The following is a 288358-nucleotide window of genomic DNA, read 5'->3' as shown; positions in this document are numbered from 1 at the left end:
AAATACTCAATAAAAAATTGGTATAGCTACTATCTACATACCTCCCAGTAACATTATCCCTACACTAGAACTCTTTCTAGCCTGGATCTCCCAATCCATCACCTACGAAACCATCATTATTGGCAATCTCAACACTGACTGGAATTGTCTCACTGCCCAATCCCCCAATGCCAGCATTAACCTGTATGGCTTCACCCAGCTAATCACCACTCCAACTCGTATTAATCAACAATCTAATACCAGCTCCACTCTAGACTGGATACTTGCTACCCACCCCAACCATTATCACAACCCCTCTCTTCTCCCTGGCACACTAAGTGATCATCACCCCATCTATATAAATCACCACCTATCCCAACCATCTAAAATACACTTACACAGGGACTGCTGTAACCTATCCAACTTTAACCCTGATCTATTTAATCAAACACCATCTTCTATAAATTGGTCCTCTCTCCAGCAGCTCTCCTCTGAAGAAGCTGTCCTCACATTCAACAGCATCTTCCTTAACAACCTTAACTCCCTAGCCCCCACTAGAAAAGTTCATGTTAAATCTAACTTTGCACCTTTGATAAGTAAACCCACTCTCTCTCTCATACAGAAAAGAGATTCTGCATGGAAAACCTGGAACAAACTTAGAACCCCTGCCAGCCTCCAACTCTATAGAGAACTTCATAACACCATAAACAAAAACAAATTACCCTGGACAAGAAACATTTTACCTGAAACCTCAAAAAAATCCCCACTCCAACCCCAAAAGATTCTGGAGTACCATTAATAAGCTTTTACACCCAGGTAACCCTTCCCCTCCCAACCCCTCCCCAAACTGCTCGCACCTAGATACTGCTACATCACTCAACTCCTTCTTCAGACACTCCATACAGAAACTAATCAAATCTAACACAAACATTAATCATGACACCCTCTCCCCATCTCCAACCACACCACTTTTGCCGTCAAACGTATCCCCACAACTATCAGATCCCTACTGTCTAAACTTAAACCGTGCTCCCCATCAGCAGACAACCTGCCTCCCCTTTACCTCAAAATAGCAGCCCCCTCCATAGCCTATTCAGTCTCCATACTTATTAACTGATCTATTCAGGGAAACCTAGTCCCACAATTATGGAAAAAATCATACATCATTCCCTTGCATAAAGGGGACAACTCCACCGACCCCTCAAATTTCAGACCTATCGCCATCTTATCCCCTGCCTCAAAAATCTTAGAAAAGTGCATTCACAAACAACTCATGGTACATATAATTCAAGGAAATCACCTGACCCCGACCCAACATGGTTTCCACCCATACCATAGTACAACTACCGCTCTACTGTCCTTCACTAACTACACCTCCACTTCTCTCAATAACAACAAACTAGTATCTCCCCTCTTCCTGGACCTATCTAAGGCTTTTGACACCATTTCATATAACCTCTTGCTGTCCAATCTTTCTTCCTGCAACCTGTCTACCTCCACCCTTAACTGGTTCTCTTCTTACCTATCTAATAGAACTCAGTCTGTCAAATGGAAGTCAGCTACCTCTCCTTTCCTTCCCGTTCTTACTGGAGTCCCCCAAGGATCCATCCTGGGCACCCTACTATTTAACATTTTTACTAATGATCTCTTCCAATCCTGCCTCCACTCTAAACTTATTCAATATGCAGATGACTCTACAATTATTTCTACCTCTGACAATCTAACCCACCTACATTCTCTCACACAAGACACATTACACTTTGTCAAAAAATGGCTCACTACTAACCAACTTCTACTTAACCCCAGCAAAACTAAACTTATTATTTTCCTTCCCAAACCTCTCCATCATCTCAAACCTTCCTTCTCTATCTCATCCCTAAACAATACAACTATTCTGCAGATTTTCACACTAAACTACTTGGTATACACATAGATGACAAACTAAAATTTAACACCCACACCAACCACTGTATCAAAAAGAAAGCACCAGAAACTTGGATTGCTATACAGACATAAAAAATTCCTTACACATGAATCCAAAGTATCCCTTTCCCAAGCATACCTCCTTCACACTTTGCTATATGCTGCCCCTATTTTCACCAACCTCCAAAAAATCTCTTAAAAAAACTTGTACTAACCTATAATAAAATTTCCAGGTTTGCTACAAATCTCCCCTATCGCTCACACCACTGCCTCTCACTAAAAAAAAGCTAAATTGGCTAGAGTTCCATAACCAACTCCTTCTGCCTCAGCTTCACATGATACACTCCATCCTACTACAACCCCTAGCTTGTCCCTCATTAACAACTCTCATATCCCACTACATCTCTAACCGTGAACTTCGCAGCTCTAACCAAAACCTACTCCATGTTTCCAAACCTAACAAACCCATAGGTAAAAGTCTTTATAGTCATGCAGTATGCACATCTTGGAACAAGCTCCCTCTCCCCATCAGATCTCTCCAAAATTCACCCATGTTCAAACCTGCCCTAAAGAACTACCTACACAACTCCTGGTCCTGCCCCTGTAAAGACCCCACTTGAATCTAGTTTTCCTCCCCAGCCCTCTCCTCCAACCAAAGCCACTATCTCTTTTTTCCTCTATCCTTGACTCCTGTGCTAGTAAGCTTTCTACCTCCATTCCTAGTAATCTATAGAACCAGTTTTAAAATGCATTTCTGTGCTTAATTGGACCTGCCTAACCCTAACCTGTAGCCCCTTCCTTCCTCTTTTCCTTTTTTCCTACCATCTAACCTGACTCGTCCATGTTTTCCATTATTTTCCTACCCTCCAACCTGACTCATCTACCTGTTATCATAGGATTATTAACTCCACCTTTAAGCATGTTTAACACTATGTATATGCTTATTTTATGATCTTGTTTATATCTGTATTTTTTCATTTGTTTAATGCATTCTGTAATTCACTTTTTATCTAATTGTAAACACTGTATCTGGAGTTTTTCTCCTCGGGTCTCTGCTGAAAAAATGGCACCTGTCCAGCCAGACTAACCCGGTTAAGAAATGGCAAATAAATAAATAAATATTAAAAATGTACAAATATCAATGTAATGTGAGTGAAATATTATTTGCAGTGATTATAGTCAGTGCATTCATAATCTTTCCATAAATACTATAATATATTATAATGCAAAACCCCCAAATTATATTTTTGTTAAACTTTCATAAACAAATTGCCATATCTTGGAAACTGTATTATCTGGACATATATTGTTAGAACATTTATGTGAACCAGACATAAGCTTTCACATGACAACAAGAAATTCCTGTATGAATGCATGATTATTGAGATATTTACAGAAATATGAAAGCATTTGCTTAATTGTACAATTAGCAATAAAAAATTACACTGAATATAACTAAACATGTGCAACTTACAGTGCAAATATCAATCTTCAGGAATATCTAAGGTTTCACCTGATGTTGCACAACAGTTTGTTTTTGAAGTATAAGTACATATGAAAATATTGTTTATTTTCATAACTACTAACAAACAACTAGCAATATCTCAGGCATAGTATGATACAAATGGACATTGACGGTGAATTTTCTTGACTTTCACCATGATATTTCACACCATGACCCATAATTATGGGTAGGGCTCTCAATTATGAAAATATGAGCATAAATATGAAAATATGAATAATAAGTGACAAGTTAATTGATTAATTTTTCTACTATATGACATTCCAGATTAACAATCTTAGTGTCATTTTGTTAGTAACTCTTTGCACTTTCTAATACTGCCTATTATTAACTCATTAGTCACTTAGTTAAAGAAGTCAGGACCAAAAAAGGTCTGGATGCCATAAGGAAGAATGGGAGTGAACTGGAAATGTACAAAAATGGTGTCCTAGGCTTGAGTGAGTTAGCAAGCTTTTATTAAGAACACTAAGCACTGTTAAGCTTTGTACTCATATTATAGTATAACAGATGGGAGTGTTGGTCTCATAGATCAGCAGCAGACAGGACTAAACAAACATGAATTTGCCTCTTAAGCTTCACTTTGCTTTGTTTTAAAGGTGAATTTCTTGTCATCCTGTTAGAGACAGTCATAACCATCTATATAATGAAGACACATTAGAGATTCTAATGATATGCTATATGTTAAACACAATGCATGGCTTAACAACAAAATGCTATTGTATGTATGATATCTGAGAATAAATATGTCACTGTTTTCTCAGTCAGAATGTAATATGTATGTGAACCTCCCTTCTACAGCTCTTCCACCACATATTATACTTCCTACTTAATTACATATCTCACACACCCTGTTCCATCATCTCTTTTCACCTACATACACACCATTCTCTCTCTAATAATGTCCTACTCCATTCCCTGCTTCTAACTTTCATATTCAGTTAACCTTTTTATTCCATACTATCTTTAACTCCCTTAAAATCTATTCACTGTCCTTCCACTTATATTATCGATCTTTCCTATAAATACTGGTATGCATTTTTTTCATATTTTCATGATACACAGTTACCTTTGTTTTATATAAATATTATATTATAGCTATAGGAGCTTTTCTCCCCAGTCCCCTATTGAAAATATACTTTGGCTCAGGAAGACTATCACAAATATCAAATGGAAATAAATAATTACAACTTAAGCCTTATCAAACCTACAGCAGGCAAAGTAAAAATATGTCATATAATCTGCAATGGTTGTCTTTTTCAGTTGCTTGAAAGTATGCAAGAGCATGTAAACTATTTCTATGCAGCATTTACCTGCAATATGTGTATTTTTTGGTAGTATAAAAGCATGTATGAACTCGTCACTCTTTTTCCATATATGGTATAAGAAAAGTACATGAGGTTGTAACTGAAACTTGTAACTGCCTGCTGGTGGAAATATAGTGATAATACAGAGGATATAATATGTCAAGCTGACATGCAAACTAAAAAATCTAATTGTTATGCCTTCTGATTACAAGATCTCTGTATCTTCCTAGGCCAGGAAAAGAAATTGCAAAAGTGCAATTAGAAGACTCTTTAAGGAGCTAGATAACCAAAATCAGGTAAACAAACTCATTGATATGCAAATGTGAAATTCTGCTGAGTTGCAGCTGAGGGTGTATAAAAAAACATATAAAGCAAATAGCTGAATGAGCAATAGTAACTAAGAATTCAGAGGAAAGAAGAACTATTACCCTGGAGCTTGTGATATTCAAAATGATGTGTAGAACTGAGTTTTCTGCACTTTGTCTCTACCTATTCTGAAAATTCAGCCAGTTTAGATTAGAATATAGAAATTCTTTTATTTAAGAACTAGTTAGAAAAGAACTCTAGCTGCACACCGATGCTTTTCTTTCTTTCACTCTGTTCAAAAGGATTATTTTCTGCCTCCATCTGTAGTTCCATCTCCTCTCTCTCTCTCTCTCTCTATATGGTTGATTATCGTTTTGATTACCTGTTAATTGATAAGACAATAGTTGTTGTTAAATGGTGACAAGCTGCTGGCATGCAGCTAGACTGCTCTGCTACACAATATCATTTGTGCTTGTAATTATTTTATGAATAAACAAGAGTGAAAGTGTAACTGGAAGGTCCCAGCTAGGTAATTGGGGTGGTGGTAGTCTGTTACTCTGGGCCAGGATATATGGCTGTAGCGTTGGAGAATATTATCAGCCTTCCCAGGAAACTAGTATTTGTGTGTTTATGAGTGTGTGTGTGTGTGTGTGTGTGTGTGTGTGTGTGTGTGTGTGTGTGTGTGTGTGCGTTTGTGTCCTGCAATAGACTATAATAAACAAGATTACTGTCTCTACATTATGCCTACTGATATTTAGAGTAGGTTCCTGATTTCCTATGACCCTGAAGTGTATAAAACGGATAGATGACAAAGAGATTGCACAAACCATGAACACTTCATTTTTACATTTTTAATCTATTATTATTATTATTATTGTTATTATATCCCCAGGCAATGCTGAAAAACATTTTCTAGTTGTTTATTATTATTTCTTTTAATTCAATATACTAGAAAATATCTTAGTATGTAGACAAAAAGTGAGCAATGCGGGTAAAACCAGCACTATAGAGCACTATAGCCATATACTGTCTCATTTTAATTCTTTGTCCTTTAACTATTACACTTTATGAGGTTGTTCTGCACAGTTTAGACTTTAACACTTGTCATATATAGATAAGCTGAAATGGATTTATGCTACATGAGATGAATGCCTACTTGGTGATCTATTCAGCTATTCATTTACTAGGGTGGAACACTGGTCTCACTGAATCATTTTGTGACTCAGCCTGGGGACTACAATCAAAAGTATTATAGCAAACAAATTACATAAGCATGTAAACATTGCAACTTGTGCTAAGTATTTACAACTAGGGAGCATTTCTGAAATCCATTATCGAAGTTGTAAAACAATGGGTCCGATTCATGAATGCCTACACTAAATAAACACAATCTGTATTCAAGAACATCCGTACCACATTGTTTTGTGCTGTCTATTCATTCAGAAAGATTACACTAAGTGTAACTTCAATCCAATTTCTATCTCCTGACTCTACCTAAATGTGCTGTAACCCTGTCATTTTATATTGCATTTCCTGTTTGTATTTTACTAACTTATATTGCAAAGTGGCTATATTTTTCTAAATACTAAAGCATTCTCATATAAGTTATATCTATTTTTTAAGCAATGTTATCACATTATGTCTAATTTGGTATAATTATTTAAAACATAGATGTTTTCATGTTATTTTTGAAGACTGTAAAATTATTGTTCTAAAATGCTTTTGTAATACTTTGATGTTTTTCTCCATGGGTCTCCATTGAAAATGGAATTTACCCAGTTGGACTTTCTCAGTAATCAAATGTCAATAAATAAATACATAGTTATAACCTGTGTCATCTTGAAGGCATTCTTTATATGCTAATGTGTTTTTTTTTTTCATGATACAGGCATATTCGTTCCCTCTTCCTTCATTATTGATAGTTACTTGAGCTTCTAGCTACAATTTGATTTCATATAAGTTCTGGCACCCTTTCATCCCAGTAAGTACTAGCTAAGGGAGGACTTGGTTATCTAAACAGGTGAAGAATTGTCCCCTCCACTGAAACTACTTTAATCTAGTTGATTAGGACAAAATGTTCTGCTTACTAAACTCATAGCTTAAAGAACCAACTTTCAGCATTTATTTGACTTACTGTTGAAAGATATATCTGTCTATTTTCCCTTCAGTTTTACCCATGAATATCTTAGAGACTATCAACTATAGCTGATTACCTAAAAAGAATGTTATATTTCAAGTGATGTAGCATTTATTGCTTCAGTGTTTTTTGGTCGTTAATGAAATAGAACTTTATTCTAATTAAAATTAATTTCAATAAAATGGGAAGTTATTAAGTCAAATTTCCAGTCATTCTGGTGATTTTACTACATATACAGTAGAATTCATAGTCCCGATGGTCATACTTTTACAGCGGCTATTCATGAAGAGTGCTACTATGTCTATGTGCATATACAGTAATTACAAGATATTCATACTAACTAAATGTGATAGCTTTTGATAAAAAAATGATCACTTTCATGGAATGTGTAAAGTTGTTCAAATTAATCCTTAAATATGTGCAAAGTACTATATGAAAATATAAGTGCTCATATAATTTCGGAAGCATTCAGGAATTATGGACGAGCACAGCTGCACACAAGCATGTTTGAAGTATTGACGCACATTTAAGACAGGGACATGCAATGCAGCTATTTATATTAACTTTTAAAATATATAAAGGCATTTTAGAGGTTTTCTATAATGATATCCTTATCTAGACATCCTGAATGTGTCTTTAAAAGAGTGGAAAGGGGAAGATAGGAAAGACTGAAAAAGGAGAGACATAACAAAGAGGGAAACACAAAAGGAATACAGCAAAAGGGTTGTTCTGGAGAAGGTGGGAGAGGAAGATTACTATATTTTTGGCATGGAATAGGGTCCTGCTATTTTTCAGATTATTTTCTGTAAGAGAGTAGTTTAGATAGGAAGTAGGTTAAGAAGGTATAGGAGAAAGGATTAGGGAAGGAGGGAGGTGAAGAGCAGTTCATCACAGAAGCACACCTGGTCCACAGGACCAAAAACATCTCTACTGCCTGATGGTGCTCCAGCTGAAGACTCCAATATTGGGGACTAGAAGCCACTGGTGGCATGGTCATCAGCACCCGTCAGGGCAGTGCATCTTGAACCTGCTGAAGAGCAGCCTGGTCTGGCTAAACATGTCTCTCCACTATTATAGATCAATGTGTGTATATGTCTTTAAGAAGCTATCTAGGGGCTTGCACAAGTGTATAAATACTGAACACATGCAAGCATGACTGCCATTTTGTAGTAAGCTGTTGAGATGTAAGCATGTATGGCTGTATAGTCTGTCTATTAATCAGTTTGTTTATATTTTGTAATGCTGCTACCCGTCCTGATGCATTTTCATGTAATAAAGCATATAAATTAACTACCCCACCTGTTCATCATCTATAGTAAAGAAAGACAAGTGACATGGTGTCAGAAGTAATGCTTTATACCAACACATTGAGACATATAAAGAACATATATTTCAGTTTATTGTGTTATATATCTAACAAATGAGTATGGGGGGTGACATTGTGCACAGTACTGAATTAGCTGACCTAAGATGGATAGCTGAATTGCAAGCTAACCATGCACCTGGGTTTAAATGTTTGTATGCCTTTAAAACCCTTATTGAAGGGGTGTAGATTCTGCTATTGATTCTAATTGGTTGTTATTTGCTTAAATATGGTTAATTTTAACTGTTTTTAGATCTGTTGAAGAGCTGATGAAGAGTTAATGCTCAAAAGTGCTTATCTGTGTGTTTAATAAAGTTTTAACCAGTCGTGGTGGCTCCAGTGGGGTTTCTTTTCATCCTTTATGGTATATTTTACCACTGTGGACTTTTACTTCTTCCTCGGCTGCTTTGGATTTTATTCTTGTTGCTGTTGTTGCTGCTTACCCAAATATACATTAGTCTTGCAATGCCAGAATTGCTACAGTAAACAGTGGGGACAGTAGATTCATTCTATCACAGCCCCCATCCCCATTTGCCCACAGTATCTGGTTTGATCCTGCAAGGTTAAAGACATGAAAAAAAGATGATAATGGTACCATTAATGTATTTTTTTTCACATAACTGCACTCAGAGCTTGTTGTCAATCTTACTTCATTCAAATAAATATCCTGCAAAGCTACAGTTTCAAAAACAGAACAGCACAGCCAATCACTGCATCCACAAAACAAAAAAAAATCTATCTACCAACCTATAGTGTGTGATTTGAGCCTACCAGGATTAAAAAAAGAAAAGAAAAGAAAAAAGAAAGAGTGTAATCAAGGCCTAGTAAAAAACTGCCTAGTGCCTAACTAGTTTCTGGCTGAACCCACCAGGATATTAGAAACAAAATCTCCACAAAGAGCTCCAAAACACATTTCCTAACCATTGCAGAAAAACTTTTCATCCACAAAAAAAAAAAAAAACATACTGCCTAGTGCCTACATAGTGTCTGGTTGACCTTTCTAGCCTTACCAGGATATCAGAAAAAAATCATGCACAAACAGTAAGCAAAACAGCTACTAAAGGAATCTTACATTTATGTAAATTGGCACACTTAAAGTGCTATTTCTGAGAAAAGCACCCCAACCCCTCCAGCTATTACTAAAGTGTTGTACCTCCTGCCAGACACACAATATGTCATTTTTAATTTAGCTGACTCTGCGTGGAAGAAAATCAAGTAAGGCATATACAAACTTTAAACTGGTTTATTCTTTACCAGTAAATAAATAAATACTTTACTTTAAAAAAAAGTGTGGTATCACAAGCCACCCCTGATATCATCAGGTATTACTATACCACATATCATACAATTCTTTTTACACTTAAATAGTTCAGATAACATGCCAGTTATTATAGCAATAACCCACGCCTGGGTGTGGGTAATGCTAAATTTACCCACGGTTGGCGTGGTTTGGTCCCGAGGGCGAAGCCCGTGGGACCAAACAAAGCCAACCGTGGGTAAATTTAGCATTACCCACACCCAGAAGTGGGTTATTGCTATTATACCATAACATTATTTAAGAAAAGAAACTGTTACTTTTCTTAAATAATGGCATAGTATAATGCCTGTTTACTGCCCTTCCGCAGATGTCTGGCATCCGCGGCAGTTCTGATGTACTGCGCGCCTGCCTGCGCAGTACATCAGAGCTGTGGGCAAAAGCAACGGAGAAAGCAAGATCTCCGTTGCTTTTTTTTTAGTGTCTCGCTATGTTAAATGAGTTTAACATAGCGAGACACTAAAAAAAAGCAACGGAGATCTTGCTTTCTCCGTTGCTTTTTTTTAAAACACTGTCTCGCTATGTTAAATGGGTTTAACATAGCGATACAGCTTTAAAATAAGCAACGGAGATCTCCATTGCTTATTTTAAAGCTGTCTCCATGTTAAACCCATTTAACATAGCGAGACAGTGTTTTAAATCGAGTTATACTAATGGAAAAAAGTCCGGGCGACCGGACCTTTTTTCATTAGTATAACTCGATTTACAACGGGCACGCTGGCCAATCAGCGTGCACGTTTTGGGGGGATCATGGTATAATAAATGTTATTTCTCTCTCACATTAGTCAAATGCATCTAGAAAAGTCATAGATGCAGAGAATCAGCTAAATTGTTTTGCAAGTGGCTGGCAAGGGTGAATGTAAGCAATGCACTACTACATATTAGTATAGTATTCAACACTATTCACACCCTCATGATGTATACTTAAGAAGAGATGAAATATTTTTATTACATACCTACAAGTTAAATAGTTTTAGCAACACTTCCAGTTTCTGTAACAGGTCACACTCCACTTTTCTGATCACCTAAATTGAACCAGTAAAAATATCAAAGCCATGAAAATTTGTGTGCTGTTATCTGATAGCATAAAAATACTGTATCTGGCTTATAGATGAAATTGCTGCAGTTATCCCCAAAGTTAGAGGCTCAGATTAAAAGTAACTTCTACTATAATACTATAAATGTGTCTACAACAGAGTATCTCAGGGAATAAATTAGAAAGGAATATATACTGTAATAACATGTCAGGGCTGGTTAAATTTACTCCAAAGGCAAAATGCTTATTATATTGGAGATATTACATTTGTTAAGCATTAGCCCGGTAATGCAGTGAATACCATGCATGAAAGTAAAGCCAATATTGTTCTTCTCTATTTAAAACAAAACTCTTTTGAAGGATGCCTAAATCAACACAATTTCTAACATCTAGAAGGGTATTCAGAAGGAAAGACTGTACCGTGTTAAGTGAAATAGTGAGGTGAGCAGTCACATGTAGGGAGGAGGTAGTGCAGCAAGACTAGTCTAGCAGAAAATAGTATGTTACGGATTATATTGCATGCAGATTGCTACATAATAAGATGCACATTAGTGGCAGTACAGTAATAACAGACACCACTTATGCAAATGACAAAATCAAGCATGGATGCATGAGTCAGAAATGTGTAAAATTTGTGCAATAAAACACAGTGATTAGCTTATCTGAACACTGATTTTTCTGGGAATAGTTGCACGCACTAAATGCAAGGAGTACAATCTGCTATAATGGGTGAACATGATGTGTTAGTAACCACATTGGGAGCCAGTTTCCACAATGTGTGATATCACCATCTGCATCCCAAAACAGTCTGATGGCAGCTGGCATACCATTAGCTCTATGACTGAGACATAATTGACCATCACCATGCAGACAGAGACATCAAGACATCACATTCCGTTTGCTAAATACTGTTAAAACCAAAGGTGTCTGCAGGTTTAAAGTGGTGCAGCAGTTAACGTTGTCACCTCACAGCAAGAGGTTCTCTGGTTCAATTCTCAACTGTGGTGCCTTCTATGTGGAGTCTCCATGTCCTCCTTGCATTTGCATGGGTTTCCTCCCACATTCCAAACACGTGTCTGGAGTGTTTCTCCCTGAGCCTCTGCTGAAAATAGGCTCTGTCCTAGTCGGACTTTTCTGGTCAACAAATGTTAAATAAATAAAATAAAGGCATTAAGGTATGCCAAACTTCTGCTGTATGTTAATCATAAGCATACCATTCTGCAAAAGAAAATTCATAATTAGCAAAACAGGGGACCTAGTTGTTTACCATTTTTAGAAAAGTAGCTCACTAAATAGTTCTTCTCGATTCTTTAGGGTGTCAGAAATAACATAAGGCCACATATAAATGAATAACCCCTAAACACAAAGCTGTATATATGTATAAGGCTGGAGACACTGCATGGAAAACATGAAACAAATACCCTCCTCGGAAACCTGAAGCCTCTTCATAAAGCTAAGAAATCTTGCCAAAAAAGACTTCATGCAGCAAACCACCTCACTGATTCCCAAAACCAACTCCTTAACACTAAAAAGAAATTCTAGAAACTTCCAAGCACTGGCAAATCTTCCCCAAAAGAAATTTACACAGAGAAACCATCTCCAACTTTTATTGGCTTCATAACTCTTGAACATTTCCAGGAGGAATTCTCCAACCTACCTCACACAGACCTTTCTACCTACAGCATTCCCTCCAGCAATAATTACTCCTTGTTAGACTCACCATCTTTCTACTTTAAGTCCATAACCACCAAAGACATCACCCAAATAAGCAGTAATACCCTTCAGACACAATTCTCCCAAAGGGCAATCACGGACACTTTTGGTTCATTACACTTTAGAATGATCACAGCCTTCTCCCACTCAAACATTTTTCCAACTTACAAAATTCCATTTCTCAGCTATGGAATTCTGCTAAGGTCAGACTTATACCAAAAACCTCAAATCCTCCTTCAAACACAGACTTCAGACACATCACCATTCTTCTGACCCTAAGCAAAATACTAGAAAAGCTGATCTACATCCAGTACCTGCAAATGTATAGAATCCATTCATGCACCAGGACAAATATGGTCTGGCTGAAGCTCTATGACCACAGTTTTTACCCTCACAGATGACATCATGCAAAACATGGAAGAAGATAACTAAGCAGGAACTATCATCAACCTCCATATCCACTTCACCCAGACTAAAATAAGCTGAACACTCATCTTCAGTCATGGCACCTAGAGTAAGAGAATCCATCCCAAATTGCATAACAGGCACATTATCCTTCCCTAGTTCCCAGATAGAACTAAAATCTCATCTCTTTAACCAAGGAAACTGCAAATGTTACCACACTAGTAACATCACTTGGCTTACCCCCTTGCCTTAACCTATACACAAAACAACAGTTTACATACACTCAGAACACGTTACACTTTTCTATAAAACATTCTACTCCCCCAAACTCCCCCTATCACTAGATCATTAATGGCAGTTGTTCCACCAAGTGTTTTATGCTAATGTTTGCCACCAATATAGCTACTATTTTATGTCTTAGTTTTTATTTACTATCTATATAAAGTGTTTATTTACTATGTATATAACAAGTTCCCTTTACTGTAGACTGTTCCGTGCTTACGCATTCTATATGCCAATCCAGGAGTAATCATTGGCTATTAACTTTTGTTAATGCATTGTTTTTTGTAGGTGCTTACATTGCTTCATCTGATTTTTAGCTCTGTATTGTCTCCTGGGCTGATCCTGGAAATGGTCCATTGAGATCAGTGCTCTACACTAGTAATAAATAAATAAATACATAAACAAATATAAACAACAAACAAACTGCCATCATCACTTGGATCAAGGCGGGTGTGTGGACTGCCTATCCTAGTGGTCACAGAGGTCTGTGTAGCATTAACCATTTGTTTTACGTGGACCTTTTAGTATTTGACAGGGAACATATTATGATCACAGGATTATAGGAAATTCAAGGCATTTGAGTCTTGCAACCATTTACATTTACTGCATATTAAAGGTTTGTTTGCATTTCCAACTCCAGTTTTTGTTGTTTTAACCATTTACACCTTACCAGTACCAACCCTTAGACTGTACTTCCTTTCCTGAGGAGGGCCAGGACCGTCAAGCTGGGGAGGGAAGAAATTTCTGAATACCCACTCAGTTATCTAGGTTCCATATGAAGGACGATAAATCATCACACTGCTTAATTTGCAGAGTGAGTTTATTCCAGAGATGGAGAAGGCATTGTGTAATGAACCTATGTCTCTTTTAATTTATCTGCTTGTGAGGATATAGAGCCCTGCTTCTAGTGTTTATGAGACTATTTGATTTGTGTAAATACAAAACATCCAGGACTTCTGGGTCCATAATGTCATGAAAGACAAGGCATAGATCTCCCCTCAGGAATCTATAAGACACTGAATAAAGGGGCAATGCTTCAAGTGTTTTCTGGTAGCTTAGTCATGTTTTTTTTTTTAACCCAGAGATTAAAGTGATACCCCGACCCATGTGCAAAAATGGGAAAAATTGTTTGAGGATGGATGGATGGATGGATTTCTCTTAGTTTGAAAGTTCTGGGATATTTATCTAGTGGAGTACATCCCAAAGGGGCATTATATTCCATAATTGTCCTAACCAATGCTGAGTATACGAGAACAATGACATCATTTGATATGGATAATATTCCCCTTGGGAATTAGCTGTTATAAGGAGAAGGAATTTCTGACTTCTGCTGTTACATGAAGATCAAAGGGAGGGGGAATTATCAACCCAAGTAACAAGGTCCCTAACAGCATTCTTATTTTGAAATAGGGTATTGTCTATACTGTATTTTGGAGAGAGGGGTTGTCTACCAAATGTAGCAATACTGTACTTTTTGGCATTTAATTCTATCCCAATTCAGTACACAAAGTATTTATGGGTGTAAGTTCTTACTAAGAGGCCTGGGTGTCAGGGAAGACTTGGCAATGACATTTAGTGTGCAGTTGTCTGCAAACTTGTAAATTAGGGGGTTTTGATCATGGTCTGGAGATCAGAAAAGTAACTGCCAAACAGAAGATGTCTCAGCATTGAGCCATGTAGAGCACCAAAAGTCATCTTCATACTTTCTGATGTGGCAACTACCGCCCTCACTGTGTGGGTTCTGACTTTTAGCCATTTGGCTGTCCCTCTTACTATAAAGAGATGTATTTATAATCTTTATAAAATATAGGGGTACATTTATAATGCATTTAGCTTACTAATTATGCTAGCATGGAGGATCGTGACAACCACCTTGGCCAACAGGCTTCGGGTTGCACAGGTCTTGGCCGCATGAATCATAACACCAGTTTGTTGGTATAATGCTGATGAATTTGAAGGAACATATTTGGCTTCCACAGGCTGCAGGAGAGAGAACCACCTCTAAGAAAGCATTCTATGACATAGTCCAGTATCTTGAGCTCCTGAAGCCCATTTTTTGCAGTCTTGAGGCTATTGGCTCAACCTAGATTGTTATCATGGTCCCACCTGCTCTACATGGTAGCCAGTATATAAACTGGAATGGCTTTAACTCCATAATTGCTCAGGTGGTGTGCTATATACAAGGTATTTTATAAAATATGTCTGTGCACCATGCAAACAGTGCTCATAATTTCTACAACTGGCACATGGGAAACCTATAGTAGTATATCTTGTGGGGGAATTTTCCACAAGGGTGTCTAGTTGGTAGGAGTACTACAATGGGGACTGTGGTGACATTTGCTAGCCCACTGACAGCATGATGAGAATGGAGCTGGATGAGTGTCACCCGCAACTATGTGAGTGTCAACAGCTGGAGTGGAGGCCACAGTGGAGCCAGATAAGCATGAGTTATGTCCAGGAGATCACCCATGGCCATGGATGAGGTAGCCATGGATTTTATGGTCCATTTCCATTCCCATAAACATAGGTAGCAGATGGCATCTACTAGCTTTTTCTGTTGTGTGCTGCAGGTGATGCTGGCTATGTCATGGAGCTCTGACAGATGATACTCATTGACAGCCACCGGCACAATGGCAACAGCGGGGTAAAACATTGTACTGCTACAGACATGGGGCATCTTTGAACATGTGTTTGAAGTGCTGAAGACCCACTTTCACTACATGTATACATCTATTGGCACACTATAATATGCTTCAGAAACTCACATCAACATATATTTGTCCTGTACTATGCTACACCACATGGTGCTATGGAAACGGTTATTTCAAGGGAAGCCTGTGTCTCTAACATACCTGTTCCATCAACAGAGGTGGAACTGGTTACAGCAGGCCCTCATGCAGGGCAGAGATGGTGCAATACATCATAGCACTAACAAAGAAGTTGCATCTTGTCCACAACTATAAATCGTGACAAATCACTTAGCAACACTGATGCATGCAATAATATATCTAGGCTATGCATTAATGCATGCAATAATATATCTAGGCTATGCATTAAAATCCCTCATGAAACCATAATATTGGGTGATGTTAACTTACATTGGCAAACCATACAATCTGAAAATCCAATTAATAATATACATCTGCACACGTTCACCCCAAGTATAACCTCACTGGCTAGATGTAACAAAGCTACACCCTCATGAAACCATAATATTGGGTGATGTTAACATACATTGGCAAACTATACAATATGAAAATCCAACTAATATACCAGCGAGATAAAAGACCCTTCCAAAGCCACACCCAGAGACAAACAGATAATACAGAAGCTGTTTGACCAATTTTTCCCTCTCTGGAATGAGTACACCACAAACTCACAGTAGGGGAAGGCAACAGCAAAAGCCACCAACTTTAAGAACACAACAGCAGTTGGGTAGGGGAAAAACAAAAATTCAACCAGCAAATATATAAATGGAGACCAAGAAAAGTAAATAATTCAGTCAAACAAATAAATAAAAACAGTGCAGTAAACTAGTGCAGAACTGTTATGCAAATAAATAATATTTGCTTATCAGTACTGCACTTTTTTTTATTTATTTGTATCAGTTTTCTTATCAGTACTGCACTGGTTGTATTTATTTGCTTATCGGTACTGCACTGTTTTTTATTTATTAAATAATAGTAAGGGGGGAAGACAGTGCACACCACCTATTTTGACCTGGCCAAAGTCTTTGACACTATTCCCCACTCGGGCATAATAGATAAACTCTCTCAACTAGGCATCAATCCATATGTTACCAGATGGGTAGCAAACTGGCTCACTGATAGAACCCACCTAGTCAAAATAGGGGAACTACCTCAAGCAGTAGATCTGTATCGAGTGGCGTACCCCAGAGTTTGGTCTTGGGGCTTCTGTTATTTGGTATATACTTTTCTGAGGTGCAGGCCAAAACAAGGGGGCTATGGCTAACCAAGTTTGCAGATGACTGCAAGCTAGGCGCTATCATCAATTCCCCTAATGATGTGGACATTCTTCAAGAGGGTCTCACCCAAACAAATGACTGGTGCCAGAAACATGGCCTCAAGCTGAATTCAAAAAAATGCATCATCATCCCCTTTGGGGAGAGTGATGTCCCCACAAATTATCACATTAATAACAATGTCCTAAGCAGGCAGTCAGTTGTGAGGGATTTGGGCACCCAGACTGATAGCAACCTGACTTTTGTCCATCATGTTGCTTCCATTTACAGAAAGCTTTCTACATGGTCCACCTCATAAGTAAAGGTGTTTCATCCAGGGACAAGGAGGTCATAACGTCCCTGTATCTCTTATCAAGCTCATTATTGAGTACAATGTCCCATTTGGCATGTACCTCACAAAGCACATGCAGCAGCTGGAGAGACCACAGAGATTCCTCACTAGGAGAATCCAGGGCCTTAAAACTCTACCATACACAGATAGGCTAAAAGCCATATCCCTCTACTCAGTTTCATACAGACTCCTCAGAGGTGACCTCTGTCTGGCAAACAAGGCGATCGTGGACCCCACCTTGATGGGACTACTGCATATCTGCAAGTCAAGCTCCACTCTAGTAACCCGCATGCATGGCCTCAACCTGGTCTGTGACATCAACAGGACTTGTTGGTGGGACAGATTTCTGTCACAGAGACTCCTCTATCTTTGGAATAGACTCCCTCTCCACGTCAAGCAAAGTACCTCTTTACCCCTTTTTAAGCGCAACCTGGATAACTGGATGGGAAATAGAAAATACATCCTTGGGATTCCACCCATGTCCCTGCTGGACAGGGGCATAGGGTGCTGATTTGTCTATACATGGGCTAAACTCTTGGCTAGGCTTATAAGGGCCTCTGGGCCAATAGCCTAGTAACTTCTTTTGATCCTATGATCCTATAATAATATACATCTGTATGCATTCACCCAACTTATAACCTCACCAACTAGATATAACAAAGTTACAGCCAGACAACAACCCTCAGCTGGATCTTGACAATTTTAAAAGCAAACTTCACGTTACTTAAGACCAAGGTGGAAAGTTTTAAAGTCCCCATGCTGAAGGATAACGCTGTCCAAGCTGCAAAATTCTTTACTAATGCATTCTACGGGCACCTACAAGAATGCATGGATCATGCCATCCCAAGCAAAACCAAGACTCACTCCTCCAAGAAAAGGAAACCAGTCTGGTGGACTCCTGCCATAAATAAGCTATACAATAGAAGGAGGAAACTAGTACAGAAAAGAGTAAAATCCCAAGAAGGGAAGACATACCTGATAAGTATCAGCAAGAAACTACGATCCCTCTTAAATCATCCAAGGCGAGCTTTGAAAGAAAAATTGCCAAGGACTCCAAAGATAACCACAAGGCATTCTTTAGCTATATCAAGAATCTAAGTGGCAATGCTCAGATCTGCTCAGAGTTAGTGCAGAATGGCACAAAATACACTGAACCGACCGATATCGCCAACATCCTGGCAGGCAGGTTCAGCGCAAACTTCACCCCCCTCTCACCCCCAAGAGGGCCCATAACCATACCAGAAGAATGTAGAGTCCCTGAAATCACAGACACTCAGGTTAAAACAGCCCTATCCAAAGCCAAAAACACAGCATTAATGGGACCGGACAGTGTCCCAGGCTGCATCCTACACAAGCTCAAAGACGAACTAACCCCTCACCTAAACACACTGTTCAAACTCAGCCTCTCCACAGGCTACATACCCATAGAGTGGCGCACAGCAGCAGTTATTCTGCTCCACAAATGTGAAGCCACAACAGACCCCGGGAACTATTGCCCTATAAGCCTGACTAGCTTGGTCTGCAAGCCTATGGAGCGCATCATCATGGAACTCATTAACAGAGACATTGGGAACCTCCAAACACTGGACCCTACCCGGTTCGGCTTTGTTAAGGGCAGATCATGCTTCCTAAACCTGGTGGACTTCTTTGAGACAGTTACCAAGGTTATAGATGAGGGAAAGGTGATACACACAGCCTACCTAGACCTTGCAAAGGCCTTCAACACCACTCCCCACTCAGGTATTATAGACAAGCTCACCAGCCTGAATATAAACCCCTACGTCACAAGATGGGTTGCCAACTGGCTCACAGACAGAACCCACATGGTGAGAATTGCAGGAGCTAGGTCCGACTCTAAATTGGTTACAAGTGGAGTTCCCCAGGGCTCAGTTCTAGGACCCCTCCTGTTCGGCATATACTTCTCAGAGGTACAGGCAAGCACAGGAGGACTATGGCTGACCAAGTTTGCAGACGACTGCAAACTAGGGGCTATAACTGACTCTCTGGCTGACACAGACATCCTCCAAAAGGGTCTCACTGAGACGGATACCTGGTGTCAAAATCGTGGCCTCAAGCTAAATGTCAAAAAGTGCATAGTCATCCCCTTTGGAAAAAACAAAGGTCCCACAAACTACCACATAGGTGGTAGTCTCCTAAATACGGAAGATGTGATAAGGGATCTGGGGACCCAAGTAGATAGTAATCTCACCTTTGATAATCACATTGCCAAAGTGGTTAGAAAATCTTTTTACGTGGCCCACCTAATCACAAAAGGGTTCGCATCCAGATCAAAAGAGGTCATTGTGCCCCTCTACTCATCACTCATCAGACCCATCATAGAGTACAACGCCCTATTTGGGATGTACCTTACAAGACACCTGCAACAGCTGGAAAGACCACAGAAGTACTTCACCAAGGGGATCACTGGCCTCAAATAGATGCCCTATGTAGCTCGACTGAAGAAATTACAGCTGTACTCGGTTGCATACCACCTACTCAGAGGTGATCTCTGCCTGACATACAAGGCCATGTCCAACCCAGAATTGCTGGACATGCTCCACCTAAAGAAAACCTTATCCCCACGAGCCACACGCTCTAAGGATCTAAACCTCACCACAACAATAAATAGGACGTGCTGGAGGAATAGATTCCTGTCCCAGAGACTTCCCATGCTTTGGATCAAGATCCCAATCTACATTAGGCAGAGCTCCTCATTAACACTCTTCAAAAGAAATCTTGACGAGTGGATGGGAAACAGAAAGTTTACCTCGGGAATCACTTCAGTGGCTCTGCTGGACAGAGGCACAAGGAACTAATCTAAGGGGGCGGCGAAAGCCAACACATTCTGGCTAGGCTTATAAATGCCTTCGGCAGATAGCCTAGTACCTACCTATGAACCTATAAAACTTTGTCAGCCAGCCTAAGTGATCACTTACCAATCTACATGATAAGGTACCAATACAACAGCCCCAAAACACAGCATTACAGCATGGTAAGAAAACTTGCGACTTGTCATGAAGATACTTTTTATTAATATATTACACTAATACACTAAATCTCCATAACTGGGAGTCATTAAAGACTCTCCCCATAGGTGATGCTGCTTCTGAGTTCAATATAAGTTTCCTAGGTGTTCTAAACAAACTAGTGTCCTTAGAACAAAAAGAGTCAAAGCAAACTTTCCTCCTGGCTATTCTTATCACCTAAACCACTCTTGAAACAAAGAGACGAAGCCTGGAATGTCAGGATAAAAAAATGAAAAAGCTCTTACTTTACTAGGATATACACTAAGAAATATAACAAAACAACTTATCACCAAAGATGAGGAAACCTATTACTCAATCAAACAACCAAACAACACACACAGACACACACACCCACACACACGCACACACACACACACACACACACACACACACACACACACACACACACACACACACACACACACACACACACATGCACACACGAATAGTCCATAACAGATTTTGGCTTCAGTAATAAACTGTTAAATTCAAGACAAGCTACACAGCCAATATCAAACACACAGAAATAAAATGAAACCATAATCAACCATTTCAGTAGCCACTTACAGTGTTTTCACTAACCAATCAGGTGACTAATCAAGCTCTTGATGTCCCTACTCAATCAAAGGACCCCATTCAACATTCCTACTTCCAAATATTTCTTACAGATACCAATAAAAAATACCTAAAAAAAAAAAAAAATTCTACTACAACTTCCTCTACCAATATACCTGGCAAATATCTTAAAATAATAGTTAAGACTAATGCATATCCAATCTCAAATATGTTAAATCAATCCATATCTAAAAATAAAGTCCCCTCACTGTAGAAAAACCCTTCATTATTTCATTGCAAAAAGGCAGAATCAATACAGATCTTTCAAACTATATGAAAATTGCCGCAAACTATATACCAATTGTCATTTTATCTCCCCTGCCAAAAATATTAAAAACTGTTAGACCAATTGCCATAATGGTTAATGTTTTCACCTCCCATCATACCTCTCAACCTGGAAACATCAAAAATCTGGACAAGGCCCATGAAAAATAGGTACAAATCTGTACGCTGATTAAAGTAAAATTTGCATACATAATTACACAACCCCGCCCACTCCAATGGAATTGTGGGATACCAACTTTCAAGCGCAAACTGAAGAACAGAACCAAAATATAGCACCAGAGTCCCCCTGCAGCCATTCCAGTGTCCCATTACCTGGCTATTTTACCCCATTTACCATAAACACTAGTGTGTGCATGCTGCTTTACTTCTACAATGATTATTTGGATTTTATTTTTTTTACATTTTAGAGCACAATGCACAAACACTAATAGATATCTGAAAGCAATACTGTCTCACAATGAAAACAGACTTGGCATTAAAACTTCTCTGCCCTTGAAACCCACATTCATTGAAACAGCATTTAAACCCACACCACATCCAAAGAAAATGCATCTGGCCAGTGGTGGATAAAGATTACCTTTGGGCTATTTTCAAATCAGAGGCCCCTTGTACACAAAACAAGAAACATACATGCATTCTTTAATACACCTTCTTGACTTTATTAAATTATATTCCTTGTATAATACAGCACACTTGTTAGACTTAAGTTAGAGCGCATTTTAAATTTATTGTTTAAACATTTTTCCAGTATGCAATGAAACAAAAATGCATGAACCAATAATGACAAAACTGCCCTATTCAGAACATTTCCATCATAGAAGTCTACATCCACTCACAACTGCATTTTAAATGTATTGTTTGAACATTTTTCCAGTAGGCAATGAAGCAAAATGTATGTGCCAATAATGACAAAACTGTCCTATTCAGAACATTTCCATGATAACAGTCTACTTCCACATGCAACTGCATTTTAAATGTATTGTTTGAACATTTTCCAGTAGGCAATGAGGCAAAATGCATGCACCAATAATGACACAACTGCCCTAATCAGAACATTTCCATGATAACAGTCTACTTCTATACACAAAATATATATAAATATGTGAAAATATAGAATCACAGTAGTGTAAGCCAGAGGCATGTTGCACAGTGTCTTGCACTTATTTTCAATTGGGGGGGGGGGCAAAAGGCCAAAAACCAGCGACACATTTTAAACATTGCTTGTATAAGTTTGGAAAGTTGCTTGCATAAAATGTTGTGTTATCACCGTGCATTTCACTACTTAATCTTGAACCCAGACCGTCAGAGCAACATACCACTAAGCTAAATCAGCAGTTTCCAGAATGACAGATAGACAAACTTAAATGTCTATCATTTAGTGAATTCAGTTCTCACTTCTCACCATAGCACTCAACCTCTTAGCACAAAAATACAGAACAAAGCCAATAATGAGGAATACAGCCCCAAAATAGGGATACATTTCAAATACTGATCTTATAAACTTAGAAAACTGCTAGAATAAAAGGTTTTGTTTTACCACCAATCCTGAAAACCAGAGATTTAATGAGGAACAGAACAAAAATGTGAGGTGCAAGCTTGCAAGTGATGGTGGCTAGGGGTGTTAGGCTCTTTTTACCTGTACCCAAAGTACAGGGTTTGAGCCTGATTACCTCTAGCCACCAGATTTATTCCCTCGGGGGCATTTTCACACACACTAATTATATGCAATTTTGGTTAACGCTTGAATGTGATATTCATTTTAACAGTAATATTTTCTCATCTGTATGTATTCCTTTCAACGTAAAACTTTTCAATTTTTCTCAAAACGAAATTTTTGCAACTATTAGAATATTAATCCTGATATTTTCTCTGCTTATAAACACATACCTTCCACAGTGAAGGCAATATCCTCACAACATAAACTTCTTCTTTCTTAAATGAGTCTAAATAACTTGTCTCTAAACACCCATTAAGATGTGCTCATTCTGTTATTGGTAATCAAACATTCAATGTTAAATTCTTAATTTCACAGTACACTGGCTGTTAGTTTATGTTTTCAAATAGGCTGCAGATGTAGACTAGTTAAAAAGCTTGCCCCAACTCCAAAGATCCTTGTGGTGTATGCTGTCTGTCTCACTGCTGTACAACTCTGCTGACAAGTGACCATTACTTTCTACCTTCCTATTTCTCATTCTCTAGATTGTATCATCTACTTCAAGCCTTAAATAGCATACCATAACATATTCTAATAGCTTTAACACTTTTTTATTTTGGCTGCACAGTTTTCACTTTTCTACACACACACACACACACAGACACACACACACACACACACACACACACACACACACACACACACACACACACACACACACACACACACACACACACACACACACATCTTCTGTCTTCGAACAGTAAATCTATGGCCCTTTCTGTATCCTGCAACAGACACTTTCAACTCAAATCCTGCCCGAATGGCAGTTTGTTAAACAGCAGACATGTCCTAGTTCGTTTGCAGACTTAAAATGTAAATAAATCCATTCCGACTGGCTTAATCCGTTTGTTAAACAACAAACACTTCCTGCCCGAACTCTGACTGGCTTAAAAAGTAAATACATCCTCGTGCCACGGCTTAGATATCCTGTGTTTTGCCCAAATGGCAGTCCAGTATTCAAACAGATGCGCAGCATTGTTGACAGAGCTGATGTCATTGCGCATGTGATGACGTCAGCCCCCGAAAGCGTGAAAATCAAAAAAATATTTCTGAAAAATCGGAAGTAATGGGGTGCCACTCGGAAATCGTGGCACCCCATTATTGGCACCCCAAAACCTTGGTAAAAAACGAGTAATTCGGAATGGTTGAGAGGTCTGCCTCCCATGCACAAGGTACAAGATTCAATCTGCCTGTTTGGAGTTTGCATGTTTGCATCTTCTCCCTGAGTCTCTGTGGAGTTCCTCCCACCTCTGAAAAACAGCCTGAGTGTTTTCATCTCAAACTCACCCAAGAATGGAGCTGTGGGCAGCAGCACAAACTCTACATGGTACCCTATAGTGGAAGAGTTGTATAGACCAACCGCTTGGGCATCTACTGTGGTACACAGCATCCTCAAAACAGGAGGGAACAGATCATAGACTGCACACCTTGGCAGGGCTAGCCACTCACTGGTGTAAAAAATATGTCTCTGGGTGGTTCAGCTGAGTCGCTTGTCTGGTCAGAATGAAACAGACGAACATGTGTGGGTTTTGTTCAGCAGCTTTATTATGTAGAAACACATCAGGATTGAGGCAAATAACTTTAATTTAGATATACTTATAAGCAGACTGAGTACTTCTCTCAAACATGTTCGCTCTCTGGCTGCACTCTCAAAATGGCACTGAAGCTAGCATGTGCTTGCTATTTATATGCACGTTCAGTCCTTGGAAATGCTTCTTAAAGGTACAATACACACACATACTCTACATCCTCCCTCTTTGAAAAATAAATCACATTTCATGGAAGACATTGATTGGCATGCAATAAATACAAGACAATTCTTTGATATGGAATTATACAGAACTAAATACATATAGACAATCATGTCCAGGTTGCTGTGCATTTTACACTAGGTCTGGAAATGTGACCAAATCATGTGACATAGAATTTAGAATCAGGTTTAGCAAATGGGAGTGTCTCTGCTGAATGTTCAATCTTAGGGACATCTGCAAAATCATCAGGAATGGAAGTTGAAGTTAAGACACGTTCTGGAACAGGAACATTGTCTGGATGCTGTGAGATCAAGAGTCTGTATCTTAGGAACAATACTGCAATATTGGTTCTGCTACAGGAAAAAGATGTCTGCGATTTCTCCTGTACTCCACATCCTTAGATTTCACAAAATAGCATCTCGGCTCGGCACATATACCTGTTACTTGACCAATCTGGCCAAAATCTTTTGCTGTTTGTATCCTCACTGTCTTTCCTTTTAATGAACGAAGAAATCTGCTCCTTTTTATCATTACTAGACTTCTGGAAAGAATGCAATAGTTGGGCTTTGATTGCTCTGTTGTTCTTAGTTTTAGGCCTCACAAACTGGAACTGATTGGCAGGGTAGTTCTGGTTTGCCTAGATAGAAGTCTTTCAGCAGGGGAACCAAGTATATCATCACGGGGTATGTTTCTGAGATAAAGTAAGTTCAAAAAAGACATTGGTATTGCTACGCTTTGGCTTCTCTAGTAATTGCTTTGCACGCTGTACTGCATGTTCAGCTAGACCATTTTACTGTGGATATTCAGGACTAATGGTAACATGTACAAAGTCCTAATCTTTTGCAAAATTCTGAAACAATTGACTTGTAAATTGAGTACCATTTTCAGAGATAAGCTTATGAGGACTACCATGAAGTGAGAAATGATGTTTTGACTTAGTAATAACAGTAGCGGATGTTAGGTTAGGCAACAAATCAATCTCAAACCAATTTGAATAAGAGTCGACCAATGCTAAGTAATGCTGATTGTTCCACTCGAATATGTCAGTGGCTACTATTGACCAAGGTAGTTCAGGAGCTTGACTTAGCTGAAGTGACTCTTTTTGCAGATGCGGTCTAGTAATATTGCATACTGAACAAGATGAAAGTACTTTGTCAATGTCTTTCGCTAGAGAAGGCCAAAATACTAGTCCCCTCATCCTTCTTTTAGTAGATTTGGAACTTGGGTGACCACAATGTAAAATCTGCATATATTAACATTGCAAGGAAGCAGGAACAGCAATGTTAGGACCTTTGAAAATAATGCTATCTTCCGTCAACATCTCATCTCTGTAAGGAAAATAAGCTTGTACTTCAGTCAGTACACTGGATTGCTTGGACGGGCATCCTACCTGGATGTGGTGGTTGAGCTTTTGCAAAACAGGAGCAATCTTTGTATGATCTCTCAGCTCATCAAGTTTTGTGGTTGAAAAATTACGCACTTCCATGACAACGAAGTCAAAATTCTCTGCATCAAACTATTCCATTGTATTTCTGGGTAATCTGGATAAGGTATCAGCCAGAAAAAGAAGTTTGCCTTTCGTATATACCATTTTGAAGTTGTACTTTTGTAACTTTAGCATCATTCTTGGTAATCTTGCTGGAGCAGAATGCATAGGCTTCTTTAAAATAGTAACTAGGGGTTGATGATCAGTTTCAATCTGGATATCTCTACCATAAATATAATCATGAAAATTGGAACATGCAAACACAATCTCCAAAAGTTCCTTCTCAATCTGAGCATATTGCATTTCAGTTTGGGTAAGAGTTCTAGATGCATAGGCTACTGCTCTGCCCTCCTGATGAATAACTGCAACAAGACCAAACTTTGAGGCATCACAGGAAAGAGTAACTGGTTTGTTGATATCATAGTACCTTAGTGTAGGTGGAGCAGCAATTTTCTGCTTAAGATCATTGAATGCTCTCTGATGCAGTTCTAGTCATGACCATGCAACATTTTTGCCCGTCAGCTCTCTTAAAGGTGCTGTCAATTCACTGAAATCAGGTATAAACTTGAACAAATAGTTAACCATACCAAGAAAACACTGTAGAGCTTGAACGTTATCTGGAGCAGGCATCTCAAGAATAGCTGCTTGCTTGGATGGGTCTGGTCGTAACCCAGTGCTAGTAAACAAAGGACCTATATATGTGACTTCTGGTAGTCTGAATTTGCACTTCAGAAGATTGAGCTTAAGTTCACTTCACGTGCTCTGTCTAGAACTTTCTTGAGGTTTCTGTCATGCTCTGCTTCACCATCACCTCCAGCAAACAAATCATCTACTATTATGTCACAGGGATAACCTGAAAAGGTCTGTTCCATTGCACACCGGAAGACTTCACTTTCAGAATTTATTCCAAATGGCATCCTGAGAAATATATATCTTCCAAATGGGGTACTGAATGTAGTCAGTAATGAGGATTTGCGATCAAGCATCACTTGCCAAAATTCTTTGCATCCAAGACAGAAAATACAATGGCATTCGGTATCAGGGCTGCAACTTCCTCGACTGTTCGCATGGAATCATGAGGTCTTTTCAATGCCTTATTCAAGTCTCTTGGGTCGATGCATATTCTAATCTCATCTGAGCCTTTTTTGTAAGTTGCTACCATAGACGACACCCATTAAGTTGGTTCTGTGACTTGACAAATCAGACCTTGCTGCACCATTTTATCCAAATGAGCTTTAACTCTGCTCTGCATAGCTATTAGAACTCTTCTTGCCGGTCTGCCACTGGACTGACATCTGGGTCTAACTTCATTGAATAAACAACTGGAAGCTTGCCTAACTTATCATCAAAAACATCAGCATATTTTGAGAAAATAGTATCACTGAAGCTGGAACTGGGATTGGGACATGTGCTTATATTATGAACTTCTTTAGTAAAGGAAAGCAAGTCCATTCTCAAAGTATCTCAGAGACTCAATAATGACTGTACAGGTCTTCGAACTATGTAAAACAACAACTTGTAACTGTTCCCAGCCAAATAACATGAAAGCACTTCTGAACCTTCGGTTTGAATTTCTTCATCTCCATATACAACAAGTCTTGCACAACTAGTCACATTAAGTTGTTCGCCAGCTCTTACTTTAGCAAATGTTTCTGCAGACATGACATTCCACGTTGAACCAGTTTCTACTATGAGCTCGATGAATGAGGAGAGTAACACTTCGCCCTTTGCCAATAAATCTACTGCACTAACCTTTTCACCAATTACTGATACACCATCTATGTAGAAAGCAGACTATAACTCTACTTGATCGATTTGCTTTTTCAGGTGACCTTTCTTTACAAATGAGTGAGGTTTACTTGACTTGCAAAACTTTTGAAAATGATTCCATTTTTTACACTTGTGACATTGCTGGCCAAATGCTTAAAACTTTTTTTTCTTTTATACTTATGGTTGGAACCACATTTGCAACAGTTAACAATGAAGCTTGACTTGAATTTTGCTGACTCACCCTTGTGCTGTATTAGGCAACCTTTGTTTGCTCCTTTAACTGAACTGGACTTAGAACTTGCTAGAAAACCACATGACTTCCCAGGAGTATGCACAGGGGCTGTGGTTGCCATGTGCTTAGGCCTGCTTCTGTTTGCCACATGTTGCATGCTATCTACATTTGCTCTGGAGCCAGCTGAAACTACGCTCTTGTCACTTGCAAGCCTACTTGTGTGCCTTTCTGTAACTTCATGGATCTAACAAATCTCAATAGCTTTGCTGAACATTAAATCACTGTCATGAAGCAAAATCTTTCTCACAGCAGCACTATTAATACCACACACAAGCCTATCTTTTATTAGCTTGTATTTTAAATCACCAAACATGCAGGTTTTGGCTTTGTTTCCCAAGTCAGTAATGTAAGCTGCAAATGTTTCTTCTGGCCTTTTGTCTCTTGTGTAAAACAAAGGCCTCCCTAATATAACATTGGTCTGGGGGTTGCACATTTCTCTAAATTTACATTCAAACACTCAGGATCATCCCTTGATTTACCCTGAACAACAATATGATGTTTTTTTCACCTTCACCCTCATACACTGCTGGTGCGTACAGAAATGAACGCTCTTTAGCAATAGCCTCTGACCCAGCTAGGTTTAGCAAAATGAATACCCTGGTGCATGGATCTTATAAGCTGCTTGTATGAAAATATTGTACTCTTGTTCAGATATTCCCTAGTTCTCTGCAATATTCTGGTCAAATATAAGTGGCCCTGGTTTGTGAAATGCCTCTGCCATATTAACACATCATTGAAGGCTTTTGCAAGTATGCACAAAAACACACACACACACACACACACACACACACACACACACACACACACACACACACAGGAAATTTATGCCAGTAGTTGTAACTATGCTCAATAGCACAATAAGCCTCTGAGTAATTGAACTCTGGGAAATACTTTGCAAAATAAGTCTCTTGGGCACTGTAATACTGTTGAAGTTATTGCATTTCAAAAGTCTTCTATCGTCACTTTAAGAAACATTTCAAATAACTGTACTGTGCGAATAAATTGGGCGGTAGCAGAAACACGAAGTAACTGCACATTGCAAATAAACAGTACACAGCACACCCAAAACACTTCCAAAATAGTTGTACTTTGCTAAATAACACTTTATAGCGCAAGAAACACTCTGAAATGGTGGCCCTTCACGAGTAGAAACACCCAGCACAAGAAACTTTTTGAAATGGCTATATTTTGACTGCACTTCACACAATAAAATATTAGGAATAAATGCACAGTAATAAACACATACTGTTAGCACTTTTATACACTGTGATGCTTTGAATAGCTCTAGTTATGCTCTGAATAGCTTCAGTCAATGCAAAATAACTGTTTATGCCAAAACACTGTAATTTGTCAAAAAACATGCAGTTGCCTTGCTTTATTTATGCTTAATATGCCCTTTTTGCTCTTTATTATATTTGTTTTGCCCATTTAATTCATTTTCTTGTGCTTGTTTTACTCTAAACATGCTCATTTTGCAATTCCGGGGTTACTCTGAACCCTCTATATACTTTTCTGATAATCGTTTTATCAAATATCGTAATTTTGAACATTTTGTTTAATTAATAAACTTTTTATGCTTTTTGTTTGCTTAATAAACATTTCTGTGCTATCTGTTTGCTTAGTAATGCATTCTGTGCCCTTGTAATGCTTTGTTTTATCTTTTTTAATAAAATAATCGTTTGTGCAAGTTGTCATTACCTCTAGCTTGTTTCTGGCTCTTTTATTGCTCTTGTTTCTCTTATTCTGCCTTCAGTGCTGATTCTGCACCTCATATCTTTGCAAAGCAGTCTTTGGAATCCCAGTTCTGACACCATGTCATTCGTCTGGTCCGGATGAAACAGACAAACATGCATGGGTTTTGTTCAAGCAGCTTTATTATGTACAAACACATCAGGATTTTGGCAAATAACTTTAACTTAGATAAACTTATAAACAGACTGACCATTTCTCTCATACATATTCACTCTCTGGCTGCACTCACAAAATGGCACTGAAGCTAGCACATTCTTACTATTTATATCCACGTTCAGTCCTTGGAAGTGCTTCTTAAAGGTACAATACATGCACATACTCTACAAGTTGTTTTGATGAATGGGCATAGTATTTGTCAGTGATAAGTGGACTGAGGACCCAGCCTACTCTGAACTAAACCAGGGACCCATGCTAATGGTGGGAGGGGTGTTTGTGCCCCTACTGGGGGCTCTTTGGAGAGTGGCATGCAGGGTCCTTCTATGACACCAATTCCACTCTTCAGTATTTACTTAAGACTGAGAATGACCAGAAGCTTAGTACCTACAGTGACACCCTGGAGTATCTCGTCATGTAATGTATGAGTTGTATAGTCAGCAGACCCCGATCACTGGGCCACCAGCAATGGTGCCTGCCCATGATGTTAGACATCCAGGTGACTAATGTCTAAGAGGGTTTCTATTTGGGCTAAAATCAGGGTTTCTAGCTGTACTCCTAGAAGGCATTTTCTGCCGAGATGTCAGAGAGAGATGATAAAGTGTTTCATTTGGAGGTCCTGGCTTTTAGTTCATTTGAGTGTATTGTGTGGTTTTTGCTTTCTATCTGGGCCGGCCTGGCAGGCCATCCTCACAACTCACTATCTCCCCATTGTGGTATTCTTTTTCCTTGTGTTTCACTCTCCATCTCCTGTTTGTAACCTAGTCCAGTCCATCATCAGTTGTCTACCCTCTGTCAGTCTGCATATCTCCATTGTTCCCCCTTTTGTGTCACTACCTCCCCATTAATCCTTCTGTCTCATCAAGAAATATCTTTTCCCTCCAGCACCCAGACCACTTTTCCCTTCCCATTTTGCTTCTGTGTGTTTTTCTGCTTGGTGTTCTCTCTTTCTCACTGTCTTATCACCACCCGTCTTTCCTATTTATATAATAAAACCAGTTTCCAGTTTTCTGTGTAGCCATTGTATGTGCCCCAGCTGTGCTTCTGCAACACTTTTGTGGCACTGTCATATGTATGTGAAGTCGATTATGTTACCTGTATGACAATTTCTTCAGATCACATAACTAGACATAGCATGATCCACTCTTTTCAGAAGGATGGCTGTTCTCATGACTGTGAGGTTTCATTATGCATCATTATCTCTGGCATGTCCATGCTACATCACCACTTATGCAGAGATTAGCCCTTTTGGGACACATTGCACCATTTGGCTTGTATGTTGTCACAGAGAGGTCACATTCTGCTTCTTTCTGAATACTTCCTAAACTGAGAAAGTTCAATGTCTTATGCATAAATCTAACCATCCAGCAAAACATGGCTCAATTTACCTCAAGGTGATTTAGCATTTCATTTGTGGCTAAAAAAACATTTATAATGTATAGGGAATTCTGCAGATATTCTAGTAATTGTACTACACTGTCTTAGGCTTTGAATTCATGAAACAATACCAAGGCTAACATGGCTGAATTAATAAAAAAAAATCCCTCAGTTCAAACTTAATACAATGTACAGATGCACTTTGATCTAGGTAACCTCCAGACCAAGACTGACTTCCAACAGAATAATATACCCAGTTTTCAAACATATTCCTGCTGTTATTTAGCCATGTCAGGGATGAAGCATTGTTATAAAAAGATTACATTTTTTTCATGGAGGCATGTTCAATATTAACTAATGTATTCTTGAGTGGTGCTTGCCTTAAAAAGTCTGAATGTAAGAGTTTGGCTCAATTTTGTCTTAGTACACGTCTTCCATACATATAGACTTCTTCTGATGACAATTGTGGTTTTATTTCAGATACATGACCCAAGTAAAATATCAAACATTTTTAATGCTGAAAGTTAATTTGCACTGCTAATTAACTTCTACCTCATTGCAGAAGGGACAGAAAGAAACAGAGTAATTTATTAGTAGACAAGACATTCTGTAATTAGTATTTCAATGCAATCATTTGTCATAAGTCCAGGCTGCACATATTTCAATAATCAGAGATTAAGCAAGGTAATGCATTTTCCTTGTTTTGGGACATATGTATGAAAAATCGGAAAAAAATCTAACAGCACTCTGTAAAGATACAAAGAAAAAGAAACAAACAAAAAAGAGCCAGAAAAAATAGTGTTACACATGTAGATCAAAATATTATAATGGATATTAAATATTGAATATAATATATGCTATACGTACAGTTATACAATTTTATATACATGGGTCTACTTTGCTTTATCGAAATTTCACATTACGGAGACTGCAAAACTGGAAGTGCAGTGTAATGAAACATCACTCTACCAAAGCACACTTCAACAAAATCCATAAACAAACAAATTTAACCTTCATACACATTTTTGCAGGGGACAAATCCTCCTGAGACCCTTGCAAATTATATATACCAACTCTGAAATGGCACTACAGTGCAGAAAAGGGTAAATTTCCTTATCCTCCCTGTACTGTGATCTACATCAAGAAGCTCCAAGTGCTGTATAACATACATACCCGGTAATACTTTAAACAATAAAAGAAAAGCACTGCAGCTGTTGTTGTATAGGATGCCGGAAGTGCTGATTGTTGTTTGCTGAAGTGTGCTTCGGTACAGTGACATTTCATTGCAATGCACTTTCGGTTGTGTGGTCTCCGCGATTTGGGTTTCAGTAACATGAGATGTTGATAAAGTAAAGGAGACCCATATATATATATATATATATATATATATATATATATATATATATATATACATATTTATACTCTTATACTGTCATGATGAGAATGGCAGAGTCAGCAATATCAAGATCGACAGCATTTGCAATAAAATGATAACTCTTATTCTGTACAAAATAGCAAAATACCACAATGTTTCACTTGTCACTAATACACTACCATTTCAATAGATTTGATGCACTATGGGACACTGTACGTCTTCAAATTGCATTGGTCTTAAAGCAGCAATGCATTATCTCTCCTAAAGAAGGAGAGACAGAAAGAAAGAGAACTAGACAGAAAGGGATAGAGTTTTCTCTAAAACTACAAAGTACAGATATATGCACACCAAATGCACACATTCATCCAACCTGACTAACAACAGGAAAAACAATGCTCCCACTTAAGAGTGAACCTGCAAGCTACCCTAAATATTATAGACCAATAACTTGCCTTCTGACGACATATAAACTATACCCTGGAATTGATGCCCACAGAGTTTATAGTCATTTAGAAGAAAACTCAATTATGGCAATAGAACAAAAGGGCAATAAAACAAAATCATATGGAACAAATGATCATTTGTTGTTAAATAAAGTCATAGTGGAGACCTGTAAAAAGGGGAAGAATCTAAGTGTGGCATGGACTGACTACAAAAAAGCATTTGATAGTATCCCACATTCATGGATAAAAGAGTGCTTAAAAATGAATAAGATACACCCTACACTGATTGACTATATTACAGTGACCATGAAACAGTAGCAGCCCACTTTGCAATTAAGCCATGATAAAGGACAAATTATTATTCCATGGATAAAAATTCAAAGGGAGATATTTCAGGGTGACTTTCTCTCACCACTGCTATTCTGCCTTGCTCTTAACCCATTAAGCTGTCTACTTAGCTTAGGAACTGAAAGCACAACTGCAAGTTGTCAAAACTTTTTCAGATGATATAAGAATGTTATTTGGCCTTGATGAATGTGCAAAAGGAGCTTTTAAAGCATAAAAACTGCAGCACCAAGAAGTCAGTTTGGGACAAGAATGTGATATAAAAGATCTTGAGCAAGAGGGAATATATAAATATATGGGAAATGATGAAGGATCAACAATAAAACATGAACAAATGTGAATAAAACTTAGTTAAGGAATATTTTAGAAGACTTAAATTAATCCTGAAAACAACATTGACATTTAGTAACAAAATCCAAACTATAAACCAATTTGCTCTTCCTGTCCTAACTTACAGTTTTGCAGTGATGGACTGGCCCCAAAACATGTTGGATAGATTAGATAGGAAAACAAAAAGGGTGCTTCATGCTTACAAAATGATTTATAAAAATCAGTGTATACCAAGATTAGCCATGGTGGTGCAGCAGTAGCATTGTCGCCTCACATTAAGAGGTTCTCCCGTTCGATTCTCAGCTGGACCGCCTTCTGTGTGGAGTCTGCATGACCTCCCCGTGGTTGAGTGGTGTTTGCAAGACATGCGTGAATGGGCATGCCTTCATTGAAGGTTGGGCATCGGACTCACACCTCGGCATCGTAAAAATCGACTGCCAATCATTAGTGGACCGGAGTTCCGCTGTGGCGACCCCTAACCGGGAAAAGACGAAAGAAGAAAAAAAAAAGTGTATACCAAGATTATATATTCCCCATTCTGAAGGAGGGATGGGCATCCTTGAAATTGATTACATGTATAGATCTGCAATTGTGGGACCCCACACATATCTGCTGACCTCACAAGATCCAAATGTAGTGAAAGTTTTGAAACATGAGGAGAATAAATTTAAGATGACGTCACTACTTAGGCTAGCAGAAGCATATCAGCGTCAAGCAGGAATAGAAATCAAACCACAAGTAGATAAAAATCAGGCAGCAACTGAAATACAGAAAATGCATAGATATACTTGCAAGTATAGAAAACTTCTGGAAGAATCTCATGTTAATCAGGAACGAACGCAGGATTGGTTAAGGAGAGACAAATTCAAACCAAACAATGAAAGGTTAATATTGGCGGCACAAGATAGTGGGCTACGTACACGTTGGTTTCCAAAGTCTATTGAAAATGTGAGAGAAACAGACAAATGCAGGTTTTGTAAATCAGAATTGGAAGCAGTTGCACACCTTGCTGCTGGTTGCAACATACTAATGGCGGAAGAACTGTATACTGAAAAGCATAATAATGTGGCAAGACTGTTGCATTGGGGTTTGTGCAAACATTATAGTATTGGAGTGGCTGAAAAACATTAGAAACATGAGCCACAAAGCATCATAGAAAATTATGAAGTCTACATCACATGGGATTGTTCATTACCAACAGTTCAAAAGATAGATGCTAGAAAACCAGATATAGTGGTCCATGAAAAGAAGACAAAAGTAGCACTGATCACTGAAATCATTAGAACCTGTGATTACAGTGTATTGTGTACAGAGAGACACAAAGTCATAAAATATCAGGATTTGGAGGCAGAAATGAGAGCAATGTGGAAGAAAGATATCCAAATAGTTCCAATAGTAGTAGGAGCAACGGTTCTTATAAAAAAGAATCTGCAATCATATTTAGATATGTTACCAATACATGTAACTCCATACGAATTGCAGAAGGAGTCATTACTGGGCACATTGCAGGTGCTGCGAAGAGCACCTTTGGCTGCCATCAAAGATTGAAACAATACTGATTTCATGAACTTTAATTGTACTTAGACTTAGGAATGGGGTCCATTCCCATCATGGTATTAGAAACCGAAAAGATTTGGAGAAATTAAAAAAAGGAAGAAACTATTGTGATTCTTAATTAAAGTTCGGCTTGAAAATACAGTCAAGGATACTGAATCTTGATAGATGGCTTAATGCAATTAGTACATTTCCCACCATTATTTAGCAAAAATCCTTCATCTACACAGTACAGTTCAGCACTCCACTCACCACTCACTATCTCTTCAGAGTATTACGGATATTGGAGATACCCATTTCCTTCAGTGTTATATAGTACATTCATGATACCTGAGTGGTATATGGTGCTGAACTTAGCACATTTGTGTTTCTGAACTAAAGTATAATGTAAAAGAACCAAAAAAAGCACAAAATTCACTTGGCCTTCTTTGGAGAATCTCTCACTTGTCCAAACTCAAAAGGCACTCTTTCTCGGTCTGTGAGTATCTTTGTTCAGCATTAGTTAGCATTCTGTTGCAATAAGCAAAAGGGCATAACACTTATTCATCCATTTGAAGCAAGGCTGCATCTAGGTTCTAACTTCTAGCATCAGCATTCACTGTTGTTGGCTTGGTGATATCACAATATCATAGCACTGAAACTGTTGTTAGTATTCCCTCGCTCTGCTGAAAACGTGGGCTTGAGTATTTCCCCCTGGTCAAGACATGTCTTTCTTTAACAGGTCTGCTAGTAGGCATTATACAGTTGACAAATCTAGGGCAAACTTGCCCAAGAAGTTGACAATGCGTAGGGCTTGTCATAACTCATTCACACTAAATGGACTCGTTAGCTCAGCTGTTGCTCTGATCTTGCTTGCATCTGGTCTGATGTTGGGACCAAAGTACTGAAGCTCAGTCATTCCAAAACATAATTTTTTTTATTTAACTTTGCCCTGAATCTTTGATGATTTAGAGCACAGCATCCAGTCCTGAAATCATGAGTGTTTTTGTTTTTTTGTTTTTTTTATCAGGACTAGATACCAATGTGTCACCCATAACAATGGCAGCACTGTTATGTCCCTTCAGCAAGTCACTCATTTTTCTCTGAAACAATTTTAAGTACTACTGTATGTAGAATTAATCTTTCTGTAACTCTCCCACTGGAGTAATAAAAGTTATCTTTTAGCTGTCTTCCTTTAGAGGTATTTGCTAAAACCCAATGGAAGCACCTAATGTTGAAAACAATTTAACACTGACCAGTTTAGGTGCTGCATCAGACAGAGTCTATAGAATGAATCTTTCTTGCGTAGCTGCATCATTAAGCCTTTTTAGATCAACATATATTCATACACTGACATTGTTTCTTTATAACTGGGACCATTGGTGCATACCATTCAATCAGTTCAGTCACCCTGTCTATTACACTGAGTTATTGTATTTCATGAAGTTCTGCCTTGAATTTAGACAACAAAAAGAGGACTGCAGTTCTGATACCATGTCATGATGCACCCCTCTGGTTCTCCAGTCATGTTGAATGGCAGGAACAATAATGGCAACATACACTGTTGTGTCTTTCGGCTTTTCCCGGTTAGGGGTCGCCACAACGGAACTCCGGTCCGCTAATGATTGGCAGTAGATTTTTACGTGCCGAGTTGCCGGCCTTGACGCACAATCCTCAATGAAGGCACGCCCATTCACACATGTCTCCACACAGAAGATGCTCTAGCTAAGAACTGAACAGGACAACAAATTACTGTGAGGCGACAACGCTACCGCAGCACCACCACCACAGCTACTATTTGCAATAAAATGGTATCTTTTATTCTGTACAAAATGGCCACACAGTAAGAGTGAAGTTAACAATTCATTCATCACAAATACACTAGCAACCATCCCTAGACTTGGGGAGTTAAGGCATACAATGTTTCTTCAAATGGCAGCACTATAGTAATTATCGTAAAGTGACAGTGCTATGATACATATTCACAGCATGTATAGGCTCACAGTAGCTCTGCAAAATGTATCATCAGCTAAGCCAAACAGAAATGTAATCAAAAACTGTCGCCAGAAATAAAGGCTTGACTAAATGACATGTTATGCTAGCTTCTGTGTTGTAGCATTATAAATAACTACCGTGGTGTCTGAGCATTTAGAACAATTAGCATAATATGTGCTAGAATTCGGCAATGTGATATCCAAGTAACCCACTATAAACCACTTCTGTATTTTATACACATCACTGTAGTATATGCATTTCTTTTTGTGGCCCCATGAAGAGCTGAACACTGTTTAATACAACTTTGAATGACATGTTTTCATGCTTTAGTTGCTAATTCATTCCCACAGCTGTACAGTGTACAGCATGCATCTGTCATGGGAAAAATGGATGTCAAACATGTGAGCCAGTTAACTGTCAGTCACTGCTCTCAAAACAAATCTTTGCTAAGAATCAAACATTCCACATTCTTTTTTTTTTTATTTATTTATTTATTTATTTATTTATTTATTTTTTGGTCTGGCAGTCATGTTTTGCTTTATAATAAAAATTTCCAGGAGTGCAATGTTAAGAAATCTCTGATAGCTGACTAAGTTCACTAATTTTATTGACCCTTTCAGCTATAACCCACACTGTAAGGGCAAACAAAAAGGTAGAGGTTACAGGTGTATAACATATAATTATCAAGTCTACAGTAGTAGGAGGACATAAGATTACTCAAAATAAATTCACATGGACAGAGAGTAATCGTGAAAACTATAATCATAACAGGAGTAAATGGAGATCAAGAACAAACTGAGACCACATGTCTATGAGGTACCCCTAACCTCTCTTCTATCATTTAACAGATGAGCACTGAATATGGATTTAGAAGGTAGAAAAGGTGCCCCTGGACAACAAACACTGAAGATATATTTAGGAGGTACAGTAGACAATGACCAGTGACCATAAATTCAAGAGACAGATGGAGGAGAGCTGGGACAACAAGAAATGAGCACTAATTTCAGTAAAGATTAGGTTCCCATAGATGCCAAGATTCAAAGCTCTCGAGGTGAATTAATTGGCATCCATGGCTCAAACACATAATAATCAGGTTAAGATCAGTGACTCAGTCATAATCCTCTGTGTTATATATTTGCTATAATATGTATTATAGTTTCAAGAATCCAGTTGTCTTATTTCCCACACTATACCACATTCAAAAATAAATGGGCAAACATGTTTTTGCAGATTTGTATAATGATTTTGAGATTCCAGCAAAAGACATTTGAGTTACTAGGCTATTTGTTAATGATGTCCATTCACACCTCCCAAATTTCCTCTTAAATCAAAGAAAGACAATTCTAACAACAGCATTTCATTAAAACTTAGAAGTCCAGAAGGCACAGTATTTGATACAAGTATAGCTTAGAGACTCTGAGAGGCGTCGAAAGCCCCAACATATGAGAAACAAGCTTTTCGTCAAAAGAAAAAAAAGCTTTTATTTAAATTCTGCTTAAATATTTTAAGTTGCACTTATAGTCACCTGTGCCGTGATACTTTTTTATAATGTTCTGTTTTTCTTCCCCATGTTTTAGCCAAAGAAGTTACCTGTTTACATTTTTTTAGTTTGTTCTGAGACCTTAGTCTTGTAGCTTCATTTGCAGTTGTGGGAAGATTCTGTATTATTGCAAGATATTAGCATTGTTTATATATTATACTGCATGTCTATCCCCAAAAGTAGAATTTTGTTGACCAGGAAAGTCCAACTGGGACAGATAACCTTTTTCACAAAGGCCCTGGGAGAAAAACTCCAATATTTACATACATAAATAATATATAGTATATTTTCATTTTTCATGTTGCATATAATATTTTCATCTTGGTTACATATACATTTTGCATATATAATTAGCTGTAAAAAATGATTAATGCTAACCTTGTATCAAACAATTTGTGACTATAGGAAAAAGAGAAAATAAGAGATAGTCTGTGCATTTCCATAAGGTTATAACAGACAGAAAAACAAAGAAAAACAAGGAATGACAACAATTGACATTTATGTTGAAATTAGTAAGTAGTCATATGATAAGGCAGAATAAGGATGAAGTAGAAGTAGGTAGTTTAGAAATATAATCAGGTAAGTGTTTACAGTGGCAGATAGAAAGGAAAGTGTAATAATCACCACATGGGAATTTAGTGCAGAACAGCAATCATTTTGTGGGAAGTATTGCAGCTTGTATTTTCTTTAGGATCGGAAAGTAGCTGCTTTAGCAGACCTTTAAAACATTTGTTGTTTTCTGTAAGCTTTAACTCTAATGGGATGGAGTTCCACATTTTTGAGACATAGTGAGAATAGAATGAGTTTCCACCAGATTTTTATGAGTTACAGCTAGGAGAGATTTGTTATTGGAACATAGTATAATGTTGTTATTGTATGGTAGTAACATGCATTTTAGAGAGGGGCAACTATCTGGATTGCAATTAAGTGTGTGGGAAGTAGTGAGTTGAGAGTAGATTAGGTGATTTGGAAGTTATACATAATTTAGATCCTTTGGGGCTGTGCAGTGGTGGGTTTTATGAGATGAATATCTGGCGAATCATGCTATTTTATTATGGCAAGCATCAGGTTTAGACTTCAGGGTATTGCTCAGATTAGTGAAGATAGGTAATGCATATAATAAATATGGGAGCAAGTAGGTTGCGGCTATGAATTTTCTTGTGGATACTGTAAGATATTGATTTACTCCATAAAGGGAGCCTTGTCTTTTCTGTGTATTTTTGATAGTTTGGAGAATATGTTGTTTGTATTTGAGTTTGTCTATGAGTACTCCAAGTAATTTGGCTTCTATCACAGATTAATTTTTTTTGTATTGTCAGATAAGACAATATGGAAATTGTCTTTTTGAGTATTAAATTGTTTTGGTATAAACAACATTAGTTCAGTCTTTTCTTTCTATTTAAGAATAGGTCTGCAGTGCTTAGTCAAGATTTAACAGATGAGAAAGACTCTTGGGTGATTTCCTGGAGGATTTGCAGTGTCGGGGCAAAGCAGATGAGGGCTGCACCTTCTGAATACTGAATTATATTTGCTTTTTTTCTTTTCTGGTGCTATGGAGTTTGTTTACAAATATATTAAACAGAAGTGGGCCTGGTATTGATCTTTGTGAAACTCTAACTGGGAATGGAAAGAAAGAGGATAATTATTTTTTCCATTCTACTGAATGTTGTCTTTTTGTTATATAGCTATGAAACCAAGTAAGAGATAATTTATTTAGACCAAGAGAGGAGAGTTTGCTGTGAAGTTTTTAATGGGAAAATGTGTAAAAGGCCTTTGGCAGATCCAAGAAGAGTGCTGATATTATGTTGCCATTGTTTCTATTGTGGTCACTGGCACTGGTAAAGGTAAAAAGAGCAGTAATTGTGCTATGACTGATGGGAAGCCATGTTGGGTTGTGGAGAGAAGATTATTTTGGGTAAGATGTTTGAGGAGCTGAGATTGGATACATGTTTCTAATATTTTTGATAGTGTTGATAATATAGCTGTGGTTATATAGATGGATAGGTCAGTTGAATTTCCACCTTTGTGGAGTACAATTATGGAAGATTTCTTCCAGCTGTCTGGAACATGCTTTTTTGTTTTGGATCATTAATGGATATAGAAACAGGGAAGGCTAGAGCTTCAGAAGCAAGTTTCCAGTACTCTGTTGGCAGGTTGTCTGCTAAGGTTGTTAGTTTTGAGTTTTTGTAAGTATTTTCTATGGTGTTAGAACGGCTTGGAAAGAGAAGGATATAGTGTTGTTATTAGATGAGAATGGGGTAGTTATGGTGGTGGGAGAGCATTATTTAGTAAGAGAGAGTACTGAGTTTATAAAGTGGGAGCTGAACTAGGTGACTATACTGTCTGGGTTGTTACTGCTTGTTGGTGTGGGAGCAGTTGTTTAGCCGGGATGTAGCAGTTTGCTTATAGAGGACCAAACTTGCTTCAGGTTTTTTTTTTTGGTTTGTTGACTGAAGGTTGGTGAAATATAATTTTTTGTCATTGTTTATTAACTTTTTTGAAAGATTTTTTAATTATCTAAAAGTGTTGGTAGTTGGATTGGGTTTTGTTTTTGGGCCATATTTTCTATGCTTTGTCTCCTTGAAGAAATATTTGCCTGGTGTCATTTGCTAACCAGGCAGCAGGGTTTGACTTAACTCTTTTAATTCTGAGTGGTGCGTGGCTATTGAGGATGTTTAGGAGAGTATTATTGAAATGGGTTACAGCATCATTTAGTGGCACGGTTTTTAGGATATTCCAGTTATAGAGACTGATTGTGAAGATAAGGTACCTTGAATTAAAGTATTTTATATTGCACAGCTATTTGTAGGCTACCTGTTTGCATATGTTGGGATGGCTTCTTGGAGCATAAGTTGGTAGATGGTCACTGATATTTTCCACCTAGTATAACATTTTACTGCTAGAAACAGGATGCTTCAGCAATACATGTTATTAATGCTTATTTGCAGGATATGTTATTGTTAGCAACTATTGTGCAAAGAAAAATTATATTAATTCAGTTTTAGTGGAAGGGGCTGGAGCCCTCTTGTGCTGTGCACACTGTAAGATAACTAGATACATTAAATAGAAAGTACTTCAGTAGCTTATGATTCTGAGTTAAAATATTAATTACACTTTAGATGCTCTTCTCCACTGGGGAGAGGAGGTTCTTGGTGGCAGATGACTGGTCTCACCGGGTCTATTGGCAATGTTTTCAGGAAGGTGAATGGTGATGCGATATATTAATATTTAGTTCACTGTCGACAGCTGAAAGTGAAGAAGATAGTGTAAGACACAGTTAGCAGAGGAAGGGAGAAACGTTAAACTCAAACTGTCCTTAATATTGGAGAGAGGTATAGAGGTTACAAAAATGAACACAAATATACCCTCCTTCACCACTGTTCTCTGCTTTGGCAAGTGATTAAGAAACACCTTTTTAAAGACTTCAGGGTGTGTGTGTGTGTGTGCGTGTGCGTGCGTGTGTGTGTGTGTGTGTGTGTGTGTGTGTGTGTGTGTGTGTGTGTGTGTGTGTGTGTGTGTGTGTAAAGTACAGAAGAGTGAACAAATTTGCTAGTAGGAAATTGAATAAGTATCTTTAATAGGGCAGTTTAACCTGTAATTTTTTACGTAGAGTGGTTTAACCCAGAATTTTGTATACTACAAAACACTTATGCTTTCAGCAGTACTATCAGTTCTAGGCAGCAATTACTGTCTCACAGTTAGATATATATGGTGCAGTACTAATTACAGTCTATTTTCTGAAATACTTATAAAAACAATTCTGTAAGAGTTTAACTCCAATAAACAAAGACATATAAACTCCTGTACCTAGTACTATAAAAGTCACTTGCCAAGGTTAGCTACAGTACTAAAAATACCAGCATACAGGCTGACAATGTTGCAAGGGGAGGCACTAAATACTTGCCAGCTTAACACAGTTGCTGTCTAGGGTTGTAATTTCCCTATGAACAAATTAATGAAGTCTGTCAGATTAAGTAGGAAGAATAATGCCTATCTTATATATTCAATGCACTCTAAAGAAAAATTCCATACATCACAATTAAAATATAGTTCACCAGTATCACATCTGAAAAGAACACTATGCCTTCCTGTATGTTTGGCAACAAACAGGATAAATAGGAACAGCATCACCTATATTATTTATGCAATGCACATTAAATGACCAACAGCACCAGCAAAATATGTGGTCCACCAGCACTGCATTATAAACAAGAAAAAAATGTAAGTGCTTAACAGAATGTATGCAGAATACAACTGGTAAGTTCCAAAATATGGGTTATTCTCAGTAAGTACTACTAAATTTGCCCTACCACAAAAAAGTGCCATTTTAGCAAATGGATCAGTATCAGTGCGTATTTCAGTGTTAACAGATTTCAGAGCTGAAAATATGTACTTTAAAAACTTCAGGAATAGACTGTAAGTTAAAAAGACTCCAGTGGTCATGGCAGAATGTTTTTTTACTTTACAAGTCTTTAACATGAGAAAAAAAAAAAACAACAATATTGCGGTGTTATGCCACAAATCAACAAAGCTAGTTGTTCCTATTTTGACCCCTGTATGGGGTCTTTATTATGCATTTTTGTTCACATTTCTGGCAGAATTGTGAACTACTACCAGATTTTAGTCTCTTTTAGTCATTTATTGCAGCATTTTATCTATAAACCGCACTACTGGGGAATAGTCTAGTGCCTTGATCTGTGGTAGGATTGTAGTAGTGGCAGTAACATGAGTTCTGCATCAAGATTTCTGCTTCAGTACTTTTACAGCTGTTTCAGCCCTGTTCTTTGTGTCTTCCCCAACTAAAGGTTCTGAAATTCTAACCTACCTGGGATAATTGACCTGTTGATCAGAGTCATAGGACTAAAGCTCCAATATTGGCTTTATTTGATTGGCTCCCTCTGTAGTAAGTGAACTACTGCCAGATGTGACCCTCATTTGATCATTATTTAACACAGTTTTCCCTACCATAAACAGCATTACTGCTAAATGTCTGCATAATCTGATGCCAGAGTCTGTGGTGGGATTGCAGTAGTGCCAGTATTGTGAATTCTGCTTCAGGTTTGTTCTTCAGTATTTTTACAGCTGTTTATATTCCACTTTTCCTGCTAAAGTTTAAAATTTTGCTTATCATTTGCCTGCTTAAAGTTGCATTCCAGTGCCTATTTACATTGCGATTGTTTCCCCTGTTCGTTGTGTTTGCCCCAGCCCACATTAAGACATTAAGCTAATGATTCTGAAATTCTAAACATAAGACTAGAGCTGCAAGATTTTAGCATCATTTATACATTATTTTGCACTTCTAGCTCCATAAGTAGAATTAGTTGTAAAAGCTATTTACATTGCGATTGCTTCCCCTGTTCTTTGTGTTTGCCCCAGCCCACACTGAGACATTAAGCTAATGTTTCTGAAATTCTAAACATAAGACTAGAGCTGCAAGATTTTAGCATCATTTATACATTATTTTGCACTTCTATCTCCATAAGTAGAATTAGTTGTAAAAGCTAGCGGTTTGTATTTTGATCAGTGTCTGGGGTCATATTTTTGTATCATTCACAGTTGTGGTAGAACTGTGAACTACTGTCAAATGTGAGCCTCATTTAGTCATTTTTTTACAGGAGTTCCTTTTTCCATAAACAGTGTTACTGGTACATTTCTGCCTAATCTGATGCCTTACTCTCTGGTGGGACTGCAGCGGTGTATGTACTGTGAATTTTGCTCCAGTATTTGTGCTTCAGTACTTTTACAGCTGTTTACATTCCAGTTTTTCTTCTAGAGTCTTATATTCTGTTTATCATTTACCTGCTTAATGTTGTATTCCAGTGCTTTTCTGTTTATCTTGCAGCTATTTTTCTTCTGTTCTTTGTGTTTGCCCCAACCCTGACTGAGACATTAAGTTAAAGTTTCTAAAATTCTAAATGTAGGACTCGAGCTCCAACATTGACATTATTCTATTGGATCCCTCTCCAGGAAATTTGCTTCTTGCAGCTTGAATTTTTCCCAATCCCCCCAAATCCCCCACCCTTTCCCTGTTGTGGTTTTAAAAGGCTGTATCTCCTGCTTCTGGCCCTTATGGTAATCTGACTTCCAAAGTTCCTCCCTCCTCCCTTTCATTGCTATTGTCTGCTATGTAAACTATTTAAATACTTTTCCCACCCATTGTTTTCCATGTATACATAATACTAAGTGCCCACCCAGCAAACCAGTATCACTCCAGAGTAAATGTTATCTATAAAACTACACTTTGAACTGAAACCTGTAACTTATTGTGGCTAAAAGCCATTATGCTAAGACAAGCTTAAAGCTGCTAGTTTGTCCATTAAACAGCACTACTATCAAATCTTAGCATAATGTAATCTAGTTTAGTGCCAAACACCAAACACCATCCAAGGAGACCTCTGTATAACCCTGTCCATAACCTACAGTAACCTACCCAAATATAGGTCCAGACAGCATGGATATGCAATTTCCAAATGTCTCTGTAACCAGCTTGGTAGATATGGTCATCCTGAGACAACGTAACAATTCTCTCATGTTCACAGGTAACCATTTAATCCTTAAAGAAATAAACATAACATTTGAGAAATGCACATAAACAATTTCACTGGAGGCAAAAGTCTTGCATACAAACAAGGTTATTAAGAACACCAACTTATGCTAAAGCACTAAAACAAAGTCTTCCCAAACCACAAAGCCCTTCTAAGCCTATAAACATCAATATCTATCCTCATCAGTCTCTAAAGTACTCACCAAAAGCAATACCAAACACCACACATATGCCTACACCCAGTGGAGCCCCCAATAGCAAAGACCATAAGTTAAGCAAATGCATTATTCCATTGTACAACATGTACCAGAGCGAACAAGGAGAAGATAATGGTTTGTTGCTTATCTGGAGCCAGACTTCATCAAGTTACACATGCGCTCATATCACTATACTGCAGGTACCAACTTGATTCTATTATAGTCCATGTAGGGATTAATGAACTGAAATGCACCTACCTGGGCTATATAAAGACAGACATTACTGATCTCTCTGAATATGTGTCTCAGGCAGTATGTGCCTTGCACTGAGCAGCATTCAACCGTCAACAAACATGATGCCACGGTATGAACAAAAGATGACTGACTAACTTCAATAAATGACTCCGTTTAAGAGCAAAATAAACTACAACACAACCAACAAGCGACATATTCTTGTACAGGGAACTCATTTTCCATTCTAACTTAAGAGGCATGGAACTGTTCTCCTCTCGCCTTCAGGTGAGAAATGAGCAGTTGTCATTCTCAACCTGGACGAACATCCCTCCAGGGAAAAGGAGCAAGCTTACTAGAAGGAATCACCACAGTCAGCACTGAGGAGCATCTTTGTTACCCCATAATTTGAACCCACGCAAGAAACCTAGAGAAAAATGAATTGAACAAGGATGGAGAATCTACAGATACCTTCCCACACTGGGTGGAGAACACATCAGTTAGTCTTGACATGTGGGGTATCTAGTAGTTGAGAATCTACTGGCAAGAAGATCACACTTATATGAGTTCCTATACCACTGAGTCAAAAAACCCTTTGGCAGACAGGCCTACTGCCTTGATGAGGAAATGGACAGCAGTTCCCTAGGGCTGTATCCTCAGTTACACCTGAGCCATCATCCTGTCTCTCTGCCTAGAACAATGTCTAGAATTTGCCTTGTTTCCCAAGTCAGCATAAGATACAACAACAGCTATCCAGAATATCCTTGATACCCATAGCAAGATAACTTAAGAAGTGAGAGGTGTCACTCCATCCACATCTAGAAACTCTCACACTTGAACACAACAGGTTGATTTCCAACAGAAAAATACTGAAAGTCAGCAGACCCCAGGATTTAAGGCTCAGCTAAAAAGCAAATGGAGCTCATTCACAACTCAGCAAGCAGAGGGGACACAGCCATGAAGATGCCCAAAGGGGTTTCCCACAACCACTTAAGTGCAAGAGCAAGTCATGAGTCTATGGACTCCTGTGATGCTGAGGACAATAAGATTACATTTCTAAGGTGAACCGAGGTACAAGTAATCTAGAAACAGGAACCTCAGACAGAAACTTGAAGTTCAATGTCAGCCTCAGGTAAAATCACGGGAGTCCATAATGCAACAAAAAAATTGATGGAACAACCTCTGAAGCAGTTTATCCCCAATATCTAGCCTTCATCTGGCCTTGTAATCAGACCCCCCCCCCATCAAAAATGCTCTAGAATATAACTAAAAAGAATAAATACAGCACTCTTGAGGAGAAATAGTTCCCCACAAGAGGAGTGGCCATGGACCTTCTGCTAGAAAGGAACAGATGAATGAATCTCTGCTAGAAAGGAACTGATAAATGAATCAACTGCCATGACAAGCATGATAGACCCTACCAAAAAAGCTTCCCTGATTCAAAAGAGCTCAAGCTGCAATTGATAGTTTCACAAACATTAGAAGGAGCTGAAAGCACCATCCCCACTTTCAAAGTCTTCGGAGAGTCCAAGTGAGGCAATTTTTGTATGAACCACTCCTATAAGGGAAAGAAGAACATCAATTTGGAATTCCTCCCCAAGTTCAACATGATCCCTGTAAATTCTAAACTCCAGGCTCACAGTTGGCCCTATAAGGCTAGGTATTGGGTAAGTTTAGTGTCTTCTCTTTCTCAAAACCTTCAGTCAGCTTTCAACACTAGATGCTAAGGCACCATAAGGAGGGGGGTGCACTACAGCCAAAATATGCCATCATTCAAGCAAAAACATCTAAGGGAGGATGAGCTCCTGCAGGAAATAGACAGCCAGTATAATAAATAAAGAGGGCAAGCCCAGAACAGCTGAGTGTCTATGCCATGAGCCCAATGGGACATCACAACATAAAGAGGGTCATCTGAAGGACAGTTAATCCAACTTCTCATCCCAGTAATGACTCACAATGCAACCTGTAGTCAGCACCCTGGCAAAGGATCCATGGCTGGAGGGGGATTCTCTCTTATCAAACTCAGACCATTAGGTAATGCCTGAGATAGCTCCAGGTCAAGAAAGCATGCTTGTCAAGCCCAGTTACTGAAAGAAAGTACAAATATCCTGTACCCTTGTTAGATGGAGGAGCTGTCTTAGGACCCTTTCTCCCAGATGATAATGAGGAGATTAAGTTCCAAATACAAAAAGTTGAAGTTGCTGGCTAAGTGGAGGTAAGAGCAGACTCTAACTACATATAATTGATTAGGGAGTCTAGGCCTCTTCTACAGCTTCTTTATGGGATCCTGAAGAGGAGTAGGAAGAACAGAACCAAAGAAGAGGGGTCTATAGGACAGACTCCTCACTCTTTTTGGTGAATTACTTGGAAGACAATTACCCAGAGCAGAAGTCTCAGATAGCTACCCAACTGCCTAGTTTTCCTCAAAAATCTAGGATGTGGAGGGTAGCCAACAAGGGCTTTAAGAAAGTCCTATGTCAAGGGTATCCAGTAGGTCAACAGGCATTACACTCCATTTGTCAGGTTTCTCAGTAATTGGTCTAAGTTCACGAAATAGCAGCAACATTGTATAAAGGGCTAAAGAGACTTAAGATGTAACATAAGCACAAACTAGTCTTTGTGCAAAGCTAAAATAAAAACAAAAAACAGCAATACCGTTATAAGTGTTACAAGATCACAAAGCAGAAGCAACATTGCATCGATGCTATAGAAAATTTCTAAGCATCGGTGATGATATAAAGATAATCACAGCCTCTTTTAGTTATTCGGCAAGTACAATGAGAGCCAAATGCAAAAAAGATTATTAAAATAATCCAAATGCAGTGAATCACATACTATAAATTGGTTTCAACACAAAGATACAAAGAGAAGATTAAAGCACTTCGTCGGCAGCTAGAAGTGACAGTTATATGGAGGGACCATTAAACATAATCTCAGCTTTAGAAGATGATGAAACAAACCATATAAAGGGCTGACCTAGACTAGGAACTCAATATAAAAACTAGAATGTGCCATATAAAATCTGGAGGAACAATTCTGAAACATTATAACTGCCATCACAGAAATATAATTTCTTATGAGAAAGAAACACACAAAGCAAAATTAAAGTGAATAGCACTATCATTATCAAAAAGATGAACCAAGGAATGTTAATAACAAACAGAGCCTTCAGACACTGTAAAACAACAGAACATGGCAGAAAGCTATGAAACTTAAAACACAAGTAAGTATGGAATATTAGCCTGAACAGCAATAATCCAAATCAATAAAATGGTAGCCACATTCAACCCATTAAGGAGAAAAACTTTTTTGTAAATACATTGCAGCATAAACTAAGACAATGGAAAGGCTAGTAACCCTTGAAAAGGCAGAGCTGGTGAACAGAGACAGAGACAGAGAGCATGTGTGCAAGGGGGGGGGGGGATGGACATGGGATATTGAATAACATTCAATGAGTACACTTTTTTTAGCAATCATGAAAAAGAAGTAGAACAGGTCATAAATATATAGTTAAAAGAAGACATCTGATTGTGGAACAAGTAGTCATTTTTTTTTTATTTTGTTATTCCGATATACAACATTTAAGACTAGTCAAAAGATTTTAATGTTATTTATCATTCAGAGTTGATGTTGAAATCATCAACTTTAGTATAAAAACATATGATGAAATCAATTTATATATCACATTTATATGAATTATGTCTTGATGATGAAATCAAATTATATATCATATTTATATACATCACATCTTGACCCCATTATCATAGTATATGACCAGTCAAACAGAAACAGCACGACATCCATGCATGCAAAAATGCATCAGCTGCAATCACCTAATAAAGAAATACACATAGTCTGGATAAAACTGTAGCTACTTCCAACATCATCCAGATCCCAACTCCACCTTTGGTTATCTTTCATTAGTATTTCCAACATGGACATCTTTTGTTCTAGACACTTTATTTCTGCCCACTTTTAGTGTAAATGTATATATATATATATATATATATATATATATATATATATATATATATATATATATATATATACATATATACATATATATATATATATATATATATATATATATATATATATATATATATATATATATCAGGCCAGCACTACAAATATTTTTGAGGGAGTATATGTATTTATTTTCAGATCTCTAATTTACAAGAAAGAATATGTAAATCTTCCCAAGTTTCACAGAAACTCTAGTCAGTCACTTTCATGTCTTGTTGCCCCACATTTACAGATTTTGTACAAGTCAGTATTCCATAGCAAGAGTTTGATACAGTGAAGACCTTAGAAAGAGACACAGTCAGAAACAGATATTATATTTTCTTTAAAAAATGGTGTGTTGATGTTGTGACACAGTGAGGATATATGGTGGTAGTAAGTCAGATGAACAGCAGAAGTAGCTAACTTCATAATGGAGTTTTGATTTTCTGACATTGCCACAAAAGATCAAAGCAAAGACATGGAAGTGAAATTTGAAGTGATGCTGCATCATTCACTATTACAAGTTTATTGCAAAGCACTAATAGCCAAGTTAAGGAAACTTTACTGCATCATGCTAAGTGAATTTGTGAGATGAGTAGTCATGCACAGGATGCATGTGATTCAGAAAACCAAACTGCACAACAAGGCTAGCCCAAATGATGTGGTTGGCACACTATAAGCTAATGCAATACTGTGTATAATAATGAGGCAAAACAAGATGGTAGAGCAATTCAGAAACATTTAAATGCCACACAATGAGCTGCACCTGCAGTATATTTGAACTTGGCCATATGCCCATGTTCACACAAAACAATTCATGGCATTATTTTTGGGGTTGCTGCAGCCATAATAAATGTATATCTACAGGAGGCTTTTATTGCAACTGCTATGCCCAACAATGAGCAAAGTTGACCCCAGAAAGTGCAGGAGCATCCAACTGCACTTAATATTTTATGGCCTCTGTGACACTGACATTGTGGACCAGTGCCACATTGATAGGGACACTATCCAACAAACCATGGAAATGTTTCAGTATCGACTGCAGCCCTATGGGAGTTGTGGGATACCCATCACAGTGGATACTAAGGTACATGTAACCTCACCTATATTAGCTACAGAAACTTTCAGCAATCTACTGGGGACATGGGTGGGGTAATATCTCAGGCCTCTACCTTGAGAATGCTCCATCAGTTTCTTGATACTATGCTTCAGCATGTAGGGTACCATATGTGGTCCCTGTGCTCCCCAGAGAAGATAGCTAGCACTATGAAGATTCCTATGATATGGCTAATTTTCCTGAGGTACTGACACCAAAGACTGTACCCACATTGAGATAAAGATCCTACCTGTGACTTTGGATAGGATATCATCAACAATGTGTGTGCAGATCGGGGGGGGCATGGACAAGATGTCAAGAAGTTAGCAGCATAGGAATTTTGTTCTGCTTCTCCTATACATTTTTGACAGGATTAAATTGTCGTTTTCATCAAAAGTCATTCAAATAAGCTGAAAAATCATGTTGGAAACTTCATAAAACATTTTAGTGGAAAAATCATTTACATTTCAAATATTTTCCAGTCAAAACCTCACAATAAAATTACCAAAGGAAGATGAACCACTCTAAAGTAGATTCACAAGAAAATTCAGTGAAGAAAGAGTTAAAGTCTATTCTTTCCAGTATACAAGACCTATCCTTAAAACTAGATAAACTGGACTCCAAAGTCAACAAAATAAAAGAAGATTGTACAAAGCAGATTGAATTAATCAGGGAAGTAGTGAAACAAGAGACATTCCAGATATCTGCTATGGAGGATTCTATCACTGACATAAACAGCAGATTTACAAAAGGAGAACATAACATTGGATGTTATTATTCATCAAAACAAGTTCTTTCAAAAAATGATGACCTAGAGAGTAGGGCAAGGAGGAACAACATCCAGATTTATGGAGTCCCTGAGCAACTAGAAGGAGATAACATGGTAAATTTCTTATCCATATCAATCCCTAAAGCATTAAACCTTCCTAAAGCCCTGTCATTTGGCATAGAGAGGGCTCACAGATCTTTAACTGTAGTGACACCAACCAAAAAACTTTCAAATCCAAGATCTATAAGAGTCAAATTTATTTCTAGTCAAGACAAAGATCTGGTTTTGAAAACAGCCTAGTCTGCTTTACCCATGAAACTTGGTGATTCTTTCACTATATTTGACAATGACTATTCCTCTTTTGTGGTTTCAAAAAGAAAAGCTTGTATTCCTCTGTTGAAATCACCGAAGATAGCTAGAATAAAAACTCACCTAATCTACCCTGCAAAATTAAGATTGTTCTTGCCAGAGGGTAAAACTATGTGATTCCTTAAAAGATGCAGTTTTCTTTGTGCAGAAAAATAATATACATTATTCTACTGATGACATGGACCTGAGTGTATCATTAAAAATATAGGCTACAAGGAATGACTGGACTCAGAGACAAATAAACCTACCTGTTAATTATTTATATTTTATTTGTCTTCATATAGGCTGTTTCTGAAACATATTTTAAAGAAAATCACCTAAAGGTAATGCTTTTCTATTTACGTTAATTTCAGTTTACAAGTATTAGTCTCCCTGTTAATTTAATATTACAGCTTTTCCACTACAGGGAGTAAAGCATATAGTAATAAGGTTATTTTAACTAAAATATTATAAATCTAAAGGGAAATACCATACTCAAACAGTTTTAATATTTTAATTGCTTTATTTTTTTATTCATTTTCCTTTCTTTTCTGTCCTCTCACTCTTTCCTTTTCAACAATAATGTAGTAACTCTATAACTTTAATAGCATGAGTCTGATTTGGGGGCTGGTTTGACTGTTGGGAAATATATGTGTGTAGAAGGAAATTTTAAAACTCATTACTGTTTTAAGTTTTAATATTTAACACAGTATTTACATATAGCATCACTGACAGTGGGGGTATAGTTAAATGTTTGCTCTGATGTGTTTTTAATCCTCTTTTCTTTATAATGATGTCATTAAGATTGTAGAACATTCCCCTGCTTATTTGATGATTTAAAAATGTTTTTCACTTTAAATCTGGTTTGCAGAATGTGTCCATGAGCCTTCTGTGTTTAAAGACTTTCTTGTCAGTCTATTTTCCTTCCAATTACTTCAGAAGAGTTTAGCAAATGTTTTTAGCTTGCCTTAAGCTTCTGTGTGTCTCTGCTTCACTCTAAATCCTTCCTAACCAGTTCCTGGAAGTTTACAGAACACAGAAATAGATTGCTAAAATAGACTTTTAAATGTTCTAGCTTTTAAAATATTTCCCACTATTAAAGACATACTGTAACTAGTGCAAATAGTAGTTCATTAGACTTCTGAATGGCTTAGTTTAGCTATTTACACTTGGAACATTTGTTTGATTACTGAAGGGGGAACAAGGGAAATTATGCACAAAGGGTACATATTTGATGTGGGACACATAGAGGTGTTCTCATTAAACCTCAAGCACAATACAAAAATGTACACTTAAATGTTGAGTGGAAATTAAATGTTTTCAACATTACTACTGAGTGTCCTATTTCATCTGATTTTTTTAAAATATAATTCTGAAGTTTTTAATGAGTATTATTCCTAGTTGAAGCATTTTTTCATACTAGATAATGCTGTAACACCACTTTATTAGTTAGAATACTCAGATATGAGTCATATATAGGGAATAGTGGAATAACATAAGTTGAAAACACATGAACTTTCATTAAGATAACTATATTTCTGCATAAAATACAGACATTAGTAGTCTGCTTTATAATTCAGCCTTGTTAGATAATGAATGTGAATATAAATAGCCAAATTATATGCAGGCTGTTTTCACAAGCTTCTAGTCTATGTGAGAGATTAAATGAGCATTTGTAATCACTTATGAGGTTTTTGTAGTGAATGTGGTGGAAATGTAAGTAATTTACATAGGCAAATTGTTCAAATAGGTACTGGTTCATAATCTTTTTACAAAGTGCAATATTTACAGGTAATCCGTTTGTTATATAATGTTGTACATATAGGACAAAAGTGTTATTCTGGTTAAATTACAGGTACCTGTACCTTAAAAGACATTATTTACTCATAATACAGAATGTTTTAATTCATATAAATATTTCAAGTATTAAGAATTATCTGAGCATATATTCAATATGATAGATAATATATAAATACATGTTATGCATAATTAATACTAATGATTATCAATTACTAGTATTTAAAATGTTTCTATTTGATAGCTCTTATTATATATTAACCTTGTTGTAAAGTTTTTTTAGTTTATTTTCTAGTAATTTAACAACTTAAAAAGTGTAAAATATTTATTTAGAACTTTAGTTTGTGTTCATAGTAGTAGTAGCAACAACGTGATTGGCTGTGTTATGGTGTTGTTAGTAAGTGGCTTGTATGAACTTTTCATCAAGTCTGGAATACATTATTTCAGGTTGGAGGTTAAAAATGTTTTTAATTCTGAATTTTTTACATCATCTTTATTGTGTTTGCCCATAACAAGTTGTTCTTTTGTTAGTGGAACTTAATCCACTAAATCATTCATAGTAGTTGCTATACCTATTGTTCCAATAGATGCCAACATATAAATGCCTTTCATTAAATATAAATTGGTTAAATAACCATCTAAAGAGGGGTAGTTTATATAAATATTTAACTCTACACAAAGCAGACATTGTTTTTCTAAAGGAAACTCATTAAGATTTAAATAGATTTTTGTTAAAAGAGTATTCAGTTTTAATTGACTCTCAGTTTGGCTCAAAAAGAAGAGGTGTTCTTATTCTCTGAAAAAAAAAAGTCATGTATACAGAAAATAGTGGATTCTTATTCTGACAAGAATGGTATGCTAGGATTGGTGGCATAGAAATTAATAAAAAAATTATACTCTTATAAATACCCGTTGGATCCCTGGGATTGGTCCTAAACAGTTATGAAATACTTAGATTTATAACACTGTAGTCTAAAGGAGAATTGTTAACAGCTGGTGATTTTAACTGTATCCTATCAGAAAAAGACACTGCAAATATTAAACAAATCAGGCTATCTTCAGTAGTGAAACATGTAAATCATTATAGTAATGCAATGTATATGAGAAATATATCAGACTTAAAACTAGATGGTTCTTTAAAATATACTCAATATTCTTTTAGATTTGGGATGCAAACCAATATTGATAAATTATTGATATCCAATGCATTATACTCCAAAATAGAGGCGGTACTAATAGATTCATGTTCCTTATCTGACCATGATGCTATTACATTTAAATTAACTTTAAATCTAAACAATTTAATTTCTTGCCAAAGACTCCCAGCATAAATAACTAAAATAAAAGGCATTAATGAATGATTATTAAAAGAGATAAATCAGTTTATGAAAGTTAACAACAATGGTGAGGTCACTGATGTCATACTATGGGACATGTTAAAAGGTTATTTATATGGTAAAGTTTAGAACTGGCATATTTGTAAAAGAAAGGAATGAGATAAAGAGTTAAATGCTCTCCTAGCTGAAATGATAAATTAAAATTAAACCTTAAACCCAATGATAAAGCTGCAAGTACACAGTTGAAAAATGTAAATCAGAAACACCTAGAAATTTCACATCATGAGATTTCCGTTAATCTAGAAAAAATAAATTACAGTCATATTCAATAAACACCACAGGCTTCATAGAATAGCTGTTTTATTTGGAGATTGTTTATAAAGAAAGGAATAAAACTATTAAAGCTATTAAAGCTACAGATCTGGAAGATATATTAAAATATTAAAATGTTTTAGCCAATATTATAAAGAAATGAATAAAACAAAGTCAAAACTGAGTAACAACAACTTATTGGATAGCTTTTTAAGAAAACATACATATAAACTATCAAAAGAACAGAAAAGCAAGATTGTTAAATATTTTTAATTTAAGGAATTAAAAGACCAAATTAAAAATCTTAAAAATAATAAAGTACCAGGTATGTATGGGATAATTCCTGGACTATATAATCTTTTACCTGATAATATTTTACAAATTGTATTAAATGCTTTTGAAGAGGTTAAGAGTACATCTAATAGTCCTCCATCATAGAGATATTCTCTTATTACACCCATTTTCAAATCAGATAAGGACCCTGCTCTATGTTCTTCTTATTGACCTATATCACTTTTAAAGGTGGAATGCAAGATTTTCATGTCTATATTAGCAAAAAGATTATATGAAATGCTCATTGATCTGGTAAATAAAGCTTAGAGTGGGTTTATAGTTAGTAGCAAAGTTCAAGATAATATAATAAAACTCTTTTCTTTGATTGATATAGCAAACAAAAAAAAGAGTTATCCATAATAAGATTAGCTATAGATTAAATCTTTTGACTCTGTGAGTTGGTCAGACTTGCCCAGAGTACTAAATGAATATAACTTTTCCACTGATTTTATCAACTTAATTAAAAATCTTTATAACTCAATTTATTTTGTCAAAATAGGCTCCTTTATATCTAGCCTCTTTGATATCTTAAAAGGTACCAAATAGGGATGCACTGTATCCCCTTTGCTATTTGCACTTATTAAAGAGACATTTGCTAACAATATAAGATCTAACATAAACATTAAAGGTTTTAAAATAAATGAAAAATTTTCTTCGTAAATTCAACCTTTTGCTGATGGCATTCTGCTCACTAATGATAATATTGAACTCTCTTTGGTTCATATAGTTAGATTTATGGACTATTTTGAAAAGTTTCAGGTCTGAAATTTAATCACAATAAAACAAAAACATTGCTTATGAGCAAAGGGATAACCACTATGTTAAATCTTACAAAAATTTGGCTGGGACAATTTACTATTAAAATACTCAGGCATTATATTGAGACTAATAATAAAAAAAACAATTTTAGTTAACTACCAAAACCCAATTGATACAATATCCAAATTAACAGACAGTTGAAATAAATTATTTTTCACATTTGAAGACATACTTATGTTGATCAAAATTATAATCTTATCAAAAATATTATTCTTTAGTCACTCGTTAATTCTTCCCCCTTCTAAAAAAGTTTAAAAAAAAACTCTCTTTTATTAAGTTCTTATAGTATCCCAAAAAACAAGAATCTCCTTAGACTGGCACATAAAAAGTTGAGAAGAGGGAGTCATTGGTTTCTTCAATATTGACTTATATTCTAAATCTGTAATTATTAAAGTAATACTCCAGTGGCTTGACTCCTCTCATGTTTCCTGTTGGAAATCAATACATGGAAATATACTAATCAACAATAATAAATCTATAATAGAAACTTTTACAATTTTGGCCATCAATACCTTTTTTTGGGGGGGGGGGTAAAAGACTATATATTAAATGAAAAACATAAGTTTACTCTCTACCCTTTCATAAATCAAGTTATATTAATATTCAAGAGATTTATGAATTCAAATTACCTAATCAAAGATCTACTAATAATATTATTTCATATAGCTTTCACAACGCTTAATATCTTTTAATACAAGGGAAATGTTTGAGTTAAACAATACTAATTCAATTTATGGGCATAAATTTCTGAATATGAATAAAATACACTCAGCTGATTATCTGATTGCTAGATACAGTCTTGAAATGTTAGTTGGTTAGATATACAAATGTAAGGAATATAAGACAAAATTAAAATAACATTAGACATACAAACTAAAACTATTACAAAAATCCTAGATTTCTTTTCTAATATAAATAATAATCCATCTAAAGGTAAGTCATACTTGTCAATCATATATAAGATTATTAGAATTGAATTAATTCCTCCAGAATTGTCATACTGGAATTACTTGACAAAAATAAATAAAGAAGAATGTTCTGAGAAAAGCAAAAAGAAACTATCCTTAAAATCTGCAGGAAAATGAATATCCTCTCTCTATGTGGAAATCTTTTGCACAAAGTTTTTCTAACACCCCACAAAAATTGCTGTTATATATAAATCAGAAAAAATAAAATGCTAGAGATGTAATGATGCCCTTGATGCAGATTAGGTTCATATGATCATAGAATGCAATATAGTGTCATCTTTCTGGACTGGTTTTAGAAGCTTTTGCCTAAGCATTGTGGTCATATAATTGTACTATTACAGATTCCTTGATTTTGTTCAATGCCCAAATCCCAGATGTTATTCCAGTATCATAAATACATCTTCTTTAGTCTATCACTAGGAAAGTTATAACTAAAAACTGGAAATGCAAAAGTACTCTCTCTTTTACTAGTGAAATTATCTGTCTAGTCAAATCTGTTTTTAAAAATTAATTATTGACTATAAAAATGAGAACTAGAAATGTAAGTCCTCAATACATAGCCTGGCTATTAGAAAAGTACTAATGGTTTTGTTGAATTATTGTTGGAATATGTAAAATCAAATAAAAACTTAAAAAAACAGTGTGTGCAAACAACTCAAGCATTTTTTGTAACACAAACATAAAACCAAAATGGATGAATAACAGACAACTAAACAAGAAAATCATCCACTTCTGAAGAAGTCTTTCTGAACAAAAGCTCTAAAAATAAAACCACTGAATTTTTATTGTCCTCTTTTGTGTGCCCTACCAGTGGACGTTTTTGCAGCTCTCACTTATGGCACACATGTGACTTGCACCAACAGTTTGAGAGGAATAACCTCCCAAAGAGGCATCTTGTTGGTGAAGTCAGATATGACCTGAAACTCTGCCTCATGGCACTCATAAAGACTCTACACACTCACACTATAAGTACAACCATGCACTATCACAAAAGAGAAGCAACAGTAAGCATGTGCTTGGGCTGCTGAAGGCACACTTTCTCTGTCTGGATTTCTTCAGTGGTGCCTTGCAATATGATCCTACTATGTGTGCCAAAATCCTGACTGTGTGTGCAGTGTTACAAAATATTATACTTAGGAAGCATTTATAGCAGATGTCCACCTGCAGGACCTGTAATCCTCAGCACACCATGCAGTGGAGAGTGAGTCAGAGAGGAGCGTGCAGCAGGGGATGATCATGCAAGACAGAGGTGGCACATTACGCTATGGTACTAGCAAAGAGTCAGTAGATCACACATAGATTTACAACACAGTAAACAAAAGTTAAGCAGATACACTACAGTAAAAGTGATGCATTCAAAAACCACTCCAGGATGTGCTTAACAAAGCATAGGCTGGCCATACTATGCATCAGACACAGGCAACTCAAGTAAGAAAGTAGAGGGTATTTATCATTATTTGCACAGATGGAGAAGAATGTACATGACTGAAGGCTTCCACAGGGACATGTGCGAGTGTGAGTGTTGAGGAGCATAAAAATAAAAAGTGCAGTATGAAGGGTTTGATGTCAAGAAGAGATGGTGCCAGTGGATGAGTGTGATGTCCTGGGAATTGTGGTGGTGTGAGTGCAGGTCTGCAAAGACGCATCCCCAGCAGTCGGTAAAGTACTGAGGCTCTGCATACTGGACAGCTCCAGAACATGCATGACAGAGGGTTCAGCATCCTGTTCTTGCACCCACACTCAAGAGCAGGATCTGCCAGGAATTCCACTCCATGTACGAATCAACTGCTATATGCTTCGCTGCCACCTTCAGTATAATAGCTTCTGTGACTCAGCTTCTAAGTAATGTGCTTGGTAGGATATTAGTGAAGAGGATACTTGATTCCAGTACACTCAATATCAGTACACTCAATATTTTAGGTGTGGATTTTTTCATGAACTTTGCATTATAGTACTTGTGCAGTGGTCAGTCTCTGCTGGTATAATACACGGTTTTAGTCAATATATCTTGTCACTTTTCTGTAGCACACCTATCCTGTGTGTTTTTCACATTTTTTAACTTCAGGTACTTTAGTTTGCTATCTGTTTGTATGTCTCATACCACCTTCTCCATTGTCTTCTGCATTCATGGATTTTCACCTCCTCCTTTTGCAGTATTGTGTCCATTATATGTGTATTTATGTGGCCCCACTACCACATCTCCCTTCCCACAATATGAATACTTTCATAACGTACTTCTACAACAAATGTATCTGCATATATGTATCTTTGAGTTACAAAAATAGATCTGCACATAAGCTCTACCAACTGGGCACATGGTTTTGCCCCAACTAACCTAGAGTCTCATACTTGCTCAGTGCTTACTACAGTTGCTCTTACATTATTGCATCCACCAGTTGGTCCAATATATCTGCCTGCACTTCTCTACTGAATCTGCAATGAGGAGGTGCTTGTCAACACATTTGCAAGTCCACATACTTTGCTAATGTTTCTGGGGACTTGTTGCACACACCTAGTAAGCAGTGTTGACTTGGCCACAATGACAGATGCAACATTTGTGAATCCCAGTTAAGATATGTTTTGTCTGCGGTCACATAAAATAAAAAGCTATCTGAAACTCCAAATAGTTTACTAGCCCTGCTATCACTGCAAAGAATCATACTGATGTTTTATTTTTAATCTGTGTTAATCGTACTTCTGTCACAAAACCAATCTGCTATGCTTAACTGCAATGTCAAACTGCCATGCAAAATTCCAAAAAGTAGTTAAAACCATGATTCATATTATATTTACCAATGTAGGATGGAAAATTACAGTCTATAGGACAACTTGTATTGGTTTCTGTTTGAGTGATTAAAAATATTATTTTTTTAAATCTAGGCTGATTAGCCTGATGGAACCTAGCTAAATGTAAACATTGGATAAAAGTATGACTAATGGCAAAATGGCTGAAACCATCATCCTGAGTGGAAATGACATGTACACTGACACATGGACAGACTGTCCCCTATTCCCCTTTCTTAATATAATCAACTATGACATCATTCCACTTTTGAGGAAAGTGGAAAAATCCCCAGAATGTTCACTATCAGCTAAGTTTTATTTGCCAAATAACCTGTTGCCTTCCTTTTCCCCTTTGTGCATGTATATAGCTGCAATTGATAAACAATATGTTTCAGTTTTATACCATGTATATAGAATTAGCTGTACTTTAATACTGGTTAGGAACTGTTGTTGTGTGTATGATGTTATTCTTGGAAGAAGTATAGCTATACATTATTGAACCTGGTGAAGTAAATCAAAGTGACAACCATTCTAGGCGCACACTGATAACTACAGTCTAGATTATTTGATACAATGCTTTATTTTACCTGTTTGAAAATTTGAGATTGTTGGGTTATCTTGGAGCTTTAAATGATGGGGACAGAATTATTGTAATTTCTGTTTCTCTGAGGTGTGGGAAGGGCAATTGTTTGTTATTTTGGTTATTGATCCAGTCAGAAGTATAGCTGGGAAGTAGCCAGAAAAATTGTTGTATTATTCTGAATTTCTACAACACAGATTTTTTTCTTTGAATCTCTGAAATATTTTAAACTGAATTTGATTTTTCCAGGTTATGTTTCTATTATGATGTTTTAGTAGTGTTCACTTGGTTATGGTCTATGTCTTCATTACTTTTAAGCAGGTCTTTAAAACATCAACCCAACTGACTGAATAGATGTGCATAAAAATATATATTTTTTTCTGGCAAGCCCCCATATTACCATACATGGGGGTTAATTCCTTGCAGTGTTTAACATTTTGTAACTAACTCTAATGTCACTAAAACATCAATATTAGTTACAAGAATGTTAATTATTAGAATAAATGTCATTTCCATAAAATCATACAGCATGCCCAAACATCCCTTGAGAGTTAATGAACAATGCATGTGAGTTAAGCTGTATACCCACCATAAATGCCAATGAGAGTATAAATAGAAACACAGCTTATGCCATATATGTTGTACATTATCCTAAGCATCAAAATACAAAGACAGACTAAATGTTTCAAACTAAATAAGTCTACATCATTATTTTAATTCCCCTGGATGTTTGTTTTTTAAAAAATATTTATGTACATCTGTATTCATCTATGGTTCTTAATATTTCTGGCTAAAAGACGTACAAATTGAAAGAAATGTTTATAGATGCATGTAAGTTGTGTTGATACAAATCATTTCATTGATTATTTATTATTTATTACTTATTTGACAATTGTTAACTGGGTTAGTCCAACTGAGCCAAGGGCCCATTTTCAGTGGAGACCTGAGGAGAAAAGCTCCAATTTATAGTCATGCAACAGATAAAACAAGCACATAGTGGTCTAACATGCAAGCACATAACATAAAAGATTTAAGATACAGTTCATAAGACAGCATTCTGTAATACAATGAAAAAAAATACATTTACAAAAGTATACAATATATAATAGGTACACTCAGTATTTAAAATATGAGAGATACAGCACTAGAATAACTTCTGTGTTTTTAATACAGGAGGAAAAAAATGAAATTACATGACAGAGAAAAAAAGACAATAAAGAGGTGATAGATCAAAATAGAGTAGAAGATAAGTAGGTGAAATAGTTGTCATTTGGGGGGCTTGGCATTGCAGGACCAAGTCTTTTGTAGAAAGTGTCTTAGTTCTCATTTAAACAGGGACTTTTGGAGAATGTTTCTTATATTGAGGGGGGTTGTGTTCCAGACATTTGCTACTGAGTACTTATAAAGGTACTTTCCAATGTTCTTTTTAGGTTTGTAGATATCAAGGAGGTGTTTTTCAGTTGTACAAAGGTGTCGGGGGGTGTAGTAAGATAGTAGGTTGGAGAGAGATGTGCAGGAAGAGGGATTAGTCAGAATGGAGTGAGTGATATATAATTGAGGAAGTAGTAATTGGTGAGAAAATTCAGGCCATTGTAATGACTTAAGGGTGAGACAGGGAACTGCCCATATATATATATTTTTTTTCTGTATGAACATGTTTCACTACTAATTGTTAATCATAGTTACAGTTTTATAAAACAAAGATATAAGTTGTGATATATTCAAGAATGCAAAGATAAAGACAAAAGATTTCTGTACACGTGTAGGTCACAACTGTGTGGAAGCAGTTATTGTAATAGCTAACCTGTCTGTTTTAAAGTAAGAGGTGTACACACTACCGGACGATATTTGTCATCCATTTTTCTTATTCTCCTCCCCTCTGAATGCTGGCTATTGATTTCCATAGAGAGTCCCTTTTAATTTAAAAACTCCTTTGACCCTAGACCCTGTTCTCTCTAAATTACAGGCCCCTAGTGCAGTACTGCTAGTGGGAATTCCCTTTTGGAGCCCAAGTAGAATTAAAGTACTGACCTGAATAAGGTTTTACCTGATTGTTTTTCATGTTGCCTGGTCCTCGCAGTGGGTCATCCCAGATCCCCGCTCCATTCGCCCTTGCTCCACTCAGGTTCACTCCACTCCCCTTCCCTACTTCTATTCCCACCCACCCCTACATCAGTTACATTTATTCTCACCTCAGCTCCTCCCATCATTAGCTCCATCCAACTACTGTACCTCCCACTACCTCATACTCTGCTCAGTAGCACCCACATACATGAACCCTCAGCCCTCTCTCTACACTCTCCCTTCATAGTATACATTCTCTCATAGCAATAACTACAATCTACACCCCCTCAATAACCTACCACAATAAAATGCCACTTAAATATAAACTGACACCCTTCCTCCTCATATTACCCTTAACCCTCCTACTAAAACTTACCCCAATACATTTTGTCACTATCCACCACATAGCCTCATTGACAACCTCCTCTCAAAGACTGCCTCTCAGTACCTTCTCTGACATATCACCTAACCTATACCATACAGACAACATCCTCTGCCTTAAACAAAAAATCTTCCCCATAAAAGAGAAAGTTAACATAAACCATACCTCCTACCTTCACCATAACATGAAAAAGAGACAGGAGCCCACCATTATTCTACTCAAATATTCCAAATTAATCTTAAGTGAGGATATTCATCCCAATACTTGTCTTCTCTCCCCATCCCCCAACCTACATAGCTCCTATAAGTCTCTACACCTAACTACAATCAACCTGCAAAATATTAGAATCAAAATCCCTGACTTCCATGCCTGGATAACACATAACAGGCCTGACATTATTGCCACTATTGAAACATGGCTAAAAACATACATCAAAAGCTCAGAATTCCTTACCTCTGGTTTTGCTTGCCTGTGCAATGACAGACCTCAAAAAAAAAGCTGGTGGGGTAGCTCTGATCTACCTTAACACTTTCAATATGTTCACCTACTACTCACCCATACCTAACTTCTCCACAGCAGAAATCTTAATAGCCTACCTAAAAATTAATGACAAAAAAACTCTTTATCATTGCCCTGTACATCCCTGCTGACAATAATATTCCCATACTAGAGGAAATCCTAGCCTGGACTTCCAACAACATAACTACAGAAACAATAATTCTGGGTGATGTTAATACTAATTGGTTTGATTTCTCACAGCAACACTCCCCCACCAACATTAACCTATATAACTACAGCCGGCTAATTGCTGATATCACCAGACCCAACAAAGAGAACAGCCAGGGAACAATCTTAGTTTGGATCCTGGTCTCTGACCCTAATAAAATCACTACCACAGGAACCCTTCCAAATAGCATCAGTGATCACTTACCTGCCTTTATAATATGCAAAACTGCAATGGCATTACACAAATATCAGTACAGGAATACCAGAAACCTATCCCATTTTTCCCCCACAACCTTTAACAATCTCCTACTGATCCCTTAAAAATACTCCCTCTAGACAATGCAGTAGAATTTTTTAATTCCATGTTTCTAAATATTTTAAATAGCCTCGCACCTCCCCAACTAATATGTGTAAAATCCTTGTATGCCCCATGGCTCTCTAGAGCTACCAAACAGAACATGGTCACAAGGGACAAAGCCTGGAAGCTTAGGCAAAGGCATAAAAAACCCTCTAACCTCATAATCTACAGACATCTTTGCAGCCAAGTAAAGCGTCAAGTCATTAAAGATAAAAAAGAATATTATCATACTTTACAAAACCAACACAAACATAATCCAAAACACTTCTGGAGCTCAATCAACAGCTTACAACACCCATGATCAGAAACCAACCCCTGCCCAGACCCAGAAAAAATAACCATAGAAATAGCCACACTTTTTAACACACATTTTATTGATGTCATATCTAATCTCACTACCAACTTCCCTCATACTCAACCTAAACCACCTGACCCTCCTGCTACTAATACCTCCTCGACCCAAACACACAACTTCTCTCTAGCTCCTATTCCCACTGCCTTAGTAAAGAAACTGCTTCTGAAATTAAAACCATGCACTAATGCCCCTGACAACCTACCTCCAGAATTCCTTCAAAAAGTCGCAAACGTCATTGCCTACCCTGTCAGCATACTTCTCAGTAGGTCCATTCAAGAGTCTTATGTCCCTTCCATTTGGAAAAAAGCACACATCCTCCCACTCCACAAAGGCAGAAACAAAACAGATGTCTCCAACTTTCAACCCATCGCCATTCTTTCCCCTATCTCAAAAATCCTTGAAAAATGTATCCACAGCCAATTCCTTAACTATTTACTCAACAATAACATACTGTCACCAATCCAGCATGGTTTTAGACTGGGACATAGCACCACTATAGCTCTTATATCCTTCAATGACTCTATCAATTGGGTGTGTGATGCCAGAAAACTTGTCTCCTCCTTATTTCTTGATCTTTCCAAAGCCTTTGATACGATCTCCCACCCTCTTCTTCTCAGAAAACTAGCTAACATAGGTTTCTCTCCCTCAATCCTTCATTGGTTTTCCAACTACCTCACAGACAGGCAACACGGTACAAAGTGGTAAAACTCCTTCTCTCCTTTCCTTAACAACTCTCAGGTGTTCCCCCAGGGTCCATCTTAGGGCCACTACTATTCAGCATTTTCATCAATGACTTTCACTCTTGTCTCACTCAAGGATTAGTCATCCAATATTCAGATGATTCCACTATCATCTGCACTGCCAACTCCTCACATGAACTTCAGAAACTTACCCAGGCAGCTCTCAGCTCTACTGAAATATGGATGGCTAACAGCCACCTAGCATTAAATCCTAAAACAACTAAGCTAATGTTATTCACCTCTAAGAAGACCATCACCATAAACAAAGACGCATTTTCTATTCTCTCCCAAAATAACACTTGTATTGAAGTTGTCACACATGCTAAACTTCTAGGTGTCACCATAGATGACCATCTAACTTTCGATATGCATATTCACAATAACATTAAAAAAGCACACCAGAAAATGGGCATACTATATCAACACAAAACATTCCTCAACTACTCCTGAAAACTAGCCCTTGCCTCCTCCTTCCTGCTCCCCTCTCTTCTTTATGGTGCTCCTCTTTTCACCAATATACAGGTCAGTCTTAAATCCAAACTAGACTCATGCTATAACAAAATTGTAAAGTCAGTCACCAGTGGACAACACTTATCTTACCACTGTGCCTCTCTGCAATTACTAAACTGGCTAGAATTTCCTCATCATCTTACATATATTTAACTAACTACTGCCCATAAACTAATATTCAACCCATCCAGCAGCCCTGCTCTTTCTAATCTATTTACACTATGCCACCCAAATAGGCCACTCTGCTCTGAAAACCAAATACTCCTACAGGTAGAGAAACCCAACCTCTCCGCTGATCAAATGCTCCAATCCTATGGAACTCTCTCCCACCCTCACTTAGATCCACTAGCAACACATCTATCTTCAAAAAATCTTTGAAACATCTGTCCTCCCACTGGCAATCTACATGCACCAACTTCTCACAACACATAATCTGACATTGTCTCTCCCCTCCTTCCATACCTGTCTGTGCCTCTTCCCCTGTTCTACTCGCACCTCTTCTTTCTCCATCCTCTACTACCTCCTAAACCTTCATCTTTACACCTTGATAGATAATCCACTTCTGTACCCTTGTGTCAATGTATTGTCAATTGATATTTTTAGACACAGCTGCACTGCCTCTTTCTGCCCCATCAATAATGATGTTGTACTGTCAGTAGTCACATTTATTCACAGGTGTATTACCTTATTCATTGGTCAAAAACTCTGCTCACTGTTTTTATTGTTATAAGTGCCATTTGTGTTTTTATCAAAATGTATGTATTGTATTTATCACTGTGGAGTTTTTCTCCCCGGGCCTCCACTAAAAATGGGCACTTTTTGGCCCAGTAGACCGTCCCTGTAAACATCATCTTCTTTCGGCTGTTCCCATTAGGGGTCACCACAATGGATCATCTGTTTCCATTTCTTCCTGTCCTCTGCATTATGCTCTTTCACACCAACTGCCTGCATGTCCTCTCTCACCACATCCATAAACCTCATCTTAGGCCTTCCTCTTTTCCTCTTACCTGGCAGCTCCATCCTTAGCATCCTTTTCCCAATATACCCAGCATCCCTCCTCAGCACATGTCCAAACCAACGCAATCTCGCCTCTCTTGCTTTGTCTCCAAACTGTCCAACCTGAGCTGACCCTCTAATATACTGATTCCTAATCCTGTCCATCCTAGTCACACCCAGTGCAAATCTTAACATCTTTAACTCTGCCACATCCAGCTCTGACTCCTGCCTTTTTGACAATGCTACAGTCTCCAACCCATATAACATAGCTGGTCTCACTACCCTCTTGTAGACCTTCACTTTCACTCTTATTGGTACCCGTCAGTCACAAATCACTCCTGACACTCTTCTCCACCCATTCCACCCTGCCTGTACTCTCTTCCTCACCTCTCTTCCACAGTCACCATTACTCTGAACTGTTAATCCCAAGTACTTAAACTCATCCACCTTTACCAACTCTGCTCCCTGCTTCCTCACCATTCCTCTACCCTCCCTCTCATTTACACACATATATTCTGTCTTAGCCCTGCTGACCTTCATTCCTCTCCTCTCTAACCTTCCCTGTAAACAAATGCAATAAATAAAATAAATAAATAAGACAATGACAAATCATACACTGGATAGCATTAAAATGAAATTAATATGGTGAAATAAAAATAAAAAGAAAAATGTTACTGATTCCCCTTTCAATTAAATGTAATCTGCCATTCAATACTGTTGACAAGAGATATGAGGACATGAGCAGATCTAGTTAATTTATTTATGTACATTCTATTTTCATGCATTCACTATCTAAAGTAAGTTGGAAACACAAGTCTTATTCAGTAGTGGAAATTATCAATGGGGGATATCTTTGAGCTGTTTACTGAGGACAACATGTTGTTAACTCTGACAGAAGCAGTCATAAATACTCTCAGTTGTATACTTTGTTTTGAATGTGTTATAGCCAAGCATTTTAATGTTAAAAAGTTAGGAGCATCAGTAAATCTAAAGTATCTGTTTTTACTCAATGAAAACTAGCACGTTCAAAAAAATGGAATCTTGTGATGGCTTGGGTTTAAATTATTTAGGCTTGCCACAGAGCAACACTGCTTTGCTTAGCCTTTCACAGAATGCGCGTTTGTCAGTGTGCACAGAAAGGTTAAGTGAAAGTGTTGATTCCTGTATGGTTAACAGCCATGAATAAGAAATTACTGTTGAACAAGACAGTCAAATTTAGCTACTATTGACTAACACTGTCAAACCATATCAATAAAATTCCAGGCACTATTGCTGCTTTCATTTTAATTAGACTATCAGATGATTCCTGAAATGAAAGCTCATGACATTTTAAAGCATCAAATAAATATGTTCTTTCAATACGCCTCACGTTATGTCCACTTACCAACATTAAATGCAACAGGATTCATAGCTGTGGTTTGCTTTTCTGATCTTACTTTCTGACTTTCATTAGCATGCTTTTTATATACCTTACTCTGCAGAAGACATAAATACTAGTAGCGTCAGAAAATACCAAAAACATTGTTTAGGTTTCAGAGGATGAGAACATTCTGACAATAAATATCAGATGGACTGTGTGCCAAACCTTGCATTCCTTTATATTCGCAAAGACAGTTAATCAATAAGTAAGTTTTACAAAGTAAAATATTTATAATCTTAAAAAATATTATTTTCTTCTGTCTTGTTTAAAACAACAACTTAGCTATTTAATTTAAAATTCACAGCTGGGCTTGTGTTAATTGTACAGTTATGGTGTAACCATGTTCTAGTGCTGAATTCACAGTCTTCAAAATACATTTGCAGGTCTCCTCTGCAGGTGGCTGATGCACAACTCCGAGTGTCAGTTGCCTGCAGAAAAAGTTGTCAAGGAACATAACCTCGATCATTGTTTTCCATAAGAAATGATTGCCAGTGTGACTTCCACATCACCACCAGCAGTGATTTCCTTCTTTTAGCAGATTTCTCCTTTCTTTAAGCTGGTGCAGTCATGAAGTTGGTAAGTTTGAGGTATGGGGAGGAGATCACTCCCATATCAAAGGGTGAAGGGAGTCACCCCCATGCAAAAATGTTTAACATTAAACTTTTCTCATTTTTGCATTTTAAGCCACTATTTTTTAGATTCCATTGCTCGAGATTGTATAGTTTGACAAGCCATAGTATAGCCCCTTTGCAAATACTCTTGCTATATAACTGCATTTTTTTTTGTCTCTATATGCTTTATAGATTTACTGTACACAAAACCTATATACACTGGCTATACAAGCCATACATATTGATGATATGATATCTCAGTACTTTGCAGACATGAAATATAACAACTATTTTCAACATTGTTTACTTGGCGGTAATCAATGGAAATATTTTGTTTATTTGCAGGTATAAGGATCAGAGACACTGATTAATTTGCTAATGACTTTATTACTAATATAGCTTTATAAGACAGCTAAATGAAATATTTCTTGACAAGCAATTTATGCATGATTTAGTGCATACTGTTACAACATATGTTAGCAAAAAATAAACATGATGCAGATGATTCTTGTAAAGCAAGAAAACTGGTGTTGACATCTTGAAATCTGTACCATCTTTTGGAAGTTAGTTTACAATTTCTCATCAGAAGACTCAAATAAACAATGCAGCTAACAACGTAATATGGAATTTGCTCTTCTAATATGTACAACACTTTTGGAATAGGTGTTATAGACAATTGCTTTTGTTCCTTGAATGAAATAGATTTCATCTGTGGAAAAAAAGGCAAACTAATATTATCATCAAAGTTAAATTCTCAAAAAATGTAATAAATCTTTAGTCATTATTGTAACTACAGTGGAATATTTAAGACTTAGTCACATCTGCTATTAGCTAAGCAGTTATTGCATGAACATGTGGCCTTGAGTTTCTTATATCTCCCATACAAAGTAATATGTGGATACCTGGTCTACATGCACTGCTTTCTGTAATTAGCATGCTGTTCTCTTCATACATTTTTTTCTTTCTGGGTAAATATATGGTAACTGTCATTCATATCGAATGCTGCTGAAAGATTAAATGTTGAGGTTTTGCTAATAAAATTGAAAATACACAAGGTAAACATCTACTGCAGCTGTTACACACTAAAATGAGGAAAGCCTGAGGATTTATTACATATCATTTTTCTTTGTCCTGCACTGTTGGACCTTTAATACTGATGGCCCAATTCAGAAATATTACTGTGAGGTGTACATGAGGTGTATCTATTTCTGATCCAGAGAAAGCTGTACCACAATGCTGCAACATGACCCCATACAATACATTAACGGGCTGTCTCTATGGCTGTGCTAGATACTAATGACGCATTCTGAGAGACAGGCATATGCTAATTAGTCATGTGCTCCTGTACCTCTCCCTCCCGGATAGCATGTGCCTTTTTGCCTTTTTCTGTGGTTTATTCATTGGTTATTTATTTTCACATTGTCAATACATTTTAGAGGCTTTTATTTAGTTATCATTTTCTTTGTATCCATTAATAAGGAAGTGTATCTTTGAAGTTAGTATATATTTTTATAGGAGGTTATGTTCTTGTTTTCTATCTTTTTTTCCTGCTATGCATCAACTATCAAGTTTGTCTCCACTTGGAGAGTCAGACAGTAAAGTCTGGAATTTTTTTGTCTGGACTAATCACACATTTGGGGTACATCTAATATAGAATACTACCATACTGGCAGAAAGTTTGGAGTTTTAGTGGGCTGAGTGATGGACCTTTTGGTGCATAGGTTCACAGATACTAACTAGGCTATTAATCTGTGAAGATCTTTAGAAGCCAAGCCATACAGTCCCATGAAGTTTATTATCCTCATATTTTAAGCATTATTAAGCCAAAGATGTGCAGAACATTTTCATGTTGCTCCTATTCATGAGAGACAAGATTGCTAATGGGTGAATATCCTATTACTAATCCATATGCTCAAATTACATTTGAATGGTGTAAGAGAAGTACTTTGCTTTATGTGCAGAGGAAGATGATTCTAAATAGGTAGTATTCTCTATGATACATATCGATTCCTCCAACAATAGTCAATTTATGTCACAAAAGAAATTTATATCTCTTGAGCAGGTGTTTATGCCCCCATTGGACTTGAGAATGTGCAATAGGTCTCACAAGATAGGGTTTGTTGAGACTCTGTATGCAAGGTCAAGGTAGAAATCCCTCCTCAGTAACCTGTATGACACCAAGAAGAGGGACAAGGCTTTGAGACAGCTGACATAGATTTTTTGGTTTAGGCCCTAGATTTTATTAGTAAGAAATCATTTTGGGGATTCAAGTTGTGTCAAATGTTTGGAAAGGCCTTTTACTTGATTGGCCTGATGAGTGCAGAATACTGTCATTGATTACATACTTAGATTTTAATAACATACCCTAAGTAATAAACTATGCAATGATAAATCAAAATAGTAGATATGTGGTAACTGAATGACAGTTCATTGTTTACATAGATTCCCTGATCCCTAACTACTGGATCACTTTTCAGGGGTGTGTTGTCAATATGATAGTTACACGGGACTTCTTGCTTGTTGATAGATATTATTGTACTTTTTTTATCATTTAGTTTTAGTCCACTGTTTTGATGCAAGCTACAAATGTGGGAAAGGCCCTCATAGAGGATCTTGGTGTCCTGTGGGGAGTCAATGTTGGCACCAAGTTTACAATTATCTGCAAACTTGGTCATCCATAAATCCTTAAATGCAGCTTTGACCTCTGAGACGTAAATGGCAAAGAGGAGTGATCCAAGGTCTAGGATATACTGCAAGTGGTAGATCTTTTGGAGGTGATAGAGCAGCCCACCCTAATTTCCTAGATTTTACTTGTAAGCTAATTGGTTAGCCAATGAGTTTCATAGATGTGGAATTTTTTCTAACTGACCCTAGACAAGAACTTTTACAACTCCAAGAAAAAAATTAAGGTAAGACAACATTTAAAATAAAGCAAACTTTAATGTAATAAAATCAAAAAGTAAAAAAAAAAAATATTCATATCTTAAATAGAGAAATCCAATTCAAAATTCACTGCAGTCATACTCCAACAGTAGTTTCACAGCATCTGCAGCTGAAAATATCTAAAAAATATAAATATTTAAATTTGAAAATAAACTGTGAAGAATGCTAGCTACAAAATGCAAAGTATGGATTTCTTTAAGTTGGACTCCATTATATGAGCTAAAAAATGAGCAATTTTATTTTGAAAGAAGTCTGGGTCCTTCGGTCTGTCTGTAAAAACATAACTGCATTTCACAGTTCTCAGGAAGCAGCTGTTTGTTACAACAGTCTTGCAAAAGAAAGCAAGATACCTCTATCAGTTTAGCAATAACTTTAGCTGTAAATTTAACAGTTTAGGTTGAAAGAGACAATTATTTATTTATTTATTTACATTTGTTGACCGGGAATGTTATGCATATGCTGAGGTGTATTTTTTTAAGTAAGCGTACCTTATTAAATGATGCTTACACAGTGTACATAATACTGTTGCTGGAGCCTGGAGGCGGGTGGGCATTTCTGAAACTGAAGTGCTGACTGATGGACCACAGGTAGAGATTTGATGAAATGGGGTTTCAGATTATGTTCACTGTACCATGTCCAAGTGTGGCATACAAACATTCACCATACAGTGAAAGAGCAGTAGGTGTTCAAAGTGAGTAGCAATAGTTGTTATAGTTTTAGGAGGTTCATATTAATTTATAGTCATAGATTGTTTTGAGTCATATCAGTAATTATTGTTCATGTATTATGGATTAATGTAGAGTTAAATTTGTATTATATGACAATGTGTTGACCAATAGTAGACTTGTACTTTCATCTAAGTGTTAAGCTCATGTCATAGTTGTAAATCCTAGCCTAATGTGGGGGATGGGTATTGTCTCCATGGCACAGAATGGGTTTAATCCATATGGCCCAAGGTCAGTAAGCAGCTTCTGTGTGTGAATGAGGGCTCAGCTGAGAAGGATAAGAATGAGGGGCTTGTACTGACAGACCCATGATCCCACTAGGGAGGGATGGTGCTCAGTCCACTGATATTTAACCACTGGCTGTTGGCCTTGTACTATATAAACTATCAGCTGGGATATACGTTTGACTCTGCCAAGTAACGAATGTGCACTGTAGTTGTCATTGCACATGTACAGAAGCACACATGTACTTCAGAGATCAGCATAGTATGCCCTCATGTGTTCAAATGTGCATATCATGCTACCAAGGACATGGGAGTAACACCACATTAGAATAAAATGCTGTCTGAGTGAAGGCCTCAGCATGACAAGTTCTCCATACCAGAGCAACAAATAATTCAGATTAATAGCAGTAGGGTGATATATTCAACAGGCCTGGGGTAAAAAGTACACAACAGAAAAAATCCTAGTCTAATGGCTATTTTTGTATGCCTACTTGGTCAGTAATCGCATGTCCATGATAAGATAATTTTGTGTTCTGTCTGGAAATATTATAGTAAGCAATGCTGGATGAGATTCTAACAAATGGACCTTCTTCGCTTATTTTCTTGTATTTAGGGTGGTACATATGATACACTTGTACAAGAATGTAACTAGGTAGCATATATGGCATGCTATTGTTAATTGCTCCCTTCTCCCATAACTCAGTCATGTAACATAGTATGAGTGGATTATAGACCTGTACTGTGAGAGAGAGTCTCATTGGTAACACATATCATCCAGCCAGTGTATGTTTACAGTTCTGAAAGCTTTTCAGAGGAAAGACACCAGTTTGATTGAAGACTGGATAAATATGTATATATCTACATTTTTTTATATGGATTGGAGCAAAGAGTGCATGAAGTATACTCAGTTTATGACCTGGGTTTGTTTGAGAAATAAAATCTAAAACGAAGGAAGAATGAGAGATGAGGAGGGAGCCCGGGGCATAAATTGAAGGAGGAGAAGGAGATTGAAGTGCTCCTCAAAAAAAATATCTCATTATGCAGATGATTATAATCCCATGGAGGGACCTGTCAGAATGAGGACTGGTATACAGCTTAACAAATGATACAAGAGAGCCTATAATGATGGAAATCATCTGGGTTAAGGGGTAGGGAAGAGACAGATGGTGGGAGGGATAGCGATTAGAAACTCACTAACTGTCTAGATTTTGTGGGTGAAACATATTCTGCTGACTTTTCTGTTCATTATTAAATAGCTTTTTAATCTTAGAAATGGCTTGTTGAATACATTAGAAAAATATGTCCCACCTTAAATGCATATAAGTGAATTGGTGACATCTAATTAAGCTGGCACCCTTAAAGGCATGTGCATTAGAATCGCATAGCTCCAAAAGAGAAATAGGGACATTTTATCTGCATTTCTTCTGCTTATATTGTTGCCTCCAGCCCTCTCACACTGTCCTTTCACACTTAATAAATGCAAGCATTATTTTGAGCTGTTGCATCTAAAACTATAAAAAAGAATGTTCTGATGATTAATCATATATCTCTGTGAGCCAAAGATAGCTCTGTGTTGTGGGCATTAGCTGAGACAACTGTAAGCATCTTCTGTCCTTCATAACCTATAATGTTTCTGACAGATGTTCACAAAAAATCTTTCTCTGTTGAATCCAAAGACGCTTCTGGCTACAACCTCCTCCTTACCTGAAACAAATTTGCTATACTCCTCTCATAAAAAAGATGTACACAAGAAACACCAAGGATTACCTCCAAATTTATGAGCTGCATCCACTTTCTTCCCAATTCCAGGAAAATCTGTGTCTATTTTTTTTGGGATAACCTTTTTCCATTTTTTTAGCTGCTTCATCATAACTGCAAAAAAGTAGATTACTGTAAATCACTTTTAATTTATAAGCATCATTTCACAGCACATTGTTTATTTTTTTCCTGGTAGGTTGTCTTAATATATGGGCAACATGTTAACAGAGTTGATGTCTGCATGCTTTAAATTGTGATTAAAGAGCAGGACACGTAATTCAATTTTATATTTTCAGTTGTAAAGAATTTATTGCATATACTGCTTTAATCTATACAGCTGGGATACAATGATATATGGTCAAAATTGTTTTTGTGATTCATTAAATCAGTACTCATTTTCCTCAGAAAAGTGAAGATAAAATAATGAGACTGTGCTAGACCATAAGTGCTGTACAGTTTCATAATAGCAGAGTAAAATAAAATCCTGAAGGTGCTTTTAACATTTATTTATTCATTCACTTAATTTATTTACTTACTAATCTGTCTGTCTGTCTCTTTATCTATCAATCAATAGTTGTTTGCTTCATCTGTCAGCTCATTAAGTAGATTTGCTGAAAGGATCCTTTTCACTTATGGCCTAGGCTAGTGATTTCAGATATATCATACCGACAGATACCCTTAACACAGACTACTGCATCATGTATAAAACCAACATACTGACCCACATCTCTTTTCAAATTTCCAATGACATGACTTTTCAGTCTCTCACGTTATGCTACCAGTATCAGTGAGACATATACGGGACACCTAGAATTTAATTTTGTCATGTGACCACTCATAGATGTTGCTCCTTACTGCTATTTAAATCCTCTTACAGTCAATGAGATCCCTTGGGTATATATTTTCCACATAAGAAGCAATATATTCTGATCCACAACAGTGTCCTTTTTCTTGTAGTATTATAATACAACTTGAGGGAGATGGAACAAAAACGTTATTACACCAGAAATAAATGCAGTACATTTTGTGTGTGTGTGTGTGTGTGTGTGTGTGTGTGTGTGTGTGTGTGTGTGTGTGTGTGTGTGTGTGTGTGTGTGTGTGTGTATAACTTTATAAAATCCAGCTGCACCTCTGCAGAAGCTCCTTAAGGTTCAGGAACCAAAACAAAGGTTGCACTACATTGTACATGCATAGAGGACTGTGATCACCTCAGGGTGGTGTGTGCAGCAGTAATGTGCAGTGTTTCAGCAGACATACACACAGAAGATTACCTGGAGAGGGATGCTCAAGAAACCCCCTAATGTATACATTATTGCAAAAACACTATATATCAGTTCATCACCACCACCATTCCCCCACAACATAAACGTTAGCGTGTTTGGATGGTGGAAGGTATCTAAAACTGAAACAGAAAATGTTTGTTTCCACAATTAAGTCTGTTGCTTTGAAGATGCTTGTGCCATGCATCAATTCTGTGTTAATGTATTCATGTCTTATATGGCACTATTGCAATATATTTGTCATTAATTCAAGTGCATGCAACAGTAGTTGCCATACCACAAGCACACTACAACAAGGGTGTTGCTTCACATACTTATGTGTATTGTGACATATTTGGTTCACTTAGAAGCATATTGCATTCAGCATGACACTCTAGGTGAAGAAATATCCAAGGCTGTAATATCCAATACCTGGTTCATTTCATTAGCCCTGCATAAAAAGGGTCAGAAATCTGTTAAAGAAACCATGAAATTATGAATGCTGCTGAAAATCTTCTTCATATGCTCCAAATTCTGTTATAATGCAGTGCCTGATCTTATGCTATCATTCCAATTAATTTATTTATTCATTACTTGTATTCAACAGATATATCTTACAGATTATTTACAGTGAGATGTAATTGAATCATATATAGAGTAAAATGTATTCAAAGCAAGTTAATTCAGGTATAATCGTCAAAATCATTTGTCTGTGATAATGGAAGCAGCAAATTCTCACAAAGTATATAATGCCCTAGAAAACACAGCATGCAAAAAAAGGCAGCAGCCATCCAGGTAATATGAATACAAGTAATACCCTGGAATTCAGAAACAATTAGCACAATACATAGCGTGAAATGCAACTGTGAGTGATGACGTGCAGATTGGAAAGTCCTCAAAGCCATGTGTAGCTTAGTCACTCAACCCATGAAAATTGCACGAATGGCATCATATGGAAAAGACCATATAATGATGTGCAAATGAGTGACATTATACCAAGGAGAACAACTATGAATGCAAATGAGGATAAAAACATGGCAGAGTAATTGACAATGTATGAAAATAGAGCAATGAGTCACTTTGTCCTGGTAAACAGACACAGAAAGAGAGAGAGAGAGAGAGAGACAGAGGTTGCGTTAATATGCTAAGAGCATATGTTAGAGTCCACACAATGATGTAGATTGTCACCCTCCATGCCACACATACCATCACCTCCCCAAAAGAGACATAATTGACTGTTATTGTGCTATACAGACATCATATAAAAGCTTGTATATGCCATCTTCATATGGAATTCTGTGGGATGTTTAGAATACCATTCTGAGTGGACACAAAGTTATGTATTGCATTGACCATCCTCACTAAGAGAATTTTGCAGCAGCCAGTAAGGGACTTAGAAGTTGTTTCATAGTTATCCATCTCATGTATTTCACACCAAGTCCTTGATGGCATGCTACAGCATGTGGAGAAGGACATATGGTTCCCACAGACCACAAAGGAGAGAAACACTACTATGCAGGAGTTCTATGAAATAGCCCATTTCTGTGAGGTTCTAGGTGTTACTGACTTCATCATATCACTCTCAAAGCCCTGCTAGGTCAACATGAGTACTAGTATATCAACCAGAATGGTTTCTACTCCATCCACTGACAGGTGGTATACACAGCAAATAGAACTATGTTCAATGTGACTGTGCGTCGTCCGGGCAGATCTTATGATCCCCAAATCTGTAACATGCTTAACCTATTCCAGTGTTTTGTGTGGGATGATTTCCTATAGGGGCATCCTATTGGTGATGCTGAATATAACCTGAAGCCATGGTTCATGAAAGCAATATGAAATCCACAGATCATTGCTAAGATGTCACGCAACTTGGGATGTCTCAAATCTACAACACTGTCAAGTGTGTTTGGATTGTTGAAGGCTGATGCCATTACCTATAATCCTCTGGTGTCATGCTGCAATATGCTTTAGAGACTTGCAGCAAGGTATTTGCAGTCCTTGCAATGCTGCATAACATGGTGGTATGCAAACAGTTAGAGCAGGGAATCAACATTAGAGGACCAGACATACCAGAGTCAGCATCAGAGGATGTGCCACACTGAGATGAGTGCAGTAAGCTGTGACACTGACATACAGTCAACATCTGGTTCACAACTATGGGTCAGAATACAGACAACAAAGATTAATACTGATTCATGCAATACTAAACACAAGCTATGCAGCACATTGCATTGACTGGCCATGCTGTGCATCAGACATATGTTAACCCACACTACACAGAGGTGCAGACAGGGCATCATTGTTATCATTTGCACAGGTAATGGTGGTACTGTGATGGGGATCAGAAATAGCTACATTGGTGGAAGTGAAGGCAGAATAGTTGTGTGGAAGACAGAGTGTTACACAGCTGGATGATTGGGAGAACTGATTATACTGTGCAGTGAGGATACAGTGTTTCTTGAAGGAGGAAGATGTCCAGTTGTTGTGAGAGCTTGACAGTATTAATGCTAGAGGATGCAACTGCAGCAGAAAGTGTAATACTGAGTAGGTATGGATGTAACAGGGTTGTGAGAGCCATGGTGGGAATGATGCAGAGTGTGAATGACCTCAGCCATGGGGACATCTTCTCAAAGAATGGCACTGGCACCAACACCTACTAGCAGGGATGATGGGGAGCTGTTTGCCTGTGACTACCTGGCCATGTCATGTGGATGACTGCCATATAGACTATGTCAGTGAGAGTACTGCCATTGTACCACAACAGGCTTGTCACTGGCATAGGGTACTGATGAAGTTGTACTACATGACCTTGAGGTACCTGCCTGTGGTATGTACCCTCAACAGGGACAGCAGCCACAGGCACAGCATCAGCTCTGGCACAAAGAGGCAGAAGAGTCCATGGTGGCCCAAGAATATGGTCCAGGCATTGGATGTCCTCATGTATGTTGTCATTCACAGCACACAATATACTAATCTCCTCTGCTATGGCACTGGTGGCATCTATCCTTGTCAAGATCACTGACCCAAAAATGCCCAACATGACACCTAACATTTACAGTGAGAAGGAGTAATGTCATTGATAGCCACCTGCATGCCATTACCTAGTACTGTTGTCATGCTTTGTGGTGGCTCCACTGCCCACTGCCAGTGCCTGAGATGGTGATGAAGGTATTCTGTGTGTTGTACTGCCAGGTGTAACCTGTTCATCCATACCCTTTGAAGAGATAGGGATATGTTCCATAGTTAATGCATCTGTATCAGTAGAATAGTGAGTAGTAGTGTTCCCACCATGGTAACTGTTAATGACAGTGGCACTGTGCTCTCAGATTGTGACAATATTAGGCTACTATCATTGTCAGGCTCTGTGATACACTGACATCAGGAATAACCTGTTCCCTATGGAGGAGAGACTTACAATTATTAAAATGATAATATTCCCCAAGATTTTATACTTAATACAATCAATAATACTTTCACCTACAAAAATAACTATCAAGAAACTGAATACACTAATGTTAAATTTCTTATGGGCACCTAATAGACCTAGGATTGCATTAAAGAAACATACTAATAGCTGGTCTCATATTTCTTTTCCAGACTTTAATTTATATATTATCTCTTCTATTATAAAAAAATGGAAAGATTATTGGGAGCTAATTAGTATGCACTTCATGAAAATCTCCTTAACACATAAAAATATGATTATAAATAACTCCATGTTGTGGTTGCTAAAGGAATTTTGTACTTCACCTATTACACCTAAACATATGGTCTGTTACCCATTAAATATTATTAATATTCATGCATCCTAAGTATAGGGAATGGAATTTTATTGTATTCCCTATCATTTTATGTCATCTACTTCTGAAGGAGCTCATTTAGCTATAGATAATAATCTAAAGTACTGGTATCAGCTGATATCTGATAATAAAGTTAAAAATCTAGATTTCTTAAAACAAGAATTTGATCTAAGAGAAACTTGCTGGTTAGAGGTTCAGATCTTTAGACAACATCTCATTGATAGAATAGATCTAATGTCTATAACAGTTAAAGAATCCATTCCAAAACTGATTGATTACCTGATAATAAATTTACAGCATAAAGTTTCTGATAAAGGTAAACTTTCATATATACATAAAATTATCAGACAAGAAACTTTTTACAATGTAGATTCATACTGGAATTATTTCACCTATATTAATGGGGACCCACCAACTCAACAAGATAAACAATATAGATTAATCTGCTTATAGAACTACATCTTCCATTGTCTGGAGACTTTATACATGGAAATTTTTACATAGATCTTTTTATACACCTTTGATGATGAATAAAATTAATAATAAAGATAATCTATGTAAGAGATGTAATGTAGAAATTAATGCTGACTGGGCTCATATGTTTTATGACTGTATGAAGTTGAAAGAATACTGGAAGTCAATTAATGAATTTTTGCAGGCTCTTTTTACAGATAATTTAATTATTTCTAAGTCTCTTATATTATTCAACACACCTGTACCTCAATGTGTTAAAAAGATTAAGCTTCCCTTGTTATGGTCTATCCTAGCAGTGGCTAGGAAAATAATAACTAGAAATTGGATTTCAGATACACCTCCTTCGTTCAATGAATTTAAAAATGTTATGAATATAATGTGTCATATGGAAATAAGCACAATTAGAATGAGAACAACTAGAAAAACATCACATTATATTGTATGGGATAATTTACAAAATTTGTTAAAAAAATTCTAATTTCAATAGCACAGTATTTTAGTTTAATTAATTGATATGATTGTAGTGGATGTCTTTGTAAATACTTTAGTTGTTTTGTTGAATATTATAATAATACCTATTTTTAATTATTTGTATAAAAAAACAATAAACTTGTTTTGAAAAAAGGAATAACCTGTTCCCTCAAGGAAGGCTCCATGATCATTGCATCTGAGAAGGCAGGCACATAAACACCCATGTGTACAACTGCTGATATATGACATTCCCACACCACAGAGCTTCAACAACATTCCTGGAAACATATTATGCACAATGATGGCAAATACCTACATCTCAGCCATGCCTATGTGAGTGATATGACAATATTTAATGTGTAGAAGTCAGTGGCAGTGCTGTGATATGTGAAATTAGTAGTGACTTAAGTTAATATCAACCTTTTCAGTCTGCATCCCCAGAAGAGACACACAATACTGTGACCAGTTCAGTCCCCATATCCAGGCCTCCACTAGGTGTAACTGTCCTCTCACTTTCCCCAGACAGGGGCACAAGAGCCTCCACCATGTTTGTGAGGGTGGTCTGTGACAGTAGACCCTGACCTGAGCCCATCTATTCCTGTGAAATGGTCTGGAGTTTCATACAGTAATGCAGTATTATATCACTGACACTGGAGCAGGCCTATTGTGCCAATTTACTGTAGCCACCCGCAAAACTGATATCTGCAACAAAGCCCAGGTGCACACATTCCCAGAAGGCCCAGTCAGCCTTGTCAGTTCATAGAATGTGCCTTCCACGTAACACCATTCTCTGTTGAAGAACTTTTCAAGCCACTGATGCTGCTTCAGTGCCATTTGCGTTCCATGCATAAGTGTGTGGTCATTGCTTGAGCACAAAAGTAAGTACCATCAGCTATACCAGTCCTGAAACCATCTGTCAGTGGCTTTAACAAGTGGCATGACTATTATACACCACTATCGCAGGTCATGTCCCCTCAACAGTCCACCTGAGACGCACTGGGAACAGACCGTGGTGCATCATGCACCCTGTGATATCACTAGACAGATCTGTGTTAAAACATGCAAGAGCATCATGTGTCCCACTGATAGTTTGGCAGCCTGGTTCATTTAGCAGGTCTATGTCCCCCAGATGAACCACTGCAGCCAAAGGTGTATAGTCCAATCCATCCCTCGTTGTCTGTCTCGACAAGTAATGTGATCGGTCCACCACTCATTGCTGTGGCTATTTATCTACCCTCTGCTAGGGTGGTATGTATGTATGCAAAGAAGGTGACAGAACAAAATTCATTGTCTGTCGCTGACTTCTGTACCTTGTCTTTGCTCAACTAGGGATTCTATTTGTCCAGTCACCTTTCAGTCTCCTTGTTAGCATGCATTCTATCACTTACTCAAGCAACTCAAGCAATGCATCACAGAGCTACAATACCATCTCTGTGAAGTAATGTTTCCTTAAATCATTTTTGAGTCCCACTCCCTTCTGCTACCTATGACTTTTTCAACCCTTCATCCATTCATTTTTATTCCTCTCTTATCATCTACTTTGCATAAGGTGAGGTGTCCAGAGCATGGTTCTCATATATCTGTGTCTCTTGTAGTGACCCCACAATAAGTATGCTTCGTCTTTCTTCCTAATTCAACGCTTGCATCATTCTAGTCATATTTTAGCTTCCTTTTGTAAATCTTCTACTGGTTCCATCTCTCCCTCTCAATCTTGCTCTTGTTTTTTTTTTTTTTTTTTTTTTTGTGTATGATATCCAAAACTTGATTGCAGTATCCCATATGTAATCTTAAATGATGCAAAAATGACTTATAGTCCCCTTGAGTCACCTCCCCATTGTTTTGTATTCCAACAACCTGTTTATCTTGACCACCCCCTTAGCATAGTTTTGCATCCTAGATGGAACTGTGACCCCCAAATTCATTTTCGGCTTGTTTTCTTCATGGCTACTCCACTGTCTATATTTACATTCCTTGGGTTCACATGTCCAAAATATATTACCACTTACGCCACATCACACCTCACTTGTTACTTCTTGAGCCAATACAAGTTTTTCAATGATTCTCCTGAAATTGACTTAGCACCTGCTGTCACTGCACCAGATGTATTTTTTTTTTTTTTTAAATTCTTTTCGGCTCCCACTCTCTGTTGCCAATCAGACACTATCAGTCAACTAACTCATTCATTTTTTCCATTTGAGTGACAGCTGATTGAAAGTGGTAAGCACTAGAACAATCATCTGTGTTTAATTATTTTTTTTCTTTATGTGTCACTAATCCTGGGAATGCTAAGCAAGTGTTCTCCTAGAAAGACATAAGTGGGCATAGGATGGGACTGTTGCTCACTTCTACAAGTAACTTAAGCCCACAAATGACACTGCCCTCTAGGACAAGCACATTGTGAATATTTTTCCAGTCTCCACTGGGGAGATTGGTGTTCTTTGTGTCCCTAAGACATATTTCCAAACCCCTTCTCCTTAGGGGGATGTGCAGGGACAACCTTTTCACGTCTCTTTCTTCTCTGCCAGCTCCTGCAGGTACACAAGCTGCTTATCAAACTCGAGTCACCTGAGCCATTCTCAGTATTTTATCTCTCCACACTAATGGAGGTGTCATTACCACAGGCATGCTCACTGCTCCGACTGACCTCCATCACATACCTGTTGATTAGGACTTTTTTTTCAGTCTTGATCCCCAAGATAAATTAATGGAATCCACCCTTTCACAGGGATGAGTGGATCTGAACTGCTGTCATTTATTTGATCTAAAAGCAAGTTTTGTGTCAACTTCATTACCCTAGGTCTCAATCCTATGTTCTTATATATGCTATCAGCCTCTTCTGTAATTCTGTGGCACAAATCTTGGTAAAACATATGCAGACCACATATACGCAGGTCCCTTTTCCTATTTTTACATTTATCCAGTAATAAAACTAAAACAGATATTTTAACACATGTTCAGAGTTAATCAATGCTGCTCCTCTATCAGACTATAAGATTCCAGACATTTCACTAATCATTTTTTACAGAATCCTTTCCAGAATTTCAAGCAGCAATAACTTGGCATCATGTAAACCTCTCCCCAAAAACATAACATTATTGCAGTTAAAACCAAGTTAGCTTTCATTAGGGATAGATTGGGGGAATATAAGTGAGGAAAATGTCCTGTTCACCCCTTTCATATAGGTCCCATCTGAATTTAAAAAGAAAAATTAAACCCCCCCCTGCCATCTCATCGGGAAATTTACAGGGAATCACCATCATTGACCCAGACACAGCAGCCAACTTTATTAAAGAGTTTAATGCCCACTTAGACAAATGCCTTGATCTAACAGTCCCAAAACACACTGGAAGATTTAAAAACACACACCTCTGGTAGTCAACCAATACAAATAAACTTTATAACAAACAAAAACTCTCTTTAAATTGTAAAGCTTGCTAGAACTTCTCAGAATGAGGATGGGGTAAAAATATCACCAGGAAACTAAAAAGCATTATAAAGACTAGTAAAATAAGCCATGTTTGGATATTAGCCTCTGAAGTGAAGGATAATTATACATCCTACTTTAGCAATGTTAGAAAACTACAAAATAATACTAAATATTGCTCTAAAATTTTCTTTAACAGGGCCATCACTCCAACCCCACTAACATTGCAAATGTACTAGTAAATACGTTAACTACAAGCTTTACCTCCAAAACTCTGAGTCAAGTACCACTCTTCACAATATAATGTTTTTCAGGGATTATTAAAGGCCAAAAACACTTCCTCCGTGGCTCCTGATATACCTAGATAATGAATAAACAGCATCAAACATGCCGTCATTGAACCTCTCCTTAAATTATTTAACCTAAGCTTACTCACAGGTTATGCTCCCAAATCCTGGCACACTGCAATGGTGATAACAAACCAAATGTGTGGCCCTACCATGGACCCTGGAAAATACAAACCAATCAGATTTACAAGTGTGATCTGTAAAGCTACAGAGTGTATCATAACTAATCTCATTAATTACAATATCATGAATCCCATTAGGCTTGACCCATAATATTATGGCGTCATCAAAGGAAGATCATACCAGTTAAATCTTATTAATTTCTTCAAGAGGGTCATGCAAGCTGTGAACCGTGATCATGCTGTTCATATAGCTTATCTAGATAAGGCCAAAGCATCCAATAGTGTACCGCATGTCAGAATTGTAATGACATGATCTGCCTTAAGCATAAATCTTTATCTGGTAAGATGGATTGCTAATTGGATGAAAGATAGCACCCAACATAGTTTGTGTAGAAGGTAGCTCTTCAAATAGTGCTGTGGTAACCAGTGGATATCAATGGGTTTGTACTGGGTCTTCTGTTCACCATCTACGTCTCTGATCTCAAAACTGATATCATTCCCTCAATATTCAGCACTGATCTGTCTCATTATAGAGAACAATCCTGCTTTTGTGATGTACCTCGCTCAATATAACAACAAACTCAAAAAGTCCCAGAGGTTCCTTACAAAAAAGATCTTTGGCCTTAAAAGCCTTAGTTACCAGAAAAAGCTGGAAGCCCTTTCCCAGAGCTTTATGTTTTATATACTCCTGAAGAGTTATTTGTGCCTTACATATTGCTTGACCTCCAAAATCTCAGTAAATCACATTCCACAGCTAACACCAGAACCACAGAAGTGAACCTTCATCAGCAGATAAGTGGAACATGATGGAGAGATAGCTTCATCACCCAGTGCTTCCCTCCTTCTCTACAATAAACTTCCTCTGAAAGTTAAGCAACATGATTCAATATCTCCCTTCAAACCGAGCATAGACACTAGATGAGTACTTTGAAACTCATCCCATAACTAACTGGCTGTTCCCTTCTTGAGAAAGGAGGAGCCTGATGATGGGTATAGAAAAGGCGTACATGGGCATTAGACTAAAATAGATTTGAAACGTCTAAGAATCTTGTGAAATCATATGAGACTCATGTCAGTTGCATAAGTAAGTTGATGGTGCTCTGTCAGCTTTCAGCTCTTCTCCTGTGAGGACCCATCACAATTCTTCTTACCATCACAATTCTCCCTAGGTGATTCCAAACACCACCACTAAACAACAACAGGAATAGAGATAGATGCAACAGACTACAGCAGAATGTGATAGTAGTAATATGAGTCTTAGGTTAACTATTCATATTTCATTTAACAATTTTGCACAATATCAGTATTGCAGAATGAAGAGGGTAAAAGGGTAGAGACTGATGGGTGGGTAGCACAGGCAGCCTCACTTACAAAATATTAGTGCATGAGAGGATCCTATTTGTATAATTTTAGTTAACACCTATTAAAGCAAATAAAGATGGCAGTGGGGAGGAATGCCAAATACGAGAATACTGTATTTTTTACACTGAAGGCAAGGTAATTTCTTTTACAGATTTATATGTAAAGTTCCACTTGAATGGTGATGGGTCACTGGGCTTAAGAACAACACCAGCAAGTTTGAAATCAGCTGCGTATTTCCTGATCAGGACACTAGACTAGACTTAGACAATTCTAACAACTGAAAGAAGACGATGTCAAAGAGGAGTATTTCCCAAGACTAAACCTTGAAGCACTTCACTGATAAAAGTGCATGGTGAGAAAGAGCTCTCCTAATCTTACACATGCACTTTGTATGATCTTTTAGCCAGCTATGGATCCAAGTTATTACAGCTTCATTTACCTTTGGATCCCTGAATTTATTTAATATTCCTTCATGGGGTATAGTCAGTGTTGAACATTTTACACCAATGCACAGACTAAGCTAAGCTACACGGACAGCCAAATGTTCATCCATTACATCTGACATACTCTGAAAGAAATTTATGAAGTTAAACACACAGGATTTACCCTTGACAAGACTGTACTTGATTATGTTATAAAGGTTTCCTCTTTTTTTTTTTTTTTTTTTTTTTTAATACGTTCCATTATGATTCTGTACATCACCTGACTAACACAATATGATTGCAAGGCTGATCAACCTACTTGGTTGGATCTTTGGAACCCTCCTTTATGGTAAAGCACCGCAATCTTCTTCCAGATATTAAGGATTTTTTTTATGTTGTATTAAAAATATACATAAGCAGGAATACTAAGCTATTTTTCACTTCAAAAATCATGCTTCCTGGTATAACATTGTTCCTATGGACCTGGTATTTCTGACCTTAGCAGGCAGAGATGACAATTTCAAATATTGATCTTATGGGATTATGTTAGATGAGGATTCCCCTTGATAGTGTGAAATTTCCTCTGTATGTGTATGCTAGTGTATTAGCTATACCTGTTAGTTTTATTATGATGATGTCACTTTGTTGTAACATACTACATTACTGTCTCTTGCTTCGCATTCATTTTATGAATGTGATTGTAGAAAGCCTTAATGTCATCCATCCTGATAGCAGCCTTTATCTCAACTATAGCTTTGCTTCTTTTGATTGTTTAGTGGATGAAGTTGAAGTAACTTTGGGTTGTATAAAATGTCAAGTCTTTATAAGTGCTTTTCTTTTGGTATTGTAATTTGATGATTTTGTATCTCTGCAGAATTTTGTACTATATGCCTCATGAGATAACTTTATCAGTTAATTTGCTTAAAGTGTTGTAGACAATTATGAATCATTTATTGATAGGTCTTGTGGAGTCCTAGTATACTGCCCTAGCTGACTGATGCAAGATTGTTATTCAGGGCACCATAGCTGCCATTTCAAAACTTCTTAGAGATGATTTTGTTTTTATTATTAGTTAAAAGGGGGTTGGTGTTGGTTAATTTAGCACTGCTGCTAAAAATGTTTTCAGGATGATATTCAGTATGTCTCTACCTCTTCTCATTGTTTATGAAGATTATTTATTTTTAGGCTGGATTATAATCTGAGGCATAGTTTTCTCTTGTCAGTGAAGTGACAATTTAAGTCAAAGGTGTGATTTCCCATTATGAGGAAAGGTATAACTTTATCAAGGAAAGAAGAAAGCAATCGTGTTGCAGAATTGTCGTTTGTGTTGCTGCTTATAATCGGGGTGTGGAACGCTCACGTCAAGTATAGCCCACAATTTATTTTTTTAACCCGACTATTTGAAATATTGCTTTAAGAGAAATAGGTACACCACATACTTTCTCAGTGTGGAGTCAAACTGTTTGAAATGAGTTGCAGATTGATATTTGTGAGCTGTAAATATGCCTAAATCATTTGGAACTGAATGTTTTGCATTGCAGATTTCTGTTCAAAACAATCTTAGAAGTAAATGTTTTATGATGGCAGGTTAACGGGTACTATTTAACATTTTATTTCAGAAAAAAATATATGGTTGTATGACTCTAATAGGAACAGGTTGATAAGACCTTATTTTATTATACTTAAATTCAGTCACAGCTGCTCTCTGTATAGGTTTGTTTAAGGTTTGGATAACAAAAGGCATTGAATAAAGGTATGTAATATTTTAATGAGTTGTGTAGTCCCTTCTAGTATGTAAAGGTGAGGCTCTGAACCCTCTCTATTAATATCAACTATTACCCTCCCAGAGTTACATCTAAATTTCCAACATAAAGGCATGGTGTCTGTGTATTGAAATGCTGACTCAAGTTTTGTAATGGAACAGAATTTATTTGAACTTGGTGGGAGGAATTTCATATGGTAGTTTTTAAACAACATATTTATTGTGTCTTAGACCTTTTTCAGTCATAATGTGGGTTAACTGTTATTTCCCTAATACCTGTTGCTTTCAGCTCACTGAATTTGTATATGTGTATTTTTTCAGTAGAATCTAAGTTATTAAACTGGCAAATTAGATTTCTGAAGAGTGAATCGGTCAGATTGCAAATACACACACATAAACACAGAAAATGCCCTCTGTTTAGACACTATTAAAATCATAACAAGTGAAAAGATAATATTACATCTTATTTGGAACTCAAACTCAAGATTTACAGCATACCGGGCTACTGTCTGTGCTCCTGGGCCAAGAAGTGCCTCCAGTCAGATAGGTTTTGAGTTTCCCTTAACAGACCTATTCTTTCAGGTAGAATACCCAAGTATGGTGATTAAGGTCAAATTACAAACACACATACACACAGGCACACACACACACAGACACACACACACACACACACACACACACACACACACACACACACACACACACACACACACACACAAAATACTGCTTAGGCACTGTTATAATCATAAGTTCATAGTTTCATAGCCATATACTAGGCTAGCAACCACTGGGGCCTTTATCAAAAAAAGGGGAATGTGCTTTCAAGACATATTTCCAAACCCCTTCTCCTTAGGGGGATGTGCAGGGACAACCTTTTCATGTCTCTTTCTTCTCTGCCAGCTCCTGCAGGTACACAAGCTGCTTATCAAACTCGAGTCACCTGAGCCATTCTCAGTATTTTATCTCTCCACACTAATGGAGATGTCATTACCACAGGCATGCTCACTGCTCCGACTGACCTCCATCACATATCTGTTGATTAGGACTTTTTTTTCAGTCTTGATCCCCAAGATAAATTAATGGAATCCACCCTTTCACAGGGATGAGTGGATCTGAACTGCTGTCATTTATTTGATCTAAAAGCAAGTTTTCTGTCAACTTCATTACCCTAGGTCTCAATCCTATGTTCTTATATATGCTATCAACCTCTTCTGTAATTCTGTGGCACAAATCTTGGTAAAACATATGCAGACCACATATACTCAGGTCCCTTTTCCTATTTTTACATTTATCCAGTAATAAAACAAAAACAGATATTTTAACACATGTTCAGAGTTAATCAATGCTGCTCCTCTATCAGACTATAAGATTCCAGACATTTCACTAATCATTTTTACAGAATCCTTTCCAGAATTTTAAGCAGCAATAACTTGGCATCATGTAAACCTCTCCCAAAAACATAACATTATTGCAGTTAAAACCAAGTTAGCTTTCATTAGGGATAGAGTGGGGGAATATAAGTGAGGAAAATGTCCTGTTCACCCCTTTCATATAGGTCCCATCTGAATTTAAAAAGAAAAATTAAACCCCCCCTGCCATCTCATCAGGAAATTTACAGGGAATCACCATCATTGACCCAGACACAGCAGCCAACTTCATTAAAGAGTTTAATGCCCACTTAGACAAATGCCTTGATCTAACAGTCCCAAAACACACTGGAAGATTTAAAAACACACACCTCTGGTAGTCAACCAATACAAATAAACTTTATAACAAGCAAAAACTCTTTTTAAATTGTAAAACTTGCTAGAACTCCTCAGAATGAGGATGGGGTAAAAATATCACCAGGAAACTAAAAAGCATTATAAGGACTAGTAAAATAAGCCATGTTGGGATATTAGCCTCTGAAGTGAAGGATAATTATACATCCTACTTTAGCAATGTTAGAAAACTACAAAATAATACTAAATATTGCTCTAAAATTTTCTTTAACAGGGCCATCACTCCAACCCCACTAACATTGCAAATGTACTAGTAAATACGTTAACTACAAGCTTTACCTCCAAAACTCTGAGTCAAGTACCACTCTTCACAATATAATGTTTTTCGGGGATTATTAAAGGCCAAAAACACTTCCTCCGTGGCTCCTGATATACCTAGATAATGAATAAACAGCATCAAACATGCCGTCATTGAACCTCTCCTTAAATTGTTTAACCTAAGCTTACTCACAGGTTATGCTCCCAAATCCTGGCACACTGCAATGGTGATAACAAACCAAATGTGTGGCCCTACCATGGACCCTGGAAAATACAGACCAATCAGATTTACAAGTGTGATCTGTAAAGCTACAGAGTGTATCATAACTAATCTCATTAATTACAATATCATGAATCCCATTAGGCTTGACCCATAATATTATGGCGTCATCAAAGGAAGATCGTACCAGTTAAATCTTATTAATTTCTTCAAGAGGGTCATGCAAGCTGTGAACCGTGATCATGCTGTTCATATAGCTTATCTAGATAAGGCCAAAGCATCCAATAGTGTACCACATGTCAGAATTGTAATGAAATGATCTGCCTTAAGCATAGATCTTTATCTGGTAAGATGGATTGCTAATTGGATGAAAGATAGCACCCAACATAGTTTGTGTAGAAGGTAGCTCTTCAAATAGTGCTGTGGTAACCAGTGGATATCAATGGGTTTGTACTGGGTCTTCTGCTTACCATCTACGTCTCTGATCTCAAAACTGATATCATTCCCTCAGTATTCAGCACTGATCTGTCTATTTATAGAGAACAATCCTGCTTTTGTGATGTACCTCACTCAATATAACAACAAACTCAAAAAGTCCCAGAGGTTCCTTACAAAAAAGATCTTTGGCCTTAAAAGCCTTAGTTACCAGAAAAAGCTGGAAGCCCTTTCCCAGAGCTTTATGTTTTATATACTCCTGAAGGGTTATTTGTGTCTTACATATTGCTTGACCTCCAATATCTCAGTAAGTCACGTTGCACAGCTAACACCAGAACCACAGAAGCGAACCTTCATCAGCAGATAAGTGGAACATGATGGAGAGATAGCTTCATCACCCAGTGCTTCCCTCAACCTTCTCTACAGTAAACTTCCTCTGAAAGTTAAGCAACATGATTCAATATCTCCCTTCAAACCAAGCATAGACACTAGATGAGTACTTTGAAACTCTACTACTGTCTGTGCTCCTGGGCCAAGAAGTGCCTCCAATCAGATAGGTTTTGAGTTTCCCTTAACAGACCTATTCTTTCAGGTAGAATACCCAAGTATGGTGATTAAGGTCAAATTACAAACACACATACACACAGGCACACACACACACACAGACACACACACACACACACACACACACACACACACACACACACACACACACACACACACACACAAAATACTGCTTAGGCACTGTTATAATCATAAGTTCATAGTTTCATAGCCATATACTAGGCTAGCAACCACTGGGGCCTTTATAAGACTAGCCAAGCATCCCTGCTGTATCCCACAAGGTTAAGTGCCTCAGTGGTTATTCTTAGGGGTATATGTAAGCAAGGACAAGATTTGCAAGCTGACTCTGTCCATTACAGACATAGGTGCTAGAGCCAGGGTGTATTTCAAATTTCCAATCCACTGGTCCAGGTTTGTTTTGAAAAGAATTAGGAAAGAGCTGTGCTTCACATGGATGGGGAGCTTGTTCCAGAAAAGGGGAACTCTCTGAGATACATACCTATCCCACCAACATGTCCTATTTATGTCTGTCACAAGTAAAGTTTACATCCCTAGATTGAGTAATTCTGATGTTATTCATTTTGCGGATATGCAAAAGGTCCACCAGAGTAGGTTCCAAGGATGTGCTGTATGCCAGGCATAGATTGCTTCTCAGCAGTCTGTATGAAACAGAGTACAGAGATAGGCTTCTCAGCAGTCTGTATGAAACAGAGTACAGAGATAGGCTTTGAGGCAGTCTGGATGGGACATGCTGTTTATGCCCTGTATTTTCTCTGTAAGGAACCTCTGTAGACGTTCCAGTTGTTGCATTTATTGTTCAGGTAGACATGGAAAGGGGACATTGTACTCAATGATGGGCTTGATGATGACTGAATTTAGTGGACCAATGACTTTGTTGGACCTAGATGCCTTGCCTCTGCTTTCAACTTGAGCGACATAGAATGATTCCCTTATCACCTTAGACATACGATCTCTGTAAGCCACGTTAATACCTACATATGTACTACTGATTCTTCTCTTAGGGGTGTGTTATCAATGAGCTAATTTCCTATGGTGGCTGACTTCCCAAAGGGTACTATTATGCATTTCTTGGTAATGAGTTTTAAGCCATGGCTTTGGCACCAGTCATTTATCTGTGTTAGTCCTTCCTCTGGGATGTTACTGTCTGGGGGGATTCTATGATTGTAGTCATCTGCAAACTTGGTCAGCCCGAGACCCTTAACACTGGTCTTCACTTCCTAGATGTAAATTCTGAAAAGCAGCTGACCCAGCACAGAGCCTTGAGGGACTCTGATACTGACCGGCCTCTTTGTGGTGATGGTTTTCCCTATCCCTAACTTCCTGTGTCCTATTTTTGAGAGCCAACTGGCTATCCAGACTGTAACATAAGAATTTATACATACAACCATGAATTTATTTACAGTAACCGAGTCAATTATTGCATCAAATGCCTTAGCCAAGTTAAGGTAGACAGTATGTACCATTCTGCACTTATCCATTGTCTTAGTGACCTTTTCAAAGAAGTCTACCAGGTAGAGTAGGCATGATCTGCCTTAATGAAACAAAACTAGGTTGGATCCAGTGTTTGAAGGTTTTTTATGTTCTTATTAATCATTTTCATGATAATTCTTTCTATGGCTTTTGTGTATGAGACTAGTCAGACGTACGGGTCTGTAGTTCATGAGGGTCCATTGATCATCTTCTCTTGTGTAGAGGGATAACCATTGCAGTTCTCTGTTTACATTGAACAAAGCCTGTTTGGAGGCTATGGTTAATAAGTGACTCCAGTGGTCCCAACAGGTCATGTTTCAGGCTATTTATTAGGCATACTGTGATATTATTGGAGCCCATCAATGCAGTGTTTTGACCTTAGAGAGCACATCTAGGAACTGTTCCCTAGTGATAGTTGGGGGGGGGTTGTTTGATGGCATTTCCAGGGGATGGCTAGGGGAGAGTGTGGGCTAAAATTGGAGCTGCATTTGTCAGCCAGTGAATTGCTACATCTTCTGGGTGAACGTAGGTGGTTCCGTTTACAATCAGTTCTGAACACTGTTGTGTGCTGCCTTTGAGGTTTTAGACATAAGTAAGCCTTGCTGTTGTCCTTTGCCTAGGAAGATATCTTTACTTCAAATTTGGCTTTAATAGACTTAATTTGCTCTCTTAGTTGTTTGTTTAGTTCTATGAGAGTGTTTTTTGTCATACTGGGTGTAGAACCTCCTAATCTTGGCTATGACTTTTTTCTTTTTGTTTGTTATACACCCTGTTTATGTGTGGATTCCACCTTGGTGTTTTGTTTTTGGAGTTAGTTCTCAGCTTATTTCTGGTAGATAGCTGTCACCATGCATTTATTGACAAGAGTGTACAGGACGTCTGTGAATAATTCTGCAGAAGTGAGTGGAGTTTCTTGTTTAGGCTCTTGGCATCAAGCTGTAAGACCTTTGGATTCCTTTGGGTTGTTTTGCTATGTTGGAAGGTTTGCCAGTTTGGCATTGCCTAAAAAAGGCACCAGGGGAGTTCAATGTTTTAACCAATATTCAAAAAGCCTAGAGGGGACAGGTGCAGACTGGCAAAACAATGTGGTCCATTAACCACTTCCTGACAAATATTGTACCTCCTTAGAACGATACAAGAAACTAAATCAGTTATTTAAGTTAATCATCTTTTGTTCATATTGTGGCATCATCTGTAATGAAGGCAGAATGCTGCACAATGCTAATTATATACCAGCCTGGGACACCATGTAAGAGCTCCATAATGTCTCTTTCTCTTGCTCTGTCTCTTCCTATAGTCCAGGCAGGTACATTTCAGGTCATTTACATCCACATGGACTATGACTAAGACATACTGGCACTTGTGGTCTAATGACTTGAGGGTATGGATGATTTGAAAAATACTGGCCCCTGATAGACAACTGATAGGATTTTCTCCTTATTCAGCCTGGTGAGCAGGAAATCTGCATGTCTCACAATGGAGTCTCCGATGATTAAAATATCGATTAATGTGTTGGTTTGTCTTATGGGCTTTGTAGTTGAGGCTCCAAAGGGTGTGGCTGTATGTATTGTGTTGGCTGTTGCTTTGGCAGAGTGCTTTTGGGGTTGTTGAGGATTCTTTTTGTGGGATGAATGTCTTGGAGGTATTTGAAGTTTAGGAAGATTGCTTTTAAGTGCCTCAGCTTCTTGTTGATCTATGTGTTTGGTCAGTACTATGTGTGGTGGGTATATGCTTACATTATCAACAATCTGATTGTTATTTTAAGTGCTGTTATGATAGAGCCTTGCCTCCAGTGACATTGTCTAATAGCGTCACTCACATACTATATCCATGTCACTAAGGCTTAGTTGGTTAGCAGTGAACATGAGACAAATCATCCATTGTCTCAGGATGCCCATATCAACCAAGAGGAAAAATTGTCAAAGTGACCATGTATGGTGTCAGGTCTCTTTTAAGTGTTTTACAAAGAGGTGGTACAGCAGGCTAATTTGGTCACTGTGAGGGTAGAAACTACAACTAGGGTATGCATGATTGAACTTTTGTGGCAGTGCTCCTCAGTGTGCAAACAAGTTGCTCTTTGTGTATAGGGAAAATTTTAGTTTCTAAGTGCCTGTGTCTATACAAGTCAGTACTAAATGCCATTGTGTGTCAAGCAGCAGAATTTATATCCTCAAAAAGTGACTAAACCAACTAAAAAGCCCTTCTAGCCAATTAAATGATCTAACTTTAGTCCGTCCTGTGTGTTTTATAACTCAAACAGACCAGGTTATCTTCCTATTACCAATGGAATTGCAGTCCCAGTCTTCTTATTGTAAAAACACACTTTAGTTAGCTAAAAGTGAAAGAAAGCAGACAAGTAGCTACAACAAATAATTACACTGCAATTCTAAGGCAGACAAGCCAGCAATGGGGAACACACACTTTAAGATGATTTCAAAGCACACTACCAGCACATATACCAAGGAAAAGCAAATATTCTTTACAGTCAGACCTCTCAACCGTTCCAAATTACTCAGTTTTTACCAAGTTTTGGGGTGCCAATAATGGGGTGCCATGATTCCCGAGTGGCACCCCATTATTTCCGATTTTTCAGAAATATTTTTTTGATTTTCGCACTTTCGGGGCTGACATCATCATGTGCGCGATGACGTCCACTTTGTCAACAATGCCGTGCATCTGTTTGAATACTGGACTGCCGTTTGGGCAAAACACAGGATATCTAAGCCGTGGCACCAGGATGTATTTACTTTTTAAGCCAGTCGGAGTTCGGCCAGGAAGTGTTTGTTGTTTAACAAATGGATTAAGCCAGTTGGAATGGATTTATTTACATTTTAAGTCTGCAAACGAACTAGGACATGTCTACTGTTTAACAAACTGCCATTCGGGCAGGATTTGAGCCAAAAGTGTCTGTTGCAGGATACAGAAAGGGCCATAGATTTACTGTTTGAAGACAGCTTGTATGTGTGTGTGTGTGTGTGTGTGTGTGTGTGTGTGTGTGTGTGTGTGTGTGTGTGTGTGTGTGTGTGTGTGTGTGTGTGTAGGAAAGTGAAAACTGTACAGCCAAAATAAAAGTGTTAAAGCTATTACAATATGCTATGGCATGCTATTTAAGGCTTGAAGTGGATGATACAATCTAGAGAATGAGAAATAGGAAGGTAGAAAGTAATAGTCACTTGTCAGCAGTGTTGTACAGCAGTGAGACAGACAGCATACACCACAAGGATCTTTGGAGTTGGGGCAAGCTTTTTAACTAGTCTACATCTGCAGCCTAGTTGAAAACATAAACTAACAGCCAGTGTACTGCGAAATTAAGAATTTAACATTGAATGTTTGATTACCAATAACAGAATGAGCACATCTTAATGAGTGTTTAGATACAAGTTATTTAGACTCATTTAAGAAAGAAGAAATTTATGTTGTGAGGATATTGCCTTCACTGTGGAAGGTATGTGTTTATAAGCAGAGAAAATATCAGGATTAATATTCTAATAGTTGCAAAAATTTAGTTTTGAGAAAAATTGAAAAGTTTTACGTTGAAAGGAATACATACAGATGAGAAAATACTACTGTTAAAATGAATATCACATTCAAGCGTTAACCAAAATTGCATATAATTAGTGTGTGTGAAAATGCCCCCAAGGGAATAAATCTGGTGGCTAGAGGTAATCAGGCTCAAACCCTGTACTTTGGGTACAGATAAAAAGAGACTAACGCCCCTAACCACCATCACTTGCAAGCTTGCACCTCACATTTTGTTCTGTTCCTCATTAAATCTCTGGTTTTCAGGATTGGTGGTAAAACAAAACTTTTTATTCTAGCAGTTTTCTAAGTTTATAAGATCAGTATTTGAAATGTGTCCCTATTTTGGAGCTGTATTCTTCATTATTGGCTTTGTTCTGTATTTTTGTGCTAAGAGGTTGAGAGCTATGGTGAGAAGTGAGAACTAAATTCACTAAATGATAGCCATTTAAGTTTGTCTATCTGTCTTTCTGGAAACTGCTGATTTAGCTTAGTGGTATGTTGCTCTAACGGTCTGGGTTCAAGACTAAGTAGTGAAATGCACGGTGATAACACAACATTTTATGCAAGCAACTTTCCAAACTTATACAAGCAATGTTTAAAATGTGTCCCTGGTTTTTGGCCTTTTGCCCCCCCCCCCCCAATTGAAAATAAGTGCAAGACGCTGTGCAACATGCCTCTGGCTTACACTACTGTGATTCTATATTTTTACATATATATATATATATATATATATATATATATATATATATATATATATATATATTGTGTATAGAAGAAGACTGTTATCATGGAAATGTTCTGAATAAGGCAGTTTTGTCATTATTGGTGCATGCATTTTGCCTCATTGCCTACTGGAAAATGTTCAAACAATACATTTAAAATGCAGTTGCATGTGGAAGTAGACTGTTATCATGGAAATGTTCTGAATAGGACAGTTTTGTCATTATTGTTACATACATTTTGCTTCATTGCCTTCTGGAAAAATGTTCAAACAAATCAAATGTAGTTGCGTGTAGAAGTAGACTGTTATGGAAATGTTCTGAATAGGGCAGTTTTGTCATTATTGGTGCATGCATTTTGCTTCATTGCCTACTGGGAAAATGTTCAAACAATACATTTAAAATGCAGTTGTGAGTGGATGTAGACTTTTATGATGGAAATGTTCTGAACAGGGCAGTTTTGTCATTATTGGTTAATGCATTTTTGTTTCATTGCCTACTGGAAAAATGTTTAAACAATAAATTTAAAATGTGCTCTAACTTAAGTCTAACAAGTGTGCTGTATTATACAAGGAATATAATTTAATAACGTCAAGAAGATGTATTAAAGAACGCATGTATGTTTCTTGTTTTGTGTACAAGGGGCCTCTGATTTGAAAATAGCCCAAAGGTAATCTTTATCCACCACTGGATAGATGCATTTTCTTTGGATGTGGTGTGGGTTTAAATGCTGTTTCAATGAATGTGAGTTTCAAGGGCAGAGAAGTTTTAATGCCAAGTCTGTTTTCATTGTGAGACGGTATTGCTTTCAGATATCTATTAGTATTTGTGCATCGTGCTCTAAAATGTAAAAAAAATAAAATCCAAATAATCATTCTAGAAGTAAAGCAGCATGCACACACTAGTGTTTATGGTAAATAGGGTGAAATAACAAAGTAATGGGGCATTGGAATGGCTGCAGGGGGACTCTGGTGCTATATTTTGGTTCTGTTCTTCAGTTTGCGCTTGAAAGTTTGTATCCCACAATTCCATTGGAGTGGGCGGGATTGTGTAATTATGTATGCAAATTTTACTTTAATCAGCGTACAGATTTGTACCTATTTTTCATGGGCCTTGTCCAGATTTTTGATGTTTCCAGGTTGAGAGGTATGTTTACAGTGATAAAATGTAGAAAAATGCAACAAAATAATCACAGACATAAAACATATTATTAGGTCTCATTTGAGATTTGAACCCAAGATTTCCAGCATATCATGCTGGTGTCAGTGCTGCTGAACCAACTGCTGGAGAGACAGATATATCTCCCAGAGCTTGCCACTCCTCTGGAACAAACTCCCAGTTCAAGTAAAACAGAGCTCCTCAATGACCCTATTTAAGTGTAACCTGGACAACTGGATGGGAAACCATAAATTTACACCACAGGCTTCACCTAAGTCCCTCTTAGACAGGGGCTGCTGGTGCTGATCCTGGATTCACTCACAAACATTGAATATGTATGTGTGCGTGTGTGTGTGTGTGTGTGTGTGTGTGTGTGTGTGTGTGTGTGTGTGTGTGTGTGTGTGTGTGTGTGTGTGTGTGTGTGTGTGTGTGTGTGTGTGTGAGTGTGTATGTGTGCGTGTGTGTATGTCTTTATTTTGACATTTTATATATATATATATATATATATATATATATATGTCTTTATTTTAATATATATATATATAGATATACATATATATATATATATATATATATATATATATATATATATATATATATATATATATATATATATATATATGGGTCTAGGATACATTCTCGAACAGCATATGTCCGAATCACAAAACATCGAACACACATACACAAAAGCGCTTAACATCGAAAAGCGCTTCTGTGTATGTGTAGGTAAAAAAAAAATCTACGTTTCTGCACCCCTGCAATTATTCTTACTCTGAGATCGCACTACAGTGTGGAAAAGGGAACTTTCCCTTAGTGTTCGATGTTTTGTGATTCAGACATATGCTAGTCTATATATATATATATATATATATATATATATATATATATATATATATATATATATATACATACATATATATGTCTTTGGACAAGGGTATAACATGGCTAGGCTTGTTCATAGGTTCATAGGTTCATAGGTGTGTACTAGGCTATCAGCCCTAGGGCCTATACAAGCCTAGCCATAACAATTCCCTGGCTATTTCTTCTCACACTATTTACTTCCCTGGACCCCTGTCTAGCAGGGTGACTGACGTGATCCCCGGGGTGAATTTCCTTTCTCCCATCCAATCGTCAAGGTTCCTTCTGAAGAGGACCAAAGAGGCACTCTGCTTGACAGGTATGGGCAATCTATTCCAGAGTCTGGGGAGTCTCTGGGTCAGGAACCTATCCCTCCAGCATGATTTGTTTATTGTGATGACAAGGTTTAGATCCTTGGAGCGTGTGGCTCTGAGGGATTGGGATTTCTTTAAGTGTAGCATGTCCAACAGCTCTGGGTTTGACATGGCCTTGTATGTTAAGCAAAGATCGCCTCTGAGTAGACGATATGCGATAGAGTATAGCTGGAGTTTTTTAAGGCAGTCAGCATAGGGCATCTGCTTTAGGCCTGTGATTCTTTTAGTGAGGTATTTCTGTGGCCTTTCCAGTTGTTGCAGATGTCTTGAGAGGTACATACCAAATGGGGCATTGTATTCTATAATGGGTCTAATGAGGGATGAGTACAGTGGGACAATGACCTCCTTTTTCTGGATGAAAAGCCCTTAGTGATGAGGTGTGCCACATAGAAGGATTTCCTGATTGTTGTGGCGATGTGGTTATCGAAGGTGAGACCACTGTCCACCTGTGTCCCTAAGTCTCTTATCAAACTTTCGGTGTTTAGTGTACTGCCACCTATATGGTAATTCATGGATACATGTTTTTTCCCAAAGGGGATAACTATACATTTCTTGGCATTGAGCTTGAGCCCATGGCTCTGGCACCAAGCATCTGTTTCTGTAATGCCCTTTTGTAGAGTATCCACATCATTTGGGGATTCAATAATGGCTCCCAGTTTGCAGTCATCTGCAAACTTTGTTATCCAGAGTCCCTTAGTGTTGGCCTGTACTTCAGAGAAGTAGATGCCAAACAAGAGCGGTCCCTGGACTGAACCCTGAGGTACTCCACTTGTCACTTGTCTGGAGCTGGATTTGGAGTCGGCTACTTTTACAGTGTGGGTTCTATCAGTAAGCCAGTTAGCAACCCATTGGGTGATGTAGGGATTAATTCCCAGCTTAGTAAGTTTATCTATGATTCCAGAGTGGGGAATGGTGTCAAAGGCCTTGGCAAGGTCTAGATAGGCTGTGTGGACTACCTTACTCTTGTCCATGGCTCTGGAGACTGATTCGAAGAAGTCAATCAAGTTCAGGAGACAAGATCGGCCCTTCACAAACCCAAACTGGGTGGGATCCAGTGTTTGAAGGTTGCCAATGTCTTTGTTTATAAGTTCCATGATAATACGCTCCATGGCCTTGCAGATAAGGCTTGTCAGACTGATGGGACGATAGTTTCCGAGATCCAAGGTGGATCCTCCCTTGTGGAGTGGGATAACTGTAGCTGTGCGCCACTCAGTAGGCATGAAACCTGAGGTGAGGCTATGATTAAACATGACACTTAGGTGAGGTGCCAGTTCATATTATAGTTCATGTAGTACACAGCCCAGGATGTCATCTGGTCCCATGGATGCTGTATTCTTAGATTTGGAGAGTGCGTTTTTTTACCTGTGTGGCCGTTATTACCGGAATTTGGCAGTCTTCCGGTATTGAGATGGGCCATTTCGGGGGTGAAAGGGGGGTGAAGTTGGCACTGAATCAATCTGCCAGGAATTTGGCAATATCCTTGGGATCAGTATATTTAATGCCATTCTGTTTTGGCTGTTGTAGAGGCCTTATATATCTTGGTCCATAAAGGAACAAGGATATAACATGGCTAGGCCTGTAGAGGTCTTAGGACCAATAGCCTAGCAACCTCCTATGATCCTACAATCCTGTGAAGAGGGTCTAGACAGATAGATGTTGAATGTTTCCATTAAAGCCTTATCCTTTCAGCTAGAAGCTCCCCAGCAATGTCAAATTACACAGCCACAAACACAAATACAGAGAAAGCCATCTATTTAGACACACCTAGAATTGTAGAAGTGAAAAAATAATATTAGCTCTCATTAGGGGCTTGAACCCAAGATTGCCAACATACTGCACTGGTGTCACTGCCACTAGATCAAGAAGAGCATCTGGACAGATAACTATTGAGCTTTCTCTTAAGAATTTTATCCTTTTTTGAAATTCCAATTGTGCCTAAGAAGCTGGCTTTTTCTGTATTTGTGTTTTGTTTGTGGGTTTGTAATCTGACCTAAATCACCACGCCCTTAGAAGTCTATTAAATATAACACAACTGAGGTTATGTTACCTCAGTAACTGTCAGTCACATCATCTGAAAGGAGCGAAACTCAGTTTGAAACATGTCAGGAAATGTGCCCTATTTCTGCAATTTGCATAAACTCCTCATGGTATCATTAACAGGATTCATATTGTTGTACAGATTCCTACATAAAATGAAATAATAACTAGAGGAAGTTTTAACTGGTACTAATTTTCTATGGAATAGCAACAAACAACAAAAGTCACTTCACTGGAGCACTGAGATCAAGCCAGCAGTATTTAAAGGTGTTCGTCAATGAAAATTTCATCTTAAAAGCTAAGTTTTAGTTGTGTTTATATCCCATTTTTTTATGTGAATTATGCAAATAATTTCTACATTTTGCAATATGATATGGTGCAAGTGTCCAGTGGTCACATGACTAGTGGTAACATGACTAATGGTCATATGACTTGATTGGCTATGATGCTGCAGTGAGAATAAGAGCAGCATGTCTGTGATGTAGCGGTAATGACACCTCTATTAGTGTAGAGAGATAAAGCCTTGAGTATGATCCAGGACACTCGAGTTTCATAAGCATCTTGAGTACCTGGAGGAACGGGCAGAAAAGAGAGAGGAGCCTGAACATCTCTCTCTAAGGAGAAAGGGCAGTACATGTTCTGGAGTACATGAAGTACACAAATTTCCTCAGCTGAGACCGTAGAAATATTCACAATGTGCTCGTCCTAGAGGGTAGTGTCATTTGTGGGCTTAGGCTACTCACAGAAGTGAGTGACTGTCCTATACTATGCCCACTGATTACCCTTCTAGGAGCACACATGCTTAATGCTCTCAAGTTTAGGATGCATACAGGGAAAAAAACACACGTGGTTGTTTTAGTGATGGCCCCTTTCAGTCAACTGTCATTACAGTAGAGAAATGCGTTCCGGCCCCAAAATCCGGACAATACCAAGAAAGGAGGTGGGGTATCCATATTAATCAAAGACACCCACACCTCAAAGCATGTTACACACCCTCACCAACTCAGGGAACTCACACATGGCCTTCCTGAAAACACTAGAGAGAAATGTATCACAAACACCAACACCATCATACTAGGTGACTTTACCCTAATATAGACTGGGAACACTACCACTCAAGCCCAAACACCTAGCCCAAAAGTTCATGGAATTCATAAACTCAAAATGCATGGAACAACTAGTCACCATCCCCACAAGAGGAGAAAACATACTTGATCTCATCATCACGAACATGGCATCCCACACCCTGAAAAAAAAAAGACCACAAGAAGAACTTCTGAAAGCCGACTTCACACTTCTAAAGACTATGAATCACTTACAAATGCCTCAGCACCAGCCTGCAGGACTGCCTATGGGATAAGGCAATCCCAAGCAAAACAAAGACATAAACTTGGTTGACTTTTTGAAACAGTCCAAAAGCATTGATGAGGGAAAGGCAGTCCGTTGCTGGCCGCCATGTCAGACTCAAAGCTGTCACAAAGTGGTGTACCACAGGGCTCAGTCGTACAAGCAAACACAGGAGGGTTATGGCTGACAAAGTTTGCAGATGAGAGCCATGGCTTAAAGTTAAAAAATGCATAGTCATATACATCCCCAAAAAAAAAAAACAAGGTTACCTACCAAAAGGTGGGCAATCCCATATAGCACAGACAGAAGATCAGGGAGGACCTGGGGACCCAGGTTGATAGTAGTCTGTCATTCGACACCCCATTAGCTAAAAGTAGTAGGGAAGACCTTCTACATTGTCCACTTGAGTACAATGCCCCATCGAAATCATCTGACGACCGACCAGCAGCAGCAGCAGGAGAAGTTCCAAAAAAAACCAAAAGGATAATAAAAAATCACATCTGTCTGCTGCCCGACTGAGAGAACTCCAGCTCTATTCTCTATTACTAAACTGCGCAGAGAGGTGTGACCTGCCTAACATACATACAAGTCCATGTCAAACAGATTTGATGAATATGCTTCACCTCAAAAATCTACCTTGTTCCAAAAGACCAATGGATGATGGATGGGGAGAGATACCCCAGGGGGGATTACACCTCAGTGTCACTGCTCAACAGAGGCACAGCAAAATAAAATGAATGAGCTTGTTGATCAACAGACAGCGAGGGCCAAAAAGAAATTAAAAAAAAAACTGGTGCATTGGCAGCAGATGGGTATTTCCCCTGAGAAACTTATATTGGTCCAGCAAGTAAAATGTGAGGTCTGATATGACATAAAGGCAAATGTGCCCAGGCCCCCTTAGGCTTAATCTAGCCCTGGATTTGAAGTAGAACACTATATTATACTAAAAAAGAATTTCAAAGTGATTAGACTATGTGGTATACATTACATAATTTAACACAATTTCATGACATCATCACATTACATTATAAAGCAATTATTGATTCTAAAGTTTAACTTTCAATAATGATTTCAGATTAAATAGTTATTTAATCCAGAGGTTCTAAAAGTTCATAAACTAGTTTGTCGTTTATAGTCTGCTTTATCAGCTATACTGTCAAGTTTGAATCACTGCCTTCCAGAAGTTACTTGTGCCCCCGTCCCTTAGTCTTGCTATAATGGTGCAAGCCCTGTTCTTTTGCTTGATTTTTGTATAGGTACAGATCATGTCAACACGTGTTCCTTCCTTACTGTTAGTGAATACAAGCTAACACCTCCAGTCTTTAACTTTAGAGATTGTTCTCATCCTTCTTCACTTCTCGGCTGGCCTCCTCTTCACGCATTATATTTGTAATGTAGAATATATGCACACATAAGCATTTGTCAGCTTCAGAGAGTTTCTGAATTCCACTGCCTGAGCCAGTAATTCTGTCTCACTGTGCTGTGTGTGTGAGAATGTGAAAAGTCACACATGGAATATTCTGTTGTTTGATCATTGACTGATCCGTCAAAGCCAGTTTATGCAGAACTGCCAGACCAAGTAGAGCTTCTTTATTAGTACTATTGTACAATTTTATAGGAGGCTTGGTGACCAGAGAGTTAGTTATATTAGACAGGGCAAGGGAATCCCCTCCTGTGCAGTGTGTAGATGGCTTTGCCCCCAGTAAAAAAATTTTGAAAAAACTCCTTTCAGTTGCTGATTCTGGCGAGTGGACTTTGAAGAACTGACCAGAGATGAAATCATCTCTATCCCATCCAAAATCAGACAGACATAAAACAAAATCACAGATCCATTCTGCATCATGTTATTTCTAGTTACACAGATACTACTTGAGGAAGCTTTTTTGAACCATGTGGCATCAGTCTTATGACCTGTTTGCAACTCTAACACATGGCACAGTTTGAGAACTGTGTGGCTGATTTTTTTTTTGATGCAACTTAAATGATTTTGCAAGGAATAGAGAACAGCTGACATCCAAACCTTAAGCATGAGTTACAGAAATATAAGAGTTAGTAATTTTGCCTTTATAAGTGCCTCCAATCAGATTTCAGATTTTTCCTTTCTGTGCTGTGTCCTGTTAGCACAAATCAGCATACTTTATGTAAGTGATCTCACTTCTGCATACCTTTTTTGAGCTTGCATCACTGCTATTTGCATGGAGTGAGATCTCATATTATTTCACTACTCATTCTTGTTTGGCCATCAGCGTTTGCCTCTCAAGGTGTATATTACTATGAGATATGTTTTATTAACAATGTAGCAGTTTCTACTTCCATGTGCCAGGTGTATGGTTAGCAAGCCCTGTTGTTACTGAGATGGTTGTTTGATAGACAAATTCTACTTAGATGTTCATTATCCATGGTGATATTTTGAGTTTTATGTGTTTCATTGCTCAGCTTGCTCTATGTTTTTATAAAGTGTGTTTTATGTATGCTTTGTAAGTAAATATGATCCAGTCTGGATTTGACCGAGGTATCCCCTGGGTGAGATCATAGTACTGGTGTGTGCTGCTAAGTTACAGCAGCTTCTAGTATGCATGTATTTCAAGCACTAAAATCTCATGTTGTGGCAGTAACTTTGTTCTTTGTCTGTATTCACCATGTGTATATTTTCCTAATGCACAGTCAAGTGCAATCACACTATTAAGTTCGTCAACAAAAAACTTGGCTCCCTGTACAGAGCCAAACCTTTCCTCACTCCCTAGCTAGGGTAGCTATTGCAAGATCACACCTTCTCTCTACCCTTATGTATGCCTCCCCTGTACTCACCAACTTATCCAAAACCGATCTCAGCAAATTATCAGGATGTTACATATAGCCAGATTCGCTACTGGCATGGCTTTTTGGACCCACCATTGTCAGAACCTCAAAGCACTGGGATGGCTAGAATATCCTACCCTTCTACAGTTCAACCAGCTTATAGTAGCGATAAAATACTCCATCAACCTGATAACACCCCTGCCCTCAGAAATATTCTCCCCCCTCATAGTGCTCCAAGGCCATTATGCTCAGCTGATAAACTAATGATACTGACCCAAAAATCCAACAACTCTGCAGGCGATGCTATATTTGCCAAACTCAGCTGGTAAAATCTGGAATCTACTCTCTACTACTGTTACCAAGGAAACCTCACTACCCCATATTTAAAAGAGAACTCAAAAAATACCTCACATCTCACTGGCTGTGCTTTTGTTCTAAACCTGACTAACAACTTCACTAATACATGTCTTGCTACCCAACCTGCTGTTTAGCCTAGTATCTATGTCTCATAGCATTTGAATGTCTAAGCATTGTGAATTATGAGATCTGATTATATTCTATGTTCACATTTTCTGATACATCTTTGCCAATCAGATGTAATGTCTGCACATTGTGTTTATTGATATCTGCCTGCATTCTTGGTCTATAGTTTTCTAAACATGTCTGCCTGAGTTTATCACTCAAGGATGTATGTACTGTCTCTTTTTTGGTATGTGGAGCTTATCTCCCCGGGCCTCCGCTGAAAATGGACATATATCCAGTTGGACTATCCTGGTCAACAAATGTAAAATAAATAAAATAAAATAAATAAATAAATAATGAACGGGGGGGGGGGCTGATGTACTGCCCTCTTGCTGCTCTGGGCTATATATCCCTCTATAGTTTCCTAGACATTATACATCGGTAGAGGGGTTTAACAGTACAGACTTATTTTGTACATAAATTTGTTCACTTGTGTCTTTCAGCTTTTCCCGGTTAGGGGTCGCCACAGTGGAAGTCCGGTCCGCTAATGATTGGCAGTATATTTTTACGTGCCAAGTTGCCAGCCCTGACACACAACCTTCAACGAAGGTACGCCCATTCACACGTCTCCACACAGAAGACGCTTTAGCTGAGAATCAAGCAGGACAACTTTTTACTGTGAGGCAACAACGCTAACGCAGCACCACCACCGTGTGACTGACTATTGACATTAGAGACATGCATTACTCCCACACACTTGCTTCTGGTACTCCTGTGTGCAGCTGTAAATCTCAGTACATGGATGGTGTTATTCTGAGTGTTACAGGTCCTCTGTCCTTCTTACTGTGCACCTTAAAATACAGGTAAACTAAAATACAAAATGTATACATGATGTTCACTTACCACTGGTGTGTATGTCTCTTCTGTCTGGAAAAAACTGCATTTCCTTTGGTTATTACATAATTTGACAAGCTTGCTAGGTGCAGGTTCCTCTTTTCAGGTGCTACCAAGGAACACTTATCTAAGTAACCTTTCTAGAACTGGATTCCAAACTAGTTTATACCTGGAACAAAGTAGAATGCAGATTTTCTGAATATATTTCAGAACATTTGCAGTTCCATAAACATCTTTTAGCTGACATTATAAAGAAAAGTGCAAGCATTCATCTGGTTGTGTGAGATTCCTGAAGATTAATTTAAAATATGGAGGGATAAAACTATTGAAAGGGATTCTTATATAACATAAATGACTATAGAACAAAATACCCATTAAAAGAAAGTACACAACTTCATTATTATTAGCATTTAAGGAAACATTGGCTAAGCCCGTGAAAAATTACAAGTATATTCCTGCACTGAGTGACTGCAATACAAAATATCTAACTGGCAGCAATCAATGAACTATGAGCAAATGTTCTTCTCACCCACTGAAATGCTGCAAGTATAAACTGAGAGTACATACTAGAAAGTGTTAGAGTAGTTGTGGCAAAATGGTATTACTCATAGCAAATGCAGCCACCCAAACATAGGTGATGAGGGAAGCCAAGCATGCTGTCATCACTAGGAAGTGTCACAGTTGTGTGTACATGTGAGATGCTGTTTGTTTGTGTGTGTATGTATTTGTGTATTGATCTGCACAAACACACACATGCACACACGCTCACACACACACACACACACACACACATACACACACACACACACACACACACACACACACACACACACACACACACACACACACACACACACACACACACACACACACACACACACACACACACACACACACACACACACACCCTGTATGACATGCACTAAAAAGGAGTATGCAGTAAAAGCTGTAATATTTGCCAAAGATCTTGTAATGCCAAAGTAAAATAATTGAATGACTCATATCTCTGAAGAGCATAAAAGAATCCTTCTGTTGGTTCCTTTCAGATGATATGACTAGAAGTCAACTCTGAGGTGACCTAACCTAACTTATATTATATTTATTAGACCTCACTTACTTGAGAAGTGCGTTGTTGCCTGACAGCAAGAGGTTCTCCCGTTTGATTCTTGGCTGGAGTGCGGGGAGTGCCTTCTGTGTAGAGTCTGCATGTCCTCCCCCGCGGTTGGATGGACATTCGAAAAACATGTGTAAATGGGCATGCCTTCTTTGAAGGTTGAACGTCGAGCTGGCACCTCAGCGTTTGTCAAAATCTACTGCCAATCATTAGCAGACTGGAGTTTCATTGTGGCGACCCCTAACCGAGAAAAGCCGAAAGACAACAACTTACTTGAGAAGTGCAGCTGTGTAAAGTCACTTAAAAATGCTACATAAAATTTTTAGTTTTATTGATCAAAAGCACATCTACAGTTTCAAATATATCACTTCCATTCACACCATTAAATGGTTTATTGTCTGTATGATACATTTCTAATTATCCTTTAAGTAAGGTCTTGAAAGAAACAAAGAAAAAATGTCCATGCATTTATACTTAACTGATGGTCAGGTGCTGTCAACTAACCAATGAAATTGTCAGTTCTCTTCTTCCTAATTTATAAGTGCACCTGAGTGGTAGCTCCTAGTCACTGACTTACAAATGGACAAAATTTCAACTCATTGATTTACATTCATTGATACTGAATTTGTTGAGTGTGAATTACCATGGAGAATTGCTGTCAGCATAATTATTATAAACATACTGGCAGTGATTTGATGTGCTTTTTTCTCTTTCCTCCATGGATGTGCATCTGTGGAGTTAGTGAATACGTGTCACAGGATAGAATTGAAATGGGCATCCCCCCATACCAAGCACATTTTTTGAATATTTAATTAAGCTGAGTTTTTGTTTTTTCAACCTGAACTTTCTTGCAGATTCAGCTGTATGAAACATAGACAATGCATTCTCAGGTACTGAGACCAAATTTGTGATTCTAAAGAAACTGTATACAAGGTTGCTTTATCTTAAAAATGTTCTCCTTTTTCCGGGGTATAGCAGTGGGGTATGCAGCTCCTAATACTGGTAGGTGCAGAAGGGCTTGATCCCTTTAAAAAACTTTTTTTAATGTTTTGTTAGTTTCAAATTTCAGAACCTGACATTTCAGTTTTAGTTAAATTATAAATAAAATTTGTTATAGTCATCTATTAAAATATAAATCTAGGTTTGGCACAAGAATATTAAAATGATCTTACCTCCAGTACATTCTGTCAATGAAGAACCATGTCTTTTCACTATCTGAAATATGAACAGCAGCATCTATTTTCTTAACACTTTCTGGAAATCCCAGCAAGGAGATATCTTTAGGATAGCCTTCTACTATGTCATAAGCATTCAGAGCCCATATTTTCCTTCCTAAATTAATAAAGCATATATTTAGTCACATATTTAGCACTTGGACTTAATCTGTGCAGCAGTGAAATAACCATATCCACTTAGCCAGTGCAGAAAGCATTCTTGTTTGTCTGTAGATATTGTCCTATGAAATGCACATCTTAAATTTATTGAAGCAGAAACCATGTTAGACTATGTAAAGGAAATGAAGCAATGATTGTGATATTTTGCAGCCTCTGCACATTGAAACAATAGTGGGAAAAATCATTTTCTTGGTTGTACTTCTGATCTACCGAAATGTGTACTAATGCCCTAGGTCTTGCACTGTCTATCCAGCTAGCCAGCTATGCAGGAAAGGCACATTGATGGACTAGAGATTGAAGAAGTTAAATATGGTTCACTTTTCAATAAGACAAATGTAGCACAATAGCTAACACTGGTTAAATACAAAGTGGGCCATACATGCATACATTCAAAATAGTTTGCTTCATGAAATAAGCAACATATTTTTAATCTGTTTTGCAATAAGCTGCATTCTCTTTATCCACAATGGGTTTTAAATGATATTCCAAAGACTAAAATCCTCAGAATATTGAGTCCAAAAGTGTGAATGCAGGGAAATTGTACACTAAGGCCCAAGTTAACAGTGCCCCAAGGCTGCAGTAACTTGGAAGCTTCCTCCTTTCTCTATAATACAGCAGTGTCAGGGTTTATATATATAAGTAGCAAGTGTGTGAAAAATGAAGCTCCTTATATTGGGGGTGTGAGAACAGCTTGCTCCCTTGCAAAACTTTTGGCAAATGCTTTGTTAGTTTCAAATTTCAAAACCTGACATTTCTGTTTTGCAACTTGGGAGTCACTATTATGTGAATTAAATTATGATAGGGTGCAGTCCAAAATATACCTGATTAACATATACGCTGAATGTGATATCACACAACTTAGGAGAAAAGGAAGCAGTTGTTAATGTGTCTAAATGGAATTCTAACATATTTCTGAAATAGATTGAACTCAGATTTGTATATACAAATGCCAGAGGTATATCTATATATATATATATATATATATATATATATATATATATATATATATATATATATATATATATAGATAGATAGATATAGATATAGATATAGATACATACAGATATATATGTGTGTGTGTGTGTGTGTGTGTTTGTATATATATATATATATATATATATATATATATATATATATATATATATGTATTATAAATTTACCTTCACAGTAATAACAGTAATATATCTTGAATACTTTTGTTATGTCACATGTATTTCTGTTAATAGTTATTGATTACTGTGTTCATTTGCTTTATCAGACTTCTAACATTTTGGGTCTTGCTGACTTTCTGTAATTTATTTCTTTCATTGATCTTAATATGTCTATCCATCTCTATTAAATCAAGCAAATCCTCCCTTAGATAATTTTCTTCTAAACTGAGGTCACTTTCTTTGTTCTCCATTTCTTGTGGACATTCTACAGAAAGTTCCAGAACATCTTCCTGTGACATATTCTCTTCAGCTACATCCTGCATCATCTGTTGCTCTTTCATATGGGAATTTACAGGCCTATCACTTGATAACATTGACTGCACCAGAGTTGCTACCTCTTCTTGTTCCTTCCCTGGCTGTGCATCTCTAACTGAACTTTTGTAATGGTTTCCTACTAAAGGCTCCAAACTGTCTTCATGTGGCAAGTGATTGGATGCTTCCTATTCCACCTGTTTTTCCTTAATTTGGGGACTCAGTGTTCTATCATGCTGTGACATTACAAGAGCTGGATTTTCCACACTAAATCCTTCAATTTGCAGGCAATCCCTAACTTCAGTTTCTGTTTCTTGAACTTCTCCATTATTAATTATGCTTTCCCCCTTTGTTTTATTTTTTGCATTGGCAAAATTTTCCATATCTGGTTGCCTTAGTCTGTATTTCTCTTCAAATATTTTTGTCGATGCTTTTTTGTATTGATTAGTTTTGCTTTCTCATTTGCAAAAATATAGCATCATATTAAATCACTTTTTTCATTCCCATATCCATATTTCTTCTTCAGATGTCTCCCACGCAACCTGTTTCTCCTTATTTTGGGGAGTCATTGTTCCATCATACTGTAGCATGACCTAACTTAGACTTTCTACACTAAATTCTTCACTTCACAGTCATTGCATAACTTCTTCTATTTGTTTAAATTCTACTTTACTAATCTTCTGTTTTATGTTCTGTTAGAAAAATATGTACTTAAACATATATGAAGTGCTAGTTTAAAAGCAAATAGTATGTAATACATTTTATTCTATTTTACAATATGGCAGTAAGAATGATCTTACATGTAATTGCTTGAAGCTTTGGAGCTGCAGTGTGATTGAACTCTGACCCTGGCACTAATGATTATCTGCTGGGTCAGGAAAAATGAATGTATTAAGCATTGAAATCTTTCTTCCTTCCTCTGGGATGGTTGGCCTTGTGAATCTTATCGAAGATAAAGCACAGCTGCTAAAATTATTGTTGCAAGGAGAACAAAGAAGCGTATTAAGAACCAAACTGACTATTGTATCCGAGCAGGACTGAAACCTTGGAAGAGCAACATTTACAGAAAGACATTATAACTGACCAGGTGCTTTGCAAGGCTGTATTATTCTCATGGGAAAACTTTTAAAAAGTATAACCTCAGCACTTTCTTATGAATAGAATATTGTAGACTATAGTGATGTAGGTGCCCTGTGACTGACCACGTCAGTAAGGTGGGCAAAGCTAATTGTAAATGCTATAAAATATTGAACACTTCCTGAATGTAATTAGTCAAAACTCTATACTTGTATTGTATAGTCTTTTGCCTCCTGGTGTACACTAGCAAACTTTTTGAAACTGAACCTCCTGTATTATTGACTGTCATTTTGAAAAGCCTGATGATTTTACAGTCTGATTTTAATAATTTTACCGACATTTTGGTCCTTCTTAGCCGGAATTCCCTTGGTAAGCTTACAGATCAGAATACAACGGTGGTGGAGAAGCTGCGCAGGAGAAGGTACCAAAACACGGTTCTTCTTGAAGTGAAAAGACCTCCGACTGAATTGTCGTGTGTAAAGAGGCTGGCCACTTTCTGATCTGTGGCTGAAGAGCGAAAGACTGGCCCCCAAGAAGAAAACATGCAGTCATAAACGGGAGGCTCAGGTAGGAAGAATTTCCCTCTTTACTTTTGTTTTAGATCAGGGACCAGGCTATAGTATATTGTTACTAAGATTTGTTTTAGCAGATCAGGAACGAATTGCAGTACTGTATATTTGGTCATAGATCAGGAAAACAGAATAAAGTAGACAGTCATTCTAGACAGGACTGAACAGAGGGAAGAAGATACCACGTGGTAAGAAAAGGGTTACGTAACAGTCTTTTTTAAGACATGGGAAATCAGTGCACTAAAAAATCACGAGACCCGCCCCTAACTGATGACGCAAAATATATGCAATTGCAACGAGCAGATAATGTAAGATACTATACAAAATGGGTTAACAAGTACGAATTTGATGGTAAATTAAACAAAATTTCGTTAGTTAAACTTTTAAAACAGTTAAAATCTGACGCAGAAGGTCAGGCAAAAAAACAACGACAGTTAGGCATTCCTCAGGCACATAGGTGGATTGAGGAACTGAACCAAAGGGAACAGAAAATTAAAAATACAAAAGCATTATTTTTAGATAAAGAGGATAATAATACAGTAATAGCGACGGCCCCTCCCCCTCCGCCCCCTCCGATACCTTTTTCAGGATATGAAGCAGGAGGACAGGCCAGTCCTCCATGTTATCCTGAGATTGCAGGGGCACTGAAACAACCATTCATAAGAGAACCTATTGAAACTAGATCCCGAACACGTAAAACACTTAGGGATACAGATTTGTATCAAATAGGGAGAGATTCACTAGAAGAAAGTGAAGAAATCTGTCCACTAATCGAAGTACCGAACCCTCAGGCAGGACAGGTAGGACAGGACCCCACTCTCCTAGTGTATAGACCACGGACACCGGAAGACATCCGGAAAGCTACAGAGGGAATCCCTCATCCAAAAGTAAATCATGAAAAATTTATACAAGATTTACAAGGCATGAGACTAAGTTACCACTTAAATGGGGAAGAAGTAGAGAAGGTAGTTAGACAAATTATAGGTCCAGACTGGCACATGATTTGTGGCACCTGGAACGCTTGTGATGCACAGCTTAAGCCACTCCTACATAGTGACGCAGAGCTAGACACCAGAGTGAAAGGTCTTACAGACCGAATCTCTGAAAAATGGAAACCTAGAGCAGATTGGACTTGTATTAACCAATGCATACAACAAGATAATGAAACTGTAGATGGGTACTATGGCAGATTATTGGAATGTTTCAATAACCATAGTGGTATGCCTATTCCTGAGAATCATAAGAATGATAGTTCATATGAACAGCAACTGAAAAATGCATTTTTGAAAGGTTGCCTTGCCCCTATTAGTAGCTTTATTACAAAACATATGATAGATCACCGAACGAGTAGGCTACAAGCCCTACTAGAGTATGCTAGACATGCTGAAAGACATTTTAATAGTAAAAAGAAGAAGAAAACGCAAGTCTTCACAGCTGAAGACGGAGCAGAAGTCTTTGTAGTACAGTCGAGTAAAAAGGGTAAGAAAAATGCTCAGGGTAATAACAACTCTGGCAAAACCTTAGAAGATTTAGAAGAAAGAAAAAGGAAAGGTGAGTGCTTTAAATGCGGCAAAAGAGGACATTTAGCAAGGGATTGCAGGTTAAATAAAAAGACGACTATAGAAGAAAAAGATAAAGGTGATGAGGATTGACTATATGATAGTAATAACAATCAAAAATCATCAGGAAAGACTAATCGACTAAAAGAAAATGTAAATGTAGTAGAAGAAATAGAGGAAGTTCAAACAGATGTAGAGGATGACGAAAGTGAAGTTTTAGACCTGGCATTATTGAGCTTGGAGCTCTATTTGGCAGATACAAAACCGGAAGTTACACTTCTAGTGGAAGGAAGGGAAGTGACATTCCTGTGTGATTCAGGAGCATCACGAACTTTGATACACCCTTCGAAGTTGCCAGAACACTCTGAATCACCTGATTACATATTAGTGAAAGCAGCAAATGGGCAGCTATATAGGAAACCACTTTCACATGATATAGCAATAACTGACCCTGTTTCAGGTATGACCCAGAAAAGTAAAATAGTGGTTTCTGCAAAATGTCCAGTAAACTTACTGGGAAGAGACCTAATGCAGATATTTGGCATAGCAGTAGTTCCTACTATGCAGGGTATGGTGGCACAAAGACAAATGGATACTTTTGTGGTGCGATCGGAGGGTGAGGCTTATTATTGGTACAGCCAGGACCTAGTTACGACTGGTCCAGGGGCAGTAACCGAAGAACTGATGAACATAGCCATCAGTAAGGTACCCTCCCTTAACACCGATCAGCAGCATTTGTTGCATTTACTCTATACTACTGTAGCACACCAGGACCTGATAAGGAATATGAGCAAGAATTGTTCAGAAATTCGGCTAATAGACTAGTGTTGCGAACCTTATATTGGGATACTGAGGGTAACAGTGTAGTAAGCTGTTCACTACCTCAGGAATTCATGAAATTGTACAAATCCAACAGACTGCCACATGTCAGTTTAACAAAGCATAAAAACGTGAGATGGGCAGATTTGGGTGAAAAAGTAACAAGATGGGAAAAACAAACTGATTTAGAATTATCAGAACAGGGAGTACAAAAACAGAAATTGAATTGGTTAACACAAGCACGTCCAGCTGTACACTTACAACATAGTGAGGACAGCTGATTGGCATTTTTGCTAGAAGAAGAAGAAAAAGCCTTGTATGGTATACCAAACATTCTTTGGTCAACAGGGAAATCAGATGTGGGACTTATTCGGACAGCAGGTCCAGTAACCATTACACCGAAATCAGCATTTAGACCACAAAAAAGACAATACCCCTTGAGGAAGGATGCAGAGCAGGGAATCAAGCCTATAATAGCACCATTACTCAAGGAAGGGATACTGGTGGAATCTTTGGATTCACCATGTAATACTCCTCTATTTCCTGTTAAAAAAGCAAACGGGGAATGGCGGATGGTACAAGATTTACAAGCTGTAAATGATGTAATAATACCTAGAGCACCTACGGTGCCATACCCACACACTTTATTAAACGACTTGAAGCCACAACAAAAATATTTTACTGTAGTAGATATAAGCAATGCCTTCTTTTCAATACCTATACATCCTGATAGCCAGTATTGGTTTGCTTTTACATTTCAGGGTAAAAGATATACTTATACTCAGTTACCACAGGGATATTGTGAAAGTCCAACGATATTTGCACAAGAAATGGCTAGCAACCTGGCGGGATTTACTCCACCAGAGGCAGTCAGATTCTACTTTATGTAGATGACATCCTGTTAGCAGCCCCTACCCAGCAGCAGTGTAGGGAAGATACAATAGCATTATTGAAATTTCTAGCACAACAGGGACATAAAGTAAACAAGCACAAGTTACAACTTTGGAGAAAACAGGTTAGATACCTGGGATATGTAATATCCAAGGAAGGTAGAATACTAGATGAGGATAGAAAAACAGCAATTTTACAAGCACCTGAACCAACTACCAAGAAGGAAATGATGTCCTTCTTGGGAACGACTAATTTTTGTCGAAGTTGGATACCGAATTATGCCTTGGAATCGGCTCCATTGGCTGATTTAATATTTAAAACACCAATGGCAGCACAAGACGTATTGCAATGGACACCTGAAGCAGAAACAGCTTTCTGCAGACTAAAACAATTGATAGCTTCATCATTAGTTTTAGAACTTCCAAATTACCACAAAAGATTTTTTCAAACTGTAGATTGTAAACAGGGATATATGACGTCAGATTTGATGCAACAGCATGGAAGTAAGCAACGCCCCATAGCTTACTATTCATCACAGTTAGACCCAGTGGCATGGTCTTTGCCACATTGTGTACAAGCAGTAGTCGCAGCTGCAATGGCAGTACAGGCTTCAGTCTCAGTGGTGTTATTCCACCCTCTCACTTTGAGAGTGCCTCATGCAGTTGCAATAATTTTACTACAAGAAAAAATGGCATACCTGTCTCCTGCTAGGCATCTTTCTTGTATGACCATATTGCTGAGCCAACCTCATATGGCAATTGAACGTTGTACAACATTAAACCCATCAACGTTACTTCCGACTCCTGTGGATGGCACACCACACAGTTGCCTGCAGGAAATTGAGCAAATAACTTTGCCCAGACAAGATCTTACTGATATGCCTTTGGATGATGCTGAAGTAACATTTTATGTGGATGGCTAATGCAGAAAGGGTCCTACAGGGAAGAATCTAGTAGGGTATGCAGTAGTCACAGATACAAAAATTTTAGAAGCACAACCCCAGCAGCATAACTTGTCTGCTCAAGCAGCAGAATTGATAGCCTTGACATGAGCTTGCACTCTAGCAAAAAACAAATGTGTGAACATATATACTGATAGTCAGTATGCTTTTTCTACAGTGCATGTTTTTGCGCAGCAATGGAAGAACAGGGGAATGATAACATCCACTGGAAAACCAATTAATCATGCGCAACTTATTTTGAATTTATTAAATTCCATCCAGTTGCCTACCAAAGTAGCTATTTGTAAATGTGTAGCTCACACGAAACAACAGGATCCGATTTCAAAAGGTAATGCACTAGCTGATGCAGCTGCCAAGCAAGCAGCTTCAGACTCGGAAACTTTACTTTTGAACGAGGAATTACAACCATCTGAGATTTTAGATTTAGAAATGTTAAAAACAATGCAGACATTAACTACAAAAGCAGAGAAACAAAAATGGGAAAGACGAGGTGCAATCCTCAAAAACGGACTGTACATCTCCAAAGAAAAAAAGCCAATATTGCCGTCTAATTTATTTAGATATGCAGCTTTGTTGAGCCATGGGCAGAGCCATGTCTCAACAGGGGGGATGGTACAGTTAGTAAATAGAATATTCCAAACATACGGGTTTATGAATTACACACAAAAATTTTGTGCAGCATGTCACATTTGTAACAAACATCATGCACAAGGAGCATTCAAACCCAAGCAAGGGAGTTTTCCTACACCACCATATCCGTTCCATACTATTTGTATGGATTTCATAGAATTGAATAAATGTGAAGGGAAAAAATACTGCTTAGTGATTATAGATATGTTTTCAAAATGGGTGGAAGCTTTTCCAACTAGAAATCCGGATGCAGCAACAGTGGCAAAGACCCTGGTAAAAGAAATAATTCCTAGATTTGGCATACCGGAAAGAATCTATAGTGACAATGGGACACACTTTGTCAACCAGACAATCCAACAACTTGGGAAATTCTTTGGTATCTCCTTGAAAAATCATTGTGCTTACCACCCCCAGTCTGCAGGACTGGTGGAGAGGTACAATGGGATTTTGAAAAATAAGTTAAGGAAGTTGATAAGTGAGACTCAGAAGAATTGGATTTGCTGTTTGCCTTTAGCATTGTTGAGCATGAGAACAGTTCCAAATGTAAAGGGCTTGACCCCCTTTGAAATAATATTTGGGAGGGCATATTATGTGCCACAGTGGAAAGCTCTCATGCCTGCACAGCTGGAGGCTGACAGCTCATTAGCTAGTCACATGAAGAAATTGTTAACCAATAAGACTGTTTTGCAGTTGAACTCTTTTTCAGATAAAGAACAAATGAAACCGGAAGGAGTGCTGCCCCCGGGGTCCTGGGTTTGGTTGAAGGTTATCAAAAAGAAAAATTGGACAAGTCTGAAGTGGGAAGGTCCATACCAGGTACTGTTGGCGACGCCTACTGCAGTAAAGGTCGCTGAGAGGTCGTCCTGGGTTCACCTGACACACTGTAAACCGGTAAAGAACTTTCAGCTTGATAAACATTTTGTAACTGATGCACCACAAAGGCAGGATGGCCAGGAGCAAAGTGTATAAAAATGCAAATCAACCCCAAAGAAATTGTTTAACTATCTTGCTAATTATACACCTATTGACTATGATTGTGGTGACTTTCCTTTTGTTGTGGTTTTTCCTGCATATAACCACACAAATGAAATTGACAAAGCGTGATGAACTGTCTATAGACTGGCATCCAAACTTTAACACATACTTGGCCATGAAGCGTGTATATGTAGAGACTATGAACGATTCGAACTGCTGGGTTTGTACTGCTATACCAACAGCATATGGAGGACTTTTTATGTCCGCTGTCCCTTTGGGGATAAATGAGACTTGGGAAAATTTGCTTTTTGACACAGGTTCTGTGAGATCACAGGACAAAGTTGCATTGTATTTACCCATTACACAGAAAGGAATTGTTTGTTTTTATAAAAATGATACACTCCAAGTTGGTTGGAGTAACTGTAACATAACTGTATCTTACAAATGCTATATTAAGGCCAAAGATAAAAGTACTAGTTGTAGCACAAATTATGATTCATATTTGAGCTTAATGAAAACAACAATAAAAGATGTGCAGAAAAACCCTGAATTGCATAAACAATTGTCTGTTATAGACAAAAAAATGTTTCATTCAGAGTTAACCCGCATCAGTACTAAAGTAGAAAATTGTTATTTTGTTTGTGGGAAAAAGGCATATAAATGGTTACCTGAGAATTGGTCCGGCAGTTGTTTTTTGGGTTATCTGGTTCCAGCTATAAGGCATACTACTGAATTACCTCTGGGTAAGATACGAAACGTAAGAGATGTAGCCCAAAGTACTGGGAATTCAGTCGAAAAACCCGCTAATCCAGTGGGTAAGATCGAGGCTGGCTGGAAAGACCATCCATCCGTGAAAGAAAGAAAAAATGACTCATATGGACTTGAGTGACAGTGTTATATCCTGGGCTGGAATATTCCCAGCCTATGGAGCAGTCAAATCGATCTGGGAGCTGAGGAAATTGTCAAAACTTCTCGAAGTAATGAGTAATGCAACCTTTTCCGCTCTTGAACTTGTGACTGATGAACTGAATGCAATGAGAACTGTTGTGCTACAAAACCGAATGGCTCTTGACTTCACCCTAGCGGCGAGAGGTGGTACGTGCGCGCTTATCAAAGAAGAATGCTGTGCGTACATACCAGATAATAAGCATGAAATCAACGACCACCTAGAGGTAATACAGCAGGTATCGGCCATGACTGAACCAGGCCCAAACCCACTGACGAACTTTTTCCAGAGTCTATTTGGTGGGTGGGGTTCAATCTTAATGAATATCTTGATTGCCATTTGTGTTGTTTTGCTCATAATAGGAGCATGTGTCTGTTGCGAGATACCCTGTATGAAAAGATTAGTTAGAGAATTTGTTGACATATCTGTGACTGAGACTATGTTCCAAGACATTGAGTTGGATCTGTTGGTTCCAAATGAAATTCTTTCTGAAATGTAAAACAAATGACTTGCCTAGCTGAAAGTTCCTGAGAGGAGAAGGCTAGGAAACGAAATAATATTGTTTATGTTTCTGGATAGAATAAAAAGTATTAAAAGGAGGGAGAATGTTAGAAAAATATGTACTTAAACATATATGAAGTGCTAGTTTAAAAGCAAATAGTATGTAATGCATTTTATTCTATTTTACAATATGGCAGTAAGAATGATCTTACATGTAATTGCTTGAAGCTTTGGAGCTGCAGTGTGATTGAACTCTGACCCTGGCAGTAGCCAGCTCAGCAAGCTTATGTTTTTTACTAATGATTATCTGCTGGGTCAGGAAAAATGAATGTATTAAGCATTGAAATCTTTCTTCCTTCCTCTGGGATGGTTGGCCTTGTGAATCTTATCGAAGATAAAGCACAGCTGCTAAAATTATTGTTGCAAGGAGAACAAAGAAGCGTATTAAGAACCAAACTGACTATTGTATCTGAGCAGGACTGAAACCTTGGAAGAGCAACATTTACAGAAAGACATTATAACTGACCAGGTGCTTTGCAAGGCTGTATTATTCTCATGGGAAAACTTTTAAAAAGTATAACCTCAGCACTTTCTTATGAATAGAATATTGTAGACTATAGTGATGTAGGTGCCCTGTGACTGACCACGTCAGTAAGGTGGGCAAAGCTAATTGTAAATGCTATAAAATATTGAACACTTCCTGAATGTAATTAGTCAAAACTCTACTTGTATTGTATAGTCTTTTACCTCCTGGTGTATACTAGTAAACTTTTTGAAACTGAACCTCCTGTATTATTGACTGTCATTTTGAAAAACCTGATGATTTTACAGTCTGATTTTAATAATTTTACCGACATGTTCCCTGTTTGCAGTTTTATTTTTTATATTGTGAGATTTTCCATATCTGCGTGCCTTTGCCTATATTTCTCTTCAAATATCTTTGGAGCTGCTTTTTTGTATTAATTAGTTTGGCTTTTTTTATTGCAAATATTGCACTATATCAAATCTCTCTTTCTTTCCTATGTCCATGGTTCTTTTTTATACCTTCCAAAAATATCTTGGTCTTGATGTTAATATTTTTGCACTTCCTCGAGCTCTTCTTTTTCCAATCAGACAAATGTTTATTGGTCTATATAATGTTTTTCATGAATCTGTTGTATTAGTGAACACAAATTTGCATCTTAAGCTTTTGACAGCTATTCTTGTGCAAATAATTTTCCTCTAAGTTCTCTCCTAATCTTTTATTGAATATCGTCAATCTGGAAATTCTGGGATTCTTGCATAATAGTAAAACTATATAATTTCTTTCTTATCCTCAGTAGTCCACTCTGTCATTTTTATGGCTCTTTTTTAGTCTGTTAGTGTTTGTGTTTTTGAGGACTTGTGTTTCCTTCTACAACAGTGGGGCCATCATCTCTCTGAGCTTGACCTAATCCCACTGTAGGAATGTTTCCATGTCTTGAGGATTCTACACTGTCATTTTTCCAGTTCTGGGACTTGTGCACACGCTGTCTTTTTTATTTTTTAACCAACTTCTTTCCATGATATATTTTATTTAAAATACTGTCTATATATCAGTGTCATCACAGGGTCCATCTCGTGAAACTACTCACCAAGACTTGTGGATGAATCTAATTCCAACAATACTACTCTCCTTTGCTTGCCGATTTTATCATCTCTCCATCCAGACTGCTACCTAGTTTTACATGGTTTAATTTCTCAGAGTCTTTCGGGCTTCTAATACTATGACAGGAATGGAGCCCAGTCAATGTATGATTAACGTTCATGAAATTAGTATTGTTTCAGTCTTTGATATTAGCCAGAAGTGCTCTTCGCAGCAGAATTTACTCTTTCCGCAATTCATATGGAGTTATATGTACTGATAACATATCTAAATACGACTGTAAATTCTTTTTATAAGACCCATTGCTCCTACTGCTATTGGAACTGTCTGTGTATCCTTCTTTCACATTTCCCTTATTTCTGTCTGTAAATCCTGATATTTATGACTTTGTATCTCTCTGTACATAAGACACTGTAGTCACTAGGTATAGCAATTTAAATGATCAATACTACATTTTTCTTGTTTTCGTGGACTATTATATCTGGTTTTCACTCATCTATTTTTTGAGGTTTTGGTAATGGCTGATCCCATGTGATATAAAGTATCATTGTATGCCATCAAGCATACAAAGCATGAATCCTCCCAGATGACCTAAGTGACCATTCACTAACCTATATTATCAGACATAAAATCAACCTAACTTTCCCTTTCTCATACAGAACAGTATGCACCAAAAAGCAATTTAACCCGGAACTTTTCCAAACTGAACTTAAGCAATGTAATTGGTCACCATTAAAATCTCTCCCAATCAATGAAGCAGTAGATTACTTCAATTCTACATTCCTAACCATCCTGGACCATCACCCCCATCATGCTCAGTTAGAAATAAAACTAAACCAGCCCCTTGGCTCATTAATAATACTAGGCAAAAAATCCTTCTTAGAAACAAATCCTGGGCAAAATGGCGTTCTACTAAAAATCCTTCAGATCACCAAACAACATAAAATAATACAAAAAAAAGCCATCCTGTTAGAAAAAAAAACTTTTACCTTCAAATACAGCAAACCAACCACAAGGAACCACAAAAGTTTTGGACTAGCATTAACAAACTTCTATACCCAGGCCAATCAATCGCTCCCAACCCACTTGGTTCTAACCCTGACAATCCCTCTCAAACTGCTAATGCCTTCAATTCTTTCTTTACAGACACTATCCAAAATCTTGCTAGCCATCTATCTCCTGATACCTCAAATCTGCCTACTTCTACCACTATCCCACCCCCACCATTTCATCTACAACCAGTGCCTACTTCCTTCATTTGCTCCCTTCTCCAAAGATTAAAACCTACCACCCCCTCAGCAGACCAACTCCCAGCAGAATTCCTACAAAAAGGAGCTAAAGGCATTGCTTACCCCATTTCAATTCTGATCAACAGAACCATAAATGAAGGAACTATCCCATCCATCTGGAAAATTTCCCATATTATCCCACTACATAAAGGGGGACACTCCAATGACTATTCTAACTTTCGTCCTATAGCTCTGCTATCTCCTCTTGTAAAAATAATGGGAAAATGCATCCATAAGCAACTACTAAACCACCTTCTCCATAACAACTTACTTGCCAACTGTCAACATGGATTCAGACCTTTCCACAGTACCACCATTGCCCTTCTATCCTTCACAGACAGCATCAATAAAAAACGTAACAATAATATTCTTTCTTCTGCAGTCTTCATTGATTTATCTAAAGCCTTTGATATGGTTAATCACCAACTTCTCCTACACATACTGAAATCCCTTTCACTTAATCCCCTAGCCATAAATTGGTTCAAATCTTACCTTGAAAACCGGCAACAGGCTGTACTCTGGCAAAATAAACTCTCTAATAACCTTCCTATTTCCCTCGGTGTTCCACAGGGCTCCATTTTAGGCCCAATCCTGTTTTCCATTTATATTAATGACCTTCAATCAGCAATCCCACACACCACCTGCATTCAATAGGCAGATGACTCTACTATTATCTGTACAGCCACCTCTCAAACTGAACTTAAATCTCTTACCCAAAAAGCTTTCAACACTGTAGAACAATGGTTCTCAAACTGCTGCCTCCTCCTTAACCCCCAAAAAACTAAACTGTTACTCTTCACACCAACCCAAAACTCCACCCCTATTCATCTCACATTCACATCTAATGATGGTACTGTTATTTCTCCTGACACAACCACTAAACTCTTAGGAATAACAATAGACAACAACCTCAACTTTGATTGTCATATAAACAGCACAATAAAATCAGTGAACAAAAAACTGGGATCCCTTTACAGAATCAAGCCCTTTCTTACACCAGTGGCTAGGACCACTATAGCCAGAACCCACTTAAACTCAACTCTACTCTATGCTTCCCCTATATACACTAACCTTTCAAAAACTAACCTCAACAAACTGGCAACATCCTATAATAATATTGTTAGATTTGTTACAGGCTCTCCCTTCAGAACTCATCACTGTCTGAATCTAAAACAACTAGACTGGCTAGAATTTCTTAACCATCTCCAGCTTGCCATTGTCCACAAGACCCTGCATCAACCCACCAACACTCCAATACTCTCTACCATCATTACACCTTACAAAAATCTCAAGAACCTACGCTCCTCAAACAAACTGCTGATCAACACTTCTAGATCCAATAATGCATCAGGTGACTCCCTGTACTCTAACTCTATAGGAAAGCGATGGAATTTACTAACCACTGAACTTACAACTCAAATTTCTCTTTCACTCTTTAAAAAGAATCTAAAGCTATTTCTTAAGGCACACTGGCTATGCACCTGTACTAATCCTTTTAAACTACTAATTACCTGTACTAATCCTTTTAAACTACTAATTACTCTGAAACTTTATAATATTACCCTAGACCAGCAAAATACCATATTATTGTAAATAAAATTTATGTACATACTGCATATTGACCATCTCTTGTACATTACCCATTGATGCTTACTGCTAATGTTATCCTCACTGACTACTGTATTTGTATATATATATATATATATATATATATATATATATATATATATATATATATATATACACATATATATATATATATATATATATATAAATTGTGTTTTTGTTGCAATTGTATTTTTTAGTTTTATCTGTTATGACTTTTATAATTCTTTTTGTATGTCTTTCTTGGAGCTTTTCTCCCCAGGCCTCTACTGAAAATGGACATGTATCCAGCTAGACTAGCCCGGTCAACAAATGTAAAATAAATAAATAAAATAAATAAACTTCATCATTTTCTATAAAGCTTTGTGGCTTATTTTACCTATGAAAGGAACCTTATGGTGAGTCTAATAAGCATTATGCAACACCATAAACAACTAGTGAATGAAACCTGAAAAGGACAGCACACCATAAACAATGTCTGAGATTATCTTCCAGTCAGGATAGATGTTTAATGGTCTATAGGTGATTACTAGGCTAATGGCCCTAGAAGACCTCTTTTTAAGTCTAGTCATGTTTTTCCATTTGTAAATGGCAGGATAAATTATCTAGGGTTATCTAGATGGATTTAGGTGGCAGAGCATTTACAGGCTGCCTCTGTTTGGATGCCTCTGAGACATGTACTTATATGTATTTCAATAGAGAAGACCAATAAGACAAGGAATATGCAACAGAGGCAGGATGTGAGCTCAAGACTGCATTATAAAAATAAAGATGATGCTTTTTCTTGAATACCTTAACCATGAAAAAAATCAGGTCAACTCTACTGTCATTAATGTCTATAAATGGAGAAAGATCAGTAGTCACTTTGATTAAATTCAGTTTTGAATTGCCACATGTTTTAAGACTCCAGAAGTGAGCCTACACAATGCAGCTAATTTATTATCTTTTGGTTGATCATAATTTTTTTCTTTTATATTTTTGGAAAATCTATGAAGTTTTATTGGCTCATCTTTTATAGTAATATGTGAATTGTTGGAGAAGTATAATCATTTAGAAGAACCTTAACTTCTTCATAAGACTATGAACATCTAGTATCAGAAGTTTGATAAACTATGGGCATCTTATGAAGATATCTGTAGCTTTCCTGAGAAAAGGCAATATCACAGGAGTAATATCACAATCTCTAACTATTAATCCAACTGACAGAACTGAGAGACAAGTATTTTCTGGAGAGGGCTTTAAATATCCAGACATAGGAAGAAGTATAAGCAATACTGCAACTGAGAAAAAAAGGGAATGTTATGGATTTTGAGTCCACCTTTCAACTTTGAGAAAGTTAGTATACTTACAGGTGTAAAATACTCATTTTGAAAAAGAGAAGTGGAGTTATTACAGAAACAGTAAAATCTCAGAAAAATTGTAATTTTTATAATGGATATTTTTGATAGTAAGTTAAATTTAAATGTATTTTATCTGCCCACATTCACTTATGTGCTATCCAGAACTACATTAAGGTTAGTCCTAACAAATGTATGCATACCCCATTTATATTTAACTGCAGGGTACTTGAGTTCATTTAACAACATATTAATATCCTTTGCTTATGGCAAATTTAGTATCTGATTACTTTTGGCATGTCAACTTTTCAAGGTTTAATTTCTAGTTTGATGGTTTATTATATTTTTCCATAATGTATAATAACTGGAGGACAGCTTTGGAATGATTTTGGAAACAAAGAAGAAACTAACTCACAGAGTATTCTAATAGCTTGAAATAAAGTTTTGGGGAAACAGAAATGTATCAAGAACATTGAATAGAAAAGGTACATGTACTCAATCAAAGGTTTTACTTGCATCTAATGCAAAAACATTGTGTTGCTTTACATGGTGTGCTCTGTAATACAGGGTCATTTCAAGCATGGTACTGTTATGAAGAATCACTGAAGCCATTGAATAGATCTTAATGTTAAGATTAACCAGAGAAATAGGTCAACAGTATTGTTTTAGGTAGTAGAGGGTCAGAGTTAATTTTTAACATGTTTATTAAATTCTCACGTAAGACAAAGGTAAACTTGCACTTATATCAAAGAAAACAAGCCATGCAAACATGTTCACAGTTACAGATATTATACATCACATACATTCTTTTATATAATTATCATTAATCCAACATCATGTAAGTTCCTCAATTCTTGCCTTCCCTTAAACCTCACTCCTCCTCCAAAACATTATTCTGCATGTATTGTTCCCACAATTTCCATTTTTATGTAAGTTGCTCCTACTCTTTTCTAAAGATCCTATTTCTAGTTCTTTTATCTGTGTTTGCAATATTTACTACTTCAAATGCAGTTGGTTTAGACTTCATTTCCCATTTTCTACTAATTGCTTTTTGGCAGCCATCAGAATTAAACCTAACAAGACCCTATCATGTCTAGGCAATTCAGATCCTGAATCCCAGCTCAAAAATTATTTCCTTAGTTAACGCATTTATTCACCTATCTGACAGAGTACTCTGTAAGGAATTTTTAAAGACTGACATCTTATTACACTCCCAAAACATATGTTCCCAGTTATCTCTTTCTTCCCCATTGCACCTCCAACATTTGCCATCTACAGGAAGAAAAATTCTTAGGAGTTGGCTAGAGCTATAAAATACCTGTGCAAACACTTCCAAGCAAAAATCCTAAATCTTTTAGACATTGTTGCATATTTGGGAATCATACATATGTCCTCTCATTGATTCCTTGTGAATTGCTTATCCAGTCTCTATTCCCAATCTTTTCTAACCTCCTCTGATTGATTACTACAGTTATCATGCAATATTTTATGTTATTTTATATGTCCTACTAATTATTCTTTTTTAGCAGCAGCTTCTATTCTAGATTCAACTAAAATCTCTACCAAAGTGGGCCTTTCACTTTAGGATTCTCAGATCCCTTTTTCTTTGCCTATACTCTGATACCAATCCCCAGTAGGCAAGGTAGTCACTAGCTAGCAGTCTAAATGTCTTGCTGGTCTCTTCCCATTCTATTATCTTTACCTGACAAGCTATTTGTTCCCAATATCTAAGTTCCTTTAAAAGTTTTCTCCAGTAAATTCCAGCCCCCCCTTGCCTATTCTCTGTACCCTTAATTTCAGCCATCCCTATTAGCAGAATCTCCTTTCTCCATTCTTGTGCTGTATTGGTTCTTAGAATACTTTCAACTACTTATTTTATTTTTTAATTTAATATTTTCTATGCCCATTATTATTCTCCAAAAGGATCGTCATCCAGAATCCCACGCTTTCCTTATTTTGCAGTTGCCCCTTACTTCATCATCATCATCATCATCATCATCAATTTCCAATGTGAAATACAACTTTCTTTTTGTGTTTTTATACATACATACATGCATATATATATATATATATATATATATATATATATATATATATATAGATAGATATAGATATATAGATATATTTATATATGTGTATATGTAAATATGTGTGTGAGCCTTAACTGTGTAGCTCTAAAACATTCCTTCAAATCAGGCAATTCTAAACTACCTTGTTCCATTGGAAAGATCATCTTATCCCACTTGACCATTGTCCTGTTTGCCCTCCCAGATAAAGTCCTTCAACTCTTTATTAATTATTCTCTACAACGTCTACTGTGGTTGATAAAAAACATGCCTGACATAAAAGTAAAGGACTAAAAACATTTCACTGCTTATATCTTGCTATCCATATCCAGTTTTTATATTATCTTTTGCTTAGTCTCTTCTCACATACACTTTCCTGCCATAACAGAATCCCTTTTAAGTGTGCCTTGTGGATTTAACTGGAGAATCCCTTTTAACCCATACTCCCAAATACTTCATTTTATCGTGTCCCCATACATATGGGTATTGCTGAACCAATTTTTGTATGTGTACATAGTTTATAGCTAAAGCTTTCATTTTGTCTTCAATAATTTTATATACCAAAAAAGCCTGAAACTATCTCAGAATGTTGCACAACACTGAGATGTCCTTTTCTGGTTTTATCAGGTACAAAACAACATTGTCTGCAAATAAAGCCAACTTTTCTTGATTACCATACCAACTATATCCTTGCATTTCTGAGTCCCTTATTTCCTTTGCCAATGGTTCTAAGTATAATGCAAATAACAAAGGGGAAAGACGATACCAGGCAGAGTTTATTCTGACATTACAAATGTCTTAGAGGGATTTATATATTGACTTACTACTTTATGTATCATATCGTTGTATAGCTTCAACAGAAACAGGGTGATAAGGCATTTTCATTGTTTATAAAAAGCAGTGCAAAACGTTAAGGGTCATGTTGCCTTGCCCATTTTGCCATTTTGAGTTGTGTAATTACAGTCTTAATTTCTTCCAAACAGAAGTCAGCAACTAGTATAGGGAAATCACAATCAGTCATTACAATTCAGTAAAAACATGTTGAGTAACATTCAATGTTTTGCAGAGGTATAGGTAAAATTGTTGGTGCAAACATCCCTTTTGCAGTACTTATTGTAAAATATTTTTAATGTACTCTGACTGGGTATAAAAAGAAGCATCCACTATCACTGAAGAAATATTACTACAGCCATAGTTTAATGTCAGTAAGCTAGCCAGATGTTCAGGCAAAATGTAGGCACAGTCAGCAGATTTAACCCAACTCTGATATTTGAATAACAATAGCTGATGCATGAAGTTGTAGATTTTATAACAGACCCATTTCAAAGTAGATATACATGCCATTTTAAATCAGACTTTCAGTCTCATATTATTATACTTTTAACCTCCTTGAGCAAATAAAACAATATTTTCAAATCATAACAATACCAAGAAAACAATTTTTATTTCTTAGATGCCAGGAAAAGTTGCAAGATGTTAAATGTACTGAATTATTTGATATAAAGAAACCTTGAAGCACTCACCAGCATGAAGATGATGGAACTTTAAGTGATGATCTTGTGCAGGGGGGGCAAAGAGTTCGATGCACCCAGTCAATCATATAAGTAGAGAAAACTTTAAAGGGGCTTGCAACAAGTTTAAAAAGTCCCTTGCACCATATAGTTTGACTTATCACTTGGGTAATCTTGTCTTATATCCTTTATAATAAGACTGTCTCTCCTAGATCTGCTCTCAAGAGAAATAAATGCATCTTCCAAGGAAACAGAACACTTTTATAAATAGTTTCAGTTTTGGAAGCATTCTATCATGCTAGTCTTCTAGACTGAAAATCCTGCTTTTATATGTTGATACTCTTGTTTCAGGATTTTGCAATCATCGTCTTATGTCAGCAGTACCTATTTCCATGCTGCTTACTAAGGTACAGAAAGGTGCCATATATTTCCTTAAAGCAGCTGCAAATAAGGCCACAAGCTCTTGTGAGATAATGGGAAAATCCACTCAACTCATTTTGCTAGCTTGAGGTGTATTAAAAGTATGAAATTATAAGTTACAGAAACTCCCATAATTTATGAATAGATCTCCCTCCCTACCATATGTCCATGTCAGACAGTCCTCCTTTAATTTGTTATCATTATCAACCAGAGAAGAAAGGAGAAGGAGAAGATTCGAACTGCTTGTTTTTCTGTGTCTTCTTGACACTGGTAGCCCCATTGCTTATAAACAAAATTGGTACTTAACATCCAGTTAGTAACAAGATGCACACATATCTTTTCAAATCCTAGTCTACACATATCAAGCACTAAACAGATAGAAAAGTCTAAAAAATTTAGGATCACAGCTTGACCTTAATGCATACCAGTCCAAAGAATGAACCTCATATAGGTTACAACACAGTATGGTTTATTTAACCCTATTTTAAAAAGATGGCTCCACTGAATGGAATACACACCCATCATAAATTAGCTGTAAAGAAAAAAATGTGAAGATGTTGTTGGGAGGATTTTAAAGTAAAGTAGTAGCCAATATCTCTGGGGTGAAGTGGAGTCAAACAGCTTGCAGCCATGACTGTTCAATCTGATACCATTTTGCCAGCTCACCTTTTCTAGTAGTTTTTGTGCTGCTTCACTGGTTTTCTTCTTACTAGCCAAACCTCTTGTTTTCTAATTTCTCATTTTTTTTCAGTCTCATACATAATTTGTTCAGCTAGCTCAGAAGTATTTATTTACTTACTTACTTACTTACTTACTTGCTTACTTATTTGTCTTAGTTGACCAGGAAAGTCCAACTGGTCAAAAGCCCATTTTCATCAGAGGCCCACGGAAAAAGGCTCCACAATGAAATTACATGTAGAACATAAGGTAGCAATAATTTCTGATGCCCATAATTCAAAATAAGTAAACAGAGATTTATATATAATCTTGAACAAAGGTAAACCACAGCGTTAGCAGGAACTAATCACCAAATGAAAAAATCCAAAGGAATATGATGCAAAAACTCCAGCTTTAATCCAAAATAGACAGAAAAACAGACAGAATGAGCGCTTTCGCTATGTAGCTTCTTCAGATCCAATACATACTCAATAAAAGTCTCTGTAATATATACTTCTCTAAGTACACTAATTAAGTACTTAAGCAATCTATTAATTATAGCTTTTAAAAAGACATGGCATAAAATCAACAAATCTATATATACTAGTTCAAGCACTTATAAACATATAAAAACATTACTTAGAACATGCTTAGTAAAATGTGCTAAATAAAAATACATAATAAGAATATATAAAAACTCATGTTATTTAATATTTCTCCTTTGTCTCAGTTTTGGTTTAATTGAAGCTTTTTCATTCAGCCCATGGCCTTTGTCAGCTTTTAACAAAATAATCCATTCTGTTTCTTTTGCTTCAGTATAGGTTTTTATATCACCTCCCCTTGGATTAGGGACTATTACTTCCAATACTGTGAATAAAAATGTGTGCTCAGAATCATGAGTTATAAAGTGCTTAGCCAGTGCATTAAGTAGGGTGCCCTTTTTCATATGATACGCATGCTCCCTCATTCGATCTCTCAGTGGGCGATTAGTTTTGCCTACGTAGAATGAGGAACATGATTGACAGATAGCTAAATATACGACATGTGATGTCATACAATCAGCTTGGGCATATATATTAAATGTTATTTGCAAATCAGGATGAAGGAAATGCATAGTACTGTCAATGAGTGAACAAAAATTACATTTGCCACATGGCTTAGTGTAACCTTCATGTTTATCTTTACAGCTAGACGTAGGATAACAAAGCTTTCTTTTTAAATTATTCTTATTTCTATATAGAAATTTGGGTTCATCCCCAACAATCTGCTTGAGATCATTATCTACATGTAGAATGTCCCAGTATTTACCAATCACTTCCCTAAGCTCTGAATGATCAGAAGAGTAATGTGTAGAAAATTTAACATGTTCTTTATGTTTTATACTTCTATCAAAATTATCATTAAAGTTTCTAGGCCCAAAATAAGGTTCTGCCTTTGAGGAACGTAATTGGTATGCATCATTTAATTCCAGATTAATTTCAGTAGTATTATATCCTCTGTCAGTTAATCTACCTTTAAGACCCATTAATTCACTTTCAAAGCCTTCGTCTAACGGGTTCAGCCTAGAGGCTCTAATAGCTTGGCCTCTCATAATATTTTTGAAAACATAATGCGGATGCATACTAGATCTATAAAGAAGGGTATTAGTATAGCATGACTTCCGATGTACCCCAGTATTAATGAGATTGTTATATAGCCTCTCAATGTACAAATCTAAAAACTCAATTTTGTACAATGAATAGTGCATAGTAAATTCAAGATACGATGTGAGATCATTCATAGTAGTATACATACATTGAAGTTCATCCAAAGAACCTTTCCAAAGTAAGAATAAATCGTCTACAAAACGTCGATAGAATATCACGTGCTGTTTAAACATATCATTACAGAATAGGACATGTTCTTCCCAATATGCAAGAAACATGTTTGCGTAGCTATTGGCACAAGGTGTGCCCATAGCTACGCCTTCTCTTTGCTTGTAGATGTTATTCATATACATAAAGAAATTGTTCTCCAGTACTAAGTCTAAAAATGTACAATCAAGTCAATGGATACAGCAGAATAGTCACTATGTTGCTTCAAATATTCTGTAATATAGCTTAATCCCAGTTCATTGGGAATTACAGTAAAAAGGGATTTGACATCAAAAGTGACGAAAATGTATTCCATTGTAATTGTAATGTCCTTTATACATTCATAAAAATCAATTAAAAATTGTTTAGAGTCTCTCAATACCATCATATTAGTATTCAATACAGATCTGAGATGTTTTTCAACATAAACAGAAAGATGTTCTGTTACCCAATTCCGACCTGAGACTATGGGTCTCATAGGAGGGTTGAGTGGGTCTTTATGTATTTTGGGTTGTCCATATATGACTGGAGATGAAATAATAAGATAACCAAATAAATCTTTATTTATTAAATTACTCTTAAAGATGTCATTAATTGTCTCATGCACATATTTAATAGTATGTTGTACATTCTGCATAGAAGCAGATATGTAGAAATCATCATTTAACATATTTGTCATTTTCTCTATATAGTCGGACATGTTCATAACAACAATTTTACCCCCTTTATCCGCAGGTCTTACTATAATATTAGGGTTATTCTGTAGTTTCCTGAGACTTAATCTTTCTTTAAATGTTAAATTGTCTCTTTTTCTAGCTGTTTTTTTACTACTATGATAAATATGTAACTCTTCTTCAGTAAGTTTCATATAGGCCTCCACCAAAGGATGATTTGATGGCATAAATTCACTTAAATTCTTGAATTTATGCATATCCTTATTATTTAAGTTACTATTACAGTCTTTATATATTAATTTAAGCATAATATTTCTACAGAACAATTTAAGATCTAAAATAGTGTCAACTAGTTGACTTTGACATCTGGGAATGAAGTTCAGTCCTTTACTTAGTAATGTCATGTCATCATGTGTTAGTGTAATATTAGATAAATTGTGGATTAATGTTTGTTCGTCCACATCTTTTTGAGTGTCTTCTGAGGTATATATTCCTCTGATAGCTTCCTCTTCTGTCTCCCCCTGCTCATGGAACGTGATCTGTATGGGCACTTCTCTGTTCTCACTGGCAGGGGAAAAGACAACTGGAGTGGTTCATCAGGGACTAGACTTTTAGAATTTATAGTTGTTTTAGGTCTAACTACGACATCACTATTATGCTTAGATTGAACTGATTTATTCTTAACAATCTGCACATCTGGATATAGGTTAGCATCCACAGTTTCACCAGAATGTACAAGATGTATAACATCAACTGAATCTTTACTATGATCAGTATTGGCAGCATTCACAACATTCTTAGATATATTGCTATTTATCAAATTATTATCAGCATGAATTACGTTAGGATCCATACTAACTGTGTCTAAATCATGCTCACAAATTTCATCAGCTCTATTAATATTAACCACACAATTTTTACTTGCAATGTTAGTAGGCAAGTTAACTCTATTTTGTAAGTTCTTTTGCGCAGGTGCATCCTGCTTCTGAGCACTTAAATGCAAAGAGTTATTATTATGTTCTATTAATGTATTTGTTGCAGTCCCTTGGTTGTACCTAGGCCACATAAAGACATGGCCTTTTTTGAAATCATTAATGTCCCTGGTGGTCTTGTGGTGTTTCTGCTGCAAGAGTTTCCTTTCAAAGGCTAGAATACTGTCCAATAAATTTTCAAATAATGGTTGCACAATTTCAGCAGGAAAGTCTGTGAACAGCAGTCGCTGTTTGATATTAATATCTTCTGTTAGTTTTGCCTCTATTGGGTGAAAAAAGTCTATCAGAAGTTTCAAATACTTGCGACTTACCTCTATGTTAAGTCGCTGCCATTCTGCTAGTAGATCCGGATATTCCCTTCCTTGACCAGGCATCGTGAAAACGCGTAAGCCACTAGGAATTATATTACGATCTAGGCAGAACTGAAAGTGCATTCTTTGTGTCTGTAGACACTTTAATTTCATAAAGTTTCTTTCAGTCTCTTCCATAAGGGTATGCAGTTTGTCAGAGTCAACGGAGGCACATAAGGCGTCATCATTAGTGGCCTCACTGTCGAGAAACCAGGAAGTGTTAGTGTTATCTTTCAAATATTGCTGAAATCTTGCTTCTAAGGCTTCATTTTTTCGGTATTCACCTCTTTGAGCGTCAATTCCATGGTGTTCACCTCTTGGAATATATTCTAGCTCTATGTCAGCCATGTGTATAAAAAGAAGAACAAACAAATGTCCTGCTCCTGCACACAGAAGTAAATAAAATAGAAATAATCAAAGTGTAATGTCCACAACTGTGGCAGGTTAGCACGTAGGTTCCAAAAAATGCTGAAAATAATATTGAACAAAGGTAAACCACAGCGTTAGCAGGAACTAATCACCATATGAAAAAATCCAAAGGAATATGATGTAAAGACTCCAGCTTTAATCCAAAATAGACAGAAAAACAGACAGGATGAGCGCTATGTAGCTTCTTCAGATCCAATACATACTCAATAAAAGTCTCTGTAATATATACTTCTCTAAGTACACTAATTAAGTACTAAAGCAATCTATTAATTATAGCTTAGTCTTTTTAAAAGCTATAAGCTACATAGCGAAAGCGCTCATCCTGTCTGTTTTTCTGTCTATTTTGGATTAAAGCTTGAGTTTTTACATCATATTCCTTTGGATTTTTTCATATGGTGATTAGTTCCTGCTAACGCTGTGGTTTACCTTTGTTCAAGATTATTTTCAGCATTTTTTTGGAACCTACGCGCTAACCTGCCACAGTTGTGGACATTACACAGAGATTTATATATGTTTAGGACATTACAAACATACAAAGAGAAAAGTTTATATGCTAAACACCTTTAGGGTAGTAAGGAGTTGCAAAAAAGGAAACTATTAGTGGAATATTGTATTAGGTAGATCAGATGAGATGAAACTGTAGTAGTTAGAATACTGGATGTATATTTAAGAAGTGAGTTAACAGAAAAACTGCATAGACAGTGGTCTGATTAGTCAGCATATCAGAGGACGGAAACAGTTATCAGTGTGGTTAGTAAAATCCGTAGATGGAGGTAGATATATTACAGTGGATAAAAGCAATGTGGAAGTTAAAGTTACTGGCAAGAATGTTCAATGAAGGAGGATGCTAACCAGGAGAGCAAGAAAGGTAATGCCACTTTGGTACTAGTGCTCTTTAAGGAAGGTGTTGAATGTATTTAGACTTTACATCTGCTTTAAGTAAGAAAGATTGATTTCTACAGGTTTGAAATACAGTGGGAGTAGAGATAGTCTCCAGCAGCATTGTATTACTTATTGGTTGATAGTAACTGTTTGTTACTGGAACAGAGGTTTCTATTTGGATGATAATACTGGTAAGTGGCCTGTAGTGCTGGGTACATACCTTTCAACTCTCCAGATTTTTGCATGTCCCAATTTTTGCCTCATATTTTTGGTCTGGTCCTCATAAAATTTGGGATTTTCTGACAAATCAGTAAGGATTGAATTCAACCTCAAACAAAGGAGGAAAACAGTGCTTAAACTATACAAATTGCAGCAACCAATAACCAAACAAAAAAGCACTGCAAAGGAACCAAGCTCGACTCTGGATAATCCAAAATAAACTTTAATATAAATAAACATAAATGCTTAACTAAATCACAGCATTTTCATTTCTCAGACGTCATCAGATGTAATACACTAAACAACTCTAGGGTTTATATACTCCATATCCAATAACCCATCATGTTAATTGACAATTAAAAACAATTAAACTTTAATGAATAGTCATAGCAACACAGAATAAGTAAATTACCATATCAGCAATAAATAGAAAACTAAAAAAATAAAAACAGATATTAAATAATTGACTATTACTATATAATTCTTAAATAATAACCTATTAGCATAATGTAGATGATAAATATTTAAACATATAACAATCATTAAAACCATATCTAAAAACATTTCTAAAAGCAATACACATTGCACTATTCTAAAGCACCATCTAGTGTCCTAAAAGCAACTTTGCACCTAACTCTCTCAAACACCCAAAGGGCTCAGAAAAATCCAAACATAAATTTATCAAAAATAAAGGTATATCAAATCTAAAAAAAATGTAAATAATATGCATATATACGGATTATAAGAGAAGGGGTGAAAAGGAATAAGAAAGTACACTTCAGGTACACACTCAATATTTGTATATAAATTAATGAATTATCATAGCCTAGCTGCTCAGTTTTAAAATAGGGGCTAAAGACACATTTTCAGTAAGCCCTGGTGCTCTTTTAGCTTCCATTGTAAGCTGGCAAATAGACTTCATTATATTCAATTTTAGACTCCCAGGGCCTCCCAACATCAATTAGTACTTCTTCCAGTACAAAATTAAAAAGTTAACTCGAGTACAAACCAAAGTGTGTTTTTATAATGCATTTTTCTCATTCTTAGTTTTTACATCATACAGGTGCTCGTAAATTCTCCTTTTAAGCTTACGCTCAGTCTTTCCTATATAAAAATCATCACATTTCCCACACTGAGCATTATAAATCACCCCAACGCTATTACAGTTGGTATGAGTTCTACCTGTCATAAATTTGCTCCTACCCTTAATATACACTGATTCACTATGTAATATATAGGGGCATTGTGCACAACTACTACATTTAAAAGTTCCCATTTTCTTGTTACTTAGCTTATTCCTTTTATTCTTATTCTGATCCAATAAATCCTTAATACTCAATCCCTTCCTAAAAAGAAATTTAAGGGGCATCTTAGAAATAACATCCAAATCTGAAAAGCTACGAAACCTTTTCCATTCTGTACTAATAATCTTTGTAATTAAATTACTATTACTATTACTATTAAAATCTGTTATAAAAGGCCCTTATATTCGACTTCATCATCCTTCTTATGATTAAGAACCACACTATTCTGATCACTTTTGTGTCCAAGTGTGCTATTGTTCTTTCCTAAAAAGGGGCAATCTATCCTTCCTTCCTTCCTTGATTTCTTCAATAACTTCTTCAATGAATTTCAGGAGATATTTTCTCTCCATAAACATCTCCTTTAATTTATCACACTCCTTAAGGAAATCAAGTTCATCTGAAGTCATTCTACATATCCTCACATACTTAACTATACTTCTCTTCTGCTTATAATGGTGAGAACTTGTATAATATAGATACATGTTCGAAAACGTATCCTTACAACACACAATAGATTTGAACTTTCTCATTTCATTCAACTTATGAATTGTAACATCTAAATAATTCATTTTGTCATATGTAATAGTATACGTAAATTTAAAACAATCAATAGAATTACTAATATAAGTAATAAAGTTTTGCAATTTTTCTTCTGTATCTGTCCAGAAGATACATACATCATCCAGGCATAGTTTATATAACTTCCAACAATTCACACAAGTAGAATTAAAGATGATGGGTTATTGGATTTGGAATATATAAACCCCAGAGTTCTTTAGTGTGTTGCATCTAATGAAGTCAGTGAAATGAAGATGCAGCAATTTAGATAAGCATTTATGTTTTTTTATATTAAAGTTTATTTTGGATTATCCAGAGCCTGCTTCCTCTGCAGTACTTTTTTTGTTTGGTTAAGGATTGACTTCAATAAATAATGATAGACATTTGAGTTTTATACTTCATATCCTTCAGAAAATGCATGGTGGGGGGCGTGGCCAAGATGCCAGTCTGATAGCAGCAGAAATCCAAAGCTCTGCTTAGATTTTAATATCCTGACAGGAAATATCCTTTAATCTTTAGAAAAATCTAATTAAAGTTAGATTAACATATACTCTTTATTATTTTCTGAAAATTAATACATAGCCAAGAGAATTTTTTAATTATTCCTGTCAAGACGTTTTCTACTGGAGATCTCAAGATGAGCAACTCAAAGACCCCACACCAGAAAAGTGCAGTGAAGAAAGAATTACATCTTATAATAACAAGCATCCAAGAACTGTCACTAAAAATGGACAAATTCAAAAACAAAATGGATATTATCAAACAAGAATGCATTAAACAACTGGAACTTTTAAATGAATAGTAGAAAAATAATCTGAACAGATCCTTGCCTTAAAGGAAACAGTAACTGACCTAGATACTAGAGTGACAGAAAATGAACATCACAATAAATTTCTTCTGAAACAAAACACCTGGCTGATTGAGAAACTGGAAGACCTTGAAAGTAGATCAAGGAGGAATAACATAAGAATATATAGAATTCCTGAGAAAGAAGAGGGTGCTAGCATGATTCGGTTCCTCAATAAGTGGTTTACATCAGCACTAAACATGCCTGAATCCCTCTCTTTTGGAATTGGGAGGGGTCATCAGTCCCTAACAAATCCAGCTTCATCTCTGTGTTCATCTAACCCCAGGTCTATAATAATTAGATTTCTTTCCTCGCAAGACAAGGACTTAGTGCTGAAATCAGCTTGGACTAATTCCCCTATCAAGATGGGTAAAAAAGTTATTTGTTTTGACAATGACTATACCTCTACAGTTATATCCAGAAGAAAGGAGTGTGTTCCTCCAATTAAGTCCTTGAAAAAAGCCAATATTAAAGCTCAAATTCTTTTTCCTGCAAGAATAAAAATCACCTTGCCAGAAGGCGTGAAGATCTTTGATTCCCTACAAGAAACAGTATAATTTATCCAAAGGAAGAAAATACTGTCGGGCATAGAAGAAATGGAATGGTCATCCCAGAGTTTGAAGCGACAGGCAACAAAAACTGGATGGTCTGGGAAGGAAGGAGCAAGCAAAACTAAGAATCTAAAGGACAACTGAATAAATTCCTTCTAATTTTAAATGCTTTGTTTTATGAATCATAATATATTTGATTCTGGAAAGTATCTATGCTGTAAGGTAATGTAAACCATTTTTGTTATTAACTTTCTCTTTTCCTTTCTATATCTGCTTCTAATTACATATAGTACTAAGTATTTAAATAAAATTCTCTCTCTCTCTCTCTCTTCTTTCTTCCTATTCTTTTTTGTTACCAATGTTCCTTTTCTCTCTTTTCCCCATTATAGGTACTTTACATACTTTTCCCTTTTAAATAACTACAAATGATGTATGTCTTTTAATTCTTCAGTAATGCTATAATTTGACTTAATAGGATTACTGCGGTGGTGGTGCTGCGGTAGCGTTGTCGCCTCACAGCTAGAAGTTGCACGCTCGATTCTCAGTTAGAGTGTCTTCTGTGTGTCGACATGCGTGAATGGGCGTTCCTTCACTGAAGGTTGTGTGTTAGACCTGGTAAGCCAGCACGTAAAACTCTACTGCCAATCATTAGTGGACCGGATTTCTGCTGTGGTGACCCCTAACCGGGAAAAGCCGAACGACAGAGACCAAAGTGCATTTTTTCTAGTGGATCAGTGGTAGGTTAATAAGGTGTTTCTGATTAGTGTTTCTAACTGCATGCTTTAGAGTCTTTGTTTAGGTACATTTAAACATTAATACAGTACATTAATGGTGTTTTTTGATATATATATATATATATATATATATATATATATATATATATATATAGCAAGAGAGAGAGATAGATACTAGGTTCCCTTTTTCCTTCTCTCTCTCTCTGGCCTAGTTAACTGGTGGGTAAATGATTGAAATATTATAATATGATTTCTGATTTGAGGCAGCTGTTGTTACTTCTAAATACCTGTTTTATATGAAAGGGTCAATTTTTTCATGATGTTGATGTTTTGTGAGGAAACCGGTGGTCTGTGTGACTGTTCTCATTGTAGAGATTCATAACATGCACTGACAAGGCAGCTTGATTTTTTTTTTCTTTCTCTAAACTCTAAAAGCTTCAATATCTGAATTTCCCACTGAAAATGCTTTTTCTTCACTAGAGACAACTTCTGTTGTGCATGAGCCTATTTAGATACTTTTTAACAAGTTTATGAAGCTGCAGCTTTGGGAAACAGCAGTGATGACATCATTTGACCTTTTGAACTTGTTAAATGGTTGTACTTAGAATTCTTTTCTCTTGAAATTCTGTTATACTTCATCAGATACTTTAAATGGTAAATAATTAGTTCTGATAAAAGTGTTTAACTCCTTTGAAAATGCCTATGTTCTCTTATAGATTCATACATTCTGCAGATTTAATGACACTATTAGTAACTAAATGACATCAAGGGAACTAGGAGCTTCATTAGAAAACTCATTATGCATATTAACATCAGACTTATGTTATATAACTAAACCTTTAGTAACTAAACAGATGTGAGGTCCCTTTTTTCTCTGTCTCACTTCCCCTTCCTGATGAAAGACGTCAACATAGATATTGTTAATGCATATCAGTAATATGTACATAATTGCAAAATATAATAGTTATTACAACATAAGTGTATATATATATATATATATATATATATATATATATATATATATATATATATATATATATATATATTCAACAGATCCTTACATGAAAAATGTTAGATAGATGACTGACAAAATGGTTAAATTATCTGGTGTTTCTTGAAAAGTCTTGGAAATAATGACAATCTTCTTAACATTCAGCTTCTAATGTTTATACATACTTTGATTTGATGTGTATTTCTGACATATCTATGTATTAGAGGTGCTATTATCATATGTGACATATTCATATAGATTCAGATATATTGGACACTCTCATTCTAATGTGTATTTCATGGATTCAGATTTCTTTAGTTGCTTTCATAGTGCTTTTCTTTTTTGTTTTTATACTATATTCTAAGCAGTGTGATAGATAATTTGTGTCATTTGGTATTGGAGAGGTGGTGGGTGGATGGTTTAGTTAAGTTTTTAACTAAACCAGAAACGTTATGTTTCATATATGTGTTTGTAAATAGTTTTGGGTTTTTGAAAGTAGTGCTTAATACACATTATGCATCCATGATAAGTACGTTTCCAGTAGATTTCAAGTCAACATGGAAGAAAGGTCTTTCAGTTAGTAATAACATACATATTATAGTCAATGGCTTATAAATGTTTTATCATTAAATATTTATGGTTTGAACAATAATGTCAAAAGAGCTGGTTTGCTTAAATATATCAAAATGCATAAAGCCCGGATCATCGTTTTACAGGAAACCCATCTAAAGATCTACAAAAATACACATTTAATGACTATACCATTCTGGCTGATTCATGTTTAAAGACTAAGAGAAGGGGCACTCTTATTTTATGGAAAAATACTTATACTATGGCAATAATTATAGATACAATTTCAGATAAAGATAGGATGCTAAGCATGGTTATTTTGGAAATCAATAGGAAGTATTATACTTTGATTAATACATACTGGATACCAGGAGTGAGTACTAAATATGCTGACAAATATCTGGACCTGATTACTTTAAATGTAAAAGGGAACATAATAGCAACAGGTGATTTTAACTGGCTATTATCAGGAAATGATACTTCTAAAAATGGTAAAATAAAACTAACATCTCAAGCAAAGAACTTAAATGACTTTACAAACCAAATGAACCTTAAAGATATACATGGTCTAAGAGAAATTATTCCTTATTCTATACTCTCTTTTCATATCGGTTTGCTACACAAAGAAACATTGATAAGGCCTTTGTATCAAATAATATATACTCTAAAATAAGTGGCATATCTATAATGACTTGTCCACTTTTGGACCATAATGCTATAAACTTTACATTAACTACACATACAGATGATTTAAGATTTCTACAGAGAATTCCTGCTTACATAACTAAGTTAAATGACTTTAGGGAATGGATAATGAAAGAAATAGACATGTTTATGGAAACAAATGATAATGGTGAGGTAACTGATACTATACTATGGGACACATTTAAAGCTTATATATACGGTAGAATAAAATATTGGTACCTTAATAAAAGGCGAGAGTGGGTCAAAGAACGTTTAGACTTACAAAAAAATAGACAAGATAAAAATGGATGTAAAACCAAATAACAAAGTGGCACATAATGAAATTACTAAGTTAAATCAAAAATACTTAGAACTTCTGAATCATAAGGTAGCCATAAACCTGGAAAAATTGAAATTACAATATTATGCTGTAAATCCCAAATATCTATATAAAATAACTGTAAGATACAAAAAATAAACAATCAAAAGGGTTCCTATTATGTTATTGAAAAATAATGTAATCGAATGCTCAGAACTTATAAATGGCCGCATTTCGAAGATCAAATTGTGGGATCGCAGTACAGTGAAGATTGGAATATTTGCCTTTTCCTCACTGTAGTGCGATCTCAGAGTTGGAATATATATTTAGCAGGGGGTGTGGAGGGCACAGCCCCCCACAATAAAAGTTTTGAAATGCAGCCGTTTCGAAATTCTGAGCGTTTGATTACATTATTTTTTGATAACGTAATGTGAACCCCAATCAAAATCTTATTAATGAGATTAAATATAAAAATGATGGTTCAGTTTAGAGTACATTTAACTTTATGGGCATATTAGAAGTGTTCAAAAACTACTATAAAGATATAAATAAAAACGCACCACTTTTGGAGACAGATAATGTAATAAATACTTGTATTCAAAAAATATAACTACTAAGGTGTCCATGCAACAAAATAACATATTAAATAAACAAATAACACTAACAGAAGTGAAAGAGCAAATAAAAAATTTAAAAGATAATAAAGCTCCAGGACTGGATGGAATAATTCCTGAACTATATAAGATTTTTCCTGACTATATAATAAAGAAAATGATGAGTGCCTTTACTATGGTTAAGCAAAAATGTTTAACACTCCCATCATGGAAATACTCAATTATCTCCTCAATATTAAAACAAGGTAAGGACCTCAAATCTTGTGATTCATATAGGCCAATTTCATTACTAAACACTGATTATAAAATTTTCATGACAATATTAGCTAATAGGATAAAGAAAATATTACCTAATCTAATACATAATGATCAGACAGGGTTCATTCTTCATAGAAAAGTGCAAGATAACATTATTAAATTACTATCATTAATAGACATAGCATGCAAATATATATAAAAAACAACTAACTATTATCAGCCTAGACATAGAAAAGGTTGGTCTTATCTACAAAGAATTTTGACTGGTTTTGAATTCTCTTCAGATTTTGTCAACTTATTAATGAAAACTTATAGTGGGGCACAAGCTTATGTGAAAATCAGATCATGTCTAGCTGTACCACCAGAAATCCTCAAGGGAACTAGACAAGGTTGTCCTTTGTCACCATTGTTGTTTGCTCTTTCAATGGAACCTTTTCCTACATATACCAGAAACAAGCAAAATATAAAAGGCTTTCAAATTAATAAGGACTATTGTCCTAAGATACAATTATGTGCTGATGATATGTTGTTAACATTGGGTGATACTGATGATTCTTTGCATGATATTATAAATACCTTAAGCAAGTCTGAAAGAATTTCAGGGCTTAAATTTAATCATAATAAATCCAAAGCATTGCTAATTAACAAAAGGATCAACAAAAATCTTAGAGAGAATAGCCTGTTTAATTGGGAGAGTGATGTATTAGAATATTTGGATGTCAGTATAAAGAGTACATGGAAAGAGTTTGTTAAACTAAACTACAATCATTTAATAACCACCATTAGTGAGCTAATCAAAAGATGGAATAAAATGTTCTTCACAATGGAGGATAGGCTCTCTTTAATTAAAATGATAATTTTACCTAAAATTTTGTGTTATATACAGTCATTGAAACTACCCCTCCCAAAAACTTATTTAAAAATGTAGATTCCATTCTACTTAAATTTTTATGGTTCCGCTTAAAACCTAGGATTGCATACAAATGGCATATTAGTGCTTGGAACAGTAATGGGATAGCATTCCCTAGCTTAGATCTTTATTCTAAATCAGTTATAATTAATATAATATTTAATTGGATCACACCTACCTATATATCTGGCTGGAAAACAATACATGAGATTCATATAACTGATGTCAGAACTATAGAAAATCAATTTAAGGAACAATATAGAATAAGTAGAGTTCATTGGCTTTTACATGAATTTTGTTTATTTAATAAGAAGTTTGATAACTTTTTCTTATGGCATTATTCAAATATTTAATAACTTTAAAAATATAATTGATTGTAATTACAACATTAAACAATCTCTATTTCTTATATTCCCTATAGCATACTCCCCTGATTGCCTAGAGTCTTTCAACATCAATGCGATGCAAAAATTAAAGGAAAATAACTTGATATTCTGGCATCCGTTTATTGAAAATAAGAGTATTAGACAACTAAACTCTCTTTTATGTAGTTTTGATAATAATCAAGACAGTTGGTTGTTTATACACTCATTTCGGCAGTTTATAGAAAACAAAATGAAAGTATCACTCAACCTAGAGACTGAATCTTTACCTAGCTTGATTCAGCTTTTTATTAGGTGTCTTGAAAAGACAGATAATCAAAAATTAAGTATCTCACCTATCTATAAGATACTAAGAGAAGACACTTTAAAGTCTGACTCAGATTTTTGGAATTACTATGTAAAGATTAATGGAGAGCAAATATCTAATGAATCCAAAAAATTATTATTGAATTCTACATATGGTACCTCTTCTTCATTATATTGGAGATTGTATACATGGAAATTTATGAATAGGAGTTTCTATTAGGGGTTTCTATATTCCACATAAAATAAATATTATACTCAAAAACAGTGAAAGTAAATGTTGGAAATGTGATGAATTACTAGAGGCCAACTGGGTTCACATGTTCATAGGTTCATAGGTTCACAGGTTGGTACTAGGCTATCGGCCCTAGGGCCTATACAAGCTTAGCCATAACAATTCCCTGGCTATTTTTTCCCACACTATTTACTTCCCTGGACCCCAATCTAGCAGGGCGACTGACTTGATCCCAGGGTGAATTTCCTTTCTTCCATCCAATCATCAAGGTTCCTTTTGAAGAGGGCCAAAGAGGCAATCTGCTTGACATGTATGGGCAGTCTATTCCAGAGTGTGGGGAGTCTCTGGGTCAGGAACCTATCCCTCCAACATGTTTTGTTTATTGTGATGACAAGATTTAGATCCCTGGAGCATGTGGCTCTGAGGGACTGGGATTTCTTTAAGTGTAGCATGTCCAACAGCTCTGGGTTTGACACGGCCTTGTTTGTTAAGCAGAGATTGCCTCAGAGTAGACGATATGCGACAGAGTATAGCTGGAGTTTTTTAAGGTGGTCAGCATAGGGCATCTGCTTTAGGCCTGTGATTCTTTTAGTGAGGCATTTCTGTGGCCTATCCAGTTGTTGCAGATGTCTTGAGAGGTACATACCAAATGGGGTGTTGTATTCTATAATGGGTCTAATGAGGGATAAGTACAGTGGGACAATGACCTCCTTTTTTCTGGATGAAAAGCCCTTAGTGATGAGGTGTGCCACATAGAAGGATTTCCTGACTGTTGTGGTGATGTGATTATTGAAGGTGAGACCACTGTCCACCTATGTCCCTAAGTTCCTTATCACACTTTCAGTGTTTAGTGTACTGCCACCTATGTGATAATTTACGGGTGCATGTTTTTTCCCAAAGGGGATAACTATACATTTCTTGGCATTGAGCTAGTGCCCATGGCTCTGGCACCAAGCATCTGTTTCTGTAAGGCCCTTTTGTAGAGTATCCACATCATCTGGGGATTCAATAATGGCTCGCAGTTTGCAGTCATCTGCAAACTTTGTTAGCCAGAGTCCCTTAATGTTGGCCTGTACTTCAGAAAAATAGATGCCAAACAAGAGAGGTCCCAGGACTGAACCCTGAAGTACTCCACTTGTCACTTGTCTGAATCTTGATTTGGAGTCAACTACTTTTACAATGTGGGTTCTGTCAGTAAGCCAGTTGGCAACCCATCGAGTGATGTAGGGATTAATGCCCAGCTTAGTAAGTTTATCTATGATTCCAGAGTGGGGGATGGTGTCAAAGGTTTTGGCGAGGGTCAGATAGGCTGTGTGGACTGCCTTACCCTCATCCACAGCTCTGGAGACTGATTTGAAGAAGTCAGTAAGGTTCAGGAGACAAGATTGGCCCTTCATGAACCCAAACTGGGTGGGGTCCAGTGTTTTAAGGTTGCCAATGTCTTTGTTTATAAGTTCCATGATAATACGTTCCATGGCCTTACACTTCAGGCTCGTCAGACTGATGGGGCAATAGTTCCCGGGATCCAAGGTGGATCACCCTTGTGGAGTGGGATAACTGTAGCTGTGCGCCACTCAGTGAATGTAGAAATGTTGTTCAATAATGGAAAGACTTCAGATATTTTGTAAATGCTTTATGGCCTGATAACTGTCATATTTCTAACTCACTAATCCTATTCAGTGTTCCTATACCTAATGTAATACCTAAATCTCAGATTCAGTTACTCTGGTCAATTCCTGCAATTGCCAGAAAAGTTATTAGTTTGAACTGGAAAGATAAACAAGATTTAATGTTTAAAGATTGTATTAATTTAGCGAAGGTTGTTTGTAAAAAAAGAACTGCAAACCATTTGTTATAGAACTCATAACATTACTCATAAAAAATAGCATGGCAAAAATTGGAAAACCTTTTGAACAAATACTGATAACTTCTCATGGATAAAATGATTGTTTATCATGGATGAATGTAAATATTGTAAATAGTTTTGTTATTGTTTATTGTATTTGTTATATGTACATTTGTGTATGTTTATAATGAAAACAAAATAAAAATTTTTTTGAAAAAACAGAAAATACATGGTAAAACAAAATGTTTTATTCAAGCAACGTTTTAAGATTATAAATGCAATATTTAAAATTTGCCCCTATTTTTGGGTCTTTGTCCCCCTCCCCATTATTTCTGGCTTTGTCCAGATTTCTTGTGCTGAGAAGTTGGGGGGGTATGCCTGAACAATTTTTTGGAAGGTATAAGGGGTTGTGTGTGGTCATTAATTGTGAATAACTAAGCTGGTTAGGAAGTTTGAACCAGTTTAGTTGTTTTAATTCCAGGTAGTGATGAGTTTTATATGGAGGATTGGCTGCAAATTTTGCTACTTTGTTATAGCAGGCTGCCAGATTAGTTTTACATGTGATGTTAATGCTTGTGAGTATTGAGGAGGTACAGAGTAGTGATGAAAGACAATAGACTGATGTGCTACTGAGGTATATCTGGGGGCATCTGGCAAATAGAGTTTGACCATATATAATGATCCCAGTTTTTGGTGAGTTTATTTTTTATAGAGTGAAGTATGTGATGGTCAGTAAGCCCATGAAGTTTTGTCTGACTTGCAGTTTCTATTGAAGAGCTGCTGCATGAGGTAATATGCAGTGTATGTTTCTGGTTTAGGGCTTGTGAACGGCATCAGTTTTTGGGGAGGATTGAGAAGTGGATTAGAATTTTTGAGCCAAGATTCAGACAGTGAAGGACTGTTGGGAGTTTCCTGTAATTCCATTATGGATAAGGTAGAGCAGATGAGGCTGGAATTGCTGGCATAGTATACAAGGGTAGCCAGTTCAGTGGAAATATAAACTTTATTTATGAAGATATTACATTGAACGGTTGAGGGACTTTGATGGCAACATGTTGGAATTCTGAGAGATCCTGTTATCATCTAACTGCTTGCTTCCAATTGGATAGATTGCTGTAGAACGAGGAGAGCAGAAAGAAGGTGAAAGTCCTAGTTTAGCAAGTGCAGAGAGGAGCTTTTGGTGCAAGCCAGTATCAAAGTATTTTGATTAGTGTAGGAAGAGTGTGCAAACTAGGCTGCCTTCATTTCTGTTTTGATTAAATGTGTTATTGAAGTTAAGGAGAGCTGGTGTGGTACTCTGGCTGAAGGCTGAACCCATTTTATGTTTTACAGAGGAAATTGTATGTGGTTATGTGTTGCACGAGCTGTGCATGAATACACTTCTCTTGGATTTTTGAGAAAGTTGATAGGATATTGATGGGTGTATAGTTTGTGAATTTAATTGATGCACCTTCTTTATGAAGTGATATTATCTAGAATTTTGTCAAGATGGATGGGTCATTGTTTTCTGTGATTGATAAGTTGATCAGAATGGAGACAGGGAAAACTATTGCATTTAAAGCAACTTTTAGAAATTAGGTTGGAAGTTTGTCGGCAGCTGTGGTTATTTGTTTTAGTCTAGATATAAGACTTGATATGTCTGAAGCTGGCACAAGGTGAAAGGAAAAGGACTGATTGAAGTTTGCTAAATCAGCGGGAAGTAATGGAGTTGTGCATAGGTGAATATCATTCCAACTGCTCTGAAGGACCATTTTAAAGCATAGCCAATAACCACAAGTCAAAATCAAACCCTGTAACTTATGTCTGTGAGGTGAAGCTCGTAACCATTATGCCAAACCCACACATCATCAATCTGGAAAAGTACTGTCTGGATAAAATGGTTATTAAATTGAGTAGCTGTATAATAATTTTTGTTAGTATAGTAGACTGCACTAAGTGCCAGGTCAGCACACACACACACACACACACACACACACACACACACACACACACACACACACACACACACACACACACACACACACACACACACACACACACACACACACACACACACACACACACACACACACACACACAGAAATGCCTGTTCTGGGTTTCAGCTCCCCAGTGGAAGTTTATTTATTTATTTAAAAATAACTAGTACATAAGCTGATCTGGAGATCCTTTTCAACCAGTATCCATGGCAGAAGTAAAGCATAGTCTGAAATATAAACGTGATTGAAAAACCTATAAACAGACACAATTAAGATTAAATAAATGTATTGATTTAGGCAACAAGGAGAATTAGCTAGCAATAAAAGTGGGAAACTAATGGAGATTTATAATCTCTAATGGTATATCAATCGAAAAAGCAAATGGCAGTTTACTGAAAGCCATTTCTATAGTAATGAGAGCAAAATGTCCTTTAGTGCTGGTACCAAAAGAAAGCTCCTGAAAGGGGTAGTAGTAGCAGACTATACAGAGTTTGTGTGCTATCTGAGGATAGAAGTCAAGGAAGAAAAGCTTGAAAATAAAGAGGAAAAGAAAAAGATCTGTCAATGACAGGGAATATTTTATTTGGGGATATTGGTGTGCAGTGGGGAGTGCATTGGACTGCAAATTGAGTGAAGTGGCAGATCTTACCAATGGACTTCTGAAAAAGTTTAGTATTGTGATAGCTTCACAATGATAAGAGTGGAAAGGCTTATTCAAGTTTCAGAATAAGAATATTTTTATTGAGTGACTTATTGTAGCCAATAAAAGAGAAGAATTTAAGTCCTATATTTACAATGTGGTCTATGGGTGTATAGGATTAGATGTGTTCTATAAACATAAATGTCTAACTATCCTCTGTGTGTATCAGAAACAGAGACAAAGATGAGATTACTGAGGGGGTCAGAGAGATTAAAGGAGAGGACATCAGAGAGCATAGCCTTTGTTCAGGGTTGTTGTTTCAGTGGTGTTAATTGAGTGGTGGTGGTTACTGACTTATTGAAATATGGTATTAAGAATCATCTTTTAAGGGAGAGTCAAGATTTTCACAACTGTTACAGACTTTAGCAATAAGTAGATCAGCCGGTATGGAGAATCATTGTAACATGAGAATAATCAGCATATACATATTGTTAATAAAAACGGTGAAGAGACCTGGTCTGAAAATTGACTCTTGGGGGATTCCACATCAACAGGTAAGGGCAGGGAAGATTGTTTCATTAATAAGTACCTGGAAGGGCTTGTCAGACAACTAAGTATTAAACCAACATAGTGAACCCATAGAAAGGCCAGTGTTGACAAGAAGAAGATCTGGTATTAAAGAATAATCACCAGAATCAATTATTTTAATGAATAAAATGGCACCAGCTGCTAGGCCTTTTTCCATGCTGGTATAGATTATGTTGGCGGCTTAAAAAGGAGCAATTTTAATTACTGAGGAGAAGTTGACTACGGGGTGACAGTGGTCTAGTTTTAACAAGGTTACTATACTTATTGTTCAGTGGAGTTCGAAGCAAAACAGAAAGACAGAAAGTAGATGTGAAGTCTGTGTCTGCAGGGGCTGTGTATGTGCCAACTTTATTAAGGAATTTGGGAAGTAAGAGCACGTTTGAGACTAGACATTAGCAGGGGTTTTGTAAAAGAGTTACTGGAGTAAGATGATATCAGTGAAATTTGGGAGGAAATGAATGACATGGGATTATATGGGTTATTTGAAGTTCCATTATGGTAGTGCCCTAACAATTTTAAACTTAATAAAGCTTATAGTGTCTGGTGGTGAAACACAATTTCACAATAACCATTTGAAATGTTGAGACCTGTGAGAACGAGTCCCCAAAACATTATTTATTTATTTATTATTTATTTATTTACATTTGTTGACTGGAAAAATCCGACTGGACACAGGTCCTTTTTCAGCGGAGGCCTGGGGAGAAAAGCTCCACAATAAAAACAACAATTAAAAATAACAATTAATTACAAGTTACAAGAAGTATAGGTAGGTTTTCTTTAACAATAGTAGTAAACAGTTATAGTTCAAAATTAAATCAAAACATGGAGATTTAAATGGCTGAAAAACAGACTGACATATACTACATCCAAGATGACCATTTCTCTGAATGCTTCCTTTTCTCACAGGTATGGTGATGTCAGTGTCAGTAGATATAAGTTCAGGGTGGTGTGTGGGGGGCTTTCCCCCACACTAGGATGGCATAAAAGGGCTTGCCCAACTGCAAAAAAGAAATGTAAAGGGAAAGAGCAATCTTTGTGATTCATCCTTTTCCTAGGTTTTTGGTCTTTTTTTTTCCAACTTGTTGGCAGTTGACATTTTGAGTGTCCAATTTTCAGTAGGGAGCCTATTATTCCTATTTTTATTGTCCCAGGATAGAATCAGGATTTTAACCAGAAAGCAAGATCTTTTTATGTTCTTCCACAAGTGTCAGACTGTCTCTTGCTGTTACTTGAGCTTTTAAATCTTGTTTGAGCAAAGGACAAAGATAACTGTGTGTTCAGTAGTTTGCAATGAAAAGAGGAAATTCTAGATATGAAACAGGAGTGAGAGGCAAATGTCAAAGCCTAAGGAAGAGGTTGTCTGAAACGCTATACAAAGGGGATTAATCAATGTGTTACACTGAAACAAAGTTGGTTTACGCAGGTAGAAGGGAATGTGTGACAGATGTTACTACTGGAACAGTTTTAGGTTTCTTAAAGGGCCAGTGTCAAATGAAATGACAGTGGTCTGAAGAAGGATTTCAGGGAATAATAATTTGTGAGAACATATGGGCGGAGTTGGTTAGAAGAATGTTTAGGAATGAATCGGAGGAGAGTGCTGGCCTCAGATGAGTGGAAGTATGAATAAGTTGTGACTGAGTTCAGAGGAACAAGATTTGATCAAGATGACTGTTTAAAGACCCCAGTCAAGTCACATATAGATGACGAAGGAGAATGAAGTTTTCTTTTTCCTTAATTCATGAAATATGCCAAGTAGAGTTTATAAGCAATGTAGGGAAAAATAAGAGGGAGATAGACAATCACTAACCTGCTATATTATATTATATTATATTATGGCCTCCAAGAGATAATTTAGCAATTATCCATATGGTGTCTGCATCAATAGTGGAGGACCTGGAAATCAGGATACTTGCATTAAATTGTTGTTTTAGTGTGAAAGATGAAGACAAAATTTTCCATTGGAGACGTTTTGCTGTGCACTTAGATGGCTAACAAAGTTCTCATATGTGTCATCAGTTAAGTGCTTCAAATACTTGAAATACTCAAAGAAAAAAAAACTTGCCTCCTGCTACAATAAAATTGCTAAATTTGCCACCAATCTCCCTCATAGGCCACACCATTATTATAGCTTAAAGCATTTAAACTGGCTTGAATAGCACAACTATCTAACATATTCACAACTAACTACAGGACACAGACTCATTCATCGTCCAGAAAAATGGCCTCACTACAAAACTTATTGCTACCCTACTGTCCAGCAAGAGACTTCCACTCTATTAATAAATTCTTATTACTAACAAACAAGTCAAATAATATTGTAGGAGACTCACTCTACTCCCAATACATTGCTAAACTCTGGAATAGTATCCCCACACAAATAAAACTCCGACAAACTCAATAGTTTTAAACCACTGCTTAAATAAATCTTAACCAGTCCTGGTCCTGCACATGCTCATCACAAGGTTAAGACTTTGTGTTAACCATACAATACTCTCAATTTCTCATTAAAATGACAAAACAATTGTTATACATAACTGCTGCCTGTACAGTCCATTAAGCTGATGTGGGCTTTCTCGTTAATAACTTCCACCTCTGTAAAATCTTATAATGTATAAATATAACTACTGCTTGTGTATAAATAGAAATAGAAATATAACTACTGTATGTTTAACTGGAACTTAGTATAATGCAATGTAAACAAATGGAGCTTTTCTCCCCAGGCCTCTGCTAAAAATATGTATTACCCAGTCTGACTTTCCCAATAAACAAAGATAAATAAATAGATAAGCGAGACTCAAATAGTAGAAGAGAAATAGGTGTGAGGTTGGGGACAGGTTGTAAAGGAAGAACAGGAGTTGAGTGTTTGAGAGCACAATGTGTAAGATGACAAATGTACAGAAATGAGAATGTGAAAAATTAAGACTATGGGATTTGTTAATGGTTGGCGACTCCAGGAGAGCCTCAGCAGCAAGAAGCCTAATGTGTGATTGTTGCATATACTGCTTAGACTTACCAGGGGCATCACTGACAATGAATGAATGATTTTTCTACTTGACTATCATTTTGTAAGGCATGCTATGTTCTCATTTTATATATGCCTTCCATTCATAATGGAATACCATGCTGGGGGGTTACAAAGAGCTAAAATGAACAGCCTGTTTGATTAATCCCTGATATTAATTTGGTATATTGAGTGGTCTGATTGTCCATGTCTGTTCTTGATATACTTCAGTGTGAGTGTTACTGCAACTGTTAAATTTGTAATTTCATGCTTTAAAATATTTTTTACCACTAATTATTGAGGCCAGCAACTGTTTGTGGTATTAGCTAAAGTAAAACATGAAATAGCACATAATGTATTGTGGAGGGTCTTCTACAAGTGTTTGCATACCATTAGCTTGTAATACACTTCCCTGCTACCATTCGCTCGTGTTGAAATGGCCTAGCTCCCACTGACTCAATTCCTGTAACAGTAGCAACTAACCAGCCCTCCTAGAACCCTGACACTAATCCTAAAAACATTCACCAGTTCCCTAAACCTAACCTCCCAATGAGTCAGTAAAGCTAAAACCCTCTTCCCCTCCCTAACCTTAACTCTCCAATCCCCTCCACTTGATCTCTTAAGCTAAAATCCCACTCCCCTCACAAACCCTTAGCTCCCAATCGCTCCCTAAACCTAAAATTCTCATCTCCTCCCTAACTCTAACCTTCTGCTCTGTTAATGACTCCTTAAACATATAATCCCCTTCCCCTTCATAACCCTAGTCTCCTGATTGCTCCCTAAATCTAATCTTCCCTCCCCTTCCTAATCCTAACCTTCCAATCACCTCCATTAACATAAAGCCCGCCTTTCCCTTCCCCACTTACCTGTTCCATGGTTAGCACCTGATTGTGTCCAACAATTGCAGCAGCTGCTTTTGAATTCATGTCAGGATTAAAGCAATTTGAGTTCCAGGCTGCAAGTCAGAGGAATTCAAGCAGCTGAGTCTCGAGCACCTGTAATATTCCCATATCATGCATCAGAATTTCTATACTATTAGGAATGTAACAGTCTGGTAGAGGGACTATCACTTGATGACAAAATATTTGTTCATTATGGTAGGATTAACATGACCATTTATATTTGATAACTAACCGCAAAGTCCCAGAATGGGCTGTTCCTACCCTTCAAGAAAATTGCAGTTTTCTAGGGAACAGGACATGTTATTGTTATTATTATTATTATTATTATTATTATTATTATTATTATTATTATTATTTTATTTTATTGTTTTAATTGTATGTGGTTTCCATTAACCATAGTGATGCACTAGATTTCGAAGACATGCTGCCATCACTGCCTCTTACAGCTGTCCTTGGTCAAGAGGGACATCCTTTTATGTACAATGCCCCAAGATGTATAATATCTTCTGGAAAACAAGTGCTGCAATGTAGCATTAATAACAAAACATGTAGAGCTTAATCAAAACAATATATTTAACTTTATTTAACAAACTATGCCTATGATTGCAGCACATGTAGCATTTAAGTTCTGTGTACCAGTTTCTTCTACTGTGTTCACTACATAAAGCACTTGATTCAAGAAATTTGGAAGGGTACAGCCATCTCACTTAAATTTATTTTATTTATTTATTTATTGCAGTTGGTTTACCAGGATAGTCCATTGGGCCATTGAAGAACCCGTTTTCAATGGAGTCCTGGGGAGAAAAGCTCCAAAAAAGAAAATAAATGTACATTAACATTTAACAGTAACATCTAGGTACATGCTATCAAAAGAACATAAGCAAAACATAAATGTACATTAACATTTGACAGTAACAATCTTGGTACATGCTATCAAAGGAACAAAAGCAAAACATAAATGCAGATTAATGAACAAACATAGTAGATGAATAAAGTAGATAATGATATTACAGGGCATTAGGTAGAGTTGGTTATGTGGGGTGGGTGCAAGAGCATTCCCATTGAGATGCTAGGTGTAAGAAAAGTGACTTCTTGAAGGTAGATTGGTTAGAGGTAATGCGGATGTTTGGTGGTAGAGAGTTCCAGAGGCGAGCAAGGCTGAAGGAAAGAAGGTTTTTGCCTGGGGGATGAGTCGGTTTGTGGACTTCTAGTAGATTTTGATTATTAGACCTTAGAACTCTATTTGGAAGGTGCATTTTAAAGGCAGAGGAAAGGGAGGGACAGTTGGAGGGGTTTAGAATAAGCTTGTGGGCTAGAGTTAGTTGAGTGTAAGTAAGATAGTTGGGAAGTTCTAACCATTTTAGTTTATGGAGGGAGAGACAGTGGTGAGTGGAAGACTTATGAGCGGTGGCGAATTTAGCAATTTTGTTATAGCAAGAGGTGAGCTGTTTTTTTAACAAGCACTGAAGATTAGTAAGTAGTGGGGCACCATAGAGGAGGGAGGGGATAAGGAAGGAAGTAGCTAGAGTGATTTTAGTGGTGGGTGTGAGGTAGGCATTTTGTCTATACTGCATGCCAAGTTTTTGATGTGTTTTTTTGATGTTTTTTTGTAGGTGGGAATTAAATTTTAGTTGGTTGTCAATGTGGACCCCAAGTAGTTTGGTCTCTGACACTATTTCAAGAGGTGAGTTATTTTGACTAGTAACTAAGAATGAGTTCATGTTGGGGGGAGTGAGTTTGGAGGGAGTAAATAACATTAATTTGGTCTTGGTGGCATTGAGAGCTAGATGATTGCTTAGCATCCATATGAACATGTTCTTACCTTATTAATGGTTGGAATGGAATTTTATGTTATGGATAACCATTCTTTTAGTTCTTTCACTTCTGTTTTATGTCCATTTGATTGCCTTTTGTCTTCATTATAGAACATCAACAGCTGGTGTTATGCTTTTGTAAGACTTGCTCTCTAGTAACTCAAAGTTTCACTCACTGGTTTTACTTAATAGGAAATGTATTTCTACAACTCAGTAACTCTTTCAGGGAATGATTTCTATTTTTTTTTTCAAACAGACATTCAGCAAAATTGTTAAAAGGGCACTTATGTCATGCCTACAGGGCATTACTCTTGGAATTAGGAGCAGTGACTCACTTCATTGGTTTAGAGCATCGGTGAGCCCTTACACCCTGTTCAGTGATGCTAGCAGCCATTCATTCTCCAATATCTGTTTTATCTAATTCATGGTCATGGAGAGTCAGTGTGTATCTTGCCAGTGAACAATCGTATACCAAAATGAAAAAAAAAAAATGATAGCTGATACTACCACAAAAAAACTGTCAGCATGTAACAAGTATAAACATAATAACAAGACTCCAACCTTTCTAGTATACTATAATGTGTACAGAGATGGCAGTTCTGTGTTGGACTTACAAAGATACCATAACCTTTACTAAAAGTGGTTGTTTTTAGACATTTTTGGGAAAAAATTAAAAATAATGTACTGTACCTGTTTTTTTTTATTATTTTTGGTATAAAAACTTTTAAAAGATGGAATACCATGATAGTTCTGATGTGTCACCATTCGGAGGATATAACCTCTGAGCTGGGTATATAAAAGTAATAGTGGTTGTGGTGGAGATACCCTCATACTGGAAGATGGAGGGGGCTTATGCCCCCGCAAAAATGCTTTTTGCATTTGGAAGCTTTCAGTCATTTGGGATTATAGTTGTCTGAGGTAACCAGTGATCATACATGAGCTGATAGCATGTCAGAGAGCCACCATAGCATATATTATCAGAGACATAAGCACACACACACACACACACACACACACACACACACACACACACACACACACACACACACACACACACACACACACACACACACACACACACACACACACACACACACACACACACACACACACACACACACACACACACACACACACACACAAATATATCCACATACATGCACTGTGACCAAGAATGTGTTTGATGCAGGTATCTATGAATGCCACAGTCACTTAAAATAAGTCATTTCAAAACCAATCTCTTTGGTACAGAGGGATGAAACCCTGGCTACAACTCAGACCACCTGAGATTGATTAGCAGCTTGGAAAGATGGAACTGCCAGGTGGGGTTGGACAAGGGATGTATGGCTTATGTCAGTGCTGTCAAATGGGAGAGAGGGTTGTTGAGACTCTTCTCCCTCAAGTGACCCAGTGCTCTGGGGAGTAAAGAAAGCCGGTCTTCCTAAAAACAGGCTATGGGTGAGAGTGATGTGAGTGGGACCTGCCCAAGCCAGTAATAGTAGCCCTTGAAAGCTCTGTCAAGCAGCAGACACATCTCTCTATCATAGCACAGGAGGAAGAGACCCCAGTAGTGATGTGTAAGTCTGTGCCACTACTGGGGTGGGAGGGCTTTACGGCAGTACAGCAAAATTCCGTAACAGCTGCCAGTATGATTTTTTTTTTGAATGACTGTCACCTTATGGGAAACGAACGGGCCACAAACAGTTGTCAGTATGGGAGGAACAATTGGACCAACGGATCATGAAGCTGATGGTTGACAAGCAGTGGGATGGCCCAAAAAAATTATTTCTTTAGCATGCACCATATCACTGGAGTAAGGCATAACATATGAATGTCTTGGATTGACTATTTATAGATCAGTTGCTTAGTGCTGTTATTTTTTCCCTTCATTTCATCTTTCTCTGCCTCTCACTCTGTTATTCTCTGGCACACTTCTAAATAACTCACCATCAATGATTAAAATGAATTACCCTCCCTCTCTTTTAAAATACTTCCCATACATAGACACAATGGTTACTTGGTTTGCTTTCTGCTGATATGTTTAGCTAAGTCCCTTTGAACTAATATCATCAGCTGTGTACATGAGTTATAGGATTTGATTTCTGGATTACTTTCCATTTTGGTTTTCATTTTTCTTATATTAGTTAAAGATGAGAAAGAGGGCAGTATGCAAATATATCAATTTGTAATTTGAACAATGCTAAAGTAATCTAAGTGTGTTTAGCAACTAGTTATTGCCCAGTAATTCATTTCCCAATACTTACCTTTTTCATTTCAGGATAATAGCAGATTCAAATATTACCCTGGTAACCAATGGGCACAAGGTAGAAAAGGTAATCCTGGATAAGGCATAGGGCATCAGTGTATGTTCTTTGTCAGGACTACACACACACACACACACACACACACACACACACACACACACACACACACACACACACACACACACAGTTTGTAAACAAACTGAATAACCAGATGTTGTGAAACATCATTGCCAATCAGTACAGCGTTGTGCCATCTAATATCCACTTAAATCCATATAAACATTTAGTGTGCTGTTAATATTTACTATTTCTGCTATATATTACTTCCCTCTAAGATGTATACAGTATGACCTTAACATTTATGAAAGTATTACGATACTTAACTTGAAAGTACATACTTCTAGTGCAGTATTACCAGCTTTCTGCCCCATAACCTTCAGTGTACATCAATTTTTTGTTTAGCATATAACACTGAATTTTGTGAATTTCAGGGTATTGTGGAATTTGTGTGCATATGTGTAAGTATGTAAAATATAGAAAATGACCAACCTAGAAAATGACCAACCTTTGAAAATATAGACGTAATCTGTTCCTGGATACTCATAAGCAGCATCAATTTTATCTGGGAGGTCTGTCCAATGAGATTTAATTAAATACAGACTCACTTCAGCCATCTGTGGGTGTATGCGCCAGAAGAATCTAAAGTAATAAATAAACAAATACGTACAACATGAAAATGATGCTATTGACATGATTACTTTTCAGATTTGCTGCTAACAAAATGCTGCTAACAAATCAGCAAGGAGCACAAAACAAATAATAGGAGCAAACTAAGAGGCAAGTAAAGCAAAACATAACTAGCTCAACATCTGCCGGAATTCCTGAATCTGATCTTGTACAGAAAGTTGTTGTAACATACTTAAGCAAAAATAATACAGTGCTGCTCTTTTACTATTCTAATGCCAATGTTTTATTTGCTTTTCGTGACCATTAAGCATTCATGCCTGGAGAAGACATCACTGCTATTCCCTTTCAAGTCATGCCTGAAAATGGGCATTGTTAGCCCAATGCCAGACGGTCAGCAAAGGTAATAAATCAAATTAAATATAACCTCCTGCACTTCTCAGCTATGGTTTGCTTTATCAAGAATGAATTAGCACTGGCTTCATGGGACAGAGTATAAAACCCTGTGACACAGATGACCCCATTTCAGGTACTGTGTCCAAGCATTGCAAGAGCTGGAGGAGGAGGCTAGGAATAAGTGGTTAGTGCTAGCTCACCTTCATTAAGGGCAAGGATGTCAGCTTCAGTCTGCTATAGTGCCAATATCAACTGAAGGCTTGGAGTGAACAATGTTCTGAAAGATGGGGAGCATACATGCCAGCCAAGCAAGTGTGCTGTTGCAGTGTCGGCAGTAAGAAGACTAGGGAAGTCTACAATGTCATATGAGACTGCTATTGCAGGAAGGAGGTGCCCAGCTGCCTGCAAAGGGACCTCATATGCCAGCAAAAATGCAACAGCCACTCACAGCTGCCTGAACGACAATACTTCCTTTGTACTGCTCTCACCACAGCATCCGTAAAGTTGTGAATGGAAATAAATGTGTGGGCAGAAGAAGTTGGGAGGATTGATGGTTAGCAGTCATGAGAGGAATAAACAAACAGAAAGAAATAGTTATTAATGGAATGACTCATTATGAAATATCACAGGACATTGTATGTGTTATTACTTTGTAGTGCATGGAGCTCCATGATTATGCTCCAATATCAGTTAAATGACATCCTGATTCAGTGCTACTCTAACAAGAGACCCAATCTTAATAACACTCAGAAAGGTGCTTAACAATTGTTTAGCATCCTCTATGCACTGTTAAGATCATGTCTGGCACTAAAAGCTGACAGCTCCTACCAGTAAACAGCAGCAACAGAACATGAAACAGCATAATTTCAGCTCCATTTCTGTCTGCTGTTTGCTACATTCAGTCATCAAAAATTTATTTGGGAATAAATTGCTTCCTTTAGACAAGGAATATATAATGATATAAAGTGCTTCTTCACTGTTTTACCAGCTTTCAATGCTGCCACAACACTCTGTGTTTCTTTTTTAATTTGTTTGTTTGTTTAATTTTACTTTTCTGCAAGTAGTAGTAAATGGAGCAGATAAATCTCCATGCACAATAAAGAATTATGGTCATATCTCTGATTATAACTTATTGCTATGTCCTCTCAACATGGACACCAAGATTCACCTCTCGAGCATTGCTCTCAAATTGACTTTCTTGGCCTCCATGTCTCAAACATATAAGCAGGTTATGATCAGGGACCCAGTCATAATTGTCTATATCTGTGATCACTTTCCAATACAAAGGAAATTGGGAACATAAAAATAATGCAAGTAATTATAGGAGCACTAAGATGCCTAGCCATACACACCTTAAAATATATACACTTAAAAGTTGTTGCCATCCTTTACAAGCACTTAATAGCTACCACCTCCCAAACTGAGCAGGGCTGTACATGATAACCCTAAGTCTGTGTGAACCCATCTGCTTATCAAAACTAGCATTAAAGGTAGACAAAGTAGTACTTTGTTTGCCCTATAGTGGCGTCTTATTCCATAGGCTAGGAATATGTTGAGTTAGTAACCTATTCCTTCAGTGACCCTGGTTTATTTGTTGGTCTAGATTTAGGTCCCTAGTGTGAGTGTTTGTAGAGCCCAGGGCCAGATCCAGTACAAGACAACCTACATAGCTGCTGGGCCCAGTGCAGGCTGGGGGGCCTGTAATTGTTACAAAAATAAAAAAAAAAGAAAGAAGCTGTGTAACACCCACATTACTGCTTGGCTGCTAACAATTCCTGCTCACCTACTCTGGGAATGTGATTGGCTGAAATATAGAGCCAATGAGACTTAGACTTCTCAAAGGCACAATATTATAAAAGCACAGCATTTTCTGCAAGCAAGTGTAGTATTTTTCTACAAGCACAGTGGAATTGCTGTTGGAATTGCACAGTGTTTAAAGTGACATTGGTTATATTTGCCACTGGAGTAAATTGCCATTGATGCTGAATTTTGCTGAAGTTGTACAATTGTGCTTTGGTGCTGAAGTGAAGTGCAAGTTTCATTTGCATGGGACAGCAGTTTGCTATTTTAAAACTGATGTGTGTTTGTGTATGTTTGTAGGAGACCTTCCTAAACTAAAGCACCTTCATTCTGTAAATCACTGTATTGAGAATTAATAAGGCCAGTCATTAGAGTTTTATAATTATATTCCATTTGTTAACTTGGGTAGATAACCCCATGGGCATGTCTTGTTAAGTGACTTGCTCTGAGTCACACAGTAGGCAAATGGAAGTGAAAAGAACCAAACATGGTACCTTTAATTACAGAAGACATCTCATTAATTCTTTGCACCAATTGCCAGATCTACATTAATTTCTTTTTCTGATAAGTTAATAATGTCATTAGAGTTTCATACTTCTTATTGTTCAGAAAATGCACACCCATGCAACATATGTTCTGTTAGCCTATTAAATGATTTAGAGTTGCCTGTCACTTAAGACCCTGAGTTGTTAACAAACTTCTCCTTCTAATCAAAAGTAGAGGGTTTGAATCTTTGCACCTCCATTTGTCTACTGTGTGGCTTTGACTTAGTCACTCAGACAACGCTGCTGGATCAGGCCTGAAAATTAACACTTTGTGCAGTGGGTTTACCTGGTTAACAAATCAATAAAAGAAAAGAAAATTATATTTAAAATGTGTCCATTTGGGGCATTAATCCCCCCCCCCCATTGTTTGTGGCTTCATCCAAAATTCTAGGGAAAGAAGTTGAGATATATATTTTTCTGTTCCTTGTAAATTTGTATGGCTTTTTGGCAAACGGTTGTAGATTGCAGTCACTTAATAATGACAGGAATGTAAGTTTTAGACTTTGTCCCTCATGAAATGCTTGCTAATGTAAAGCTTGTTGTTCTACACTTTTCTAAGTATATAAGAGAAATATTTAAAATTTGTTCCTTTTATATCTGATTCTTGAGCTAATAGGTTGGGAGGGCATGGGAGTGCAATAGTTTGTACTCTATGGTTTACCCAGCAGTGAACTGAAATTCACTTCTTGGTCATTTATTTATTCATTCATTTGATCGCAAGCAAATATCTGAATTTTTGCAATTATACAAGGGGCTGTAACTGCCGGTGATGTGTGTGTGTGTGTGTGTGTGTGTGTGTGTGTGTGTGTGTGTGTGTGTGTGTGTGTGTGTGTGTGTGCATAAGTAAGAACTTAGTTCCCGCATCCCAAAGTAGCTATGATGTAAAGGAAGGAACTGATTGTAGTAAATAGGAACATCATCACATGAACCATTTTCTTGTGGTACGATCCTTGATTTCCTTGTTTGGTTGACTGTTGACAATGTGTTCATTATTTGACTGTGAATAAGCTGCGCAGCATGACATCAATGAGATTAATGTTAAAATATGTTATTTATTTATTATTTATATTAGTTTCCCATGGTAGAGCAATGATCTCCATGGACCTTTTTCACACTCAGCCTGGGAACAGTGTCTGGTTAAGTGACTTGCTCAGAGTCACACAGTTAGGCAATGGAGGTTGAGGGAATCAAACCTTCCACCTCTGGACTACAGGAAACAGCCCTTAGCTGTGAATGCATTTTAACTTGTTTTTTTGCAGACAAGTGGGTATGAAATGCACTGTGTTGGATTGCAACAGTTTGTATGGCAATTAGTGCAGATAAGTATCACTATGAGTTGTTAATAACATGCTTCCTGTAGTGCAGGGTTTGGTTCCTTCAGCCTTCAGTTGTCCACTGTTTGCATCTCTCCAAGTCACTTCACCAGACCTGCTCCAGGACTGTCCTGAAACAAGACAGTTGTGTCCAGTGGGCTGGTATAAGCTGTTAGCAAATGCCTTATACATTTGTTTTTGAATTCTTATACCCTTCAGATAGCCACTAATTAGTGCTTCACTATATGCTGAATTCCTATACCCTTCAGATAGCCACTAATTAGTGCTTCACTATATGCTCTTAGACCATGAATCCCAGTATGTTTGTTGTAGTTGAATGGATTGCCACCTGTATTTTCAATACTTGTGAGTTTCAAATGAAAAGAAGTTTACTTTTGCTCATGCTAAGTCTGTTTCCATCATGAGTGTATTATTTTGTTCATCAAATGGATTTCTATTTTTTTTGCTGAAAAATTGTGAAGAAAAGTTTTACATTAAATCCAAATCTCTGTGACCATTGTAAAAGTAAACAAGAAAACTGTATTCACATGGACAGGTCTGAACAGTGTTTTATGGTAATTGAGGACACTCAGCCAAGCAATGGAATATTGGAAGTGGAAGTGCACAGTTAATTCCAGATCATTGTCAAGGAGTTAACAGAGCCCCTCCACAGGAGAGCCACCTAGCCTGGAAGTGTACTTACTGCAACAGGCATACTGGAAGGCTCAGAATCATCAAGGTGCATGCAACATTTTTGGCTGTATTAGAACACGTAATTGAAACTGAACTGGCTTGTAACACCATGCAGCTGTTAGCCTAAAATGCACAAATGTATCATGAGTTTCCAAAAAGTTTCTTATTGTACATTTGTAAATGCTGTATTACTTCACAATAATTTCTCTGACCTGTCTTTGAAAACAATGACTTCTCCACGAAGGTCTGTAATGGCATCAAATCTTAGCTCTGGATCACACCTTTCTGGAGTTTTGGGGTAAACTGGTTTACCAGGTGAAGGATTTGGTGAGGGACCTAAGAAGACAAAATTTTTAATTAAATTTGGTTCATTTTATAAACAACAACAGTGAATTTATTATTTACAAAACTCTGTTCTAGCATCTAATACACCTGTTATATTCAGGGACCTTTTTCAATATAGTCCTTTAGTAATAGTTTAATGTACTTAATATGCCTTGTTACACGTTCAGAATTATGCACACATTTAAAAATGTTTTATTATCTGTAGTTAATTGTGCCTGCCCTAATAATACGAAAGATGACGTAGAGAATGTGTTAGCTCAAAGGATTATGGGTGGAAAGTCTTGCAAAATGATTGCCACCATCCACATTTAAATTATGAATTAAATTTCAAGAGTATCCAGAAAAGTTAGACCTTTAAAAATGAATGTATTAATAGGATCATAGGATAAAATGCAAGACATTTGCCTTATAAAACTGTTTACACCCTGTTACTACCCACCATTATGCTGTAGTCCTCCTTATCAAGAAAGGCAAAGCAGGTCAGTCCCACAGTAAATTTATGCCTACACATCCAAGGTGCTTAGTGACACAGAGAGCAAGGCATTGATTATTCCACAAGCGTCTATAAGAAACTATGGAAAGAGATAACACTTCAAAGCATTTCCTGGTACCTCAATAGCTTTAGGCCAACAACCTTCTTGGTTTGCAACCTCTGGGTGGCCTTTCCAGTCGCATAATATGCCTAGAATGTACATTATGAAGGTGTTGTACTCAATAAGTGATCTAAATATGGCATTAAGAGAGATCATACTCTTTTTGACCTGGATGACATGCATTTAGGTATTAGTTTTGCTAACAATTGCTTTTGGTTTTACTCATTTTATATGTCTATTTTGTTTGTTTTGTTAATTGAATGAACAATGTTTCTTATTTGGTTTTATCAAGCAGTAATTTTATAATGTCCTATTTAAATTGTGTGGGATTCCATCAGTCTAATGAAATCTTTAAAGAATAAAGGAAATTACTAAAGGTGTTACTAATATAGTAGTAACCCATGGCCGGATGTGGGTAATGCTGGATTTACCCACGGATGGCTTGGTTTGTTCACTAGAGCAAAGCCAGACATGGGTAAATCCAGCATTATCCACACCCAGCCATGGGTTATTGCTATTATACAATGACATTTTTTAAGAAAAAAAAAATTAGCTTTCTTAAATAATGTCATTGTGTATGGCGCCATGGTGGTCTTTGCTTTAATTTTGTGTGTTGGAGTTGCCTGATGTACTGTAAATGCATATGGAACTTACGTTCCCACACTTACATGGTACATTCATGCTTTAGCAATAAAGCAGCAGAGAAAGGAATATCTCCATTGCTTCTTTAATTTTTTTTTTAAAGAAAAAAAGTTTGCACTATGGACAGTTTAGAGGTACAAGAGAGACGGGGCAGAAGTACAATGAAAATCAAGTACGTTATGACAAAGTAAAGACACATATCTGATTTTCCTTTTAGTTCTGTCCTGTCTCTCTTGTTCCTCTGGATCGTGAATGTTGTACTCTTACTTGTACATGTGAAAGTGGATCATAAGGTATTGTGTCAGCTGCGATGGTCTTCATATGAGAAGGATCAGGTGTATTTTTGATTTTTGTTTTTTGAACATACCTCATTATTCTTGTTTGCAGGCCATCGCAGTTGTCTTAGAACCTTACAAACAACTTGCAAATTTGAAAGATGTTGTGTCTTTACTTTAAGTGTTTTTGCTTCTTCTTTTTAATACAGCAATAGATAAGTATGGCCACTCAATGATACTTTAGTGGCCAGAAGTTTCCTGTGGGTATATTCCTGATTTGAACCACTTGTAAAAAAATGGACTTATGAAGCCAGAGATATGAATAAAAATGGCTTTCATCCAACAGAAGTAAAATGCCAGAGATGTGAATAAAAATGGCTTTAATTCAACAGAAGCAAAATATATTCTTAATCTGCAACGGGCATACTGGTTGGGCTGACCAATCAGCATGCTTGTTTTTGAATGTTAATAGCCAGTCATTGCATAATAGAAATTATTTCTTGCTGGATTGGTTGGTCCTTAAGTTCTGTGAATCAAACCACAGCAAGGGTCATATGGTGCCTATATTTTTAAATTTGCTAAGAAGTGACTGCCTTAGAGACAAGCTCTGGCCAATGTTGTGTGCCACTATTTTTGTTTGGTGTCAATGATTTGTGAATTACTGATTGTATTAGCAATCTTCAAGTGTTTTGAGTTTTATAGGGGATAGATGATCTGAATAAGTGAAAAAAATCATTCATGGTCATTATGTTCTGTTTTCCTGAAAGAGTCTGTTAAACAAATATGTGGTAACAATGATAGCTGTAGTGGGATGCCCTAGAAATTCATCTAATACTAATTGAGATTTTCAAGATGCCAACTGTAGCATAACTTCACTCATTACAGTCCCAGGAATAGTAAATATGGCTTCAAACTGTAGGTTTTACTAACTACTAAAACTAATCAATAACATGTATTAGCATGTATTAAAAGTAAATCAGAACTGCAAGATTCAGTTATTTGTGTTGTTTAAAAAACATGTCACAGTCAACTTGCCAATAATGTTATGATGAAACATCCTTTGTTTCTGTTGTTATAATCCCTGCCTGCTGCTTATCTAGCTTTCACTTGCTGTGCTTCACTCTTGTTTGCAGTTTAGCATCTGCTAAGAGAAGCTGCCTCTGAATAAATGCATGAACTGACTTTGCTGCTAGAGTGTACAAGAGGTGGACCAGTCCTATCAAATCATTAATCAATTGTATTAGGTAATGTTACTAATATAGTACAGTACTGCACCATTTTCTTCTCTTGTCTCCTGCACATCATTAACTTGTCCCAAAATTGAAACTTCTTTTACTGTCATGTTACTCTCATTCATGCACTTTTTTGGTTGTCACACTGTTTCATAAATGTCTCTTGAGGCACCTCATTGGCCACCATCAGGCCAAAATGACTGATAACCACGCAAAACTGCAATGCTGTTGAGTCAGATAAGGCTGAGGAGAGCATCTAGACAATCACCTCTCGGGTTTATTGCTAGTAGACTGTATGTAGCCTTGGCTCAGCTATAACTCTGAATACACAGAGGAAGAAAGTGAGACGCATGATCCGTCAGCCCTTTGCACTACTAGCACGGTGAGTTTTAAGTTCTTTCAGCTCCTGAAGTACATCTGGATAGCTTTAAAGTACAGACACAGCAGCAGCATGAAGATGGAACTGAAGGTCAGTCAATATAGTGGCTTATTGCTGAAGGATTCTTTCTCACAGTGCTGGTGTCCATGATTCAGTCCTAACAACCAGCTGTTGTCTGCATAGGGTCTATTTGTAGCCCTACCTGCATGGAGTTTGTCTAAGTAAGCTAGTTTCCTTTGACCTCTCACATCACAATAGTAGTATCAGCTACTCCTGATCTATACATACATGGAGAGGTTCCTAGGCTAATACTAAACTTACAGCTATAAAGACATTGAGAAGCTTAGCCACATTATCCCTGTAGTGAAAAGAGTAGACCACTTGTCTTGGGAAAGAATACCATTCATATTAAATCCTGCCACTGGATCTGCAATTATCCATGTAATTGTTGATGTTAGTTTTCAAAAGAACCAAGCAGGTACTTTGCTTGATTTGCAGAGTCAGTCTGTTTCGAAGGCAGGGAAAGCACTGGATAAGAAACAAAGAAATAAATCATGCTAGTAAATGTTGTTGATAATACAATGGAGGTTTCAGTCTTTAGACTAGATGTCTGTTAAACTGTTTGTTCTATGAAGATGAAGAAGGCCAAAAAGCATAGGGTCTTCCATAGCAATAAACACTAGACAAATGTCATTTCTCAAGAGTCTGTATAAGACAGAATAGACAAAGAGAGGAATTTTAACCTGTCAATATAGCTTAAGTGGCTTAAACCAAAAAACTTACTTAGGAATCATTGGGCCATTTCAAGTTGTATAAGGTGCTTTGATAGGTACATTCCAAAGAGGGCAGTATGTTCTATAATGGGTCTAAATAAGGGAAAAGAGTAGAGGGTCATGGATATCTTTTGACGTAGATGAAATGCCAGAGTTACAGTCACCTTTGCCCTTGTAGCTCAGATCATTACTGACAAGGGTCTGACATGGACCATTTCAATTATCTTGTTACCACATAAATAAACGCATTATAACCATTTTGGTGAAACATTCAGCATGACAGCAGTAAGCATTACAAATTCTCAGACTAGTCCAAGAGTTTGATAACTGCTTTTCTACAGCTAGTGCAAAGATATGATTAACTACCTGTGAGGTATATTGCAAGCCTTTTCCATCAATGATTACATATTGCGAGCAAAAACACACATGGAGCTAAGATAAGCAGTTCTGAGTATCAAGGCCAAAATCTAGAAGGAATTATGACTGCAGAAGTATAAACTGGAAACTGGTCTTAAATGCTTGTCATACTACTCAACTTCTTTGTTCAAGAAATGTGGACAGTCAAAATTAATTGGAGAACAAAGGGCCAAAATCAGGGACATATTTTAAATACTACTATTTAAGTACTTAGAAATGTGTTAGAATAACAGGTTTTTCATTGACATGCACTTTCATAAGGATATGAGGTCTGAAACTCATGTAGCTGTTATGATTTAGTAGCTATAGTCCATCCTCAATGATTTGCCAGAAAACTACAAATTTATTGCGAAACATATTAAAACAAGAGGAAAAATCCAGACATTCTACAAAATTCTGAACAGCTAAAATATGCAAATCATAGACTTTTTAAAGGAGCTGATAATTCAAGCATATAAGCACAAGCCAGACTAGCGGGAGATAGAGTGATGTCTACTTGCCTGTTTTGACTATAGCAGAAATTAAAGAATGGGATATCAGAGTGTTTGGTGTTACATTAGGCAAAATGTAAAATATCATAAAATTGCACTGATATAAAGCGAAGAGACATTCATGGTGCACTTCATTATTTTGTTTCAACAGGCTGTTTATAAGAGTAGAAGTCCAAGCGTAGACATTCTGAGATAGCAAAAGGAAGGGAAAATTCCAAATAAGTTTCTAATGTGTCAACTCAAGAAAAGCATCCTGTACGTTTAGAGAAAATGAAAAATATCAGCTAACACAACATGCACACACACACACACACACACACACACACACACACACACACACACACACACACACACACTCGCACACTTACCATTTACCTCCTAGTGTTTCCATAAAGAAATCAGGCCGAACCATTTAAACTACCAGCTTACACCCAAGTCTAACCCCCAAAAGAGCTGTATTCTGACAATGGTCACATAAACTTTATCTGGTTCCCCCATTTCACCAGCATATGATGGAGGTATGAGATCTGGGTGATAGATATTGTAGTGCTCATCAGTATAACCTGCACTAAACTGTAAAGTTATGACTGAACATACATTTGCTACCCTGCACATAGGCATTTATGTTTTCTGTGAAAAAAGTGGTGGTAATGATGAAAGCTGAGGAGTAATCATCATTGTCTCAGTGCTGTGAGGGACAGAACTATCTTTGTATCTCTAGTAAGCATTTGCACTAACTGGTCCAGAGTGTTTGTGGTTTACAAAGTCTAGGAACCTCTGCACCTGCAAATTTGAGGATATGTAGGATTTGCAGTTTATAGAGGGATAATTAAAGGCCCAAATGAATGTGGCATTTGGTTGAATGATGAGTGTCTCCAATAGGTCTAAGTATGATCCATGAGCTTCATAGAAAGCACAGGGTGAACTATAGCTTGCTAGAATATGGTATGGGACTTTGTCTATGGTAATCTGGATGTGGAGAAATTCCATTGTTTCATCCTGTTTAGCCAACATAGAGGTAGATCAAGACACCTCCACCTTTAGTCCCTGTCTGTGCAGTTGTTGGTTTAAATGTGTTGTAGGCAATGAAGCCTTGCACAGCTGGGGTTGTCTCTGCTGCTTTAAACCATGTCTCGATAACTGCACATATGTCTGCATTCTCCAAGGCGAGGAAAGCTTGGAGGGAGTAGAGCTTCTTGTTGAGACTCCGGCATTCACTAGTAACACCTTTAGATTTCCTTGGGTAGATTTTGCTATGTTGGAAGATTTGTCTATTTGACATTGCCTAAAAAAGGCTTTATGTATGAGGACAATGATGTAGCCAATATGTAAAACATCCTCGGCGTGTCCTCCAGTGCTGACATATATTGTATTCCCCTAGAATTACATCACAAACTAACCCAGTTATTACAGACTGTATTTGTAAGTGCAGCAGTTCTCTGGTACAGAAAAAGAAACAGTGAAATTCTGCTGAAACATTGGATTATCTTGCAGATTTAAAGCAGCAGAAGAAAAAGAAAGAAAGAAAAAAGTAAATGAATAAATACAAACACCCTTTAAACCTGGAAGAGTGCCTCCTAAACAATAGGGAAAAAATTGCTCTCTGTGTGGATCAGAATGTCTCTGGGAATTAGGCAGACATAATATGAGACATAGAAGATATTCATTGTTGCAGTAGCCTAAACTATTTAGGTTAGATACTGCCAAAGATATACCCACCGGCCAGTTCTTAATGCTTCAGTACATCTTCCATATGTCGTAACTGCTGATGCTCTTGCAAAGTCACATAAAAAGAGCAGTTTGACTATCAAAAGCTTCAGAGCTTTCTTGCCGCTGAAGTGTACTCCCTCTACAGACTTTGTGGGACTCTCAGCTAGCAATCCTTCAAGGCTGGACAGATAAATACCTTTCTGGGGAAGACATTCCACTTTTTTTCTAAGGAAAGCATTTTTTTCTGTCAAAAAGTGTATTTTATTCTAGGAAATTAGTTCTTTTTGAACTATCATGTCTGCTCAAAGCATTTTTACTTAGGAAAAACTGTGGAAAATGTGTTTTTTTTATTTATTTATTTTTTTACTGTTTTATGTAGAATATTGAACTGAGGGGCAGAATATTGTGTTTATGTGGACTCCCACTGTAATTTGTACCTCAGAACATGACTTTTTCTGTCAACAGGTTTAATAACGCATCCAGGCTTCATTTTCTTTCCGTGGCTTAACTATGGAGGGATCTCCAGTCTCCTTGTTTCTGCAAAAAAAAAAAAAAACATTTTCTAAAGAGTCTTCAAGCATCAGGACATCTCCTCCAATGCCACATGGATTGTTCCTCATCATCTCTTGGCCCTTCTGATATAGCTCCTTGGGAAGCCACTAAGGACCGAGAGGTAGACACATTCTCTGTGGATGTTGAATTTTCTTGTCAGGGAAAGGAAGAACCACTCTTGTCAGTCTTGGTGGAAGGAGCAGATGAAGTCTTACCACATTGCAGTGCATAGGTGCCTTATTATTGGAGACATGCCTGACGTGAGTCTCTTTTCCCTGTGGTTCTCCCAGGAATAGAAAGCAGTGCATTAAGAATGCTATTTTTCCTGTTTCCTTAGCTATGGACAAGGACAATTTGCTGGGCTTAGCAGAGGAATAACTCTCTACTTTTAAGGTTTTAAACCTTGTTTCTTTCCCTCTCATTCTGACACTGATTAACATTCAGAAGAAGAATGTATGGAGGGGAGTGCTTTTCTTAAGAAGAATTCTTCATCAAACTGAAGATCCTGAGTCTGAGGAAAGTGTTTTTAATATTTCCATCTAGAAGAGTTATTGTTATCTTTTTCTGAAACTATAGCTAAAATGAAAGAATTGTGTCAGTGGGAACAGAAATATAATTCCATCCTCCAAGCAAATGTATTATGATTTGTTACAACTGGATTTTCCTTAGCCTTTAGCTGTTCTTCCAGTTCTATCATCATTAGAGCGGGTTTTCTTAACAATCTGCAGCATGCCTGACCGTCACCCACCTGTCCCTAAAAAGTCTGATAGCCTATGCAAAGTACTGCAGGTAGACAAATATCTTTTTTTGTAACCCTAAATCTAAGCCTGCAAAAGCTATCTATTGCTAAATATATAGTGAAAGCTATTTCCATTCCCTCTGACAAGGATCAGAAAACCTTAAATAGGTTTGGGAAGAAAGTTAATTTTTCTGCTACTTTTAGCTTTCAGAATTTTGAAACTGCTCACATGTTAAAATGTTTACTTGTGTTTTTTTGTTTTGAGAATATCAGAAAGTTAACTGTTAACTTTGAAAACACAAAAAACACTAATGAAGCAAACTAATTAAAACCAAAAAAAAAAAAGAAACGAAAAACCCGTTACTCATACTGCTAAGCGTGTTTAATAATTAAAAATTCCACCAGATAAGTACTTTTGTCTTAAACTTTTACAAGATTTCAATAGATAAAGAGCCATTTAAAGCAATGCATTTTTATATCTCGTCTTGTGTCATATGATGGCCAAGCCTCCACAAGAATTAATTCAAAAATTTAAAATACCCTGAGCACCTTAAATATTCACAAACCATTACAGACATTACATTCACATCCAAAACATTTAATTGATAACTCTTTATAAATAAACTTTAAATATTTGATTAATCATATTAAATTTATAACAAAGAGAAAAAAGAAATATATATATATGGAGTGCCTTCTGTGTGGAGTCTGCATGTCCTCCCTACAGTTGGGTGGGTGTTCGAAAGACATGCGTAAATGGGTGTGCCATCATTGAAGGTTGAACATCGAGGTGGCACCTCGGCGTTCGTGAAATTCTACTGCCAATCATTAGCAGACCGGAGTTCCGCTGTGGCGACCCCTAACCGGGAGAAGCCGAAAGACAACAACAACATATATATATCTATATATATATATCTATATATATATATATATATATATATCTATATATATATATATATATGTCTGTGTGTGTGCGTGTGTGTGTGTGTATGTATATAATAATACAAGTTCATTCAAGTGTTAACACTTCTTATAAAAACTGTACCTATCTTAAATGTGCTTTAATTTCAAAAGACTAGAAACAGAAGACAGTTTGTTTAAGTGTGGCTGACTTCCTGCATTCAGTTGGAGATGCCAGTATGGCTCTTTCTTTTTCAGGAACAGTGCCCATGACACCCTTCTGATGTTAGGGATTAGTTTCTCAATAATCATGAATTTAAAATCTTGTCCTGGATTTTCCTGTGTATGTTTAAACAGAGAGTTAGAAGTTTTCTTTTTTCTTATTTCATATCTATGCTCATCAATTCTATCCTTTAGTTTGCTCTCAGTTTTGCCAATATAGTATCAAGGACAATTTTGGTATAAGGCCAAATAGGCTATTCCTGAAGTATCACAGGTATACTTTCCTTGTACCTTAAAACATTGGTAATTGGTCAAAAATCTTTCTCTTGTCTAAATATATTTACAATAACTACAATGTCCACATTTATTCATTTTTCATTTTACAAGCTGAAGTTTTTTATTATTATTTCCTCCCTCAGCCTCAAACATATTCTTCAGAGTTATACCTTTTCTATACACAATTCTAGGTCTTTCTCCCACTTTTTCCTTTACCGTTCTGTCATTTTTAATTATACTCCAGTTTTTATTTAGGACCCTAATAATCAAATTGCTATCTTATGTGCATGTTGTAATAAATAAGCTATCTTACTTTGTATTTACTATATTCAAGTTATGCTCCATTACTGCATTGCTTATATCCCTCCTATCAATCATGATAGGGGTAAAATAAAATAATTATTCTGCCTATTATTTATCACTTCAAATATGAGCTTATTCACTGTCTCTTCAGGGTAACCAATTTTCTTAAACATATCTTTTAATAAAAAGCATTCATCTAGAAAGTGTTCATTCAATGTGGCCATCTGGGCCACTCACACAAATTGCTCCTTAATGACTGCTTTTTTTGCTGACATAGGGTGGGAACTAGTAACATGCAGAAAAACATTTGAATAACTTGTTTTTGGTAAATCCTTGGAGTGCAATATCTATTAATATTATCTTTAGTCAACCAAATATCCAGATAAGATATGTTTTCCTCACCCACCTCATATGTAAATTTAAAAAAATTAGTACTCACATTGATATATTCCAGGAACCACGGTATTTTGCTTTCCCATCCTTCCAAACAATAAACAAGTTATCAAGGTGTCCCACAGGGCTCTGTCCTAGGCCCTTACTTGTTTAGATTGTATCTCTCAGACCTAACTTTTTCATTTGAGGTGTTCTAGAGTCTATATGCAGACGACATGAAATTGGGTAAACTGATTACATGTGTTACAGATAAGGCATGTTTGCAAAATAACTTGACTAAATTGACCATTTGGGTGCAGGAAATAAATATGCTGATACATATATCAAAAACTAAGCAGATGAGATTTGGGAGACATAAGTTGAAAGGTGAATATTTAATACAGAGCACAGTGATTGAAACTATAGACTCATTTAAGGTCCTGGGTATATGGGTAGATTCAGCTATGAGTTTTTCTAATCATGTCAACCAATTGGTTAATGATAGTTATACAACTATAGGTTGTATAAAAAGATTTAGAAAGTCTAGGAAATTAAAAATGATGAAGTCATTGTTTGTTAGTTACATTAGACCCAAACTTGAGTATGGAAAAACAATATGGAAACCCTATAAGAAAACAAGCATGAGTAACCTGGAAAGAGTACAGCGGAAACATACCAAAAATATCCATGGATGTGAAAATTTAAGTTATTATGAAAGACTAAAATATCTGAACTTGTACAGTGTCTCTTACAGATATTTAAGTGGAGATCTTATTCAGGTATATAGGGCATTTAGAGACAACTACCTCTGGGAATGTTTCTGGTTATCAAAAAGTACTAGAGAATCAACAGATAACCTTTGTAGAAGTTTCTATAGTAATGAGAAGTGTACTAAATAGTTCTCTAACAGAGTAGTTGATGCATGTAACAGACTACCTAATTACATTAAACAAGTACTAATTTAGATATTTTTAAGAATAGCCTGGACACTTATTACGGGAACAAGTGTTTTGGTATATTGGCAAGCTAGAAGGGTATTAATGCCTGTTCTTGAAATATTTGTATGTATGTATGTATGTATGTATGTATGTATATGTATCATGTGACGCAAGAAAGGGCATAAAATGCATTGCTTTAAATGGCTCTTTGATGAAGTCTTGTAAAAGTTTAAGATGAAAGTGCTTATCTGGTGGACTTTTTAATTATTAAACATTCTTAGCAGTATGAGTAACATGTTTTGCATTTTTTTCTTTTTGGTTTAACTGTTAACCTTCCTTTTAAGAGGTTAAATGCTCATTAAATTCCCTAAATATGTTTGCTTCTCAGGTAATCAAACATTCCACAAAGTGCTCTGCTAATAGTGTATCCAGAGCTGCTACTGGATCACTTATGAGAAAATGTCCTTGTTTATGTTCTCAAAACTTACCAGAAGATGTTAAAACTGAGATTTTAAATTCTTCCCTTGACAAAGATGTTATGTTTAACCCTTCTGCTGCTGATGCCATAAAAATATTTGATGAGTGAGGGAAACTGATCCAAGGGGTAAGCCAAATTTTTCAATTCTCCTCTTTAATGTTTAATAAAAAATGTCCTTGTTCTTCAGCTTGCTTTGTTAAGAAGCAAAATAAGCAATCTTAAAAGGGTTCTAACAAACAAAATTTCAAAAAAAAATGGCAAAAAGGCTCAAAGAAGAAAGAAGAAGCCCCCACCCTAAAACCAAGGGTAGTCCAAAAAATCAGAATGACTATTTGTTCATTCAAACTCCACCCCCTCTCACCTTGGTGATCCTTTAAATCTTGTCTTCAGTCTAGACCTTCAATTTCCTCAGTGGCATCAAATTACTTCAGAAAATGGGTTCTGAGAAGAACAGAAAAGGGTACAGATGGCAATGGAAATTTCGACCCCCTTTTTCATGGAATTTCTCCTCATCCTGCAAAACAAATGCCCTTGTTTAGTCCAGTTCTGAAGCTCATGTTTTCTGAGGAGGTCATAGAAATAGTGCCCTCATACCAAACAGGCAAAAGTTTTTGTTCAAGTATCTTTCTGGTGCCAAAGAAAGAGGGAACTTGAAGACCAGTTCTAGATCTTTCCTCTCTCAATCTCTATGTCAAGGTCCCAAAATCAAAACTTTATCCCTCCAAACACTTCTACCACTCATATCCTCCCTTAGTTTAATGGCAATGTTAGACCTAATCATAAACCAGTTTTCTAGAAATTCAGACATTTCTTATGATTTTCTGTATCTGACTTGCATTATTGGTTCTCTGTCTTATTCTTTGGGCTATCTATTGCACCAAGGGTATGTACAAAGTGTCTGCTGTCAGTAATTGTTTACAGCAGATTTCAAGGCATTCAGAACTTTCCATATTTTGACAAATGTTTAACAGTTGTAGACACTTTTTCTCAGTTGTTGAGATTCTTTGGTGTGTGTCAAGAAACTCCTCATCAGGCTAAGATTTCAAATGAACCTACAGAAATCATCTCTTATCCCTTCTCACAATACTTTTTTAGGATTTCTTCCAGATTCATCCCTAGGAAGGGCTTTTCTTTGTTTGGATAAAGTAGAACTATACAAATAAATTTTTCTGAGCTTTTCTACTAACCTCTGACATCTCTGAGGGACTTTCTTAGGATTCTTGGTTTTATGGCCTCTATAATTATCATGGTCCCTTGTCTAGAATTCACATGAGAAAAATTCAGTGGTACTTCAGGTCAGTCTAGCCTGAGCATCATCACTCTTTTTCTTTTCAGTTTCATGTGCCGGGGGTTGTCAGAAGGGAGGTACTGTGGCTGGTGAACCAGTTCTTTCTCACCTCAGCTCTCCTTTCTCTCTTCCCCCTCCCCTTCAGTCTGTCACAACAGATGCCAGGCTGTTATGAAAGGAGATGAAGTACAAGGTCCATGAAACAAACAGGACAGACAAAAGCGCATACATGTCAAAGGTATGCTGGCAGTGATCCATGATTTAAAAGCTTTAAATCATCTCTGATCCTCAGCACCTCTACAAGTTATTACTTTTAATGTTTATACTATTACTAGTATAAACAAACTAAGGTCTAAGTTTTACCCTCCTTGCTGACTTCCCCATAGAATGGATTTACTAACACAAGACAAGGGTTGTTTGATATTCCCCAACCTGAAAATATTTCAATTGACTTCATCACAATATGCATTGCTATTTCACATCTCTCTCGTGAAAAGTCTCATCAACATGACAACATGGTATGTTTACAAGTTTTTTTTTTTTTGGGGGGGGGGGGGCAGGTTCTTGAGTATGTTATTTGTTGCCAGCATTTTCATGTTGCAGTAGACATGCAGTAATGCTGACTTGTAGAATGGCATTAGTAAAAATCAGACCTCTCTGAAGCATCCAGGAATATTAGAACATTTTTCAATAACACTTGGTAAACAGGGGTGGATTTATATTGTCATAAGCCAATATGAACACATTAGCCAGTGTATTAAGGAAGCATGTGTGGCATACCTCTCAACCTCTTAGAGCAAGAAACCTGAAAAAGCCACAAATAACAGGGGTACAAAGGCCCAAAACTAGCTAATATAGCTCTTACAAACTTAAAAGTTGACAGAATAACAGGTCTTGCATTTGCATGAATTTTCTGAAGAATATGATGTCTGAAAATCAAATATCTGACATTATGAATTATCAGTGATTTGCCAGAAAACTGCAAATTTATGAGTAACTAACCAATCAGAAATCTGGATATTCTGAGAAAATCTGAACAGTTGTGAGCTATGAATGTTTGGCACTTCTCATGCAACAATGATAGCTGTGAAGTTTTCACCATCATGTATTGAAAGGATGGTAGAAAACATTGCAGTCTTTGTTTCTAAAAATTCAGTTAATGTTTGATGAGCACAAAAAGAGAACAATTGTCCCTGTACAGACGCAAGGCATTATTTGCTTTATAGAAACCCTGCGTAATAGAAAGATTGCCTATGATGGAAGATATTGTGTTTTCTTAAAAATGTGAAATGTTTGTAAAGCAATTAAAAAGGCACACATTTAAAAATAAGTAAAACAAACTATTTTAAGTAAGCTCATTTATAAGAAAGAAAAATCCTAAATCACTGAAGAGTATGTGCACAACACAAAACTTAATGTTCAAAAGAAACACAAATGGGTGCTCCCTGAAAAGGTGAATATAACACTATTTTAAAAGCCTAATATGGTGAACATTTTCATCTCTAGACTGGAATTCATCATGCTACTACAAGCATTCCAATTTCAAAATGATAAAATAACCGTGATTCAAACAACCTAAAACCTCATAAAAACTCTATATTACAGTGGCATAGGAAAAATGTGGGGGCAAAGGGCCAATTGAATTACAGAATGAAAAGGGCAATGAAGCTGAGTAGTGACCAGACAGCCAACAAAAATGAATTGCTCAGTGGTAGCATAAACAGAGACCAACATGGAACTATTAAGCTCCTTTTAAAACTCAGGAAGTACTTTATCTGGAGTATTTTTAGACTAAACTAATGATACTTGAGATGCATTGGGGCTCCAAAGCTAATTCCCAGAATTTATAATAATAACCATTACCAAAATGACAAAGTGACAATTTCTCCATCATTCTTCCCAAATCTCTGTCTTAGTACAATAGTCTTTTTTTATACTTATCACTATTTTTTAATGTACTGGACTTGGCACTTTTAATTTTTTTAGAGAAAAGGACATTGGTCCCCTCACTTTTTGCCTACTGCTGATAGACTCCTCTTTCAAACTGGATGTCTGGGTAGTCTATTTACCTTTGATTAGTTAATTTACTCTGTCCTTCAGTTAGAACATGGTCCCACAACAAGCCATACTATTAGAGTGATTTTATTTGTGTTTTTTTTTCTCCATGCCTGTGTTTTAGATTCTAGAGATTTTGATTCGTTAAATTTCTTTGCCCACATTTGCTTTAAAATATATATATATTTAAAAATATTTTTTGTGATACATTATACTACGTAAGTCATTCTACCAAACTGAGATGTTGTGCTGAAGGAAGCGAGGAACTTAGTACAACGGGGGGGGGGGGATTCTATGCAGATGTGTAAGGGGAGAGAAGATGTGGGTTAGATTACATCTTCAAATGTCCATTTAAAATTAAATGAAATTCAGTTTTCAAAATGTAGCACACTGATATATTTTGCATTCTGGGTTTGTTTCTAACTAATGCACACTATTTCTTGTCCAGCCTTATTCTTCCTTTCTTCTCTCTACTCATGTCAGATGTTAAGTTGTCAATCTCGCCTTCATTCTTGCTGGATAGGTTCAGAGCCGATCCTCGGCTCCGACTCGGCCTAATACTAAAGCTCGAGATCTAATTTTACCGGCACGAGGCTATGCTATGTCCCATAATACTAGGCATCATATACCCAGATCTCTTTTGCCGCTTCAGCTACGAGGTTGCGTTTTCACCGGCTCCAGGTCGTATTTAAAATTTTTTATAATTATAGTTAGTTTCTATTGATATTTTTTCTCTATTTTTTTTCTGATAGTGTTAGTAGTCTCCCGACTAGTCTTCCCCCCTTTTAGTAGTAGTTTTCCAACTATTTTCCATCCTTAAGGTGGTTAGGCCTTCCCCACCCTCTTTTTTATAGTAGTTTTGTACAGTAGGGTTATACAGGTTCCTTTAGTAGGTGTGTGTGTGGAATTCTGTTGTTATTATAGTAACTTTTAGAGTGTCTGTCAAGTGTTGTGTTTGTGTTGTATACTTGTATAGACTTTGTTGTCCTGTTCCTGTGGTACCATGTCTAAGGATACCAAGATATCGGGATTCAAGAAGTGTAACTCGTGCTGTCAGAAGATGTCTCTGACAGACGGTCACACTTCTTGTGTGTATTGTTAGGACACTCTGCACATGCAGGACTCTTGTTCTATCTGTCATGCTTTTAGCCCAAGAGTCCTGCAAGAGCGCAGAAATAAGCTCATCTTAAGGGCTTATTGAAGCCCGAAGGTTCTCCTACCAAGTCTCTGTCAGGCAAACCTTCTAAGCCCGCCAAACCGTCGGCTCCATGTCCAGAGCTGGCACCGAGTGGACCTTCTTCTGCCTCGTCGGTTCCGGCCGGAACCAATACATCGAGGCCTCAGTCAGCTCCGGCCTTGGCATCGGAGCCATGTCCAAGCTGAAAGCACTCCCGATCTCCTTCATTGGAGTCGTTCAGGTCGGCTCTGAAGTCCCCTTTGCTGTCAGAGTGGAGCCATAGGTCTCACTCCTCTAGATCTTCCAGGCTTTCAGACCACGATCTTGAGAGGGTAGTCAGTAGGCTCTTGAAGTCGCAGGCGCTCACCCAGTTATTGCACAGCCCATCTCAACAGACAGCGGCTTCCCCAATGCCTGATCCAGTTCCTCCTCCGATTATCCCTTCGAGCTCGGAGCCAGAGGTCATCGGGGTTGGTACCGTGGGGGCGTCAGAGCCAATTCCACCCTTATCAGTTCCTTTGTCAGCTCCGATCCCTTCATTGGCTCCGTCCTTGGAGGGATCCGGGCACTGAGACTTCCTCGTCAGTTCTGAGGGGGTGAGTGGCATCGGAACCTGAGAGCGTCGGCGCAGGTGAGCTCGGCCCTGACATCAGCCTCAGAGACGTCCCTCTCGGTGCCGGGAGGAGCTCTCATCTCTTCGGAGCTGGGTCCCTCCTCTCTGCCTGATAGGGGCGCCTTTGAGGTCATGAGGAGCATGCTGGCTCCTATACCAGTGCCACGGTCGGCCCTATCGGCCTCTCCTTCCATGGTGCCTGCTTCAGCGTCTGCCTACCCGCCCGAACCTAAGCGCGGAGAACCAACGCTCCAGGTCGCCCATTGGGCATATCCTCCTCTTCTGAGGCCTTCCCTGATCCTGCGGGGGAGCCACCTCAGAAGAGGACATGCAAGAGGAAGCATGTGGACTCCCCGGAGTCAGTGACATCTGACACCGACCAGGAGGATTCGGAAGGGTCCCCAAGGTCCCCCTCTGAGGATGTCTCCTTTTCTGACATCCTAGAGATCCTTAAACAGAGGGGGAACTGGTCTGCCCTCAACCCTTCCGATGACGAGTCGGTGTACCTGGACACATTTGGTTCTCGCCCTTCCACCTCTTGGGTATCCCCGCCTTTCTACCCACTCATGGATGTGGTGGCTCAGAAGGCATGGACGGCTCCAGATACTATGGAACCAACTCCCCGGAGGCTCACAAAATTTATTACAGCTCCTTCGGACAAACAATTCCTCACTAAGGGGGCCCCGGTGATGCCATGGTGGTGGCGGCGGCCACTAAGAAGGAGTTGGCTGACCCTTCAGTTCCTGTCCATCCTCCTAATAATAAATCTGGGACTATGGATAGGTATGGCAAGCGGATGTTTTCTTCAGCGACCTTTGCCATGCGTTCGCTGAATTATTTGTGCCATTTCACCCGTCTTCAGAGAACTAGGTGATACCTTACAGGACCCATCAGCTGCGGTGTCTCAGGAAAAGATCAACTCCCAGCTAGGGACCCTGAACTCTATTGCAAACTCCTCCATGTGGCTCATTTCCTATGCCGCCGATGGAGCGAGTAGGGCTGCAGGCACGGGTGTTGCTCTAAGGAGACACACCTGGATGTGGCTTTGCAACTTTGCTGACCCCTTCAAGGCGTCTTTCACTAACACCCCCTTTGATGGTTCTGCCTTGCCTGCTAGAAAATGGAAGCGTTTCTCTGTCTGGGCAGGGAAAAATCACATGGACCCCTTTACGGCGCCTGTCCAGACAGTTCTAGAGTTTCTAGCAGAACTCTTTCGATTGAGCTCCTCCTCAGCTACCATTAGAGTTCAACTGGCAGCCATTGCAAATTTTCACGTTGGCTTGTCAGAGACCAGCATCATGTCCCACAAACTTTGCAAAGCCTTTTTAAAAGGTACCCTTTTACTTAGGCCCCTGGTTAAGGATCCTCCCCCACTATGGGACTTAAATTTGGTACTGTCTTCCTTAATTCTTCCTCCCTTTGAGCCGGCGGCTTCTTGTTCGTTGAAGTTGCTCTTGTGGAAAACACTCTTCTTAGTAGCCAATACCTCAGCAAGAAGGGTCTCGGAACTTCAAGCCCTTTGTGTTCGCCCTCCTTATCTTGTTTTTCACAAAGACAGAGTGTCACTTAGGACTAATCCATCCTTTTTACCCAAAATAATCTCAGAGAAAAACCTGAATCAGACCATAGATCTTCCAGTTTTCTTCCCAAATTACACCAATAGAGCTGAACGAAAGTTACATTGTTTGGACGTTCACCGTCAATTACGCTTCTACCTGGATAGAACTAAGCAAATGAGAAAATCAAACCAGCTCTTCCTGACTTATGCGGAGGGGAAGCAAGGCCAACCAGTCTCTAAGGTAACTTTGTCCAGGTGGTTGTCCTGTCTTATCATGTTGGTCTATCAGTTGAGGAACAGGGAACTTCCTACTAAGCCTAGAGCCCATTCAACTAGAGCTTTAGCTTCTTCAATAGATTTTCAGGCAAGATTACCAATGGATTCCATTTGCGCAGCGGCCACTTGGGCCTCTCCTCATACCTTCATTTCTCATTACAAGCTTGATATGGCCTCCAGAAGTAGGGCTGATTTTGGTTCCACGGTACTCAAGAGTTTGTTCCATTGAGCCACTCAGGATTTAGGTGCTAGGGACGCTGTCCCATCCAGCAAGAATGAAGGCGAGACTGACAACTTAACATTTAGAAGTTATGTTCTTACCATAACGTTCCATGTTAGTTGTCTTCTTCTCACCTTCTTTCTTGCGTCCCACCCTCCATTCCCCTAGCCTGGGAGATCTAGAGTACCTTGTGAGAATTTTTGTCACCTCACTTATTTCCCCAGCTAGCTCCCTGGCTCCCTCTTTGTTTGCTAGCTTTTCTAGAGGGCTTATATATATATATTATATATATATATATATATATATATATATATATATATATATATATATATATATATATATAGATATATCCTTCTCCCTTTTTGTATCTATGATTAGGTGGATTGTTCTCTGTTGTTGTGGGACATATATGTCCATAGTGTTAGCTATCAAACGAGATCTGGGTATATGACGCCTAGCATTATGGGACATAGCATAGCCTCGAGCCGGTAAAAATAGCTCTCGAGCTTTAGTATTAGGCCGAGTCGGAGCCAAGGATCAGCTCCGAACCCATCCAGCAAGAAATAAGGCAAGAAGAAGACAACTAACATGGAACTTTATGGTAAGAACATAACTTCTAATTCAGAGGTATGGAATGCTGAAACAGAATGCTGGCCCTATTATGCATGAAGTCAACATTCCATTGGTAGAATGCAGTTCACTGAAAAAACAAAGATCACGCTACATCTTGGGGATACATAGGTTCTTAGCTGACAATATAGTGGGCCGACTCTAAAGCTTCAATCAAGAAATATTTGTATTAACATCTATAAGCAATGTCAATGCTTTATTTTTTAAAATGTTTTTAGGGAAAGAATGTTCCTCGTGCAAACATTTAAAATTTTCCTTTTCCATTTATTATTGATTTATTTATTTATTTATTTATTTTACATTTGTTGACAGGGTTAGTCCAGCTGGGTCAGAGCCCTTTTTTAGTGGAGACCTGGGGAGAAAAGCTCCACAAAAAAGGCAATAGACACTTGATTATCTAACTTAAGTAACAGAGTACATGGTTCTTTAAACAAATGTTTCCCATCAGAAAACATTTATTTTAGTTTAACATGAGAGACTTTAGATTTACATATTAGCATAGGGCATCTAGTCCACTCACAGGGTACAAAGGATACAATTAGAATACTTACATTCATCACTTTGTGTTTAGCAGAGACATGGAAAAGGCACAAGAATTAGTATTTGAGTCTACAGTAAAAATAAGCAGGTGGATGGAGGAGAGGCTATACGAAGGAGTATATATAGAAATAAAGTTGTAGAGAAAGCAAGTCGGGTAACACTGGAGTACAGAAGGGGGGGACAAGTTGGGATGGAGGAGCCAGGTCAGTCAGGGGCATAGTTACATTGACATAGTCTTGTATTGCTTAGGTGATTTTTTTACTGCATTTTTGAACTGGTGTTTAGGCTTAGTACTAGGTAAGACATTGTCCCGTTCGATTCTCAGCTAGAGCGTCTTCTGTCTGGAGACATGCGTGAATGGGCGTACCTTCATTGAAGGCTGTGCGTCAGGGCTGGCAACTCGGCACTTAAAAATCTACTGCCAATCATTAGCAGATTGGAGTTCCGCTGTGGCGACCCCTAACCAGGAAAAGCCGAAAGACACAACAACGACAACAACATTACGAATGTGCAATGGAGGTTTATTCCAGTTGTTAGCTGGGGAATAGCTGTAGAGGTTCTTGCCAATGTTAATCTTTGGCTTGTATATAGAAAGGAGATGTTGTTTAGAGCTCCAAAGAGTTTTGGGAGGGGTGTAGGGGGAGATGATAGAGTGAATGCTTGGACAGAAAGTGAGCTGGTATAGAATGGAGTGAATTATCTGAATATGACAGAGGAGAAGGTAGTTAGGAAGCTCTAATCAGTTTAGTTTCCTGAGTGCTAAGCAGTGGTGAGAATAGTACGGGTGTTCAGCAGCAAATTTGACCATCTTATTGTAAGTGGATTCCAGTTTAGAGAGAAGTGTGGTTTATAAATTGCTGAGGATTTGAGAGCCATATAATAGGGTTGGTAGTAGGTATGCATGAGATAGGGCTATCTTGGCTTTACTGGATAAAAAGTTTTTTTTTTCCTGTAGAGGAGTCCAAGTTTTTGGTGTTTTTTTTAATGTTACTGAGTACATGCAGGTCAAATTTCATCTGGTCATCAATAATGACCCTGAGTAATTTGGTATGAATTTCAACTGTGATGGGTGTGTTAATGAGGGAAGTGCTAGAGAAAGAAGGTTTTAGATAATTCATTGTTTTTGGAATGAAGAGTAAAAGTTTAGTCTTCTTGGGGTTTAGGATTAGCTGGTTCTTGTTGAGCCAGGTTTCGATAGCATGAAAGGAGTTCTGAGTTGTTGTTTGTCGGACTGGGAGAGGATTGGCTATGGTGATGACTGTGGAGTCATCAGCATATTGCACCAGGGATGACTGTGGTGTAGATATGGATAACTGGTTGGTGAATATGTTAAAGAATAGTGGGCCCAATATTGAACCTTGGGGATCCCCATCATTATGGAAAGTTCAGGGGAGATAGCAGAGAGCCATTTAATTGATTGGAGATTATTGATTAGGTAGCTAGAGAATCAGGAGATAGCAGAGATTGATAGGTTGAGTTCTGAGAATTTGTTTAAGAGGAGGGGGGTGAGATATGGTGTTAAAAGCTTTTGAGAGGTCAAGAAAGAGGCAGAATACAAGTTTGTTCTGGTCTCTATCTAACTTGTGAGATGGATTTGATGAAAGAAATGAGGGGTGCAGAGGTACTGTGTCTGGGGGCAAAAGCCATGTTGGATGGGGTTGATTAGCTTTTTTTGTATGAGGCATTGTAGGACTTGTTTGTGTACACATTTTTCCAAGATCTTTGAGAGGGGTGCTAGGATTGCTATGGGCTGAAAGTTGGGTAGTTCAGTAGAGCTGCCTCCTTTATAGATAGGTAAGGTGTAGAATTGTTTCCAAGTTGCAGGGACTTCAGCCTCAGTAATGGATCAGTTGATGAGAATAGAGATGGGTGGGGCAATGCAGTTGACTGCTTTCTGTAGAAAGAATGGTGGGAGACCGTCTGTTTAATTTTAAGAAGCAGGGATTTAATGTAGTTGGTAGATACGTTTTTTAGGGAGAAGGGTGAGGAGGAGTTTGAGGGTTTAATAGGGTTGTTGGGAGGGGTATTGTCAGTACTGGTATTAGGTTCATAGGTTCATAGATTAATACTAAGCTAACTGCCCTTGCGAGCCATTTTAAGCCTAGCCAATTGTCCCCTGTGAGATTCAAACCGTGTGCCTTGTGTTTGTGAGGCAAACACCTTAACCATTAGGTCACCCTCCAAACCCTTTTTAGGATGGTTGGTTAGTTTGCTAATGGAGTCTATGAAATAGGTGCTAAAGTTAGTTGCAGTCTGGAGAGGAGTACTTGAAGGACTAGGTTGGGGAGAGGAGGGCTTGCCAGGATGCAGGATTTGGTTAACTGTATGCCAGAACTTTTTGGGTCATTAAGATATGACTTAGGAGGGTTATTATAGTAGTTTCTCTTGTCATTGCTAATGGCTTTTTTAGTGAGGTTGTGTAGGTGCCTGTACTGTTGGAAGTGGAGGGGAATTTAGTTTTAGACCAGAGTTTCCATGCTTTATTTCTCTGCGCCATCAGGGAGTGGGTGGAGTATGTTAACCAAGGGGATTTTTTTGAAGCGGTTTTGTAGGAGGTCCTGTTTTAACATTTTGCTAACTCTGTAAAGGTAACAGATATGTTTTTGATGGAAGATTCATTCTATGAATGGAGTGATATTAACTGATATGTATTAGTAGTTAGTGAGCAGTACTTTTTAACCTGTGCATTAATTATATCTGATGTACAACAAACTGCCGATAATACTAAAGCAATCAGTTATATATATGTTATAAATGATAAACTAACATTTTGGTTTCATAAATGTAAATTCTATATACTGCAAAGAAATGGAAGTGCAATGCCCTAGTGATACTCCACTTCATTAAAATAAGAATATCTGATATTTAAGTGTTAGTGTTTTTGGTTAGAAGAAATAAGGATCTTACCATACAGACTCTGAATCCCTTCAACATCATCATACCCAAGTGTAAATTCCTTGGCTTCAGCATATGTGTAAACAGGAAACATAAGGGCTCCAACATCATCAGAATGATCAAGTCCCAGGGAATGGCCAAATTCATGAGCAGCTGTAACAAGCAGATTATACCCTGAAAAACAAAATGGGGCGATAAATAAAATCATTTTTAATTTCAAAATAATGTGCATATAATTTGTTAGGTTTGTGTTCCACTGTGCAATAAGCCTTCTGACAAGAATCTAAATTAATTGAGAGAGACAAAAAAGTAAAAGAAAAAAAATGTTTGTGGTCAGCTGCACATATTATGTATTATTTTAATAGCCTAGTTTAAAGGATGGTGCTAAGTGCACAGGAAACACGACAGATGAGAGTAGAAGCCAGACAATATAATTAATGAAAAATACAACATAGTTTAAACCAGTTTTGTTTTAAAAAGTAACTTAGACATACTACTTATTGCCTGCTTATACATAAATGTAACAGGAAATATAACAGTATATGCAAGGTTTTGAAAGGACAGTGATTGTAATGGTGTTAGTTCAGCAGACCTTTCTAGATGTAAAATCTACAATTCTGTGGTAGTAAAGAAAAAATGTCCAATTGCATATATATAAATAACCCAACCAGAGAGATCCAAACAAAACAGACAAACATCTGTGCAAAGATATTCCCATTAAAATAAATAAATACAATAAAAAGCTGTTCAAACACATTACTTCCTGAATATCTAACTAGATCCAGTTCTTTCATAATGCACTCAGACCAGCAATGCAGACTTTACTAGTTATAGACATGAGTTTTCCTTCCTTGGGCTTATCAGTATAGAATAACTGGAAAGTCTAACAATGTTATAAAACATTTGGTATATAAAAACTGATGTTAGATAGCTTTATAATGAAGTTTATTTTCTATCTTGACATAGTATTTCTGACTGAGTCCTATATTTATATACATACAGATATATGTAAATGTAAAATAAAAATAAAATAAATAAATAATATATATATATATATATATATATATATATATATATATATATATATAAATATATTTATACATATATTTATATATATATATATATATATATATATATATATATATATATATATATATATATATGTATGGTTCTAGGTTATAACATCGACAGCTACTTTCACCGACAACAGAAACATCGACACCACATAATTGACAAACCATAACCACGACACCTCACATGCCCAACAAACAAGTAACCGACAGTCCACAAACACGAAACCCCATACACTGCACACACCACAATAACAACAATCAACTAACAAAACACATCCCCTATCCAAAACCACACACAGAACACAAGCACACCAAAATTCTCACAAACCCACACTAAACCTCACACACACAACTATGTACAACCCTAACCCAAACCCTTACCCTAAGGTCCGTCACTATCGCACACTCAGCTAACCCACGCCCTAACCCTAACTCACTTAACCGCCCTAACCCAAAAATACTACTACCGCACACTTACCTAACCCGCGCCCTAACCCTAACTCACTTAACCCGCCCCTAACCCAAAAAATACCACTACCGCACACTTACCTAACCCGCGCCCTAACCCTAACTCACTTAACCCACCCCTATCCCCACAGACTGTCACTATCCACACTTACCTTACTCGCACCCTAACGTCCATCACCACCGCATACTCATACAGCCTTCTTTCCAAGTCACTATCCCTGGCGTCGGCATTTTCATCCGTAGCGTCGGTCTTCCGAGTGTCGATCATCTGGCGCCCGCTAATCCGTTGTCGGTGATGTCAGCTGTCGATCTTCTAACCTAGACCCATATATATATATATATATATATATATATATATATATATATATATATATCTTCTTCTTTTCCCAGTTAGGGGTCGCCACAGCAGAACTCCAGTCCGCTAATGATTGGCAGTCAATTTTTATGGTGCCGAGGTGCCAGCCCGATGCCCAACCTTCAACAAAGGCACTCCAATTTACACATGTCTTTTGAACGCCACTCAACTGCGGGGAGGACATGCAGACTCCACATAGAATGCACTCCAGCAGAGAATCAAACGGGAGAACCTCTTGCTGTGAGGTGACAACGCTACCGCTACACCACCGTGGCTTATATATAATATATATATGTAATATATATATATATATATATATATATATATATATATATATATATATATATATATATATATATATATATTATATATGTATATATGTGTATATATATATATATATATATATATATATGTATATATATGTATATATATATATATATATATATATATATATATATATGCACACACACAAACATGCACATATCACACATTACCTGAAGAAATTTTGCTTTTTTGCCTCAAGCCTTTGTATAAGCTAAGTGTTCAGAGCATAGGCAGACTCTCCAATTATATTGCACTGATGATCCCAAACAAAGATGAAAGAAGTCTCTAGGTAGTGGATGCTGGATTGTTGACACAAGTACATTATTAATTGACTATGCATGATTGTATATTCCATAGCCAGCATCTTGAGACACTTTTTCAGGGAAATTTGCATACATCCTGTGATACCTTGATGAAGGATGATTTATAAATATCTTTGTATCAGAGTCTCACCAGTCTGTGTGGGCCCCATATGCATCTGCTATAAGTCTTTTGCTGCTTTATTTCAATCTTATTTGGAAACTACCTCTAAGATAAATGCACATTAGTCTTTTTGATAAGCTGAAAGCGTCAGAGTACAGCTACATTTTTCATTTATGCCTTACTGACAGCCAAACTAGGGTGGCACAGTTTTCTAGCTAGTGGAGACAGGTTTTCTGCCTTAGGACATTAATAAAGTGGTAGATGACAGTGAATATTCAAAAGCCAATATGATAAAACACTTTTATTTTAAGAGGGCATTTACCTTTCTTCCATAATGTTTTTGATGAAGTGAAGTATGCAAGCATCTTTATATAGATGCTTTTGTATTTTCCCAGGGTTTCTTTGGACAGGTCCTTCATTTCCTGAGGAAATGTAAACACTAGCATGCATACAGACACATAGACATGCACACACATATAGACACACACACACACACACACACACACACACACATTTACTTATTCGCATACCAATAAATCAAAGCTTTGATGGCAGATGAGGAGCACATGGTCTACATAGTGTTTGTCCACTTTCAGTCGGTGTGTCAGCCAGGTTAGACTTGCAAAGTGTAGAAGTAATTCTATCAGTGTTTTAATGTAAGCAAGCAGCATATTTTTTTTCTATTCAGTAACATCCAACATCCCCTGCATTTGTTGAAAACTGTATATTCTTGCCATGCAATATTCTCACACATTGTATGGAGAATGATACAAAATGCCTTACAGCCTGCATGTCTCATATTACTGCTCAGATAAGAGAAGAATGAATGCCATTCAGAGATGACAGAGCTGTATTTCTACAAATAATAATCACAAATGGTTGTGTGATCAGTCATTGCACTACATCTGAATTTAATACATGTACAAACAGACAATATTCCAGGATGCCTTCTAAATAGCATGAAACATGACCTATCATGGCCTCTACAATTGCTATTTAACTGTAGCCTCCAAACAGGCTTTGTGCCTCATGAATGGAGAACAGCAACAGTCATTCCTCTGCACAAAGGTGGTCCATCTACAGACCCTGGAAACTACAGACTCATTAGTCTCATTAGTCTTTTATGTAAATCCATGGAAAGAATTGTCATGGAAGTGATCGATAGTGATATAGTAAATCTCCAGGCACTGGACCCAACCCAGTTTGGTTTCACCAAGTGCAGATCAAGTCTACTCAGCCTGCTGGACTTCTTTGAGAATGTCACCAAAGTAATGGATGAGGGCAGCATTGTTCACACTGCCTACTTGACCTGGCCAAGACATTTGACAGAATACCCCAATCAGGCATTGTTGACAAGCTCAAGATGTTAGGTACAAATTCATATGTCAACTGGTGGATAGCCAACTGGCTCACAGACAGGACCTCAGAAGTCATAAATGGGGAGTCCACCTCTACAAAGAGGCCACTCACAAGTGGAGTCCCTCAGGGACAGTCCTTGGACTGCTCCTTTTTGGTATTTACTTCTCTGAAGTTAAGGCCAATACCAGTGGTCTCTGGCTAACTAAAGTTGCAGATTTTTGCAAATTAGGATATGTCATTGAATCTCACACTGACACAAATGTTATCCAGGAGGAGCTGACATAGACAAATAACTGGTGTCAGAGCTGTGGACTAAAACTGAATGCCAAGAAATGCATAATAATATCCTTCAGGAAGTCATCCCACCCCTGGTAACTTTCATATTGACAACACACCACTTAGAGTTGACCCAGTAGTCAAGAACTTAAGGACACACATAGATAGTAATCTAACCTTTGACTATCACATGCCTGCAGTAGTGAGGAAATCATTTTATGCTGAACAACTTATAAACAAAGGCATGGCACCTTAAGTCCAAGGAAGTCATTGTTCCACTGTATTTGGCATTCATAAGACCTGTCTTTGAGTATAATGCCTCCTTTGGTATGTACCTAACCAGGCATATCCAACAATTGGAAACTCTGCAGAGGTTCCTCACTGAAAGAGTACAGGGCTTAAGTAAAATGTCTTATGAAGACCACCTTGAGGCTCTATCCCAGTATTCTGTCTCCAACAGGCTTTTGTGGGGAAATCTATGCCTGACATACAGGGCATTGTCAGACTCCACTCTGATGGACCTCTTGCATAACTGCAAAACAAGCAGCACCAGAATTACCTATTCTAATGACTTAAACCTTTTCTGTGATATAAATAAGACCTGCTAGAGAGACAGGTATGTATCCCAGAGATTATCCCCTCTCTGGAGCAGAGTCCCCATCCATGTGAAGCAGAGTTTCTCTCTAACCCAATTCAAGTGCAACCTGGACAATTGGATGGGGAACAGGATATTCATCCTAGTTTGGCATCTGTGTCTCTAATGGACACAGGCAACCTGTAAATGGTTTATTTCCCAGGCCCTAGCTTGTAAATGTTTAATCTCCCAAGCCCCTGTTTACACATATCAAGGGTAACAGAACTTGTCTGAGATTTGGGACGCATGGCTAGACTTAAAAAGGCCCTTGCAGTGGTTAACCTAGCAAACACCTATGAACATATGAACTCAGAAGTGTAGAAGTGCCATATGTTTTGTCAGTACTGCAGATAATTTTGGACTTGCTTGAATGCACAATGATGTTAAATCTCTGCTACAAAGCTGTTCCTGTGGCAAAGAGAGATAAGACACCCTTACTGTGTTTTGAAGTTTCATTGGTGTGAAAGTTCAAATCCAGACGTGTAAAATCTTTCATGTATACTAACATTTATAGTTGTTGTTTATTTCATATTTTTTTTAATAATAGTGTTTGCGTGATGTGTGGCTTAGCGTCTACAGGGGAAACAGAGAAATACAATGCATGTCATGTAACGTACTTGTATGACAACCAATACATCAGCTATAACTGTGAATCACCTGTTTGTATAGCACATCTGCTAAACACATTGATCCACACAGCACAGATATATGTGGGTCTGGTTCAGGTCCCACCATTGTCTTTTAAGGATTAAACTTAAAAGGCACTACTCACAAGGCTAAAACAAGTTTAGCTTTGCCTGTCTTGTTTGCGCAATGCTTACCATTATGCAAATTTGGAGTAATGGCCCACACACAATGCAGACAGTGCACCTGCAGACAGGATGCAGACATTCTCGATTTCCAAAAGGATACATTGTTGCATTTTTGCTTTCCATCATGCAACCCACTAAATGGCATTGCACAGTGGTTAGCAGCCTGCCCTAACACCTGCAGATCTAGAACACCTGCAGCGTGGAAGAAGACAGTAGACAATTTCAAAATGTATATATCCCATCATGTTTGCTGGGCATTGAACAGTGGTTAACACACAGAAATTAATAATGAATAAGGTAATATCCAACTGTCTTTTAGTTATTCTGGTGGCAGCAGGTGTAAGTATAGGGCAGAAAAACAGACAATCCTGGGTTCTAATACAGGAAATTCTAAATATGTTTACTGTTGTTAAATTTCAATGTATATTAAAAGTGACATAAAAAAGTTAAACATCATTATAAGTGACAATAACAATAATTATGTATAGCAGTGGAGCTCATATGAATTACATGCATGACTAAGGGTATACAAACTATGTTTCTGTAAGTATAATTGTGCTATCTGGCATTGGATGGCATTCAGACTTCAATACCAGGACCTTGTTGAGTCACACACAAACACGGTTAATCCCTCAATCTGTCATGTGTATTTATATGTAATTCATGAATATGTCTGAGAAGTACTTCTTCTGCTGAAGGATGGAACATCACTGCTGTGGAAGAAAATATTTTGTCTCTTATGCATAGGTTTGAATCCCACATCATAAAAAAAAGTTTTATTGATGGATAAAGCCAAACCAAAAAATTGTCAGGTCATGAAATTTATGCCCCCAGTACATGTCTGCAAAGTTTAATCATCTAACAGTTCCATCAGCAAACAACCCTCAAACTAATGCCAAATGCCAGGTCAATCTTCCCATTTCTAAAACTGCTTTCCTTTCTATTTGGCACTGTTGCTCTCCTCTTAACATCATGCAAATGCAGTTGCCATTGTTGTTCAGGTTTACACACTACCAGTAAAAGTGATAACACGCATTGATGGGAAATCATTCTTAGCTATTGCAGTTCTCTCTCTGGTTAGACATGTCTAGTGTTAGAAGATAAGGTGCCTAATTTAGGGTGCAGAAGTGGGGTGTTGAAGAGTCCAGAATCTTTACTGGACTCTATGTAAAGCACCACAGCCAATGGTTGTTGCAGGGGGGACTATACTGGCTCCCATTACAAGTCTGAAACATGGAATAGTCTGACCAAGGCTGTATCCAGTACTACTGGCATCCCACACACTGGAAAATAGTGTAGGCATCACTTTAATGAACAAGAGGTGCAAGAGGCATACATTCAACTACTGGCTGGATGAGTTCAGGACTGGTAGCAGTATACTAATAAAGCAAATTTATATTAGATAAAAAGCTGTGTATAGGCCAGACTGGTATGCATAATGTTGTTCTGTTGTTCTCTTCTCAGTCTTTCACAGCTAATGAAAAGATAATTGCATATAGAGAACCCCACGGTAAGCAGCTGGAGAGATTGAGGGAAGTAAGATGTATGTATGCAGCACAAGAGAAGTATTATTGTAGTTTTTAAATAAAAATCTGTTTTCTATACAGTTGCAGCAAAGTAAGCATGCATATCCTAACTGTAAAAGCAAGCATGCATACTTCGGTCTGTACCACAAAGCAACTGCAGATGTCAAGTGTAAGAATGTAGTAAGACATTGTGGGTTCAAATACCACAAGTAGCAAATATAAAATAGTACAATCCTTTAAAAATAAAATTGATTAATTTAATTTCTACATAAGTGGCATACATGATGCTGTTAACTTAATATGTATAATTGGACCAAGCATATGTGCAGTATCTGCACATTGCAACGATTACATTGAGCAATCCTGAATTATAGTTTGTAGTTCTTAAGAAGTATAGTTAATTGCAAAAGTTCAGTTATAATATTTTATTATTGTGATAATGCATTATGTGTCACATATGATGATACTAATTTTATCTTTTTTTTTCTCTCACCCCAACCCTTATCTCTTTTTTTTCTATGCATCATCCAAACATTTCCATGTCATCCATCTTTGAAAAATTACAAAATGCTTTACAGCACAAGAAGGTAGCACAGGGAGGTAGGCCAACCCCAATGGCTCAGACTGCCCCTGCATCACCGGTTCCAGCCCCAATGCCTAGCACATCTGGTACCCAACCTGGCAGTACTGCCTCTGCTTCCCCTACACTACCTGCACCCTTAAGTAGCACTAAGCTGACAGCTGGTGCTGTGATACCCTCTTAGAGTACTGGTGGAGGTGATGATTTTATTACCTGCCAGGAGAGGCCTGGGTTGGTGTGTAGGGTTGTGCACAGCACCATTGGTGCATGCCTATGCCAGATGGAGAAGCTGTTCTCCCTCATGGTCCATAGGAGAAGACATCAAGCACTCCAACATCCAAAGGAGTAAGGGGACGATGATGATAATCCTGTGAGTTTGGACTAGATTATTACTGTCCCCATGTTTGATGAACATGGGCATCTGTTTTGCCCTCCCTAAGCCCAGTCATGGTGTCCCCAACCTTTTGTATCCCTCACCATCCATGTGTCTTGTTTGTCCTGTTTGCATGCATCTTCTTCCTCACCTACCCTACTTATCTGACCCAGAAATACCTCTGTACCTTACCCAACAGTCCTCTCTGACTGATGTAAAAAAATGGGTATCTGTCCCACAAACAAAATATCATCCCATATGTAGCTATTCACTTCACACTCATGTCTTCTTGATATACTTGATTTGGTCCAAGTGGCTATACAACAATGATTGTGTTGTTGTCACCCCTCTTTGTTGTGGTGACTGTCCAAATTCAGCTAATATTCTGTACATATTTTCATTTTACACAGTTGAAGATGTATAGTACTTTCCTACCGGCCTCCTGCACATTCTTATATTGCTTTACCTTTGTTCTTCCCCCTGCTTGCCCCCCATTTCATCACTTTCCTATATACCCCATTTTAACACATTTAATCTTGTCAAAAAATAGAACTGCACACAGCACACATAAATAAAAAAAAGTAATGAAGCCCTTCACTTTTTGGCCTCTGTGTTTGCACAAAGTTTTGCATCACACAGCAATGTCAAATGACGGTTAACGTCTCTTCAATGGTATAGTTACCTCCATGTAATGCCGCTTAAGCACATTGTACTAATGTAACCCACAGTGAATGTAGAATAAACAATCATTTCATTGCCTTATCAATACATATTTAAAACTATTAGATACATCTGGATTTGAACCCTATATCATCTGGGCTCCAAAATAAATGCTTCAGTGTATTTACACCTGCTATCACAGAGGCGGCTAAGCAGCAGGTGTGTTTTATATACTCAGTACTCAAAACTCTCATAATTGTAGCAATGAGGATCATGCTTGCTCACCACTTATGTGCAAAAAAGAGAGAGCAGTAGAAATGCTCACCTCACATGTCCAAACACTTTGCCATCGATCATGCGAGCCACCTGCTCAGTGGTGCACTATTGAAAGTTTACATTAGAAAGTATTACTTTTGTTTATTGTCCATGTACTTTTCCTACCATGAAAGTACATGTAAAAACCCAAACAAGGGGAAAGCACTTTTTAAGAAAAGAGCACATATTTACACTGGAGCCATCTGTTACCTCCCTCCATGAACTGCAAACTTGGTATCTCAGGACCTGTTCACACATATATCAACTACACTACAGAAATAAATAAATACTTTCTTATATACCATGCATATCTTTAAAATGCTAATATACATTCAGATTTTTCAGTACTTGTAGCAATGTGGACAGCTGTTTCCACATAGTTTGTAAAGCTGTCTCTTAAAATATACCTGCACATTAGAAACACAACAGCAAATACTACACTTTGCACACTCATCAGTCTAGTAGCATGCAAAACTTTAGCATCCTGACTGTTGTACATGGCTAACTATCCATTTCAGACAGGCCTCCCAACATCTTCTCTCAAATATCCAGTGATGATGCCATCCACTATAAATTGTCCTACAGCATTGTAAAAGTCACACTTCTGTCCTGGCGGTTGTGTTAAGTACTGAGTTCTGTAATCCATGTACTTAGTGGTTCTAATCTCACTGCAGTCAAGTGCTGAGTGTGTGTAGTCAGGAAAGCATAATTGTGAATCCTGCAGTCATCACTACAATCCACTGAAGTACTAACATTTTGACAGTTGGACATCCCTACACATCCGTGTCATGCAGACCTAACAAAATCTTCTCCCAGACATCCATTGATAATGTCATCCACTATAAATTGCTCTGCAGCCTTGTAAAAGTCACACTTGTGACATGGTCCTTGCATTAAGTGATGAGTTTTGTAGTCCATGTACTTAATTTGGTAGGGGTTCTAATCTTACTGCAGTCAACTAGTGTGTGTGTGTGTGTGTGTGTGTGTGTGTGTGTGTGTGTGTGTGTGTGTGTGTGTGTGTGTGTGCGCGTGTGTGTGTCTATACACTTGCTTGACATTAGTGAGAGCATTTTACACCAGCATGTGGGATACTGCTATTGCCATCTTCCACTCACCAAACACTGCTGATGTCTTTGCCTATAAAGGGTTGCCTTACACTCTTCAAGTCACACTTGTGCTATGGTCCTTGCATGAAATAAGTAGGTCTCTAGTTGGTGTACCTAGGGAGGTAGGGGTTCTGTTCTCACTGTAGTTAGTGTGTGTGTGTGTGTGTGTGTGTGTGTGTGTGTGTGTGTGTGTGTGTGTGTGTGTGTGTGTGTGTGTGTGTGTGTGTGTGTGTGTGTGTTTGTGCACTTTCTTTATATTAGTCAGAATCAAGACAAACCTGTGCTGTGGCAGTAACATTAACTACTGTGTTTGCATTAACTACATATGACAGCAAGCTACTTGAGTGTCTATTCATTCAACTATCACTTATGAGACAATTTTACACAGGGATGTGACTCCATATCCATGCCCTGCAGTGCTCGCAACATGCTTTTGTCAGCATACAATGATACTGTCATACTCCATGTACTGCAACACAACACTGTTACAGTCAGACATGTGGTGTTGCTACTGAAACACTGCATGCCATTCGTATTCTATGCCTATACAGGTGTAATGTTCATGTCATGCCCAGTGTACTGCTTGTTTGGTTGCTGGTACTTTATGGTCATTGTGTGATCTTTGCATTGCTCTTCATTTCACTAACACTTGGGGCACCATACCATTCACATAGCCCCACGCATTCCTCTGGTGACATGACATCCTTCCTGCAGAGGGGTGAAGTGAAGCATGTCCTCATGTCAAATATGCATACACACATCATGAAGCAGAGTCCTTCCATGAGCCTGTGCAAAACAACCCCAGACCACTGCATGTGTAATTGCTAATTCTGTCATGGTGTAGTGCACATCACATATGGACAGTGGCAGAATGTAATGCAATCTAACAAATGTACACATGCACACAACGGTCTTACTATCTTCCATAATATACATATATGGATTTTTACTTTCATTTTATAATAATGGCTAGGATTTCATGTGATGTTGGCCATCAGACTAATAGTGTCCTATGACTCTATGACCACTTGACATATCAATATTGCTGTCATTGCCATATGCTATATTGAGGTGTGGATATACAGTATGACTACAAGAGGGTATTACAATCTGTAATGTCAGCTAATGTACTGATGGCCATTGTTGCCATTACATTACATGCTCCATCTATACAACCTGTAGTAATATGTCCCCTGAGAACAGTTGACATAGGCTCATAGTTTCATAGGAAGTTACCAGGCTAACAGTCCTACAGCCATGTTACAGGGCTAGCCATGTTCATCACAAGTGCACCAATTGTCTTTATTAGGTGAATGTGTGAGTCTATGGTCAGCATCAACTACCCTTGTCCATTAGGGACATGGATGCCACCCCTGGGGTGAATGTGCAGTCTCCCATCCATTGTCTAGGTTGCAATTGAATAGGGGCAGTCAGGAGCTCTGCTTCACATGATTTGGAAGTTTAGATTGCCATTAGATTTGCAGATGTGTAACATTTTCATCAGTGCAGTGCAGAAAGTTGCATCGCCTCTAAAATAAGAGAAAAACTATAAGAGATCTGGATTCTATATCAATGTTTACATTATAGAGAAATGTCAGAGATAATGGCAAATAGACAATATTAAACATAAAGTTTACTGAGAAATGTCAGAGATAATGTCAGATAACAGACAATAAAACATAAAGTTTACTGAAACACTAGAACTACTACTCAGGAATACAAACTCCATAAACAAGAAGTCAGTTCACATATATAAACCCCACAGATAAGACTAATAATCTAGTTTGTAGAATCTATAGTGAGACACACTCTCAAAATGTGACTACTCATTCAAAGATATGAAGTGTACAGCTTGTAGTAAGTTAAACCATTTTGGTAAATGCTAGAGGACTGCAAATAAATTATAGAAAATTAAAACAAATCAGTTTTTCATAAAACAGTTTGCTTTTACGTCAAAAATATAAAGTCCACAATGATGATCAGAATCACTGCATTCTAAAAATATTTCAAGTAGTAATGATTCTGAAGTATGTGTTTACATAATCTGTTAGTGACAAAGCTCAACCAAAAACCAAACATAATAAAGGATTGCCTGAATTCTGGAGCCATAATCACCCTAATAAATCCATGTGTTTATAGCAGACTGAACCCAAAATCTATGCTAAGTGTCTGTTGTTTTATACTGCCAGATGACTATATGTATCACAAGAAAGGTTAGATCACTTTCTTCAAGCAAATCATGTTATCAAAACATTCATTTTTGTGAGTTCTCAGTCATTGTGCTATACTTATCCTGACTTCCTCATATCCTTTCATCTTTTATTTGACTTTCAGCTGCATATTAACAGAAGTGATATAAATCCTGGCTGCTTTTTAGGTCTTAGAGTCTGATACGTCATTGTTTTCTCTTTATTTCTCATTTAATACTCATTGGGCTTAATACCTACCCAAAAGGGATTTGTCTAACTGATGTTCACCAGGAAATCATAGTTACCCTGATCATGGTCACATTTAACAGTTCAGTACCTGAATGCATTCTGCCACCCCATATAGACTATAAGATAACTGGGTGCTATCTTACCATAGGGACTTTTCCTCTGGAGAATGTTACTCTAATAGTAAATGTTCTGTGTGTGGTCAAGAATGACCTCTAAAAGCTCAACATCTCCTTTGATAGCAGGTTGTTAATGTGCTAGCTAACTCACCAGCATGTAAGCAGGATGTGTCCTATTTCCTATTATTCCCATTCCAAGGTAAGTAGTGATATAGCAGAACTAGCATGTTTTCACATCTGGAACCAGTGATGTGGGATTGCTGAATCTGTGAGCCCAGTTGCAGAACGTTCAACTCATACAGGGCATATGTTTAGTGCTCTAGACTAGGTATGTAGTATACCATGGCACAGTTTATAATGTTATTATTTCTAATCTGTCTCGCACATAGAAACAGCAGCAACACCAACAAAATTTAAGTTTCCATTTAATTTTATTATATCCTTTCTGTTTTGAGAAAATTAAAATGCGTATGTTCTGTGGTGCCACACCAGTTCAGTGCTGCCTACATAAAGAAGAATAACTGTGTTCTACTCTACCTGAACTAAGCAAGATCATCTGCAAGAACAACAGCATTTATTTTTTCATAAGAATTGCAGTGTATTATTTGCTGTTAAGCCATTACAATTCAATTATAAAAACAATACTCTGGATCACAGATAACCTTGTAAATTAAATCTTATTTTTTACCTTTAGAAGTGGCTGACCAGTCCTTATCTTCATTAAAATGTGCATCACCTCCCAAATTATCTCCTGGTGGAAATGCATGTGCTAATAACAAGCCATATGGCCCCTCAAAAGGGTAATTATCACCATGTTCTGAAATGGAAAATAGATTAATAAGAATATGTCTTAAATAGGTTTTCCATTTTCAAAACTAAATTGCATTAATAAATTGCCTTACGTCCACTTCCAAACAGGATCATGATATCAGCTGTGCCTTCAAAAATTCTCTTGAATGTCAATGGTGTTACATCACTCCACATCTTCAGTGCCTTTTCTAATGCATAATCTACATCATAAGGTGCCATATCTGGTGTATAATTCAAAATTCTGTAAAACAAGAAGGCTTAATGAGTCTTATTTTCTTGACAGAGAGTTCATTTCATCAGACTTTGGTGATTTTTTTGGTAGTCAGAAAAGGTGGCAGCTTTCAGAAATAACCATGGAAAATTGTTGTTTAACTTCAAATTAATTTAATATCAATATACTTTAAATGAAATATTAGGAGACTTGCAGAATTATTTCTTAGAAGAACAGGTTATGTTATGATAGCTTACTCTAGTCTAAACAAGTCCTAAAATGTTTTCTTGGTGAAACCCGATATTCAAAATGGATCCTAAAGTTGTGACTATGGCTAAGATATTATCCATGAGCCAGTCACACTGGAAAATCCTCCACAAATGGAATTCTGGCTACAAACAATGCAGGCATACAGATTATTTTGCTGTTGCTGTTTCATAACCAACTGGACTGCAGAACTGAATTTCTTCCTGAATCCAGGAGGATTTAAGAAATATAATATGTTTTAATATATTTTGCTTTACCAGTTTAACAAGAGAAATAGATAAAATGGCCAAGATTAGGAATCAGTTCTCTATGTAATCATTGCAACCTCCACCTCATAAAACCCATTTTCTTGGTTTAGTTTGGCTTTCAGATAGATAATCCAACTACTTTTCCAAGCATAAGCTAACAAATAAATTCCAGCAAGTCTAATGAAAATCAGTGAGTTTAACATTATACATTTACAGTTTTATTCTAACCTTCAATCTCTTGAATGGACTCAACACCATCAGCAAGCCCACATCTTTAGACATGTATGTGATTTGTTAATTGAGAATGTTGAGGTTCTGGAAATGTTCTGTTTATTTATTGATTGATTGTTGATCTGCTTGTAAAGTCTGCACATCAGTTTACAGGTTCCTACACTTGTACAAGTGAAGCATTAGTGCAATGTTGAACTCTTACTATCTCCAATCTGGGAATATGCATTTTAATGTGTATATCCAGGATTTCAAACAACTCTCGGACCTGCTTGAAAAATGATTTTCAGTACTGGATGATTCCATCAAAGTCCCAATATCACTTACACTGTTTACCTATTTTTAATAATTAAGTTTTGTAACAGCATCACAGCTGTGAACATAGATGATTATCACTGTTGAAGTGACGCTGTGACCCCATATAGAAAAATGGGAAAAAGGCGTTATAGATGGATGGATCACAATTCTGGTTTCCATATTTTTCTCAAAATATTTCCCTCAGATTTTAATGAGAATGTTAGTGCAATTATTGATTTAGAACCATGTATAGAAAGCATAGAAACATAACATAGAAACAAAAAAACGAGAAAAACTTACATTCCAAGTCCTCCAAAGATGAACACAAAGAGTTGCTCAATAATAGTTTATTAAAAGTTTAGCATTTTAAAAGTTTAGCATTTTGTCTTCATTGACAAATGGACTTCTTCAAAACAGTGCAAACACATTCTAGGCAAACATAAACAGTTATGTAACAATCACATGGCAAGCTATCCAAAAGCCAAAAGGCATAAACAATCATCTTTAATCAAACAAGGTATAATCAGTCAATCAGAAAACTACTGATGTTTCCAAATTCATGTAACTATATGTATATATTTGTGCCCTGAAGCTTTTAAATAGACAGGCTACAACTGTCTTTTAACTATTCTAGTCAACCTAACCAGAAGCTGTTCAGCTACCTAACAAAAAATATGCAATGCAAAACTGAATTATTAATTTTTGCCTTTCACTGATATTTCTGATTGGAACAGGCATGCATAAATGTTGAAATGAACACTGAAAATTGCTCATCAGTTTCTCATTTCATACAACACCATATGATTTGCTGACTGGTGCGGTATTTGTGGATAGATTCTGAGCAGTCTTCTTAAAAGATATGAAACTAACATCTTCTTTAGTATAAAAACTCCACTGAGAGCTCTTTCAAAAAATATATACATTTCTGTCCAGTAACTTATATTAATGTAGTGCTGCTTCCAACTCCCCATACTAAGAAATAGTTGAGGTCTAGCACTGCTATGTTTTCTTTCTTAGAGCTGCTAGTAGTGGCTTTTCAAAATGTTATTTTTTTTTTTACTTTTTGTGAAAGCATCTCTTCTGTATCCTGACTAATATTTAATGACATTTCAAATTAATGAAAGTCAGAAATAGTTAAATAGTTCTTCATATTTTTAAACTTGTTTTTTATTCTGAGGGATTATCAGTTACCTTCTGTACTCTGTCACCCCACTCTATCCAGTCTCACTTTTTATCCTAGGGAAGGTGGATGTTAGTGTGCTACTACTGGCTAAAACAGAGGAATATTTAAAAATGCATTGTTAGTCTCTTCCAGCATGTTGCTGATTACTGGAGGGTATTACAAATGGACTCAATTAAGTGGTAAATACTTTTCCATGAGCGCATAGTGTAAGCTATGTTAAAATTAATGGGAAGATGTTTAGTGTACAGAAAATCAATAGAATAGAATATTTTAAAATGACAGGATTGCTCCTTTTACAAAGGGTAAGACACTGAAAGTTAAGAAAAAAAGACTGTTCAGGAAATATAAGGAAATGTAATGGGGGGTACAGACAAATTTCAATTAAAATAATATGAAGCTGGTAAGGCCAGCAGGAAAGTAATGTCAACAAATTTGTTGGGGTGGGTATGTAACATTTTTATTTTTTTTTTAAGAAAACAGAAATAATCTTTTCATATGGGCACACATTACACAGTGCAAGAAAATCAAGATGTTCAGTAAGGCTGAGGAAATAGGATAAAATTAGGAACAGTGATCGTAACTAAGCAGTGCTAAAAATCAGTGTTTATCAGAAAGGAAGAGCAAGAGGCACCATAGCCAAATATGATAACGTGTTTTGTTGATAGGGGTTCATGATTCCTGATCATTCACAGAAGACAGGTTATGAACTATGATTTAAAACTGAAGATGCACAAAACATCTGCCTGCCATTATATCACAGGATGTAAATGTGGGGAACTGATAAGAAGCATCATCCTGTAGTCGTCTTTTTGATTCCCATATACTCCATCTCTTGCATATAGTATGAAGGTGTGAATCTAAACAAGTCAATTAACCAGACAATGCTTCTTGATCACTGTAAGGAATAAGGGTAAGATCCCACACTGATTACCTCCAAAATACAACAGGTACAGGGGTATAAGCCTTAAATTCTATCACACTATCATCAAATACAATGAACTATAGGGTTAACGGAGCCTAAACCTGTACACTGACATCAAATAAGAGTGATTGATCTAAATAACTAACAGCTATTGAGGAAATGTGAAGACCATTAAGGAAGAGAATATGTGAGCATAATTATGATGTTCTAAAAAGAATCCTTTCAGTAATGCTCTTGCTAAACATGCAGATGCATATAAAGAATATAGTAAACTCTATTTTTGGATCATTGAGAAAACAGAAAAAAAAATAGCGGAGGAGAGAATTTTTTGGGAATATAGAGAACTGTTATGTCAGCTCGCATTAAATGCTGTGGCACTCCCAGGGTTGAATAGAAATATTTCAATGCAACCTTTTTAAAGTTATGAACTGCTAATCCAAGAATTTATAAACTCGTACACCCTGGATCAACTGGTCAACACTCCCACCAGAGGTGACAACATATTGGACCTGCTCATCACCAGTATGGGTGACCGGTGTTCTACACCGGAAGTCAACCATTCGCTGGTTAGATCAGACCATAGACTAATCACTCTGGATATCCACATACCACCCCCACCCCCAATCAAGGAAACAACCATGAAAAACTTTTCAAAAGCAAACTTCACATTACTTAAGACCGAGGTGGAAAGGTTCACAACCTCCATGCTAAAGGGCAATGCTGTCCAAGCTGCTGAATCCCTTACAAAAGTACTCTATGAGCACCTGCAAGAATGCATGGATTGTGCTATCCCAAGCAAAACCAAGACTCACTCCTCCAAGAAAAGGAAACCAGTCTAGTGGACTCCTGCCATAAACAAGCTATACAATAAAAGGAGGAAACTAGTACAGAAGAGAGTAAAATCCCAAGAAGGAAAGACATCCCTGATCAGTATCAGCAAGAAACTACGATCCCCTCATAAAAATCATCCAAGGCTAGCTTCGATAGAAAAATTGCCAAGGACTCCAAAGATAACCACATAGCTTTCTTTAGCTATGTCAAGAACCTAAGTGGAAACTCTCATATCTTCTATGAGTTAGTGCAGAATGGCACAAAATACACTGAACCGACTGATATTGCCAACATTCTGGCAGACAGGTTTAGTGCAAACTTCATCCCCCTCTCACCCCCTAGAGGGCATAGAACCATACCAGAAGAATGTAGCACCCCAGCAATCACTGACACACAGGTTAAAGCAGCCTTATCCAAAGCCAAAAACACAGCTTCAATGGGACTGGATGGTGTCCCAGGCTGTGTCTTACACAAGCTCCAAAATGAACTAACCCCTCTCCTAAGCACACTGTTCAAACTCAGCCTCTCTACAAGCTACATGCCCATAGAGTGGCTCACAGCAACAGTTATCCCAAGCCACAAAGGTGGAGCCACAATGGACCCCGGGAACTATCGCCTTATAATCCTGACTAGCCTGGTCTGTAAGGCTATGGAGTGCATCATCATGGAACTCATTAACAGAGGCATTGGAAACCTCCAAACATTGGACCCTACCCAGTTTGGCTTTGTTAAGGGCAGATCATGCCTCCTAAACCTGGTGGACTTCTTTGAGACAGTTACCAAGGCTTTAGCTGAGGGAAAGGAGGTCCACACAGCCTACCTAGACCTCGCAAAGGCTTTCAACACCATTCTCCATTCTGGTATTATAGACAAGCTCACCAGCCTGAACATAAACTCCTACTTCATGAGATGGGTTGCCAATTGGCTCATGAATAGAACCCACACGATGAGAGTTGCAGGCTCTAGGTCCGACTCTAAACCAGTTACAAGTGGCGTCCCCCAGTGCTCAGTCCTGGGACCCCTCCTCTTCGGTATATACTTCTCAGAGGTACAGGCAAGCACAGGAGGACTATGGCTGACCATGTTTGTAGACGACTGCAAACTGGGGACCATAATTGACTCTCCAGCTGATACAGACATCCTCCAGAAGGGTCTCTCTGAGACGGATACCTGGTGTCAAAATCATGGCCTCAAGCTAAATACCAAAAAGTGCATAGTCATCCCCTTTGAAAAAAACAAAGTACCCACGAACTACCACATACGTGGAAGTCCCCTAAATACAGAAAATGTAATAAGGGATCTGGGGACCCAAGTAGAAAGTAATCTCTCCTTTGATAATCATATTGCCAAGGTGGTTAGAAAATCCTTCTATGTGGGCCACCTAATCACAAAAGGGTTCACATCTAGAACAAAAGAGGTTATTGTGCCCCTCTACTCATCACTCATCAGACCCATCACAGAGTACAGCGCCCCATTTGGGATGTACCTTACAAGACAACTGCAACTGCTGGAAAGACCACAGAAGTACCTCACCAAGGGGATTACTTTCCTCAAACAGATGCCCTATGCAGCCTGAGTTAAGAAACTCCAGCTGTACTCAGTTGCATACCGCTTACTCAGAGGTGCTCTCTGCTTGACATACAAGGCCATGTCCAACCCAGAATTGATGGACACGCTCCACCTAAAAAAAAACAAATCCCCAAGAGCCACACATTCTAGGGTTCTAAACCTCACCACAATGATAAATAGGACATGCTGGAGGGATAGATTCCTGTCCCAGAGACTCCCCATGCTTTTGAACAGGATTCCAATCTACATTAGGCAGAGCCCCTCACTAACACTCTTCAAGAGAAACCTTGACAAGTGCATGGGAAACAGAAAATTTACCCCGGGGATCACTGCAGTGGCTCTGCTGGACACAGGCACAGGGAGCTAATGGCTCTGCTGGACAGAGGCACAGGGAGCTACTCTAAGGGGCGGCAAAAGCCAACACATTCTGGCTAGGCTTATAGATGCTCTCAGGCAGATAGCCTAGTACTGACTTATGAACCTATGACCCTATATAAATGCAGAAGCTTGATCTTTTATATTTGGTGCTGCTGGACCGGGATATTTTGTAGTCACCTAATATAGAGGACATCTGGCTTTTTATAAGAGCTGTCTTTCCAGAGTATTGCCAAACAATCCACTTATGCTGGGCTGGCAAACTCAGAAAAATGGTAAAACATGGCATGCCTAGTTTGCCTACAGCTAGTGGGGTTTGCTTTACTGGCCTGAAATATCAGTGATGACTTATAAAAGCAAAAGTAAAAGGTTTTGAACATTCAGAATTCATATGAAAATAAAGAACAATTACAAAGGGCACTGAGTTGTAAAATATAGTACTAGAAGATTATATCTACAGGTATCCAAGATAACATTCCCTGAATTGTTCAATGCAAAACACATCAAGTAACACAGTGATGATTACAATTCTGAATGGAAAATCATTGCCTGTTTGATTTCTTAGTCCATGCCAGCAATGATTCCCTCAAATTTGTGGGGCTGTTGGGTTGTATATAAGTTGGGGGATGTGGCTTTCCCCCCACATTGTGAAGTATAAGGGGCTTGCTCCACTGAAAAGAATCATTTGCAGTTTATTTTTTTCACTTCTGTGTTTCAAGAATTAGTTTTCTCAGGGTTTTGGTTCCTATGCATAATGATGTTCAAGGTTCCATTGTAGAGCCATACAAAAGTTCTGAATTTGTGAGTTAATTTTATTTTGCAGAGTCTCCAAAAAATCAGCTTGCAAGATCATTTAAACAAATCATAGATCGGTAATACTCTCTTATTTAAATGTTAGAGAGTACAGAAACAAAGTCAGACAGAAGGCCAGTGAAAGACTATCAGCATCAAACTCTGTACCAAGTTTCAACTCCACTCTTTACCATGAGGAGGAAATACCAATATGATAGGTCGCCAACGTGCTTGAGAGAGGTACCTCAGCAACCTGTTCCCCACCCTCCAGGCAGGCAATTCACTACCTTACCACAGTTCAGATATAGCACATGCACCTGATATATCATGGAACGTGATGGTAGGTGCATTTCATTCATGGTAAAGGTTTACCTCCATTACACTCCATTCAGGAATTAAAAATAAAAATATCACTCTAGTAAGTGCAGTAGCTGCATGTCTTATATGTAACATGTTACAGGTATGGTTAGAGCTATTTGTGTGGGAAACCCATTTCATTTAGTATGTTTCCATTCACTGATTTTGTTAGCAAATGTGTGTGATCCATAATTTCAGGAAGTAGAACAGTGCCAGTAAGGTGTGAAAATGTGTATTACGTTATAGAGTACTTTTTTACATGGCTGTGCGGCCTTAGTGTTAGTATATTTAGGTAAGATGCATGTGCATAAGTGAGCATTTGTGTGCTTGTGTTTGTCTGTCTGCCTCTCTCTGTGTCAGTCTGTCTCTGAAATACTTTTGACTTCTGTGAGGTCTAGTACAGTACATGTTAACCAGAACTTAAAACTGAAGTATCTTAGCTCCCTGTAATTTTTTTAAGCAAATTTCTGTAATGCTAGGTCTTGCAGTGAGGGCATATTCAGTAACAGAAGTGGAAGAAGGAAGCCACTTATCTCCTTATGGTGTGTGTGTGTGTGTGTGTGTGTGTGTGTGTGTGTGTGTGTGTGTGTGTGTGTGTGTGTGTTTATGTGTGTGATATGGGAGAGACACCTATATGTATCCACCTATTTATGCTTAGAAAACTACTGTTAACTCTAACCCTAAGACAAATAAATACTGGTTGTAAATTACATTTAGTGCACATAATATTATTTAGACTCCAGTGCAACTTGTAAGTGCAGTTAAACAAAAACAAAAATGTGTACCAAAGTTTTAATACCAATCGAGAAGCTAAAATGGACTTGATAATAATCTAGTCTAAGCCACGTCCGTGATTATAAACATAATATCAACAGCCACTGAACATCTGTAACAAAAAGGATAAAGCAGCAGCTTAAGCCAGCAGCATCCTTCTCTTTCCTGTTTAAAAACATAATAATAATTCCAGGGATTCAGGAATATCCACAGCACTCATGGTAAGGGCTGTAGCAAAAAGGGCCTGTTTCTGCAACACTGTATTCTCCGATTCATAGACTGTTAGCTGCAATGAGGAAAGACCTCATTATTGGCTAATTTGCATGTCTCCAAATTGTCTTTAATGACTGTGAGTGCAAACCAGCAGTTTCCTGTGGTAGTTAACACTGGCAGCCCATGCATCCCACTTACTTTCCCACACGCATACACGCATGCACACATTCAAACACACACACACACACACACACACACACACACACACACACACACACACACACACATGCTACATACCTCTTACTGTCCCTGAGTTATTATTATTCCCAGTAATAGTTTAAATAATCTACCTGGTATCATCTAGTGTCTCTCCTTAATTTTTACTGAAGCCTCCCCCACACACTGTCCCTCATAACTCCCAGACTGTTTTGAGCATTAGATCATGCCAGGCATTAGAGCTTCATACTTCTAATAATGTAAAAAAAGCCCTAACTACACCAACAGATGGGTTAGTGTATGTTCCTGCTTTCTGTGTAAAGAGTGCAGGATTCGCAACCTTTTTCAAACCTTAGACGTGTTACATGCTGTTTTTTTTCAGACTTAGGTGAGGCTTAAATGTTTCCCTGGTGTTTAATGGCAAAGTGGACTAGTATCCTCAGTGCATTGGTACCAGGTCTGAGTTTTTTTAGAGCCTTTATAGCACGCTGTTCAGAGCATCCCTGCTGTCTAGTGTTTCTCCCACCCCTGAGCATTGTTATGGCACAATGTTTTAACATCTTCCTTGTGGTCAGTGTTCTCCCAACGCACATCATGTTTAAATGCCATTAAGATACAATGTATAGAGAGTTCTCCCTGCAATCTAGTGTTCTCCCTGACCCTAACTGTGTTTCCACTGACTCTGTGTTGTAGGATTTGCTTCTTAGTGTAGGTGGGCATGCAGGTACGACAATGGCCATCCCACCACAGACACACACACACACATATATTTTACTTTTATCTGTCTTTCAATCTATCTATCTATCTATCTATCTATCTATCTATCTATCTATCTATCTATCTACCGATCTAATTTTTTTTTACTGTAATGGTTCTGACTGGGGTCCTTTGAACCAGCCTACGCATCTCATAAACAAAAAGATAGCAAGACAGAAAACTAGATAAATAGATTTACAGTTCCATAAAAACATTCATGCACACATATCTACATAGACAGATAAACAAATGAATATTAGATGTTGAATGTCAGTTAATGTTCTACGTTATGTTTCTAAGGATGGAAATTTTATTGACCTTTTGTATTCTAAACATCCTTACCCATACCCTCTAAAACTGCCTTGGCATAAATCTATGAAAGTTGGTGGCAAATCTCCAACTCCCTCAGTCTCGGCTACCAGTATTAATGATGAAATATAAAGTTAAAAGATGTTGTTCAGACAGACCTTTGATCACTGAGGGTAGGTGCAACTGACAGGTAGGGAGCACTTTACATGACTGTATAAAGACAGGAATTCTGATGTACTGAGAGAAAAGCATGCACTAGCTATGGATGGTACAGAGCTTGAATGCCCCTAAATATCAGGGGTCCATCACTACTATCTAGGTATTCAATTCCATGTTAAGCTTTTTCAGCTACTGTTTTGCGTCTATGAACAGACAAACACAGAAAGATAATCATTGCATTAGTAAAGTCATATCACTTACCTGAATTCATCTCAAGTAAATTCATTTTGACGTGCACCAAAGGGCTATTTTGAAAATACAGCCTTATACTAAAGAAGCAGATGCAGATATCATTTAATATTTTAATAATCAGAAAAGTACTTTGAGTATCTCACTGCTCTCCCACAAAGACAAATTGTAGCTCGACATTTAAATGCTTACTTTTTTACTTTATTGCATGTACTTTTTTGTTAGGCACACACAGTATGTGAGATGGCAGGATACTGTAGATGGACCCAGAATGTGAGTGACGGGAAATGAGGGTAATTATATCGGTGACTGCATTTTTATTTAAACAAATAAGACAGAGTCACAATTACAGCTATAGACAAAATTAGAAAGAAATAGACCCAAAAGTGTGACTTTTATAGCAAGCTATTAAGTACAATAACTGACAACAAAAAGTGGCACCAGGATGATTTACAGAAAAAAAAATCAAAGTACTTGACAGTAATCTCATCATTCAGCAGAGAGATCCTATGGATTATGAAATTAACAGCTGTCCACTACTCATGCTACAACCTTCACTGATTATACGATAATGGTAACCAGTATCAGTGGTCCTTTTCAATAAATTTATCTTTAATTCCAGCAGTGGAGTTTTTTGGAATGATGGCATAGTGTACATTTATGATTTAGAATCAGTTATGTACCCGATAAACTACGTGAGCATTTAGTTTTTAGAGTTACTTTTCTAACCCACCTTGGGGAAGTTTAAAAAAGTGTAATTACATGCTATGCTTCTAATCTTTTATATTTTAATACAAATTACAGGCTATGTTTTTAATGTTTTATGTTTTAAGATGTAAACATGGAGGTTTTCTCCGCAGGCCTCTGCTGAAAAGGAGTTTTAACCAGTTGGACTAATTACATAAATAAATATATAGATTTTGAATGTAATTTATGAGATGGTGCTACCTTTTAGAGTTTTATGTTTCTTTGTTTTACATTGTCAGATGTTTGCACAATTGCATAATCTCAGACAATGTTTAACTTGTGTTATATTAGAATAAAGCCATTCCATAACATTATTTGCCAATTCATAGGAGGCAAAACCAGCATTCATTCTGCTTCTTGAAAATGTACAGACTAGGCAATATATCTAATGCATTCCATGCATGTTTCAAAGCTCTTCATTGCAATTTATTTGTTCATTGTCACGATTTTTATCATGCATATATTTTGTTTCTTCGTAATAAAAACACTACCCCAAAATTCCAAAACTCTCTTTCAGCATTCCTCAACTAAATATTGGCTGCAATGTCTGATTTAGTACATCAACTTAAGGGAGGATTGGACAGCAAACTGAACTTTTTGTTATTTTTAACTGGTATATGACCTTACCTTTTAGCTTGCTGCAGATCTTCCAAACACCAGTAGATTACCTCTGTTGTGTTTAATGCCCCTTCCATACCTTATGTGCTTCTTAACATAGGATGCAGTACAGTATTTATAATTGCAGTACAAAACTGGATTGTGCAAAAACCATATGAGCAAACAATATGGAATCCATATAGCTGTTCTATTCATTAAAATCATTCTCAGCATTGTGAGTACATGTGTTCACATGGCAGTGCTAGCAACTTCTGTAGAAGAGTAAGAGAGCTAAAGATAAAGAGAAAAGAAGAGAGTTTGAGAAAAAAGAAGGAAGTAACGAATGGGAGAGATGGAAAGATGAGAGTGACAATGCAAGTGAAATGGTGTAACAAACGAAGCAAAGTCATCCCTAACTCAGATGTAAAAAATAATTCCATCTAAAGCATGCAGTGGTTAAAATGATCTGAGGCAGATTTAATTTATTCTGTTGCAAGTTAAATAGAATGGACCAAGGTATTAGCATACCAAAATGACATCATATCACCTTGCTGCGACTTCTGCCAACAAGTTTTGTTTCATTCATTATAGCCTAAATTATGTATACATATTTTGATGACCAGTTATGTAAAATAAAGCAATGCTGACCTTGAAAGGCCCATTATAAGTTATGAGATTAGTAACTTATGTGGGCAAAACTAGCATTGAATCTTTACCTTGAGCCTCTGCAGAATAAAAAAAAAAATAGCATTCAGTCTTATTTACTTATTTATTTTTTTTTACAAAGAGACATTCATTTTTCTTAGCAAAAGACAGCTCTGATAGTCACAGTACCTGTAAGTCAAATTATTATGTTTCCATTTCAGGCTTCGTGGAAAAACTCTGAAGTTTCTGACATCTGGAACTCCACATCTGGGTCGCTTCATCATATCTAAAGTTTCTTTATTCAACTGCCCCGTTACATCAAGTTTGAAAAATGACTGCATTTCTTCCAGATTCCGTGCCATTGTTTCAGTACTTCTTTTCATAATTCTTTCGGGCACTGGAGACGGCAAGTAGAACTTCTGCAGATAATCCTGGAAAATTAAAATACATCAGTAATGTCTAGTTGTCTTATTTATTATTCATGACATTTTAAAAATGACAAGGGAGTGGAACATGTACCTCTGCAAATTCTACATCTGCTTTGGAAATGTCTTTCGCCATATGTTCTAATGGTAATGGCAGAGCAGTTTGCACATTCAGGAGAACCAGTAGCATTACAACTATCCACTGCTTCATTTTGGTCACTGGAGTTGCCTGGCAAACATACCTAGCTTATATGGAAACACATAATCAGACGAATCACCACCGTAATTTAACCACTTCCTTCTTGAAACTTGGAAATGCACAGGGCAAATATGTTGAAATAACTGTGTAGGATGTGGCAACACCTGTGTCATTCTTGTGGTGAAAAAAATACATTCTTATCTTGCTATTCAAAATATTATGTTTGCTGTTGTTTGTAAAACAGAGTGACAGTTTGAAAGTGCTAGAGCTAAGATACAAATACCTTGCAAAGCAGCAGTAATGGATAATAGGTAATACAAAATTAACTTGACCTGGAGTGAAATTAATTTCTCCCTTAATGTTGCAGAATTATTTAAACTCACCTGTGGACATATCAGAGTAACTATATGAAATTGTGTGTATTTCATAAGTCATGGTACCTTTTACTCAGTGTCCAGTTGGTATTACTATGCAAAATACAACAGAGCCATTTCATTTCTCTGTAATGTCACACCTGCCCATTGAACTCCTATAAAATTTATTATGACATTTCCCCCCAAATTGCAACTTATTGTACCTGGTTTACCATTTTAACTAATTTCTGGATGTAATTTAACATGTTCAATTTGAGAGTATCTTCTGGATCTGAAAACTATATTAAAATAAGTATTTTCAAAGAAATGACATGAAATAGGAGCACAATAAAGGATGCCATTATGTATAATGTATCTGTCTTGGGCAAGCAACAGAAGATTGCTCTAGACAGCTTGATAATTTAATGCCCACAAGATATGGACCATAAATAGGGAGTTTGCCTCTCACACTGTTAAATATCCTAGGTGATTGCTCTATTTCTGCATGACATCTGATTTATTAAAGCTTGCAGAATGTCATCAAATAAGAGTGATAAATAGACCCTGGAGAGGTGAGTTGATTTGTCTGTCTTTCTCCCTCTCTCTCTGTCTCTCCATTACATGTTAGATTCACTATGAATATTTAACATAAAGTAAAAGAATATACCAGGTATGTAATTCCTTTTTCCATAGTTTACAGAACAGTGATTTATCTGATGGAACTGTAGTCAGATATATCAAATCAAGAGTGTAGATGTGACGAAATCTTTAAATTTCCCTAAAGCAGGGTGATTCCATTGTCATAAGGATTTGGAAGCTGTTGAACTTTAGGTGGTTTTGAGCAATTTAAGGAAGTGGTTAAATTATGGTGGTGTTTCTGTTTAATACACTGATTTTGGAAGTGCTTCATCTACTTTTAATTGATTACATGTGATGCACTGGAGGAAGCAAATGGTCTTTAGGTCTCATAGCTTGACCAGATTTATGCCATACATGTATAAAGACTCCAGATGTATAATTTATTTTTATTATAGTTGCAGAGCTGAATGAGCTTGTCTCCCAGGGCCTCTGCTAAAAATGGGCTTTGCCCATTCAAACTATCCCGGCCAACAAAGACAAATAATTAGATAAATAATTATTCTAGAGTGGAAAAGATGGATGGATTAGAAACCATAAAATAGCATTTTCATATTGTGCTGTGATAATAGATTAATAACCTATTGTGAAGAAGGAGGCCTTAATGTGTCTGCCATTTTGTTTTTAAGAATTTCAGTGACTGATACTGTCAGTGAATTTTTAGTTCTCTTTGTATGATGACTTTTTACTAGAGTAATAAACAGCTGGAAAAATGAAGGCACAAAGAGAGGAAGATGTGAATGACAATATTCTTCCTAATGGTAGACAACAGTGGACCATTTGTACAAAACAATATTTATTTTCTGAGTCTTGAGTAAAGAGGAGACCATACAGAAACAAAGCAGCACAGAAGTAAGCTGAATGGCTGAAGATAATACCAACACTACATTTCCGTGAGTTTTGGTAGGATTAAATGCAGTAACAAGTATTGTGGCGGAGTGCATTCCTGAGTGGGGCAAGTCAAAGTTCAGTAACCTGATCACTATGAAATGATCAGCCCACCTTAATCTCAGCAAAAAAGCACAAACTAAGCATGAGGCTATTAGACAAAATAAAAGTTTAAGACATTCTTAAACCAGGTATGAACTTTGCATCTGTCCCATACTAAAATACAACCTACCCTTTACTTCTATCTTATTTGCCATCATAATCAGAGGTACAACTGATCAGACAAGAAAAATAGCAGCTCAGAATGGAAAGAAGTGACAAAGGTAGGCAAGTTAAATGTCTTGTTTAATATGTCATTTTGAGCTACAACATTTTTTGCACTTTTAATTTTTCTGAGAAAGAAATGTATCTGTTGCAAAAGAAGATGGCAATCTGTAGTCTGTCAGAAAGGTGACTGGATTGTTGGGAGAAATAAGCAAAGTAGAACTTTATAGCATTGCTCATGACTCATTATTTTTGTTTATATCACTTCTCAGACCTAAAATAGTGATTTTCTTTAAGCTGGAGAGCTAATCAAAAAAAGAAATATAACTTTTTATTGCAGATCTCTCACTGCATTTTGAACACAAACAGATCATATGAAAAAGTCACATCCACTTTTACTTAAAAAACTTGCTCGGTTAGAATCACAAACAGCACAAAGAGGGCATCTTTCACACTACAGGAATAACATTAAAATATATGAGATATGCTGTGTAGTATAGTACGTGGCAGAAAAAGCTCATACATTTATGTTATGTAGGTTATTCATAGGCAGTGGTGTTCTATACCTCCAAAGGAGACAAGTTACTGTACACCAAGCATGATATTTATGTACAGAATATATTTAAATGAGCATCCTAATGGGAACAGCAGTGTTAAAAGCAGTGTTAATGCAATTCAGATTAAACACGATTGTGTACAAAGGCTGTTGTCTGACATGCAGTGTAGTTGCAGTGCCAGAAGTCATCCTATCAACCATATGTTTTACATATACCAAACAAGGACTGCCACAGTCACCACTGGTACAACAGAAATACTCCAAACACAAGGTATACACTGAACACACACAGGGTAACCAACACATGAAGACATACCGGTCTAAATGTAAAGCTAGTTTTATTAGGTGAACAGTTATCCTGCTGCTGATAATGATGGTCCACAGCTGTTCTACTGGTGGTCCAATGCATAATTCATTGTCTGTCCTTTCCACAGGACAGCCCAGTGTAGCTGGGAAATGTAGCAGGTGAATGACACTAGTTGTTAACTACAAGGACCAAATGAAATACAAATGTGGACTATATGAAAGAGTGGAATGAAGAACCTTATGTAAGGGAACTGCTCTTTGACTTATCTGACCTTCTTTTATGCACCATCCAAGCTGGCTCAACACACAGGCATGCTGGAGTACATGCTGCTAGACATGTGCGTGTGTGTGTGTGTGTGTGTGTGTGTGTGTGTGTGTGTGTGTGTGTGTGTGTGTGTGTGTGTGTGTGTGTGTGACAGAGAGAGAGAGAGAGACTAGTAGAAGTATCATCTGTTCACATCCCTCACACAATTTTCAGAGTAGAACACAACCAATGTATGTCACTAACCACAACAGAGCACACAGATTGCTTTGCCGCAAACTCTTTCCCTAATGTGTTCCATATTTCCAACCCACTAACCGTTATTAACTTGCAGACAATGCATGCTGCTAGACTGTACATTTTTACACTGCATGAATAGTGATCTCTGAGTGTGTGTGCGTGTGTGTGTGTGTGTGTGTGTGTGTGTGTGTGTGTGTGTGTGTGTGTGTGTGTGTGTATGTGTGTGTGTGTGTGTGTGTGTGTGTGTGTGTGTGTGTGTGTGTGTGTGTGTGTGCGTGTGCGTGTGTGTGTGGCAGGTAATTATGCCCTTCCTCATACAATATAGGAAGCACAGGCTGCCACTCTGCATGTTGTGTCCTTTATGCACAGTGTTCCTTTGAGCAAGTTCTCAGGGAGATTCTGAAATACAAGACACACAGACTGTTATGCTTTATGTCCTGTCTTTATACTATCACTGATGTGGTGGTCACAGAGTTTACAAGATGTAGAGTGTACCAGCCAATGTGTACAGTACCAAAGTAAGCCTAGGCTGATTTGATCCATCCACAACTCATTTTTCCCATTTTTGCACATTTATTTATTTATTATTTATTATCAGTTTGATTACCGGGGAAGTCCACTGGGCCATGAAGTGCCCATTTTCTGTGGAGGCCCAGGGAGAAAAGCTCCATGAACAATTTAATACAATATAGGATACAAAATGAAGAATAAAGGTTGCAAAGTGAAATACCATACAATGTAGGTTTGCAAAATACAAATAAAGGTTACAAAGTGAAAATACAAGAGTTGGATTCATACATTCGAGACATAATATACATTATGAGACAGTTAAACAAACTGAGGCAGTTTAACAACTTTACTGCAGAGTTTTTTTTTTTTTTGAAACAATATTTAGATGTTAGGAGTCAGAGTCTGCTGGTTCTAGATCTTTTGATTAATAAGAATAAAAATGAGAGTATAGTGGAGAGGGGGTAAGGGGAGCTTATTGGGGACATGGGGTTGGGGTGTCACTTCAGCAGTGACAGTCATCTAGAGCCAAGTTTTACACTTTTGGGTTTTCCTGTAATCAGGTACTGGTACTCCGTGCACCACTGAAAGCTGACATGCAATATAACAAAAAAGAGTGCCTACCAAACCATTACAATGTATGGGTGGTGCAGTGGTGCAGCGGTTAACATTGTCGCCTCACAGCAAGAGGTTCTCCAGTTCAATTCTCGGCTGAGTTACCCTCTGTGTGGAGTTTGCATGTTCTCCCTGTGTTCACATGGGTTTCCTCCCAGTACTCCAGTTTTCTCCCACATTCCAAAGACATGTATCTGAAGCATTTCTCCCCGGGCCTCCGCTGAAAACAGGCTCTGTGGAACCTAGTCGGACTTTCCCGGTCAACAAATGTTAAATAAATAAAAATGTAGTAACCAGTGCATGATCAGGTTATAAACCATGCATCTGTGTGCCCCATGACCAATAGGTCATCTGCCTGGCATTATGAATCTATTGCTCTATAGGTTATTAGCAGACATCAACATATTGGTGCAGTCTAACAGTTTTTTAAAGGAATTTAAAACTGCAGTGAATAATGAAGTATATAGTACACAGATATTTATGATGTAAGCTTTATCTAAAATAAAATGTTATACTGCAGTAAAACTTGACTTTCAAGTAAGTGGTACATTAAATACAAGGAAAATGAAAATAAATTTCTTTCAAAATACTTACAGAGGTAAATAATTGTGTTATTACATGACAATACAATGTAATTACTTGGAAGCAGTGGTATTGGCTATTTTTCTCTATTAGAATATTGGAGAAGTTTATTTCTAATGTTTTGTAGTTCAAGAAAGGCACTCTCCCTTTCTCTCTCTCGACATAATACGTGTGGGTGTGGACGGGCATGTAATAAGGCACTTGCAAGTGTATCTGAAGATGTTTCAAATATATTGTATATTTACATAGCCAGGGATCTGGTGAAGCAGAAACCCAAATATTAAGTGACAATATCTCTACTACAGACACTTCCAGGTGCCTTACTATACTTACAATATGAGCTTCTATACTTTTATATTGAAGCTATTTATATTAACTTGTTTATGTAGCATAAACAATTATCTAATGATGTATTTTATGTTAAATAGTATTCTTGAGTTCATTGGGTTGCTTAAGGAAGTTAATATTCTGCATATTTTATTACAAAATACCAACAGTTGCTAAAGTTATGAGCCACACATTCATGAAAATATATTTATTTATTTATGTATGCATAAATATAAGCATGTTTGCTTGTTTGTTTGATTTTTGTTGTTTACTGGGGTAGATTACAAATGACCAACTTCATACTCAGCTAAAGTTGCAGAGTTACAGTTTGTAACAAAATGGAGTGGTCTTAAAAACAATGCAACTAAAATGCATACATGAATACTGTCTTATGTAAAGCTGAAAGAAGACTAGTAACAGCATAGCAAAATCAGATTAGTTCATATCGCTTTCTTTGTATATATAGAAATATATATATGTATGTATGTATATAGTCTTTTTGTCATATACATACACACACACACACACACACACACACACACACACACACACACGTGCATGCGTGCGTGTGTGTGTGTGTGTGTGTGTGTGTGTGTGTGTGTGTGTGTGTGTGTGTGTGTGTGTGTCTATGTGTGTGTCTATGTGTGTGCTGACAACATCCTTGGTGTTTAACTTGTCCAAATGTGGCAGCCTAGCCTCCAATTTCATAGTGTAACTGCATCTCTCACACAAAGTCTTAGTTTTTTCCAGGAATAAGTGGTTGTTATTATACATGAGGCAATTACTACATTGTCTCAGGCTGACCAGAGAAATGTTAGGAAACTGCTCATCCATGACAGACAGTTTTTATTATATGTTTTATTTGGAAAGGAATGGGTTAATTTTACTGGACTATGCTGGTATCCCAGAGTCTATAAGCGGAAGCTATACTTGCAATAGTGTAATGTTGACAAATAAAGCAATGCTCCTCAACGTGCAATTGAGTTGCTCCTGGACCAATAGAAGGCTTGGAATGGTTGCACTGGCAGTTGTTTCAGGAAAAAAATAATCTTAAGGCTTATGTGTTCAGAGAGTAGCACCGCACAAATTTGAGGCTTAAATATAAGCTGGAATAAACAAGTATAAGGCTATCTACCTGATGGGAAAGCATACAATGAGCCTTCCTCCAGCAATCCCCAACTCAGATGGGTCTGGATCCACACACTTCTGTTACAAGTGTGCATAAAAAAAATCTTAATGTAAGATGACTGACATAGTGCCAAAATGTAAGAAACCACACAATCTAGATTTGGCAGCCCTGAATTCAGTAGATACAATGTAATCAGCAAATTAAAGCAGCAGTGCAGTTTTAAAGTGCAGAGAAGCAGTAAAAATGTCAGCAATGACTCAGTAAGTGGATAAAATACACCCAGCAAAGTGCAATGAGTTAAAAGAGAATAGCTATACGTAAAGAAAGGGAAGAAATTGTGCCTCAATCAGTTGTGAGGAAAATGCGCAATGCACTAGTAATGACGCTAGGCTATAGTTATTTGTTAAAGAGTCACCTGGGGATGGAGAAGAATAAGATAAATGGGAAGAAATAGAGAATATATGTGCTTCATGTCCAGAATGCCAGAAAATGACACCCTATCCTGAATTTAAATGTCCAATGATCCCAAAGTCTGTCGTAGAAGTACTCTTAACATATTGCTGTGGACATGGTGAGGCATTTATTAAAATCTAGCAATGGGTATCACTACTTAGCTGTCATAATGGACTATGCTACCATATTTACAGAAGCATTGCCATTACACAGAGTTAATGCTAAGGCTATTGCTAGAGAACTGGTACAGTTATTCTCCAGGGTGAGTATCCTTAAGGAGATGCCTACAGATCAAGACACTCTGTTTATATCAAGGGTACTGCATCAGTTATTTCAGTGTTTTGAAAACAAACAGTTGGTAAGATTAGTCTACCTTCCACAGACTGATGGATTAGAAGAGGTATTTAATAAAACACTGAAATTAATTAACACGGACATTTGTTGATGCAGGTGGTAACAACTGGGATAAGTTGCTGCCCTACTTGTCATTTTCATTTGGGGAGATACCACAAGCTACAACTGGATTTACCTCATTTTCACTTCTGTTTAGCAAGCATCCAAGAGGGCTGCTGCCACTGCTAAGGTAACTGGGAAGAAGAACAGACACCATTTATAAACACAATAGAGCTCTGTTAGCTTGCTAGAAACACTAAAGCCTGTAATATCCATAAAAAGGAAGCACCTGTAGAGTCCAGCAAAATTATAACAAGAATGTCCAACTTAGAAATTGTAAACCATGAGATGAGATACCAATACTAGTGTCCATTTAATATTATACAAAAAATAAATCCAGTTAATGACAAGGTTAGACAACAAGGGAATAGAAAGATTAAGCAAACTTGTCAACATTAGTGGATTAAAGCCATGGGAAGAAACAGAGAATTCTGCAGAGAGCTTACAAGCAGATGTTCATACAAAAGAAACCAGGGAGTCTATCTCTGAAGTTCACATAGAGGAATCCTTGCCAACAGTGGGAGGTGAAACAGTTTTATTTAACAATATAGGAGAGTTCTCATAGATGTCTGAGGTAACTAAGCTAATAAAACATAATCCAGAGGCATTCCTTGGAATGAAGGTTAAAATGAGAGCTTACAGAGTACCACAGTAAGAAAATAATAACAGAAGTTAAAAAATCCTCAAACTAGGCTTGATAGAAGAGTCATAACGCTGGTGAAGTAACCCAGTAATGCTAGATCCTAAACCTTATGGAAGTATTATATTTTTAGCATTTCAAACTTTTATAGCTATCTCATGCCAACAATTGGTGAGTTGGTGGAGATCATAGGGAAGCCTGGATGCTTGACAACACTAGACGTGATGAAGGGATACTGACAGGAACAATTAACCCCCCCCCCCCCATAAACAACTGCTTATGTAATTGCTTATGTTCTATTCACAATATTACCATTTGGTTTACATGGGACAGAAAAAACACAGCATGGAAGGCAAGAAAGAAGTAACAAGGAAGATTCCTTTAATCCAACAAAATGTACGTTCTGGTACCTCGGCAATTCGCCTTCATGGAACATTTACCATGTGCACACATCTTCCTTTTATATGGTCATCAATCAATTAATTAATTACTTAATGAAACTTTTCACATTTTCAACATTATTCTTTTCCATGAACACATAATATATAATATAAATACAATATTTAATATATTTCTATGTAAATAATCATTAAATACCATTCTATAAATAATTTTTCAAACATTGAACTTTTTTTGTGGTTTTTGTGGTTTACATGGGACCCCCAGCAGCCTTTCAGAGGCTGATAGATAAAATCTTAAAGTCTCACTCAATATGCTGCAGCATACCGCAGCCAGTTTTAGGGCCCCCAACAACAGTAAGTTATCTTACCTTGATATTTTGTAATGTGTCTGTCAAACCAACAAAAACTAGTATATCAATTATTTTATTTTATTTTATATTTGTTGACCAGGCTAGTCTAGCTGGATACATATCCATTTTCAGCAGAGGCCCGGGGAGAAAAGCTCCATGCACAAATACATTAAGGCATTAAAAACTTAGAAAAAAAATGACTAGCTTAAATTATACAGCATAACATGTAAAGAAAGTAAATTTTGTGAATACTGTACAGAGACATTAGAGTAGATTTTGGAGATAAACATGTCTTAATTCAATAGAGGGGTTACAAATACAATCAGGCAACAGTTAAACATAGTAATTAAGCATCAACATTCAATTGAGAGAAAAAATAGAAAACAATAAGTAAGAGAAAGAAAAATAGGGACTAGGAAGGACAATAATGCAGGTAAGAAGGGGTTAGTAGTTGATAGTCAATGACTCTCAAGGTGGGGTATTTGTTATAAAGCATGAGAGGAGGGGAGGAGAAAAAGTGAAGAGTATTTTTCAATCAGGCTTTGAGCAGGGACAAAGTCATTGTCTTTTTAGGTAATGTCTGAGGTGTTTCTTAAAGAGTTGTGTAGATGAGAGAGAAGTGAGTGTATTTGGAAGCTTATTCCAGATTCTACCAACAATATTGGAAAAGAGTGAATCTCCTGCTTTGTTATTAGATATATTGTTGGCAATGTGTAACTTATTAGCTGAGCGTAGTGTTGTAAGATTTTTGTATGGGGAGATCAGATTAGAGAGGATATGGGTGTTGGTGGGGTGGTGCAGAATTTTTTGTGCAATCAGCAGTTGATTGTATTGTAGTTGGTTTTGTAGTTCTAACCAACTGAGTTGTTGAAGGTTGAGACAGTGGTGGGTTCTATAAGGGGAGCCAGTGGCAAATCTAGTAATATTATTATAGCTAGTTTCCAGTTTGGAAAGATTAAGCTTAGATAGATTGGTATAAATGGCAGATGCATAGAACAGGGTAGAAGTAAGCTGAGTCTGGGCAATAGATTTCCTAGCTAGTGGGGTAAGGAAGGGTTTTATTCTATACAGGGAACCTAGTTTTTTATTGATGGTTTTTATAGTATTGTTAACATGGACATCAAAGCTGAGGTTATGGTCAATAGTTATGCCGAGGAGACGAGCAGTAAAGTCAGGGGAAATACAAGTACCATTGTCAGAGGTAATGGTAAAGTGGATCTGTGGGGATTTTTGGGTGGGAGTAAAAAGTAAAAGTTTTGTTTTTTGGGGTTAAGGAGGAGGCAGCGTTGGGTAAACCATTTTTCTACTTTGGTAAATACAGTTTGGGTAAGGGTCTGGAGGGAGGAGGAAGACTTGGCAGTACAGATAAGCGTAGAGTCATCAGCATATTGTATACAGGAGGTTTGAGGAAAAGCAGTGTGGAGATCATTAATGAAAATGGAAAAAAGAAGAGGTCCTAGGATAGAGCCTTGGGGTACTCCAGTGTCCACTGGGAGGGGTGGGGATAGTTTTTTGTCCCAGAGTACTGCCTGCTGTCTGTTTTCAAGATAGGATTTAAACCAAAGGATTGCTTGCTGGTCAAGATATTGGGCTTTTAGTGCATTGATAAGTAGGGGATTAACCATGTCGAAGGCTTTTGATAGATCGATAAATAGATCAGATGAAAGAGAGTTGTTGTTTCGATTCTTGTTAATACAGTCAGTAAAAGTTAGCAGGGCAGATGTAGTGCTATGAAAGGGTCTGAAACCATGTTGGCAATTAGCAAGCAAGTTATTGTGGAGAAGGTGCTGAAGTAGTTGATGGTGGATTCATTTTTCCATGATTTTAGCTAAAGGGGAGAGTAAAGCAATTGGACGGTAGTTGGAGATATCAGTGGATTTACCTCCTTTGTGTAAGGGGATTATATGGGAGATTTTCCATAAGGAAGGGATGTAACCTTCTGAGATAGTTCTTTTTATAAGGATAGAAACAGGGTATGCGATGGCTTTAGCAGCAATTTGAAGGTATTCTGCTGGGAGACAGTCAGCAGAAGGGGTGCAGGGTTTAAGTTTTTGAAGGAGTTTGCAGATAAAGGTAGTTGGTACTGGTTGTAAATGAAGGGGGGGCAGAGAATTGTTGGTATGTTGTGTAGGAGTGGGGATAGGGGTGATAGTGTTTTAGTAAGGGTTTGAATGGCTTCAATGAAGTAGTTGTTAAAAGCATTTGCTATTTGCAGAGGGTTGTTCTGGGGGATAGAGCTGGGAGAAGGAGTTCTAGCCTGGCCTGGTTTGAGAAGTTTATTAATGCCAGACCAAAACTTTTGAGGATTTTTAGAGTTTGAATGTTGAAGATGGGAATAATAGTTCTTTTTATCTAAGATTATATCTTTTTTGACGGCATTTCTTAACTGTTTAAAGTAGAGGTGATCTGCTGGGCTATTGGAGGTTCTCCATTTTGCCCAAATTTTGTTCCGTAGGAACATTTTTTCTTTGGTTTGTTTTGTAAGCCAAGGAGCTATTTTGGTCCTGACTCTGGAGGAGTGAATGGGAGCATGGCTATTTAGAATTTGAATGAATGTAGAATTAAAGAAGGAGATAGCTTCATCCAGATTGAGTAGTTTTAGTAATGACCATGTATACTTGTATATCTTGTATACTTAATAAACCAGATAGGTAATAATGCTTATTTATATCTCCTTTAAAATTCAAAAATGTATTTGGTTACAGTAACAATGTTTTATCAATCAAGAGCCTTCACAATTCCATTAAATATTGTACCACTAACATGGTGCCCATGGCTTAGCTAAACCCTGTTGGTAGACATTCTCCACATTAAAACTAAAAACATAGCCATCTTTAGGTACCTGCAATACCTGTGGCCACAAGGGGGCCCCCTTAATCATCCTTCACTGTGTGAGGGCCCCACAAATGCTGCTGCTGGTTGGGAAAATGATGAGAAAATGTATTAATTTCATGATTATTCTGTTTAATCTGAACAGGCTGTGCTAGGATCCTGTTAGGATAAAGCTGATAATGAACATAAGCAAGGTAAAAACTAGACAGATCAGCAACCCAGTGACCAGTGTCCATGCATACCTTGGATTTTAAGAAGAGATAATACTTCTGATCTTCAGGGATAGTTTTCTCTCTTAGGGAGTTTTGTAAATACTTGCAGAATACCAGATACTGTAACTCTCAAATTCGTCACTGAAGAATTTAGTGCAATACCAACAGCAGCAGAATAAAGGTTCAAAACCCAGAACACATTTTAAATATTACTATGATTCAATGAAAAAGTTAATAGAATAACACCTTTTGTATCAACATCCTTTTTTGGACATTAAGTATAAAACTCTAATGTCTGGATTTATTGACTGTCTGTAATCCCAAATGATTTACAAGCAGATCAAATGTGTTACAAAGGACAGAACAAAATTATGTGCAAAATCAGGGAAGGTCTGTGAAATCAGGGACAGTGAGAGGTTTGCATTATTTCTCACTGAGGTAAATAAAAGTGACCCACCCCTGCTTCTGTTTGATAACTACTTAGCAGTCACTGATCTGGTGTGCTGGTACCAGTGTTGCACAATATATTACTGAAATAAGTACAAAACTAGTATTGCTATGGCTTATGCTTGAGAGAGAGAGAGAGAGAGAGAGAGAGAGAGAGAGAGAGTGTGTGTGTGTGTGTGTGTGTGTGTGTGTGTGTGTGTGTGTGTGTGTGTGTGTGTGTGTGTGTGCGTGTGTGCGTGTGTGCGTGTGTGCGTGTGTGTGTGTGTGTGTTGTGTCTGTGTGTGTGTAAAAATGTCAGTACTTTTTATCTGTGCACACACACAATAATGCCACGACACATTATTCTTCTGACTGTCAGTAAAAAATGTAGCTAACAAGAAATTATATTTCAAAAGTAAGGCATAACATATAACCCAGACCATTCAGACACTTAGATCTTCTAAGACTCTGGGGACCTCTACTCCCCAGACTGTATAAATGGATACAAAAGGCTCGCTTAATCATCCTTGACTGTGTGGGTGCCCAACAAATGCTGTTGTTTGAGGAAAAATGCGGAGAAAAAATATATATTAATTTTCTGATTATGCTCTTTAACCTGAACAGGTATGTGATATGACCCTGTTAGGATAAAGCTGATAATGGCCTCTGGTCTCAGCTGCACTCAGCCTAAAACCAGCCCCGCTAAGATAGGTGTGTACAGAAAGCTGCTGTAGGTTATATGGGGGGGGGACTATGATGTTATTCCTCACAGTCAAATCTTAGAGGTGTACACATGAGGTCATTAAAGCTTGCATTTGGGCTGAGGACAGTGTGGTCATTGTTTCTTTTACTTTTCTTACATACCTCAAAGGTATACAAAGAAGGTCACTACAACTTGTGTAGGAGCAACAAAGTAAAATTTGTTACTGTAATCATAATTTTTTCACTTTCCTCACAATCACACTTAGGACACACATACAGGTTGCTGCCTTTGACAGTTTGGATTGAGGAGTGAGGAGGCATGCTATGTGTATGTATATCAGCAGTCCCTTGACATACATGACTGTGGTAATTTGAACCTCCACCTTAATCCCGGTCTAACACCAGAGGGATGCAAAAGCTGTCTTTTGGGGAGTATTGGGAGGCAGGCAATTCCCAGATAGGACCTGTGTATCCAGACAACAAAGGCTTGTTAGTTTATTGTGAGCTACTGTTTTGTCATCTTTGAACATTAAGCCTTGAGTGCAACTTATGTCTTCCTTGAAAGAAAAAAATAAAACAAATTATTTTCTTATTTCCTAAATGGTTATTACTGTACTGTCTTGGTCAGGAAATGTGTGTTGAAAGGATGCAGTGAAAACTAAATCTGAACAGCAACACAATTTCTTTACTTAATCATAATTTCTGTTCAATCCATTATTGGATGAAAAGGTGTGTAAAAAGAAAAAACGTTATATTGTACTTCAGAGCATATATAAAGTTATATCTTCTTGAAAAAGCTGAAAAGTAAGGCAAAATGTGAGAAAAGGAAGAAAAAAGTAATGTGCATGATATGGGGAGTCCAAGATGGGAGGGGGGATAGGGGAAGACTGGAGGCTATTGTGTGTATGGGGGTGGGGTCTGAAAAGGTAGGCCTAGGGCGCCATTTCACCTAAGTTCAGACCTGTACATAGAGTTGCTTCAATATATCATTGGTGCAACTAAATGGCAGTAACTATAAATGAACCTTTGTGAGATGGGCCAACACAGTGTAGTACACAAGTCTTGTACTACAAGAATACTGTAGCAAAGGGTCAGTCTGTGCATGCTCCTCCTAAATGTTTGCAGCAAGAACTAAAAGATTGCTTAGGAAGTGTGGCAGTGACAGGGTGATACATAGACTGGAAATGCCTAGGGGGCCCCCAGCTTGACATCTGCTGGGGCCCCCAGAATGCTAACACCGGCCCTGAACATACCTAGATAATGTGGCCATTCATTTAGAGGACTCAGAATCTCATTTACCTAAAGTGCAGGCTGTGTTAGAATCCATGAGGCAGGCAGACTAGGGGAAGCCAAGTAAGTTTGTCTTTTCAGCTTTTCCCAGTTAGGGGTCACCACAGCGGACTCCAGTCCGCTAATGATTGGCAGTAGATTTTTATGGTGCCAAATTGCCAGCCCAATGCCCAACCTTCAGCAAAGGCACACCCATGTCTTTCAGAGGCCACTTGACCACTGGGAAGACATGCAGACTCCACACAGAAGGCACGCCAGCCGAGAATCGAACAGGAGAACCTCTTGCTGTAAGGCAACAACGCTACTACTGTACCACCACGGCTTGCAGGGGGAAGCCAAGTAAGTAAAGTACCTTATAGGAAGACAGATGGTTGAACCACAACTAGAAAAAACTGGAGGCCACAAAAATTGCCTGCACTTTGGGTGTATGTTTTTTTTTTGGACCAGATGGGTATAGCATAAAGTTTATGCCTAATTTTGTGATTATCGCATGTCCTTTGACAAGGTGCAATTGTCTGTTGGGACAGATAGAGCATTTAATGAATTCAAAATGATCCTACGTACTTAACCTGCATTAGAAACTCCTGATTTTACTAAAGAGCTTACCTTATACGCAGAGACATTAGCAGTAGCTTGGGGGTAGTCATATTCCAAGGCACCTCAAGGTGAGGAGCACCTGTATACTGTATCAGTAGGAAGCTCCACAATGCAGTGCAGAGATGGTAAATGAAAGAGAGCACTCAACAATAAAACAAGGTTGTTTGCCTTCAAATACTATTTGTTAGGCAGGCTATTCAGTTTTAGTAACAGACCCTGTCCCTTTGTAATGTTTAGGTAAGCAAAGTGATGAGAATGCAAAGTTGTTACAGATGCCAGTATCCCTCCAACCCTTTCAGTAAGCAGCGGCTCACAGGCTCAATATCATTATCATTCCAAAACACCTGGTGTTATGTTGGGAGGGGTAGGTGTTACATGTTGCCTGGAAAATGTGTAATGTGCCTTTAATTTGCCTTTCTTACAGAAGTTAGCTAGCTAACAAGTAATCAGCAGTGGTACAAGGTTTGATTCCTTCCCCATCCTTTGCCTATTGTGTGACTCTGAGCAAGTCATTTAATCAGACAGTACTATATGACCAGTGGGCTTACCTAGTCAACAAATAGACAAAAAAAAAACACAAGAAGGTTGCCTGAAAACAGCAGACCAGGAAATTATTTCCTCGCTTGGCGAATCATTTTGAAGAAATCCCTTAAAATTGTGGCAATGGGCAGCTCATTTGGGTCAATTCTGTGGAATGTACCTTCTGTGGAAGTGCTTGCTTACAGAGCTGAAAGCAGGGTCTGATAGAGACCTGCAGCCTTCTACTTTGTTTTTCTTCAATCAACCTGTATCCAATAGAGGTTGCAGGGTTTGTAAAAGTATATTTTTATTTGAGACTTGGAAGTGAAGAAGGCTATTATGTTGTTTTTCATTTGAAGTGGTAAAAATAAACTTATGTTTTTATATATGTCCTACCTTCAGTAATGCACAAACACACACACAAACACACACTCACACTATATATATATATATATATATATATATATATATAGGATATATGTGTGTAGGCCACTGGATTGAGTGGACAGTGTGTTGACATCCAGTAAATCGAAACTATTTGGACAACATAGATAGGTGGTCAATGGCTATGTGAGACTGATAATCCTCAGGTAGGGAAATGTTTCCTTTACAAGGGATCTTGGAGTTGACGGGGGTGGGGTGCAGAGAGGCTTACCCCTGCAAAAACAGTTGCAATTGGTTTAGTCCAGTCCAGGTTAATCACTGGAGCATGTGCAAAATGTGACCCTTTTCAGCAGTAACCCAGGTACCCAGGTTGCATAAGCTTAACACCCTTAACATGCCAATTATACATTCACCAAATCTGACACACCACTAACTCAGTGCAGAATGACCATGCTTGGTTTCAGTTTTGTCAGCAAATAAAATAATAATTAGCATCTCCAAAAGTGGTGTTTACCTCTCTGATCTAAAGGTCCTTCCTAGCATCTTAGTTGAAAAGCACATAGCTGGGTAAATCCTTAAGTATCCTAACTCAACACCAGAACATATAAAGATTTTATTTGGTGAGTTCCCTAACATCTATAACCCTTTAAATGACTAGGATGAAATACTGAAAATATGTTGTGCTTAATTCAGAACTACTTGATTCAAAATTAAGTTATGAGAATATGTAAAACAGTGTCTGTTGAGTACTGGAAAGGTTTTGGTAATCGCTTTCTAAGAATGAATGTCTTCACAGCCTAGCCCTCCAAATATACCTCTAAGGATACACACACACACACACACACACACACACACACACACACACACACACACACACACACACACACACACCTCCATTTAAATATTTTATGTTAACTCTAATAAGTAAGGGAATCAAAATTCAAAATTCTGGGAACAAACTGTAATACCAATAGACCCATGTAACAGTTTCTTTAGGTTTCTGCTTGCCTACAGTTTCCTTTTCCCTTACCTGAGTTTATCATTATCAGGTATTCATTATAGATGCAACATAAAGTAAGTTTATGTTGAAAATGGTCACCCCTGAATGAACATTTAAGAAACATATTGACTTACAGAGCAGAACCACTAAAAAGAGGCAGACCTCTGTAAACACGTACGCAGAAATAGTAAAGAAAGATATATGTCTCTTTTGTGTTATTAAAAAATAAATCTCCAGTTTGGAGATTCTTTGGTTGACAGTCTATGTAAAGAAACTCTTACATTTCTCATAACAATTAGATGTATAGCCACTAATGGTGATGCATTTATTTAAGCGAGTCCTTTTTTTCATATCTTCATTCTCCTTTTTTTTCAGATCTTCACTTTTGTTCTACCTAACAGAGTACTATTAATTGCAGGAAGTTTAGATCATATAACACACTTCCCAAAATTATTTACTACACCACAAACATGAGTGTTAATGTAGCTTCCCTCATTATGACAGATTTACATACTTTTCTTACAAAAAAAGAGTTCTTTCAAAGTCATCACAGTTTATAGGTTCATAGGTTCATAGGTTGGTACTAGGCTATCAGCCCTAGGGCCTATACAAGCCTAGCCATAACAATTCCCTGGCTATTTCTTTCCACACTATTTACTTCCCTGGACCCCTGTCTAGCAGGGTGACTGACGTGATCCCCGGGGTGAATTTCCTTTCTCCCATCCAATCACCAAGGTTCCTTTTGAAGAGGGCCAAAGAGGCACTCTGCTTGACATGTATGGGCAATCTATTCCAGACTCTGGGGAGTCTCTGGGTCAGGAACCTATCCCTCCAGCATGTTTTGTTTATTGTGATGACAAGGTTTAGATCCCTGGAGCATGTGGCTCTGAGGGATTGGGATTTCTTTAAGTGTAGCATGTCCAACAGGTCTGGGTATGACATGGCCTTATATGTTAAGCAGAGATTGCCTCTGCATAGACAATATGCAACAGAGTATAGCTGAAGTTTTTTAAGGCGGTCAGCTTAGGGCATCTGCTTTCGGCATGTGATTCTTTTAGTGAGGTATTTCTGCAGCCTTTCCAGTTGTGGCAGATGTCTTGAGAGGTACATACCAAACAGGGCGTTGTATTCTATAATGGGTCTAATAAGGGATGAGTACAGTGGGACAATGACCTCTTTTTTTCTGGATAAAAAGCCCTTAGTGATGAGGTGTGCCACATTGAAGGATTTCCTGACTGTTGTGGCTAAGTGGTTATCGAAGGTGAGACCACTGTCCACCTGTATCCCTAAGTCTCTTATCACACTTTCGTTGTTTAGTGTACTGCCACCTATATGGTAATTCACGGGTACATGTTTTTTCCCAAAGGGGATAACTGTACATTTCTTAGCATTGAGCTTGAGCCCATGGCTCTGGCACCAAGTATCTGTTTCTGTAATGCTCTTTTGTAGAGTATCCACATCATTTGGAGATTCAGTAATGGCTCCCAGTTTGCAGTCATCTGTGAACTTTGTTAGCCAGAGTCCCTTAGTGTTGGCCTGTACTTCAGAGAAGTAGATGCCAAACAAGAGCAGTCCCAGGACTGAACCCTGAGGTACTCCACTTGTCACTTGTCTGGAGCTGGATTTGGAGTCGGCTACTTTTGCAGTGTGGGTTCTATCAGTAAGCCATTTAGCACCCCATTGGGTGACGTAGGGATTAATGCCCAGCTTAGTAAGTTTATCTATGATTCCAGAGTGGGGGTGGTGTCAAAGGCCTTGGCAAGGTCTAGATAGACTGTGTGAACCACCTTACCCTTGTCCATGGCTCTGGAGACTGATTCAAAGAAGTCAGTCAGGATCAGGAAACAAGATCAGCCCTTCACAAACCCAAACTGGGTGGGGTCCAGTGTTTGAAGGTTGCCAATGTCTTTGTTTATACGTTCCATGATAATACGCTCCATGGCCTTGCAAATAAGGCTCATCAGACTGATGGGACGGTAGTTTCCGGGATCCAAGGTGGATCCCTCCTTGTGGAGTGGGATAACTGTAGCTCTGCACCACTCAGTGGGTACGAAACCTGAGGTGAGGCTATGATTAAACATGACACTTAGGTGAGGTGCCAGTTCATATTATAGTTCATGTAGTACACAGCCCGGGATGTCATCTGGTCCCATGGATGCTGTATTCTTAGCTTTGGAGAGTACTTTTTTTTACCTGTGTGGCCGTTATTACTGGAATTTGGCAATCTTCTGGTATTGAGATTGGCCATTTAGGGGATGAGAGGGGGGTGAAGTTGGCACTGAATCGATCTGCCAGAATATTGGCAATGTCCTTGGGATCAGTATATTTAATGCCATTCTGTTTTAGCTCAGAGCAGACCGGAGTATTGCTATTTAGATTCTTGATATAGTTGTAGAATGCCTTGTGGTTGTCTTTGGAATCTTTGGCAATTTTATTTTCGTAACTAGCTTTGGAGGATTTTATGAGGGATCTCAGTTTCTTACTGAGGCTGGTAAGGGAGTTTTTTGCATCCTGAGATTTTCCTCTTTTCTGCAACAGTTTCTTCCTTTTGTTGTAAAGTCTGTTTATGGCAGGGGACCACCACATTGGCTTCCTTTTTTTGGATGAGAGCATCTTGGTTCTATTTGGGATGGCACGATTCATGCATAAGTTGATATGCTCGTACAGTGCCTTAGTGTAGGATTCAGCAGTTGAACTTTCAGTTCCTGTCTGCATGGGTGTCATGAAGTTTGTCACTTCTGACTTGAGTAACATGAAGTTGGCTTTGGAGCAAAATGAGGTCTTGATCACCACAAGGATTCAGGGAAAAAAAACTGCACTAGTGGCAAGAGTTGCTGTAAAAAATGGTCTCTTTCCATGATACAATTCAAAAACACATTAGCTGCAATGAGGAAAGTCATAATTTTCAGCTAATTTGCATGTCTCTGAAACACCATTAGCTACCACTAGTGCAAATCAGCATTTTCTTGAGGTATAACATAAAAACATCAAAAGGAATACCAGGGCACGGTCTAGTCTCCACAAACTGCAAACAGTTAAATAGGTTAAAACAAGGCTTTAATAAATCTGGTGAGCACTTTCACAATGTATCTCATTGCTTCTTCAGACCATAATAAGAATAGAAGAGCTGTCCTTTTAAACATCATGCAGCCAATCAAATTAAAATAATTAATTCATCAATGTAGCCCCCTTCACTTCAAAAATGGTTTAAGTGAAATTCTGTCATTTAACCCACTCCCCCTATCAATACACATCCTTATAATCCATCTAGCTTCAGCAGATTCTGTGAGGGTTTTAATATCACCCATATGTTCATTCTCAAATAGTACTTCTACCACCATAAATTTGAATAGATGACTACTACCTTTTCCATTGACATGTTTTGCCAGTGCATTATTGGTGGAAGAAAATATGTATGGTATAAGTGTTCTCTAACACGTAATCTGTCAGTTTTACCTGAATAAAATGCCCTACATTCCTGACATACTGCCAGGTATACCATGTGCTTAGTACTACAGTCAGCTATGACTTGGAACGTATATAAATATCCTGTATCAGGATGTAAAAAGTCAGAAGATGGGCTTATAAAAGAACAATAATTGCAGGGGGTACATGGTTTTGTACCAGAACAAGAATTAACCCTATTTACATCACTACATATCTTCCTGGGGTAACATAACATTCTCCTTATATTCTTCTTATTCTTAAATAAAAACTTCGGGGCATCACCCACTATCCCCCTAATCGTGGGTTCAATCATTAACACTACTCAATGCTTCTTAATGATGTCTATAATTCCTTTTTTAGCTGTGAATGAAAGATGGGAAAGGTATGAATATCTTTTAGAGTGTAGGCTAGGGGTTCTCAGAGTTTGTTGGGAATACAGCATATTGTTCACAGCAAGCATAAGAATCAAATGAAGATGAAGTAAACTAATCAGGACTATTAGTTAGGTACCAATTACTTAATTAAAGATTACTAGCTAATAAGCTGGCCTTGCAGAGATTTAATAATGTTGGTCAGTGCATATCTAATGAGGAAGACATCTCAACCTAATCAGTTTGTATAAAACCAATGGAAGTCGAAGCCTAAAATTGGTGCATGTGACATTTTCAATTTACTTTGCTTCTGTAGATACCTAGATGTCGGTTAGTAATAATTAATTTACAAAAAATATACCTAGATAGTATTAAATCTAGTTTGTATTGTAATGTGATGTCTGTCTCAGGAGCTTATTTTTTTCAACAATTGTCATTACCCTTTTGTTAATCACCAAACTATTATTAAGAGACTGATGCCTTTCCTTCCTTTCTTTCAGGGGGCAGAGGGTTGTTTGTTTTCTGGGTTATTCTGCTGTAAGCTGTTACAGTGTTCAGTGGTCCATATTGTATGTGTTTATTTTTTTCATTGGTGTGCTTCTTTCCCACAGCTGGGCAGAGCCTGAAATACGTTGCAGCATTTAAATTACTTAGCTAATTATTTAATTAAAATACTGTATAAAAGTAAGGCCATGGTTAGTAGTTGTTAGTAGCACCAGGAAGCATTAAAAGAGCAAGTGCTATGACTACTGGACTGCTGGAACACGGGACTGTAGTATAACCATTCCAGCTTGTGAAATATTGCAACACACCAGTGATTTATAAAACGCTAAGGCACCTAAATGTATTCTACTGGACATATAATCACCATCCTCTGTACAAAATGTTCTGCATACATGCTGCTTTTGTGCCCATATTGTGATTGAAAAGGATCCTTGGAAAGCACACCTAACATATTAGCAAATACAGTTAAATACATGATTTCTGAAATTTCCTGAGAGTTGAACATCTGGTTTAGTTCTTATTTTTAGCTTTATAGAACTGAAGTGTTACAGTTAAATGACACATTGTCTTATTCTGTAGAGTTGCACTCGGCCACCTAGTGTTTTGACAAAAAAAATGCACTAAATATATCTGCTTAGAATGATAACTTATGTCAAAAAAATACTAGCAAAGGAAGTTCTGGACTTCTGTAAACCACCTATTTTGAAAATACATCTAGAAGATTACACTCTGCAACATAATACATGCAAAATGTGGTATAATGATGATTCCTTTTTATCGTCAGTCAATAAAGGTATAGAATAAAGACAACAGGAGCACAGGGTTTGTGGTCAGGTTTAAGATGAGAATCAGACAAAATTGTAAAACATATTTTAATGAAAACTATCTTATGAAGTTTCTCAAAGTAACATTATTCTGCTAAACAGCTCATGTTATGTAAGTGATATTTTTATGAAACCAGTCCATTAATCTTTGATTAAGGAAGAAGTGTTGCTTCATAGATAAGATTGTATCAAAGATAGTTAAACGTGATAACTTTATTTCAACATCCATTTCCTTTATCACTATGACATGTATTCTGATATAGTTTTTGCCTAAATATCAGTTATATTACAGTGGTAGAATGTATTTCAACAGTAAGGTTTCAGCATCACATCTGTGTGAGTCAATAAATGTTCATTACTCAGAAGAAGGTAATAGTCTGTGGACGCTATCATGTGAACCATGAAACTATGAATATTCAAGAAATGAAAGGGATTATCAGAGACCTGACAGCAAAACAACACAAATATCAATTACAATAGCAGGAATAACAATAATAATAATAATAAAAGTCTGCAAACATGAAATAACTTCAATTAAATCCGGTGCAAAGAAGGAAATGAGTAAATTTATCCAACCTCCATCCAAAAATAGGTTCTTATTATTGCAAAACATAATTTCTACTTATGTAGGTACTACTTTCATGCTTATAATATTCTTATGGCATTCTAAGCATGTTTTTTCATCAGCTCGGCCGTGCTATACCAAGCCTCATGCCAAGAAGCACAGCACAAAGTGGCCATGCAATGTGACATGGGAACTACTGCCTACTCTTTAAATGCTTTGTTTCAGCTCTGAGACAATTTATGCCATCTGACACCTTTAATCCCTTCATTTTCCCACTTGCTTTTCATACCATTTTCCTACTTCTTTGGTGTTCATCTTATGATCCTAAGAATATTATGGACCTACATTATGTTAAATTTAGTTGAACCTATTATTCCGCTATGCTGTGGCTTTACTTGAGCTCTCCACTTTTCTGTGCTGTCTATGTTAATCAGAAGACTTCAGGATACTATGTTGTATATAGCTAATCTGCATTATCTACTCAGCCTAACATTGCTACTACTGGTCTACAAAGTTAATGGTGTGATACATTGACTATTATGTTCTTAATCAACAAGACATTTGTTGTTTGACATGCTTAGCTCATTTCTTCTTAAACAGAGTCCTCTTTGACTTTTAATGTATTAATGTAGGTTTTAAGCATATTTAGGGGAATGACCTTAAGTTACTTCTACTCTCTTCACAAACATTTCCCCTACTTGCATTAACAGCATCAACAGTAAGCGTGTTTGTCTACTCTGTCATCGGTCACAACTAAAAAGGAGTCAGTGATTACTCACTCATTTAACAATCCATGGCTATATTCATATAAATATATGTATGTATAATATATCTGTATCTATATTTATATCTATATCTATATCTGTATTTATATCTATAGATGGCTCTATGTTCAGCAATCAAATGGAAAAAGCATCAAACAGCATAACTCTTCGAACATGCTTTTCATTGAGCCAGTCGAATAAATTTGCATTACAATAGGGTTCAGGAAATTTGCCCTTTCCCCACTGTAGTGCGATCTTGAAGTCGCAGCACCCCCCCCCCCACATGAGGAGTTTTGGTGAACTTTATTTACCATGTAATGCTGTTCGATGCTTTTTCCGTTCAATGATTGAACATAGATTCATCTATAGATATAGATATAGACATATAGACATATAGTACATATTATATACATATAAAATGTAGCACTCTTACTTTTTTGAAAGAATTATAACCCTGCATCATACACATTTCTTCCCTTGATTTTGAATGTGTGCATCTTCCACTTAGATTTACCTCCCCTCCACACACACATGTATTATCCATATCCCGATTTGCATTTTTCCTTATCTTTGAAGAGAATTACACTCCAGTGCAACAAACCTACATATTGCTGCTCAAGGAAAAAGGATTTATTTCTGCGGTGTGAACCACACTAACTGAATAGTCTGCTGTCATTACACTTGGATTGCATTTCAATTTTTCTGTCCTTTCTGTCAAGGCATGTTCCTCCCACTGTTTTATAACATTGGCAAGCTTTAATACTAAGAGTAAAGTATTAAAATACAGTATCGGTATACCTGTATGTTCAGACTTATGTTTTTTTTTGTCCAACAGAAAAATACTGCCACATAAAGCACACCTACATACAGACATACAATACATGTACACAGAGACACAGAGACACACACACACACACACACACACACACACACACACACACACACACACACACACACACACACACACACACACACACAAAAACACACACACACACATACAGCTGAGTTAATGAAAGAACAGAAATCATGGGTGTCTAAGGTCAAATCAGAACAGTGGAGCAGACACATTTCTTGAGGTTAAAATCAGAACACTCTACCAGATGCAGAGCAATTGAGAGGTGTGGTGCACCTTACACAAATTGGCCCAGCCTGGAAGTCTGGAAGTATGCAGGTCAATCTATAAAGCACTGCTGCAAAGACTGGGGTGATTGCATTAGGGGAGCACTTGAAGCTGTGTCTGGTCCTTCTCTGGATAACAAGCCATCATAAAACTGGCATTGTTAGTACAGTAGGAAAGCGGCTACTGAATAGAAGGAGCTACCTTGCTAAGTTGTGCATCATAAGAAATGGCATAATGCTAGCTTCCCTACTGTACATCACGTACAAACTGGACAAGAAAATAACTTACTGAGCGTACCTTCACGAAGTTGAACACCCCAATCTCTGTTTTTCATAAAAAATGACTGCAGCTGTAGTTTCTGTGTGCATAAAAAACAACACCAGGCTTTGATCCAAATATTTAATCCACTTTAGCGCCTCAGCAAAATAGCCTTCAAGAAGTGATACAAAATACAGCAAAAAATCTTCCCTCTGTGTACCCACCCAACATCAATTAACAAATAATTAAGCAATAAAACAATCAAATTAAACACTTCCAATCTAGCGCCAGATTAAGTCCTACTGGAGCCAGAGTGTTATATTTTAAAATGTAAATTGCTTCTTTGAAAAGCTGCACATTTTTTAACAATCTTTCATCACTAGTTTTTAAAAAAACTTTCTCCGGAATAGTTGCCTGTAATAAAGTATAATTCCCATCACATTTCTCAAAAAAGTGCATAGCTATAGAACTTTCCATTCTATTCTTTTTTATATCTGTAATGTGCTCTTGTACTCGCACGTTAAACTTTCTTTTACTTTGTCCTATTTATCTAAGCCTGGTGTTGTTTTTTATCTTCTCATTTTTGTTGACTTTGCTCTGTGTTCGTTGTGGTTGGTAGTTTCTGTGTGCACCCTGGCAGTGAGCAAACAAACCAAAAACCAAACTGATAATCCAAAAAAAAAATCTGACAAGTAACTGTGAGCCGAAGAACGTATATGATACGTATTTATTTTATCAAATGAAGCGCTTTTCGTTGGCACAAGTGTGTCAACTTCTTCAGATTCAAAACTTTTTTGTGAAATACAAGCACCGCTTAAAACAGCTTAGCCTTATCATATGATCGGCATCAGCTGATGTTAACATTCTAAAGCCTGCCCTTGTTTAAAGTGATAACACTTATAAAAAGCAGTATTCCATATAAAAACAATATTACAAATAAAGATCCAATAATATAAATAAAAGACAGTAATGCAACACATTCTCGACCCTGTTCCAACATACTACAAACAGTAAACCTAACCACTATTTAATGGTAAAAAATATAAGTAAAAATATTACAGTTAAACAAATAAACCTAATAACTAACCAACTACGGTACAATCCTATGAAGTCAGAAATTGTCACGAGTTAGTACAAACCGAGGTGATTATAAACTAATTGTTGGTAACATTTTGCAGTACAAATGAACGTATTACTGCTATGGCAATTACCGGTACCTTTGTACCCAAAAAGGTACCACCTCAGCAATCGCAGGAAGTCAGAAGTTGCTAGTGGTCAACTTTATTTTCCCCAAAAAGGTACAGATGAAAAAAGTATTTTGAAAGTTTAAATACTATTAAGTGCTTACCCCCAAACAAACTTCTAGTTATAAGTAACAAAGCAGTTTGGAACCATATATAAAAACCTCATTATTTTAAAAAGTTACATCTAAAACAGAAGTACCTACATCATCTATTTAAACTTTTTAACTTTAAAAGGCAAGCGATATTACATGCATCATTCAAGCCAGGTCTTAAAAATGCATTTAGTCTCACCTGCCATAACAGCTCGTGCTCTTCAAGTATCAAGTTAAATGGACCACCCTTCACATCACAGCTTATATGATCTATAATTTTGAAAAGAAATTTGTGGTTACTATGTTCAGTAAGGTGTCTTGCTAAAGGATTTTCATCCTTATTTTTTTCTATAGCATATATATGCTCATACACTCTATGTTTTAGCTTACGTTCGGTTTTACCGATATAAAAAACTGAACATACTTGGCACCTAGCTATATAAACCACAAGCTTAGAATTACAATTGTATTTGGACTTCAACTTGAAAGTCCGACCATTAATGACACAATTCTCCCCTATCTCTATATGTCTACACATTGTACATTTGCCACATGTGGTCATACCAATTCGTTTTGACAGAAGTCCCATGCTCTTTTTTTCGAGCAAAGTCTTTAAATTAGCTCCTTTTCTAAAGACAAGGTTTGGTACTTGTCCAAGTTTGCTGGTAAAAGATCTATCAAATAGAATTAACTCCCAGTTTTTGTTCAAAATAAATCTAACCATCTGGCTGTCATTACTAAAGGTAGTTATAAAACTAGTTTGAAATTCTTTGATTGTTTCCTCAGCTGTTACTCGTACTATCGTTACAGAGTCACTAGTAGTACTACTTTCTGTTGAGCTTATTGCCACAACATTCATTGTGTTTGGACGGTTATTGTTAAGTAAAGGTTTAACTACACCTAACTGTCTCTTAAGTTTCACTTCTGTTACCAAAGATTGAATCAGTTGTGCAGGATAACCTCGTTGTGTAAACATTTTACTTAACAGTAAACAGTCATCATTAAAGTCTAAATCTAGAGTAGTCATCCTAGCCACTCTAATGAGTTGCCCTTTTACTATTGAGCACTTTTGATGATGAGGGTGGTTACTAGTGTAATGCAAAAATGAGTTAGAATACGTTTCTTTCCTGTGTATTCTAGATATGTATCTCTCATTTATAGTGTCTTTAATGAGTTTACAATCCAAATAATCAATGGAGTTAGTACTAAAACTAGATATAAACCTTAAGAATTCAGTGGTTGAATTCAAATACTTGATAAATTCTTGTGCCTGTTGTTCATCACCTTTGAAGAGAACAAAAATATCGTCCAAAAATCTGGTGTAAAATGCTATGCTCACCCTGTGTAGTGGGTGTTTGAAAATAAAGTTATTTTCCCAAAATGCCATCACTAAATTGTCAAAATTACCTCCACAGGATGAGCCCATAGCCACTCCACAGTTTTGCAGATAGTATTCACTATTGAATATGAAATAGTTGTTGGTTAAGATTATGTCCAATAGGAGTTCCACTAGTTGGATTTCTTATGGTGGAGCGTTCTTGGACTTCATCGTGAGGCTTACCCATTCAATTCCATCTGTGCGTGGAATTGATGTATATAAATCTTTAACATCTATAGTTAAGAAATTATTATCTATATCAAACCTCAAGTTGTTAATGTTGTCCAAGAGCGCCCAAGAATCTTTGCAAACCTGTGGCTCTGATAGTATATATTTTTTCAAGATAGAATCAACTACTTTAGAACAAGGATACGTAATGGACCCTCTCCCATCTATGAGTGGCCTCATTGGCGGATCTGATAAACTTTTATGTACTTTGGAAATACCAAAACGAACTGGGATTTTAGGCCAAGGTAATGTAATATAGTTATAGGTGTCAATATCGATCAGTGACTTGATAAAAAACTCTTGATTCGACCATACACAATATTGACTTCATTTAACGATACCTTAGAGTATGCTTCACTATCTAATAGTGCCAACATTCTATTGTTATAGTCTACAAAGTCAAGAATAACAATACCACCTCCTTTATCTGGTTTTACCACCCTTATGGGTGAAGATTTTAACAAATTCAGTAATTCGTTTTCCTGTGGTGTGATATTATGACACTTATTTCTACTCCCAGGTTTCTGTGTGTCTACTATGTGGTGAAAGTCCAATTCACACATTTGTTCAAATGCTTTTAAACTCTGGTGGAGAGGAGGGTTGAAAGTACTTGGGACCCTAAAGTCATTATTTAAAGGACTACGGTGCCCAAGTAGAACCGTTAAGTTCAATTTTCTAACAAACATTTTCAAATCAAGAATCAGATGTTCCAAATTGGAAGGTTTGCTAGGAACGAACGTATTGCCCTTTGCTAGGAGGTCTACTAGCACGGGGTCAACATACAAGGAGGAATAATTAAAGATCTTAAAGTCCCCAGTTGAATTCAAGAGAATGTCGACCCCCATGGGTTGAGTAACCCCTATCTCCTAAATCTGTTGTTGCATTTGTTCCTCTGGTTCTTCTGGTTGTAAATGAATTTCCACTTCGGAATCGCACCTAAGTCTTTGGTTACATGAAAATTTTGATTAGAGTCACCTGTGTTGTTCTTGTTAGTGTTGTACATAGTTGTCCCATTGTTGTTATTATAATTTTGGTTGCGAATCCTTTCGCTACGCCTCACAGTGTCGGTGTTATTGTCGACTACAATAGGGGAAAAACTGCCCGAATTGTCAGGAGTAGGGTCTGCATTGATATTAGCTAAAGGTTGTAAATTCCCACCTAAAACTGCTGCAACCTGTGCACTAGATGGTTTTGGGTAGGCAGTACCAGTGTCATAAGTCTGTTGATCTCTATTGATCTTCTTAAGCTTATTTGTCTTAAGTCTCTCCAATAACTGGTCCATGCTAAAAAAACTTCTTTCATAGTCGAAATTGTATCTCAAGAAGTCCAAGTCTGTTGTAATCTTGGTGTTCAAAGTAGACACATCTTTAATCAAGGCTTCAATGTAAAGGTTGTAGTGCTTAATCATTAAACTCATTAAGTCAAAGCCTTGTTTATCAAACAAGGAAACAAGTTCAAGGTGAAAAAGTGAGTTTGCAATTAGACCAGTGGGATATTGGTAATAGCGCAGCCCCTTTGGGACAATGTGTTGCTCTAAGCAAGCGTAAAAGTACATGACTTCCAATTGAAGCTTTTTCATTTTTACTAATTTATTGTCAAACAGTTTTAATTTGTCATTAATAGTTTGTGAACCAACCTATACGTTATTTAAAGAACTAGCCGGTCGCTCGCTGTTAAGGCCATTCACGAACAACAAATTAGAAGTATTTGTGACCCATTCACTGAATGTTGAAGCACCAATAAGCCCAGTCCTCCCTTGTGTCTCTGGTTATAACTGCAGTTGTAATTCAATAGGTTGTTGTCGGTTACCCTGCAGTCCCACTGGAAGGTTGTTCCCTGGTGGTCTTTGTGCTGCTGGAATAGAGTTGTCATTCATGTCTGTCAAACAGTTCACAGTGCTGCTTGACGGACTAACTCTAAGCGGTACATGACTGTTAGAAAAATCCCTTACTGGGTTGTCGCGAAGTCCATCAAGGTTTATCCGTTCTGTCCAACCTGGTCGAGAGTGAGTCAAGCCGTTGATTCATAAGATCTAAAAGTAAAGTTAAATTGTGTAGTTCTGTTTGAGGTTGCTGTGAGTTGAACAGATTCAGACTCGCAGGGCTGTCAGAAGCGCCAGACGCCATAGAACAAACAAACCAAAAACCAAACTGATAATCCAAAAAAAATCCGACAAGTAACTGTGAGCCGAAGAACTTATACAATACGTATTTATTTTATCAAATGAAGCGCTTTTCATTGGCACAAGTGTGTCAACTTCTTCAGATTCAAAACTTTTTTGTGAAATACAAGCACCACTTAAAACAGCTTAGCCTTATCATATGATCGGCATCAGCTGATGTTAGCATTCTAAAGCCTGCCCTTGTTTAAAGTGATATCACTTATAAAAAGCAGTATTCCATATAAAAACAATATTACAAATAAAGAACCAATAATATAAATAAAAGACAGTAATGCAACACATTCTCGACCCTTCTGTACCCTGGCAGTGACTTGTTTTTTTCTTCCATCTGCATTTAGAGTACAGTTGGTACATATAAGATTTGGGGTGTGTGGGACTTGCCTCCAACTTGGAGGAAGCAGGGAGGTTTTCATCCCTGCAAAAGTTACTTACATTCAGTTTTGTCACCAAGTTGTTATACTGTGTTTAGTAATTTAGTTCCTTGCCAAACTGACATGTTTTTATGCAGTCCCTCTTTAAGAATTACAAATTTTCTTTTCAGAAAAATATCTTGACATGTTGCTTTTCATTCCTCTCTACTGCGGGCTGTTGTATACCACAGACTGGTGAAAACCCCTCATACTAGTTGCTTTGCACAACAGTATCAGCAGAGTGACTTTTATGTACTGCACAGTCTCATCAAAAGTAGTGGAGGCATGGCACAAATATATATAAGAATGTTGCATTAATGTATTCTTTATCCTGCACTTTCATTAATATCACCAGTTCTTCAATCTGTTTAACTTTTTTGTTTATTCAGATGAATTGATTGAGCGCTGTACCAAATGAAATACAGTCAATTTCATTTAAAGCATGTGTTTTTCATGTTAATGTAAGTCTACCAAATGAAATGTCTTTAATGTGAATATAAGTCTGACAAACAAAAATACAGTATAAATACTAAAAACAAACACTGCCACGGCTAGGAATCACTTCTTCAAACTTTTATTCACAAATTACATACGATTGAGCGCTTTCTTCCCTACGTTCTGGGATTTCATCAGAATCTACATTCATTCACTATTTCCCCATTAAATACTTTATTCAATCAATGATGTCACTCATTAAAAGAACCGATGGGATGTATTTAAAGTGCACAAAAAAATCTTGTAAAAAAAACACATCACTATAAAAAGTACTGTTCTCCTTTTCTTTTATATTTATAAAACCATGTCATTTTAAATTTCATTTCATAAAATCCACTTTTTTATTTAATAAAGGCTTTATAGAAATAACTTCATTTAAGCCTGGGGTTAGACTTGCTTGCAATTTGATTTGCCATTTTGTTTCCCTTTCTTCAATGTGGGTTCTATAGTCACCACCCCTCGGATTTTTTGCTACTTTCTCTAAAATAATAAACGTAAGTTCTTTACAATCCTGGGAGTTGCTAATGTGCCTATATAGGGCATTATTACTGTTCTTGGTACTTATCTGGTATGTGTGTTCGTATATCCTGTCCCTCAGTTTTCTCTCAGTTTTACCTACATAAAAACTGGGACAGGATTTACACATAGCCAAATAAATAACTCCTGTACTTTGACAATTCCCTTTCTCAAGTTTCACTACAGTTTTTAAATAGTTATTGATTTTTATCTTGTCTTCTGTACATATAAATTTACACTGTGAACAGTTACCACACTTTGTGGTACCATACCTATTACTAATCTTCGTGACCATTTCAAAATTCTTTTTCAAGTTTGGACCTACTTTGTATATGAAGTTAGGTTTACTACCTCCTATATTCCATAGTTTAGGGTTGTTTCTCAAAATGGCCCAATTTTTATTAATAATTTTCTCTACCTCTTTTGCATTACCACCATATGGAACAATCAAAGCTCTTTCATATCTTTTACTTACTGTGTCTTTTATACTTTTTCCTTCTTGTAAAGCATGATTGTTCCCTAGTAGTGGCTTATATTTTTTGCCCCATTCGTTCCTGATGTACTCCACATATTAATTTATTATTTTCACAGAATACCCCCTTTCTTGAAACATGATAGCTACTTTCCTTAATTCCTCTTGTAGGTCTTCCTGTTTCAAAGTCATTCTCGCTACCCTAATTAATTGTCCTTTAACTATACTATTCTTTTGTCTGACTGGGTGGTCACTGAAGTATTGCAAGTAAGAATTACTGAAGGATGGTTTCCTATATACCTTGGATTTGAAACAATTGATGTCCTTTTCTATATATGTGTCCAAATAATTTATTCCTTTTTTATCATACACATATGTAAACTTTAGAAATCCTGTGCTTTCATTAAGATGTTAAACCAGATCTTTAATACTATTTTCTGGACCTTTCCATAAAATAAATATATCATATAAGATAAAAGTCAGAACTTGTGATGATGACTTATGGTTTTTGACAGTGGATGTAGTTGACCTTTATTCTAGTACTCCTCAGGGGTTGAGCTTACAATTTTTTTCATAAATCACTCCTTACATTTTATTTTTTTAACAACTGGCAACATTAGATCTATTATGGATTACATGGATATCATCCTAGGAAACAATTATATATTTTTTGAGGATGAGATTTTCAAACAAGTTAAAGGGGTGGTAATTGATGCAGCCTGTGCACCAGTCTGTGCCAGCTTAGTGAAATGTTCATATGGGAAAGGAAATTTGTATTCCAATCTGATTTGATGACATATTTATCTTATGGAATGGAAGTCCTCACTTAGTTGCTGTGTTTGTTGAATACATCACTAGCATTAACCCCTTTTTTTTAAGTTTATGCATCAGCTGGATAAATCTGTAAACTATTTAGATACTACTATTACAGAAAGATTAGATAGTGTTTATTCAGATATTTAAGAAAACTGACTTTTTTAAATGTGTATTTGCATTTTAGTAAACACCATCCATTCTCACAAAAGAGAAGTCTGGTAAAGGATCAGTTTGTGATACTTGCCAGAATGATTTCTGACAAATGTGTTTTTTGAATCTGAGAGAAAGACACTAGAAAAAAACGTTCCTGGATAGAGAATACCCCTATGCATTGGTTGAGGAGATCTCATCCTCAAATCAACTACTTGCCATTACTCCCCTTCATTATACCTATTTATTTACTGTCTCTTAATATACACTTTCTCTCACTATGTATAACCCACACATTTCTAAAAATAACATCCAACTCTCCTCCTTCCTACTCCTAAACACTCTTCTCTTTGCTTACTCCCTTACCTTCTATGAAAACACAAACTTATTTGAATCTCAACTAGCACTAAAACAAACTACTTTATACTCTCTCCATATCTCAAAACCACACATCAATATAACTTCATCATCTTCCTACCTCACGCCTCATTACCAAAGAGCAACTCATATCAATATTTTTCTAAACAAGAAACCTTTTTCAATTTCTTCCAAACCTTCCAAATACCTACATAGTCACCAGAAGCTACTATTCCTATATGGTGACATTCATCCCAATCCCGGCCCAAATAATCACCAGCCTGCCATCCCCATAGTAAATCAAGCTAATTCTACAATTCATACCCCCAATCAGAACTCTCTCCAAATAGCCCACCTAAATATTCTCAGCCTAAACAATAAAACAACACAAATGCATGCCCTCCTTGACCTATATTCCTTCGATATCCTTTGCCTAACTGAAACCTGGCTAAAAGCAGATACCAAGGATAATGACATACTACCTCCAGGATATAACATCATTAGACTTGACCGGCACACCAAAAAGGGTGGAGGTGTAGCTATACTTTACAAAACTGAACTACTGGTTACCCTACTAGATACAAAACCACCCTTACAAAACAATAGTGAAATCTTAATCACCAAACTACAAATTAATATTAGCAAATCCATTTATATCATTTGCTGTTATATCCCCCCAGGTAACAATTGATTGGAATTCCTGCATCTCCCAAAAACCCACTTCTCACATAAACCTCTATGGCTTTAATCAAACCATTACTGTCCCCACTCGAATTAACAAAACCAGCTCCAAACAAAGCATCCTTAACTGGATTCTAGTCAATAGCAGCTCTATGATTTATACTACAGGCACACTACCTGACAATATCAGTGACCATTTAATCACCTTTATCACCAGACAAAAAATCCCCATCTCCAATAATACTCAAGTTAGAACTACCAGGAACAAAAGCAATTTCAACCAAACTAACTTCCAATTAGAACTCAAAGCATGTAATTGGTCTCCCCTAAAATACTTACCTCTAGATGATGCAGTCTCATACTTTAACAACAAATTCCTTCAAATCCTCAACCTCCATGCCCCTACTAGATTAAAACCAAAGCAAAGCCTGCTCCTTGGCTAACAAAAGAAACCAAACAAAAAATGTTGCATAGAAATGGAACCTGGGCCAAATGGTGTAGTACTAAAAACCCAGCTGACCACCAAACCTTTAAACAACTTAGGAATGCAACAAAGAAACTTATATTCCTTGATGAAAGAAATTATTATTGGAAATTCCAACATACCCAACACCAAAACCCTCACAAATTCTGGACAAGTATCAATAAACTACTACATCCAGGTAACTCTAAAACACCCACTCCTTCTAACCTCACTCAGAGCACACCTAACCAAATCGCTGATACTTTCAACAAATTTTTTTCAGACACTATCACCTCTCTTGCTTCAACTTTATCTCCACAGTCCACGCCAACACCTTATTGCCTCAACAAAAATCCCCCCCTTTCAAACTGCAACCAGTTTCAACTGATCTTATCTTTACTCTTCTTACAAAACTCAGACCTCTACCCCCTCAGCTGACTTCCTCCCAGCTGAATACCTACAAATTGCAGCCAAAGTAATTGCCCTTCCTGTCTCCATCTTAGTTAATCGAACCATAACTGAAGGCTTTATTCCAACCCTCTGGAAAGTCTCTCATATCATTCCTCTTCACAAGGGCGGTAACTCCTTTGAGCTCCCAAACTTTCGTCCCATAGCCTTACTTTCTCCTTTAGCTAAAATCCTGGAAAGATGTATACATCGTTAGCTACTTGACCATCTTCTCAAAAACAACCTACTAGCAGACTGCCAACATGGTTTTAGACCCTATCACAGCACTACTACAGCACTCTTGTCATTCACAGACCATATTAATAAAAATCGGAACAACAACCTGCTGTCCTCAGCACTATTCTTAGACCTCTCTAAGGCCTTTGATATGGTCAACCATTCCCTCTTACTAAACATCCTCAAATCATTTGCCTTGGACAGTCAAGCTATCCAGTGGTTTAAATCCTGCTTAGAAAATAGACAACAAGCAGTTCTTTGGGATAATCAAATATCATCTCTTCTTCCCATCACAATTGGAGTGCCACAAGGCTCAATACTGGGACCTCTCCTCTTTTCTATTTTTATTAACTAACTAAATATGTCCCTTCCTCAATCCATATGTATACAATATGCCGATGACTCAACTCTGATATGTTCAGCATTCTCCCCAATTACACTCCAGACCACCACTCAACAAGTCTTCACAGCAGCTGAAAACTGGTTCTATCAGCATGGCCTCTTACTAAATCCCCAAAAGACTAAATTATTACTTTTTACACCATCACAGAAATCTTTGACCTTTACCTTCGATATAATGTCGAACAATGGCACAATAATATCCCCTGACTCAACTACCAAACTTTTAGGTGTCACAATAGACCATAATCTCAACTTCGATGCCCATATTAACTTAACCATCAAGTCAGTCAATAGAAAACTTGGATCTCTCTACAGGCTCAAACCCTTCCTAGCTACCTCAGCCAGAAGTACTTTAGCTCAAACACACTTGCTCTCTACCCTTCTTTATGCCTCACCTATTTTTACAAACTTATCAAAATCTAATTTCAATAAACTAGCAGTATCTTATAATAATATTACAAGATTTGCCACAGGAGCCCCTTTTAGAACCAATCATTGCTCTAATCTTAAACAACTAGGCTGGCTGGAACTACAAAATCAAATATGACTACAGCAACTTACCATCACCCACAAAATCTTCTATCAACCTTCTAATACCACAATACTTAGTACCCTTATTACTCCTTATAAAAATCTATTGTCCCTGTGCTCCGCTACAAAGCTACTAGCAGCACTCTATAAATCCAGCAACAAAGCTGGAGACTGTTTGTTCGCCAACTGTATTGGACCTATCTGGAACAATCTTCCAAGTGAACTCACCACTATTACTTCTCTACCCACTTTCAAGAAGCAGCTAAAAACTCTGCTTAAGTCTCAATGGCTCTGTCCTTGTACAAACCCTGACTAAACTATTATTCCCTCTACCCTTTTTCACCCACTCAAACCTTTTTCTAGGTTAGTATAGTATTTGTGTTTGAACCTTCAAGAAGCAGCTAAAACCTGTGCTGAATTCTCATTAGCTCTGTCCTTTACAAACCCTGACTAAAACTTTCTATTTTCTCAACCTTTATATTCACCCTTAAATTAAAAAAAAAAAAAATATATATATATATATATATATATATATATATATATATATATATATATATATCTATATTCTTGCTTACTTATTTTCAGTATTGTAAAGTATTTTTGCTAGTAATACTTATGAACCAGTTTTTTTCCTCTGTAACATCTATGTTTGTATAATATTGCTTATTTGAATGTATAACAACACTTGATTTTACTAACCCATTTTTATTGTGGAGCTTTTCTCCCCAGGCCTCTACTGAAAATGGACATGTATCCAGCTAGACTAGCCCGGTCAACAAATGTAAAATAAAATAAAATAAATAAAAATTATGGATAGATGGTGTGTTTAATTATTCCCCTACTGGGTTTAGGTTAACTAAGTTGTTCTTCAAAAGAACATTCATCCATAGTTAAGCTGAATCTACCTGCAGAAATTAGCAGAGATGGGACTACAATGTATCAGGCTGAAAATGTCCCTGTTAATAGGGACAAGTATCCTTATTCATACAAATAATTGGTTCTGGAATATAATTCTGGTTCCAAGGTGACTAAAAATATAATTAACAAAACCTGAAACATTCTTTGTGGTGATGAAAGAATAAAAAATGTAGTAGGGGATGAACCATTATTCGTATACAAAAGGGCAAAAAAATATAAAAAATATGGTAGAAATGCAAGGAGAAGCCCACCAATATAAAAAGGAAAATAAAGATAAACAAAGTGTGGGACTGGTAATTAGTGTAAATACATTTGTGAAAAAGATCTTTTTGTTCTTGAGAATCTATTAAAAATGTTATATGCTCTGAATAAAGTAATTATAACACTAACAACATTATATATTTTACAATATGTTCCAACTGTCCAGCCTTTAATGTTGGAAAAAACTAAATGAGCACTTAAGAAGCACATTTGTGAGCACTAGTATGACATTTCCAAGAGTAATATCAGCAATGTCTTGTTTGGACATACACTGAAATGTGGGTCGTTTATGCAGTTTTTATTCACTGCTCTGGAAAAATGATCCATAATCCCAGGGATCATGCATAGGAGGACAAAATAGAATACAGAGAGCTTATCTGGCAACTTAAGTTGGATGCCACTTGTTTTCCTGGTATTAATGATTATCCCTCATTCTTGTTTTAAAGTAAAGGATAGCTATATTGTAATCAATTGGAGAAGTTTTTGGTTTTACATAATGTTATATATTCAAAAGACTAGCTTTGAAATTTTAATGAGTTTTATCATTTACATTTTTGGATGTAATTCATCCAGGTGTACTTAAGGTGCTTTTAACAGACTTTTTTTATAGAGAATGATTATTGTTTTATTATATTCATTTCCATATATAGTCACTGTATAATAATTCAGTTGGGGACGCTTTTGATGTGACCTATCTAATCATCCAATTGGGTGTCATGTAATTTTGAAACACCTGATATCTATATATCTATATCTATCTATCTATCTATATATATATATATATATATATATATGTGTGTGTGTGTGTGTGTGTGTGTGTGTGTGTGTGTGTGTATGTGTGTGTGTGTGTGTGTGTGTGTGTGTGTGTGTGTGTGTGTGTGTGCTTGAATTGTTTGTGTTAATTGCTGTTCTAATGAAGTTCCATTTGTTTGCTGACTAGGATGAAAAGAACTGCTGCTTTCACTAGTATTTACTTTGGTAATAAATTATTTCTGGCAGTGATGGTTCGTGGTTCATCTCCTCACATTTGGTGCTCCTGTTTGACTTTAACATAGGTCTTACTTCACTGGGTCTGCAGATGGTAAGGTACATTATTGTAAATGGTTCTAAACTGCAGATCAATTCATGCAAATTTTTTTACACTGTGGTTGCAATTCTGCTTTGCAAAGAAATAAAGGTACAGATTTGAGAAATACATGCATTCTGAGGATGTGTTTGCAAATTAATGTTTGATTGTTGCATTGAGCTTAAATTAGTTTGTTGTATACTTTTTAACAAAGTACATACTTTTCATTATTAATGATCAAAACCAAAAGTAGTAAAAATATGATCGTTGTATTGTTAATGTGATTTTTGACACTAAATCTATCACCTTTTTGGGGATTAAGAAATGAATTATTGGATAGAAAACCCGACAGTTGTTACATCCATGAGTTGTGTGCAGGAAATGAGTACCTTTCATGTTGCAAATCAAACTATGTAAGATTACACCACTATGAAGACTGATTTGTTTAAATAAATTTAAGTTCCTGATTTTGAATGTTGTTAGTGGTTTTGTTTAAAATTTCCAGAACAGTCATCTAATGCCTCTATTCAATAACTATTCACAATCAATGTGCAATTCAAATGCTGATTTCCTATTTGCTGTGTGAGGCAACTTTACCCTTAATCTCTTGTACACTTTTCAAAGGCCTTAAATGCCTAAATGTCAAGGGATATGTTATTCTTCCTCATGCCAGACAACACCTTCATTGTATGGGTGACTGTACTAGTAGAGAAGTTACCTTTAACTTACTCCTACTATTCACAGTTCTCTGCAAAAGTGAATCAAAGTTATTCTAAAAACACCAGTGTTAGTCTGCTCTCTCAAATGCTGCAGACGAGGTTTAGATCTCTAGACTGAGTATTTCTGATGATGTTTGACTTGATAATGTACAGTAAATCCATCAGTAATGAGTCGGAGGGTGCCTTGTATGTCAGACATAGGTCACCTCTTAGCATTCTGTAGGATACCGAGCATAGTGACAGGGCTTTGAGTCAGTCCATGCGGGACATGTTGCTTAGGTCTTGTATCCTTTTAGTTAGGTATCTGTGTGTGCATTCCAGTTGTAGCATGTGTCTGGACAGATACATGACAAAGGGGACATTATATTCAATGAATGGCCTAATGAAGGCTGAGTAAAGCAGGATAATGGCATCTCTAGATATAAACACAATCTTTTGTTTATAAGCTGTGCAATATAGAAGGACTTTCTTACAAAAATAGACACATAACTTTCCAAATCCCAAACAACTGGGTCAACTCAAAGGTGAGTATTGTCAGTGTGGTAGTTTCCAGTGGTAGATGCTTTACCAAAGGATACAATAACATACTTTTTGGCATTTAGTTTCAGTCCATGACTTTGGCACCAGTTATGTATTTGGGACAAACCTTCCTTCAGGATGGTTAAGTCATTTGGGGATTCAAAGACTGCTCCTACCTTGCAGTCATCTGCAAACTTAGCCAGCCAGAGTCATTTAGTATTGGCTTTTAGTTCAGAAAAGTAGATGCCAAATGGGAGTTGTCCCAGCACAGAACCCTGGGAGACTGGTGACTGGTCTCTTTGTGGAGGTAACCTCTTCTATTTTGATTATCTGCATCCCGTCTGTAAGCCAGTTTTCAATCCTGCAGGTGAATTAGGGTTTATTCCCAGTTTATTTATATTTTCTACTATGCTTAAGTGGAGAATTTTGTCAAATGCTTTGGCCAGGTTGAGATATGTGGTGTATACCATTTTGCCTTTGTCCATTGCTTTGGTGACCTTTTCAAAAAAATCCATAAGATTGAGAAAGCATGACTTGCTCTTCACAAATCCAAACTGAGACAGGTCCAGTGTTTAGAAGTTCTCTATATCCTGATTGATTAATCCCATGATAAGTCTTTACATGGCTTTGCATATGAGGCTGGCCAGACTTATGATTCTATAATTGCCTGGGTCAGTGGAATGTCCTGTCTTATACAGGAGAATGACTGTAGCTGTTCCCCATTTATTTGGTACAAAACTTGTATGGAGGCTGAGATTGAACAATGTTTTAGGGGGTGTGGCTAAATCATGATTCATGCTATTTAAGATGCATCCATGGATATTATCAGGATCCATCAATGCGGTATTTTTTAGCTTTTGATAGCAGTTTTAGGACTTGGTCTTATGTGATAGCTGGATGTGAGCCAGTTCCAGGTACATTTTAAGAGAGAGATGGAAGGGAGAGAGGGGTGAAGTAGATTCGCTATATCTTCAGCCTCAGTGTAGGTAACATTATTCAAAATCAGCTTAGTGCAGTGTTGTGTTGTGCTTTTGAGATTACGAATATAACTGAAAACTGCCTTGTGATTGTCTTTGGCTTGGGTAGCTATTTTAGCCTCAAAATTAGCTTTAATGGATTTTATTGTGCTCCTGAGTTGTTTGTTTGTTTCAGTGACAAAGCCTCTAACATTCTGGGAATTACTCTTCTTACTTTTGGTTAAAATTATTTTCCTTTTATTATAAATCTTGTTGATATCATGGTTCCACCATTTGTGTTTGTTTCTGGGGTTTGCCATGCACTTGTTCATATAGAGTACAACTGCATCTATGCAGCTGTTTACATGTTGGTGTAATATGGTGGTATATATTTCTGCATATTCAGTGGAGTTAACATGGTTTTGGTGGGGAATTTGAAGCTTGCCAATGTATCATTTCGGAGTAGGTAATTTGTCAAAGAAAATTGTAAAGGTACTTTGGGTGGAAGGCATCTCTGGTTTCAGTTTTATTTTGAAGGAGAGTGCTTTCTTGTCAGACTTAACAAGTGATGAAGATACACAAGTTATGATACAAAATGTTCCAATATTTGTAAGGACAAGAAAAAAGATGCTATTCCTCCAGGGGACGCTCTGACTAGTTGTTCCAGGGCATATATATTGACAAAGTCCAGGAATCTCTGTCCTTGTGCCCCAGTGGTGGTGTAGATTTCCTAGTCTATAGCTGGATAGTCTAGATCACATGGGAAAATGGTACTGGGTTTAATACCGAGTGATTTTAGTGCCCATAGGTGGGTGTTGTGGCTTTTTTGTGTCATAGAGAGAGTACTATAGCTACCAATTAATGCATGAGTTATTAAAAAAAAATTCAGTTAAGTAGGTAGAAAAAGAACACTCTGACAAATCATCAGAACGACTATTACTTTTTAACTCCTTGTAAGTAGATATGTAGAGATAAATGCTCATGCCCATAACCACTCCCATTTGCTACCAATTATAGTAATCAGTTTGCATACACTTCAGCACATATCACAACTTGTATTACAAGAACTAAATATACAGATCAAAAAGCCTGGCCATTAGCACATAAGCAGGCCATTCCCAGAATTCTGGAGCCTTGGTTAAAGGATCATGTAAGCAACCTTGCTAATTGTTTCCAAAGATACTATGCATTCAGATCAGACAGGCCAGGAATGAAAAGCAAAGCATGTGAACTCAACTCTAAAGCCACATTTTACTTTATTCTTGCCTCTCTTACATATAGTTAGGAAGCCTACCTTAGATGGGCCATGCCTGACTACTTAGTAAGCTATGAAAAAAGTCAGGATTGCCTTTGTATATATCCTAGCACTGTCCTCTGTCACCATGGTTGAGCAAACATGGAGTGAGGTCCTGTTTGGCGCTACAAACAATGACAGTGTTCTTATGGATTACTGCAACCTTAACTGGTACTACTTTCTTAATATCAGATGCCAAAAGAGGACAAAGTACTGTAGTCAAGTACAAAAGTTCACTTCCAGAGAAACCAACATGCCTGCTTCATTCCTAGAACAGATTCCTGCTGCAAAGCAGGAAAGCATTTGTCAGCTATATTGACTATACAAAGTAGTGCATGGAATGGTTAGAAAAGGCAAGAGATGCAGATGAAGGTGTATCTCCTCACTAATACCAAGGAATGGCTGTTTATTTATAGAGCACAGGCATTTGGGGCTGCAGCATATGACAGTAACCTTCAGAATATGTAAACTATTCCTTAAGCACTTCCAGTTAAAAATAAAAGCAATCCATGCTGAGTTAAACTTTATCATGCTCTTATGTTTTGCATCATAATCAGTTTAATTTGATAATGTGGGCAATATCTGCAAGGATGATAACTGAAAATAAAAAGAATGAGGATACATATTTGTGATACTTTGCAAGGGACCAACAGTTCCTCATAAGTAAGTCATTTTGATAGCTATATTGTAATCTTCCTAAAACATTACCATCCAGCAATGAGTAGAGATTTGTGTAACACATAGCACTTTAGAACTTTTTCAGGTAAAAACAGACATTATTTATTGGCTTTTGGAGTCAATTGCATTAAATATAATGCTAAATTTCAAGAGGTTCATCTGCCTGGAGCAAGACAGAGTATGTAAGTAAATGGCGATTTATGAGGCCACAAATGGTTATGTCAGCTGTTGTTCTTTCATAGAGTACAGCTGTGAAGTTTGCTTACCATAGAGGTTTTCCTGTAAGCAGTTCCTAGACTGAATTGTTTCACCTTCTTGTGGAGGGGTAAAGTGCTGCTGTAGTAGAACCTACTAGAACAGCACATTTCCTATTAATGACATGAAATGGAGCAGTGAGGTTATTGTAATGCAGGCCAGTCCACTGATGGATATAGGATGTGTACTATCCTTTGATAATGCTGAGTGTGTTTATAGGTTCGTCTAGAGAAAAAAAAAAGACGTAGCTGAGAGGATGATTATTTGAATGGTATAAACGGTAGCTTGGTCATATTCAGATCAGGGTGCTACTTAACTGCATATTTTAAGGTATCTGGGTCCAGTAAGCAGGGGTAATTAATGCTAATCACATAAAGGAGAACATGGCCTTACTATGATTTGGAAATTTGAAGATCTGTATTTTTTCCCATTTGGTGGAAGTAAATCAGAAGGTCCATATTTTAATATTTTCTATGGTCATCAGGACTACAACAGACATGCCAGTTCTGATTTGCCCATTTAGACCATCTTTTTCATTATCTGTATGTTGGATACACCAGTAAAAAGGTATTAGATGTTCTTACATTGTTTTGGTATTATATTTGGTGCTGTTGGTATCACCTACTGTCTTCTAGTTCAAGAAGAGAGAATGTCAAATACATATTTACTTCCTTGCAACCCAATTAACAGTTGTTGATCATAACATATTTTCCAGTTTTTACTCTTCAGAGGAATGACTATAACATGTTTTTGCTTTTAATTGCAATAGTGTATTTAATTAATTTGTTTATTTGTTCAATTACATGTTTATTTGTTACCCAGGTAAGTGAAACAATCCTGCATAGGCCTTTATGAGGAATAATTGAGGTCAACTGCATTATACATACAAAGTCTGAGGTTCTTTAAATCTGTGGTAGAAGATCTGACAAACATACGCCACAAAGGGGTCTAGCACTAACACACACAAAAAACATTTCTACAAGGTGACTATTTGGTGAAGAAAATAGTTGCTTCAGTTCTTAGGTTGCAGCAGACATTGGTATGATCATTGGAGGTCAGACACAACTAAACCTTACTGATAAATAAAGGTGGCCCACTAGATCAATAAAAACTCAGAATACTGTTACCTGTTTGTAATTTTCAATATATATATATATATATATATATATATATATATATATATATATATATATACTGTATAAAATCAAGGTTTTATGGATGATGATGACAAGATTTTTGCAGTTCAATTTATTTGAGTGCTTAAAAAGTTAAGCATCTAAGTATTAAAAGCAACAATAAGTTTAACGAACACAGCATAAAAGAAAGGCAAAATAAAACAGTCTATGGGAAAACTACAAATTATTTAATGTGGTTGCTATTAAAGTAAGAGCACCTTAATATGTTTTAAGGGGACTCTTAAAGCAGGCCACAGTAGAATACTCTGGAAGCCAGTGACATAAATATTCCAAAAGTAAAGGGCGTGATAAGCAAAAAGCCTGAATATCATAAGTTTAAAGTCATGCCATGGGAACCTAAGCAGCTCTTGGTGGGGGAGAACAACAAGATAACAGTTGGTGTAGAAGGTTAATGCATTAAATTATACTTCTTATGGTACAGAGTTTGATGCCCTCAGCCCTCATTTGCATACTTTTAAATTGTGAGCAAGTAATTTAGCAGATGTTGCTTCCATATCACTCCTGAAGAGAGACGGTGTGTCCAGTGGGCCTACCTGGTTAACAAATGGGCATGATTATTGCTATTAATAATATCCATGGTGAGTAATAAGGGCCAGTTAGCTGTTTCACATAAATAGGACACAAGTCATGTGGAGTCAGGAAAACTGACATCATAATTTTGAAGACAATGTGGAATCAAGGAACGTATGCTATTTCCACAGTGCACAAATAATAATGCTGGTAAAGATCAGTAAGTAACTTTGTTGCAAACTTTTGTGATTGCTATAACTAGTCAATATTGCTGTCAGAAAGTCCAAGGTAAAGGACACTACTTGTCCAGTGCTGTTGTACAAATGGATAAAGCCCTAACTATAGCCCAGGCAACTCCAGTTCACTTAGAGGCACCACCATCTGAAGCACAGGTAGGGAGGATTGGTGTACCCATCGGGGAGGGGGGGTGTCATTTATCAGAAATGTTCCTTGAGGAGAGGTGTGGTCCACAGAGCTTTCAGACATGCTGATGAATGCAGTGGTGGGGGTTTTACTATCATTTTGTCTTTCTCACTGCAAGCGAATTATCGTTTGTACAAACTATATAAATGAAAATCCACTGCAGCGAACAACAAAAAAGTCGAATGCGGAAGTGGTGAATGTTTCAATTCAACAAAATTCAAACATTCACCATACTTCCGTAAATGGAATTACTGTGCAATGCACAGTGAAGAACATGTTTGCAGGGGGGCAAGCCCCCCTGCACCCCCATGTGAGGGGCTGCACCCCCTACACCCCCTGCTACTTAGATATACAAACTCCAACATCGCACTATAGTGAGGGAAAGGGTACATTTTTCAATCCCCACTATAGTGCAATCTGCATGAAAATGTAGAAATTCACAGCTGCAAATGCTGTATTGTATTCACTGTTGTACATTTCTACATTTTTTTGCATTTGTTCTTCCAATTCTACCTAATGGGTCAATTCGGACTACTCTGACTCGCACAGAGTCTGATCGCCCATTTCATAGTAAATCGGGGTGGGGAGATGTAGGTCATAGCCCCCAACAAGCAGATGCAGTGGCCAGCATCACCTCCCAGCAATGACATCCTTAAAATACATGTCATCCTCAGCTTATACAGAGAAGTTATGCTTTAGAAGGGGAAGCAGGTAGACCTGGTGATGGAGGGGGCACTAGGACAACAGGACAGATTGATGCAGGATGGAGTGCAGACAAAAACTTACAGGGAACCACAGTAGCGATGCAGAACTATTTCTGTCCATCCATCCTTCCATCCATCCATCCATCCATCCATCCATCCATCCATCCATCCTTCCATCCATCCATCCATCCATCCATCCATCCATCCATCCTTCCATCCATCCATCGATCCATCCATCGATCGATCCATCCATCCATCCAAACACTACAGAACTCCTTTTTCTCATTTTTGTACATACAGCAGTGTGTCATTTCAACAGTGACAATCATCTAGAGTGAATGTTTACACCACAGAGTGGCAACCCTAATTCATTGCATTCTGCCTTTTATATTAATGATGATATCAAGAGTGAGACAGGCCCACTAATGCAATAAAGAAAGTAAAAACAACAATTCTTCTTACTAAAGCTTGGAAAATAAAAATCAAAGTAAATTTGTTACATATATCAATTAAAATTATTATTATTGCAATATTTGATAATATTAACACTTGAAAAACAAGGAAAAAAGGCAAGTAAAATGTATTATTTTACTTGAAATAAAAGTTCTTCTTTTAATGTCTTGTTCTTCATCTTCACGTTCTTCTTCCTCTAAGAAAAATGTTTATACATAATGATATAATAGATGTTATAAATGACAAAATGAAAGAAGGAAAAGAAAAAAATAATATATATGTTTATATGTGTACTTGTGTGTGTGTGTGTGTGTGTGTGTGTGTGTGTTATTGTGTGTGTGTGTGTTATTGTGTGTGTGTATATATATATATATATATATATATATATATATATATATATATATATATATATATATATATATATATCTTGAAATAAATGTCTTTCAGAATATAGCAATTAGACGTGTTCTTCACTTAATTCATTGACTGTGAATAAGCAAGCTGTGGCAAATACCACCATATAGAACATGTAAGCTTGTTTGACTTTTCTGCAGGGTAAAAAAATTAAATTCAGGTAAAAATGAATAAAATCTAAAAAGTAGTCAAGAAAAAGGCAAAGGGTCTAAAACAATTGTTCTAAGCTTTAAAAAAGAAAATTAATTGATCGGTTTTGTAGTTCTGTATAATAAAAGAAGAGAATTCTCATATAGCAATCACTTCATTCCCTTATGGTACCCAAGGTGCGTAGCCATAACATGCAAACATAAATACCTAGATCACAAATACTGCTGTGAATTTGTGGTATTCCTCAAATCCACACTGTTGGTCACAGAGTACGGAAGGGTCAGGGGTATCACTATAAGCTTACAAAGTGTGAAACTAGAAAACTGCAAAGCAGGACACCAAAAGAGTGTCAATCCTTCCAACAGATGCACTGAAACAAAACTACAAAAGGGAGCCAGAAGAATGTTACCTAAACTCTCCCTAAACAAGGTTCTCAGAAGTGCATTAATAAACCCTAAAATACATGGAAATATCCTCAGTGTTCAGTCACTGCTTGTTATAATCATTTGGTGACTATTAGCCAGCCAGTCTCATTTAATTAAAAACTGTGTTTAATTAAAAAACATTAGTAGTACAAAAAACATAGGTAGTATGTGAATAGGTTATTTCGCCACATTATTTTTAGCTAAACAATTTATAGTCTAGCATGAAATCTTGTTTTTTTATACAATTAAATGGAAAGCATGGTATCCTGTTGTTATTATTACAAGTACTAGACGTGGAATAAGCTAGTTTCCTACCATTTTTTCACTGTTGTTAAATACTACAAGCTATTTTCCAACCATTTTCACTGTTGAATTACTACAAGCTATTTTTCCTACCATTTTTAACTGTTGTTATAGATTACAAGTAGTAGGACGTGGAATAAGCTAGTTTCCTACCATTTTTAACTGTTGTTATAGATTACAAGTAGTAGGACGTGGAATAAGCTAGTTTCCTACCATTTTTAACTGTTGTTATAGATTACAAGTAGTAGGACGTGAAATAAGCTAGTTTCCTACCATTTTTAACTGTTGTTATAGATTACAAGTAGTAGGACGTGGAATAAGCTAGTTTCCTACCATTTTTAACTGTTGTTATAGATTACAAGTAGTAGGACGTGGAATAAGCTAGTTTCTTACCATTTTAACTGTTGTTATAGATTACAAGTAGTAGGACGTGAAATAAGCTAGTTTCCTACCATTTTTAACTGTTGTTATAGATTACAAGTAGTAGGACGTGGAATAAGCTAGTTTCCTACCATTTTTAACTGTTGTTATAGATTACAAGTAGTAGGACGTGGAATAAGCTAGTTTCCTACCATTTTTAACTGTTGTTATAGATTACAAGTAGTAGGACGTGGAATAAGCTAGTTTCATACCATTTTTAACTGTTGTTATAGATTACAAGTAGTAGGACGTGGAATAAGCTATTTTTCCTACCATTTTTAACTGTTGTTATAGATTACAAGTAGTAGGACGTGGAATAAGCTAGTTTCCTACCATTTTTAACTGTTGTTATAGATTACAAGTAGTAGGACGTGGAATAAGCTAGTTTCCTACCATTTTTAACTGTTGTTATAGATTACAAGTAGTAGGACGTGGAATAAGCTAGTTTCCTACCATTTTTAACTGTTGTTATAGATTACAAGTAGCAGGACGTGGAATAAGCTAGTTTCCTACCATTTTTAACTGTTGTTATAGATTACAAGTAGTAGGACGTGAAATAAGCTAGTTTCCTACCATTTTTAACTGTTGTTATAGATTACAAGTAGTAGGACGTGGAATAAGCTAGTTTCCTACCATTTTTAACTGTTGTTATAGATTACAAGTAGTAGGACGTGGAATAAGCTAGTTTCTTACCATTTTTAACTGTTGTTATAGATTACAAGTAGTAGGACGTGAAATAAGCTAGTTTCCTACCATTTTTAACTGTTGTTATAGATTACAAGTAGTAGGACGTGGAATAAGCTAGTTTCCCACCATTTTAACTGTTGTTATAGATTACAAGTAGTAGGACGTGGAATAAGCTAGTTTCCTACCATTTTTAACTGTTGTTATAGATTACAAGTAGTAGGACGTGGAATAAGCTAGTTTCATACCATTTTTAACTGTTGTTATAGATTACAAGTAGTAGGACGTGGAATAAGCTATTTTTCCTACCATTTTTAACTGTTGTTATAGATTACAAGTAGTAGGACGTGGAATAAGCTAGTTTCATACCATTTTTAACTGTTGTTATAGATTACAAGTAGTAGGACGTGGAATAAGTTAGTTTCCTACCATTTTTAACTGTTGTTATAGATTACAAGTAGTAGGACGTGGAATAAGCTAGTTTCCTACCATTTTTAACTGTTGTTATAGATTACAAGTAGTAGGACGTGGAATAAGCTAGTTTCCTACCATTTTTAACTGTTGTTATAGATTACAAGTAGTAGGACGTGGAATAAGCTAGTTTCCTACCATTTTTAACTGTTGTTATAGATTACAAGTAGTAGGACGTGGAATAAGCTAGTTTCCTACCATTTTTAACTGTTGTTATAGATTACAAGTAGTAGGACATGGAATAAGCTAGTTTCCTACCATTTTTAACTGTTGTTATAGATTACAAGTAGTAGGACATGGAATAAGCCATTTCCTTACCATTTTTTTTCTCTCACTAAACTAAAGTCAGTCATGGCATCCTGATCATCTGATTAGATGAACATCAGATGCATAGCTGCTGAGCCGTGACTGCATTTCACTATCATTATTTGACAATCTTCTACTGTTACCTCATTGCAATCTGCTGTCTGACTCTATTGTAACCACTGTTGCTGCCTCTATTTTTGTTTAAATGCTCTGCAATACATGATGCTTACATTTATTACTGCTGCCTTTATATTTCTCTGTTGTATCTGTACAAGTGAGCTCTATGTTACATTGATGTAACCTGGGAAACTGCTGCTGTATTAACTGTGTAACCTGGTATATCGCGGTGCATTAACTGCTTAAACCTAGTCCTCCCAGTTGTTTCTCAACCTGTTTACCCTTATCTCCTGCTGTTACCCCCTTTCCTAACTGACTTCTTTTTTTCTTTTTCCCTACCTATACTTCATCATGCTCATGCTTATCCTAGCCTCCAGACTCTCCCTCTATCTCTCCTGATATTCCTAGCTTATTCTTTTGTATTACTTTTTGCCTCCCTTCTCTCTGATTAAAATACTAAATATGTTTTTTCTCCCTTACAGCTTGATACGTCTTGCCCTCCCATCTCCAAAGGCTTTCTCCTTCTCACCACCTTGAACTCTCAACCTCTGCAAACAATAAACTCAAAAAGGGTTCCTATATAAAAGGAATACAAACCTGCTGCTGTCTAAAGACACACCTTTGTAAGTGTTTTAGCTATTGTCTGCCCTTTTTCTTTTGATTAAGCAGTCTGCTAGTGTTGTGCCCCTTCGTGCATTGCTAGCAGCCTGCATCCATTCCCTATATTCTTCCACTTCTCTCTTCAGCTGCAAATATCTAGACTTGCCACTAGGTAGCAGTGCAAACCCTTCCTTTCCAAACCATACCCTCAGTTACTCTAGGTTTGGGTTAGATTTTCCCCACTCTACTTAGTGTTTAGCACTACTATTAGTTCTCTCATTGCATTGGCTACAGTTCAAAATTACCCCAAATAAGATTGTATCCCAGCTTTCCCTTACCTGTACTGGCTCGTATACTTACTGTTTAATTTCCAATTCCACTGATTGCTTCTGGTAGGGAACCTCCTCTCTTGGCTCATCCTGCTCTGTTTGCCCTACGAGCTCACTCCGCTCCGCTACCCTGCTCCCATTTCCCACCCACACTGGCACCTCTACACTTATACTCTTCAGACCACACCCTCTCCATCATTATCCAGTACACTCCCACCTCATCAACACACCCACCCTTTTACACCCCTAGCTCCCACCTGTCACCTCCCATATTACTACACCTACCCTGATCCTCTACAAACTAAATACCATATATACCCTCATATCATCTCTAATTCCATCATGCTATCAAAACCTACATCCTTCTTAACTCAAATGCTACTTCTTCTAACCCTATTCTACATCTACTGTCTTACACAGCCCCTTATTTTTCACCATTCCCCAGCTTATCACATTATAAACACAGTTCCCATATTACAATCACACTCCCCCATTCCAATATCCCCCAATCTATACCCCATCAATAACTATTTACTATTTCCCTACAAACTCATTTCTCCTTACAAGCACTTTACCCCATCCCTAACCAACCAAACCCTTAGAAACCTAATAACACTCAACTCTAATAATAAGCAATTCAAGTAGCTTTCCAGCATTTTTCAACTCCTAATCACTATCCTTCTATCCGGTGATATACACCCAAACCCTGGCCCCCATACCCCCTACTCTACTTCCAAATCCACTCTTTTCACCTCTCTAAATGCCCAAAGCATAGCTAGCAAAATTCCCAACTTCCATGCTTGGCTTCACCATAACAAACCAGATATCTTGTCTATTTCTAAAACTTGGTTAAAAACTCATATAAAAGACTCAGAAATAGTACTACCCAACTATACTATTATCAGAAAAGACAGAACCCACAAAAAATGTGGAGGCGTAGCTCTGCTTTATTCATCCTCCTTATCAGTTACCCCTACACTAAACCTATCCCCCAATTCACCAACACTGAATTAATTCTGGCCCTACTTCAAGTAAATACACTTTCCCATCCTATCCCCCATCTCTAAACTCCTTGAAAAATGCATCCATCTTCAACTTCTTCCCTATCTTATCGACGATCACTTACTTACTCCATATGCATAGTCTCACTACACATTCCCCCAGGAGACAATATCTTAGTACTCGAAGATATCCTATCTTGGCTTTCAACTAATATTAGCAATGAAACTATAATACTGGGTGACATGAACATTAACTGGTCCTCTATTCAGTCCCTCTCTAACTCTGTAAATATCAACCTTTATAATTTCTCACAACTTATCAACTCTATAACCAGACCCTCCAAAGATTACTGCAGCGGTAGTATCCTAGACTGGATCTTAGTCTCTCACCCTCATTATTTCTCTGACAGTGGCGCACTCCCTGACTCCCTCAGAGATCACCTTCCCACTTTTGCCTGGTGCCTTACTTCTCCTCTACAGTTATCTCATAACTGTATCTCTACTCGCTACCTAAAAAGTTTCAATCCCACTACCCTTTCTAACACTCTAAAATCAATAAACTGGAGCCCTCTAAGAATTCTACCCCTAGAAAATGCTGTTACCTACTTCAACTCAACCTTCCTAAACCTTTTAAACAGCTATGCCCCCTAAAATCCAAAAGAATAAAAAGCAAAACAGTCCCTTGGCTAACCAAAAATACACTGGCTGCCATGCAGCTTAGAGATAAAGCCTGTTTATGCCACCAGAAAAATAAGACTCCCTCCACTATCTATGAGTATAAATCACTTCACAATAAAGTCAAAAAGCTTGTTACAACAGACCGAAAAACTTATTTGGTCTCACTACAAAATAACTATAAAAAAAATCCACAAAAATTCTGGAATGGTATCTCCACTCTCCTTAACCCTGGCAAAAAAGAAAACATGTGTCCAGATCCCGATGCCCTAGACATAGATCTAGCCACCCAATTTAACTCTTTTTTCATCAACTCGATTTCCAAACTAACCTCGTCCTTCTCTACCAGCACTACACCCCCTACCTCCACATCCCCTCCCCTGGCCTCACTTTTACTATTACTCCCTAATACCTCCACCTCCCAACCCCCTTCTTTCTCCATAAAACCCAAACCTATATCTTCCATAAAAAAACTTCTCTAAAAACTAAAACCATGCTCTAATGCCCCTGATAACATACCCTCACACTTTCTAACTATAGTTGCTGAAGCCATTGCCTTACCCATCACTATACTAATCAACCATTCTGTCCAAGAAGGTCATGTACCCCAACTATGGAAAAGGCCTTCATTATACCCCTGCATAAAGGGGGTAACAATAATAATGTTACAAACTTCCGCCCCATTGCCATCCTATCCCCCATCTCTAAACTCCTTGAAAAATGCATCCATCTTCAACTTCTTCCCTATCTTATCGACAATCACTTACTTACTCCAACACAGCATGGATTTATACTGGGCCACAGTACGATCACTGCCCTTCTTTCCTTCATAGAAATTGTTAACAAAGCCCGTGACTCTGGCTGCGTAATAGCAACCCTCCTACTCGACCTCTCTAATGCCTTCGATACAATATCTCACAACCTTCTCCGAGCTAAACTCTCTAAACTAAACCTATCTATCTCCACCCTCAAATGGTTCGATAGTTATCTCTCAAATAGACATCAAGCAGTCAAATGGAAAACAGCTACCTCCTCCTTCCTTGACACCCCCACAGGAGTCCCCTAGGGTTCCATACTGGGTCCCCTCCTCTTCAATTTTTAAATAAACGATTTCCATTGTTCAATCCCTAATGCAAAACTTATCCAATATGCTGACGATTCAACCATAATCTGTTCTGCCACCTCCATCCCCACACTAAGAAAGCTCACACAAGAAGCTTTCTCTACCACAGAACACTGGATGTTAGATAATCACCTAGCACTCAATGTCTCAAAAAATAAACTAATGTTATTTAACCCTACAAAAACAACCATCATTGACAAGAATTCATTTTCCATCAAAAGCCATAACAATACATCTCTCGAATTAGTACCTGAGGCTAAATTACTAGGAGTCCTCATTGATGACCAGTTCAAATTCACCTCTCACCTACAAATAAATATAAAAAAACACCAAAAACTTGACATGCTCTACCACAACAATCACTACCTTACTCCTTCTACTAAGTTTATTCTCTCTACCACATATCTCAGCCCTTCTCTTCTTTATGGTGCTGCACTTCTTACAAACCTACAATCCTCTCTTAAGACAAATCTCTCCTCTTGCTATTACAAAATTGCAAAGTTTGCCACAAGCCAAGTCTTCTACCCATCACTGTCTAGCCCTTCATCAACTAACTTGGTTAGAGCTGCCTAATTATCTCTCCTTTATTCAGCTTACTCATGCCCACAAACTCATTTTCGCCCTTCCCTCTGTCCCTCCCTATCCTCAACCTTCAAAATGCACCTCCCTGAAAGACTGTTAAGATCTAACAATCATAACCTAATAGAACTGCATAAACCTGCCCATCCCTCAGGAAAACATTTCCTGTCCTTCGCCCTCGCACGTCAATGAAACTCCCTACCTCCATCTATCCGTACCACCACAAACCTCTCTTCCTTTAAAAACTCACTCCACTCACACCTAATTTCTCAGTGGGAATGCTCCTGCTCCCACCCCACTTAATGTCTTCATCTCAGTCTTCTCCGATTCCATACATGGTTTTAACAGGAACTGATCCATGTGTAAATAACTACTCTTGATTTACAATGCTGATAGTTTTTATCTCAGAAATTGTCTCTGTTAAATGAAATATTTTATCTGTAATTAGTATAACCTAAACTTTGACTGTCATTTTTCCTTTAGAAATTGTATGTTTAAATGCAATTTTTGCAAGTACTTTTGTACTTACTATAACAAAAAAACTTTGATTGTAATTTTGTTTGTAATTATTGTTTTGTTTTTGGGGCTTTTCTCCCCAGGACTCCATTGAAAATGGGTTCTTCTAGGTCCAATAGACTATCCTGGTAAACCAACTGCAAATAAATAAATAAATAAATAAAACAAAGTTTAGCCACATTCTTACTCCATTTGAGTACAACCTCAAGTCACTAAGGATTCTTCTTTCAGTTTAGATTCAGGCTTCCTTGGACACAAGTCACTTGATGCGTCCGAACAAATGAAAAATGGATGCTCACTGCTTCCCTTAGCAGTCCAATCATCACCAAATCAAGTGTGGCTTCTTCACCCCGGAAATGGCAGGAGGACTTTTAATGAAGCATAGGTGCCTTATTCTTCATTGAGGAATACATTGGCTCAGCTGAGTAAGCCATTTTGTTTTCTTTTCAGAAATTGAAATAATCCATGAAGTTTCAAGTTGCATTGTGAGAACAGGAAAGTCAACTTAGTATTTTTACAACTAAAAGGAAGGGGAAAAAACATTTGCATTATAGTGTCTGCTGTGCCTACTAGAACTAAGACTAGAACAAACTCAAAAAAAAAAAAAAAAAAAAAAAACAACCCTGGTGGAATTCAAACCTAAATGGGTTATACAACAAAAGAAAAATGTCATGGCCAAGAATAAAAAGTGCTTTGTCCAGCATGATAAAAACACTCATCAATGTAAACAAATAACTAATAGGGCTAATTAAGTCTATAAAAACATTCATCAATTGAAACAAACAACTAATAGGGCTAATTGAGTCTACTAAAGCCAGATTCGAGGTATAGATAGCCTTCCAGACAAAGGACAACCAGAAGGCTTTCTTTAGCTATGTCCAAAACCTCAAAGACAGCACAGAACAGTGTGTGCAGAATTGATTGTAAATGGAGCTACCTACATGGAGATGGAAGATACAGCAGATCTGAGGGATGATAAATTCAGCTCCAGTTTTAACCCCATGGCTGCCCTCCTCCCCAGGAAATACCATCACACAACCTGCCCCAACTATCACTAGGGATCAGTTTGTAGATGTCTTCTCTAAGGCCAAAAACAATGCATCAATAGGTCCTGATAATACCCCAGGATACCTCCTAAATAGCCTTAAACATGAACTGTCAGGAACACTGGAGTCACTGTTTAACCATAACTTCCAGACAAGCTTCGTGCAATGCAGATGACGAATTGTAACACTCATCCCTCTGCTCAAGGGTGGGCCACCAACACACCACAGGAACTACAAACCCATAGATATGGCTAGTTTCATATGCAAAGCTATGGAAAGAGTTGTCATGAAAATTATTAATAAGGACATAGAAACTCTTCAGACACTGTATCCAATCCAATTTGGTTTTATCAAGGGCAGATCAAGTCTATTGAGTCTAGTGTACTTATTTGAGAAGGTCACCAAGGCAATCAATGAGGGCAAAGCTGTGCATATTGTCTACTTTGACCTGGTTGAAGCATTTGATACAATATCCCACTCAGGCATTGTAAACAAACTCATGGATATAAGCATAAGCCCCTATGTTACGCACTGGATAGTGAGCTGGCTCTCAGATAAGACCCAGGAATTTAGGATAGGGGAGACTACCTCCACAAAAGGCTGGTAACTAGTGGAGTTCCTAAGGACTCTGTGCTGGGTCCGGCCCTTTGTGGAATCTGCTTCTCAGAAGTCAAGGTCAATGTCAAGGCCCTCTGTCTAAGCAAGTTTGCAGGTGATTACAAACTAAGAGCAATCATACAATTTCCCCCATCCAAGATATTAACATCCTACAGGAAGAATTAATACAGGGAAATGACTGGTGCCAAAGTCATGGCTTAAAACCCAATGTCAAAAAATCTATAATAGAACCCCTTAGGAAGTCAGCAGACCCCTAAGAGAAGAACCAATAGTCAAGAATTTGTGTAAATATGTAGATATTAACTTGGCTTTCAACAAACATGTGTCTAAGGTAGTAAGGAAACTATTCTATGTTGCACAACTTATAAGCAAAGGTATGGCATCTAGGTCCAGGTCATCATCCCACTGTATTTGTCTGTCATCAGGCCACTCGACTACAATGTCCCCTTTGCTATGTACCTGACCATACACATAAAGCAAGTGGAACATTTACAGAGGTTCTTCACAAAATGAATACAGGGCAGAAACACCCTATTCAACAGAAAACAGGACCAGGGGATGGGAAATTGGAAATACACCCCAGGTCTAGCGCCTATGTCTCTAATGGCCAGAGGCACCCTGTAAATCTTGCCAGGGCTTGCATATACTCCTTAATAACCTCAATGGTACATAGACTTGTGGGATACAATTAGGATGCTTGGCTAAGCTTATAAAGGAGCTAGTGGTTGTTAACTAGTATACATCTATGAACCCATTTAGATGGTCTGCAACCCTTCAGTTCAGTACTGCAAAGTGTCCCTACTCATAAAATAGGTATACAGAACGGTAATGTCTAATGCTTCAAAATACAATCCATTTAGTATTAAATCTCATTTAAAACATCTCAAAAGCTATATATAACCTTGATTTTTTGTAAGGTTTGCTATAAAGCAGTGCAATCATATCACTCACCATTTATTTTCTTTTGTTCCTGTTCTATAAACTCCTAAAACCATGGTCACTGATACATCAATCCTGGAGCTTAAAATTAACATAAAAAGATTATTGAAATTCCAATGATCTTATTTTTTAAAGAGTAATCAGCCTGGTTCCATGAATCCTCATGGTTTTATTCTATGCCTGTTAATTATAAATAAAGTGCCTCAGCATCACCAAATGCCTGCCAATAACTTCTGTATCTCAGCATGAGTTGTTTAACACTGGTATTCTGTTAATAAAGACCTATTTCCATAGTACAGCAGGCAAATAAATGTGTCTATTTTCTAAGCTAGAAACACTTCAGTGGTTGCAGTATACTTATTTCATATTATCAAACGTGAATAGCACCCAGTAACATTCATAGTCAATGCAACTTGGAAGTAAATATCAGCAACACTCCAATCCTTGAAATACATATGAATAAATGTCTAACAATGTGCAGCCATGCATAATGATATCAGCAACATTCCATTCCTAAATATGAACAAATGTCTAACAATGTGTAGTCATGCTTAATGAAGATGCATTGCTTTGTGGGCTCATGTTGGAATACCTCAAGGCAATGTCAGATAGATCTGCACCATTAAGGTGGACTGCAACATTCTAAAAGTGATAGCAGACTTTTGTAAGTGAAAGGGCGGAACCCCATAATACTCCATGATCACAGTGTTTACATAAAAGAAAACGTTTCACAATACAGTTGAGCACAAAGGCGGCCATCACACATCTCATACTATTTACTGAGACATTAGAGGTAATCCAAAAACCTCAAGTCAGATCTGGTATCCCACCTGTGACCTAGAGGGTGATGGGCTTAACAAGAACCAGAGTGCAAATGATAAGTCCAGATAAAAATCACTTTAGCTAGAAGATCTAGGTGACTCTCTCTGATACCCTCCCTGTGGGAGGAATAAAGACGCCTTGTTGAAGTTTCAGGTAATTTATTCAGTTAAGTAGGTAAATAAACGAGTGTTAGAAAAAGAACACTCATCCAGCTACCCATTTAACTGAATAAACTACTTGAAACTTCAAGAAGATGTCTTTATTCCTACTACAGGGAGGGTATCAGAGAGGGAGAGTCTCCTAGATCTGCTAAAGTGATTTTATCTGGACTTATCCTGTGTACTCTGCTTGTATTTATTAAGTCTTACTTCATAGTAAAAAAAAACGTTCACAAACTTTGTACAGCAGTATATTGGACATGACCTTTCTTGTCTATAGGAAGAAACAAATGAGTACTAAATGCCTGCTACTCCAGTTCACAACCATAGCTTCTTATGGCATCCAGAACTTGTTTGGTTCTCTGTTTTATAACTAAACAACTTACCAGCTAACAATAGATGGTTTAAGAAAGTGCAATATGGGGTCTATATCACTTCAGTGAAAAATCAGTTCAGCAAATGGCATTTTCAGTTCACTTACATTGAACATGCCGTTTGTCGAACTGATCATACTGAGATCGCAATACAGTGAGGATCAGGAAATTTGCCATTTCCCCACTGTAGTACGATCTCGGAGTTGGTATATATGATTAGCAGACATGAATGGAATTCGATGAACGGCATTTCCGATGAAATGCCATTTGCTGAACTGTCATTCGATGAAGTGATATAGACCAGCAAAAAGTTATTTATGAAATGACACTATGATTATTAATCTAGGATGTGCTGCAGTACAAAAATGAATCACTGTTTGTCGTAATTTTTTCATATTTTCATATTGGTGTTTGTATTTTCATAACTGACAGATCTACATGCGTTTGAGGGGTATGCCTTGGTGGGAGACAGGAAAATTCATTGTCACTGTGTCCATTTATATCACACTATAACTGAGATATTGCTAGTTGTTTGTTAGTAATTATGAAAATAAACAATATTGCCCTATGTACTTGATGTTTCAAAAAAGAAGTGACTTACAAACTGTTGCATGACATCAAATGAAACCTTAGATGTTGTTGAATAAAACTACCTTTGATATTTTCACTGTAAGCTGCACATCTTGAGAGATATTCAGTGTCATTTATTTTGCTGATTATACAATTAAACATATGTTGTCATATTTCTGCAAATATCGCAATAAACATGCACTAATAGAGGATTTTCTTTCTGTCTTGTGAATGCCTATGTCTGTTTAACAAAAATGGTCTAATATATGTGTAGGTTGTACAGTTTCCAGGATATGACAATTTGTATGAGAAAATTCAGCAAAAAATATAATTTGCGTTTCATGTACATTATAATATATTACAGTATTTATGGAAGGATTATGAATGCATCGACTATTATCACTATAAAGAGCAAGTCTTACCGATAATATTACTATTTTTTAATAACGTTTACTTTTCACAAACTATTAACATTCATCTATCTTACACTTTTTAAGTTTATTATTCTAAAAATGCTCGCTCAAGATTGCAAGCTGTGTGTAGGCTGCTAGAGGTGTGACAGTCCATAACTATTAATGAGATAAGCAAATACCTGAATAATTATACCATTGCTTTTTTTTTTAAACAAGAAACATCTTTATTGAATTATCACTTATGGTATAGGAGATCATATACTTATATACATGAAAACAAACTCTATTAACATATTTTCAATTGTAAATATTATACATCACATACAATCTACTATAAAGTCATTTTTATTTGAACATTACATAGGTCATTCAATTTCTATCTTCCCTTAAACCTCATTCCTCCTCCAAAACACTATTCTGCATATATTGTTCCCACAATTCCCATTTTTCTATGTAATTTGATCCTACCCTTTTCTAAAAATCCCACTTCCAGTACTTTTATCTCTGTTACTATATTAATTCCTTCTAGTGCGGTTGGTTTAGACTTTGATTTCCATTCTTTTAGTAATAGCCTTTTCTGCAGCCACCAGAATTAAACTCAGCAATACTTTACTATACCTAGGCAATTCCAATTCTGCATCACAGCTCAAAAAAAATAAATAAAAAATGTTCTTAGTTACACCAATTTGCTCATCCAGTATTTCTAACGGAGGGGTCTGCAGTGATTTTTTAAAATCTGGCGACTCATTACACTCCCAAAAATATGTTCACAATTACCTTTTTCTTTCCATCTCATCTTCAATATTTGCCATCTATTATTGTTGTCAAAATTAGCCTACTAGGTGAATGCATAGAAGAATTATGTATCCAAGACAGCAAAAAAAAAAAAAAAAAATAGATCACTAGAAACAGCAGGTTAGCTGATGATGGTGACAAGAGGTGATGCCAAATATTAATCCAGTAGAAAGGTGATACATGCCACACCTCAATGTACGGACTTTAAGCTCAAGATGCTACACAGTCCTATGATCATTTAGCGGGAACCTTACTCCACTGCCCTGAAATATGTATAATACATATGCAAAGTCATAATGTCATTTAATCAAAGAAAAACAATACACTAACACTTCCTTGAAAATCGACTATCAAAGATTAATAAACATAAAATAAACCATAATAACTCAATTCACTTATTATTTTGAGATCAGAATTCTGTCCTCTTCTAAGAAAATAACCAAGAAGATCAGTATCAGACTCCTGGGGAAGGTAAAAAGAACACCAACATTTAAATAACTTAAAATTATTTGTTATTAACATTCAGCACTATTTTTCTTCTCTTAACTGATCCAGTCTTTTGCCTTTATTAACCATCTATTTATTAACTGCAGTGAACATGGCTCACTAATGTTCCCAAAACCTTTATCGCTTATATTACCTAAAGAAAATAATCAAAATGATCCTGAAGTCATGGGAGATTCTTTTTGTAACAAAAGGACTAGTCATCATAGATACAAGAACACAGGAATGACACTTAAGTCAACATAAGAAGCTCTAGTTCTGCCTTTTTTATTTCTTGTTTAGACAAGCAGCCACTTCCCAGCTATGCAAAAAATGCAGTTGATGAGTAAAATGAAGCAACGATCAGAATGATAAGAACTGTAGGGGAATATAAACTTAAAGCAGGAAACAGAAAGTAGGGGATGTATAAAAAATAAACAAAACAGCACATGCATAGTAAAGGGCATGTGTGTATCTATAATGATCTCTAGACAAAACATCCGCAAAGAGTTTAAAAAAATCAAGTACTGCAAAGATTTTGTCAAATAAAATGTCATGCCACACCTCCAGGATACAGTCAGCCATATCTTAGGCACTGTATAACATACTTGCTCGATTTGTAAGGGAAAGTATTTGGTTAACAATTCAGGAAAGCTCCTGGAGACACTGAAAACATATGCACACACAAAATGATTTCATCATAAGCTTTTACCTCAAACAGAATCAAAAGGACTCCCTTTCTTTCCTGTAAACTTGAAAGCTCCTTTGTTATTTCATGATACAACTGCTTTGTTTCAACTGCTTTCTCTAGTACTAGCTTATTTACTAGAACAGAAAGAAAAAATGGTGCAGGACGTTTTTCTCTAAGCCTTCCTCCCAACGAAAAAAGATAACAGTCCCTCAGTCTATAAAGGTGTTTTTTTCTCTATTCCGTTAGAAAGATGCAGCAATCTAGATGATTTGATGTCACATTTCTTTAACGTGTGTGTGTGTGTGTGTGTGTGTGTGTGTGTGTGTGTGTGTGTGTGTGTGTGTGTGTGTGTGTGTGTGTGTGTTTTAAACTAGCCATTGAACTGTGGATGTACTGGACAAGATGCAATGTACCCAAATTCCCATTTTATGGGAAAGACATAATCTCCTGGCACATAAATAGTGGCATATTGAAATATAACCTGATCTTGGAATGCCATGTTTATCAATGACTAATGCCAATACACACACTTTGATAATAAAATATACTGCAATGTCTCCTAGCTGAGATACTTTTTGATATTCTGGGTAGCCATCAACACAAACCAAGAAGCTGAGAATGTTAAACTGAAACAGATTAACATCTAACTTCTGCCATGGCAATGAAGGAATTGTTTGCAAAATTATTGTTTTGGCTTTGGTTCCTCAACAAGCTACCAAGGCCACAGCCTTTCACCATTTGTTCAATATGCACAAACATATTACGGCAATATAATTATGTTTGGAGGTCTCTCCTTGCAATTAGACAAACCTAGATGAGATACATACAATTTCAGAAGCATTTGATTTTTTAAATGAGTGCGTATAATGACCTTATCACCTTTAAACACAAGTTGTCAATATGACAGCTAATCTCTGAATGGAGGAAATATGGTTTAACTGTCTGATGGTGATGGACTTGTTTCTCAGCATCAGGACACCCTGTCATGCTGATGCCCCCAAGATGTTGACTCTCTAAGTTCTCAGTGAGAATATCTTGCAACTGCTGAGTCTTTTAAGAAGTCTGATAACTACGTTACCACTCATATGTCCAAGTCTTCATTAAGCAAATCTGTGTTTTTTCTGATGTATGCTACTAAAGGAATTTGCAATGGACATGAGTTTCCCTGGTTTGCACTGCAGTTGAAGACCATATTTCTGTGATGCCAGTAACATTCATTGAAGTCAAGTACATCCCTCTGTGTAAGAGTTTCCTAAATATGCTTAGTAAGGGTTTGTCATCAAACTCTGCTGTAACATACTCTCTAAACCCATATTCATCAGCAAATCACTATTGCAAGTACTTATGAAAGCATAATGAGTCTGCACAGCTGTCAATATCCTTGATGCATATGCAGCTAGTCAAGCTTCCTGTAGGACCATAACCATTTGTGATAGCTATCAACTTGCATGATTGTAGGTAAGGTTATGTCACAATACTTCAGTGTGGGTGTACTTGTTACTGACATCTTTAGCAACACAAAGCTTTTCACGTTATCTGTTGATGAATACCATACTTTGCCTTGCTCTAACAGCATTCTTTGAGGTGCTGTTGTCTCTAACAAGTATGGCATGAACTTTATCAGTTATTGTGCCAGTCATAAAAATTGTCAACAAGTACATGATTTTATGTACTTTGTTGGCATTTGGTTGTGGAGCATACTCTGTCAGTAAGTGACTCATATACTAAAGTGAAGTGATACTTATCTAGCACTTAGCTTTCCTGAGCTTCAAACCCTGAAACTGCAGTCTGTCTAGCAGTTTAATCAGATATTTGTCATGTTCTTACCTTGTAGCATATCAGGCTTAAATGTCATCAACCATGTTAATGGCACTGTTCAGCCAGCGTTGGCTATAGCACGATGGAACACTTCACATGCTGACAAGATCCCAAATAGCAGACTTAAAAATCTATGCCTACCTAAATGGGATTCTCTACTCCATGCCGAACTTAAACTGGATGGGGCAGCATCTGCTCAAGTCCAAATCGGCATACCTGAACTCCTGTTCACTGTTTTTCATAGAAAATCACTGCTGGTGTGGTTTATAAATGTGCACATGTAGTGATTCCTTTGTTACAACTAGATGCTTTTGTCCATTTGTAATCTCATCCAGGTGTAACTCAGTGAGCCATAGTAGATCTTAAAGGCTTACTAAATGCACAGAATTTGGAATTTGCTTCAAGATGAATTTTCCTAAATCTTTGCTTTGTATTAGTCATTGAAAGGAAGTCAGCATTAGGCAACTACCTTTTCAATAACCTGCAAAGGATGCATGTTCCACTCCATGCAGTTATTGAGGGCTTGCAGCTGAACATAAATTCTCAGCTTCTCCTGTTTAACCACAATCACCATACTACTGATTCATTCCATAGGCTCACTCTTTAGCTGTTGCTCCTATGATTCCTCATGAAGAGTCACCAAAGGACTTTAGAGTCTTTGTGGCTGTTACCTGACTGCGTCTGACTAAAACAATGGCTTAAGCATGGCATATGGTTTAAATCAGTCAACAACTAGGGTGTGTAGAAGTAATTTTCAAAGGTTCATAGGTCGTTACTAGGCCTGCAGTCCAGGAAATGATTAAGGAACTCAGCCCAAGTTCCCAATTGCTCCAAAGCACTGCCTAGTGAACTGACTTGATCAGGATTACACAGCAAGCAAATTAGGAAGGAAAGATTCAAGTCAGTGCACTCAGCACAAGTCAGAGTTTCAGTCCCCTGCACTGTCTGTAGGTTAGTCTTGCAAAGTCCAACCCTTCAAAAGCTCCTTTGTGAGGTAGATTATTTGTAAGGACATTTGGGCAATTTCACAACAAATATAAATAAATAAATAAATAAATAAATAAATAAAATGAAGTGGGAGTCACGTGGTTTGTCATTAACTGTATGACTCCCATTAGGAGTGTACCTTTTCTAAGAGTACCATAGAGTACCTGAAAACAGTGTTTCACTGATGGCAGCCTACAAGATAAGCTTTGTGACTGTCTCACAATGTTGGAGATAACCCTATTAAACGTGGAGGGGATTGTGAAGTCAGATAAAATGCCACTACCTACAACAGCATATGCAGGTTATCAGCTTAGTCCGCATACAATGAATCAACTCCAGAGGAGGAAATTTACTTGCAGTTTGCTTAAAAAACTTAGGCTCAAGCATATTTCTACATAAACATCAAATAAAGTTTTAGCTGCAGTATAAACAAGTCTTTAAAAAGTTAGTAGCAACTGTGGATTGAAATGAAGCTGTATTAATAAAAAAAGAGATCTATAAAATGGCCATTGATATATTATGCCTAGTATATTTCAACCTAGTCTTAATAAGTGAAAGCAAACAATTTCCATAAAGGAATTCTATGAGGCCCATCTCGAAAATCAGATATTTAAAGATTGAGATCAAAATTCTACATATAAAAAAAGAAAACTAATTACAATGCAGGTATGTGTTGAAACATTTTAGTAACTTAAAACATTATCATGAGAAGACACTAGAATCATAACATTTAATACATCTCAGCAATGATTTGCCAGAAGATAAATATAAGAGGTGACAGTACAATAACTCAAATAAATAATCTGTGGGCACATATTTGGGCATCCAAAATCACCTTTATAATAGTGTGGATGTACAACACTCAAGTTGATACATGGTTCACAAAACTTCTGTCTACAGAATAGTTGATAATGGAATATAATACACTTCACTTAATTTGCTGCCATGGTTTTCCTTATTATTTATTGATTTGTTTAATTTGTTAGCCATTTTAACCCTACTGGGCAGAGACTTCTTATTGATGGGACCCATGGAGAAAAGCTTTAGAATGGGCAAACAGATAGACAAGCAAAAAACATAAATGACTGAATATTATAGCACATAATGAGCCAAACAATCCAGTATTATAAAATGTTAGCAGTAATGGATGAAAAGTTGCAATATACAATGCATCTAAAGCCAATAATGCGCAAACAGAAATCCTTTCCCACAGTAAAATGTTTCACAATTAATGAATAATAAATACAATTCTGGGTAATGATTCAAACCAGAAAAGAGTATTACTGTAATGAAAGGTTTTCTGTAACTGCAATGCACTACTCTCTTAGATCTCACCCATCGAATTTAGCCACACTTCTCCCCTGATACCACTCAGACAAGCACTGCTTATGTCCAGGGTTCTCCTGCAGTGTGGAATTCATTACACCATGGGGTAAAATACCTCGTAACTAAAACAGCATACTCAGTATGTCACTCAGTAGACTAAACTGAAAAGGTTACGCAGTTCCTCTTTCATACAATTTTATCTAACATTCTTATGTTTTAATATTCTAATATCTTTTCTTGAATGTATGTTATTATACTGTCAGCATCCTTTACTTTGTTATACCATCAACAGTTTGGATCACTTTGCATTTCTACAAATGTTTTGTTTTATTTTTCCCTAAATATCCCTAGCTGGATCTGAAAACAGTCTTCGGGCAAGTCTCTCTACTAAGTTACCAGAGGAATAAATAACATTATTTATAGAGTTCTGCAGTGAGGGTGAGTTTTAAGTTAGAACTGCATGTACTGCTTAAAATTGCAGTTTGCTGTTTCATCCTGACATTTTGGCAAGACTGCTAGTCATCATAAGTAAGCATTAGTAATTCAAAAAACACCATGATAATAATTGCAGAAGTAATACAGCTTATCTGAGAATTGAGGTAAATGGTGTGGAAATACCAACAAATACTTTTAAGCTAAGAAACATTCATGCTATTTTTTAGTAACTGCTGGTCACAAAAACTAATGGTTTATCATGTAAAACATACTAACATATCTCATAAAACATTATATTAATTTATACCATGCTAAATTAGTTTATTCCTTGTATTAGCAAGGTTATGGAACATGACATACCCAGTTGAAAAAGAAAGCATTCTGTTACTGTAGCTAGGTGTAGCTATGCAGGTTACAAAATAGTACATATTATTGATTTATATGTATTTAAACATCTCAAGTAGTGTCAGTCAAAGGTACAAAAAATGTGCTTTGCTTCTGTGCCTGATAAAATACTAAGCATACATAATGTTTGTTTAGATCACATTCGTTACACATATGATGTACTTATAGCTATCAGTTATACTGAAACTTTAGAGCATTGGACTGCTTTTTCTTATTCTGCATGCAGGACAAAGATCAAACTACCCCTGTGTATACGTTGCTTGCAAGGTTTATATTGTGTGCTCTGTATCCATCGGAGAATGTTTAACTGTGGCTACTTCAGATTCATTACATCAAGTGCAACCATATAGAATATATACTCTTTAAAACTGTATCAGAAACACAGCAGGTATCATTTTAACATGTGGTGCATAGCCTGGAATATTATCCATATGATTGTCTCAAGTACACAGCAGATACCATTGTTTATATGTCATAGTCCAGAATGTTAGCCATATTATTGTCTCAGATACACAACAGGTGCCATTTTAACATACTAACACTGCAGAGTGGATAATATTATCCATATGATTGTCTCAGATGCACAACAGATGCCATTTTAACATAAGAATATTATCCATATGAATGTCTCAGATACACAGCACGTGCCATTTTAAAATACTAACACTGCAGAGTAGGGGATATTTTCCATATGATTGTTTCAGATACATAGCAGGTACCATGTTAACATGTTGCCTCTGTTCTGTCTGTCCATTTTTGCATTCCATAATCTAATGTTTTTGCTTTATAACTGCATACCTGCCCTTCCTTGTTTAAACTAAGGTAGCCCACATAGTATGTATAACAGCTCTACATCTTTATGTGTCAGTGTCTAGCTAATCAGCTCAGTTTTGTTGGTTCTGTATCAAATGCATAATGAAGTCTTTTAGCCAGCTGACTTCAGTACATTATGGGAGTAACTATTACTACATAGATGATTTTTCTCTCCTATTCCAGCTGTCCTTTTTAACAGGGGATGTCTTCTGTACATAATTTATATTCAGAAGAGGCCTGGAAGGAAAAGTTATATAAACACTGGTGCAAAAAATTGAAAATAATCCACACAAACATTGCCTTGCAGAGATCTGACTTGCACACAACAGGCATACGAGAAGTCAGCAATATGAATAAGGTTTCCAAGCAGTATTGCATGAAAAGCTAGTCAGACATCACTTAACAGTAAATATACCACCTCTAAGGACACTGCACCTCAAGGAAGGAAGCAAGATAAATACCCATTTTCACAAATACTGATTCACACTTTCAAGCTTTGAACTTATGATAGTCACCATAAAAAGGACCTTAGCAAAAGCTACATGAAGTAATTCATTTCTCTCACGTTTATTGTTACATCTAATAATTGCTCCTGTGTAGTTTTTGTTACATGTTATTACCCTCTATTCTCTTTTAATATGTTCACTTTTTTCTTTGTTTTGTTTTCTTTTTGAATTAGAATCAGGAATTATCAGCAAATAGGAAGTTGTGATCATTGTACTACCCTGGTAAACAAATGTAAAATAACAATAACATAAAATAAAGTACCTTACAACGCATGCATGCAAAATATTAAGAACCATTAACTTTTAATACATGTCGTATGAAGAGGACATGATCAAGCATGTTAAATAAACAATGTACATAAAGAGGAATGTTAGGTATTAAAATGATACAGAAGTAATGCATAGAGAAACTGTTTAATGCACCAGTTTATGAATGTGCTGCTAAAGACCAGGTACTTCTCTTTTGCTGTATATTAGCAATTCCTAGAAAAATGATAACCCAGAATTAGAAAAACCCTAATTCACCCCTTGACTTTATTAAATTAACTAGCATAGTATAACAACATGAAATTGGCACTATTCACATGAAAGCAAAAGACTCAACAGCAAATTTAAAATTCTGGTTGAAATTAGCTTTGTCATTAGAGTTGTTGTTATTTGTCTTTCGGCTTTTTCCCAGTAAGGGGTTGCCACAGCGGAACTCCTGTCCGCTAATGATTGGCAGTAGATTTTTATGAAACACCGAGGTGCCAGCTCGACGCCCAACCTTCAATGAAGGCATGCCCATTTACGCACGCAAGTCTTTCGAACACTACCCAACCGCGGGGAGGACATGCAGACTCCACACAGAAGGCACTCCCAAGCCAAGCCAAGAATCGAACGGGAGAACCTCTTGCTGTGAGTAAGATGAAATAAAGTATTGTTACTAGCCTGAGTACAGCAAAGCCAAAGCTATGGCAGGTTGAAGTGGGTGGCTCCTTCAAGAGCAAGTTGCTAACGGATGTGACTGGTACTGTGGGAGAGGTGCTAATTGATCGTGCAAGTTAGTGGTGTGATTGCTGTACAGGAACATGAATGCTGATCCATTCTTACAAGGCTGATCTCAGAACTGGCAATCATTTAAGCAGCCATAATCTCTTTTAAGTGGGCATAACTGAGATTAAGGGTTGCATATATGGCTTCAGTGCTTGTAGCATGTTACACATATCAAGAACTGTAACATACATTTTAGAAAATGTGCTTTAAACAGTGTTGCAAAGATACCAAAGCAATAAGATTTGGAGGGGCATATATTAGAACAACAGAATTACATTTCCTGTCCCAATGGTTTACTGATTAGTACCACAAAGGCAGCATATTAAAGACTTTTATACTGATTTCCAAAATCAAGGTCTGACAGAAAAAATGCTGCAACTATTTTGTTGACAGGCTGATTTACATGTAGTTATTTTTTTTATTTTGTAGTAATAGAGAATTCCTTCCTTTGACTCTTGATATTAAGTTAATATCCTATATTGGGAACAGATCACTGAGAGAGTATTATAAACCAGTTTCACAGTCAGACTTACTTGTTATGTGCTGTCAATCTCTGTCTGCAAGTGCATACCCCCACTTCTCTTTACTGTCTTACTGAAAAACCCTATAACTGATGATTTATTTTTAAGGTGATGGTATAAGGATGACTGAACACTAGGAATTCAGTAACATGTGGCCAGAATCTCTTTCTCCATTTTGTACCAATCCAGGTAATTACCGTAGGATATATAGTTAATGGGATCTTGTTTAGAAGACACCATAACTAAACATGAAAAAGTATGTTCAGCAAGTGGGCTACACAGTAGCATATTGTTCTTAGACTTTGACTGCAAGTTAAAATCCTCCATTAATGTAACACTTCCATACTGTAGACACAAGAGCATAACCTCGTTTAAGACATTGGGAGTAGCTTGAGTTGGCTGAGAAGCGTAGTCCAGCCCTTAGCTTTTACTTGTGTGCTAACAGATATTTACAGGTCAACCAGTTTTGTTAACTTCTCAGAGTTATTTGCAGAACTAGTAAGTACCTATCCAATATTATTTTTGAATAGAAGATTTACAATGCTGTTTGTGTTACTACCTAGTAAATGTGTTGTGGAGAGTGTAGGGTCAGTCAGCTTTAGCCATGTTTTCATAAATCCTACTATGTCCGGTTTGTGAATGTAATGCCAAATTTCAAAACAGGCATACTTGTTTCTAGTGCAACAGTTTGAACATCTCAAATTCAATTAATTAGAGTGTAATACATGCACAGATTCAATGTATTTTAGGGGGAGAAAAACATGTTATTTGAAAAGTATTATTTCATAGCAACAGGTAAAATGCCCAAACTCTAGCCAAGTAGTGGCATAACGTATTAGTATTAAAATCCACAGACCTTCAGAAAAGGTTTTATTACTTAAACTGGATTATACTCCAGTCTTCTAGGTAGTGATGTAGCATCTAGATAAATAGTTTCTTGGGAAGATAGCTGCATGGCTTACAAACAGGACATGGCAAGTATCATACAGCAACTGGACAGATGAAATCCTTGGTTACAGTCAGGGTGTCCCACAGGGCTCTGTCCTAGGTCCTTACTTGTTTAGGTTATATCTTCCAGACCTAACTTTTTGATCTGTGGTATTCTACAGTCTATATGCAGATGACCAGAAATTGGGTAAACTGATTACATGTGTTACAAATAAGTCATGTCTGCAAAATAACTTGACTAAATTGAGAATTTGGGCACAGGAGAATAATATTCTGATAAATACATCAAAAACTAAACATATGAGATTTGGAGACATAAATGGAAAGGTGAATATTTAATACAGCACACAATGATTGAAATTGTAGACTTATTTAAGGACCAGGGTATATGGGTACATTCATCTATGAGTTTTTCTAATCATATCAACCAATTGGTTAATGATAGTTATAGAAGTACAAGTTGTATAAAAAAACATATAAAGTCTAGGAAATCAAAAATGATGACGTCGTTGTTTGTTAGTTACATTAGACTCAAACCTGAATATGGAATAACAATATGGAAACCTTATAAGAAAACAAGCATGAATAAACTGGAAAAAGTACAGCAGAAATATAGCAAGAGCATCCATGGATATGAAAATTTAAGTTGTTATGAAAGACTAAAATATCTGAACCTGTACAGTGTCTCTTACAGGTACCTAAGAGGAGATCTTATTCAGGTATATAGGGCATTTAGGGACAACTACCTCTGGGAATGTTTGGGGTTATCAAAAAGTACTAGAGAATCATCAGACAACCTATGTAGAAGATGTACTAATTGGTGCTCTGGCAGAACAGCTGATGTATGGAACAGACTACCAAATTACATTAAAGCAAGTACCAGTTTAGATATTTTTAAGAACAGACTGGACACTTATTATGGGAAGAAGTGTTTTGGTATATTGGCAAGCTAGAAGGGCATTAACTCCCATGCTTGAAATATTGGTATGTATGTATGTATATATTCAAAGAGGAAACCCAGAGAGTAACAGATTCTAAGAAAGAGTAGAAGGCGAGATGTTAAGGGAGTGGAATGATATGCAGTGCATAATCAAAACATTAAATAAATAAAAAAGGCCAGTGAGGCTGTGGACAGTGGTGTCTCAGTGTGTCTCTATGTGACTAAGACTTTTGACAATCCCTCATGCTGGTGTTACTGGGAAATTAGATAAACTTGGTATAAACCCCAGTGTTGACTATAGGACTACATGCTGATTATATATCAGATCCCAAGCTGCTAGTACCCTCTGCAAATGTAAAACTGTAACAGGCAGAGTACGACAAGGTTCAATACTGGGCCCTCACCTCTTTGGCATTTATTTTTAGCTATTAAAGCCAAAGCCAACATGTCCGAAGTGTGCTTGACCATGTTTGCTGATAACACTGGACACTGTTATCCAGTTAGCCACTAATACCAAACAGCTCTAGCAAAGGCAGAAATATGTCCATATCTAATGTACGTAAAATGATCTCAAGATAATGCAAAAAAGTACAGCATAATAGCAATTGCCACTTCATATTATATACTCCAGATAGACATGGTCATAAGAAACCTGAGTGCTTATATGAACAACTCTCTGTAATTTGTCTTTCATGCTTTCACCACAGTCAGTAAATCCTTCTACTTAACTCAGTTAATTTCCAGGAGAATATCTCCAAGATCCAAGGAAGTCATCATGCCACTGTACTCTTCCCTTATGCAATACCCCTTTTGGTATGTACAAATCCAAGCATGATGCTCGGCTGGAAAGAACCCGAAGAGTTATTACAAGGAAATTAAAGGTCTTAAATTCTTCAGCTATCCCAAAACATTAGCACAACTGCCTTAGCCATCTGGTCACTCTGAGGTACCTTTGTCTCACTATTTGAGCCCTAAAAGCTCTATTCCTATTTAACCTTTCATTTTTTGGGAAAACCAGTGAATTTACAAACACCTGCACTAGAGATCTAAATCTACACCAACAAATAAACAAAAACTCACTGGTGGGGTAGATTCCTAAATAAATGTATTTCCAGCCTATGGAATGTTACTACATTACCTTTAAGGAAAATCTTGATGACTGGAGGGTAAACACAAAATTTTATCATGCATGGCCCTGCTCGGTTTGGGAGGTGAGCACTTGAGCACTACTTTGTTTTTGTATTGCCCTTCATAAATGTGGGCATTTGAGAAAATGGGGGAGGGGAACAGTTGGAGATTTTGGACACCAGTGTTCTTTTTGAACCCGCATGTAGATTGAATGAACTTGAAACTGGGATAAGTATTAAGAGGAGAATGAAGTGTGGTTTGTGTCGCTGGGACTGGGAGTGAAATGTTGTGGCTTCTACTGTTAAAAATGCATGCAGTTAGCTCTGGATTGGGTAACTGTCGCCATAGTAATTGATGCCAGTAGCCCATGTTGATCGGCAGAGCTGTGGAAGACAAAACTGAGAACGTTCCTCGGCTTCATAGCTCTCCTCAAATCCAGGACACACCACAAAAGAATCAGTGAGAAATCCACAATTAAGCAGCGGCACGTTTAAAATATTGCCACTATAAACTGAAGATATTGACATAATAAGCGAATGTGAATTTCTTTTTTCCTGACGTAAAATTTCATGAAACTCTGATTATAGCAATTATTTATTAAGTGTAATTAGCCACCTTTTTTATAAGTTATTGGTGTTAGCAGGGATTCAGAGGAACAGACTTAAAATTTAAGTCAAAGTCAAGGACATCCTGAAAATCAGGCACATATGGGGTATGTATGACTTGTGTGTTTACAATTAGGCATGTGTGCTTCCTCTTTTTTTTTGAACAGTAAACATCTTTGATAAATTATTGTGTATGACACATACCATGTTACATGTATATAAATGACAGTAAACCATAGCCACACAATCTTAGTTGCAAACATTATACATTCCAAACCATGCTGACACAACTGTAGCTGCAAACATTATACATCACTTTTAACATATCCAGTTATTGTTAGTCAACCATTATGGGCAGCCGAGGTGGTGCAGTGGTTAGCGTTGCCACCTCACAGCAAGAGGTTCTCTGGTTCGATCCTCGGCTGGGGCGCCTTTTGTGCAGAGTCTGCATGTCCTCCCTGTGGTCGTGTGGGTCTCCTACTGGTGCTCCGGTTTCCTCCCACATCCCAAAGACACTCTGTAGGTTGATTGGACACTCTAAATTGGTCGTAGGCATGAGTGTGTGTGTGTGTGTGTGTGTGTGTGTGTGTGTGTGCCTTCTGTGGAAGGTTGGGCATTGGGCTGGCAACTTGACACCGTAAAACTCCACTGCCAATCATGAGCGGAGATGTGATTCACTGTGGCGATCCCTAAGCCGAAAGAAGAAGAAGCTAGTCAACCATTATACAGCTCAATAAAATTCTGCCTTCTTTTAAATCTCGTTCCTCCGCTGCGTGTACTGATCCCACAGTCCCTGTTTTTTCCTATGTAATTTTTTCCTACCGTTTTCTAAAAATCCCAGTTCCATTTGTTTTAACTCTAACTATCTTCACCATGTCTATTGAAATTGGTTTACATTTTCATTTCCATTTTCTTTATTACTTTTTTTTTCAAATGTTTGTTTTTATTTTTGCTGTCAAATACATTATACAGTAACTGGTGGTAATACACTGAAAGTAAACCATTTACCAAGTTAGATAAAGCATTTGTTCATTCTGGTAATAGACAAGTACGTTTAAAGTTTGTTTTCTCAATATAAAGAGAGATAATGATGAATAGACGTATGAGAAGTATGACAATATTAACATTGGTAGTACATAATGTAGCTTTTTGCACATATAGTGTATTAGATAACTATATAGTGTTATAGAATACAGGAAAAACTAACAGGGTAGAGAAAAAAAAAAAGAAAATAACTACTATGTACAACTATTTACAAATAGTACTACAATATAAGGTACTTTCCCTTAATGTGGCAACAGCTGTTTTGGCCTCTTTAGCGGTTTTGTCATAAGGGAAGTTGTCCTTCATTGCCAGTATGTGCGGAAATATCTTGTATCAAAAGAATCAAGAGAACTGCAAGTGAGACAGCATATAATTATTGGGAATTCTGGGTTTTAAGTTTTGTTTATGTCCCTGTTTCTTGCAGTGATAGGTTGACAGCTGTAGTTTTCTTTTATATTCCTTTCAGATGCTATGATTTAGCTCAGTAATACCATCTTTGGCTTCCGGTGTAGCCTTCTACAGCCTATAAATATAATTTATCTTCACAAAAAAGTAATATATTGGTACAATGACATAGCTGTCAAGTTGTCATCACCAAAATGGGATACACTATGTCTCGCGACGTGGAAAAGAAAGCTATGGGCAAAAAGTGGGACACTTTTTTAAAAATGTTATCAGGGCTACAAGTACTTCCTGATTTGGTCTCATTTTCAGAGGACAGTCTCGGATTAACTTGACGAAAATTAAAAGTGATGTTCATTGGCCAAATGGGAAAGAAATGAAGCAGCATGGGATTGCCTAAACAATTACAACTGGTAACTGTGAAGACAAGGGTGGTCTATCACATTTAATAAATAACGGTAATCATTTCGGTTATACACTTGCTTTTTCTCCAAATAATACATGCTAATTCGCTTCTTATTAAACCCTGTTGGCATGCATTATTCCACATAAGACAAATTTGTAAGTCAAATGATTGTCGTTATTTATTAAATGTGAGTGACCACACTTACTAAATTTGACATCAAAATAAGTGTGTGTGGTACCCACTTCAGCAACATCTGAACAATCAACATTATAATGAGCGCTAGGATTCCAACCGCGCATTATAGCTGTTGTCCCGATAATGGAAAAGTGCCCAATATAATGACTAGATTCCAGTTACATTTAATAAGACGCTATATTTCTTATCTGTGTTTTTGCATCTTATGTACAGATAACCCTTAGAGAACACATCAGCAAAATACTCTGATGAGGAAACTGGTGGCAATACTGCTAGAGAACAGTATATATAGAAAAACATTGTTTGCTATGTTAAACTACAATCAAGGGTAGTATTCCAGAACCTGAGGTATTTCAGGCACTTATTAACATTGTTAGTGGTTAGTTCATGAGATAAAATATACTTAGATACCATGTTCTTAAAGTTCTCCCAATCTAGTTTAGAGCCATCTGACCAGTTCTGTGTAATATAGAGCTTGATTAATATGAAAAGAGCAATCTGTATCCTGAGATCATTAGAGGGTGTGTCCGCATGCCATATATGAAGTATAGAAAATTCCCAGGAGAGGGTGGATTTACCATAGCCCATTTTTTTTTAGGTTTGATCCTTAGGAAATTCCATAGATTCTGAGCATATTTACAGTACCATAGAATGTGTAGGAGGTCAGCTGTAGCTG

General features: G+C 37.2%; 1 protein-coding gene across 1 annotated transcript; it reads right to left on the bottom strand.

Moving 5' to 3' along the window:
- Nucleotides 1–70032: 70032 nt before the first annotated feature.
- Nucleotides 70033–213360, bottom strand: LOC122802790 (collagenase 3-like). The gene is made up of 10 exons (XM_044072584.1): nucleotides 213212–213360; nucleotides 212882–213123; nucleotides 200840–200988; nucleotides 200626–200754; nucleotides 187112–187273; nucleotides 164423–164546; nucleotides 159345–159478; nucleotides 109967–110126; nucleotides 75325–75429; nucleotides 70033–70374 (listed from the first exon to the last, which is right to left on the bottom strand). Exons 1-9 carry the CDS (start codon nucleotides 213326–213328, stop codon nucleotides 75333–75335), a joined length of 1314 nt encoding a protein of 437 aa, XP_043928519.1. The 5' UTR covers nucleotides 213329–213360; the 3' UTR covers nucleotides 70033–70374; nucleotides 75325–75332.
- Between the last annotated feature and the right edge of the window lie 74998 nt (nucleotides 213361–288358).

Source organism: Protopterus annectens, chromosome 5.part0, assembly GCF_019279795.1.
Source record: "Protopterus annectens isolate FY-2018-M chromosome 5.part0, PAN1.0, whole genome shotgun sequence".
Classification (NCBI taxonomy): Eukaryota; Metazoa; Chordata; order Ceratodontiformes; family Protopteridae; genus Protopterus; species Protopterus annectens.
Note: the sequence above shows the minus strand (reverse complement) of the source record. Positions and strands in the feature narration are given on the sequence as shown.

Bases quoted from the DNA above. Each gene is read 5' to 3' on its own strand.
- LOC122802790 (XM_044072584.1), bottom strand. From the start codon at position 213,328: ATGAAGCAGTGGATAGTTGTAATGCTACTGGTTCTCCTGAATGTGCAA. The intron at 200,989-212,881 runs GTACTGTGACTA...CTTGTTTTACAG, and splicing joins CATAATAATTTGACTTACAG to AATTTTGAATTATACACCAG. The intron at 187,274-200,625 runs GTAAAAAATAAG...TTTGTTTTTCAG, and splicing joins CTGGTCAGCCACTTCTAAAG to GGTATAATCTGCTTGTTACA.